The sequence below is a fragment of the Mixophyes fleayi genome, chromosome 9 (genome assembly GCF_038048845.1).
Source record: "Mixophyes fleayi isolate aMixFle1 chromosome 9, aMixFle1.hap1, whole genome shotgun sequence".
NCBI lineage: Eukaryota > Metazoa > Chordata > Amphibia > Anura > Limnodynastidae > Mixophyes > Mixophyes fleayi.
Window position 1 is genome coordinate 45,467,406 of NC_134410.1, and position 288,358 is coordinate 45,755,763.

A 288,358-nucleotide genomic window follows, 5' to 3' on the forward strand; every position below is an offset into this window, starting at 1 on the left:
GAAAGGTGGGCAAAAGAAAACCATTGTTGAAGAAAACTCACATTAATTCTCACCTAGAACTTGCCACAAAACATGTTGGAGACTCTCATATCAAGTGGAGGAAAATTAAATGGTGTGACAAGACAAAGATTAAACCTTTTTGCCTCAACAATAGGTGGCATGTTTGGTGCAAACCTTAACATTGCACACTATCCCAGGTACACTATTTCATTGTGAATCATGGTGACGGATGTATAATGTTATTAAGATGCTACTCTGCTTCAAGGACTGGAAAACTTGTCAAAATAGTGGTCAAACTGGATGGAACAAGATACCGACAAATCTTGGAGAAAAACTTGTTGTAATCTACAAGAGACCTAGGAGTTGGGATAAATGTATATTCCAGCACAACAAAAGAAATTACAGACACACTGATCCGACTATAGTGCATGTATAGAACTTTTTCTAATTTGTGGTATGCAACCGTTAATACAAAAGAAGAACTATGGAAAAAGGAAGCGTAGAATATATATAAACCTACACACACATATACTGTAATATATATATATATATATATATATATATTCATTTACATATTTGTTTGCGTGTGCATCTTATTCAGAAGCTGACCCACTATTTTAATTCTTACGTCATTCCAAAGAGTGAAGGGGTAGGCAGCCAAACCATTTTGGAAACTGGGATTCTCCAACAAAGGAAGATGTATAGATAAATAGGGGTTTCGTTTTTGTTTATGTTTCAAGACTTGCCATAATCTAGACATCAAAAGCGGGTTGTTAAGAACTGGCTCCAGTGTTTCTTACTCATGTAGATGGAGAAAAGGGATCATATTAAAACCAAGGAAGAAACTTGTTCCAATAACGAATTTGCATAGATCCTTGAATCTAATCTCTCAGGTACCATAATTGAGCAGCCTGATTACGTAACTCAATATTGGGCAAATTAATTACACCACTGGTTCTAGGTTGTTGTAGTTTGGTGAGCCCTATTCTAGATGTTTTCCTTTCCCAAATGAAGGTCCGAAATACTCTATTTCAGAAGAATCTTTATATGTCAGAAATACTGGCAAGGGTTGTAGCAGATATAAGAGTCTCGGGAAGAAGTTAATCTTTATTAGGTTTGCTTTATCCATACAGAAGAGACGGAGGCAACCCCAGCCCTCAACCTCCCTGTGGAGGTCCCCAATAGCTTTGTAATATTAAGTTGATATAAGAGGCCAAGGTTTTGGGGAAGTTGCATACAAATATATAGGATTGCTTCTCAACCCATAGGAGTGTGTGAAACCAGACTTTAAGTATAATGCCATAGACTTATCAAGGTTCCTTAAATACCCTGAGACTTTACCAAATTCTTTGTGTCTGGTCATCAAAGGGCGAAGCAAATCTTTACGATTTGACAAAAAGAGTAATATGTCATCTGTGAAGGCAGACAGGTTAACCTCTTGGCTGCCAACTCGGATGCCCTGCAGAGTAGACCATGTGTGTAAAACACAAAGCATGTTGTCCAGTACTAGGATGAAAAGTAAAGGCTTCATAGGACAACCCTGTTGTGTGCCGTGAGACATGACTATCGCTTCACCAATCAGGCTATTAATTAACAGAGAGGTTATTGGGTTACTATTGAAAAACCCTATCAAAGCAATGAAATTCTTACCAAATGCCCAACATTTGAGTACTTTGTAAATAAAAGACCAGCATACTGTATCAAACACCTTATATGTGTCTAAGCTAAGCAAGATATTTGAAGAGGGAGACTGTAGAGATGAAGAAACCACCACAGTGGTGTTCTGTTAACACTGATGGGAGAATGGACTCTTATAACCTATTCACCCTACTGTAGTTGGAGGTATAGGTGATGTGACCACAAAGAACTGCCTTGGAGGTCTCCCAAACTACAATTGGGTTGTCCCAATGTTTTATATTAATGTCAAAGACAATCATGAACCTCGGCACAAAATACCCATTTTATATATTAAAATTCCTGAAATAATCTATAGGTGACTATACTAACCACAGTAGGATATATTGAACGAATAATATTATTTAGTATCAAATTTTATAATTAATGTACAGCTTCAAAACTTTAATATGATTATATAAATATACAGAGATATTCTCGGCATTCTATGATCTGAACAGAGGGATCTGTTCTGTTTAATATATTTCCCAATAATCTATTAAGACTCTGTAACAAGTAATAAACAGAGGTGCTAATAAGACATTTAAGCAACCAAAGGACTCGTTATTGTCACTTGCTCTCATTGTATTTTAATATTTCGCCAGTCATAGATACATGTGCATGGTAGCAATATGATTTTAATAAATATCAAATAAAGAATAGTGTTTTTATTACAGAAAAACTAATAATACAGATGAATTATTGAGTTCCCCCATTAAAGGAGAACTTTTTTATTCTTTTTTCCAATGTTCTACATTGTCATCTTGGAATTCCAACCATTTAATTTTAATAAACTTTGCAGTATCAGTTGCAAAATCTATAGAGAATGCCAGTTGATTAGAGTTAAAAAAAAGTTAAGTAAAGTATATTTAATATTGAGAGTTTGAATGTCAAATATAATAGAGCGCCCTTTGGGATCCAGGATGGAATCCAGAATTGTATATTGTAGATATTGGGCTAATATTATCGCTACACCTCTGGGGTGGTGTGATATGGGGCTGAAATACAATCACTGATACACTTTGCCTTAAGAATAGAATAGAGCTTTTTAGATGTGTTATCACCTTCTTCCGCTTAATTGAAGTATTCCACCCCCACATTCCAAGATATCAGAATAAATTGTTGTGATGAAGGAATTTTGTTGTGAGTGTTATTGATGGATGACATGGCTAACCTATACCCTTCGTCGGATGTTTGGCGAATGAAATCGGGTCAGTCTCATCACTGTTGAGCAGGGGACCCTTCCAGAGCAGCGGTGCACGGAGGATTGTCGACGGGGGGTTTCCCCCCCGCCGACCCAAAAAAACCCAGAGAGAGCAGCTCCGTTTCGCCAGCGCTGTCCTATACAGTACAATACAGCACCGCTGTATACAATACAGCGGTGCTGTATACAATACTGTATACAATACAGCACCGCCGCGGACGCTTCTTTGACAGCGCCGCGGCTGCTGTATGGAACAGTGGCCACTTAGTTAGCGCTAGGGGGGTTCTAGAGACTCAGAAACCCCCCCTGCGTGCGCCACTGCAGAGGGTGGTTCCCAAAGAAAGGTGTGTGTTGAGATTCCGGCTGTAAATCAGTCATCAAATACTGAACAAATAACAACAAGAAATCAGCATACTTTGCTCCATTTTCAAAATATTCCAAATCAAAACAATTATGAGAGTGAGGCCTAGATGTCAACTCAGGGATCCCTTTAAACATGTCAAGGAACAATAGAAATCTAAGAATAGGAGGAGATGTATTTTGCTGTTTCAGCAGTCAATGGGGAGATGTCCTGGCTGGAGGGAAGATTCTCACCTGCAGGTTGAGCATGGTTTGTGAGGGGGCAGGGGAGGATGGGCCCTGTTTCCCTGAACTCTGTTTTTGTTGTCCCCTTACGTGTGACTTTTGTGTAAAATAAACTGATATATCGCCAACATTAAACCCAACTTTTATACATAATACACTATTCTATGCCTGTAAATGTATCACTTCTAAGTGGATGAACCTAAGAATCTGCTGTGGAATCCCAGTGATATTATAAAGGCATCAATGACACTGCCTTCAAAGAATCTGTCCTTATTTTGACAGGAGAGACACAATAGGCCTGATTCATCAAGGAATGAAAATGCAGATTTTGTATGTATAATCTGCAAATTTAATCAGCGCATGCCCAGAAACTGACCATACGCAACTAAACGCAGCAACGTTCAATTCATCTACGTACATAAAGGTCACTTACAACAGCTTATGATTTATGGGAGAAAAAGGGGTAGGGAAGGGGCGTTTGCCCGTAGTCAATGTACAGGAAGGTCGTGCCAAATCAAGCACACAAACTGAAAAGTACTTGTTTTTCTGTTTTATCTCTTGCTTCAGCTACAGAGCTAGTCCTGGTTACTAGTGATGGCACTTACATATGCCTGCTATAACATATGTTTTCAATCATGAGCAACTGTAAAAATGTATTTTATGTTCAGTACACATGAAGAACATCCTAATAAATGTATTTCATGAAAAAAATACTTTTTTAAATTATTTTATCATTAATGTCTATATTCTTAGCAGGTAACATAAATTGAATAGTTGTTTTTTTTCTTTTTTTACATCCTTTGCGAATTTATAGTCTACATATGCATTGGACATATTCTGCAGTGTCTTGTGTAGTAGACCTGAGCAGACCTACACTCAGTGCACATATCTTCAAATCCGCTCATTGTTGACTTCGGCAAATTACATCTGTATGCACGGCATGATGAATCAAACCCAATCTGTTTCTAATAGATTCAATAAAATGTAAATAAACAATACACAAATCATTTGGGCAGTTCTTTACATTTACTCACTTATTAAATTTGGTCTGGCCAGGAAATAGTGAACAACTTCCAGTCATCAAGTGGTTAACATAATGTTGCCAGCTCAAATACTTAGTTTCATTAAAAAAAAGTAAAAATGTGACAATTATTTACAAGATTGACATAATGAAAACAAATATGTGCACAGTGATCTGGCAGGACATCAACATCAATTAAATTCAAACTTCCGAGTCAAGGGGAACACTTCATGTGAAATACCACCTCATTTTTATACTTAAATCTGAATATTCACATTCATATGTGTTTAATAACATGAACAAGGTAATAACATTTTTTATTTGCATCATAAATTGACCCGAAAAGTGGATTCTACTTGTAGTATTAACAACACCCATTTAAGACCACAGAATTTTTGATATGTGTGCATATTTGAATATAGTTGAAATTTGATGTTTATTGTCTAAATTTTACTTTTATTTAGATTATACTTTCCTCTAAGTTATATTTATGTTTTTATACCCCAATCTCACCATTTCATCCTCATCCCATTCTCACATTCTCAGGAATATCTGCTTTTTAAAAAATAAATAAATAAATAAATATATATTTCTATTTGTGTCAGGTGGACTATTCAAATAAAGGGCCAGAAGAGACATTTGTCCTGGGTCCACCAGAACAAGAAGTCCAACATTAGACTACAAACTAATGGAGGAGCCTGAAAGAGCTCCTACCTCAGTACACTGCTGTCCTAGGGAGACCAAAGAGCCCTTATTTTAAAGAAGAGGATCTCATATTTCAGGGAAGTTGAAATACTAAGCCTAAGAGCCTAATAGTAAAACATTAAACTTTAAGGCCTTAATATTATACCAAGTCTTAAATCCAGGGAACCTGAATTTTAGACCTGGACCCAAAATTAACCAAAAAAACTCAAGTTAATCTGTGTACTGATTTTTGTTGAAAACGTCAGACCCTCTACTTCTTGGATACAAATGCAAGTTCCCTATCATGTTTTGTAAGGGCGTGCATGGGCTCATTAATGTGATCTTCACTTTGAACCCATTAATGTATGAGCAATGAAAAGGTATGTTACAAATTCACGAAAGTCCCAGCGCAATAGTTTTAAGGAAACATTATGGCTGCACTCAGTGATCCCTAATGATCCCAGAAAACACCACCATAAGGGAGAAGAATACAATCAATAATACCTGAAGTGATGAAAATAGCCCCCAATAATATAATAAGTGCATGTTTTAGTTTGGTAAAAATAAAATATCATATGACCTTACAACTGGGAGGAATTTTCAAACCTTGGATATAAGGTATACCATATGCCAGAAAAAAACAAACAGGTTTACCGGTTTAGAGGGTGCTCCTACTACATGTCCCAGTCATGATCTCCTCTCTTCAGCAGGCAATTAGATCACCACAAAGAGGCAGTCCCAAACTATGTTTATATAGAGACCTAAGCAATCAGCTGATCTTAATAGTGTGCCATATATTGAATAACATCAATTAAAAACCTAATTGGAAAAATAAAATGTATAAAACAAACACAATGGTATATGAGTAAATAACAGTTAAAAATAATTACTCCAGAAAAACAAACTTAAATGAATCATTAAAAACAGATGGAGACAATGGGCTTGATTCATTAAGAAAAGGAAAGCAACAAAACAAGTAACTGTACACCTTGGAAAACCATGTTGCATTGGAGGGGGATGTAAATGTAAAATGTAGGGACAGATTTATAGTTGGGGTAGGGCATGTCCTTGATCAACTTTAAAATTCAGTGTAAAAATACAGCTATCAAGTATTTGTGTGCTACATGAAATCCAGCCAGTATTTAACTTACATGCAAAATAATAAAGTCATTTGAACCCTTGCATTGTAACATGGTTCTTGATCACAGTTACTCCTTTTTTTGCTTTGCTCTTCCTAATGAATCAAGCCCAATGTGTTCAAAGTAGAGATGCTCAGACTCGTTTCTTCGAGAACCGAGCCCACCCGAACTTCGCCGATCCCAGTACTTTCGCGCGCCCTCAGAAGTGAAAATGAGGCAAAACGTCATCATTGCATCGTCGGATCTTGCGAGTTTTGGATTCTATAAGTACCTCCCTCCAGCGCCATTTCACAGAGAGACACTGAAGGGGTAGTATGGTTCTTGGCAGTCTCTAGTGCAGTTGGGCAGTGTCATATCTAAAACAGAAAGAGGAGGGGTGGCACTTTTCTTAAAAGTCTCCAGTGACATTCTACTGAGTTATAGCTCACACAGAAACAGGAGAGGTCTCAGTGTTGTTGCCAGTCTACAGTCTTCATGGCATTGCTCCACTGCTAATTGTCATTGCTGGAATAGAAATAATAGGGCAGTCAGTGTTCTTCAAATCTGCAGTCACATTGTACTGTGTTATTATAGCTCACACAGAAACAAGAGAGATCCCAGTGTTGTTGCCAGTCTACAGTCTATGTGGCATTGCTCCACTGCTAATTGTCATGCTGAAATAGAAATAGGGCAGCCAGTGTTCTTCAAAATCTGCAGTCACATTGGACTGTGCCACAGCTCACCCAGAAATAGGAGAGGTGTCAGTGTTTAGTGCTGAAACAAAAATTCAAATATTAGGGCTGGCAGTGTTTTTAAAAGTCTCCAGTGACATTCCACTGTTCCATTGCTCATACAGAAACAGGAGGGGTGGCCGTGTCCTTGTCACTCTCCAGTCTCCAGTCACATTGTTCTTGTCACTCTCCAGTCTTCAGTAACATTGTTCTTGTCACTCTCCAGTCTCAGTGTCGTTGGTCACACAGAAACAGGGTAGCAGTTTTCTTGTCACTCTTCTATCTTCAGTCACATTGTTCTTGTCACTCTCCAGTCTCTCCTATATCATGTGCTAAAGCCTATCTTCAAGTGCATAATGGTTTTAAGTCAGGGAAACAAAAATGTTAAAAAAAAAAAGCTTACACCTTTTTAAAGAAAAAACACCTGTCTAATAAAGGTGAAAGTTTACTGTAGACAAGCATAAAATTGCCAACATGATATTCTACCCAAAATATTAACAAGCATCCTGTCATGTACCACTTGAGCTGTCAGCCTGATGACTCTCCTGAGGATATGTAATTTATGATAACACCACCAATATTGTGACAACCTTAAAGCTGGGTGAAATCCGTCACATTCCCTGTTTTGCTCACACAATCTATTTGGTGGTACAGAGCTTTTTGAAAAATTACAGGGATGTGCTGGAGATGCTGTCTGTGGGCCGAAAAATTTTGGGACATTTTCGGCATTCTGCAACAGCGTGTAGGAAATTTGAGCAGCTACAAGAATAATTGATTTTGCCCTGCTATCAACTGAAGCAAGAGGTGATAACAAGGCAGAATTCCATACTTTATATGCTTGTGTGGATGGAGGAACAGCGAAAAGCCATGACATTGGGAAAGGAGGGGGAATGTATTTTAGTCCAACGCAGTGGAGAAAACTTTCCGTGTTGTGCAAGGTGCTGAAATGATTCAAAGTATTCACCTGTGAACTGAGTTCAGCCACTGAGCAAAGTTATTCCCTTAATCAGACTTTTGGAAAAGCAGCTTGAAAAATTGAAGGAGGATATGAAACAAAAAAATTACGCTAAGTATTTTGGACTTGTAGATGTGCTTTTGTTGCTTCGCCTGGATCGAAGAGTTATCAACTTCTGGCAATCGTATCACTACATTTTGGCAACTATGCTTGATCCTAGGTTTAAGAGCTATGTCTTCTCTTTATTTCCCACTGTCCCAGATCACAAGAGATGCAATGATCTCCTGGTGAGCAAGTTGACAGCTGAAGTGGTACCTGACACAATGGCGTCCCCTCCTTCAATTTCTCAGGCTACTGCTGCTAGGAAAAAATTAAGCTTTTCTAAGAGACCTAAGGATGATGCAGATGATTCAGCAGAACATTTTGACATTTGGTCTGGTGTAAAAGAATTGCCCAAAAATTGTGACAGCTCAGACATAAAATAAATTATAAATTCCATGAGGAAGGCCTTTACTGACATTTAGATCAAAGTACAGAGATTTCTGTAATGGTGGATTCCAGCCAGGATTAATTAGTATTGAGTGATGATGATGTACACACTGATGAGGGTGAGGATGATGACAATGTAGATTGCAGGTGCTGGGATATAGCTGAAAGAAGGAAGCTAGCTCATGCTGAAATGCTTGTTAATATTTGAGTAAAATTACATGTTGGCAATTTTATGTTTTTCTACAGTAAAGTTTCACCTTTATTAAAGATGTGTTTTTTTTTCTTTAAAAAGGTAAAAGCTTTTTTATATATTTTTGTTTTTGACATTTATGTTAGAGTCTTTTGTAATGGTGGTTTCCTGCGGGGTTGAATTAATATTGTGTTAGGATGATGTACAAACTGATGAGGGTAAGGATGAGGCTGAAGATGATGACAACAACATCTTGCCACTGTAGAGATCATTGACAGCACTGCCTTAAGCCCATTGTTACCTTGTTTTGTGTGGGACCCAAACAAACCAAGCACTTTAGCCACAAAAGTGGAACTTCTTGTTGCTAAAGTGCTTGGTTTGTTAAAGTGTGCATGTCCTTTTTAAGATCCATGATAAGGGTGGGTGGGTGGTAGGGTCCCGAGCATGTGTAGTAATGTGGCAAGAAGATGACCCCGCTAAAAGGCTCCAATTATACTGTAAGTGATCCAGCTGCTCAGGGACAGAATGGCTGAATGTCATCAAATTGGACACTGATGAAGCAGCAGGATACCTGTGTGACCAGCTTTAGGACTTAAATACGGATGCCACCCAAAATGTATAGTCTAGTACTGGTTGTAATTCACAATGTTAACATAACATTTTGTCTCTTAATTAACTCTGATGCGCCATTCACCAATCTGCCCAGTCTTCATTGGCCCTGATTTAAAGAAGCAACATTGTTGCCCTTCCCCTGTGTGATTCACAGCGCATCCGAATAGGATGTACACAGGGATACAGAAATAAACAGGTTACAGTTATAACCGTGACTGACACATTTTGGCCTCGGGAAACAATGCAAGCAAATGGAGTAAGATTTTCTACCTGTGTGTCGCAATGGAAAAATGGAAATATCAAAAATGTCCCGGTTTGGTTTTGATCTAAAATTGTCATGTCAAAGAGCTAAAATTGTCAGGTCAAAGAGCTATATTTAAAAAATCACCACCCTATCTGACTAGTAGTCAATCTAGAGACTATTCTAGTGTTCCATATACAATACAGTCAAAAATCTAGTAACTTCCATAGAACAGACAGAAAGTTATATTAACTGACTTCAATACAATACGCAGAGCATACCTCCCAACCATCCTGATTTAGGTGGCGCAGTCTTGATTTCTCCTGCCATCCCATTCGGGACAGCCTTGTCCCTGTTGGTGGTAATATATGGAGGTATTGCCTGTTCCCTGCCTATCTGCATGGTAGAGCAGCGGTGAACGGGTGCCATGCACACTGGTGCACACAGTAATGAAGGTTTTGGAGGAGAGAAGAGAATAGGTAGCCTAGCACTGGGGTGTGGGTTCGCCCACATCATGGCGTGGCCATGTCCCCATCGTGCAGTAGGCTTGTCCCATGTCCCAAGGCCGTCTACCCAAATTTTGGGTGGTATGAAAAGAGCATCTCCAGGGGCCCCTACTGTACTCAACTTGCCTCTACATACAATACAATAATCACATTAGAAAAGCAAAACTGTTATTTAGAACAAGTTGGGGATTTTTTCACATATGACCACACATTATCCAATAACATTAATAGATAAGATAGGTGTAAGTATTTATGGTGACAATTAGTAGCTGGGAGAAGATAAAAGGAAGAGGGGGTAGAAAAAGGGGGTAACTGGCTAAAGGCTGTGAGATCTCTCTACCACTACTATTTGTGTTAGGGAGGTGCAATAGAAGTACACAGTGACAACAGATTTGATTCATTTATTGGCTTCTATATGTTCTCCTGCAGATATAACTTACAAGAATGCTTAATGTTTCTTGCCTATTCTGTGGTTTCTACCGCCAAGGAGAGTAAGTTGCTTCCCTTTGTTGCCCTTGGGTACAACACAGCTCTGCTCAGTGGCAAAACTACCATTGGTGCAGCAGGTGCAGTGCACCAGGGCCCATGGAGATAATGGTGCCTTCTGCATAGCCCAACCTACCTGCACTGGGGCCCACAGCTCGCTAGTTCCGATTCTGGCTCTGCTAAAATCTCAGTGAGCAGCTTTAAGTGGTATTACAGGGCATACAAATAAACAGCACTACTTGATGTTGTAAAGACATGGCTATAAACACAGATAGAAGTAAAAATATAGAGTACTGTGTAAGCAATGGGACTTCCACTTCAACTGGGAATAATATGGGTACACTTTCAGCACATAAAGGGTTGTTCACTGTAAGGGTATACAGTCTGTGGAACTCTTTACCTAGGGATGTGATGGTCAATTCACTTTTATTAATTTTAAAATGGATTGGTTGCTTTTCTTACAAGAATTTCTCTCTCCAGCTCTAACTATTAGAGTACATTATTGGGATCATTGATCCATGAAATGAATGTGATTGGCATTTAAATGATAGGGAAGGTTTTGGCCTTTGTTCCTCTGGATCAGCATAGATAGGTCATATAAGAATTCATTAAACTGTATGGACTTTTGTCTTTTTTACACTTTTGCTAACTATGTAACTATGTAAACTCAGTGATGTTTAACAGTGCAAATTAATCTGTTTTTGCTATTCAAAAAATAATCACATAATTGTGTAAAATATAAATGTTTGTTCTTTTAAAACATAATCCTCTTTAAAACAAGACACATACAAATACAGGCAGTGCATTGTATGACTAAGAGTACTACAGTCTTGAAATAAATCAACTGGTTGATGTCAGTTTCATCATATTTGAGTATGTCATACTGTTTTACTGTTTGCAGGTTCCTGTTATTCATTTTAATAAACTGCAATCCAGCCATATAGCACATGTATTTCATATATATACTTGATTGGAAATACCTCATTTGAGCGGGCCTGTTCTTTAGAAGGTACATTTCTTTATATATGGTGGAGCTGCCCAAAGTTTGCAAGTTTCTGGCTCAATCTGACTAACGGGTGTTTTACAAATCAGTGTCCCTATGAAATCCCAAATACATTCTTCTCCCTCTAGGGATCTCCGCAGCCACGCACCACCAAAATAAGCTCATCTGCCTTTCAGCTGCCACATGCCAGATCACAGCTGACTGGAAACAAAATCCCACTTCCATCTGATCTATAGTCAATTGAGTACGGCGTGTACAGCGTATGGAATTTATGACCAGCATTCCCAACAATTCTTCAGAATCATTTTATAAAATATGGGCGCTGTGGTTCTCCTTTTTCAACTTCCGCCCACCCTTTAGCTAATTGCGAGTAGTCTTCCTCCCCTGTTCTTTGTTCATGTGAACATAGTACTTCTGTTCCATTTCTTCTTACCCCGCTCCTTCCTTTTATTTACAAGGTTCTTTCCACGGGGCCTGTGCCCCTCCCTCTCTTCTTTACCCTCCTTTCCTCTTTCTATTAAAATCGGAGTCACCCGATACTTCTAAGTCCTTAATCAGTGCTACTTTCCCTTGTAGAATATATACTCTGCCATCTTTGATGTGATGACTGACACTGTGTCAGTCGCTTTGTAACGTGTTGACTCTTCAAAAAAACAGATTAAAAAAAAATGAAGAAATGGCTGTTTTGAAAATGCTAAATATACTCTAGATTCAAGAGGATTTTAGGAAATATTGGTAAGTTCCCACCTCCGTGTGTTCCATTGAACCTTGTCCATGTCAATGAACCTTTATTCATATTTGCCAACTTTCCCTAAATTCTCTGGTTTTAAAGATTGTTCCATTAACATTTTTGGCCCCGTAAATATCCCTACTATACTATTGAAATATCCCTAATTGTACAATACAATTCCTTTAATTCTCAGTACTGATAGTAATTCTAATTTTGTATTCTAACTCTATGCACTTTTTTTTTTTTTGAATGTGCGACACTGTAGCCTCTAAATCTAGGATAATATAACTATATCAAATCAAATAAATTGTGATTCTTTATTTTTTCGGGTGAACGCCATTGTGTTTATTTACAAGGTGGACCTGCATTGAGGTAAGTAACAAGTAACAATACATTTATATACAAATAGGCAGTAGACGCAAGAGTAAAATAGTACCTGCAATAGTCAGGATAAATGAAAAAGACATTTGGATCAGGGGTGGACCAAGGCATTATCGGGACCCATGGCAAAATTTGGGGGAAGGCCCAGCAATGTCACTCCAACCTCATGGGCCCATGTTCATGTGCAGATTAGACCCCCCCCCCCCCCGCTCTGGTCTTCTGAGAGCAGAGCGAGGTCCTTGGAAGAGTGACCTGGCACTGCCATGTCCCCCTTGTCTCTGAGAGCAGAGCGAGGGCCTTGGAAGAGTGACCTGGAACTGCAATGTCTTCCTCTCTTTGAGAGAGAGAGCGGGGGCCTTGGGAGAGTCACCTGGCACTACCATGCCCCCCTCTTCTCTAAGAGCAAAGCGAGGGTCTTGGGAGAGTGACCTGGCACTGCAATGTCTCCCTCTTCTCAGTGAGAGCGCGAGGGCCTTGGGAGAGTGACCTGGCACTGCCATATCCCCCTCTTCTCAGAGAGCCGAGGGAGGTCCTTGGGAGAGTGCCCTAGCACTGCCATATTCCCCTCTTTTCAGAGAGCAGATTGAGGTCCTTGGGAGAGTGACCTGGCACTGCCATGTCACCCTTGTCTCTGAGAGCAGAGCGAGGGCCTTGGAAGAGTGACCTGGCACTGCCATGTCTCCCTCTTCTCTGAGAGAGCGAGCGGGGGCCTTGGGAGAGTAACCTGGCACTACCATGCCCCCTCTTCTCTAAGAGCAAAGCGAGGGTCTTGGGAGAGTGACCTGGCACTGCCATATTCCCCTCTTTTCAGAGAACGGAGTGAGGTCCTTGGGAGAGTGACCTGGCACTGCCATATTCCCCTCTTTTCAGAGAACGGTGTGAGGTCCTTGGGAGAGTGACCTTGCACTGCAATATCCCCCTCTTCTCAGAGAGCAGAGTGAAGTCCTTGGGAGAGTGACCTGGCACTGCAATGTCCCCCTCTTCTCAGAGAGCAGAGTGAGGTCCTTGGGAGAGTGACCTGGCACTGCAATGTCCCCCTCTTCTCAGAGAGCAGAGTGAGGTCCTTGGGAGAGTGACCTGGCACTGCAATGTCCCCCTCTTCTCAGAGAGCAGAGTGAGGTCCTTGGGAGAGTGACCTGGCACTGCAATGTCCCCCTCTTCTCAGAGAGCAGAGTGAGGTCCTTGGGAGAGTGACCTGGCACTGCAATGTCCCCCTCTTCTCAGAGAGCAGAGTGAGGTCCTTGGGAGAGTGACCTGGCACTGCAATGTCCCCCTCTTCTCAGAGAGCAGAGTGAAGTCCTTGGGAGAGTGACCTGGCACTGCAATGTCCCTCTCTTCTCTGAGCTGTATGGCGGCTGCACTCCCTGACAGTAAATCCCACTAATTTAGGTTTAGACAGATGGTAGAATATGCATAAAAACCAAGTAATTTAGACTTATGCCTAATACAACAACATGCATTGGTTGCATTATAGTCCATTGAGGAGATTAACGTGTACTTTAAAGTGAGCTTTCCTGTAAAGGCATTATAGTCCATTCGGGAGATTAAAGTGAATGCTACAAACAAAGAGATGTTTAAAAGGAAGTCAGGCGAATCATGGGGGAGAGATGGTCGGGAGAGCTGGGCAACAGTTAGGAATAGGGAGGTGTTGGACTGGGATAATACTGCGTACTGCGGGAAGGAAATCAGGTGATATATAAGTAGGTGACTCAGGGATAAGTTATGCACTGATGCAAGAAGGAAGGAGTATGGTGAAAACCGGGATGTTGTGGGTGGAGGGTGAAATATGCTTGGATCATTGGAATCAGTTGCAGGCGTCTGTAATGTAGTTTAGGCATACACGTTTAAGTCCAGTATTACTAACAGTAGTCCTCAGTTTCAGCTATTTCTGTAACACATTCCAACATGTAATAGATTTATCTTTTGTGAAAATTGCAGTAAACTCCAAGCTGCTCATATACTTTATATGTACTAGGAAACTGAGTTACTCCTCTGCTCGTTCTTCAGCACCAGGTCACATGCACTGTGATAACCCTGTCTGTCTGCCACACAGACAGTGAATACTAGACTCTTTGTGTCCAAAATACACTCTGCGTTTATTTGCTAAATTATATTTAGAGATTTTTATTTTTACGCTCTGTGTGAGGCCAAGTTATAGATTTGTGTCAGATATTAACGAGAGAATATTTAAATGAATATCTTTTGCTTACACTAATGATTACACTACAAACTGGAATTTCAGGAAATATAGTTATGCCCAGTCGGTGTCAGGGTTGGGCATACCGGGTGTGTCAGTTATATTAGTGTGTGAGATTACAGCCTGAAAAAACTAAAGTTCATACAAGGTAAAGTTGTCATGTTATTCCAGCAATATCACTGCTACAGCAATGATAATAACTGTAAATAAAAGGATTTATTTCTAAACAGTATAAGTAAGGGAAACACCTCCTATTATAGCATATCATTCATAATAATTCTAATTAATCCAAATAATAGTTTTCACTTTTTAGAACTTGCATTCACATAATTTAAATGGTAATTTAAAGCAGATAATCTTTACACCATAATAAGGTATATAAAATAATTTCCAAGTATTTCTTGATACTGTCTAGGTGGCACGTCATATACTACCAATGGTCAGATACTACAATCTTTCATATCCTGCAATCCTTTATATACTACAATTGTCACATACTACAATTCTTCATGAATCACAGAATCTGATTTCAATGTTTTTTTGGGGTTTTATGCACTGTAATGTTCATGTTATCGCTACCAATAAATATTGTCCAATGCGACTATTGTGGTTCCAACACACCAAGAGATTTAAAAGCAAAAGATAGCAGGATTTACAGTAATGTAGATTCTAAAAACAACAGTTTGGATGCATGGACTTTGTCATATAGAAGGGGCATTTGACACCACCATCTTCTTGGACCAGTTTGACAGGAGCCTCACGTTATTACAATGTGTTATCGGGAGACCCTTCTTTATTCAACAAATATTGTTGCATTTTCCTACAGTTAGTAGACCTTGTGTAGTCTGACATGTTTGTAATCCATGTATCCTAAACTATAATGGATCACTTTAACAATTAAACAAAGGCACATTTTACATTTTTATCTATCTATCTATCTATCTATCTATCTATCTATCTATCTATCTATCTATCTATCTATCTATCTATTGTGTCAAAGTAGTTAACTGCAGTTAAACCTTATGAAAAACTGCTCTCTATTGGTTAGTTAACACAGCCCTACCGGCTGTCATCCTCGTCGCAGCTAGGTGCTAGGAGCAGACATTGTGTTTGTAATTTATACTTATGGATTACAAGCATCAAGTAGGAAGTGGATCCCCATGGATTTCGCTGGTTTATAAATTGGTGAATGAAGTCTTTATTTTAAAAAAAAGGATTTTTGCACAGTATTGGTGTTTTTTTTTTACAGTCTATTTCTATGTGGCACTACAGTAACCAGCAGTTTTACAAGTGACAGCATGCTCTGAATCATGGGTATGCTGGAACTTGTAGTTCTACAAGTGCCATTATAGCCAAGCCGTTTATGGTTGCCAGGGTTTGTAGGGAACAGTAGTGCTACATACAAAATTGCTGACTTTTATCATTTAACTCTTTACTAACCCAACATTCACTGGGCACAAATGTTGGGGAAATCCCTAGTGCTATCAGCTGTTTTTGTGCTGAACGGGCTGGTGCTGTGTCACATTATGACAGGGGGACCCCAAGCTGCATGTCTCCCTGCTTTAATATGACCATCGCAGCCTGTCATAGCCTGCTGTGGCTGTTGTTTTTTGTGTAGGGACCACACACATTTCCATATCTCCCAGAATTTGGATAGGCAGCATCCGTATGGTGGGGCATGGCCATGGCACGATGGGAGCATGACCACATCCCATGCAGAGCATCAGTGAACAGAGTACCTCTCAACTTTCCCACCAATCGGAACAAAGGATCGGGATGGCAGGATCGAGTCCTCAAATTGGGACTGTCCCGCCTAAATTGGGACGGTTGGGAGGTATGCTGTTCTTCCCCCGGAACTGCCGCAACTAGCCTAGACTGGGAAAACTGCCTTACAGTTACATTGTCCCTGCACCATTGTGATATATAACATAAAACACACTGTGATAAAGTTTTACCTCTGATCCCTCTGATAACAAAAGGTTGTTATACTTTGTTATTACCAATACTGATGACAATCTGGCACTTCCTAAATTCTAAGCTGTGTCAGTAAAAGGATTACAGATCCAGCACTGACACAAGTAAATAATCTTACCATTGTCACCTAGGAGCAGCATATGGTGACTCTGGGATGTGCCTGACCCAGTGACACAGTTTGGTGCTCTAAAAAGGAGTTTTACACATTTATGTAGTAGGACACTAGAGGGAGTTTTAATCTGGCATTCAGAAACATATAACATCTGTGTGCTACATCCTTGTGATTTCATTTCAGTTCAACTGTAATGTGCTTAAACTATCTGCTTTAAATAATTACATAAGGAAATAATGACAGTCTAAATCGTTTGGTTTTCAAAGTTCTATTCATATATATATATATATATATATATATATATAAAACAATTCTGGCATTTATGAGTCTTGTGACAAAATATCAACAATTATTATTGTCGATATTTCAGTCCTTATTGGAACCTTTTTCAAGACAATTGAACAAGTATTTGAATAATTCCTAGATTTCAAAAAGATGCAAAACGTATCTATAATGCAAATAAACATAAATATGTTTTATATATCTGTCTATCTATATATTATTATTATTATCATTTATTTGTTTTGCGCTACAGGGTTTTCGCAGAGCCTTATATAGTACGAACAGTAGACCATACAGGGTAAAACATTACAGAACAATAAACACTAAGTACCAATGCTTCAGAAATTCCTGGCAGACAAATGGAGAGAGGGCGGAGCAGAAGAGTCGGTATGGAGAACAGGAGGGGAGAGGGGCCCTGCTCATGCGAGCTTACATCCTAAGGGAGGGTGGACGAAATTAGTCTATTAGCATTTTGTGGTCAGGATCATATTAAAGGTTTATTCCCTAACATCAATAACTAGAGTGTGAAATGTGCGATCTCTTCGCCGAATGCACCGGACAGCTGCTGATGTACAAGGGATTAATATGATATCAGACATGACACATTTCCTTTAACCTGAACCTTAAATAACACTGAGGTGTACATATAATCATAGCATATAAACTAACATTAAACTAAATACTATCTGCTCATAAATTACTGTGTAACGGAACCAATATGAATATGAATTACATAAATAACTAAATGTTGTAATGTAAGTGTGTACGTGCGTATTTTACTGTGCGATCGCAATATGCCACGTAAAGCGTGGCATACTGAGTGCAATCGACCAATAAAACAATATCAACCAGTATACTTTCGTTCATCCAATTATACGACTTCGACACTATATATGTATACACATATATATACACACACACAATATATTTATATATACATATATATATGTGTGTGTATATATATATATATATATATATATATATATATATATATATATATATGTATATATATATATTTATATATATATAGAATTATTTTGCAATGTAATTTTTCCTGCATGGAAAGAGAGCATTCCTGCCTCTTTCTCTCTCTCCCCCTCCGAGGAAATCCTCTGCCTTTCTTACCTAAAGCAGGTACCCTATCGGATTCAGAACAGGATATTTCAAAGCCCCAGACTAGCCACCAGTAAGACAGACATAAGACCATTCTTCCATCCTGCATAGTTTAGTGATTTACACTTTATTGATATTTTTATGTTAGCATTTTGCATTTTTAAGTGTTTTATTGCGTGTTCATTTTAATTATATTTTGCAAAGTCTGTGTTTTATTGACTATTTGTTTTATTTGTAAAGAAATGTGTATTAAAGATTTTGTTGTTTCATTTGTTCAGTTTTGCACCATGTCTTATTGACCGTGAACAGAATGATTTAAACTGCAATTTTATTTTATTTTAAAAAAAAGGGTCTGCCCAGGGCCCCAGACCCCTTTAGGGGCAGCCCTAACTGTAATTAATTAGAGGATGATCCAAAAGTGAGCAAGTGTGGAAATGCACATTCCCACAAATACATCTGTAAAGCATCTTAACGGATGCACATCAGAATGAGGAATTATGGTGTTTGTTTGTGATTGCATGCAGCAGACAAACAATGACACTGCATATTAACATTTTATAATAATATAATAAAAAAACATTTTTATAAATAACCTTTACAGAATTGTATGAATTTTCTAAGGATAATTAAGCCTCCCTTATTTACATGGGTGTAATACATTTTGGCTTATCATTAACCTTTAAATATATAGGAAGTAGATTTTCACACCAGCACTGTCCCAGTTTAACCTGGCTATATAAGCATACAAAGTGAAAGGTTTATATAACTCTGTAGAACTCCAATAATATCTTAGCGCATTAGAAAACCCATCAGAATTCTTGTGCTGCCTGTGAAGAGTTACGAGAGCAAGAAACAGATGAATCATTCATCTGTCATGCATTTCAGTCTGATCCAGTCTGCCCTGTCCCTAATAAGGTCATAAACTACTTAGCTGGGAGAGCACTGACCTAGTTTATAAAAAAGGTTTGTAGGTTATTCCTCAGTATGTTTTATCATATTGATGGCGTTACAAAACCACCACATGACCACTGTCTGTAGGAATCACAAAGTCAGCAGACATACTTTTGGTCTAGTAGTCATATCTGGTTGCTGATTGATGGACACATAATAATTCCTAGGGTCTTACTACTTATGGTCAGTAAATTAGCCCTTCCATGAAGGTTTCATTAGGTCAGTAGTTTTAGATGTTCCTTCTTCTGGACCACAAGCATTGTTCTATAATCCCTTAACTTACTCATATGTGAGCTATATAGCTGAGGGGACACTGACTAGTTTTCCGTCATAAAACAGTGTCTTACTTCCTGGCAGATTACAGGTCTGCTTTGGTGAAATTAATCAGGATACTGCTTTTTGCCTATTTCTAGCTTTTGCTTAAAACACTATTTTGCTTAAGGAGATTTTCAGTCTAAAATGATTGTTTTCATGCCGCTCAGACTGCAGATATAGTGAATTTCCCAGAGTAAATGTACCATAACCCACTGTTTTGGGGTGTCCACTAATTCACAGTGAGCACGGCACACCTGAATGAATTTGTTCCTTTGTGAGACTTGCTTAAGTAAAACTTGTTCCTTCTCTTACACCTGGCCATAATTTAAAAAAGATATTGGGAACTTTAAGTCTTTTAATGTATACGGAATGCAAGGTGTCTTTTTAGACTTTCACAAGGTATATGTCAAAAGACCATTCGGTTTTGTTTTCCCCTATTTAAAATAATAGGAACCTAGATCACGGTGTATTGCTGACTCAGCAATAAACAATTTGTATGTTTTAGCTAATTTAATGCTTCCTCAGTGAGGAAGCATTAAATTAGCTAAAACATACAAATTGTTTTTCCTAGTGTATGTAGCCAATATAACAGGCTGGTATTTCATAAACATGTCAAACTTAGGCTAATCTTTTTTAAAACAAAGCAAACAAACATGAAATGGTTTATGCAATGTTTAGCATGCAGTTTTCTCATTATTATTTAGTAATAAAGTGCAATTGTGCACAAATATGCAGTAACACATTAAAACCAATTAAAAATGTTCTTTATAAAATGCCATGGTATAATGATGCATAGATACTTATTGATTGCTGTGGGTTACATCACATGAGTGCACAATGCATTTAATATTTAATATTTATTATATAATCCCTATGTGACTTGCAGAGTTTGACAAAAGGATCAACCATAGATTGGAATTAAATTCTGAATTACAATTAAAGATCGTCTAGGTCCACAATAGATTTTGAGAGTTTATGTAAGTGCATCATTCATGATAACAAACATTGGGTGTGTAGACACAGGTCCTGCCCACTTGTGGTTACACTATATTACTGTCTGTCATCTTAAAGGACATTAAACTAAATTGGAACATGAGCTTTATATGTCTTGCTTAGTCAACAAATAGAAAAAAAGATGCATCATCATTTAAAATGAATTAAGCTGTTACATTTGGTCACCAAGCAGTACTTTACCAACCGCTGGGAGTATGACTTTTCTGCTGTTTTATTTGTGCCTTTGTGTTCGTGTTTGTGATGTTATTGTTTAATTTGTTTTATATTGTGAATAATCAATGTTAGCTTTTGCTGATTTTTCTTCTGTTTATTAAAATGTAATGAGTTTAACAATTTGTGGCTCTATGTTCAGATTTTTATATTAAATTTGAATAAATATAATATAATACCAAAACCTCTCATATATATCCAACACTTTATGATAATGTCATCCTACACTGGTGACATCACAATTGAAGTGGACTAGTAGACAATTTCGAGACTTATAGTTCACCTTCAATGAAGTTTTGAAAAAATCTAACATCAATAATATATCATAAATAAAAGCCTAGTCATGGTATAAAATTATTAGCACACACATTATTGAGAAAATAAAATAAAATAAATGGTCTCCTCCCTTTAATGTCTAGTACTTCCTGCAATAATGATTTGGACATTATTTAAAACAGCAATCAAATGAAAACATGAACAGTGATTTTTTTTTTTTTTTTTTTTTTAAGATAAATCACTGTGGGAGGCTATTAGAAGAATGTTGGCATTTTTTTTTCTTCAGACTTCTATTAATGATTTATGAATCTGGACTACCATGGTAACCACAGTTAGATGGCACATGATGTAGTGGAATGCCCTTCTGAGCTCTGCCTGCACTGTCACATGCTCTCTCCACCCGTTACCATCACATGATGTGCAAAGAGCTGTGAGCCTGTGTCTGTATCTGGCAGCCATTTTTGTTTACCAAATTTTTTTGAAAAGGAGATGATTTTTAGGAAGATAATATATGACTAGCAGATGTATGCTTAAAACGTACTTAACTTGCTATCCAAAGAAAAAAATCTATATGAAATTGTTGCTTTAAATTAGCTGCTTATGTTGCTCAAAATTTTGTTGTCATTCAGAGCCAATAAGAAGCTTGTCTTGAAAGCTAAAAAACTTCCCGGAGTCTGATGATGTCATAGAAAGTTTTAGAGGAGCACAGAGAGCATGCTCCTGCCAGTACATGGATGTTCACTCTCATCAGTAGCCATAGATGTTTATTTATTCATGCCAAGACGATGGATAAATACATAAAGACATATAAAAATGTGAATTTAGAATAAACTTTATAGAAGTATCACACAGTAAATGTCACACACAAGTAGTGGACAAAAATAGAAATACCAATATAGAGTCACTTAATAGTGCGTTAGGCCACCACGTGCAGCCAGTGTGCACCATAGCAATAGCATTGAATCTACCATTGTTTGGAATTGTACATGATGGATGCAGCACAATTCTTACCCAAGAAAGTCACTCGGCTGTTGCCTGGTTTACAGTGGTGAAAAACGCTGTCTTTGATGTCCTATAAATTGCTGAATTGGGTCCAGATCTGGCATCTGAGAAGGACATGACATAAGGAAAAGATCAGTATCATGGTCCTCAACTCATTGGGTGACCATACGTGCTCTGTAGATGGGGGCACTGCCATCATGGACAAAACATCTCGTCAGGAAACAAACGCTGTAACATTGGGTGAAGAACTCAGTACCATTAAGTACTGATTAGCTATTACCTTACCAAACCATACCAGGAAAATGTGCCCCACAACATTACAGAAACACCATTTTTCACTGTTGGAATCAAGCACTCAGAGTTTTATAGTTGATTGTGTTGGCACCACACTTGCACTTGTCAATTGAGAAGATGGTGAAAGATGATTTATTTGACCACACCACCTTCATCCACAGCTTGGTAGTTTGCCATTGCCTTTGTTCTTTGCAACACCGAACTCACAAACAGACATTGCCAGGTGTGATGAGCAGTTTACGCACTGCAATCCAGCTCTGTGCAGTTCTCATCAGACCATTTTTTGTTACAACAGGCGCTGGCACCCATTCGACCTGCACTTACTTGCGTATTTTGCCTTGTACATCGAATAACTGCATGGATATCATGATCCTGGTGTATGTACTTCCACCCACTGTTGTTTCTCCTGCTATTGTCCCCTTAAGTAATGGTACTCATAAAACATTAACAAGTTGAACTGCCTTGGTCAACACTCTCCAGCAATCATTCACTGAAGTCTCCTTTTGCAGCCATGACAGTCATAATTATAGGCAACCAGGCATTTTTTAAACATAACCTTGACCATGCTAGCATCATCATCATTATTATTAGCTCTTTGTATAGTGCCATTAATTCCCCAGCACTGTACAGCGAAATCACTCACATCAGTCCCTGCCCCATTAGAGCTTAGTCTAAACTCTCTAACATACACGCACACACAGACTGAGAAGGACTAAGTATGTTTTTGGAGTGTGGGAGGAAACCGGATCCCCTGGAGGAACCCCACGCAAGAACATAGAAACTTCACACAAATAAGGCCATGGTGCAAAATTTAACTCATGTGCTGTGAGGCAGAAGTGCTAGCCCCTAAACCACAGGGCTGCCCAGCATGTTATTTTCTTAACGAATAACATTAGCCACTTACTCAGTGGAAGACTTTGCTTTCAGTATTCTTGGTTTCCCTTAATTGCCCAAGTGACTGCATTTGTTAAGTGGATATTTATGACTTTTAGGGGAAAACAATCATACTACAACAAAAACTTCCCTTAATCTGCTAAAAATAATAGACCTCTCTGTGTTTTCAAATTACACGTTATTCTTAATTTCATTGATATTATAACAACTCAGATGTTTCTGTGCCAGTGGCATTTCGGTGGTGCCGAGATAGGAGACAGAATATAATAAAATTAAAATAATAATATTGCCAGTTAGCAATATTTTTTAGTACAGTATACATTTTAATCTGTTTACCTGTTTATTTATAACAATAATGGCACAGAACATATTTAATACAGTACTACAGATATAATCATGGTATTTCCCAAGTCAGCAAAGACATTGATTTTAGAAATAAATTCATATATGTATGTGTGTACATGGATGTATGTGTCTATATCTATATTATATATGGCATGATATATGCCTTACTACAAAGGCATAGATAGATGCTTCATAAATAAATAATTTATCAATGTCAGTGACACAACACATTAAATTTGGTCGTGGTTGTAATTAGCGCCAGCATTTGCAGACAGGATGGGTTAAAGGTGGGTACTACATCAGGGCTGGATTTACCACTAGGCACCTGCCTAGGGCCCAGCGGTCCCAGGGGGGGGCCACAGTCCCAGCACCCAGTAAATCTCTCACTATTTGTCTGCCGCTGTGCCCATTGTCCAACCTTGGCCGGCTGTAAATATGACTCAATCAGCTCTGCACCGGTAGACCAGGACCAGAAGTTGAGGGACAGGATAAGGGTAGACTGCTATTGAGGAACTATAATTCTCAGCATCCCCTGCAATAAGACTTGTAGTTGGAAAACAGTGAGAGAGCCACAGATTGCCTACCTCTTATAAACTATGGAATAGTTTAGTTCCTACACTCACAAAGTAATTTAAGGTATAGACACAATGAGCCTAAAATTCAGTTTCTATTTAGAACCCCTCTATTAAATCAGCACAAATAGTAACATGAATAAATAAAATAATATTGCTCAATCTTTACCTTTTTACTGGCATATCAAATATCAGTTTTCTGCAGCTCTTGGATCCGTCAGTGCGCTATTGTTTTAGCATTGCAGAAGAGATGGTTCGCCATAGAATGAACATCCTATGTTATAATTTGTTTCTTGCCCCATAGTCTTCTTATAGGGTTATGTTGCCGACCCAGTTGGGATGGCTGTTGGATATTTAAGTGTAAATTGCTGGAACTGTTTGGCTAAATGTTGGAGCAGTTTTTAGTTTATTATTTAATGATTAGATTATTTATTATTTCTTTATGTCTGTAAACACCACAAATATTTTCAAGCTCTCTCTTTCTATGCTATAATGTTCTTATAAATAAAGTTACATAATACTGATTGAGAAAGTTGAAACATTAGTATTCAAGTTCTATGTAAAATCAGGAATGGTTAGACTAACATGTTATGTGTGTGCTTTCTATCCACCTTTAGAATTAGCCCATTCAGAAATGCATACATGATGCCATTTCCCGTGACAGGGCTTCTCAGGTGCATCAGCCCAGTCTCGGGAGTTTGCAGTGGATCCCGAAAGACCTATGAGACCGGAAAGACGCTGAGCGCCATACAAGCCGTTCCTGTTTAATATAAAGTCTCCGTCCAAAATGTGATGAGCTGGACAGTGAATCTGGTAATAGCCAGGCTGGCAGCCTTGTAAAGGACCAGCTGCCCATACAGGAGAAAGTGGAGGCCTCTGCACAAGAAAAGATGGCAACTTTCAAGTCTTTGACATGGTGCATGAGGAAGCTGAAAGAAGCCAATTTATAGGTTTATATCTGTCTAGCTACAATGTCACTGAGTGCTAAATTTCATGATTAGCCCCTTAATGACAGGAGGAATTTCATACTTTTGTGACCAAACCACATTTTAATTTTGATACCTATTGGCTAAACAGGGAATATCTTGACTGCATTATCTGTCCTTGTTAACTTTAATTTGCTTTTCTCCGGACAGATTGAGCTCTCCTTTATTAGGATAGTGAAAAAAATATATTTTAATTATAAAGGCAAATTGGCAAAGAATACACTTATCTGTGATACTCCCCATAGGCACCTTTACACAACTAGTGCAAATCTGTGTAAGTAATGTCAGGTACATAGTGGTATAGGGCCTAGAAATAAAGGTAGATTTTTATTAGATTCTTTATTTTTATATATGCTTTATTTCTTCAATTAGAAAGTGAAGAAAAATAAACATTGTAGGTAGAACATCTGCAATCCAATGTAAAACATACAAATCAATGCATAGTCGTGTACATAATCATAAGCATTTAATGCTAAGAAATAATTTTGTACAACATTATTTGCACTCTATTTTAGGTAAGGAGTTAAAAAGATAATATTTTCTGGTATAACATTGTTTGTACTATTTTTTCTAGTATGCATTAAAAGTTAATATATGCTATTCTAAAAAAATATATTGCATACTTGCCTACTAACGGCAAGTTCTGTGCGGGATAGGGGCGTGACTGTAGGGCGGGAGGGGGCGTGGCACGGCCAAATGTGGCATTTTGGCCACGCCCCACATTGAAAATGCCGTTTGGCGTGGAGGGCGGGGCCAAAATGGCACGATTCACCACGAATCGCATCATTTTGGGAAGGCAGTTGCGGGATGCGGGAGACTTGCCTGCTCTCCCAGGAGTCCGTAAGACCGACCTGAATTTTGGGAGTCTCCCGGACATTCCCGGAGAGTTGGCAATTATGATATATTGTTATGGACTGTTTAGGGATGGGGCCCCCAAACCATTATCTTGCCTAGGGCCCTATGAGGTCTAAATCCGGCTTTGCACTACATAGACCTTAACGTGTTCAATTACAGTGAACATGTGTAAATAGAGCAGATAGCATCCAAAAGGTGCCACTACTGCCGCCCACGGCAGGTGAATGGATCAATGAAACCAATAAATTCTATCCCCATGCCCATTTACCTACTTGTACTAGCATTAAAAAAACATTAGTAAAATTATGATTTTGACAGAACGGCAGTGGCCATATAATACTTTGTATTAAACATTTTGAATCTTTTTTTATGTATTGAAAGTTGAATTTACCTGATCTGTCTTTCTGCCCTTATACATTAAAAAAAACACACACTGCCCACTTGCATGACATCATGGAATTTGAAAGTGTTTCATAATGGAATGACTTACAAACCTACATGACTTACAAAACCACAATACTTTGTAGCCAGCCAATACTCTCTGATACTCTCCATACTCTAAGATTACTTTATATTGATCCCCACAAAAATATATTGAAAATCTAAATAAAACATTATATAGAATTAAAATAAACATAATATTAAATGGAGAGCAGAAAATAGGTCAGTTGTGCTGAAGATACTGACATGTCTGAGTACACTGTGTGTGCTGAGAGATGGGGCTGAAGGAACTTAGCAGAGAGAGAACCTGAAGCAGTGGGCAGAAGGCAGACATTGAAGTCGGGTGAGCTCCAGATAGGAGGGAAGGAAGGAGGACCCAGCGCTCTGGCAGCATTAGCCGGCTCCAGCTCTCCTTTTTTCAGCTATGTAGCCGGTTGCTAATGATGTTGTTAGGCGCTGCTACTGGGTGACCTAGTTTCTGCAGTAGTTGCTCTCTGTGCTGTCTGCTCTCTCCAGCACACTCACTTCACTCCCTCTTTCCCACTCCACATACAGAGGCCGGGGAGGAGGAGGAGCAGGGCAGGCTCATCACTGCTACGAGTTACACTAGTACCCGGCAGCGCTGTCCTATCCAAGTCTGCTGTAGACCCGGACTAGGAGATCTGGTGCCCTCACTGTTGTGGACTGGGCACAGGTGCTCTGACTTCCCTCACTGTGGAGCAGGGTCTTCAGGGGGGTTTTGTCTGGCGCCCCCTTAGCGCTCTTGGAATTACTCTGATCTCATTAGTGGATACTTTTTGGGATACTGAATCATGATGACATGTTGAGATTTGGCTTTCTTGCTTCCTGGCTGTTGGAATTAATTATTGCTCTCCGAAAAGGGAGTCAGGATCATCACTGTCCAGGGGTCCTGGCATGGCACAGAGAGGAACTGACTACTTCAATTAAACCAGGGTATGTACACTATTTAAAAGCTGTGTAATAGAAAGTGCCATCATGAACTAAGGGTATTTAGGCATGGGATGCACGGATTGCTACCAAGGGAGTTCAGAGCTGTTAGTTTTTCTTGACAATAATATTAGTTATAGGATTTCAAGTACTATTACCATTGCAATTGTATATTTCTGCAATTCACTAAATATATATATATATATATATATATATATATATATATATATATATATATATATATATATATATATATATATGTACACACACATACACACACACACACACTCCCCTCTCTATAGTATCTTATCTTCTATTTTATGTTTAACAGTTTAACTTTTGTGTAGCCAATGTTGCAGGATGATCAAGTGGGATGATCACCCATTTCTCTTACTGCTTCAGTGCTGGAGTTGACATTGCCAAACTTAAGAGTGAGGGGAAAAGTTGTTAAAAGTTTGTTAAATCTTTAAATCTTTAGTTGCTTGGAAGGGTCTGGCAATATGTGTTCATACCTAGGACTGATACAGATTGTACCATCTGGAAGGTCCATTGCAATTGTTGATTCGCTCTATGTTTATTGGAATTTTCCACTCAACAACACATCATCTCTTACCTTTTTATGTTTTGTTTATTTATTTATTTTTACCTTGGTAAACACACCTCTTTCTGGACTTCATTCCAGGATCCTGGCATTTAAATAAAGATTGCTTTAATTAGTAGAGATGGTTACAGTTTATTACTAAACACACTTGGTTAAAACTCAAGAAGTGCAGAGGTAGTCACAGTTGGTATTAGGAAATAATTCTGTTCTACTTGGCTACCTGAGTTTAATTGCAGTGCCAACAAGCCAAGTCCTATAACCTTAAAACAGAGTACAGAGGGCAGACTTCAAATGCTGCGTTTATTGTGTTCCAGTGTATGTTGTTTTACTGAGATTATGGCTGTACTGCTAATCTGAACACCATATTTATTGTGGGTTGGTTCATCCTTTACTTTTTACATTAATTTTTAGATTATTTGTTTGCTTACTTGTTGCTAAATCTGCAGAACATTGTCTTGTTCCAACTATACCGTGAGATATATATTAATTCAATTTACAGAGGATATTATACCTGGAAACCATAATATTGTCTAATTTTCCCTTTTTACTTTCTGAACATGTTCATTTCATAATTGTACTCTGCTCCAGCAATCAGTTTCTCTCTGAAACTGCACTAAGGCATACATACATGGACTACCTGTAGCTGACAGATATAGCTCTCAGAATTTCTTATGGAAGTTGGTATGTGCATTGTTTGTTTGCATAGGGAGCAAGATAGCTCTAAGCTCACTGCATTCATCTACATGTAAAAAAAAATCAATTATGCTTTTAAAAAATGTTTATTCTTAAATAATGGAAAAATAATTTAATAAAAAAAAAACAAATTGCCGGCTAAAACGATTTTGTAGATTTTATTTTTAATTATAAAGGCATTTTTGTTTATATTTCTTATCCCTGATGTGAATTCAATAAGGAAATGGCAAATTTAAATTTTATTTTCTTAGAACATATTTTTGCTCATTAAGTCACTCAGACTCCTATTTAAATACTGGGAATCCATTAAGTGTATGGTTATTAGCTCACCTCTAATTCTCAGAAAGTAATATTATTGCTGTCTATGTGTTTCCATACGCTTCCAAGAATTGACTAACATGGGCGTCAACAATATGTTTTCCAAGTAGGAAATCTAAATGTATGTCTGTGACATTCTCTCTCCTACATTATCTCCAACTGTTTACCCATCCATGTTAAACTAGACAGACCCTAGCTACTTTAATTCCTTTACAAAAAACTTGATAAAATGGCACTGCTCAACTTTTTTAACAGATGTTTTTCTTATTACTTAATGTGCCACTTTTAGCGTTTTTCAACCTGCAGCTGACTATGAGGCCCCTTTTTAGTTGCTGCATGAGTTAGCATTAATAAGAGTCTGAAAGTAATGGGCATGCCTCTTAGGTATGCAGCCTCTCTGCCCATTGCTTGGCATGACGCAACAGGGTGTAACAGGCCATTCCTAAGGTGTGCTCTTCTTACTAAAACTATCTAAATAACAGCCTATTCCTTTTGTCAAGTCAACAATACCTGACATGCATATAGTCAATTTTGTGTGGTGGTTTCTATATTGAACGTGAATTGTGGACCAATTTGTGCTGTAATTATTTCAATACATGTGAAATAACCAATGTGCTTGTATATGTTCCTATTATTCATTAAAAAAACAAATATATATATATATATATATATATATATATATATATATATATATGTTCAAGGAAAACCACACAACTTTTTCAGAGTGATAGTAGTGGGGTGCTAAAACTTTTTTGGGTTTTGACTTAGATTTTTAGTCAGGAGTGATCAGTGTTTAGTTAAAGTTGGATGGCAATGAGTTTATTTTGGAGTTTTCTTTATATGTTTATGTACTGTTCAAAAGTTTTAGGCAGGTGTGGAAAAAATGCTGCAAAGTAAAAATGCTTTCAAAAATGGAAGTAATAGTTTATTTTTTATCAATTAACAAAATGCAAAGTGAATGAACAGAAGAGAAATGTAAATCACATCAATATTTGGTGTGACCACCCTTTGGCTTCAAAACAGCATCCATGCATCAATTCTTCTAGGTACACTTGCACACAGTTTTGGAAGGAACTCGGCAGAGAGGTTGTTCCAAACATCTTGGAGAACTAACCACAGATCTTCTGTGGATGGAGGCTTGCTCAAATCCTTCTGTCTCTTCATGTAATCCCAGACAGACGCAATGATGTTGAGATCAGGGCTCTGTGGGGGCCACATCATGACTTCCAGGACGCCTTGTTCTTCTTTACGATGAAGATAGTTCTTAATTACATTGGCTGTATGTTTGGGGTCCATGTCCTGCTGCAGAATAAATTTGGAGCCAATCAGACGCCTCCCTGATGGTATTGCATGATGGATAAGTACCTGCCTGTATTTCTCAGCATAGACACCATTAATTGTGAGCTTGCAAGGAACCTCCACCATGCTTCACTGTGCCTGCAGACACTCATTATTGTTCTGCTCTCTAGGCCTTTGGCGAACATACTGCCTGTTACAGCCCAATATTTCAAGTGAGATTTGTTGTTTTGTCGCATTGTCATTATGTTGTGTTGTCGTGATGTCGCAAAGTTTTCTTCCAAAAGTCAAACAATTGCTCATAACCCAAAAATGATGTTTCCAATATTTGTAAGATTTGGCAGCCTTACCTTGAGAGCTGTGGAAGATTTTCGCCAACAAACAAGCAAACTATATATATATATATATATATATATATGGATAAAAGTATTCGGACACTTGACCATTTCACCAACAGGGACTATAATGATTGTATTCCAATATTTATACTTTAATATGAAGTTGGTCCCCCTTTTGCAGCGATAAGAGTTTGTCTTCTTGGAAGGCTTTCCACAAGATGTTGGAGTATTTCTGTGGAAATTTGTCCCTATTCATTCTGTAGAGCATTTATGAGGTCAGGCACTGATGTTAGATGAGAAGTCCTGGCTCGCAATCTCTTTTCCAGTTCATCCGAAAGGTGTTCGATGGGGTTGAGGTCAGGGCTCTGTGTGGGCCAGTCTAGTTCTTCCACACCGAACTCATAAAATCATGTCTTTGTAGTCCTTGCTTTGCGTACTGGGGTACAGTCGTGTTGGAATAGAAAAGGCTCTTCCCCAAACTGTTACCACAAATTTGGAAGCATAGCATTGCCCAAAATGACTTGTTAGGTATGCTGAAGCATTAAGATTGCCCTTCACTGGAGATAAGGGGCTTAGGCCAAACCCTGAAAAAGAGCCCCATACCATTATCCCTCCTCCACCAAACTTCACAGTTGGCATAATGCAGTCAGGAAGGTAAAGTTCTCCCGGTCTCCGCCAAACCGAGACTCGCCCTTATGACTGTCAAACAGAGAAGCGTGATTTGTCACTCAACAGAACATGTTTCCACTGCTGCATAGTCCAATGTTGGTGTGCTTTACACCACTCCATCCGACGCTTGCCATTGGTCTTGGTCATGTGAGGCTTGCAGGCGGGTGCTTAGTCATTGAAACCCATTCCATTAAGTTCCCACCACACAGTTTTTGTGCTTACTTTAATGCCAGTGGAAAGTTGGAACTCTTCAGCTATGGAACCAGCAGAGCGTTGACGACTTTTAAGCACCCAGCTCTGTGATTTTACGTGGTATTCCACTTCGTGGTTATCATCATCATCATCATTTATTTATATAGCGCCACTAATTCCGCAGCGCTGTACAGAGAACACATTCACATCAGTGGTTATGTTGCCTTTGTTCCTTAAAGCTTCCACCTTTTAATAATATCACTTACAGTTGACAGTGGAATATCCAGCAGGGATGAAAGTTCACAAACTGTAGTATTGCTAAGGTGGCATCCTATCTCAGTACCACGCTTGAAGTCACTGAGCTCTTCAGAACGACCCCTTTTCTATCACAAAGACAGCATGGCCAGGTGCTTACTTTTATACAACTCTGGCAATGGGTCTGATTGAAACACCCCAATTAAATAATTAGCAGGTATGGGCAAATTTCACTGCCAGCCCACGTCGACCAATATATATACACACACACACACATATATATATATATATATATATATATATATATATATATATATATACATGTGTGTATATATATATATATATATATATATATATATATATGGAATTCCCTCATTTGCACAATTAGGCTTTATTCTGGTCTACAAACCTTCAAGTGTTCTTTGGATACTTACCTCTTTAGCCAAGCTTATAATATTCCTCAACCACCTTCTTAACCTCACTAGGGGCCTGATTCATTAAGGTTCTTAAATGAAGAGGATTCTCAATTCAGTCTCCTGGACAAAACCATGTTACAATGGAAGGGGTGCAAATAAGTGTTCTGTTTTACACATAAGTTAAATACTGACTGTTTTTTCATGTAACACACAAATATCAACTTTAAATTTCAGTGTACAAATAAGCTATCAAATATTTCTGTGTTACATGAAAAAACAGTCAGTATTTAACTTATGTGTAAAACAGAACACTTATTTGCACCCCTTCCATTGTAACATGGTTTTGTCCAGGAGACTGAAATGAGTATCCTCTTCATTTGAGATCCTTAATGAATCAGGCCCTAGATTACCACCTGTTGCACACATTCATACAAGACAACAACTCTTTAACAACCATTGCTGTGTGACTGGATCACATAACATACTAATTCCTTTTTGTTTTTAAAACTGTTAAGCCTTGCTCCAACTAGTAGAACTGCAATGGTCATTCAATGCGTACAGTTTATACTCAAGCTTCTCCCAACTGATGGCCTTGAAGAACCGTTATATGCAGCTCCAGCAAGAGTGAGTATTTCAGGCACATGGGTCCATGGTGGGATTCTACTAGGTTGGGATAATTGGAGTTCTGAGATCTCCTTCAGGTTAGTAATGAAATAGTGGCAAAGCTTGTTGCCCGCGTAAGTTGGTGTGCTGGGCAATTCTGCTGCCTGAGCTGACAACTGTAATGGCAACCAGTACACAAACTGACATAAAGATGTTATTACTGTAATGTACACAATAAACTACACATATTGTCACTGTTGGTAAAGACAGAAGAAGAAAAAGAGTGCTTCCTGTAGTAATAATAAGTGATAACAGAGTATCAGCAGGGTATATCTTGAATATTGCTACTCAGATTTGGAGATGACTACAAATGAGCTGGCAAGGAAATCATAGATAGGTATGTCCCAATGCAGTATATATGGCATAAGACAGAATATGATGAGCGACAAAGGCCTCCCATGGTACCAGATACCTACAGAAACAAGAGTCCAGAAATACATGTATGGAAAGGAGTGAAAACCGGTGGAGTGCACTCCAGTCAGGCATCACACATAACCCAATAGAGGCTATAGTAGGTGAGTGAAGAGGTACTTAAGGTAAATAGTTGTTAAAGTGATGGCATATCCACTATGTCAGAGCAATCCCAAAGCTATGTATCCTCTTTTAACCTCTGTATTGAGAAACATAATTACATTTATTTTATTAGTAATAATAACAACCCAAAGTGTTTCCTGTTGTTAGATTCCACTTCTTGTTTTTGTTTCTTTTTAACTCCTGATTGTATGTACCGCTAAGAAATGTGCTGGGTATTATTACTAATATAGTAAACATCCTTAGTTTAAGGTGTTATGTTTCAATGAGTACACCACATCTCTCCATGGCTGTCAGATGGATGAATTTAGCTAAGCACATACTTCTACTCCTTTTGATAATAAATAAACCTAATATAATAACCTAATATAATAAGTTATTTGTGGATACTTATTTTTGTGACATTGCTGATGGTCCTGATTGTCAATGCATTGACTACTATGTAGGCTAAATACCCTTTGATTGATCTACTATTGCCTCTATTGAGTTAGGCTAGGTACCCACTACAGAACATTTCTTCTGATGCAATATATAGTTAACGATTTTACCAGCGTCTGGAAGTCCCGATCAGCATGCATTGCCTATTCATGTGTACACACTTTTTACACAATTTACCTTCAGATCTGTGCTTTTCATCTGTTATAACCATCGGCTGAAAGATTGTGTCTCTGCACACTCTATGGAGATCTGCCTACACTGTTGGTTGTGAGCAGAGCCAGATTTAGACCTCATGGGGCCCTAGGCAAGATACTGGTTTGGTGCCCCCTCCCTGAAAAAATCCATAGCACTATAGTTTTTAGCATAACATATACCCCTATTCAGGGGCTGCTGGCAGACTTTAGCCCAGGGTGGCAAGCACATAGCACTGGCCCATAAGTAGCGGCCCATTTTTAAAGGTTGGTCTCACTGCCAGCCCTGGGAGGGCCCTCGGCAATTGCCTAGGTTGCCTAGTGGTAAATCCGGCCCTGGTTGTGAGTGCGTACACACTTCAGAATTTGCCTGACATTGTTCCATCATTTATAGAGATTTTTAGTCCGTTTATAAAATCATATCAAATGATACGATGTGCTTTGGAACGATAAAAAACATGATCGTTGGAACATAGACACTAATACGATACCGGACCTAATGGTCATTTATCGTGTGATTGGTACGATAATTGAGTGAAAAGCCTGTAGTGTATACCTAGCCTTACACTTAATGCAAAATTAGAGCACACTGCACTTTTTTATTTCCTTGCATATTGTCACCTTTATCATAATATTTGCCACCAAGATAAATTTAAACTTTCAGAATTGGTACTTTTGTTATTAGAGACTTGGCAAACCGCTTAACAGTTACTTTCAGGTGGACGTCCACTTTTATCTAACTGTACATAGTAAGTCCTTATTTGAAATAAGAATAATTATGCATCATAAATGACTTAACAGGCTGCCCAGTCACTGGAATGGCTGCCTCCTATGTTCATGTACCGAGACCAACCATAAGACACAGTTGAGCAGTTTGAATGTAGTTAGGACACAGTTTATAATTAAAAATGTGCCCTGAATTCTGTTAAAAAAATATATATATAATTTAACATAATTTAACATGCACAGTTTGAGTACAAATTGGAGGTCCCTCGTTACCTCAGCACAGTTTACAATTTTGGTCAATTTGGAAAGCCTTCATTCCTTGGTTAGCGTTCCATATCAGTTTTACAGAGATTTTATAGACCACAGTGATAGCATGGGCACCAGCATAGCTGATATAAAAAGTTTGATAGAGGTGGGTTTGAACATCACATCACTACTTTCTGTTGTTACCATGAACAGACCAGTGATTGCTCCCCACAAGATCATCACACTTATAATAAATTGTGTGTGCTCCTGTGAACATTCTGATAATCTGATTGGTGGCTGCAGGTTTGTGTTCCTCCACCTACTTGAAAACCAGGGTCACACAGGTGAGCAGCAGACAATAAAAAAAGACACCCTAAAAGGTGTGCCTGAGATTTCTTCCGTAAATTTTGGAGTGAAAGAACATATGTTTAGACCTCTAAGGGCCTCATTTAGAGTTGGACGCAATGTATGTTTAAGATTATATGAAACAGTAGGAGTGGGAGTGTGCTGCAACTTGGTAGGGTATTACGAGTGGCATGCAACCCCAGTTGCATCCCACTCGTAATACCTTACCAAGCTGCGACTAGTTCCTGCGTCTTGATCCGACTAGGGTAGTTTTTAGGGGTAGACGCCCATAGTATCTGAATTATTCACAGTCACGCCTACATAACTACGTGTTCCACCCTTTCCTTCCTACTGAGACGCAAGCTGTCGCAGTGTACACTTGCATCTGAAAAGCAGACGGAACTGCAGGGAACTGTTGCTTACTGCGCATGCCCCTCAGTGGAAATGTGCAGAATGCGCCTGAAATGGACTTTGCGTCCGACTCTAAATGAGGCCCTAAGTGTTCATAGTAAGGTTAATTAACTTGTTCCAAGATGCACATTAATAATATTTTTGACATTAGTGTCTTTTAATGTAAATCATGTTACTGTCATGTGCACTATACTGTTGAGGGAGATAAATGCTTTGGGCAATTTAGTTTATTGTTTTGCATGTCAACCAAAATGAGATTGAATACTGTTCATGAAAAGAAAAAAAGACACTGCATTTTCTACTAGAGTTTTTAAATGCACTTATTGTGTATAATTGATGTTTTATGCTGTTGTTTGTGAACATATATATTGAGCTGTCAAGGTGCACAGCATTGAGAGTTTACATGGCATCCAACTGACGTGATATTTTCTTTAAATATGTTGTAGTATATATTTTTGTAAATTGTATATGTTGAGTCATTATGGAACAATGTTTTATTTTATATTTCTATTGTAGAGTGACATCATCTTACCATACAGTATATTGTATTAAAATAGTAATGCTTGTGAACTATAATACTCATCTAAACATGAATTCACTGATTTATTTATACATGAGGTTTTATTTAGAGTAGTTAATTATTTTTTAGTTGTTGTGACTATGTGAGGAGCAGATGCAAATCATTTCTCTTTTAAAGCTATGAATTAAATTCATTAGGTAAGATTGCAAAGGACATGTTGACCTGGTTTTATCTTTTCAGTTACACAACAGCTTATAGATAAATGTATGACCTAATGTAGCTAGGCTATCATCAATGTGTGTTAATTTGAAATGTAAAACTTGAATTTAATTATTTACCATAGGTCTTACTAACGTTCAACAGATTGTAGAATAGGTCAAATGTGAATATGTGGAATAATGGTACCCACACACTTTACCATCTTTATGGTTTTGATCCAGTTATTTAATTGGCCTTTGCATCAATCATCTTCCAATATACACATTTATTTTCACAATAGGATCACAACTAAACATTTGTAACATTATCTCTTACATATAAATATTTTGTTTGCACAGGTCAGCTGATTGTTCTGAAGAATTGTGCAGAATCATGCATTTATAGCACATATGCTACAGTGTGATCTTATTAAGAGGAAAATGTTCAAAAGTATGCAATGATAATTCTATGTGATTTTAGATTTATGATCAAGTTGGATTGTATGACTACCATACACAACGATAAACAAACGGTACAATAAGATTGAGACTTGTATGGGTTTGATTAAAGATGTGACATCCATTGCTTACTAACATTCCCTGTTTTGTAAACACATTTCTGTGAGTTAAACTCTGTTATGCCCAAATATAACCATATTCACCTTCACAGTGCTGTTTAACAGCAATTATTTTATTTCATTTGAAAATAAACTGGAAAATCAAGAACACATTTCCTTTCAGGTATAATGGGTCTTGTCTACAGATTTGTAGTAGCGCTGGATGTAGGAAAGACCCATGAAGACCTCCTCTGACTCTTTGGGATCTACCTTAGTTACACATAAAGAAATTAAACATTAAGTCTGTACAGATAAAATCTATATTAATACATAAATGGCTTCACATATTTTCTATTCTTTACTCAGGAATTGCAGGATATATTTAGTAGTGATTAATACCAAGTAAGATCCAATATTATGAAGGACTCCTTTGCTTGTTTGTGTGCATTTACAATACACTTAAGCAAACTCATATATATATATGATTTATTCCCAGCGTCGGTGCTAGGGTCCTTGGCGCCCTAGGCACAGTGTGAAAATCGCTGCCCCCCCCCTTTAAAAATCGCCGCCCCCCCCCTTTAAAAATCGCTGCTGCGCTTCCCTTCACCATGCTGTAATATTTTGTGCTGCTTTAAACAGTTGAATGCATTTCTGGCTACATGTTGTTGTTGCTCCGTCCATCTTATCTCCTGCACCCTTATGTACATAGTTTTAAAGAATGAAGACCGTAGATGCTCTGACACTAGTCGGATGCTCCTAAAAAAGGACCTAATTTGCAACTGATACCATCTCTCCAAGTTATCAACCAGGCAGGTCTGCCATATTGGTTTTAAAAAGTTGCACAGCACCAATCATAGAGCAAAGCTACTGCTTGTATCATTACTATGACTCATAAAATGCTAACTATAAAACTTATTTCTGTGCATATTCTGAATTGCCGTCATCTGCACATACCTCTCTCATACAAGCAGAAGAAACCACAATGAAGTCTGGGCATTCCTGACTATTATAAATGAACTTTTTCGTGTTTCATGTTCCATTGAATTAATGAAAGCATTTATTATCACAGAATATATTAAGACAATATGGACCGGAAAAAGTTTTTAAACTTCATACATATTAAAACAATTTTTTGTGCCAAGCCTTTGTATGTATGGATATTTTTTGCATGAGTGATTTTCAATATGCCATTTTCAGTCTGTAAACTTGATGCAAAATCACTTAACCACATTTATGGAAAAATAATTTTCTCTCTCGGTCATTTTTTTGGAGAATGCTCAGATTCATTGCTTTTTCATTCTAGCTGAAGGATTTTTTAAAAAAAATTAAAAATGACAGTAAATAACTAAACTAAATTCAGCTGTTAGAATTTCATGAAAAACACAATCAACAAGCAGGTTTGCAAGAATGTTACATTAGGAAAGGTATTCACTGGTATTTCATGTCCAAAATATTTGTCAGTGAAAACGCAAGTCACATGCAAATGGTTTTGAAATGTGGTCATTTTACTTACGTTCTGAAGTCATTCCATCAACCTCAATAGTCTAATGCACTGAATACAGGAGGCAGCATTCAGAAAACATCAATGCTCCAAAATGTGAGTAACACTGCAAGTGGTTATGTGTTCTTTGGAAACAATGGCTTCCATTTTCAGATTTTCTATTTTTCTTTGCGTTAAAAATCTCTAAAGCAATGGGCAAAATTAACATCCGTGGGTAGGAGGCCTTATATTTGTGTGGTACTTGGCAATAATCAGAAATGTTTTGTTTCATCCTAATATATTAATTGTGTTACAAATGTCATAAAAACATAGAATTTGACTGCAGACAAGAACCACTTGATCCATTTAGTCTGCCCAGTTTTTAGCCTATGGTAACCTCAAACAATATTTGATCCTTGGTTCTTTGTAAGGATATGTTGATGTCTATCCCAAGCATGTTTAAATTACTCTACTGTATTAGCCTCTACCACCTCTGCTGGGAGGCTATTCCACTTATCCACTACCCGTTCTGTGAAGTAGTTTTTCCTCAGATTTCCTCTGAACTTACTCCCCTCCAGTTTCAGTGCATGTCCTTGTGTTCTAATACTTCTCTTCCTTTGAAGAATGTTTCCCTCCTGTACTCTGTTCAAACCCTTGATATATATATATATATATATATATATATATATATATATATATATATATATATATATATATATGAAAGTTTCTATCATGTCTCCCCTTTCCCTTCTCTGCTGCAAACTATACATATTAAGATCTTTTAGTCCAGTGGTTCCCAAACCTTTGCAGTTCGCGGCACCCTTAGAGTCTCCATAATTTTTTCAAGGCACCCTTCCAAAATAATTACTGAGCAGTCCTGTTTTAGAAGTAGTTGGGTCAAAAAAATGTAATAAGTATTTAGGTCAGGACAGAAATACTTATTTAGTTGTATGCAAATATGCCCCCTCTGTGTCCAGATACGCTGCCCCCTCTGCGTCCAGATACGCTGCCCCTTTCTGCGTCCAGATACGCTGCCCCCTCTGCGTCCAGACACGCTGCCCCCCTCCTCTGCCCTCCGTCACGCTGTCCTCCTCCTCTGCCCTGTCATGCTGTCCCCCTCCTCTTGCCCCTTGTCACGCTGTCCCCCTCCTCTTGCCTCTTGTCACGCTGTCCCCCTCCTCTTGCCCCTTGTCACGCTGTCCCCCTCCTCTAGCCTTCCACCTGTCACACTGTTCCCCTCCTCTAGCCTGCCACCTGTCACACTGTTCCTGTCACACTGTTCCCCTCCTCTAGCCTGCCACCTGTCACACTGTTCCCCTTCTCTAGCCTGCCACCTGTCACACTGTTCCCCTCCTCTAGCCTGCCACCTGTCACACTGTTCCCCTCCTCTAGCCTGCCACCTGTCACACTGTTCCCCTCCTCTAGCCTGCCACCTGTCACACTGTTCCCCTCCTCTAGCCTGCCACCTGTCACACTGTTCCCCTCCTCTAGCCTGCCACCTGTCACACTGTTCCTGTCACACTGTTCCCCTCCTCTAGCCTGCCACCTGTCACACTGTTCCCCTCCTCTAGCCTGCCACCTGTCAGACTGTTCCCCTCCTCTAGCCTGCCACCTGTCACACTGTTCCCCTCCTCTAGCCTGCCACCTGTCACACTGTTCCCCTCCTCTAGCCTGCCACCTGTCACACTGTTCCCCTCCTCTAGCCTGCCACCTGTCACACTGTTCCCCTCCTCTAGCCTGCCACCTGTCACACTGTTCCCCTCCTCTAGCCTGCCACCTGTCACACTGTTCCCCTCCTCTAGCCTGCCACCTGTCAGACTGTTCCCCTCCTCTAGCCTGCCACCTGTCACACTGTTCCCCTCCTCTAGCCTGCCACCTGTCACACTGTTCCCCTCCTCTAGCCTGCCACCTGTCACACTGTTCCTGTCACACTGTTCCCCTCCTCTAGCCTGCCACCTGTCACACTGTTCCCCTCCTCTAGCCTGCCACCTGTCACACTGTTCCCCTCCTCTAGCCTGCCACCTGTCACACTGTTCCCCTCCTCTAGCCTGCCACCTGTCACACTGTTCCCCTCCTCTAGCCTGCCACCTGTCACACTGTTCCCCTCCTCTAGCCTGCCACCTGTCACACTGTTCCCCTCCTCTAGCCTGCCACCTGTCACACTGTTCCCCTCCTCTAGCCTGCCACCTGTCACACTGTTCCCCTCCTCTAGCCTGCCACCTGTCACACTGTTCCCCTCCTCTAGCCTGCCACCTGTCACACTGTTCCCCTCCTCTAGCCTGCCACCTGTCACACTGTTCCCCTCCTCTAGCCTGCCACCTGTCACACTGTTCCCCTCCTCTAGCCTGCCACCTGTCACACTGTTCCCCTCCTCTAGCCTGCCACCTGTCACACTGTTCCCCTCCTCTAGCCTGCCACCTGTCACACTGTTCCCCTCCTCTAGCCTGCCACCTGTCACACTGTTCCTGTCACACTGTTCCCCTCCTCTAGCCTGCCACCTGTCACACTGTTCCCCTCCTCTAGCCTGCCACCTGTCACACTGTTCCCCTCCTCTAGCCTGCCACCTGTCAGACTGTTCCCCTCCTCTAGCCTGCCACCTGTCACACTGTTCCCCTCCTCTAGCCTGCCACCTGTCACACTGTTCCCCTCCTCTAGCCTGCCACCTGTCACACTGTTCCCCTCCTCTAGCCTGCCACCTGTCACACTGTTCCCCTCCTCTAGCCTGCCACCTGTCACACTGTTCCCCTCCTCTAGCCTGCCACCTGTCACACTGTTCCCCTCCTCTAGCCTGCCACTTGTCACACTGTTCCCCTCCTCTAGCCTGCCACCTGTCACACTGTTCCCCTCCTCTAGCCTGCCACCTGTCACATTCCCTCTCACTCTGCCACAAGCCAGCCAGAAAAAATAGAAACAAAAAAAAAACTTACCAATCCGCGCGGTGCCGGGACCCTGCATCCTCCTCTCTCACGCAGCTTGTCACTGAATGTCGAGCTGCGTGAGAGAGGAGGATGCAGGGTCCCGGCGCCGCGCGGATTGGTAAGTTGTTTTTTTTTCTTTCTATTTTTTCTGGCTGGCTCGCGGCACCCCTGTGACAGCGCCGCGGCACCCCTGGGAGCCGCGGTGCACACTTTGGGAACCGCCGTTTTAGTCTATCCAGATAAGTTTTGTGCTGTTGGCCATGCACCATTTTAGTTGCCCTTCTTTGTATAGTCTCTAATGTATTTATATCCTTCTAGAGATATGACCTCCAGAACTAAACACAGTAGGAGGCCGTACCAATGTCCTATACAGTGGTATTATTACTTCCTTCATTCTGCTAATAATGCCTCTCCCTATGCAACCAGCCATCTGTCTTGCCTTTCTCATTGCTTTGTTACATTGTTTACCCCCCTGTTAAGTCACCTGAAATAATGACTCCTTGATTCCTTATCCTCCACAGCAGTTTCCATTATAGTGCCATTAATATTATATTTATTTAGCCTTTGGGTTTTTGCCTGAGTTTGCATTTTTGGGCATTAAACTGTAGTTACCACTCTCTTGACCATTTCTCTAGTCCACCTAGATCATCAATCATTTGTATTACCCCTCCGGGTGTGTTTACTCTGTGGCATATCTTTGTGTGATCTGCAAAAAGGCATACATTCCCTTCAATACCATTTGTTATGTCACCAATAAAGATATTAAAAAGCACTGGTCCAGCTACAAATCCTTGAGGTACTCTACTGGTGATCTTTCCCTCATGTGAATGCACTTCATTTACTATAACTCTATGTTTCAGTAAATCTATATAAGCTACATCTATGTCCGCCCCTTGAACTATTACTTTAGTCACCCAGTCAAAAAAGCAAGTAAGATTTGTATGCCATGATCTCCCCCCAGTAAATCCATGCTGTTTGTGATCCTGGAAGTTGTTGGATTTGATATACTACATCATTTTCCCTTCTACTGATGTAAGGCTCACTGGTCTGTAGTTACTTGCCTCATCCTTGCTTCCACTTTTGTGCAGTGGGACTACATTCACTCTTTCCCAGTCCTCTGGAATTACTCCTGTAGCTAGTAACTGATTGAATAATTCTGGTAATGTTGTTACCAGCACCCTTTAAGCTCTTTAAGTATCCTTGGATGTATCCCATCTGGTTCCATTGATTTATCCACTTTCAGTTTTGATAGTTCTTTTAGGACCTTCTCCTCTGTAAATGTACTTTTATCTACCTTATTTTTATGAATATACTTGCAACGTAACTGTGGCCCCTTCCCCTCTCTTTTTGTAGACACGTGTCACTTGAGAAAACATTGAATCTTACATTTGAATAATTGTCATCACTTCTCTGTGTTCTCTGTCAAATTGTGCAAAGTGGGCAAAAAAACGTATATATTGTGAAATCTGATTGCTGCATTCATGGTAAATGCCAGGCGTGATTACTAAAGGATCAGTATTGTTTTTCGCTGAAAAGTTACGCCCTCTCAGAATGGCATTAGCTTACCTGTTCATTAGGTTTGTATTAGAGAAAGTGAAGAAAAGAGAGAAAGATTTTTCCTATCGCACTAGTGAGGAGCGCCAAGATAAGTAGGTAGATATCTATAGGTAAGTATCTGTAGTAATATCACTCATGGGGGTGCAACCTATCGCTGCAACATAAGTTTAATTAAATTAGGGATGAGCAAAGGAAGATAATTAGATGCACTGGAGCTCACTGTATTAATCTATATACGGTATAAGTGGATTCAAATTTAAAACGTAACTTTTAATAGTCACTGAAACCAGCGAAATATATTGAAATATCCATCATAAAAACAAAGGTGTAATTAAAACTAGATGGATGCACTCCTTGCCATATATATATATATATATATATATATATATATATATATATATATATATTGTTAAGGATCGGGGCACTTGCTGAGGTAGATGGAGTAGCTCAATATGATGGATAGGATGAATTTAACCTCCTCAAAAATTATCCAGATATATAACCACAAAGTTGACCAAACTAATATAAGGTCATAGAAAGAGTGAATATATAAATCCTGTTGGTCACTATCACACAATATAGCCCAAGGCTAAAACGGATTATGGGAGATGTCTTGCTGACTGCCTCAATAGCGCTCCACTAATTATGGGTTTAACTGAGCAAATCAATATATGCAAATAGTAACCCCTCCATAGTATGGATTAGGAGGCATTGAAATCCTGCTATTGTTAGTAGCACTATATAGTTCAAGGCAGATGCAAATTATGGGAGGTGAATTACTAACTACCTCAATCTTACTCCACTAACTCTGGATATAATGAGCAAATCAACCAAGCAAAAGTAACCCCTTCTAAGTAGTGCAATTAGGCTCAGGCATCCATATACCGTATACTGTTCATTACCTTGCCTGGGGTACAGTGAAGTCGGAAAGGCTTCGCTTGAACCCCGCCAGATTAGATCACTATAGATTACTATACGCATTTCACTTTCTGCATTTGCCGGCAGTATTAGGCTGCCTATGAAGAGTAATTCTCCAGCATAGTAAATATCAGTGGTACTGCGCGATACATAATGATTGTTACCAATGCTGAATAATAAATAATGCATTAAAGTGATTACCTATTAGTGCATTTATATGTAAAAACAACTAATAATTGTATAATATGGAGTCTAAAGGTCTTTAATGCAAGCCAAGCCAAAAACATTTCCAATGACAAATGGCAATGAAGTCTAACTATGATGTACATGCTTGGCACACTCTACATTTCTAATTTGCACAGTTACCTGGTAACCAGTATTTGTCCACTGGTAACTAATGTATTTATTAGACCAGGGCTGTCCATCTGGTGATGCACAGGCCAAATGTGTTCTTTCATTTCAGAATTTCTTTGAATGCCTCATAGTAATCTATTACATCATATTTTTAAAGGCATTCAGCCTGCAAACATGTATATATAAGCTACAGGTGATAATCTTTCTTTTAAGAGTAATTTACTCCCATTTTCTGGCCAATTCGGCGTCAGCCCCTTACACAGTATTGTTTTATACTATATTTTTTTCTTGTTAACAAGTTGCTAATTTTAGCCTGTCCGCATCTGTTTGTGTTGCCTTACATTGTTATGTCACTGTGAAGTGTTTCCAAAATGAGTATTATGAAAGTGAACAGGAGCAGCTTTTGACAGAATATGGACACTATTTTGCATTAAGCTAGTATAGTAGGTGGTTGTTACCTTGGGATATAAACCTAAAGCATTTAAATTATACAGTGGTTTTAAAGGGAAACTGTCATGCAGATTTGAAAACTTTCATATTAATGCCCAAGATCAGTGTATTTTCAGGTGCTCACACACATACAATTGGAGAGAAAATCAGATGAGAATATGCCACTTTTTCTGTCAGTGCTATTTTGCACTGCGCAAAAGGCAAATTAGCCATTGGTGAGGGCTTGTGTTTTGGCTGAGGAGCCTATGAGACTTAAAACTTGCAAATGCTCAGATAGACTGTTCAGTGAAATCTCACATGATCATTCAAAGGCAATCAAGGCCTAATGTTGTAAACGACAAGTTTATTACCTGATCACTTGCTACAATTTAATAATGTTGCAAAACAATTCTGCCAGTACATGGGATGTTTATACTTTGTTTAATACTCATGAATACTTTGCCTAGGAAATAGCTGACTTTATGCAGATATGTAAAAATGTAAATAGAAGACAATGCATTGGCAGCATGGTGGCTTACTGGTTAGCACTTCTACCTCACAGCACTGGGATCATGAGTGTGATTCCTGACCATGGTCTTCTCTGAGTGGACTTGGTATGTTCTCTTTGTGTTTGCATGGGTTTCCTCTGGGTGCTCCGGTTTCCTCCCACACTTCAAAAACATACTGGTAGGTTAATTTGCTGCTATTAAATTGACCTTAGACGTTCACGGTATGTGTGTGTGTGTGTGTGTATGTTAGGGAATTTGGACTATAAACTCCAATGGGGCAGGGACTGATGTGAGTTCTCTGTACAGCACTGTGGAATTAGTGGCACTATATAAATAGCTGATAATGAAGGTAACATAATATTTAGCTTTTGGGTTTTTGAGATCCAAGTGTACCATTTTGCATTTCTGGCATTAAACTGTAGTTGCCACTCTTTTCACCATTTTTGTACTCTACCTAGATCATCAATCATTTGTTTTACCCCTCCTGGTGTGTTTACCCTGTTGCATATGACATGGGCAGGATGCGGGACAATGGCCTACTCACCCATAAGGTCTGAAGACCTACCCGGTATTTACGAGTTTCCCAGACATTACGAGAGAGTGGGCAAGTATGATATAGGTAACACTGATGACTTCCACTTGAGAACTAAATGGTGTATGTGGAAAGGTGGGGAGGTTGAACTGAAACGGCAACAGGCTATATATAAGTGACAAGTCAACAGTTGTTGCAGTCCTTGCCTATTCCATCTAGCAGTAATTATGGTTGCTATACTTACATGGAAAATTTGTATGCATTACTTCAAACAAGGGAAATGTTATGTGTATACACATGCAAATGCATAAAACTATGAAGAAAATACATTTATTTATATTATTCTGTATGTATATCTGTCCACCCAAAATACTTATTCAGCTCTATAATCGGCACTGGTACTCTTTTCTAAATCACTTTCCACGTTTACCTTCACATCCTTATGTATTTTCATTGTCTGTGATTTGGATAAGTCGCAAACACTCTGCATAATTAAATCTGAGCACTTAAATAGCATTGGCCTAATATCCTTAGTGCCTTGGATATTACTGAACTCACTTCACTAACACAGTCCAAATATAGCTGCTAGAAAACAAAGTAGCTTCAGTCTAGAAGAGGTTATGACTACTTGTTTTGTAATTGCTGGGTCAAGTTTGTTTTGCTGCCCTCTGTGAATGTCATGATATACTCCACACTGTCATTCAAAATCTTTATAGATTCTATTGCACAATATTTAACAATACATTTTTATTAATTGCTTGCGTGGTACAATAAACAGCTAAATGATAATTTTCTCTATCTACTGCCTCAATGGCAGATGAGTCAGAAAAGGGGGATATGTGAGCATTATTCCAAGTCCTACAGGCACTGTCTGGTATTGTGAAAGTAATAATCAGTTTAATGTGCATTGTGGCATTCCTGGCTTTGTATACAAAATTTAAATGTATATTATATTAATATGTTTATAAATAAGCTGTGTCTGTGTATAGGTTTGAAAACACTGCAACGCTGAACCTAATAGCAAAATTTGGGGGACGGCTTGGTGACGCTCCTACCTCAGAGGTCACCACTTGCTTTCAGAAGAAGAGAGTGTGGGCCTCTTCTGAGCAAGCGCTGGTCAAGTCCACTGCACATATGTCAGACCAGCACATGCTCAGAAGAGGCCGGACTGTGCTCTTCTGAGAGGATAGCGGGCCCTGGGAAGGTTAACATGGCATTAGTGGGCCCTCCCCTCCGGAAACCGTTGCACCTCCATCTCCTGCAGTGGGGGTAGTGCTGTCACAGTCTGTGTATTAGGGACAGTAAGATGCATGTTTAGAACCCAAGAGCGCCTTGTAAAACTAATAAAGGACCACATAAAAAATGAAGTTGCCTTATATAAAAAGCATTAAGAAAATAATATAATATAGCAAGTAGAAATATGCGCAGTGACAGAAGTAATTTGTCTTTTAAAGTTACTAGTCTGTCTCTATCTCCTTCCTTATTTGAAAAATTGATAGCTTGGCAGAAAATCATGTGCATCCCTGGTCTGATGTTAAGGAACTATACCGGATTGGTGACAGGTGCAAGAGAGGTGCAGATGGAGTGTGTTAATTGATGCAAACTGAGATCCAGCAGTAGTTCCATGGCGCACACAGAGGGCCTGATTCAGAGTGAGACATTACCCTGTTTGCATAGTGTATATTTGCATTTTTTGAACTAGCAGTGGAGTCTCTCTTCAAATAAAGTAGCAGGGTCACAAGTAAAGATGCACATTTATGGTCAGGCAGAGGTGAAACTTGGGAGATCTAATATAGGCGGGTTACTTTAAATTTTGATGAACATCATATGACAATTGAGGGTAGAGCGATGCAAGGTATAAGTCATCTAGACAGATTTAAATATTATAGTACACGCCCTTGGTATAAGAGTTACTATCTTTTATACTATGTTTCATGGAGATGTATCACATCCCCAAATATGGGGAAGAAGTCTCTGCTGGTAACCCTTGTCCTTTAAGTGGTGAGGATTCCACATTGCAGGGACCTGGCTGACAAATTCTGCATCCATCAGTAAGCTGGAGAGTTTTGTAGAGTGTATTGCCGTTATCAGACAGTGTTACAATGTTGGCCAACTTATCTAGTGATGTAGACGCCTAGTGGATAATTTTACCATTTGCAACATTGTCAAATTTGTTGAGGAAAGCATAACTGTAGAGTATGGTGGGACTTGTGGCAGCATTAGAGCCGCAGGGTACCTATATAAAGTTTACGGTTTAATTCAGGAGTATGTGAAAAACTTAATATAACATGAAAGGAATATTCTATAGTACAATCCATGGCCTGGAAACACTCCTTTATATTGATCTGTTCTCATTTGCAGGTGCTATATCAATATATAAAACCAGGAAGGTATCTTTAATATTTCAAATTCATTTTGTCTTTTGTTGCAAAATATACAAATACTGTTTTCTGTAATTTGATTTGATTGTATGCTCTTGTGAAAAGTAAAGGGGAGATTGTTAGAAACAATACTAAGTGTCTGACCTTACTTTTACAATATTAATAATTATCATCATCAACTATTTATATAGCACCACTAATTCCGCACCGCTATACAGAGAACTCACTCAAATCAGTCCCTGCCCCATTGGAGCTTGCAGTCTAAATTCCCTAACATACACACACACAGACCGATAGAGAGTAAGGTCAATTTAATAGCAGCCAATTAACCTAATGAAGTGACAGTCCATTACGGCAAGCTATGTTGGCTGTCTTACTACAAATGGAATTTAGACCTTTGTGTAACCTAATACTTTTTGTTGTTGTCTTCTCTCCCTTATATCTTCCATTCTCTGCTTACTTCTGATTTCTTTCCTTTTCTTTCCTCCTTGTCTTTACTATTGTGGCTCTGGATGTTGTATATAATGGAGCTCATTTAATTAGAATTGACTGTTCTACTACTATTAAATAAACAAAAATCCATTAGTAATATAAGAGAGGCTTACATAAGTAAGTCAGAGTAGATGAATCACAACATAATGATCACTTTTCTCATTGTGTGTTTTATATTAGCACCTAATGATTATCCTGGAACACAGTAGAGCTTAACGGAAGGGTAATTGGGAGAGAGATAGGAAGGCAGGTCCAATGTAACTTGTTGTTGCCTAGTGACAAGGGATTGGATATGCTATGGTAGCGGCATGGCCTACTTGTTCTATTGTTCTGCAGAGAGAATTAAGTGGTCGAACTTTCCAACCCTTCCTCCCTACCTCCTAAGGTACATGTTTTCTCTATTGTCACAGCTCATGGTGAAGTTTGCTTTGTATAACCCCAATCTGAGGGCCTTTCAATCCATCAATCCATCCATCCCTAGTACATTAGTACAACACACATAACATTATGGCAAATAATACACTAAGTTACCCTTTCAATCCACCTAATATACATCATACAGCCAATGTCGGCAGAACACAGAAAGCCTGGTAAGCTCAGCTTAAAAAATATATACACCAATATTGGTAAAGAAATAAATATAAACAACTGTAACCAATGTTAAATAAAGTCTCTGATGTATCAGAAGAAAGTCCAAGTGCAATAATATTTTCTCAATTACAGTAGTATAGAAGAATGTGTGCAGGAGACAATAAACCTCCCTCTCACTTGACATAAGCCGTTTCAAGACCTGTAGTAAATCCTCCAGAATGTCAGGGATCTTCTTCTTTGGTCTGTGTTGCTCCAGATAAGCAGCTCTCTCTTCACCGCTCTGACCCTGATTCCCACACGAATCTTCGTTTTCTGGCTCAGAAAAACGGGAAGAAAGAACACCAAATGATCTGGTGCATTACCTGTTATTTAACAAATAAAAGCAACTTAAAACACACTTACAACATAAAAGCATATACATTGTACGTTTGAGTTATTAGAAGTAAGTTCGCCTCTCAATAGCACATGATCATCTAAGTCCAAGGCTAAAGGAGTCTGTCATGTGATATTTTTTCCTCCAGTAGTACAAGGTACCTGCTAGTAGTCAGGACAAGTGAGTTTCAATCTGAATACTGGTAGGGCATTGAAGAGGATTCATTCGGATTTTGCTACAGTGTTTGATACTGTTCCATATAACAGTTTGGTGTATAAAGTGGATAGTAACTTACTACAGACAGATTTAGATACCGGTAATTGGCAAACTGTACATGCAATGGCAGATGAATTATATTGTAGATAAATGTAGATTTGTGCACCTAGGCCATAGTAATAAGCATGCTACTTACATATAAAATTTAATACAATTAGGAGAAACTGAGATGACAAGAGATGACAGAAAGCTGAGTAGCATAAAAACGGGGATAAATCTACATGATGCAAGCATAGTGTCACCATTATATAAGTCACTAGCTAGACCTCATCTTTATTGTGGGGTACAGTTTTGGGCACCACAAAGTAAGAAGGATATAGGAAAAATAGTTCAGAAACGGGTAACCCCCCTAAAGAGAATAGAAAGGTGAAATTATAAAGCAAGGTAAATACTAGATCTGTTTACTTTAGAAAAAGGTACCATAAAGTGACCTAATTTATATTTATAAATATATCTGAGATAAATGCAAAGTTTCGTCTAACAAACTCTGAGTACCAAGGACCATAGAGAGGACAATCAGTTGCAAATGCAAGACGTGCATCAGCATAGAAAGGATTCTTTACTGTAAGGGTGGTTAAATTCCTTCCCACATGATGTGGTGATGGCAAGTTCACAAGAGAGTGAAAAAATGATTGAATACCTTTTATACAAGCAACAATTAGCTATAATTTAGGTAATTAATCTATTTGTCATTTTTTCATGGTTGCATTTTCCCCACTGTGAGGCTAAATTAGTGAATGTTACCCTGGGGAGTTTTTCTTTGTCTTCCACTGGATCAACACAATTTGAATTCATGAATTTAGCGATGAGCAAACTTTGAAACCGGTTCTGCAAAATATTTGCCTCATTCTACATTTATCTGCAAAATTTTGCATGTTTTAATTACAGAAATTGACCTTAAGTGTTTCCAGTCCAGCCCCAACCACATCACAGCAGAATGAAATGACTATCGTCATCCCAACACCATACATACGCTATAAACTTAAAGATATACAAATGTACAAATACAGTTCTAAATGGTATTGCATAGAGCAAACACCAAAGCAGAATCGAAACTCGACAAATGTATCACTGGATCACCTCGGAAATAATGACCCGCTCCCATGTGATATCGATTTGTGCGATAAATCCATTACTCTCTAGTTGAACTTTTCAACCTTATTAACTATGTAATTATGGGGCCTATTTAATCCCTAAATGCAGCAAAAATAGGAGTTTTAGCCTATTGATAAATAGACCCCTAAATAAGTGTCATTTTATAATGCAGCAATACAACTGTGCAACTATAGTAAAGCTGTAGCTGCTGCATATCATCCGACACCTATGATAGGTTCACTACAACACTATTTTAAAGTCACACTACAACACTATTTTATAGTCACACTAGAACACTATTTTATAGTCACACTAGAACACTATTTTATAGTCAATTCTTTAATTAACTTTTATGTTAACATTAAGCTCAATAGTTTGGCACCAAGACTGGAGAAACAAGAATAGCTCATTGAGCAATAAGGAAACAAGCCTAAAGATTGGGGCATAAGAAAACAAACAAATTCCAGAAACTGCATTGTAAATCATTATATATGGGTGAAATATGGGATGATATGGAATAATTTGTTTGGTTAAAGTGATGTAATAAATACCTAATACATATCATGTAATTTATTATATAAAATGTTATGGTAGCTAAAGAAAATGTCATGAACTAACATGTGTACTCACTTTGTTTTTTGTGTATCACTGGTCCCCATACCAAAATTTAGGTAAGGACCAGCAATGCCACTGTAGCATCCCTGGTCCCCTGGCAGAACAGGGCCTTTTCTGTGCCAGCGCAGGTCTGGCTCTGAAAGGTATTGTCACATGTCGGACCGTCCGATGCACTTACAGGGGTCCAGCGCACTCCTCTTCTTTGTTTGTGGGGCATAGAACGAGCACTACCTAGTGTGAAGATGTGAAGTTGGAGGGGACTCTCATGGCTGCGCCTGTCCCCATCCTTGTCTCCTACTCGCTTATCCTAAGTGCCCATCCGTGGATGACTCCTTGTATTACGTCTTTACCGTGTGAATACGTCAAGTTTAAAACTTTACTACATTTTCTTTTCACAATGTAGTATTACTTTGAAGAACAACTATTCTTTTATATTTTAGAATGAATTTCAGTTTATGCCTCTCCCTGTCACCTATTTTGCACACCAAAAATGTTGAGCCCTGGGAGAAGGTTACACAGCAATTTAATGAGGGAGACGATTAAGACTCAAAGATATAGAGGGAAAGTGATAGATGTTAGAGATATTGAGTAAATGGAGGGATACAGATGAGAATAGATAGACACATAACTGGAATTGAGGTGCACGTGAGTGCGAGAGTGTAGAAGTGAAAACAAGGAAAAAAATGGTAATAAAAAGTGGGGTGGTGATTAAAGAAGAGATGGTAAGGTGATTGCTCAGACAGAAAGAAAAAGGAAGATTGTACATATTTGTACAGATTGTTTTATAAGTGAATGTAAGAGTGTGAATCACAAACAACTATTTGGATCCATTGTGGAAGATATGTGATCAGAATTAGGTTTAGGAATGTATTGGATCTCATTATAGTGGAATAGATGCGTATAATGATATGTGAGGACAATATCTCTAAAAAAATATAACGTTATAAAGCGTAAAATGGTGATGTAGATTGGATAAGGGAAATGGCAATGATTGATTAGTGGTGAAAATTAGACTATCTTTAACTGTTGGATTATGAGAAATAATTATTGTAAATGGCAGCGGATTTTAATTATAGTTCCTGTAAAAACAGAGTGAATATACTGAGCAGATATATAGGAGGAATAAAAGAGAGATGGGCAGCACAGTGGCTTAGTGGTTAGCACTTCTGCCTCACAGCACTGGGGTCATGAGTTCAATTCCCGACCTGTGAAGAGTTGGTTTGTTCTCCCTTTGTTTGTGTGGGTTATCTCCGGCTGCTCCGGTTTCCTCCCACACTTCAAAAACATACTAGTAGGTTAATTGGCTGCTATCAAATTGACCCTAGTCTCTCTCTCTGTCTGTGTATGTATGTTAGGGTATTTAGACTGTAAGCTCTTATGGGGCATGGACTGAATTGAGTGAGTTCTCAATTCACGGGCAGCACGGTGGCCTAGTGGTTAGCACTTCTGCCTCACAGCACTGGGGTCATGAGTTCGATTCCCGACCATGGCCTTATCTCTGTGGAGTTTGAATGTTCTCCCTGTGTTTGCGTGGGTTTCCTCCGGGTGCTCCGGTTTCCTCCCACACTCCAAAAACATACTGGTAGGTTAATTGGCTGCTATCAAAATTGAACCTAGTCTCTGTCTGTCTGTCTGTCTGTCTCCCTCTCTGTCTGTCTGTCTGTGTCTGTGTGTGAGTGTGTGTCTACATTAGGGAATTTAGACTGTAAGCTCCAATGGGGCAGGGACTGATGTGAATGAGTTCTCTGTACAGCGCTGCGGAATTAGTGGCGCTATATAAATAAATGATGATGATGATGATGAGTTCTCTGTACTGTGCTGCGGAATTAGTGGCGCTGTATAAATAGATGATGATAACAAAATGTGTCAGTAAAATGGTCTCTATCAGTACATTTTTAGGAAGTCAGTAAAAATCATTTGCAGAGTTTGGCAACCTGCAAGTAACCCCTTCTCCTTTGTATTTAATAGGGAAATATGTGTAAACTGTTTGGAATGATTGCTGAATAAGAAAACTGAGGATAGTTCTGACTGTTCATCTTATGTTCTCTTTGTTGAAATCAGTTAAACTGGAAGATACTGAATCCCAAATTCTGTGACACCTGAAATGTATTACTATCAAACAAGATACCAGTCATTAAATCTTATGTCTCGGTTACATGGCAGATTTATAGCACCATAACCTAGATAAATGTAAAATATAAAACATGTGGTTCCTATGATACCAGTATTTGGGAATATCCTGTTCATGAATTGCATGCCGGATATTACGGCTAGGTGCTGCGTTCATCGTGAACAGATGGCGGCTGACAAAACAAATAAACATTTCGTTTGGCAGATTTACCAAATCACCTGGAATACAAGTTAAATTATTCAACAATATAGGGGGATTTTACAGATGAAATGTATCATTTTGAAGATGGTTTATATACTTTGAAATCAATGTTTAGAACAAAATTAAATAATACAAATCATATTTGGGAAGTTATACTGCAACTTTTTTGTTTTATATTTTGAATACATATTTTAAATCCCCAATATTCATAAGATACGAGCTGCTTTATATAAAATATTAATTTATTAATAACTTGCACACATGTCATGTCAAAACATTCAAAAGTTAGCAGGCCTTGCATATTGTAACTGTTGATCCATATTTGTCATGCTTACACAGGAGGCCGAATGTACAAGTGCAGAGCAGAATGGGGAAGAAAAGCTGGAACTTGGCATCTCTGCAGAATGGATTGTTCAGCTGCAAATATTGATTTGTGTATAATTTTACCCCAATTTGGCTCAGCTGTAATGTATAATTGTGATTACCAATATACTGCTCCCACTCTCCCATACCTTAGCATAATAAATCAGCATAAGTGTTAAACAACTGAAAGAAACTGCGCAAAAGTGTTATCTCAAAGGGTTAAAACCCTGTTGCAGATGAAAAGGGCTGTTTTCAATGGTTGCTTTAACCAGCTATTGGGCTTTTTTCTTTTTGCTTCACCCAATACAACAAAGGGTTACCACCAGGGTTTGGGTTCCTCATGGATTTTCATGCTGGGCTGTTTGTGATGGAAGTCTTGTCATGTTAACTAGACAATACATAGCTCATACTTGCCAACTCTCCTGGAATGTCCAGGAGACTCCCGAAATTCGGGTTGGTCTCATGGACTCCCGGGAGAGCTGACATATCTCCTGCATCCCGCTACTGCGTACCAAAATGACCGCAAATTGCGTCATTTTGGCCCCGCCCCCGCGGAAAACCCTGGCATTTCTGTTGCGGGGGCGGGGCCAAAATGATGCATTTGGCCGCCACCCCCTCCTGCCCTCCAGTCACGCCCCTCTCCTGGAAACAAGTTTCCGAAAGTAGGCAAGTGTGACATAGCTGCAACATGTGATCCACACCACCAGTGGCGGAACTTTTATTGGTGCGGCAGGTGCTGTGCACCGAGGTCCATGGAGATAATGGGGCCCGCCAGATGCAGAGGGTCATGGGCCCTGGTTCTCTCCTTCCCGCCTCCCTGCACCGAGGCCCACAGCTCGCAAGTTCCTCCTCTGCCCTCCACACATATCTGAGTTGTAACTGGATGTCTGCAATGTGTATGATGACCTGATCCTCTTACTTGCCACTCTCTTTTTCTATTGGGATGAGTGGTGGGGGATGAAATGAAAGCTGAAGTCACTCACACAATGAAAGTGTTATATTTCATCCTGTGTGGGGTCCTCTTCGGGTTGTACTTGATGGCTTGCGTGCTTGCTTAGTACCGTTCCAGCTTGATAGCGCAGAGGTGGACAATGGAGGAAGTGCAGAACAGGACATTAAAAGCCAGGTAGATTTCACCTTGCAAAAAATACTGGTACCCTGTCCCCTTGTTTGCCAGTGAGGAGGAAGCAGAAAGACGTGAGCTGCCTCTTCTCTGTTTCCCCACAGATGGTGTTAACTTTTCAAGACAAAAAAAAGTTACCCTGTTCACCATTTGTTAAATCGACACTTGTCGCCATCCTCATAGATCTTTATGGCGATGACAATAATCAACATTAACTGGTTTAACACTGCAGTAAGTTAACCCTTCCGTAAATTGTGCAAAGCATTGACAGAGCATTTCAGCTTAGGCTACCACTGCATGATAAATAGACCCCATAATAAAAAAACATTTAAAAGCAATCAGAAGAAAATCATATTCAAATAACTTGTATAGTTGCATATAAAATAAAGAAGCAAACATCCGTAATATAGCTATTAAACTACACCCTACTTACACTCAGTGGAGGAAACCATTTAAAAGGGAAACTGAATCAGTTCAGTCTATTAATTTACTTGTGCCTAGCTATAATATTAACAAACAATTCATTACAAACTAGTGATATCCCTGCACTTGTGCTTTATGCCTCGGGCATATTGATAGTGGTTGATAGGCTGCATTGTGACAAATATTGGTTCACCCCACATAATGGTTGACTCCGCTGTATGCAAGCAGTGGATAGGCTTTGATATACAAGGGAAAATAAATGCAATAGTAAAGAAAATAAATCACAGCAGAACAGCAACTTTGCAAACCCTCTAGCTCTTGGTAAACTACATAACCCGTTGAGCTCAGCTAACTGACTTGTCAATAATACTTTTTTTTTCTAGGCTCTACATTTGCACCTGTAATTTAGTAAATACGTTTAAAATTAATGACGCACTCATAATTATTCTTTAACCACTTTAAAAGCATTGAAAACTTTAATACCACTTTGGCACATTCCCGAGTCCTGCTTATCTTATAACTTACTGATAGGAGTTTGCGTGTTCTCACGGGTCATGTGACCAATTTATTATTCAGGACACTCTGAAAATAGTTGCAGGTGTGCAGACAAATCACTGTATTCTGTTGTAAGCAAAGAGAAATGTAATTCTTCTTAAATTCAAAGATATAAGAATAATGGTTATCATAAAAATTGTCTGAGCTTGACCAGATAATTTGGTTATTTATTGAAGTTTAAATGTAAACCACTAGTACAGTGTTTCCCAATCCCAGTCCTCAGGGACCCCTAACAGTGCAGGTTTCCAGGTCTTAAGTGAAATAATTATACCACCTGTGGATCTTTCAAACTGTGTCAGTGTCACGGGCACTAGGAGTCTTTACCCAGGGATCACCAGGTGATAGGCTTACCAGAGCAGTATAGGTGGTAATATGGTACTCTGGTAGCAGGGTGATCACGGAACAGGAAATAGCAGATGATGAGATGCTCAGGAAAGTCTATGACTAGCAGCACTGGCAATATGGAGGTAGTAATACACGAGGAACTGTATGGACAAAGGACACGTGAAGGTAGTCAGTGGTCTGCGGTAGCAAGTTGTACCACTGCTATAGTGAGGAGGAATGTCCAACAGAAACGAGGAGGTGATGAGAGACAGCGGTCTGCAGATAGCAAGTTGTACCGCTGTCTGAGTGAAGGAGTGGAATCCAAGTGGAGGTATCCGGGTAGTCAGTGGTCTGCGATAGCAAGTTGTACCACTGCTATGTGAGAGGATACTGGAACAGGTGATACAGGAAACAGGGATCAGTGGTCTGCCTTCAGCAAGTTGTACCACTGAATATATATGTGAGGAGGTGCACGGGGAGAGACTGCAACACAAGATATACACGGGCACCTTGACTTTGAACCACAGTGATATGCACAATATAAATGTATAGATGACTGAACAATACTGCCAATATAGAAAGTCTCTTGAAGTAGTCCAGCATAAGATAACACAGTCAATGATGGCAATAGACTCAGCGGATAGCACACTCCAGAGGAGAACCAACACAGTCCAGCAAGGTATGCAATACACAGCACAGTCAATGAGAAGTATGCATACCGTGGTTCAGGAGGCAGTCAGACAGGAGTGCAGAGATACCTGAACGGCAGGAGGCCGGCAGGATGCGAAGTCCCTGGATGGGTGAAGCGGTGGTCTAGTAGGTGCAGCGCACGGGTAGGTAGACCAGCAGGGAACACAGGAAAGCGTGGAGAGCGGATCAGCAGTAGATGGATGAGTAGTGCTGAGGAGTAGCAGCAGCGGGTCTCTGCGGGAACACGGAGGTAGCCAATAGCAACCAGCAGGTGCAGTAACGATGGGACACGGGAGAGCAGAGTTGAACAGGCACTGTTGATCACGGAGAATAGCGGGTAGCAATAGTGGAGGCAGACTCAAGGAAACACGGGAGCGTTGACAAGGACTGAAGACTGAAGCGCACAGAGGCAGCGGATAGGAATCAGCCAAACAGTCACGATGAAACACAGACGGGTTGCAGGTTGAAGACTGTAGTGCACGGAGGCAGCGGATAGGAATCAGCTAGCAGTCACGATGATGAAACACAGACGAGTTGCAGGTTGAAGACTGTAGTGCACGGAGGCAGCGGATAGGAATCAGCTAGCAGTCACGATGATGAAACACAGACGAGTTGCAGGTTGAAGACTGTAGTGCACGGAGGCAGCGGATAGGCATCAGCTAACAGTCCCAATAATAAATGGTAGAGTAGAAGTGGTTAGAAGACTGTAGTGCACGGAGGCAGCGGATAGGAATCAGCTCACAGTCACGATGATACAGTAGATGGTAGAAGTGGTATGGGAACCACAGTAGGAGAAGTGGTTTGAAGACTGTAGTGCACGGAGGCAGCGGATAGGAATCAGCTCACAGTCACGATGATACAGTAGATGGTAGAAGTGGTATGGGAACCACAGTAGTAGAAGTGGTTTGGAAACCACAGAGGTAGAAGTGGTTTGGAAACCACAGGAATCAGCTGGGCTGAATAAACGAGGAAACACAGGAACACCTTCAGAGACTCATGGGGAATGAGACTCCAAGATCAGGCAACGTGGTGTTGACCACAGGTGCTTAATATAGGGAGGTTGCCTGATCTGCCAATTAAGTTAAAGGAACATACACTGAAGGTTTGGAAAGGGCTGCGCATGCGCAGTCCCTCAGGATGGAGGACGGCCACGGTTCCTAAATGTCCGGGAAGAAGCACTCACAGTCCGGTGAGTGACAGTACCCCCCCTTTTAAAGGTGGGCACAGAACGCCTGGAACCGGGCTTGTCCGGATTTTTGGAATAAAACTTCTTCAGAAGGGCAGGAGCATTAAGATCTTCAGCTTTGATCCATGAACGCTCCTCAGGACCAAAGCCCTTCCAATGAACGAGGAAACGGAGGACTCCTCGCGAAATTTTTGCATCCAATACCTCAGTAATCTCGAAATCCTCCTCCTGATGAACTTGAACTGGCTGCGGTGCTGAGGAAGGAGTCGAGAAACGGTTGATGATGAGAGGTTTGAGCAAGGACACATGGAAGGCATTGGAGATCCGAAGATTCTTAGGAAGAAGAAGTTTAACACATACTGGATTGATAACTTGAATGATCCTATATGGACCAATAAAACGAGGGGCGAATTTCATAGATGGAACCTTCAAACGAATATTTTTGGTAGATAACCAGACACGATCTCCAATTTTTAGTGGTGGAATAGCCCGCCTCTTCTTATCTGCGAAAGACTTATATTTGTTAGATGTCTTCTTTAAACAGGTTTTGACCTGAGACCAGATATTTTTGAAGGTCTGACAAGCAGTCTCCACAGCAGGAACTTGGGTGGGCGGGAGGGCAGGAAATTCCGGAAAAGACGGATGGTGACCGTAGACCACAAAGAATGGAGTTTTGGATGATGACTCATGGTACATGTTGTTATGGGCGAATTCAGCCCAAGGGAGCAATTCTACCCAGTTGTCTTGGTTGGCTGAAGAGAACATCCTAATAAAAGTCTCAAGATCTTGATTGACTCGTTCCGTTTGTCCGTTAGATTGCGGATGGTAAGACGATGAGAGTGCTAATCGTATGCCCAAGGTTTTACAAAGGGCCCGCCAGAATCTGGAAACGAATTGTACTCCTCTATCTGACACAATCTCAGACGGACATCCATGGATGCGGAAGATTTCTTTAATGAAATGTTCAGCCAGAGTAGACGAGGAAGGTAAACCGGACAGAGGGACGAAATGAGCCATCTTCGAAAATCTGTCTACCACTACCCAAATAGTATTGTGATTCTTACTTGGTGGCAAATCAGTAACGAAATCCATACTAATATGGGTCCAAGGCTTGGACGGAATGGGTAGTGGTCGCAGCAACCCTGCTGGAGTTCTGCGGGAGGATTTGAACTGAGAACATAAATCACAGGAAGCAATAAACTCTTTGACGTCTCTCCTCATTGAAGGCCACCAGTAACTACGAGAGAGAATCTCAAAGGTCTTATGTTCACCGGCGTGTCCAGAAAAACGAGAGGCATGGAACCACGAAAGGATTTTCCTCCTCAGAGTAGGAGGCACGAGGGTCTTCCCAAATGGTAGCATTTTGGTGGATGAAGCAGCCAGAGAAATACATTTGGGGTCTAGAATAGCATGGTTGGGAACCTCTTCTATATCAGAGGACGTCACAAAAGCTCGAGATAGAGCGTCAGCTTTCTTGTTCTTAGCAGCTGGTTTGAAGGTTATAATTAATTCAAAACGGGAAAAGAAAAGAGACCATCTTGCTTGACGAGGGTTCAAGCATTGAGCAGATTGCAAATATGACAAGTTCTTATGATCCGTGAAGATCGTCACCGGATGGCGAGCTCCTTCCAACAAGTATCTCCATTCCTCTAATGCAGCTTTGATGGCCAGCAACTCCTTGTCCCCGATAGTATAGTTTTTCTCTGCGGGCAGAAGACCCCGAGAGTAGAAGGCACAAGGATGTAATTTTTGTTGCTCCGAGCGTTGGGAGAGAATAGCTCCTAAGCCCACATTAGAGGCATCTACTTCTAGGAAGAAGGGGAGTGTCACATCAGGTTGTCGCAGAATGGGAGCAGACGAGAAGGACTCTTTGAGGATTTGAAAGGCTTGGAGAGCCTCAGATGACCATTGCTTAGTATTAGCCCCTTTCCGAGTTAAGGCCACAATGGGAGATGCAATGGATGAGAAGTCTTGAATGAAGCGTCTATAGTAATTGGCAAAACCTAAAAAACGCTGGATGGCACGAAGAGTAGTTGGCTGAGGCCAATGTAGTACAGCATTTACTTTGTCTGGATCCATCTTCAGGCCAACTCCGGAAACTATATACCCCAAGAATGGAATCTGGGGTAACTCGAATGAACATTTTTCCAATTTACAGAACAATGAGTTTTTCCGTAGTCTGGAGAGGACCTCTGCCACATGTTGGTGATGAGAAGGCAGGTCCTGTGAGAAGATCAATATGTCGTCCAGGTAGACAACGACACATACATATAATAAGTCCCGAAAGATCTCATTGATGAAACCCTGGAAAACCGCGGGGGCATTACACAGCCCGAAGGGCATTACTAAATATTCGTAATGCCCATCTCTGGTGTTAAACGCGGTCTTCCATTCGTCACCGGAACGGATTCTAATTAAATTGTAGGCACCACGAAGATCCAACTTAGTAAATATCCGAGCTCCCTTGATGCGATCAAATAGCTCAGTGATCAGCGGAATGGGATACCGATTCTTGATAGTAATGGCGTTGAGTCCACGAAAATCTATACAAGGGCGTAATGATCCATCCTTCTTTTTGACGAAGAAGAACCCAGCTCCAGCGGGAGAGGTGGAAGGTCGAATGAACCCACGCTGGAGATTCTCCTGTATGTACTCAGATGTGGCTTGAGTTTCAGGTAACGAGAGAGGATAGACCCGACCCCTGGGAGGAGTCTTGCCAGGTAGAAGGTCGATCGGACAATCCCAAGAACGATGAGGAGGAAGACGTTCAGACTGAGCTTTATCAAACACATCGGCAAATGAAGCATACTGAGGAGGGAGTCCCGGGGAGGAAGATGAGATGGAAGATTGCTGTACTTTAAGAGGAATAACTTGAGAGAGACAACGATGGTGACATTCAGGCCCCCAAGACGTAACTTGAGGGGTGCGCCAGTCAATCTGGGGAGAGTGACATTGAAGCCATGGAAGGCCTAAGACAATCGGACTTGTCGTAACAGGAAGAATTAAAAACGAAATTTCTTCATGGTGTAGTACACCAATCTGAAGGGTTACTGGAGACGTACTCTGGGTGATGAGACCATTGATGAGACGTGATCCATCTATAGCCGTCACAGTAATGGGTGTTTTTAAAGTGATCACTGGTAGGGACCATTGATTCACTAGTGATTTAGAAATGAAATTTCCTGCTGCTCCGGAATCAATCAATGCCTGTGACTCAAAGGATTTAGTAGCAAAGGAAATCGTAACATCGAAAGCGCAGACTTTAGATTTCATAGACAATGGAGAGGACTCCAGGGACCCTAACTTCACCTCTCCAGAACTAGTTAGGGCCTGGCATTTCCCGATTTCTTAGGGCAAGAACTGAGCATATGTGTGGAATCAGCACAATAGATACAGAGTCTATTCTTTACTCTTCGTTTCCTCTCTTCTAAAGATAATTTGGAACGTCCTATCTCCATGGGAATCACAGAAGGTGAAACTGGACGAAATTGAGGGTTTAAACGAAGAGGTGCTTTAGCAGAAGTTGTTTTCTCAGATTCTCTTTCACGAAATCTCATGTCTACACGATGGCAAAGAGAGATCAAATCTTCTAGTGACGAAGGAAGCTCTTGGGTAGTCAGTGCATCTTTAATTTTATCGGAGAGCCCCTGCCAGAAGGCGGCAACTAATGCTTCAGTGTTCCACTGAAGTTCAGAGGCTAAGATCCTAAATTGAATGACATACTGTCCTACTGTATGGGAGCCTTGTCGCAAACGAAGAATGCTGGAAGCAGCGGAGATCACACGACCTGGTTCATCGAACACACTTCGGAACGTGGAAATGAATTTGGCACTATCTTGTAGAATTGGATCGTTTCTTTCCCACAGAGGGGAGGCCCAAGCCAGGGCTTGTCCAGAAAACAATGAGATAAGATAGGCCACTCTGGAACGATGGGTAGAAAAATTTTGAGGTTGGAGTTCAAAATGGACTGAACATTGGTTAAGGAAACCTCTACAAGTTTTGGGGTCCCCGTCATATTTTGACGGAGTAGGCAGGTGAAGCGTAGGAGCTGTAGACACCTGGGATGGCACTGGGGAAACGGAGGAAAGCACAGGAGCTTCAATACTAGCTGTAACAGTCTGTCCAGATGTTCCTTGGGAGGTTAACGATTGGTAACATTGAAGTAACAGCTGTTGGCGAGCATCCTGTTGCTCCACACGACTGACCAGATGCTGCAGCATCTCTTTAGCGGTAGGTTCCGTATCTGGGTCTGTCATGGCCTGATCTTACTGTCACGGGCACTAGGAGTCTTTACCCAGGGATCACCAGGTGATAGGCTTACCAGAGCAGTATAGGTGGTAATATGGTACTCTGGTAGCAGGGTGATCACGGAACAGGAAATAGCAGATGATGAGATGCTCAGGAAAGTCTATGACTAGCAGCACTGGCAATATGGAGGTAGTAATACACGAGGAACTGTATGGACAAAGGACACGTGAAGGTAGTCAGTGGTCTGCGGTAGCAAGTTGTACCACTGCTATAGTGAGGAGGAATGTCCAACAGAAACGAGGAGGTGATGAGAGACAGCGGTCTGCAGATAGCAAGTTGTACCGCTGTCTGAGTGAAGGAGTGGAATCCAAGTGGAGGTATCCGGGTAGTCAGTGGTCTGCGATAGCAAGTTGTACCACTGCTATGTGAGAGGATACTGGAACAGGTGATACAGGAAACAGGGATCAGTGGTCTGCCTTCAGCAAGTTGTACCACTGAATATATATGTGAGGAGGTGCACGGGGAGAGACTGCAACACAAGATATACACGGGCACCTTGACTTTGAACCACAGTGATATGCACAATATAAATGTATAGATGACTGAACAATACTGCCAATATAGAAAGTCTCTTGAAGTAGTCCAGCATAAGATAACACAGTCAATGATGGCAATAGACTCAGCGGATAGCACACTCCAGAGGAGAACCAACACAGTCCAGCAAGGTATGCAATACACAGCACAGTCAATGAGAAGTATGCATACCGTGGTTCAGGAGGCAGTCAGACAGGAGTGCAGAGATACCTGAACGGCAGGAGGCCGGCAGGATGCGAAGTCCCTGGATGGGTGAAGCGGTGGTCTAGTAGGTGCAGCGCACGGGTAGGTAGACCAGCAGGGAACACAGGAAAGCGTGGAGAGCGGATCAGCAGTAGATGGATGAGTAGTGCTGAGGAGTAGCAGCAGCGGGTCTCTGCGGGAACACGGAGGTAGCCAATAGCAACCAGCAGGTGCAGTAACGATGGGACACGGGAGAGCAGAGTTGAACAGGCACTGTTGATCACGGAGAATAGCGGGTAGCAATAGTGGAGGCAGACTCAAGGAAACACGGGAGCGTTGACAAGGACTGAAGACTGAAGCGCACAGAGGCAGCGGATAGGAATCAGCCAAACAGTCACGATGAAACACAGACGGGTTGCAGGTTGAAGACTGTAGTGCACGGAGGCAGCGGATAGGAATCAGCTAGCAGTCACGATGATGAAACACAGACGAGTTGCAGGTTGAAGACTGTAGTGCACGGAGGCAGCGGATAGGAATCAGCTAGCAGTCACGATGATGAAACACAGACGAGTTGCAGGTTGAAGACTGTAGTGCACGGAGGCAGCGGATAGGCATCAGCTAACAGTCCCAATAATAAATGGTAGAGTAGAAGTGGTTAGAAGACTGTAGTGCACGGAGGCAGCGGATAGGAATCAGCTCACAGTCACGATGATACAGTAGATGGTAGAAGTGGTATGGGAACCACAGTAGGAGAAGTGGTTTGAAGACTGTAGTGCACGGAGGCAGCGGATAGGAATCAGCTCACAGTCACGATGATACAGTAGATGGTAGAAGTGGTATGGGAACCACAGTAGTAGAAGTGGTTTGGAAACCACAGAGGTAGAAGTGGTTTGGAAACCACAGGAATCAGCTGGGCTGAATAAACGAGGAAACACAGGAACACCTTCAGAGACTCATGGGGAATGAGACTCCAAGATCAGGCAACGTGGTGTTGACCACAGGTGCTTAATATAGGGAGGTTGCCTGATCTGCCAATTAAGTTAAAGGAACATACACTGAAGGTTTGGAAAGGGCTGCGCATGCGCAGTCCCTCAGGATGGAGGACGGCCACGGTTCCTAAATGTCCGGGAAGAAGCACTCACAGTCCGGTGAGTGACAGTCAGTCAGTAATTAATACACCTGTGCTCCAGCAAATGGATGTGGAAAACATGGATATCAATCGCCGGCAAAAGACTATTTCTCGCCTTTTCTTGTTATCTTGTTAACGCTGGAGAAGACTTCTCTGGCATCCACCTAAGCAACACTTACCGCTGCTCCCATAAACATCTGTAGGGACAGCAGCGTTAGGTAATTCATTTTGCTTTTGACAGCAAAGTAACGCTATGTCAGGATGGTGTAACTTGTATTTTGTAATGGGATCCATCAAAAGCCTCTGCGGCTTCACTGGGACCCTTCCGGTAGAAAAAAGCTATGTGTGTGCGCATAGTGCTTTCTTCATTCACCAGCAGACAGCCCGTGAAGAGAGAAATTACCTCGCTGAACAGGGGGGTCTATGCTGGAGCTTCCAGAGCTGCCTTGGCGTAGTCAGTTGTATCTTCTTTATGTACCGCTGTGTTTTGTAGCAGTACATATTGAGGGCTACAGCGCTGGATCATGAATAGACCTCTTAGTGTATTGCAGTTGAAATAAACCTCAGTGTCTGAAGGCTGCTGACACCCAGTATCAAATCTCTGTATGTAGTGAACTGTATATGTGTAATCTATAGTAGATACAAAGGCAGTTATACTGGAACAGTGATTACTTTAACCACCAAATGGTCTGCGGCACAAATACCTAGTTATGCAGGAATGCCAATATAAAGGATGCATCCTTAGATATATACATAAAGTTTCAGGTGTACAGAGGTCAGATAGTTCATAGATAAGTCCAAACTTCAGGCCTAATAGACAGGCATTAGGCTGTAGTATGTCAAAGATCCATACAACACAGGTGATAGTTAAAATCCTCAACAGTAATTCGGCACTCTGTTGGCACGTCATAAGTAACAAAAGGTTTTGATATAAACAGGTAGCAGATAATGGCAATTGAAGTCCTCAGCAGGAACACGGAGCTTTAGGAGTTGTGAGCAATGGATTGTTGTTTAACAGTTACCTTGTTCTCCGATAATTTTGTGGGTAGATGTGATAATCAGAAAATATCCAGGGTCTGGTACACAGATTAAGGGCTCGCACTAGAGGTATATTTGATGATATTGTTGGTTGATAACCATAGTTATCTATTACGTTTAATACCATTATCATTGTTATAGCAATTTCAATACAGTTTTCAGGTAACCTTTACGGCTAGGCTGGTTAATGTTATTGTCATTATTACCCTTTATTTATAATGTACCAACATATTTTGTATCTCTGTACAGTCAGATAACCTTATTCAGTTGGCACTCTATGCAGCTCTATGCCATAGTGTTGGTTGGGTTACATCCTACTGCGTTCTGAGCTGCAGAGGCTGCCTTTCCATACGCGCTGAGGTCCGGCTTCCAGATATAGGAATTTATTTGTATGGTACACTAATACTGAGAACTTCATCCAACACAGAAGAAATGAAGTGGTGCTGAGCAGTTGCTTGAAATGACAGGAATTAAACTTACACATTTTTGATTATGTCACTAAAACAGATACATATGAATACACAGCTTCCTGTATTCTAGCAAGCTTTTAAAAACCAGTATTTTCAAATGTTACCTCGGTCAGATCCAAACATCACAATTTTGGAATTTTAGAATCACACAAGTTCAGGTGACTAAACAAATGACTAAACAAGTGATTCAGTCATTGTGAAAGAGCCTGGTGTGCGATAGAGTCAGACACATGAACTGAAAACTTGAACTATGGAGGAAGGGATGAATCAGAGGTTTTGGATTCAAATAAAAATGAGATTCTCTATTACCAAATATCTTTTGAACCCCCTCCTTAGGCCAGCCGGCCAGCTGGTGTTACAATGAATGCTTTTGCTAGAATTGTTAATGCTAGTAAAAGCATTTAAATGAGTGTGGGGATTGAACGTACTGGTTCCATTGACCCTGTGACCACTTCCTTTTGCCCTTGCGGTTGGAGCAGGGTTATTTTGGCAGTGGCTTTTGAATGTTGCCTACTCTATCTACTCATGGTCACTCAAAGTGAATGCAGGTGGGTCAGTTGAGTGTGTCCTCCATTAACCCCGTGACTACAGGTGCAAACGCTGGTTACACAACACATGGTAAAGAAGGGCAGAAGCTGTATATTTCATCCAATAAATAACACCCATTATTCTATTTTATTATTTATTTAACATATACACAAGATGTTTATATACAAATAATAGTTTTCTGATATACTTACTGAACGTGATCTGATTTACTGCACTCCTAAACTGGTTTAGGCTGGTGGCATGCTTAAATATGTATTAGTGAATTACAAGTAAGAAACAATAACATATAATTACAGCATCAAACTGTATATTAACAAACATATGACACAATACCGATGACCTCATACTTTATATCATCACATAAGACTTTATTTATTAAGATGAGAATAGCCCCAGCCCGTATTCTCCAGAGATAGGGATTCTCCCTATCTGTCAATGGCTGCCGCCATGCTAGGGCCAATGGTAGCACCATCCAGTGAAGAATGTTACCGGGTTCCCCCATGTTTGCTTATTTAACAAGGATAGTGGCAATACATGTACCTCATCAATCCTCCTTTAGCTAGCACCGTCCCAGGATGAGCTATCATTCAGCTGCTCTAGAGGTATTTTAATAATAAATTTTGTTGAGAACACAGATATTCTCTGCGGTATACGGCGAAAGAAAATCTGTATTATTGCTGTATATTAATAAATAGGGGCCAAAGTCTGAAAGGCTTGATTATTATACAGATTGAACATTTGTGAACCTAAAAGATCTCAACTTAAACAGAGTATTTGCCTGTTTTACACCCAAGAACACATTTTGCACAAAGGTTCGGATTTATCTGGTACAACCTGAGAAAATTAGCTTTAGATAAGTATAGATTGTACCCCATTATTTTAAACATGGAAGCATGGCAGCCATAAAACACATAATATATTTGTAGTCCCTTAGTTTCCATTCCTCCCACTGATTCCCCTTCAGCTAGTGATAGATATTGTATTGGGGGTAAACATCACATGTAAACACATTTCCTTACATATTATCCCTTCTTTTATGTAAATCTTTATAAAACAGCATGTAGTTTATAAAAGTGTCTCAGGCTCAGTGTTCATCAGTATCTACCATTTGGATTATTGTAAGTTTTGTGTTTGTGTTTTTTGTGGTTTTATATAAGTTGTATATTATTAAAGCACAACTCTACTTAAATCTAATATTTCTTCAGTAGCTACGCCCCTAAGACTAGGACTGCAGGCAGAGGCAGGCTGGACTGGGGGGTAGGGGGCATCTGTCGCCCAGGCCCGTCCCATAATGGGCTACCTTGGTCTGGGTCACTGGGCCACCTTCATTTTTTTGCTTTAAATCTCCCAACAGAATATTATATTTTCTATCTGTCTATTCATCTATCTATCTATCTATCTATCTATCTATCTATCTATCTATCTATCTATCTATCTATCTATCTCTATACATACATATATATATATATATAAAAAGCTTATTCCAAAATGTACAAATCCATGAAGATTGACACAACTTGAAAGCAGAAACTATAAATGTTCTTTACTTAAAACATAAACATATGATGGAGGTCAATAGGGTAAAAATTACAAAAATGATAATACAATAATACTCAGTGGTCTCTTTTAGTCTACTTGCGATGTATAGTGTGTTGCTGAGAAATGTCTCTGAATGACCACTAGTAAAATTATCCTATCAAACAAAGATTTCTAATACATTTTTAACTTCAATAGTATTTTTTATTTTTCTTTCAAGTTTAAGGAATACAGAAAAAAAAAATGAAGGGGAGGGGGAAGGGAAGACCAGAAAAAAGAGAAGGGAAGGGGGGTACATAGTAGGGTAAACACATTATATCACATCGAAATTTACAGTACTTAATACAATATATACTATCAAGCCAGTAGGTCAGTAATACAGCAAAGAGAACCGGCCACCTCAGGGAGGTCACCCTCTCAGTGGGGTATTCCCATCAGAAACCTATGCGGATTCTGTCAAGGGTTCATTCAAGGTGCACTGTGAAAGGGAAAGCAACGAGTCAGCTCGAGCTCTAACTGCCCCCTCACCCTCTGTAGTATACACATGCCAGGAAAATCACTTAATTAGGGGTGATGAGGGGGATGAAGAATATGGCAGCATAGTGGCCTAGTGGTTAGCACTTCTGCCTCACAGCACTGGGGTCATGAGTTCAATTCCCGACCATGGCCTTATCTGTGTGGAGTTTGTATGTTCTCCCTGTGTTTGTGTGGGTTTCCTCCGGGTGCTCCGGTTTCCTCCCACACGCCAAAAACATACTGGTAGGTTAATTGGCTGCTATCAAAATTGACCCTAGTCTCTCTCTGTCTGTCTGTCTCTATTTCTGTCTGTGTCTGTGTGTGAGTATGTGTGTCTATATTAGGGAATTTAGACTGTAAGCTCCAATGGGGCAGGGACTGATGTGAATGCGTTCTCTGTACAACGCTGCGGAATTAGTGGCGCTATATAAATAAATAATGATGATGATGATGATGATGATGATCCCCCACGTCTCCATTTCGAAGCTAAACTGTACTTTAGCAATCACTTTGTTTAGTGCGGGCGGGTCGCGGGTTTTCCAGTTTTGAGCCAACGCTGCCCTAGCGGCTATCAGAATGTGACAAAACACATATCGAGCATGGAGAGGGAATTGTGGTGGGAAATGCTGTAATAAAGCCACTTCCGGAGTGGGATCTGCTTTTTGAGAGGTCATCTTATTAGCAAATTCAAACACCTGCTCCCAAAATGGACGGAGGACATGGCAGCCACAGAATATGTGCATAATATCCCCCGTTGAGCCGCATTGCCTCCAACAAAATTTGGACTGAGCGGGCCACATTTTGTGAAGATGAGTCGGCGTTATGTAGAGTCTATTAATTAACTTCACCATCATTTCCGAATGATTCACACATTTGGACATTTGAAAAGAATTAACAAATATTTTCTTCCATTGACCAGTGGTGAGCGTAATATCAAGGTCTATTTCCCATTGTAGTTAGGATCTGGACTTAGTATCCATTATAGGGGAAAAGAGAAATTTATACCAAAAGGTAATACCTGCCCTATTAGAACCCTTCGTCAATCTCGTATATAATAGGGCAGTGTCCCGAGACACTCCAATCCCTGTCCAGGGAGGGTAGAAGACCAATGTCTAATCTGCAAATATTTATAGAATTGCTGGGCAGGTAAGCGAAATTTATCTCGTATTTGCGAAAATGACAAAAGCCTCTGCTCCTCAAGTAAATCCGACCAAAATTTAGCCCCATTCTCAATCCAACGATTTAGGTTTAACTCTGGAATAAGTTTTGCTACAGTTGCCAGCGAGATATTTGTAGTAGGGAGCGTAAGATTTTGGCTATTAGCAGTAAACCTATCCCACACCACCAGAGAGTCTTTAATCATCTTGGGAAGGAGAGCAATTGCCGGATGCCAGGATTTAGGGACCCAGATTAAGTCTTCTAGCGGGAACCTCAAACACAATGCCCTTTCTAAATCCACCCACGGTTTCTGATTTGGGGAAGAGACCAATCTCTTATTTGGGATAGAAGACAAGCGTGGTGATATTTATGTAAAACTGGTAACGCTAAACCACCATGTTGTTTGGGCAGGCACATTTGAGATCCGGCCATACGAGGGAGTTTACCTTTCCATACATATGTTAACATAATTGACTGCAGTTTATCAAACAATGGTTTCGGGATAATAGCAGGTATGGTCCGAAATAGGTACATCATTTTTGGTAACACAGACATCTTAAAGGTTGCCAACCTCCCGAGCCAAGAGACCTCGCAGCAGGCCCATGATTTGGTATAATGTGGTGCAGGCTGAAAACAGGGAAGGAGGTAGCCCATCCTTTTACATACTGCGCTAACTGAAAAACAGTGAAAGAAATAATATTCACACTGATGCAAGTCATGACACAAAATGGGGTCAGATTTGATCCAACTTCTCAAATTAATTTTTACAGTTAATTGGGTTATTATTTTAAGATCTAAATTCACAATAGCATTACTAATTGATTAAAAGTAAAATACAAAAAATATCAATGATTATCTATAAATATTATTCAGTAGGCATATAAAAATCTATGTTTGGGGTCACTTTAGACCCCATTTTGGGTATCCGAAGGTTAAGCAAACCAACTTTATATGGTACCGGAGGGGGTGTGTGAGCAAGAGGACCAATTACAAGCCAAAATCTACGAGGTGGGTAGGGCACATTTACCTTGAAAAACATCACTTCATTAGTTTGAGAGTTATTTATGACATACCCATTTAGCTTTGGAAAATATATCCAAAAAAGCATATATCACCAATTCATATCAGTCTGCTATAAACTGTTCTAACCCCACGTCACTCATTACTACTAGATGACCACTCTTTTACAGCTGTCATCATTAGTTTACGTACATTGATTAAAATTGTAAACAAAAATGTATTTATGGCAATGTGTTTTTATAATAAAATAATGAAAACAATGTCTCACTATTTTACTAGTGACGAATTTATGTAAGATGGAAACATTCTGTACAAAATATATTTACCTCTGCTGAAATATTTATATAGGGTGAATGGTTATGCCTATGGGTTGTTCCAGTATAAAATTAAAATTAAACCAAAAAAACAAACAAAAACAAGTACAATAAATAGGCTCAAGTGAATGTGACGTTGATGGTCTTGGAATTGATTGTGAGTAAAATAATTAGTTACAGTGCTCAATGTCAGTCTGCAGCTGTTAAGTCTAATACTGTTATTTTTATATGTGTGATCCCGTGTGACCCAGTGGAAGCTACCAATACAGTGTAGCGTAAAACACACTATGGGACATTTGTGAATCTGAACTAAAGATAATCTGGAGTATGTTAGAATTGCTAAATCTTCACTATTAAATTATTGATGTGAATGAGTTCTCTGTACAGCGCTGCGGAATTAGTGGCGCTATATAAATAAATGATGATGATGAGGATGATTAAATAACTCCACATTTACTCCAGTTTTCCTTTAATTACAGTATTTCTGACCTTACTGGACTCTGAAGTTTCTCTAATTGTCTATTGGAGCATTGATAAATAAACATCTTTCCTGAAATACAGTCATCACACAGCAAGGACCGTTGTATACCCTGTCCTATAGCCCAGTTAGGAGAAGTTCATTGCTTTTCTGTTGCTTTTTTCCAGTTCAACTACAGAAGAAAACGTAATCTATAAAAAGGTTTCACTAGATAGACTTTTATATTTTGTCAACAACAATAACTATTATTTGAACTGTTCTCATTGTTTAGCTCTGCCAGATATGGGTGGGGTGCTTTAATTGTGCACGATTGTTCATATTCCAAAAATAACAACATACAATATATAGGAAGATATTTTATAGAATCTATTGCAGGTCCCCTGTAATGGGAACATGTGATAAATGACTTTCCATACTTAAATTTTGTTGTTTTTATAGTCAGGATAGTCCGTTCTAAGCAGGTTTTTTTGCCATGGTGGCAGGGACGGCCCTTCCCTAGGTTAATTTGGGTGACTCATTTTATTAGTTTCTGTGCTCTCCTCCCACAACTGAGAGTTGTCCAGATTTGGCCTGTGGAGAAGACATGACAAAGCAAAATGATCATTCCTCAAAGTCAGATGGATGACTTAGCATTTTGCTTGTTGATGCATTGGAGTAGAGTAGAGATTGGATGATCTCTCAGTCGGGAGCACAGAGAATGGTATTAGTAATGAGGAGTAAGGAAGACTTGTAGACAGTTTTGTGGACTGCATGCTGCCATCGATAGCAAAGCTTCTGTCAAAGGTAATAAAGTGTGTATTTGACTTGATAAAAGTGCTGTGCTTTGTTTGTTAAATTTGTATTATCGGTTACATTAACTGCATTTTTTTGTGTGTTTGGTAACAAATACATAATTCTTTGTGTCGGCTAATACACCATGTTAAGTGATAGTTTTATGTCAAATAGAGATGAGTGAAAATGCGGCACAATTTTGCACACATCGAGTTTGGCAACGCAAGAGGCTGTTTCCCGATGGTCTAGTAAAATATCTTTGAGACCTACCTTTCCTTCGCCATTCCGTACTGTATTTGTAAATTTGTGGAATTTATGGTCTACGAATAAAGCTAGGGGTGGTCAGTTCATTATGAACTGAACATCACTGAAATTCTGGTAAATGTATGTTAATAACAAAAGAAACCAAAGTGATACTATGGGATTGTTTACACAAGTGTTTCATTTTTTCCCCCGTAACTGTTTAATTCTATTCTAAAGCAGTTTATATTTGTGTTTTAAATGCATTTTTGCTGCTTGTACGTTGCAAACCACATTTCTTTTTACCTCAGTATTACATTGATTTTTAATGGTAATGAGAAACTACTGATATAAAAAAAAGATTCACTAAAATCGTGTCAGTTTGTTTTCTGACATTTTAATGTGTTTTCACATTTAGTAAACACATGTAAGTAAAAACAATATTTAGACATTTAAAGACATATCAATGGATTCATTTTTAATTTTAAAGAAATCCAAATTTTAATAATTTAATGTAGAATTACATTTAAAAATGTATGTCATACCTTTACATGCATTGCAACACCACCATGAAAATGAGCCCTTAAACTCTTTTGGAAAAGAGTCCTAAAATAATATTAAAATTTATTATCCATGCTCAATTAATGACTGGGATAAAAGTATCTTCCAGCTTTTTCCTGAAGCCCAGAAATAACCTTCTGGGGTCTGTTTAACATTATTATAATTATTATTATTATTATTCATTTTTATTTATAGGCTGCCACTAGGTGTCTGCGGCGCCGTACAGGGACAAACAAAATTACAATATGAGGTGAGACAGCACAGTACAGTAAACAAAAATCACAGTAACTCAGTGGGCTCAAGGCACAGCTAGAGGGGCGGGGGAGGGGAGAGCGGAAGGTCTGCCAACAACGGCACCTAGGAGGGAGGGCACGGATGAGAGGGAGACCCCCAGGGGGAAGAGGAGGGAGCGAGAGGGGATGGGGGAAGAGGGTCCTCGAGGAGGAAGGCAGGGAAGCTGATGAGCAGAGTTAAAAGTGGAGAAGATAGGAGGAGAGAAGACCCTACTCAAAGGAGCATACAATCTAAGGATCCAATCTAATCTAATTTTGTTAATTATTATTAACAAAAAGAGAAGAGCAAAAATTCTGGCGTAAAACATGGAAAAGACTCTTCCAGAGCTTTTTGTTATTTAACAAAGGGTTAATGCCAGAGCAATCAGAGATTTAATCGACCTTAACATAATTATTGGAGCTGGCAGCATTGGGCTGCTGGTGAAGAGGGAAAAGGCTTCTTGGAGGAGAAGTGTCTTCAGCGGGTCTTCCAGAGCAGCTGCGCAATGGTAAATTGCAGCGTTATTTCATTATGTATCGCTACAATTTACAATGAGGCATATTGATATCTACTGCACTGTGGCAATAAATAGATCCCTTTGTCTTATTTGGATATCAGCTAGACAAAACTAGGCTGCAAAAAGGGGAGTAATTGCCTTACCAATTCCCTTATCATTTGCTGTATTTATCATCCCAGTGTTACATGTTTGTATATAAAATACATTTTATTAAAATTTTGACTAGCAATGTTAAAAAATGTCATCTTAAAATTAACAACTTTAATATTAAGTTGATGTGTAATATTTTGACTTAATGTCAGCAGAAAATAGGCAAAATAAAACCCAGTTTTCTTCAATGTCAATTTTATTTGAACACCAACAACTTATGGAATGGTGCCTAAAATAAAAGGGCACATTTGTTAGGATTGTTAAATAAATAAATACATTATTATTATTATTATTATTATTATTATTGCAATAATAATAATAATAATAATAGGAAAGATAATATGAGTACCTATTACTGTAGAGGAATTAATGTTAATAATACATGTTACATTTTACTACACTACATAAACCTACACTATATTGTAACTGTCTTTTTACGTTACTATTGACTGGCTGTTAAAATGTCAATAACAGATGCAGGGTGATGCTCAACAAACAAATAAATCTGTGTTGTTAAAAGCATGTGTAACATAAAAGCTCATGATGTTTACATGATGTGGGCAGCACAGTGGCCTAGTGGTTAGCACTTCTGCCTCACAGTGCTGGGGTCATGAGTTTGATTCCCGACCATGGCCTTATCTGTGAGGAGTTTGTATGTTCTCCCCGTGTTTGCGTGGGTTTCCTCCGGGGACTCCGGTTTCCTCCGGGGGCTCCGGTTTCCTCCCACACTCCAAAAACATACTGGTAGGTTAATTGGCTGCTACCAAATTGACCCTAGTCTCTGTGTGTGTGTGTGTATGTTAGGGAAGTTAGACTGTAAGCTCCAATGGGGCAGGGACTGATGTGAATGAGTTCTCTGTACAGCGCTGCGGAATTAGTGGCGCTATATAAATAACTGATGATGATGATGATGTTTACAAAAGTGCTGATTTATGCTATTCATTAAATCAATTTACATACTTATAGTTTGCTTTGTAGAACACGTTGAATAATGTGTATCACATGATCAGGCAAGGTCAGATGACACTGCTGCCCAGTGCAAAGTTATGGTAAAGAGCCACCTATATCAATGTATTTCTAAAAAAGTGGAGTCTGCTGGAAGTAATATATGGTCAGGTATTAATTTAGAGCAAAATTACCCTAATTTTCTATCTACAAAGTCCAAGTTAAAATGTGTACTTTTTATTCCAAATATCTTCAATTACGTCCTTATTCTAAATAAAGTCATGCTAAAATGTAGTTAATGAAAAAGTAATTATTGCAGTAAAAAATAGTTTCAAAAGTCACTTTGCAATCAAAAAGCTACTTAAGATTACAAATCAACTGGAGTGAAAGATTGGAACTCCGGTCTCTAGACCCACTCACCTCAAGTGAACTTGCACAACTAAAATCCAAATACATACAATACTACCCAATTTCAATGTAAGTTGCTGAAATAACACAATTCCGAAATGTAGGTTTACGTTTATTATTATTTTGTTACATATATATTTCCTGATAAGTAGAAATTTGATTTCCATTTTATATTATTTTGAATTTCTTACATTTTAAATCTAACATTTAGATTTGTGTCTAATAATGTGCTGTGGGCCTATTTATTAAACGAATAAAAGTCCTACCTGCAGCAAAAACGGTTGCGGCGAATGCACATATGTCCCTGGTGAAGCGGTAAGTAAAGCCTTACCGCTGCTAGCCAGTATCTCTGGCCAGCTGGGTGTCACTCAGCAGCTCCGGCAATATTTTAATAATAAATTGCAGCGATAATTGATCTTGTATTGATGCGGTAAGCGGTGATGGGCTAATAAGGTAAAACTATATTAACATCTTTTGACAAATAAAAAACTCTATTATGTCTACTATTTGTTTGAGAAAATCTTAAAAAATTTTTTTTACCCTTGTATATGTCCTCTCCATCAAATGAACCGGGAGCCAGCCGCACCGTTGTGCCAACGACTAGCACAGGGAGCAGACAGATTTTGCAGACATTCTAGTAGTTAAAAAATATCTTACCATGTTAGTATGTTACCAAGGTTACTTTTACTTATGAATACAAAATGATAAAAATCCATATTTCAGGTGTTAAAAAAATACAACTGTAGTTGCAAATTTCTTTCTTTATAAAATACCTGTCTCATTATGGCCAAAACTACTATTTCAATCTGATATTTACATCCCTTACCTTCTACATTGCTTTAGAACTATACCTACTTTTAACAAGTGGTTGTTTTTTAATGACCACAAAGCTTATTTCAGCTCCATATAAAATCGCCCACATGGAATAATTTTTTTAAGGGCTATTTTCTTACACTTTTTTCAAAGAAGGAAAATAGGACAAATCCCTCTTACAATTTTCTATTCCTCTTCTATTTCTGAAGTAAGGACTTTATTTTAGTCATTGGCTGCAGTAAAGTATGTGTCGAAATATTAGCAATCACAGAATTGTGTTCTGCTTTTGTGGCAAGATAACTGATTTAAACAAGATAACTGATTTAAACAAGATAACTGATTTAAACAAGATAACTGATTTACCTGAACTAATTTTTTTCTTAGTTAAGGTAAATCTGAACCCCAATGTAAGTAGCTGACCATTTAGGTTTGCCCCTTTAAAATGGCTGTGGAAGGACCAATCAGAAGCCCTAATCACTGTGATTGCAGCTTTTGATTGTCATCTGATTCACACCTTCCTTCCATAGAGCCACAGAGCCCTGTTTTCCCTGAGCCCAGGGAAAAATGGCTGCACATTGATTGTCAGTGAGGGGTTTGTAAATGGAAATGCTGTTTATTGCAAAGATTATGGAGTATGAGGCTTGCTGCACTGGGGGTATGAGTTTAAGTGGGTAATCAGGTTTACTAATAATTGTTGTGGGAGGCCTGTGGCTTGAGTACTAGCTGAAGTCCATAATAAAAAAGGACAATTTTTCTGGAAACCAAAAATACTGGCCTTCCTATATCTGTTACATTTCTGCTGCATTAATAACATTAACATGAAGTCCCATTGTTGCCTACTGATAAAATAGGTATTAACTCTAATCATGATAGTTTTAATTTGCCACTGATTGCCAGCCAGCCTATAACTCCCAGAATGCACTTCTGGACCAGTCTGCAAGTTTCAGATAGACTAAAAGCCTCATCTGGGGCCTGATTCATTAAGGATCTTAAATTAAGAAGTTTCTTATTTAAGTCTCCTGGGCAAAACCATGTTACAATGCAAGGGGTGCAAATTAGTTTTCTGTTTTGCACATAAGTTAAATACTGACTGTTTTTTCATGTAGCACACAAATATCAACTTTAAATTTCAGTGTACAAATATGCTATCAAGTATTTGTGTGGTACATGAAAAAACAGTCAGTATTTAACTTATGTGCAAAACAGAAAATTAATTTGCACCCCTTGCAATGTAACATGGTTTTGTCCAGGAGACTTGAATAAGAAAATTCTTAATTTAAGATCCTTAATTAATCAAGCCCCTGTTGAGGAACTATAACTCTGAGCATTACCTGCCAGCCACCCTATAAGTCCTATCATGTCCCACACGCCAGAGGTTGTGTGGATATGGAAGTTCCATCATTCAAGCATGTTAAACTATGTCCGAGAAGGCCTACTAACCAGAGCTGTCATGGGACCTCAAGTCACAGCATTTTAAAGCAGGAAGAGCTTTTTTTTAAACTACAACTTTCAGCATGTCGGAGAATGCACGGCAGAGTGACAATTACAGCAGATCCACATAAGCTGAGCAAGTCACAGATTGCATGTTGCAGTTCCCAGCTGACTTCACAGCAATTTTCCATTGGGTTATCTGATTTCTCTGCAGTTTTTGATCATGCGGTTACATTAAATGGTGCCCAGAAGTAGACAATCCAAAAGGCATATGCAAGTACGAAGTGGATCCATTACCAACCTATCGTTACTTTACCAAATCTAAGTGAGATGAAGCATCAGAGTAATTGTAGAGTAGTCCGAGAGTAGTCCAAAAAGTGTTATTCATAGAATTTCAGTGTGATAATGGTGCCCAGGTGGTTTCTTAGAATCTTTTAACTGTATAAGAGCTATTAACCACTTGATGTTTGTTTTTGCAATACGTTAGTTTCATCAGGAATAACTTTTGTGCCTCTACTTAAGGCATTATTGGCTTTATATTGATAGCATATTGAAATTAGTATCATTTATTATAACTATAATGTGACATTTTTTCAGAAAAGAATATGCTTGTAACAATCAGCACTGTGCAGTGTTAAACATTTATTTTAACTGTATTGGGGCATTAAATTTGTGTTACTTACACAATATTTGAGTAGAAATGCCAACATGACCTATTTCATGAGGGAGACACTTGTCTGGTCTGGGACTCTTTTTTACTAATATTCTTTTTGACTTAATTAATCTGAGCTCAATTAATTAGCTGAGAGTAAGGATGTCTTTTATGTCAAATAATTTACTGAACCAAGGTAAATTCAACCAAAAGGTGAATAATGAATCCTGAACCAGACGTGTCTCCTTCCTAATTTGGGATGTGCTGGCATGTCTGTTTGATGTATTTGTAGGTACAGAAACAGGGGAGTAAGGCTCAATCATCGGGCCCCATAGGAAATCCTGGGGGTAGGCCTGGGAATCCAGTCCAGATGCACCTGCTCTGCTCTACTAGGCCCAAACTGGACCCCCGTGCCTCCGTTGGCTTGGTCGCCCCTCACTGTCGACTCCAATGTATCTTTAGTAGTATTCAGGTATATATCAGAGCTGTCAGGCAAGGGATATCTGTCTCAAGCCTCCTTTGCATCCAATGTCTTTCTAAGCAGAGTGGTCTGGAAATGATAGTGTTAAAAACTGAATTTACAATGCTGTCCTTCAGAATGGTTCTGATTAGATTAAGCCGCTAACGCTTTGTTTTCAAAATGTCTGAGATTTGAGGGAACATTGCTTACAGCCATTTAGGCTTTCTAATAAAAGGGGTTGCCATAGCAACATTATAGGATTCCCCCCATTAAAAGCCTAAGCATCAACTGTATCTGCTTTGAAAACATACAACATTCACCATGAAAACAGTGTGCTGTAACTGAAAGGTTCTTGACCCCAACACCCTCAGTGTACGAAGTGCATGCATGGTTACTTTCAGCTTTCAGTAGACAACTCTGCAAACTAGTTTGAAAAATCTCCAGAGATGAGCTGCAGGACACTTGACACGTATACATATATATGAATATATATATATGTATATATATATATATATATATATATATATATATATATATATATATACACAGTCATATAAAGAAGAAAGTATACCTTCTTTAAAATCAGTATTTTTGTATGTTAGCATATAATTCAATTAACAACCGTATAGATCTAAAATTGTAAACATTTAACCACAGCCTCTCAGTGTGGGTTGAGCTCTGAACTTTTGGCCATTCCAAAACCCTATTCCTATTCTTTCACTTCTAGATTTGCTTGTGTGCTTGGATTATTGTCCTATTGTTTGGCCAGCTTCAGTTGTGGGACAGTTGGCCTTACATTTGTCTCTAGAATACTCTGGTATAAAGAGGAGTTATGGTGTATTCAATGATGATGAGACAACAGGTCTAATGGCTGCAAAAAATGATAAAAAAGTGATAAGATGTGTTCTTGTTTTTCATCAAAAATTACTTTTTGTTCACTAAGACTAAACAACTCCACTTTGGTTTCATCTCTTCAGAGCATATTGTCTAAGACGTCTTGTGTTTTGTTTAGATGCAGCTTTGCAAACCTTACTGCAATGTTGTTGTTCTTTGAGAGAAGGGTCTTACTTCTGACTACATTTTAATGAAAGCCATATCGGTTCAGTCTTTTCTGATGGTAGACTAAACATTAACCATGTTGGCAGAGTCCTGTAAGTAACTTTTGGATTCTTCACAAATTATTGGAGTTTTCTATGGTCTGATCTTTGGATAGCTTTTGTGGGATGCCCAACTCCTGGGAAGAATGATTGTCATTAGTGTTCTCCATTTGTACATAATCTTCCTCACTGTAGAATGAAGAAATGGTTAGAAATGGCCTCATAACCTTCTCAGAATGATTAGCAGCATCAATTGCTTCTCTGAGATCATTGCTGATGTATTTTCTCCTTTGCATGGTGTTAACATAAACCTAAATGCTAAAGACCAGACAGTCAAACGTGCTGTTTTATATGATCTTGATAGCAATTAGCGATGATCAAATAATTACCTTCATTACAGATATAGAAATAGTAAGGATGTACATACTTTCTTATGCATGGATTTTTTATGTTAAATAAATGACCAAATAAAATCTGTTATGGATTATTTAGCTTTACTTGAATTAGATTTGTCAACTTGTTAATTATGTCCTGATATTTAAAAATCTAGGACCTGATTCATTAAGGATCTTAACTTAAGAAACTTCTTATTTAAGTCTCCTGGACAAAACCATGTTACAATTCAAGGGGTGCAAATTAGTATTCTGTTTTGCACATAAGTTAAATACTGACTGTTTTTTCATGTAGCACACAATTATCAACTTTAAATTTCAGTGTACAAATAAGCTATCCAGTATTTGTGTGTTACATGAAAAAACAGTCAGTATTTAACTTATGTGCAAAACAGAATACTAATTTGCACCCCTTGCATTGTAACATGGTTTTGTCCAGGAGACTTAAATAAGAAGTTTCTTAAGTTAAGATCCTTAATGAATCAGGCCCCTATTTTTAAAATAGGGTGTATTTTCTACTTCACCTGACTGTATTGTGACTGTATTCATGACATATGTTTTAATGAAATTCACTTTGACTTTTCATGTTTTCCTGTATAGTTGTTTTCCTTTCAGATATTACCACATCTCTATTACAGTGTATATGGGTGTTCACTAGGAATTATCCTAAAATATTTCTAATTATATATGTATCAAAGTGAGTAAGCCACGGGAAACCATCTTTAATTTCCTGTTATCCACAAAAGAATATGTAGCAGGCAGAAAGAAAAGTTGTTTGTTGTAATAGATAATTTAGCTTGGCACATTTCAAAATGGCTGCTGAGGTACTTAGTGATTATGTTGCAGTAGAATGAAAATCACTAATAAAGTGTTCTAATTAGGGATCTTGAGAAAGAGTGAAGAGAGTAATTAGTTTGAAATTACAAATTGTATAAACATTCATCCACAATAACAGCTTATATGAATAAATAAAAAAAGGTATCTATTTAGTTATTTCAGTGTAAATCTGATTATGAGCTGCATTTAAGTATTGTGAGTTTAATTTCATACCCACATATGTCACAAATTGGTTAATTATTAACACCACTTTTATTAAGAAATGCATTTCAAGCTATCCATTGGACATAACTGAGTATATTGATAATCTTTATTTAAATAAAATATTGTGCACACATAGATGTGTATGTGTTAATAATGTATACATAATATTGATTTCTCTCTTTTCACTCATATTGGGATAAATTACAGTTGAGCGTTGCCAGGCCTCAGGCATCCAGGGGGCCCTTCAAAGTCCTCGGCAGCATTATTGATCGGACCGGGGGCGGGCGCGCCCCCATCCCGATCAATGCTGCTGAGTCAGAAACTAAACAAAGTCTGGAGAAATCTAGATCAAGACTATTGCCATCACGGTGAGTGGAAGAGTCAGTTCACTGTGGGAAGTAAAGAAAGGAGATTCGACAGAGTACTTTGGAGGCACAAAGAGAATGTGGATAATTTATTGGGGTGTTGAAATCACCCAGGATGATGGTGGGGTTGTCAGAGGATAACAATCAGAAAAATGTTCAAGGAATTATTGGTGTGTTCCAGGGGGACGATAGATCACAACAACATGCAGAGAGAATGGATTGAAAATCCAGATAGTATGTATGTACAAAAATAAGAATGAGTGATGGAACATTTGGTAGAACTGTGAATGTGCAATGTGGGGAAAGGAAGAGTGCAGTAACACTTCCTTGTCTTCTTAAAGACCTTGAGATGTGGGTGAAGTGAAGGACACCATGTGAAAGTGCTGCAGGTGAGGCAGTGTCTGATTGTACAAGCCATGTGTCTGTTATTGTTAGATCATAGACAGGCTTCTCTCTTACAAAAGCACAGAGGTCAAGTGGGACATTTTTAAAATATATTATGTTGCAAGCATATACTTAATAGTGTCAAAAACTCTAGGAATAAAAAGTAAACCAGTGTGGCTAAGTAAGAATGTATTAGGAGTTTTATAGGGCTAAAGACAGATTTTAAACAATTAAACCTAAAAATAAGTAAGAAATCTTTTACACGCCTCTCAGCATTTAAATTTTCAAAGTTGAGACACAGCCACGCCCCCTCTAAAAAGGGTCACTCCTTACTCTGGAGTCACCTCCCCCATTGCTGACTATATGTGTTCACTCTGCTTGTGGTGGTTAACGGGACATACTTCCCAGCTTTCCCAGCAAGTCGGGACAAATGTGACAGCAGAACAGTCCCCCAGAATGAGGACTGTTCCGCTTATATCGGGACTGTTCTGCTTATACCGGGACTGTTATGCTTATATCAGAACTGTGACGCTTAATTCGGGACAGTTGGTAGGTAGGCATTAAGTGCATACAGGGAAAGTTGATGCTTTTCTTAAAGTTATTTGGGTGAAAGATCCATTTTTAAAGATATGGCAGGAATCGCACTTCTCTGCAATGGAGTGGGGAGGCAATACTTTACTTTTTAACAGAACTGCAATGGAATATCAACTTAATAATGTAACTAAACAGTATATTTTACCTTCCGGGTTCAAATCTGGAATGTTCAATTTTGTTTCCTCTAAATGCATTATAAAGCATTTAAAAACACTTGGCACTCTTGGTAGTACAAGGAACAAACTTGACAAAGACAAGTTATATATTAGCAGTCACAGAGAAGGAAATCAGTATGTTTTATTTTGTTTGAGGTAGGGGTGGTGGCATAATTTATGTCAAGTTTTGTGTTGGTGTTACTTGACATGGCATTTGAATTCTCTCCCAGATACTTAATTTATACTTGGGGGTGGGGGGGGCGGGGGTGTAGAGCTTAACTGGTTTTGGTGATATTAAGTTTATATTTATTTTATGGTTTATTTTGTCACAGAACTACCTGTTTTAATGAGGTTTTATGTGCTGTTTCTGTTTGGAAAGCTCTGTAAACATGAACTTCATGCAATATTTTTATTAGTATTATCAGTAATTTGTAAGGCGCTACAGTACTCTGCAGCGCCAGAACGTGTGGAAAACAGGACGTACTTAACACATGGAATGTATTGTATTTTCAAAAAAAACATATGTATTATTATTTGCCATTAATTTACATTAAAGTGATATGCAAAATAAAGTTAGCACATTTAATTAATTAAATTCCATTTTATTTTCAATAGAATCCAAGAAGAAGCCTAAACATACTTTGTGCCCGGCTCAGAAAGAACCCTGATGTGTAAGTAATACAAGTGTATATCACAGATGAACAGGTTCACGCGCTTTGATGACCTGCAATGCCGCAAACAGCAATTAAGAGTCTCTTAGTGTCGCTTGCTGCATACCACGCATCTGAGAGCATAACATGATTACTGCACCTTAGGAACTATATGAAACAAATTTAACAAGATGAGACAAATTTAACTTGATAAATTCTGCTCCAGAATTCAGACCAAACGTGTGTAGTAACTGGCGGATAGAAATGTCTATTTTATAAATGAGCTAAATGTTGCTCAATTGCCACATACCTGTTTCCTCTCTCTTGTCCAGATGTGGTGGTTTCTTTAGCTGCTGCGCTCAGAGCTAGTGGAATGTGTCTCGCTCACATTTGTATGCAAATATATGCAATAAAACAGTCAGAAAACACACTCGTAATAACGTGCACCTGCTTTATATGATTTAGATGTTCTATAATTTACAGCCTTAATTGTAATTTTCAGATGTTAACTTCAGCTTTAGCTTAATGATATTTTAGTTGTAGCTTTGTAGTAAGTTTAGATTGTACACTAACTTTTGATATATGTGTTTTTTATAAAAAAAATTCTAAATATTCATTTACATTTATACATAAAAAAAAAAATCAAAATTTGGAACAGAGCAAATGGGTCAGAAGAGACGATGCTTCATAGTAGAGGAATCTGCACTTTAAGCGGAACTGAGCTGCTCCCGTGAATAGAGTCTAGCGCTATCCCAGGTCACAATGGCATTTTATTGTGTATACCCTATTTATGTACATGACAGGTAAACACATAGGAGGTCATTGATGATGCACTTTGCCAAAGTCATTGAATTTGCATAGGTGCTTCTGATTTGTCCACCCAGCTTACGTCAAGGTGCAAGCCCCGCCCCCCGCCACCTTCCTGGGAGATGTCTCCACAACCTCAAAGTGTAGCACGGTTGACAGATATGAAGAGAAACATATGAAGAGGCGCACTGTGCAAATGTCTAAATGTCACATTAAAGTCTACCCTCCTATCACTTTAGTATAACCCCTTTCAAATAAAATGAATTCTTCTCTGCTTGGTTTAGCAACGAACGTAAGCTGCCACAGAAGCACATAGGAAAAGCGCATTTATGAACATATGTTCAGTCACCTACATATCATAATGTGCCCAGCGGTACATCACTAGCACATGCGCCATGTTTACGTCAGGAGTAACAAGGGATCTGATGATCCTAATTTGTTATAATGTGCCTACAGCCAAATAAGATTTTTACTGATTCTGGGAAAGGAATGGAAAGCCTGGAGTCATTATTGGCAATGATGAAATCTCCAAACAATTGACATATATGTTATGTTCCGTTGCTGTCACATAGCCATGAAAGAGTCAAAGTCACATTTTAACTTGAGGCATAATTGTGATTGAAATGCTGTGACCATAGGTTTTACAGCAAATGTATAAAAAATGGTGATTTATGTATCATAGCGTGCTGGTCAGACATCAGCTGTAACATAGAGCACCCCGACAAAGGGTGCTACATATCTGATAATGGCATTTCATTTGGCATGAAAGTGTTGTTTAACTATAAATCCCAGAATCCTCAGTGATAGCTGGCTGTAAGTCACGTCAGTGTAGTGGAGATCATGGACTATGCATGGCGATGGTTCTGCTACAGAGACCATAGTTCTGCTGATACCTTATTACTGGGCAGTGATTGCTGAGAGATCGTCCACAGGGAACAGACACAGCTGTGTTGGTAACGTCAGAGTTTGTTTAGACATAAGCTGCAAATTTGTATGGATTTTTTGTTTCAGGGCCCAAATTCAATTTTCATTAATTGCATTTACCGTTGGTTTCTTTTCTGTCCTAGAATCCTGTGTTGTCTAAACGAGCTGATGGATGAAGATGAGAAAGATAGAGCGAAGAGGTATTATTACCAACAAATATATTTCCTTTTCAGCATTCATACAATTAAACATTTATTATGTGTCTTTTTTATTGCACAAAAAAAATTACATTACTTTATACCTTACCTGAAACCTGGAGTACAATAACAGGTTTACCTTTTATGCAATATACTATTCTTTGTTTTGGAAATTAAATGATGAATGAACCCCCCCAAATTTATTTTTATAATTTTATTATTTATTTAAATGTATCTCTCCAAATCTTGTAGAAAAAAATGGTTTCTGCAATTTTACCACCCTTCTTTGCTTACAATTTAGAAACTTAGCGCTGCTGATATATTTTTTTTCCGTCCCACACCTTTTGTTGTACTCTGGTTAATATATAGCTGCTAGACATTAGGGGCCTGATTCATTAAGGATCTTAACTTGAGAAACTTCTTATTTCAGTCTCCTGGACAAAACCATGTTGCAATGCAAGGGGTGCAAATTAGTATTCTGTTTTGCACTGACTATTTTTTCATGTAGTATACAAATACTTGATAGCTTATTTGTACACTGAAATTTAAAGTTGATATTTGTGTGCTACATGAAAAAACAGTCAGTATTTAACTTATGTGCAAAACAGAATACTAATTTGCAACCCTTGCATTGTAACATGGTTTTGTCCAGGAGACTGAAATAAGAAGTTTCTCAAGTTAAAACCCTTAATGAATCAGGCCCTAGGAACTCATCCACACAAGCAGAATACTACAATAAAGGTAATTTACCCAACAGTAGACTCACATTGCATTACGTTTGGAACACAAATGTTGCAAGTTAGAAATTGATGTAAAAGTTGCCTGTTTGCATGCATATATAAGCATCTGTAAACTTTTGTCCTTACTCTATGCGCATCTTTAAATTCATGTAATCTTCAACTTAGTGTATAGATGCGCCCAAGGCAAATATGTCAATCATCACCAAGGAGCCGAGATTATGCTTGTTAAGGAATGTTTTTCAGAGATACTATAACCCAAAACACTGCACAACGCATTTAAACGGGGCGTGCCCAACTTGCATTTGCATGTCCTTACAGTACTGCACTTGCATGGAAACTATCCTGCTCTATCCCTCATAGTAAGGGGCAATTGTTAGATACATGCAACTCGAAAATACTGGCACAAGTAGTGTGTATGCTAAGTGATTAAACCTTTATACAAGACACATTTATGCAGTGAACATTCACACCCAAAGTGAGCATTCTATCTGTGTGGGCGAGCTAGGTCACCTCTATTCTACCAGGAATCTGGGAGGAGGAAGAAGGAGCATGACGTAAAGCTGGAGTTATTATAGAGTTATACATAGTATTTATAGGCTTTGGAAATGTAGCATCAATTTAAATTTTAATAATATATGCAGGTAATTAAAAAAATGTAAAAGAAAATGAAGTCAAAAGTATGTTTGGATACTTGTTTTTCTAAGAAGCTTGAAAAAATCTGCATTTTATTCTTTAGATATGATGATTTTCTATTTGAGGGGTTATTTTTAGAAATAGGACCTTGCAACCTTTACTGAGTAGAGTTATCAGATGCAACACTGTAACTCTAGTTTAGAACCAGATTTGCCCAGATTTGTCAATCTATTCCTAAGTACAACGAGTGTCAAGGACATGCAGGATATGGGGCCTGATTCATTAAGAATCTGAAAAGAAGAGGTATCTTATTTCAGTCTCCTGGACAAAACCATGTTACAATGCAAGGGGTGTATAGTATTCTGTTTTGCACATAAGTTAAATAATGACTGTTTTTTCATGTAGCACACAAATATCAACTATCAAGTATTTGTGTGCTACATGAAAAAACAATTAGTATTTAACTTATGTGCAAAACAGAATACTAATTTGCACCCCTTGCATTGTAACATGGTTTTGTCCATGAGACTGAAATAAGATACCTCTTCATTTAAGATCCTTAATGAATCAGGCCCATGGAGAGGGCATATTGAGCAATTGCCCCGGGCCCCTATTCTCCTGGAGTCCCAAAACCTTGTGCATATACTTACTTTGTGTAAGTAGAAAAGTCCACTGTACAATAACACAATAAAAGCCCCCAATAATGTCTTCTAGCTATCTTAAGCTAGCAGTTGTAGTACAGATTGGGTGATAGTGCTGGGAAGGTGCACTCTGTCAGGGTGCTGGAGTCCATTGTACTATTGCCCGGTACTATTACATGTAAAACCCATATAGTGGTGGTGATATGAGTTGTCAGAGAGAGAGAGGTGATGGGAGACATCAGTGAGGAGTGGGTCAGTTGGGTAAATACAGATGGAGCAAACTTTAAAGTGACATTTAACGTATCACATGCTGCTGAAGGGAAATATGACTTGTTAAACACTTTATTATGTGCCCACTATTTCCTTACCCTTTTCCTAGATAATTTTGTAAATTACCCAGATCCTTTTCACGGCTTCCCTTACAAGCCAGGGATACTTCAGCCATTCTCACAATATTCAATGATATAAAACCTTCATAGAGTTCTCTGTATAGTAGTTAGTGTATCAAGGAGGTATAACTTTAACATTCACAAAGCATATATATGTATAAAATAGTATATTTTACTTTTACAACAATGTTACAACATATCTTCAATAACATAATCTTCCACATCAAACATATAACAGTTCAACATAGATGATACAATAGCTGTGTGCATTACTAATCTCTTATTGTGTCTCATATGTGTATAAGTACCTTCCACGTGTGTGTATCCCAGATTTCATAACAATTATCATGTTAGCAGAATTAGCTCAGTGCAGTGGTATCCACATCTAACAGAACAGATTCCTTATAGACAATATAGCAATGACACAACACCATTTAAAGCTGCAATCCCATGAAAAAAAAATAGGTGTAACATAAATCACTGTGGCAGGTTGTAAGAAGAAACTTTGTGTTTACCATTTTCCATTGGTTTGTTTCTTCAGGCTGCTCTTAATGATTTATAAATCTGCTCAGGATCATCGACTACCATGGCAACCACAGTCACACAGCACATGATGTTGTGAGCAGAGAGGCTTTGAAACGCCCCCTAAGCTCCATCTGCTCTTTGTAATGTGTGATCCTCTCACTGCATCTTCCCCCATTTGCCTTCACAAAACATATTGAGAGTTGTGTCAGCCATATATTTTGCAGCCTCCTGAGAGATTTTGAAAAGGAGATGATTTGTAGAAGGATAGCTAAGAAAAATAATGTAGTCTTAAAAGGTCCTTAACTTGCTTTTTAAAGAAGATAAAAATCTTCTATGTGGGATTGGTGCATTAACATTCCAAAATGTTGAACACACATATTTAGTAATCCTGATTTCTGTTTTTTATAAGCTCAATATATAATATATATTGTAAGTAACAATATAATTTCCAATTACACTACAAATGTAGAAATGTCTTCTACTGATACGACAAACATGTTCAGCAAAACACAATACATGCAGCTGTTCTCCTGGAATCAACTTTTACGTTTAATTGTAGAGCCTATACATTATACATATAGTTTTCACAGAATTAGCAGTGCTAATGTAGCCCTTTGGCAAAATAGTTAATAAGGCCATTGTAAACAATATAACACAGCTCTGCTCTGTGAAATTTATGTTCCAAAAGAGCAATTACCTCCTTCTCCCTTATATTACTATTCATATTAAACTTGTTTTCTCAACTTGTTCCCAGTAGGCTGAGATTTGGGAGCATTGCAGTATCCTCACTTCTGTCAGGGCACAATATTTTACGTGCTTGTATAGGTTGGCCAGCAGATCTATGTCCAGGCTGTTCGGTACTTTATATCATTTTTAGGCTTTTATCATTACATGCAGCTTCCATAAGGAAGACTTGCGGCTTGCAATCATAAGCACTTACTGGAAGCCCATGCTTAATATTGAAGGGCCTGATTTATTAAGGATCTTAACTTGAGAAACTTCTTATTTCAGTATCCTGGACAAAACCATGTTACAATGCAAGGGGTGCAAATTAGTTTTCTGTTTTGCACATAAGTTAAATATTGACTGTTTTTTCATGTAGCACTTATGTGCAAAACAGAATACTAATTTGCACCCCTTGCATTGTAACATGGTTTTGTCCAGGAAACTGAAATAAGAAGTTTCTCAAATTAAGATCCTTAATTAATCAGGCCAGAAATCTTTATTTCCAAGCCACATTGTTGTACAATATAAAGGAGCAGTATACAGAGGTTGTTGCTAAGTCTTCTAAGAATCTCTTATTATTACCACCAAAGTCAGGCATGGCAAGCTTGATTGACAGTAACAGGTCAGGATGAATCCAAATGTCCTTCTGATTTCTGTATGTAGGTAATAAATGGAATCCTGTCCTCTGATGTAGCGTGTTCTGTGCCCCAGTGGCTTCACAGCTCAGTATAGGCTAGTTATAGGCATCAGAGGGAAGCATTTAGTATTTTATTATTATAGCGGAGCCAATACACAGGCTGGGCAGTCATGTACTGACTGTATCATCTGCATATCTAGTTTTTGTAGTCTTGCCTGAGGCATGCCAAAGATATATATTACTATCCGAAACAGATGTTTGGTTTAATTACCTTTCAGGGCATCACGGAATAAATCTGAGAAGAAGAGAAGAGACCAATTTAATGTCCTCATTAAAGAGTTGTGTACAATGCTGCAGGGACATGGACATCCTCTCAAAATGGACAAGTCTACAATACTCCAAAGAACCATTGATTTCTTGCAGAAACAGAAAGGTATCCTATAGGGATTCACCAAAAAGTGAAATATATTCACTCTAGTAATATGAAGTCAAACGTATGTATTTGTCTCTCTCTTAGAAATCACAGCACAGACGGAAGCCTGTGAGATCAGGCAGGACTGGAAACCGTCCTTCCTTAGTAATGAAGAGTTTACCCAGTTGATGTTAGAGGTAAGATATTCCACAACTTTAATTTTCCTGTGATGTTGTAATATGTTCTGGTGCTTTATAAGAGCTATAGATCGAGTAAATTTATTTGATATAGAACAAATGACTCAACGCTAATTGCACGGTGTTTACTGGGGACCAAGGAATTATTTGGGAAATGATCCTTTAATAATTGACTTTTTTGAACTAAATAAATTTGCAGTTTTTACAGCCATTTAATGGGTTAAATTGCAGCAGCTGTGATATCACACATAAAGTAATATACATCTTAATTGCAAAGGCAACTACCTTTGTGTATTAGTATTTGAAGTTAAATATAGATAAATAAATAAATGTCATTTTTTTGTGGAATTCAGGGTTAGCCAACCAGTGAGAGGCTAGGAGGAAAATATATCAAGCAGCAAGTTTCTGGCGGGTTTGAAAAGTAGAGATGTTGCCTATAGCAACCAATCAGATTCTAGTAATCATTTATTTAGTACATTATACAAAATGATAGGTAGAATCTGATTGGCTGCTATAGGCAACATCTCCACTTTTCAAACCCACCGGAAACTCACAGCTTGATAAATTTATCCCTACGAGTCAAAAATATATTTAGATAACAAATACAGCACATCTTCCCACATGCCCCTTATATGCCCATCAGACCTCACATGCCATCAGACCTTCCCAGATGCCCTTGTCATATCTCCCCCACTTTCCTTTACAGCTGGAGCCTGCAGACCAACTATGCCGCCTTGCTCCTGCTATTATCTTAAATACTCTGGTCATGCAAATGGGGGTACAGAGGGGAGGGGCAACAATAACACCAATGCTAGTTTAAAAAAGTCTTGCCCCAGTACGATTGAAGAATGCATTACTAAATCACTTATGGGATTGTGGATCTGGACAAATGAGGGAGAGAAAGGGAGGGTGTGGCAGACACTAAATAAGTAGCCTTCAGTATTATAGTATAAATTATTAAACTCCACCCAAAACTGAAAATTCAGTCAGCTTTAAAGTCAGCTTAAATTGTGACTGCTGAGTGGCACATATGTCTGGTTGGCCTGGAGCTCTGAAATGTATGAATTGTCCATTCCTAGCTAGACAGCTTTACCGAACATGAAGGGTAGTGAGATCTCTTCATTATGGAGACGGTTTTGACATTCTATTTGATAGATTCATATAATTAGATGGCATTGACTGTCTTCAGAATTATACAGGTAGTGATATCTGGAGAATTCAGTCAGAGAGAGACAATTATTCCATTCTTCATGAGTACAAGCACAAATAGTACAAAACACAAAAAAGGCAATTATTCTCTTAGGAGTTGCAAATAAGGAATTGCAAATAAGCCTGACAGACAACTTCATTAAAATTACAGTTTATACCAATAATTAATGAAAGATGGACCCCCAATTATATGTTCTATGCAAGTGCTGAGGTACCTTGATAAGATACCATACATTCTGGCTAGCTTTAATATTATCTTATTGATAGAAGCAACAGCTGAGGAGTGTTAAAAATACAATATTTTGAAAATGTTTGTTAGAGAAATGACAAATAAAGTAGATTTTTTCTCTCAGGTTAACAGATTATAGCCGCAGTGTGCAGGTTCACTGTGTACCAGAATCTTGCTCTTTAGTAAGGACTCACTTAGTGATATCTTCTGCTATAAACCACACAATTGATAGTGGTAATACTGCTAGCTATTTTGTTGCAGGGCAGGGAAAAGTCACAGGCCACAGAAACTTAGGGAGACAAAAATTATAGATAACAGCACCGACAAGCCGAGGTATTGATTCCATCACATATTAAACAGTATTCACACAAAGGATGCGACAATGCCTTTCTAAATTTAAGTTATTTTGTCTGGTTTAGATCCATTGCAAGGGCACTATGCAGCATACATGCCTACTTCTAAGATATCTCCCCCGGGAGATCCGCGGGAGAAGTCATGTGACACGGGGCAGGAGGACATTTCACGTCACCATAGCCCCGCCCCCACTTTAAAAAGCCGAAATTCACGACATTGAATGGAGGGGGCGGAGCTTAATGATGTGATTAAGCCCTGCCCCATCCATTCACTGCCGTTAATTTCGCCAAATTCCTGGAGTTTTGCCTACTTTCCCCGAAATTCGGGAGCCTCCCGGGAATTCCTGGAGAGTAGGCAGGTATGCTATGCAGTGTTTAATATACAAGCTGTCTTATAAAACATGGCTCATAAGTTGATGTGGACCTGTACTAAAAAAAAGGCCTAATTGTTTCACGGCAGTCTTTTAAGTGGGCCTTAACAATTCAGACACCCAATGTAGTTTTAGATCAGGATCAATCAGACACTGGTCATTACTGGTAGAGAATGCAATCAGGTAATGACCACAATATGACAATGCATCTGTTCATCACCTTACTGACTAATTGGGAAGATTTCAATTTGCAGCAAGGCCCCATAGGAGCACTGCGCTGTGTCGCAGGATATTTGGTACCTAAAACATTGCTCATTTTAGCTTGCACCTCCATGATGGTGTTTTAGGTACTGTAATACCCGGAAGTGTGCACAGCCACACATCGCACAAGACTCCTATGGGAGCTAGCTCAGAATTGGATTCAGTCCAATTAAGCTCCACACAGCAGGATCTATCTAATTGGATATAACTGTACAGCGTCAATTTATAAATCATTAACTAGGAAAGTTGCTTTATAAAAGGGCTCATTCACAAATCAGTGGGGAAGTACTGTCTACCTGCTGACCACATGCACAGGGCACGGCAAATAGAGCCAACATCAGGATCATTGGTTTTTATGGCAACATATTTCTACTTAAAGTGCAAGACGTATTGATCAAGATGTGTTGGTTTATTGTCCTGTTATTAACAGGCAAAGTCGCAACGGTATAGGAATCAATTAGTCTGATGCCCGTTCTATTTTCAGTCTGACTAGTTGACATAATAGGGCTTTGGCAGGAGCAATATCACTCAGTTCAATATTTATGTCCATGAAAACTTGCTTTATAAGTTTAAATACCGGAAAAAAAAGTTAATAAATGTGTGTATCTGAGACACACAAAGGTATGTTACGTCCCTCCTGTCTATATTACCTGCCTGACTCCTCTGCCTATGCTGGCAATTTACATGCATTACAAATCAGTGCTAGCTATTTAGTCATCAGTCTAATTTATTCTGAGAAACAATGAATCCTGCGCTGCTAATAATTCCTTCTTCTTTTTTCGATTTTTCACTTGGGCAAGTGGAGACACAATATGTCAAGAGTGAAATGTTTGTTTGATCTGTTGAGAAGGGAGTGGGTAGAACTGGCATCAATAAAGCTGCAATTATAATAGTAACAGCGTAAGCATTTGAAGAAGCTGTTCCACAGGCACGGCTTGCCTGCAGGGAAATACTGGGTTGGCACCACTCTGGGAAGGAGGAAGGAAATGAGGAGAGAGAATAATAACGAGTGCGGCTGAGGACGAGAACATAATATGACCTATGAAGAGCTCTGTATTATATTCAAAAATGCCCAAGACCAGCAGGTCAGACATGGCGGTATGCTTCAGCGTTATGTAATCTGTATGACAGGTTCACAGATCACATGGAATCCTCAAAGTGTCCTGTTGCTCTTTGGTGATTATTTACTAAGAGTTCAACTAGTGCACTGAACTATAATCACAGTACAGATTCACATAAGGAAGGGCCATGCTGCAAAATATCTTTTTTTTTTTTTTAATGAAAATAATAAATGCAGCCTATTATTGCATCAGAGTGTCTCCTCTTTCTTTATTACACATGCCACATTTGTACTTTGTTAGAAATATCCCCTGTGTCCTGTAAGATACCACTGCTCTAAAATCATCAGACTTTCAGATAAGGAATATTTGGACATGTTGTGCCTGATTCATTAAGAAAAATAAAGCAAAAAAAGGAGTAACTTTGCACCTGGGTAAAGAAATGTTGCATTGGTGGGGGAGGGAAATTTAAAATGTGTAGACAGATTTATAGTTGGGGATAGGGCATGTCCTTTCATTTCAATGTAAAAATAAAGCTATCAAGTATTTGCGTCCTACATGAAAAATCAGACAGTATTTAACTTATGTGCAAAATAAGAAACTAATTTGCACCTCTAACATGGTTTGTCCAGGAGACAATTTACTCCTTTTTTATGCCTTATTTTCCTTAATGTATCAGGCCCATTAAGTCTGTCAAACTTCACTATGATGCAATGAACATACAAAAGCTAAAATAACTATTATAATGTAACCAATTCACTTACACAGCCACAAAATTGAAATATATATTATTTCAAATTAGGTTAATTAAGGGTTGATCAACATACCCAATGAGGAAGGTAAAGGGAATGAGAAATATTGAATTTGTGTAACATCTGTATAAAACTTCTGAATTCCCTGCAGACTTAATTTCAAGGTACTGAGGATGATAACTTGCTATGGAATATACAGTTAGCGTTTAAAAGGGTCTTTGAGTACTTACAACAGGTTGGAAACAGTTATTAAGTATAAGATATGAAACTAACCTGACTGTAGATTGCGCAGTTTTGCTCTAAAGAAAAAGGTTTTTAGATAAATAAAAATTATCTAAATAGATACATTACCACTTCAATTGACTCAAGGGAGCCACATTTTAAATGTTCTTATTACAATTACATATGCTTTGTAAAGTCAGCAGCTGATAGTATAAGACATTATTAAGACTTCTTTAAAAAAATCATTTTATTTATAACAAGAACAGAGAGTACAAGAGACAAACAGTAAAAGCACGATCATCAAACACAAAACTGTGTAATTATCAAACACTACATTTGTAGCTTTAGAGATGGCAATCTAGAAAGAACAGGGACTACCCAAGTTATCTGTTGTTGGAATTTTTAGGGTTATGGTGAAAGAAGGGGGGGAGGGTATAATGGGGGAAGGGGGGGAAACTAATCATCTGAGCGGCCTGGAGTTTGATAGAGTGTAAGGAGGTGGGGGGTTTGGGGAACAGGGGGTGCTGTCAGCACACACAGTTATTGAGTGATTGAAAAATGTAAAGTGACAGCGGTAAGGAGGAATACTGAAGAGTACCATGGCTCCCACACTTATTGGTAACTGTTACCAGGGTCATGGAGTAGGCAGGTAATGAAGGCTATGTACTAGACATGTGTCATAATGGCTGTGATACAAGGTGAACGGGGATTCTTCCAATCTTTAGCTATCTGGAGTTGTGCTGCATTGCAAATATGTTAAATCAATTTATCAGTTGGCATGGGGAGCATTTTCACTGGATAACAAAGGGGATCTGGAGTCACCCAATAGCCTACGTTCCCTTCAATTAATTCAGCAATCCAGTTTTAAAAAGTGGAAATCTGTGGCTACCATATATGATAGGACCCTACGGTCCCGCATTCAGCATAAGTCAGATGTTGTGGGGAATCTTCTGAGACGTTTAGAGGGAACCATGTACCACCAAGTGTAGATTTTATAGGTATTCCGTTTTATTGAGGTGTTTATAGAAGTCTTAGCAATTCTAATGAGTGACCATCCCTCCCGATCTAATGTCCTCTGAGTATCAGCCTCCCACGCCACTTCAAACGGTTCCATTATTAAACCTGTTTTATACGAACCAGTTTTTTACCATTGTTTGGTAATATATAGTTCAGCAAATCAAGGGCATTATATGCTAAATTCGGATTAGAGGCAGGAGCACGCTATATAGAGGAGAAGCGCATCTACTTTTGTATTGAAATGCAGAAATGAAAATAAATTTTGTGGGATTGGAGCATTTAAATGGGATAAGGAGCAAAGCCACTTCCTCCTTGCAATACGCCTTGTATTCTCCATCAACTCTGGGCTCCATGAAATTCAGTATCTTCCTTAATGGGACATACTTTGGACCTTCACGTTGCATTTCTTCAGGAAAGATCCTTTCTAGATGCATTTAAACCAATGTAATAAGAAGCTTCAAACACAGGGACACATATTATAATGACAGTCCTGATGTTTCTTTACAATCATGATTAATTTAAGCCATAATTGGTGCTATTCTGATCAATATTTTGGGAGAATTATTATTATGCATAATAATAATAATTATTATTATATATAATTATTAATTAAATTAATAAATGGAACATCCTAAAGTGTTAGTAAGTTGGACTTTTACTGCACATCAGTTGGAGCATTCGCCATCCCAAAAAGTAGGTGCATCCAAAGAACCCGAATTGGTGGTGCACGTGGCAATGCATTTGTGCAAATAGAGAATCAGTGCAGGTCCGCAGATTTTGCAGTTTGTAAAGGACCCCTAATGGCCAAGATCAGATCTGGGGGTAAATGTATTAACATGCGGGTTCTTCAACACCCGCGAGTTCAGCGTCTTCAGCGATTAAATTTAAAGCGGCGCTGCATTGTAAAGGGAAACCCTTTACAATGCAGCACCGCTTTTAATTTAGTCGCCGAAGACGCTGAACTCGCGGGTGTTGAAGAACCCGCATGTTAATACATTTACCCCCTGATGTCCATATCTTTTTTGAAGTACTGTATATACTTACATAATAACATTAAATGTTGTTATGTTTTTTATGTTTCATTTTTTTAAATTGTCTTTTAATTGGGCAATCCATGGCAACAATTTTATATAGGTCCTCTATGCAAGTACATGACCCTCTGCCTTGAAGTTTTACTCTCTACGTTTCAATGTGTGTTCATGTGAAATGCATGAGTGAGGCCAGATGATAGTCCGCTACTAAATTTCTCAAGCTGTTGTACGTGTACCATCAGGGATACGTCCGATATATTCAAGGGGTACTTCAGAGTTTTACATTAACCTAAAATAATACTTTTCTTTATTAGTTAAGGATAAATCATAGGTATTATTTCTTTTAATATTTAAAGGTATAGATATATTTACAAAAATAAAGGTGTATTTTATGTGCATAACGGGTTATGTGATAAGGAAAACTAGAGTATCCTGGGTTACTATAACCCAAGCTCTTCATTGCAATGCACATAATACATATTTTCCATGTCATCAACATAAAAAACATGCCTTAACAGGATATATTTAAGATAACCCACTTTATACATCGAAAATAGTGTGCCTACCAAAACCAGCAATTGTAAAGTTTTTCATTTTTTCATATTTTCAAACATAGAATCTCAAGAACTACACAACAGGCACCACGGGGAAGGGGTTATCTGTAACATACTTTTTATGTAATGAAAGGCACTTGTTTTCCATTGTACTCTTTTTATGTCCTAGACACTGTGTAAAACAACACCCTGCTGTGTCTTTCAGCAGCAACATATTGCATTGTTAGACACAGTAGGGCATACCTCCCAAATGGTCAAAAATGGCCAAATACACTTAAGATGTGTTCTAAAAATACCCACAATACATCAATACATTTATAAATATAGATGTGCACATGTACCTAGAAAATTTCCAAATATAAATTCATGTTAAAAGAAAAAGTTACTATACAGACTTAAAACACCACAAAGGAATATAACTTGTAAACTATATACTGTATTTTTATGTGTCAAACAGTGACATTTGAGAACAACAATAGAAACATCTGGGCCCAAGAGAACCTATTCTTCCAAAGGGCATTAGGGATGCATTCTAGAGTCCCATCTGAATATAGGTGTACCAGGGGAATGTGCTCTCTCTCTCTCAAGATCTGTAGTACCGAATCCACTGTTGAAAATAACACTGACGGACAAATAATTTTGAGCACCACAGAATCCCTTATAGTGGCTCCGCTTGGCAGGGAAGTGTTATTTACAGACTTTCCAAAGGTTACTTAAAGTATAGACCTATAAAGAATATTCAGGAGAAAATGAACATGCTGTATTGTTAAATTTGAATGTTACAGCAAATTAGATCTGAACCTTAGACCCTTGCCTAAGTGTCATAGTAATACTGCTCTGAATTAGGTTCCATTTACATGTGAGTGTTGGCTGTGTGCTGTCCTGTATCAATGCTACATGCATAAGCTTAGTGAATAATCTGTATGACGGGTACTTTTAAAAGAGTGGTTTTATGGCTCACATGTAAAGGGGCTCTTGCAACACCTAAAACATTGGATTTTATCTTTCACACTTTTTACCATCATAACTTTCAATACATCATGTTGGGCCTGATTAATTAAGGATCTTAACTTGAGAAACTTCTTATTTCAGTCTCCTGGACAAAACCATGTTACAATGCAAAGGGTGCAAATTAGTATTCTGTTTTGCACATAAGTTAAATACTGACTGTTTTTTCATGTAACACACAAATACTTGATAGCTTTTTTGTACACTGAAATTTAAAGTTGATATGTGTGTGCTATATGAAAAAACAGTCAGTATTTAACTTATGTGCATAACAGAAAACTAATTTGCACCCCTTGCATTGTAACATGGTTTTGTCCAGGAGACTGAAATAAGAAGTTTCTCAAGTTAAGATCCTTAATGAATCAGGCCGTTATTTGTAAATGAACATTTAATAAAACAATTAAGAGAATTTGTTGGAAAATCCAAGGTCACCTGTGAATACCATGCAGTATTCCAATTAAAAATATTTGTAATTAGTCGTACAAGTCTCATAGCTTGATACCGCACTTTGATTGCTGCCACGTTTGCCATTGAATGATAAGTCAAATACAACAACATACGGTTGACTGTTATGATGACTAATTGTGTGTAGTGATATAGAGCTGACAATTATAATGACGACTAGACTTGACAATTTTTTTTCCCGAGATACAATATATTATATAAAGTAGACAATTAGACCTTTGTGGCTGACAATAATGATTTGAGAGACTACTCCACAGACATAGAATTGTATAGGATGACTCATAACTAATAGTGATTGCGCTCCTCCTTTCAGATGTATGTATGTGACATTGACTGCTGCTGATTAATGTTATGTAATGTGCTAAGCTTATTTTAGCCAGTTCTAAAAGCAAACTCAGTTTAAAATCAATGGAATGACTATGTGTGTAGTCTGTAAATAGAAACTCCTAGTGCCATCATTAAAGTCATTGTGCTGATTGGTTTAATACATTAAATGAAGATTGACTTTGCTTTTCCGTCTTAGGCCTTGGATGGGTTCCTTATTGCACTTACCACAGATGGGATGATCATTTATGTTTCTGACAGTGTGTCGTCTCTCCTTGGTCATTTACCGGTAAGTTATGTCATTATTCAGCTTCTCTATTCAGCTTCTTTCAGATGGCCAAAATAACACATCAGATTGGTGGAAACACCAGCACCTTCTCAGTGACACTTGTGTGCACATCTAGACAAGATTTGCACAACACATATATACATATTATAGTGTGCACGGTCATACATTGCAGAGAGCACTGCAATTCAAAGATTGCACAGTATGGACATCATTATAATTAATTTAGGAATAATTCAAACATGTTTAGATGCTCCAGGATCCTCCAATCTCTATACAGGAGACTAATGTCTGCCTTCCTTCTTTTTCTGATCCTTTCGCACCTTGGGTCTCTGTAGCTTTTTGTATATGGGGTAGAGAGAAATGAGCTCTTTATTTATTCTCTTCCTTAGGGATACCATAATATCCCAATATCATCGTAGTTTAATTTTGCTATATTGGATGGCTTGATTATACCGGGATACTCTCCAATTGTGAAATCAGACTGCTGCCTATGAAGTCGAGAAAAAGGCTCAGCATTGCCATATTCCTCTGGTCGCACCTAGAAAAGCTGTAATACTATATAAGTACATGTATGTTAATTACACTTCAAATATGGCTAGTAATACCGGATATATATTTTTGCACTGTATATTTCCGAACTTCTTCAATAAAAATGTTGGAAATAAATGGTTTACATGTCTGTTAGAGCACATAGTTGTCAATTATCCCTAACTTCCAGTAATCCCAGGATTTAAAGATTTTCCCCTGGAAATTGGCAGTGTCTAGCTTGGGGCTAGTGTCACACAAGCGCTTTTTAAAGTGTGTGGTTTGTGTTTTTTTTTTTACTCCAGCTCATTTAAAAGATATTATCCTGTTGAAATTAATGGATTTTCCTATATATTATCACAAAGCAGATTTCTGCTCGGATATGCAAAATAGTGTTGCATATTAGTCTATGTTATTTCTCTTGCACCTGTCACACAAGCCATTAACCAGCTACTGAAAAGTGCTTAGTTACTATGTAGAACTCTTCAAGCTGTGTTTTCCTGCCAACAGGGAAAAATGCTGTGAAATATTTTAGAGCTTCTTTCCTTAGTTGTTTTTCTGCTGCGGGAAAAGCTCTCGTGTTCCACCACTCCATTATTTCATTGCTTACAACTGTGCAGGTAGAATGTAAGAATACAGATTTATCAACTACGGTATAATGTACCACTGCTGACAGTGTACCTTAATAGAGTCATATAAAGCTATCATCCTACTGAACATGACAAAGCATTCTTTGAACCAGTCAGATTTGGTGGACCAAAATATATTGAATTTCCTGCCGGAGCGGGAACATGCGGAGGTGTACAAGTTGCTGGCTTCACACATACTCATGACGGAACCAATCACGCAAGAATTTTTCAACAGTAAGTAACACTCCTGTTAGATTGTGATGTATGATTTATTAAAAATGTGTATGGTATATTAAGTATATAAATGATATCCATACACTATAGAGCTGACAATAACCATCTTAATATAATAGACACAAATGTATGCATTTTCAGATATAATGTTAGTCTCATTTCCAACATCCTCTTGCATTTGTCAGTCTCATTCTATGAAAAGGAAAAGTAGGGAATAGATTGTATTCTTGTAATGTAATGTAATCCCTAACCTGGCTCGCCATGTCCGCCATGTTACAAATTACTCAACCATAACTACAAGTCCCTCAACAAGATCCATTTATACATCTCAAACCTCGTTTCAATATTCTATCCCTAGTACACTCTTAGATCTGCCTCTGTGTTCTGCTTCTTGTCTCCTCTCTGATAACTACCTAATGAATTCCCTACCACACCTTCTTTCTTGTTCTTTCCCTCCCCCATTCTGTTTCACGGGTTCCGGTCAAAAATTAATGTTAACAATGATTCTCACCTTATTGTTTTCCTCTTCTTTTTTTCATACTATGGGCTAGATTTACTAAGCTGCGGGTTTGAAAAAGTGGAGATGTTGCCTATAGCAACCAATCAGATTCTAGCTGTCATTTTGTAGAAAGTACTAAATAAATGAAAGCTAGAATCCGATTGGTTGCTATAGGCAACATCCCCACTTTTTCAAACCCGCAGTTTAGTAAATATACCCCTATGTCTTATTACAAGTAAATAATATGTGTACTCCATTGTTGATCTTGTTGTATAACTTTGAACCACCCTTTTTCTCTCTGCCCTACCGCCTCCCCCACCGGTTTTGAAAAAGATTCTCAATAAAAGTTTATTTAAAAAAACCCCAAAAACAATCTATTGAAAACCCAGCCTATAATAATCATTCACAATCTCCACTCTGAGTCACACTCACTTCTCTTGTCTCGGCTCTGTTCCCACCATGTTGTAAGTTCTCCAAAGAGCAGGACCCTCTCTACCATTTGTTTTCATCTCGCCATTTATTTTCGTCTAGTTGTATGTTCCTGTTTTATGTATGCTATGTTTTCTTCAATATCCAGCCCTGAGGCACCTCAGAAATCAATGACTATAATAATATTAAGTTTAAAATGAACCATGGCCGCTGTCAATGTAATACTGGGAAAAGGATTGAAAATGAAACACAGTTAATGAAACACAGTTAATTAGACAAATCTTCATTTACTACTCTAAGGGGGGAATTCAATTGGCCGCGTTACTGCTGAAAGTAACATGTCCTGCGCACTATTACCAATATTACGTTAATAGTGCACATTATTACTGTTAATGCGGTAATCTTTAATTCTGGTTTTTGTTCGCAGCTCAGGGAGCCGTGAGCAGAAATCAGGCATTAAATTACCGTATTAACGGTAATAGGTTTAACACTGCGCTAATTCGGGGGCAATGGAATTCTGCCCTAAATATGTCAATGTGGTTTTATAAGGATGAAAGTTCTGCTTTCTGTTTTCATTGACAGGGTACAACTAGAATAGACTCATCAAACATGTTATCATAATAATCAATTCACATAAAAGCTCCCTATTCTCATATTTCTTTATCCTGTATTCTTTTACCTGAAAAATATGTTTAATTTGAAACGTTTTCAATAAAATATGTTTTTTAAAAAAAAAATGGTGAAAAGCTATGTTGTGTAGCAAAGCCTGCCCAAAAAAATGGTAAAAAAAAGAAACGTTTAAGTGAAATTCACACCATTATAAAAACACATATTGCGCCTCGTTTAGAATTGGGTGAATGGCGTTTTTTTATAAAGTGTGAATGCTCACCAGAAATGTGCTCATATCTAGGTTTTCCTGCATTGTAGACTTGTGTCCCTTTATGTCTGGAGAGGTGGAATCAGGCCCACTGTGTGCAGGTTCGTCCAACTTTAAATGAAGCCCAATAAATCTCTTGCGTTAAGTTGGAGGTGATGTCCCAGTGACAATGCAGAGGGTGTAAAACAAGATTGTTTTCTGCAAAGTGTGCTTTTCACAATCTCATCGAAAAATAGAGAGAAAATAATACTTCTGGATAAATATGTCTTTAAATTGTGCAACCAGATAAAGTCATTCACTGTTCTTTTCTTCCATCTGCAGATGAAAAACAAGTGGAGTTTTGTTGTCATTTAGCAAGAGGAAGTCTGGATCCAAATGAACCTCCAACTTATGAATATGTGAAATTTGTTGTAGATTTTAAGTTTTTTACACATGGTGAGTATTATTTTTTATTTCTGATACTATAATACTATAATATTTATTGAACATTAATCTGCGGTCTCTGGGAAGGACATTCTGGTGCAGTCCTTACGGACACCTTAAAGTGGTATGATCTCTACAACAAATCAACTAATGTTCTTATCAACATATTATGTACTTGTAGTTGAATGTTGGTTTACAACGTGCCCAGTTCTATAAAGTATTATGTAAATCTCTTTAGTGACCATATTGTTATGCCATGCACCAGTATATCCTGTAGGTCAGTGCTGTATCTTGTAGCCCGGTGCCTCCATTATGTGTGTTATTGCCAGTATAATATGTCCCAGCACTAATGTTATGGTGGCAAGTACCTGAAGCTTAGGGGCCAGAGTTTATCTTGTTAGTTAGTGCCAGTATCTTGTGGCTCCTGTGTCTGATGGGCTAGTGACAGTATCTGGTGTGCCAGTATCTTGTGGCTCCTGTGTCTGATGGGCTAGTGACAGTATCTGGTGTGCCAGTATCTTGTGGCTCCTGTGTCTGATGGGCTAGTGACAGTATCTGGTGTGCCAGTATCTTGTGGCTCCTGTGTCTGATGGGCTAGTGACAGTATCTGGTATGCCAGTATCTTGTGGCTCCTGTGTCTGATGGGCTAGTGACAGTATCTGGTGTGCCAGTATCTTGTGGCTCCTGTGTTTGATGGGCTAGTGACAGTATCTGGTATGCCAGTATCTTGTGGCTCCTGTGTCTGATGGGCTAGTGACAGTATCTGGTGTGCCAGTATCTTGTGGCTCCTGTGTCTGATGGGCTAGTGACAGTATCTGGTATGCCAGTATCTTGTGGCTCCTGTGTCTGATGGGCTAGTGACAGTATCTGGTGTGCCAGTATCTTGTGGCTCCTGTGTCTGATGGGCTAGTGACAGTATCTGGTGTGCCAGTATCTTGTGGCTCCTGTGTCTGATGGGCTAGTGACAGTATCTGGTGTGCCAATATCTTGTGAGCCGGTACCTGAATCTGGTGGGTTAGTGCCAGAATACTGTTGGCCAGTATCTGCATCTTTTGGCCTTCTGTCTGCATCTGGTGGATTGGAGCCAGTGCCAGTTTCGTAAGGGCCATCACTAGTATATTGTGGGCCTGTGTCTTGTGGTCCAGTGCCATCATCTTGTTTATAAACGTCAGTATTTTGGGGGGCTAGCGCCTGTATCTTGTGGGTCAGTGTCAATATTTTGTGGAGTCACACTAGTATCCCATGGCCCAGTGTCTGTTTATTGTGAACCAGTGCCTGTATCTTGTGGATTAACGCTAATATCTCGTGGGTTAGTGCCAGTATCTTCTGTGCCAGTACCTTTATCTGGCATGCCAGCACATATGTAAGGAATGATACTGATCTAATTTCTTACCCGGACCTTTCAAAAAGGCATGCTGGGTACAGTAGTGCACCGCCCACTACTGTGGTTTACAGAACTGCCCAACTGTCATCACCTGGGCAGCTGTTGTTGAAAGTTATGTCACTATCGTTCTGAGACTTCTTTCTTACAGCTATTAATCCTAAGGGAATAAAAACAAACACATTGATGCAGCTGAACTGCTCCTTACGGAGTCCCGTTGCATGCGGTGTGACTTTACTCTGATTGGTCAGAGCATGAGGATGTCAGAAAAACTACACCAGGATAATTTTAAGTAAAACTGACAGTGGAAAAGAAGCAAAGGACAGTGAGTCATCACTGTATAACTGGAGAACGCCACCTACATGTCGTTTAATTGCTGTAAATAAAATGGATGACAACATCTTGTTAATTTTTTGCAAATGTTAAGGTACTGAATGCTAACAATCAACCTTGTGTTGGACTGATAATGAGCTACTATAATATCTATACATATTTAGTGCGTTAATTAACTGCTGAACATAGTAATTATGACTAATGTCACGATTTCTAAAGTCAGCGTGACTAATTCTACTATTGTGCTAATTTGACAAAAATAGAAAACATCTCATTATAAGAACACAATAGTGTCAGATGCTCTATTTATTTCTCAGTTTTTTGTTATTTTAACTCTGTACGTGTCAAATTGACTGTTGTAACTCACCAACGATTGGGTTGTGAAAATGCATTCATTCCATAGTTCTAGTTATAAAACTAAAATTGAAATTGAAATGTAACACAGTTTGCTGTTTTTGACACTAGATATTAAGTTACATGAATGTTTGTTTTATATATAGTGTGTTAAAGTGCTCTAGTTGTGGGTGCTCCACCTGGTGGCCATAAATAGCTTTTTTGTGGCCCGCACCATTCCTGGTAATCATCATAGACTGCATAAGATCTTTTTTCTATGGCATATAGTAGGTCAGTCTGTCTGGCTGCCTGTACTTAACAACCTAACAGTACAATTTATATGTTTATTGGCATGACATTACACATTATCAAAATGTGTCATACAATGGATTACAGTCAACCTAGCATTAATATTACATTTGGAGAGGGGGTCTGAGTAAAAAAAAAAATTCCCTAAGTTATGTTGAGCCAAAGACTGAATCTTGTACAGTTAAATGAATGCTAAACATAAAATGCAAGTTGCTTTATGTAAGTGTGCTACTGATAAAATATACAGACGGACCACAATGTTTTACGTAAATAGCCTGATTTCGCGCCTGTTCCACACAGCAGTAATCATGACGTTTACCTCCAACCATGCCACACTTCAAGAGTATTAATATTGGCCTCTTAGCTTTAGAAGCGCTCAATCACAGTGTTGATCTAAACAAATTTCTCCCCCTTATGCACCTGCACTCCACCTCCAAGACATAAAAAGATGGCTAGTATGGGCTACTATGAATCCAGGTGGCAGGCAGTGAAACATATATATAGGGCACTTACTTTTGAATGGAGGAAAATGATTTGCCCAAAGTCACTTGTTTAACTAATTTGTTCTATCTTGGTGTTTGTGTGTAAGTACAGTATTTGTTGAGTCATTATAAGATCATGCTATATGTGAGCACCTGAATTGCTGACAGAAGGATACCTGTGTTCTGATGATCAGTATAAAATCTAATCTTAAGATTTGCTGATGTGGGCACCTGTCACTTTTTATTACAGTGCCTACATCTTCATATAATGGTTTTGAGACAGCTGTTGCAAGGGCATTCCGGTCAGCCAGCGAAGAACATATATGTCTTGTAGCCACAGTCCGTCTTGTCACTCCACAGTTTCTGAAGGTGAGTGCAGTAACTTTGGAATAATATGCATCACCAGGCACTTCTCTTGTCTACAATGATATGTGGAAAACTCTGCTCATTTTGTACATCATTGTTTCTATATTGTCTATTTTGTATAATTATATAAATTCACTATTTACCTATTACAAACATTGTAATTAAGCTCAGGGAGCTGCGAGCAAAATGTTGGCGTTAGAACTACCGCAATAACGGTAATTACGCACACTATTACCGTAATAATAGTTTTAGTGTGGCGATACTTCGGGGGGAATTGAATTCCCCCTAAGGGTGATGCCTTTTGCACATTTTTATTGAAACATATGTTTCCACTCCTGTCATTTGGATAGAGCTATATATAGAAAATGTTATTATAAATAAATATAAATCTTGTTACATTTTGGATTAAACTGCATATTTTTATTTAACCAATTTCTGTCCATTCGCTTCCCTCCTCTCCTTGTCTCTTCCAAACCATCTGTCTATTGTTTGTTTGCAGGAACTGTGCAATGTCGAGGAGCCGTGTGAAGAGTTTACATCAAGGCACAGTTTGGAATGGAAATTCCTCTTCTTAGACCACAGGTAAAATGTTCCTCTCAGTTTTAGATCTGTTATTTTCCTACACATAGGCTGTATTGTGCATCTTCAGCAACGTTATCCTACAATCCATGCAGCACCATGCATGCATGTAGGGTCCATACCAGAAATTAATAAAGAGAAGAGAGTACATAGAGCAATGGTAAATTAAAAAACATGTGGCTCTCCAGTTCTAGTAGAACTGCAAGTCCCAGCATGCCTTCTAGTTTCATAGCTTCAGAGCCACAGGTGGTCTAACCCTGATATACAGAAATGGCCTTTTGCAAAAATAATGCCAGAGAAAACGTCAAAAGCAATAGACCCAAAGGGGTTTCAATTACAGAACATATGACTTAATGCACTCATTAAAATAAAGAATATAGCAACCAGTATGATTCTAACAATAATTATTCCTGTTCAAGTTAATAAATGGAAGAACTGTCTGATTGGATATGATGGGTTACATTACTGTCTGTAACTATATACATACATATGCCTATACACTAGCTCTGAACATATAACCAATTGAGACCATTATTCAGCATCACCTTACTTTTTGTGTCTTGGTTTGTGTGTAGATTGTGACTTTGTCACTTAAAGAAATAAGTAAGTAATACAATAACCACGCCTGTAAATTTAGAAACAAGTTACACAGTAGTGTTACTACCTCTGTGTTACCCAAGACTGGTGGGAGTGTATGTCTTATTGAAGAACACCTATTTTGAGGGGCAGAGGAGAGTTAGTGCACACTCCCTATACCCTGGCTTATTGGTAGAGCAGGTATGTACACTAGGGGAGTTTTAGTGGTTATGGAATATTAGTTCAGTTTTCATTGTTGTAAAATATAATTACTATAAATACAATTTCCAAATAAATTCTAAAATGTGTTTTATAATTTGATTTACAGTATTCCATTGGCTAATGTATTATTTTTTAACAATACTTTTCATTGAGGGGGATAAGAACAGTGGGCTGTCAAATCCCTAATTACAATATCTGACTCAGTGGTGAAAGTTCTTCTTTTTAGTGAAAAGGTTTGTTGTATTGTAGGCAGCTGGGCTCTTTGTGTGTTTTATAAAAGTTATTCCATAGAGAGAGCATAGTATAGGATTTAAAAGTTTTAAATCAATAAATAGTATTATACATATGTAGCCATGGTAGCTTTAGGGTGCAGGCAATTGGATTCATTTACTAACATTGCATTTAGATGCGTTCTACCAACCAATCTGCAATAGGTGGCACAGTGGTTGGCATCACTGTCTCACTCCGCTGGGATCAAAAGTTTGATTCCCTTCACCAGGATTTGCTCTTACTTCTAAGTGAAGCCCGGAGCATGCTTACATTGACATTGGTTATAGAATTATATTAAAGCAAAGGTGTAACGACATATACTTTAGATACATTGTCCAATAAATATAAGTATATTGAAGGAAATGACCTGTGTAAATAGTCATATCACACCTGTCACTGCTTTCAAATAGTTTTACATATTTGCACAGCGACTACTAATCCAACAGTCTCACAGCGAGCAGATAGTATCATATATATGTACAAGTTAACCCGTGCATGATACTCATGCATTCTAGTCAAATCAAGCTACTTAAGGTGTTAAAAAGGTTCTTGTCATGCATTTGGGCCATAGCCCAGGCCTCAACCACCAACCACTCCCCACTGTCACCCCCGGCAACCACCAACCACTCCCAACTGTCACTTCTCCTTCAAGAAATATATATATATTTTTTTAAAATCTTTATAAACACTTTTAACAATTAACAAATTAAATTAACAAATTAAAAACATCTTAGTATACCAAATTTCAGCCCTTTCTGAATTTTTTTTTCCACACACACTAAGAATTTAGTAGGTCAGTGTATAACTCCGCCCAGCAGGTGGCGCTGCAGCTTGGTTTTATTTTTTCTCCACACACACACACAGACAGACTAACACACGCCACTAGACATTTATATTATAGATAAAAAAAAAAACTGAATCTGTAGTTTCTTCATTTCCATAAAACTTTTTAATCTATAATTGCTGAGATTGTCTCTATTTGTGTGTAAGTTTATGTGCCAAGTTCAGAAAGCAATGATAGCATCAGACTAGGAGTAATTCATTTTACATTAAATCACTCAACCATAAGTGATGACTGGATGTGTCCACTTGAAACAACCCACAGGCACAACCAATGATGGGAAGTGTGCAGGGGAGTGGGTGTGGAAATTAGTCACAAAGCCACTAAATTAAATGGAGGGCGAGTGTGCATATACAAAGAGAGGAGAGTTCCGGCTTAATTTAATTACTTTAATAGTACACTCCACAATAGTAGTTGATGAAGGGCATGAGCCCAAGACATGATGTGAAATGTACTGTTAATAAAATTGGATTAATGCTGGAACTTTGTCTCTTCAGTTTGTTTTCTTATTTTATTACAAAATGAGGAGTGGTGACCCCTACACAGAAGAGAAGTCAGCAAGACCAGCTCCAAAGGTGGCGCTTCTAACAGGCGGTGTGTGTTTGGGTGACACATTATCTTCACAATGGTGATGTTCAATGGTGACACCGTTACCTGCGATGAACCGTTAACTGTCCATTTCAATTAAGCATATCTCTTATCCAGAGCTGGATACAGTTCCCCAAAAGTTAGGAAAAAAATTGTTGCATGCAGAATGTGATCTACAAAATTGCTAGGGGTGGTTTAGTCTAACACATACCAACAATACCCAGCGTGTACTAGCAGCACCCAACTCATTTTCACAGCATGTAGCATTAGTGGTCAACAGATTAACTCTTTTATGCCCAGTGTCTGACACATCTACCCAACATGTATCTGCAACGGCCGAATCATTTACCCAGCAGTAACCAGCGTGTGCCTGCAGAACGCGGACAACTTTCCCACCACTGCCCAGCATGTATCCGTGGTGTATAGTAAACTTTTCCACTGGCTACCAGCACTGAGTATCGCCAAGCTCCTTACTGGCCCCTGGTGACTACCTGTTCTCCAAGCTGTAAGAACTTGCGCCTAGTCCAGGCTGAAGGTCACCAAGAGACTGTGATGCGATGGTCTAGCAACGCTGTATTCCTGAGTCAGCAGATCTGCTCAGTTATTTTCTAGCCACCATAGCAACCTGGTGACTGGAATTTGTCCAGTCCCTCTTTCAGCATTGATAATCTCTGAAGATGTGTTAGAAAATGTTCAGTGTATTTACAGACACATCTCAACAGACCTTCAGATAAAAATGTACACATAGCACAGTTTGCTAATCATAGCTATATGCGCTAAAACATGTACTGTAATAATATACAGAGTGCATGGTATTATGTCCCTACATTTTTATTTTGTGAACTGTGCAGTTTTGGAGGCAGAAGCCAACATAGGTGTTTTCAAAAAACTCCCAAGACGGAAGGGCAGGATGATCGGAGCAGGATAAATATAGTAATAAATAGAGGGATATAGAGTAAAATGAGTAATGTCTCTGTCCTAAAAATATACATTGATAAACAGTTATACTGCACAATACTGTATTGATAACATACGAACCAACTTTTTTCCAAGCTCTGGCTCATTTTCACCTGACCCAAAGTGTGATGCAACTTCTCTCTTAATGTCAAGGTTGCAGGTCGCCGACTTAATTAGGCTCTTTGGTGACCCTACTCTTGATGTGAATGAAGTTCCACACAGTTCTCCTCAATTTTATCCAGTGAGTGGGGTGTTGTCTATATGACTTAGCAACAACAAATACAATCCTTCCTTTTTTGTTTGTTCATCCCTCTCAGTTTCATTGCAATACCCATGGCAATTACAGTCCAGTAAGATAGCCAACACTTCAGGAGGGTGTAGTACTTATTAACGGTACTGACTACCCCGACACAGAACAGAACGACATGAGGATTCCGAATGAAGACTACACCGACCTCTGAAAAAAATTACGTTATGAGCAAACGTGACTTGGCTTAAAGCGGTGATGGATGGACACGCCTGTCATTTATGTAAACTAAATACTCTTTTAGGGGTAGGGATATTAGGATTAGGAGTTAGGGTTAACCCTAATCCTAACCCTAACTCTATCCTTAACCCCTAAAATAGTACATACATTATATAAATGACAGACGGGTCCGTCCATCACCGCTTTAAGCCAAGTCGCGTTTGCTCATGACGTAATTTTCTGCAGCCGGCAAGACAGACAGTCATGATGTGAAGTCATCTGCTTTTCGGTAAGTAGGTTTTTTTCACAGGTCGGTGTAGTCTTCATTCGGAATCTTCATGTCGTTCTGTTCTGTGTCGGGGTAGTCAGTATCGTGAAACTGACGACCACCGCTTCAGGAGACAGTAGGGACCATTTAGTAATACTGCATTTAACTGCATATTTTACACAAAATTATAGTAACCAATCAGAAACTTGTTTTTATCAAAATGCCTGTTGTTATTATTATCATTGTTTCTTTATATAGCACCACCATATTTTGCTGCGATGTACAATGTCATTTACATATGCATTCCTCGCAGGATTTAGAATAACGAAATTGCGATAAAATATTCCATGCCCTTGTTACACTCAAATTTGTCCACAAATGGGCAAATATAAGTAAAACCCCACCCATTGTCTGTTAAGTCCCACCCCTTTTGTGGCCTGTGATCTCCTACATCAGGACAGTTGGGAGGTATATATGTTCATGCCCTATTGAAACTTACAGTATAGTTTCCCTAACACATGAGCACACACAAGGGTCCATTTTAGTCTGCTGCTAATTAATCTACCAGTGAGTAGAAGGAAACCGGAGCACCTGAAAACCCATGCAAAAATGGGGAGAACATACACACCGCATGCAGATAGTGCTCCAAATTTGCACCTAGACAAAACATATTGCGAAGCAAGGGGTGGAAAATGCATTTTTTGCATGCAGGAAAAATAATCTCTGGTTTTGCTTGTAGCACACAAATACTGGGCAGCTTTATTTTAACACAGTGATTTAGAGTTCAGCTAGAATACCCCAACTCTAAATCTGTCCACATATTTTAAATGTGCCCCCTGCAACAACATGGCTTTGACTAATAACTCGAAGGGGCATATTTAACAATCATCTTGTTTTTTACACGATCAAAAGAGCTCCAATATATGCAGCGATGCCCCAATAATAAATGTAAATGATCCTTAAATATGCAGGGATTTTAATGAAAAATAGGATTGGCAGGCACCAAAATGAGGCCATTTACATTAATTTAAAAAAAAATAAAAAAAATATGAGTTTTAAAAAAATATTAGTCTTTTTTACAAATATGGGAGCCCAAGATTGGAAGCTTTCTAACTAGTGCAGACCATCTTGCAGATGTGATGATCATCGTCACCTTTGTTTATTTATATGATTCCACAGATACTGTAGCACCTGACATAATACAAAGATATGACAAGACGTCTACACACTGAGTAAAAGAATCACAATCCTCTGGTGCAGTTAGCATGTTGGACGCAGGTACATCTGTCATTATGTAGATCATTGGTTTTTATGGTAAAAGTGTTCTGTGTACTCACTGTGCTCAGGATGAACATGGAGTGCAGTACGTACTATTGTGTGTCCTTCTCTTCAACGAGTATGGAGAACAAGTTTATCATACAAGTCAATGATTATTGTAGGTGTTTTAGCTTTGTCCACCATGTAGCGGATGTAGGTAACTGAAATATAGATAAAACACAATTGTTTTGACCAGTGTACATGACTGACTTTCTGTATAACCAGTATTAACATTTGCAGTTAGGCCGTCCAACCCAGGGCATCTCACATACAGCACTCTTCAGCGGTGGTACCTATATCCCCGATGACGGACAGCCCGACATGAGTTACCCCGGCCCGACATTTTCAGTGCATCAGGTTTTAGTACCCAACCCCTCTGCAGAGGTCTCAGATGTAGCAGTCAGCCATGCAAGCTAGCGCTTAGAGCTTATTGATCTTAGTGCTAAGGTTCATGGGTGATTTTTAGCACCAATGTAGGGCTGACAAAGCACCAATGTCAGGTCACTTTGCAGTTTATGTCTCTCTGGAGATATCAGCAATACAGATATAATGGTGCCTGTGGGCCTTGACCATTAGCAGTTTTATATATTTATATTACGCTGGGTTTCCACCAGCATCATTAATCACTTGCAAACAAACGCTAGATGCAGGTTCTGCCAGTGATAGTAGTCCCAACTAAAAACTCAACCACTGTTTTATATTGATTACAATGGAGGCAAATACTGAGCAATAAAAATTGCTGCAACGGATCACACGTATATTAGTCTTAGGCCCTGCCTACTGTCAGGTAGAGAATAAGTTACACTGATTATAAGTTACACTGATTTAACCAACAAAAACAGAAGTGGCTATATTTTTATTCAGTGGCTTCAAAAGCTGCTTAATAACAATTACCCAAGAGGGCGGTACCTACTTTAGTGAGAAAGGCATTTTTCATAGTTTGCTATTACCTATATACAGATGCGCATTATAGATAGACAATGTAGATTACTGTTCTTCCAAATCAGGTTATGATTTCAGTGGAAATATGATTCAGCTGGGAATTTACCAATTTCATCAGATTGAACAGATTTTAAATATATGGCTACCAGATAGGTGCCAGAAGGGACCCATTAGCTGTATGTCTTTAGTAAGTGACAGGCAATTATTTTGACCTGTTTGCAAAGTAAACACATCCAGCAACATTTCATCATGTCCCACATTTTGCTGTCTGCCTGTAATATCTGGGATAATGATGGCGTTTGTTATGATCTTTCTCTATTTTTTATAAGATAATTCTGGCACAAAGTGTTCTTTAACCTATTCACTGCCAGGAATGCAGATAGACTGGTTAAACCAACTATGTTATTGTCTTGGAATTCCCCTGTGACCCTGACGTAACGTCATTGTGCAGCACTCCAGTTGTTGCTGGGCTATAACTCCCACAATTCCCATCCATCCCGTGGGCCGTCCACAGCTGTGTGAGCACTGTGGGAGTTGTAGTTCAGCAATAGTCAGGGCTCCCTATTCAGAACACTTACGTAAATGTGCATTTGTGCAGTGTGTTACTTGTTCATGTACTTACAACTTACTCATGAAATACAGTTCTGCAAAACATATGAAAGCATTTCTACTCCAAAAAATTTGACAATTTATTAAAAAAGAAAGTTGATTGTTTCATTGTTTCGATGTGTTCTACATTAAAAGGGATTGCACAACCTTTGTTACTCTGTATGCCGCATTGGGAAATAGTACTCATTTCATGGGGCCGCAATAAAGCTTAACTTGCTGAACCATGTAAAATGCATAAAATGTATTAGAGAAAAAGAGGATACTCTTTTGCAGTTATGCAAAAAGTCCTCTGAAGTAACATCACCCCATCACCTCTGAAGTAACACATCCCCCCGTCAGTAGCCACACATTTCTTTCCTCACACAAAACTTACCCTCCATGGCAATGTATTTCACCACAGCCTCTTTTAGCAACACATTTCCCCTCTCCTCCCTGTAGCAGCGCATTTACCCTCCTCTTGGTAGCTGCACATTTCCCCTCTCCACACTGTAGCAGCGCATTTACCCTCTCTTCCCTGTAGAAGCACATGATCCCTCTCCTTCCTATAGCAGCACATTTCCCCTCTCCACACTGTAGCAGCACATTTCCTCTCTCCTCCCTGTAGCAGCACATTTCCCCTCTCCTCCCTGTAGCTGCACATTTACCCTCTGCTCCCTGTAGCTGCACATTTCCCTTCTCCTCCCTGTAGCAGCATATTTTTCCTCTGCTCTTTGTAGCAGCACATTTCCCCTCTCCTCCCTGTAGCAGCACATTTCCCCTCTCCTCCCTGTAGCAGCACATTTCCCCATCTCCTCCATGTAGCTGCGCGTTTCCCTTCTCCTCCGTGTAGCAGCACATTTTCCCTCTCCTCCTTGTAGCAGCACATTTCCCCATTCCTCCCTGTACCTGCACATCTCCCTTCTCTACACTGTAAAAGCACATTTCCCCTATCCTCTCTGTAGCAGCACAATTCCCCTCTCCTCCCTGTAGCAGCGCATTTCCCATCTCCTCTCTGTAGCAGCACATTTCCCCTCTCCTCCCTGTAGCAGCACATTTCCCCTCTCCTCCCTGTTTCAGCACATTTCCCCATTCCTACCTGTAGCAGCACATTTCTCCTCTCCTCTCTGTAGCAGCACATTTCCCCTCTCCTCTCTGTAGCAGCACATTTCCCCTCTCCCCTTTGTAGCAGCACATTTCCCCTCTCCTCTCTGTAGCAGCACATTTCCCCTCTCCTCTCTGTAGCAGCACATTTCCCCTCTCCCCTCTGTAGAAGCACATTTCCCCTCTCCTCTCTGTAGCAGCACATTTCCCTCTCCTCCCTGTAGCAGCACATTTCCCCTCTCCCCTCTGTAGCAGCACATTTCCCCTCTCCACTTTGTGGCAGCGCATTTCCCCTCTCCTCTCTGTAGCAGCACATTTCCCCTCTCCTCCCTGTAGCAGCACATTTCCCCATCTCCTCCGTGTAGCAGCACATTTTCCCTCTCCTCCTTGTAGCAGCACATTTCCCCATTCCTCCCTGTACCTGCACATCTCCCTTCTCTACACTGTAACAGCACATTTCCCCTATCCTCGCTGTAGCAGCACAATTCCCCTCTCCTCCCTGTAGCAGCGCATTTCCCCTCTCCTCTCTGTAGCAGCACCTTTCCCCTATCCTCCCTGTAGCAGCACATTTCCCCTCTCTTCCCTGTAGCAGCACATTTCCCCTCTGCTCCCTGTAGCAGCACATTTCCCCTCTCCTCCCTGTTTCAGCACATTTCCCCATTCCTACCTGTAGCAGCACATTTCCCCTCTCCTCTCTGTAGCAGCACATTTCCCCTCTCCTCTCTATAGCAGCACATTTCCCCTCTCCTCTCTGTAGCAGCAAATTTCCCCTCTCCCCTCTGTAGCAGCACATTTCCCCTCTCCCCTCTGTAGCAGCACATTTCCCCTCTCCACTTTGTGGCAGCGCATTTCCCCTCTCCGTAGCAGCACATTTCCCCTCTGCCCTCTGTAGCAGCACATTTCCCCTATCCTCCATGTAGCAGCACATTTACACTCTCTTCTCACATTAAACCGCATAGCAAGAAATGCTGTCCCATTGCAACACATACCTTCACCCTTATAGCAACACATCCCCTCTCTGTAGCAGCACAATTTCTCTCTCTAATGCACTAGTGCATTAGAGAGTTCCTAAGTTACTTGGAATAAATGTACACACTTTAGAGGTACTTGGGATACATTGACACACAATGAGTACTTGATAAGGGGGTACACGATACACTAAGGTCGAGAAAATCTTATATATGAGGTATCAGGCATTTTAATTCTGGTGTATAAGCAATTTAGTAAAAGACTCAAAAAGATTTTTAGTGGCAAATACTAGGACCAACTTGGGGAAACAGAGGCACATAGATGTATTAAATTAAATGCAAGCTGTTTTTAATGACTTGCAACATGAAAATCACATGTTATAAAGGTAATTTTGAGAGGACATATTTAAATGACTTAATATGGTAGAATTTAGAAAATTGCAGCCTCTAGCTACTCTTATGCAACATTTTAGCAACATTCTTATAAAATATTATACAGGTGATATCTAACACCAACCTACCTGAATAAGATGTCCATTCACTATCCCCTACGCCTATGTTTTAAAACTTGCTCCCAACGGGGCACGTAATTTCATTCTTAGTGGACTCGCTTGCCTGCTATGCTACATATATCTAAAACATACTTGCCAACATTTCTTTTTCTTTTTCCGGGAGATGCCGGCTGGGACGTGGGCGTGCAGGGGGCGGGGCGGCGAAATCGCGTCATTTTGGCCCCGCCCCTGTGACGGAATGACGCAAATCGCGTCATTTTACAGCAGGGGCGGGGCTAAACGCCGCGATTCCGGGTGAATCACGGCGTTTAAACTGAATTTTTCCCACTTCCTATCAGGGAGATTGCCACACTCGTCCGGGAGACTCTCGCAAAATGCGGGAGTCTCCCGGACATTCCGGGAGAGTTGGCAAGCTTGATCTAAAATTCAGTTACTGATAAAATATATAATATGTGTTGAGGTTCGCCATGATCCAGCAGTCTTCCTCTTGGGCAGCCCAATACAGTAAAGTCAGTAAAACCGGTTCATTAGTCTTCTGTGGTAGTTTTGATGGCTGCCCCTTACATCTGGGCCTAATGTTGATAGAATTTGTAACCCAGGAGCATCTTCTTGGTTTTTAAATAAATTATTGTTCATATACACAGCAAAAAAAATAATTATGTGTTATCTGAGAGACCTACAAATGTTAATGAAATTTGGAACCCTGGGTGTTATTTACGACTGGAACATCAGTTAGGCAATTCAGCTGTTTCTTTATTGGCCTGGTCATGTATGAATCTTAATTATTATTCTGTATCCTGTGAAAAATGTTTTCTTGTTATGCTTACTAAAATCTATCTGCCGTTAGCATACTGTCTCAGGGGCAAACGCAGGATTTTTAAGGGGGGGTTTCCAAATAGTTGAATTCTGAACAAAGCAAAAATACAACTTAAAAAATAAAGCGCCACAATAAGATAATAGCATTGATAACACACATTAAAACTAGCAATGATACTCCACATCAAAACTAACACTGATACCGCACATCAAAATAGCATTGATAACACACATTAAAACTAGCAATGATACTCCACATCAAAACTAACACTGATACCGCACATCAAAATAGCATTGATAACACACTTTAAAACTAGCAATGATACTCCACATTAAAACTAACATTGATACCGCACATCAAAATAGCATTGATAACACACATTAAAACTAGCAATGATACTCCACATCAAAACTAACACTGATACCGCACATCAAAATAGCATTGATAACACACTTTAAAACTAGCAATGATACTCCACATTAAAACTAACATTGATACCGCACATCAAAATAGCATTGATAACACACTTTAAAACTAGCAATGATACTCCACATCAAAACTAACACTGATACCGCACATCAAAATAGCATTGATAACACACATTAAAACTAGCAATGATACTCTACATTAAGGGGCATATTCAATTGTTAGCGAGTTCGCTGAATTACTCGCGCTCCAAAAATATTACCGTTAATACGGTAATATTGCGCATAAATACCGTTAATACGGTAATTTACTCGTTGGATTTCAGCTCGCAGCTCAGGGAGCCGCGAGCTGAAATACAGCGATATATTATCGTATTAACGGTAATATTTTTGGAGCGCGAGTATTTCAGCGAACTTGCTAACAATTGAATATGCCCCTAAAACTAACACTGATACCGCACATCAAAATAGCATAACACACATTAAAAATAACATTGCTAATGTACATGAAAAAAACGAACAAAAAAATAAAATAAAAAACATTTATAACATGACACAAGTTTGGACTATATATATATATATATATATATATATATATATATATATATATATTTTTTTTTTTTTTATAGATTTGTAATTGGGTTACAGGGTGAAATCAGATACTGGCCACAATCAATCTGATGTAGTTTTTTTTTTATTAATGGACCAAAGACTCCATTTCTGGGGAGCCTGCAGGGTATGCAGAGCTGTGTTATTGTATATAAATATTGTATTATAGGATTAAAAAAGAAGAGGAATCCTCTACTTTTTTAATCCTATAATACAATATTTATATACAATAACACAGCTCTGCATACCCTGCAGGCTGCCCAGAAATGGAGTATTTGGTCTTTTAATAAATAAACTACATCAGATTAATTGTGGCCAGTATCTAAAGCGCTATTATTATTTAATGTTTGCAGGGACACTTGAAATAGCCCTACCGTGCCCCAGGGAAGCCAGCCAGTGATGCCGGGTATTCAAGGGAGGAGCTGCTGCGCTCGCGCATGCCCAGCAGCTCCTTCTCGCCGAACAGGAGACATACAGCAGCCGCGGCGCTGTGACAGAAGCGTTGCGGCGTTGCTGTAAGTGAAAAACTATTTGGCTGCTTTTAAAAGATCCTTTTGCCCGACCGATCCGTGGAGGGGGGGGGGGGGTTCTGGAGACTCAGAAACCCCCCCTGCGTGCGCCCCTGTGTCTAAGTTGAAAATATGTGGGAGACATAATCTGGCTGTAGGTTGAATTACTGAGTAGACAAGGGGTTTATTCTTTGGTTTGGGACTGCCTATCTATGTGACATAACATAAATTGGTAGAGTTTTGCCCTGCATCTACCATTCTAGCTGTCCCCATTTTCAAGGGACTGTACCTGTTTTAGTCATAAATTCCTTGTCCCTCTTTACTTAAGATTGTGCCTTTTTGAAGATAAAGTTTGATTCACTCACTCCCTGACATGCCTGACTGCTAAGAACAAATGTAATTAATCTTCCAAAACAAAAGATATTTGCTGCAAAGATGTCATGTAATGGCATTGTGACCGCACTGCAATTTTCACTTCTGTCTGCGTTGGTGGCACGCTTTTTTAAAGACACACCCATATACCGAGATGTCCTACTCAAGATATATTAAAATATAATCTTTAGCTATATGCAAAAGTGCACCTACGGGTCTAATTTTTTGCTGTACAACTTTGTTATCAAGCTAAGGTTTAACAATATGAAGCCTTAATAGCACTATGATGACTCTGTATAATTTATACAAGCTGAGATTCTGGGGCTGATCAGAAATCAGCCATGTAATGTATATATGTCATACTTGCCAACTCTCCCGGAATGTCGGGAGACTCTCGAAATTCGGGTCGGTCTCACGGACTCCCGGGAGAGCTGGCAAGTCTCCCGCATTCCACAATTGCAGAGCTAGAATGACACGATTCGCAGTGAATCGCGTAATTTTGGCTCCGCCCCAGCAAATTTGTTGCGGGGGCGGGACCAAAACGCCGCAATTTGCCCCGCCCCGCCCCCTCTGGGCACGCCCCAAAAGTAGGCAAGTATGATATATGTTAGTAATTAAAGTGATGATTTTGCAACGCTGCATAGATGACATAGGTGGGTACTGTGTCAAATAATGTCATTGTTACTTCTTGCAGCTAGGACAAGTACAGAGCCTGCAGCAATAGCAGTCACTGAGGTCATATGGCTACGACACTAATATTGTTAAAGCTATTGCATTGTAGTCATCTCTACAGAAGTGTCTCCTGAACACATATAAAAAAAGTAGCAGGTCACAAAAATATTGTCCTGTGAAATTTTTTGTATTAATCTTTACAATAACTATGTATATTATCTTTACACCAAGGTGTGACAGGATGGACCTCCTATGGCACCCTGTCTGTGCTAATAATATATTTATACAATAAGTTATTTATAAGTGATCCAGCCACACTAGGGAATTGCAGTTTCAATTATGTCTTAAATACCTCTTACAAAACAGATACTAAAAAGAGGAAGCGATTTTGAATCCAGTGTAAAATAGCATACAGCTTTTAGAAGAATATCTTGCCGTAGAAGTGCACCACAAACTGTGATTTATGTTTGAACTACGTTCTGTCAACTTTCTTTTTCTTTTTTTTTTAAACTAAAGTCTTTATTAAAGTTTTTTCATTTAAGGCGGTACAGAAAGCAAAAAAAAAGGGGGAACACAAATGAATACACGATTATCTTCATTTATCAAGTAGAGCGCGTCCAAAAGCAAACATACTGGCCTACAGTGGGGGTGGACATCTGATGTAATAAGGGGCTCGCACCATCAGCCATAAACTCATGTCTTAACTACTCTCTTTTAACCTTCCAGGGCCCCACCTATAATTGGCTACTTACCCTTCGAGGTGCTGGGGACATCAGGTTATGATTATTACCATGCAGATGACCTGGAGCTGCTAGCAAGGTGCCATGTACACTGTGAGTTATATTTTCATTACTCGCTGAAGTAACATTGTTCCAGTTTTCATTTGTCCACATTGAGACACCTCAGTACTTTTAAGGCAATGTTGGTCACATTTTGGCTCATATTATAGCCGTAAGTTCATGTTTTTTATGTGTTTCCTGGGGTGCCAGGCTTCTAAATGGTGAGCTTCCAGTACCGCAGTGCTAACCAAGCTTCAAATGGGTTTATTGAAACTTTCTAAACAGAGACATATATTAAATCTGGAAAAATGTGTAACCCATAGCAACCTGATGTTTGCTTTCATTCTCTAAACACCATCATCATCATCATCATCAGGGGCGCATGGAGGATTTTTCGGGGGGGTTTCCTCCGCCCCCGAAAAAAATAATAATTCTTAGAGACCTGCCGCGCATGCGTTTCGGCTGCACTGTACTACAATACAGCACCGCCGTGGACGCTTCTTAGACAGTGCCGCGGCTGCTGTATACTACAGTGCCGATATGTAGGGCACTTTTTAGCGGAGAGGAGGGGGTTCTGGAGACCCAGAAACCCCCCCTGCGTGCGCCACTGATCGTTTATTTATATAGCGCCACTAATTCCACAGTGCTGTACAGAGAACTCATTCACATCAGTCCCTGCCCCATTGGAGCTTACAGTCTAAATTCTCTAACATACACACACACAGAGAGAGAGAGATACTAGGGTCAATTTGATAGCAGCCGATTAACCTACTAACATGTTTGGAGTGTGGGTGCAAACACAGGGAGAATATACAAACTCTGCACAGGTAAGGCCATGGTTGGGAATTGAACTCATGACCCCAATGCTGTGAGGCAGAAGTGCTAACCACTACGCCACCGTGCTGCCCAACATTACTAGAACAATTACATAATCTCATTATTGCTATAGTTTTCCAGTTTTTGAAATCTCCCCAGAGTGGGCACAAATAGATATTGCAATAAACAGAACAGCATGCACTCCTCTGCCACATTGATTTGCTGTGCACCCAGGCCCGGCGCTCCCATTAGGCAAGGTTAGGCAATTGCCTAGGGCGCCGGGCTCTGCAGGGCGCCTCAAAATTAAAAAAAAATGACTGTGGTCATTTAAAACTGTGCGGAAATCCACGGGGAGGAGAGGGGGGAAGGGGCTATGAATCTTACCTGCATGAAGCTGCTCCTCTCTGCTCTGTCTCCTCCCCTCCGCTCACTGACAGTGACAGGCCGTGATGATGACATCATCACGGCCCGACACTGTCAGTGAGGGGAGGGGAGAAGACAGCAGAGAGGAGCAGCTTCATGCAGGTAAGATAAAGAAAGACATGGGGAGGGGAGCTGAGGGGAGGGAAGTGCAGCGCCAATTTTGACAGGGTACCCACGGCAGGGGGCGCCGATTTTTAAAGGGGGGGGGCGCCGATTTTCACACTGTGCCTAAGGCGCCAAGGACCCTAGCACCGGCGCTGTGTGCACCATCTCACAGCCACACGACTTTACTGACCTTCAGTGTAGGTTCTGCTACAGGACTCCCCCTTTCCATACATCGCACACATCTGCACTAACCTCCATTGAACATGTAAGGAAATTACAATAAACTCCAACTAAAATTCATTTTAAAATAACTGATGCATGTGCAGTTGGGGAGGTAGTCAACCTGTCAGCGCTGAACCTGTCAACAGTCAGACTGTCGACAGTCCAACTGCTGACACGTTCAGTGTGTCGACATGGTTAAAATGGCAACATTGGGACTGTTGACATTTGCTAAAATCAACAGTCACATTCAAACTGCATTGGCACTGCCAGCCAGTTAATTACTGATTGGTTGTTGTGATATAGAGTACAAGTGGTACTGCTTAGTGTAATCATCATCATCAACTATTTATATAGCGCCTCTAATTCCGCAGCGCTTGACAGAGAACTCACAGGCCGAGAGAGACTAAGGGCTATTATAGCAGCCAATTAACCTACCACTATGTTTTTGGAGTGTGGGAGGAAACCCACACATACAGGGAGAACATACAAACTTCTCACTGATAAGGCCATGGTCGGGAATTGAACTCATGACCCCAGTACTGTGAGGCAGAAGTGCTAACCACTGAGCCACTGCACTGGCCTATATTAGTAATTGAAAGGTGTCATAATGAGCTAAACAATGTGTTATATTCTGGTAGGCTACAGGCCAGTATTTATTCTCCTACATGTTGAGAGCTTCTAGTCTAAAATAAACTGAAGGAAAATCACAGGAAAGTTTTACGTTTTAGCTGGAGACCGGTGTCAGCCGTCCAGTGTTTGAAGCATCCTGTTCTGTTTAACGTCTTCTGACAATAAACGTGATGACGGTACCAAAGCTCTGTCCATAAAGGATCATATATAATTTTTCTACTAATGAGCTCTGCACGCAACTTTCACATATAACCAAAGGCTCATGACTTCCATGGTTTGTAAAACATGGAGTGATGGCGACAAAAATAATAATAATAATAACTGTATCTGTTCGGAGGCCATTTGGCTTATTGTTACTTATGTACTTTGTGTGATACAGTACAATAATTTCTACATACGCTTAGTAGCAGAAAGTGCCCACTTTTCATGAATTTGCTCATTTTTATTAAAATCACATCTATTTGAGCAACAAGATGGCAGTAGTGAGAGAGAAGGTGAGCTGAATGCAGATCAGGCACACTTTTGTGCCTCGTATTACACCCATAGTTTATTTTGCGGGATGGGTTACGGTGGCACAGTTACTAACACTGCTGCCTCACATTGTTAGTACATACTTGCCAACTCTCCCGGAATGTCCGGGAGACTCCCGCATTTTGCGAGAGTCTCACGGACTCCCGGGAGAGTGTGGCAATCTCCTGTATCTACCCACTTCACTAGGAAGGGCCCACTTCCTAGCGAAGTGGGCAGAATTAGATCGCAAACGCCGCGATTCCCGGTAAATCGCAGTGTTTGGCCCCGCCCCCCCCACTGTTAAATGACGCGTTCGCATCATTACATCACAGGGGCGGGTCCAAAATGACGTGCATTTTGGAGCCTCGCCCCCATCACGCCCACCTACCCTGCAGGCTCCCGGAAACCTACTTACTAAAGTTGGTAAGTATGCGTTAGTACCATGGGTTGTATTTTGACTAGGGTGAAATATCTTTATTCTCCCCTTGTTTGTATAAGTTTCCTGTCACTGTCCAAAAACATATTGGTAGGTTAACTGGCTTCTGACAAAATGATATCCTAAATTGTTCTCTGTAAAGTGATAGGTTGGCGCTATATAAATAAATGATAATCATTTAAATGCCATTAAAGGGCATTGCTCTTTTCATCATGTTAATAATAAGATCTAAAACGAGCACAGTGATATTATTAATCATTCATTATTGTTATTACTTTGATGCTTAACATATTACAGGAATAGCCAAAATACGGTTTTCCATCTGTACTGAAACTACAGCCGCCAACATTCCTGGTGAGCCAATAACATAGGATATTGATAAATGTGGGCCAAGAGCAGAAGACTGCATAAACGCCTGCGTTCTAGCAGTGCTATTGTGTTGCTATTATTTTTCCAGCTTTTTTTCTGTTTTTTTATTATGTTTTTACTGAGTTTCTTGGCCACTGTATTCGTAAAGTGTCTGACATTGATTATTTTGTTTTCTTTTATTGGAAACCAGTGATGCAATACGGGAAAGGAAAATCCTGTTACTACAGGTTCTTAACCAAAGGCCAACAGTGGATCTGGCTGCAGACTCACTACTACATCACCTACCACCAGTGGAACTCCAAGCCGGAGTTCATTGTTTGCACACACACTGTTGTTAGGTAAGAAATTATATATTTTTTATAATATACATATTTTGTTGGGTTTTAAACCAGGAATTTAGCATATTAGTTATAGGTCAAAGCAGAACACAATATAATGCCAAAATTCTGCAGCTGTTTGGCACCACATTCTTACTGAGTTCAGTTTAATATGATTGTTGGAACCTCGCGGTATAAATGTTAGACATAAAACTTTGTCATGTGTTTGCATTTTAATAAATATGTTTGAGAATGCTGTACAATGCTTTCTTATGCTAATTACCATTTAACTTTAACCAGCTCAAGGGGCCTGATTCATTAGTGATCTTATCTTGTGCAAAAGTTAAGATGCTTATTTTAAGAAGAAACGGGGAGATAAGAGTGAAGTTAAGATGGATTTTCATCTTTACTTAAGAAATTCTTCACTCACGCAGTGGATTTTGCTTCTCATCTCCCTTTTCTGGGCATGCACAGAGTGGATTTGCTTTAGATAAGCAAAAAACGGCAGATAAGATCACTAATGAATCAGGCCCAGCATCCTTAAAAGAGACCTTTGTAAGTTTAAAATGTAACGCATGATTCTGATCACTTTAAATTATAGCAAAAGTTCTCAGACTTTTATCCACATAAGTGTCTTTAACATTGACCTCGAACAATTCAAATGCTATCTTTTAAACTGTGCAGCCATCCCTATACACAGATGGAATAAGATAGCTTAGGTGACAAGGTCCAGCACCTCCTGAAGAAAGGAGATCCGCGCTCTTCCTGCCTATTCTATAATATAATAACGGAAGTGTGGTGCGGTCGGAAAGGTGTGACGTGGTAAACATGCCAACAGACAGGCATTCGATCACCTCATGTACTCAAATAAATCTTCCTTCATGTTAAAGTGAGAAAAATAGCATCTTTCACACTGTCAGCTTTTAGTGACTCTGGGATGATGTCTTTCAAAAGTGGACAGTAATGTGTTATATAGAATAAAAACAAAGGCAATTCTATGGTATGGAAAGGATTTGATCCATTTTTTGAAAGTGTAGTAGAATAAGGCTGCAAAATACCATGTTTTTATATATTGATCCAACTGTGAGTGGTATTCAGAGTTCAGTCAATAATGGTCCTATATGGACGCAATCAGTGAACAACTTCTGCATTTTTTTTCCCCCACTGGTTTCTATTAATGGATATCAAGATAAAAGGGTGCAGAAAAAAATACATTGTAAAATAGGGAGGACAAAAATAGGAAAATCAGACACATCACATAAACATGTAAAAACAAGAAGTTGCTGGACATCATGTAATTGATGACAGTCCAGAGTCAGAACTGAATTATGTTGTAAGTAAACAGAAATGTTATGATATTGAAGAAAATATAATATAACACAGTCCTATCTCTACTTTTCTAAATATAGCTTTGAGTGCCACTTTTAACACCAGGGGGTAAATGTATGAACATGCGGGTTCTTCAACACCCGCGTGTTCAGCGTGTTCGGCGATTAAATTTCAAGCGGCGCTGCATTGTAAAGGGAAACTTCCCTTTACAATGCAGCGCCGCTTGAAATTTAATCGCCGAACACGCGGGTGTTGAAGAACCCGCATGTTCATACATTTACCCCCGGATATGCGTTTGTTTGTTTTTTTTGGGTTTTTTGTGTGTTAAAAACAAGAACTGCTGTCATTACATTCTCATTCTTTAACCCAGTCCTTTTAATATCATTTGCATAGACACATTAGCTGGAAGATTGCAGAAAAGGGAAGACTCAAAGCAGACATCAATTAAAGTTTCTGGTGCACTATTGAATAAGAATGATATTCACCATGGTGATAGGATCACTTTAAAGGATAACTGCACCTAAACATTTTTTTCCCCCTAAGATCCCCCTCCCCAAACTAGCAAAGCTGTGGGAGATTCAATGTCAGCTTTTCATATTTGTCAGTTTGTAACTCAGGTGGTGATTGGCCAGAGCCAGAACTCTGTGTAATCATTGATGGCATTAGAAAACAGCAAAGCTCATTTTTTATCCCACCACCTTCTGCCGATTTATCAATGCAGGGATAAGGAGGGCGGGGGTGGGTTGTCGTCAAGAGCTTTGGGGATCCTTGAAATGAGCTACCCGAGAATTTAGTTGGAGGAAGAAGTGCTTTTAAATTAAAATTAATTTTTAGGTTGAGTTCAGAGGGACAATGGATTATTCTCACCACTTTTGTTTCTTAAATCCCATTAGATTAATATCTCACATATAAACATTCACTTCTATAGTTATGTTTTAGTTTAGTTGTAACTGTCTGTATTATTATTATTATTATTATTATTGATTATGGCCCTAGTAATATTTGAATCCATCCAGCAGATATTCAATTATGTAACAAGCTTCCTATGTTCATTATGTATCTATGCATATGTAGATAAAATGATCAGTGTGCTTTAAATGCAGGAAATAGCTCCCTCTTCTGGCATTTCCTTTACAAATTAACTGTTCATAGAAGAGAGTTTGGTAGCAACGTCCATGTTTCTGGGGTTTTGTGAGACTATATTGCAGTTAGCATTAGGCATACTTTATTTGTAACCTTTGATCACAAGAGAGCATTTTAATGTGATGAATATGTAGAGTGTTCCTTTTCACAGATAACAGGTAACAATACTGTTAGAAGAATCAGTTAGTGTACTATAAACATTGAATGTAGTGCTTTAAAAGAAACAACTATAATGAATAATAATATTAATAATAATACAGTACTTAGCTGCATTTCTATGGCTAGTGATGAATGAAGAATGTAAACTGCAAGAAGGCATCAGAATTTTTGTGTCAGCTTCTTGTAGCGTGAATCACTCTGTGGTGGCCATTTACCAAGTGATAAACGACCTCTCCTCAGTGTCAAAAGAGCCTTGTACCCAGCCTCGGACTGGCCCGCCGGACAGCCGGTCAATCCACCGGTAGGCCCAGCGGGGTTGAAGCTCCGCCCCCTCCGTTGTTAGGGCGGAGCTTGATGTTGAACTTTGTTTAGATGGCGGCGGCGGTCACATCTCCTGTAACCACACTACCGCGCAGATGCAGAGAGCCCAGGCGCGGTAGTGTGTTTTTCAGCAGTTTGAGCAGGGGAGGAGGACGTCCTGATATCAACATACTGATCCAAGGTCAGTTTGGTCATCATAGGTTCATGCAACACTGGACGCAATAGACCACGCCCCCTCTGACGCTGCAGAGTTTCCCCGGGTTATCTGAAGCCCAGCCAGTTTGATCGTGGCTGGGATACAGAAGCTGGATACTGCCGTTTGATCGAGGAAACATATGGACTGAAAGATACCTTTTTAACATACAAAATGTGAGTGTTTTTAACCCCATGTTTTAACTTAATAAATAGAGAACGTAAAACACCATGAGATCTTTCTCTGTTCTCTCCCTGGTCTCCCATATGTGCACTCTGGTGAGGAGAAGAAACAGGTTTAGAGGGGAGTAAAAGTACATCGTGGTGGTGCTTTTTGAAGCAAGAGGACACATTATTCAAATACTGTATGGAATAGAAAAGGTCACATTGATGTAAGTTTACCATCTGGGACATCGGTATAGGTGGAACTAGAAGACCAACATCCTTTAATGACTTTGGGACCGTTTTCCCCTTGACTTATTCATTGACCCAATCCTTGTGTTTCTTTACCCTTCCCCCATTTGCGCCCGTCCTTTGATATTTATATTCTCTTTCATACAACACTGGCAGCATACCAGCATATATGGAATAAATGTGACAGGCTTTGGATGGGCTGTATTCTGTTCATTTTTTTGTTTTTTAAAATTTCCCTTCTCAACAAGCATTCATTGGTGAAGTACGCAACCGTAGTAGCACTGATGCTGTGTGTATGGTCTTTGACGAGTGGCATATTCTGTAAGAGTCCTTAAAAAATAATTATAACAAAGAGTCATTTTAATAATCAGACTGTGTATACAAGATCTGGCAAATGAAGGGTGCTTTTCATGTAGTCTAGTATTCCAATTGCATCCAGTTGAAAATATAATCATTCAGGGTTGTATAATATGTTGGTCTATATTGTATGTTAGTGTAGAAAGGCACATGCATAGGAGAACATAATTATATTTATATATTTTTCCTTTTGCCTATTGTGCATTCTTTTTGATGGTTGTCCTGTTTAGAATTTAGGGGTGATATAGTGAAAGTATTATAGGCATATATCAACCGTATTTAAAATGAAATTAGATGGATTTCACTGAGATTAGTTGAGAATTACAATCACTTGTTTTTTTATGAATTGACTTTTATTCCAGGACATGTCACAGCAACAACAGGTTGGTAACCATTGTACTAAAAAATTAATTGTGCAGTTTATGTCTTCTAATTGATGATGTTATTATTTGGTTTGTGTAGCCCTTGTAATGGCTTTTAATAAGCTCAATACATGATGGGCAATAACAACATATGAGGCGAGGGTTGGAGGTAACCAAATGATGCACTTATCATAAGTAACTGTCTTGGTGCATTAGGAGACGACAGGAGCTGGTACTGGAGTTTCTTCCAAACCACAAGTGTTTTATTAATGGGTCCCATGTAGTTCCCTACCAGTAGAATGGGCAGGGTCTAATGCAAAAGGTGCACATTTAAAATAGTGCTATAAGTTGTCCTCCATAGCCTGACCACACCCCCTTTACTGGCCACACCCACTCCTAAAGTTGGCCACACCCCAATATAGTGGGCCCCTATCACTGAATTCCCCCGGTGGGCCCTTCATGCCCCAGTCCGACACTGCTTGTACCCACTGCGCTCCTCAATTTGTGCAAGTGCAACTAGGTTTCTGCCTAGACATATACATTTATGTAGCAAGATAGCCGGGTTTGTGGGAAGCAGCAGTTTGCACAGGCAGAGGGGAGGAGTTTGGCACTAGTGATGAATGGAATAGGCACATTGATGCACCTCATTGTTGCAGAACAGAAACAAGATTTCATCTGAGCCATTTCCAGTCTTGCACTAGTGCAGCGCTGGTGGACTTCAGATCTCATGTTGCACTTTGGCGAAAAGCATATTTCTAGGCGACCAATGTCATAAACAGTTCAACACACACATAAATTCACGCATTGAATATTGGGAGGCGGGGCTCAATCGTGTCATTGAGCCCCGCCTCCCAATATTCAATACGTGAGGTTCACCTACGCTTCCCAGAGATTCCAGGAGAGTAGTCAAGTATGCAGTTCTGATGTCCCCTCACAATCTCTGATTAATTTAAGCCATAGACAAGGCTAATCAGAGTATTAGTTTAGGTGAAAATAGTTTCTTTTACTGAAAAGGGTGGTACTAAAGTGCTAGTGGAATCCCTTTAAAACATATTCTATTTAACATTATGGTATGACTAGCTATTTTATGATTATCTGGATAAAGTCAACTCCTGGATATATCACCCTACCCGTAACATATCAGTGAAGTCACTACTGAGACACATCTAGATCATATGTCATGCTTCATGTATTCTTCCTGTGTTATGTTACAGCTATGCTGAAGTGCGAGCAGAGAGGAGGAGAGACTTGGGGCTTGAGGAGTCAGCTATAGAACTTGGAGACCCATCATTAAAGGTACACTACATCTACAGGAATTATTATGACCAGTTTCTCCAAAAAATACATTATTAGATCATTTGCAATAGACAAAAAGTGACATACCACTGTGCACCTGTAACCTATACTTGCCTACTTTCTCAGAGTTTCGATGGAGGTGACACATTGACACAATTTTGCGTCATTAAACCCCACCCCCTTTGGGCATTTCCTAGCAGGGGGCAGGACACAATAGCATCACCATGCCCCCTCCTACCTCCTGCCACGTGACCTCTCCTCCGGGATCACCCGGAGGACAGTTTTAAAAAGTTGACAAGTATGCTGTAACCCCTTCTACACACACCACACATATTTTGACAATGTTTATTTGAGCATATGGTCACTAGCCACTAGCTAAACCCTGCAGTCCAGCGTCTGGCAAACCTCTGACGAATTTCAAAAATGTTCTAAAGCATAGCAAACAAAACAGAAATCTTATTGGCTACAATGAATCTGCAAATGTATTTCTTTCCGAAGTCCAGTAATAGGCACTAAGTTGCCAATGACTACAAGTACTTGTACCTGTTATTTTCTCCTTTCCATTCAAGTAATTATGTTGCAAACATATTACATGTAATGACAATAAGGGACCCAAATACACTTACAATCTAAGAAATGTTATAATATTAAAAGACTGTGGGCAAACGGGTGCAAAGTGGAATTGAAAGCTCTTAATTGGGCTTTCAGATCCACTAATATGTATAAAAAGAAAAAGTGTAAAAAAATAGAACACATTTCTTAACAAATATATGAAAAAACTTTAGGCATTAAAAAATTATTTATTCACGAAATAAACTTTTTTTTCAAATCTGTTATTGCTATTATATTGTTATTATCATCCTGAGATGCTGAGATGGTGATAACAGAATAGATATGGCAGCGATACAAGTACCGTCAAGCTTCTTGTTACATAGGCTTATCTATATGAAAGTGTTGTTGTTTGGGGGTAAGCAGCTGATGTATAGGGCAGAACAGAATAAAAGGTCTATAGCCAAGGAAAAACAGGAGTTTTCATTGGCCATAGGGCTTTTCCCCTCATGATAAATTGACCCCTGAGTCTGTATAGGAGTTATTAATGGTTCATTCTTTAAATGGTCTCAGGCTATAAGTGTTGTACCCAGGGATCTGTCTAGGGACCAGTGCTGATTCATTTGTTTATAAATGATGTAAACATTGTAATTAGTGCTTTCTCTGTGTTTGAGGATGACACAATTATGTAGTGTAATAGAGTTAATACAAGATGTATTATTCTTACAAAGGGACCTAGACAAATTGGGCATCGACATGGCAGAATAAGTTCAATGTACATAAATGTTCTGTAATGTTATGCATGCAGCTTAGGTAGAACAGTAATGGGTGAATTCATGATGGAGAAAGACCTAGGTATATCTTAGCAATAGCATGCAATACCAATCTGTTGCATCAAGAGCAAGCTCGATATTTTTTATGTCCTAAAATGGGTATAAACTCAAGTAATATTTCACCTCTTTAAAATGCACTAGTGAGGCATCACCTTAAATCTATTTTGTGGGCTTCAGTCCACTAAAAGAATGTCTTGGAACTGAAAAGAGTACAGAGATGGGCATCTAAATTAAATCCAGGCATGGAAGATTTCAGTTATAAGTAAAGACTGTCTGAGTAAGATTTATTTACACCAAAGAATAGAATATTAAGGAGGAATATGATCACAGTGTGAGGATACATTAATGGCCAATACCAGAAATTCTGTGGCAAGCTGCTCAGTTTAAGGTCCCCAAAGAGCACACATAAAATAAATATTGAATTAATGTCCTGTGTTAATAATATAGGGCCTGATTCATTAAGGATCTTAAATGAAGAGGATCCTTATTTCAGTCTCCTGGACAAAACCATGTTCCATTGCAAGGGGTGCAAATGAGTGTTCTGCTTTGCACATAAGTTAAATACTGACTGTTTTTTTATGTAGCACACAAATATCAACTTTAAATTTCAGTGTACAAATAAGCTATCGAGTATTTGTGTGTTACATGAAAAAACATGTGCAAAACAGAACACTCATTTGCACCCCTTGCAATGGAACATGGTTTTGTCCAGGAGACTGAAATAAGAATCCTCTTCATTTAAGATCCTTAATGAATCAGGCCCAAATTCATTATTAATAAAACAGTAAAAAAAAATATTTTTTTTCTGTCCATGAGATACATTTATTAGGATGGTGTTAATGTCTACTGAACATAAAATAATTTTTTTAGGTTGCTCGTGATTGCACACACATGTTATAGCATGCGAGACAGCATATGCATACAAGACTGTCATCACTAGTGATCAGGACTTAGACTAGCCCTGTAGCTGGAGCAAGAGATACGGCACAAAAACAAGTAACTTTGAGACGCTCAGAGCTGGATTCTGCCGTGGCTGCGTGGGTTTGAGGTTTCCACGACCCTACTGTAAATTAACTAGGCAAAACGCCCGTTCCTTGCCCCGTTCACTCCGTGAAATCATAGGCTATAGCAAGTGTTTGAAGATGCAGCGGACAAGGCTGCCTTCATGGACGTATCTCCCGATTCTGGGCATGCTCAAAGTAATTTTACACTCAAATTCGGCAGATATGTGTCTTGATGAATCAGGCCCAGTAGGTTCATACAGGGAATTTTTGGATTCACAGAAAGGAATTTTTTTCCCATCTTAAGGACACATTAAATTATGTTTTATATGGGATTTTTTTTTTGGCCTTCTACTGAATTAACTAGGGTTTTTGAATATGAAAGTTTAAACTTACTGGACATTTTTTTAAAACCTAACCAATTATGTAATTTGTACTGTTTATCTGCATTGGAAAACTAATGAGATTGTCTTCTCTTATTTCAGAACCAAAATACTTATTTAGATATTAGACATTGCACAAATAAAGAGGAGCCAATCAGGGAAGGAATGTCTGTGTCGTCACATAGCTCCCGCATATCATCTCACACAGCCCTCTCAGACTCTGCTTGTATGTATACAATTTGCCTTTATAAAACACATTTTGTTCTTGAAACACCAGAGTAATTCCAAATGTGTACTTGGTTACGTCTTTTTCATCATCCGGCCTGTTTGCCTTGCCCTGTCCTCTTTATTCTGATCGGCTCATTTCCATCCTAACCATTTTCCTCATCGCTATGGGATGTGCATTTTGTTTTCCAACTAGACTCCTCTAGACTTTACACTTATATTATCCCTTATTTTTTGACACTTCTTTTTTCAGTGTTGTGTCCTTTCCCTGATGCATTTTTTTATCATACTTCTTCTTATTAGATATTTCTCCTCCAGTCTGCTCCCAGTTCCCTTCCTCTCTGCATCTTCACATCTCCTTCCCTTATTTTCATCCTCTATTCTTTCTCGTTTCCTTGAACATTTTTTCTTTTGTCATGTTCGCATGCCTTTCATTTCTTCATGATGGCTTTAACCTTGCTTTCTTTTCTCTATTAATTTCTGCATCTTAACTGCTCCCCTTCCTGCTTCAATCTATTATTACATTTTCCTTCCAAACACCATATTGTTGTTTTGTGTCACAAAATGTTAGATGGATTTTATAGTCAATACAAAATTAACTATTAAATGTTTTTATTATATTTCATGCTTTTGTTGGGTCAAAGTTGTATAATGCAGGGGCAAACGCAGGGTTTGTAAAGGGGGGTTTCCACACTACGCTGCCAGTGGGCGTGACCAGCGTGCATGGGGGTGTGGCTATAATTTTAGACAGTGCTTGGGTGCTCTCCAACTCTTGCTATCCCCATAATATACATGGGCAATGCTGCGTGCACTACTGTTAGGTGCATGCAGCTCTCTTTTTTCTAAGAAGCGGGGGCAGGGTCCAGCCACCTCAATTATACAGTGCCCCAGGCTTGGAGGGGTTTCCAGGCACTAGGAAACCCCCCTTGGTTTGCCTATGTAATGCATCATCATAGGCAAGCGCGGGAGGGTCGGAGGGACAAGTGCCCAGAATCCATCCCTTAGACCAGACCTAAGGAGTAAAATAAAGAAATATACAGACTGATATTTATTATACAGATAAAAACAGACAGATAATTTGAGCGCTGTACAAGCAGTTTTTTTGCAGAGCTGGGTAAATATATACTGTTTATAGCATTTATACAATATCTATATATATATATATATATATATATATATATATATATATATATATATTGAGTATTTTGGTAAAGGGAAGGTTGTAATCCCCCATGGCAGAATCATGCACTTGTACTTGTTCATAGTTTTCAATAATCTTGATTGATTGTTTGTACAATATCTCTAATGTTACCTTACCTGTATGTGTTCTAGCAACAACATCTATGAGGCATACTGAAGCCAGTACACCTTCTAGACACTCAATGTCCTTAAGCCAACAGGATGTACCACAAATAAGAATGCCATCCAATGCAAACCAGGTATTTACATGTGTGATTATAATTATATTAATATACTGGTGTTATTTGTTACCTAAGCTGTCAAAGAAATTGAGAAAAGAAGGGTTCTTGCCAGCAAGGCACCTGCTCAAACAAGTAATAACACATTAACTTTCTTAAATGTAACTGCTATACTCTCAGTTATTATACTCAAAATACAGTATATCTAAATGTTAAACATATTTGAAGGATAATGAACACCCTAATATAGCTTATATGGTTATTGAAAGTCAAAGATATGTGCCCATACAAAGGCAAAAAGCAAGGTAGCAATTCATTATAAAAGTATAATATAAAAATAACATTTACTTAAGAAGCATTGTTTAAGTGAATCTAATTTACAGTATATATAGCATGGTGTCTACTCTTTGGAAATGTTTGGGAGTTGGAGTTGTTCACATAAGGGCATGTCTTTTAGTAAAAGACTGAAAAACATTTTCAAAAAAACAGAAATAGTAAAACTTTGCATGCTAGAATGTTTTGCATTTTCATAGATGACCTTTAGGGGGAGATTCAATTCTCTGTGTTGTTCTTTAGAACAATGCGGGGTGCGCAACATTACTGTTACTACGGTAATTTCAACGCTGAATTTTGCTCGCAGTTCCCTGAGCCGCGAGCAGAAAACCGTGTTAAAATCACTATACTAACGGTAATAATGCGCACGGAATTGAATCTACCCCTTAGAGTGCACTGTGGAAATGAGAGTTACATTGGCGATAAGGAAGGAGATGATTATTATATACATATCCTGCTATCTCCCTGTTTCTGGATAAGTAAAATTCAGCAGAATGTCCGTCTGTCAGTGAAACACAATGCGATATTAGGAGGATTTCAGGGATTAGCTGACATTATAAGTTTATATTTTCGTTATTGGCATGGTTTTTCTTAATAGAAAACTGGAAAATAATGCAAACCCTGAGGTTTGAGTCCATACATCTAAACACAACCACCAGTTTCAAATAGATAATGATTCAGTGAAGAAATAACCAGCATACATAACAGACAAAGACAGAATAATCAAGGCTGGGAATAGGAGAGAAGACAAACAGACAGGCATGCACATAGTTAGCAGGGCGTTTACAACAGGCTGGAAATAAATAGAGAGTCTATTCCACATTAGCACAGTTCTATCATTAAGACAGTGAGTCCTCTGCTGGAGAAGGTTTGCCATACCCAAATAATTGCCAACTAGTGGCAGAAGAGCAGAATGCAGGGTTCCTTACAGTTATACAGTTAATGACTTTACATACACTATTGGTCTAGATAGGTATAGCAAAGCAATGAAGTGAGTGCATATATTTAGTATAATTAGTTATGGGTAAGTATTTGAATCAGCTTCATCTGCCTAAATATAAAATTACAGCATGAAACTACTCTGTATGAAAACTTTACATTGCCAATGGCCATACTTTAAATGCCCCTTCAAATAGTGTTATATAAAACAGGCATAGCATTTATTTTGTGTCGTGTAAATGCCAATGAACAAGAGTCACACAACAGGGTTGATGAACTGGTATATCATGTGCTTATTAACACGCACAGGACACAATAAACTAGTACATTATTTTGGGAAATTAATCTCTGCCTTTGACAAGTGTAACAGAATGTGCTTCACTCTTGAACATTAGTCAAGAGATTTAACATTTTTGCTATGCAGAATTCAGTTTGCTAAGATCTATGCTGTGCCTGTGCTTTGGCAGCTTATATGGTGATATGAGAACAACACTTTATGAGCCATATTGGCAATAGGAATTCATGTATCTTGTTTATGAAGAATCTAAACTTAATATAAGTAAATATCCTACATATTTGCATGTTTGCCAGATGTTTTCTGAAAAATCAAATTTTTACAACTTTGCTTAGTTGCAAATTACTGAGCTACATTGATAGATAGTTTTTATTCAAGCAGAATGGTCTGTTGTTGTATTTTTATGATTAAATATAAATCAACTGTATGTCATAAACAATGGTGGTGTGAGAAACAAAGGAGAACCCAGCCAAAATAACATTGATGCACTTGTACTATTTAACTGTTTTTAACCAGCTGTTTGAACTTTCCATTTTCTGCTCTATACTATAGATGTATGTTAAAGTTAATAACTTACTGTTTGTTTTTCCATAGTCTGTAGTTCCTCCGCAAGCTCCACCTGAACATCTAGCTCCTCAGCATCATGTTGCTCAACCAACAGTTTCAACACAACAAGCTATCTTGGTAAATTTTGTGTTAAAAATAACCAATTATTTGGGATGATTCTACACACTTTACTAACTACGGTAATATCTAAAATGATACAACTGTCCAACAAAGCCTTTCATTCTCACACCCATCTGCTTCTGTCTTTGTTAACATCCCTCCAAACACCATCATCACTAAACTCACACACTGATATCTCCCCTTACAAAGACATTGTAAGCATATCACTCACAAACTATGTGTACATTAAATACATATCACATCTAGGACCCAATTATAGTCTCTGTTTTTTAACCAAAAATTCTTAACTCACTTGTCTTGTTTTTCAATCCCGATGCTCGCAAGCAAGATAAGTGGTGATATGTTCCTATAACTGTTTTCTTCACTTGGTACCCAAAATTAAATAAGGGCCTAATTGTCTGGCCTAAGCAAATTCCATGTCGCATGTGTGTCCGAGTTTTTCATTTGAAAATGATGGGACCTCTAACCACATCACTAATACTATAGTACACATCAATTAATGTAGTTGCACATCATCAAGAATATGTCACATGTAGCAACGGTCAGTTGTGTAGGTAAGAGGCAAGATGGAAGGCTTGATCATGCCAAGGAATTATACGGGTGTAGTGATTTTACTGCATCTGTGAAATCTATACACGGACCAGGATGATGCTTTCCTCCACACCACAAGTAAAGCCCCTGTCAATGCGTCCTCTTCACTTCCACCTCATTTCAATAATCTATCTCCAATTATTGCAATCTTGTTTTTGTACTGCTCCACAAAACTAGTCACAGCAGTGCAAGTACTCCATAATCTGCACATTCCTCCTCTTCTTCCATAAACCTATGCACCTTGGCAGAAATCTAGGCACAATCAGGCCAATTCAAGGAGCAGGGCACTACCGCAGAAGACATTGGGCTCTGTAAATTACCTCTTTTATGTGCATGAATGGGAGATGTGATGCTTCAGTGAGGCAAATTGTGGTAATTTCTCAGTTAGTTTGCTAATATAATCTGATTTTGTGGTTTCTGTACTGGAAGGTACTGTACCAATGAAAGTATTGCAATATTGTGCTAGTGAGGAGTATGTTGCTTACACACATCAGAGAACTGAGGCACTTTTTAGACTTGATGGTAATTACTACGTTTACCTCCAACATAATTACTACGTTTACCTCCAAGAATGAGGCATACACATATCTAGCAGCTCACACAGGACCTTTTTTTTTATTATTTGTTTTACTTAAATAATGCTTTTTATATTTGCTTTGCAGCCAGTGTATCATTACCCTGCCCAACTAGGAATGGTGAACCAACTGAAAGAACAGCTGGAGGAAAGAACACGGATATTACAAGCAGACATCAAAACCCAGCAGGAAGAACTACATGTGATCAAGGAACAGCTACAGCTAGTGCAAGATTCCAATCTGCAGGTATCAAGCATGAGGTCCATGTGCCAATGAGCCATTGAGAGACAGATACAGTAGATCTGTATTTTTAGGGAGGATTTTAGAATACACCACTCCTAGTTGGACTGATCTCATGGCAGTGTCTCCCTCAAGTCAGATTGCCATTGAATTAAGAGCATTAAGTGGCTGATGCAGAGTTATATCTCCCCTTGCAAACACATTGTAAACATATTACTCACAAATTATATGTACATTACATATATCACATCCAAGACCCATTTATAGCAGAACAATCTGTGTTTTTTAATCAAAATTCTTCACTCGCTGTCCTTGTTTTTCTGTCCTGATGCTTACTAATTACCAAGATAACTTCACAAAAAGAAGTAAGGGCCACATGAGCACTTTTTCATCAGGTTATTGTGCTGTTTAAAGCACAAAAGCACCATAAAAGGTGCCAACATAGTTGTCTATTGTAAAGTACTTTTTTTTTTTTATCATTTTTGTTTTTGCTTTGGGGTTTTTTCAGTAGCAGCCTGTCCTAGTTTTGTAGTTCATCACCATTTATTTATATAGCGCCACTAATTCCGCAGCGCTGTACAGAGAACTCGCTCACATCAGTCCCTGCCCCATTGGGGCTTACAGTCTAAATTTCCTAACACACACACACAAAGACAGACAGACACAGACTAGGGTCAATTTTGATAGCAGCCAATTAACCTACCAGTATGTTTTTGGAGTGTGGGAGGAAACCGGAGTACCCGGAGGAAACCCACGCAAACATGGGGAGAACATACAAACTCCTCACAGATAAGGCCATGGTTGGGAATTGAACTCATGACCCCAGTGCTGTAAGGCAGAAGTGCTAACCACTTAGCCACTGTGCTGCCCAGTTATTGTGTTTTTATTTTTTATTTTGCTGTTCCTGTTAATTTGTCTATGATGAGAGTAAAACCAAATCAGATAAACAGCAAGAGAACAGTAAAATAAAGCGGAAAAGAAAAACAAAACCAACTCAAATACAAAAACACTGGTGTGTTGAGTCCCTTTACGCTATAGAAATACTGCTCATTTATGTGCCTTTTAGGATTAAGAGCACACTGCACATTTTTATGGTTGAATTAATTTTAAGGACGATTTACTCTGCCTGAAAACTAATGAGTATGTTTTGAAGAAAAACTTCAAAAACACAATAAAAAGCTTGTTACACATATTACATTTATTACATCATATTACTCATATTACATTTATGTTTATAAAGTACGACATATTCCGTAACACGCTACACATAGGGGTTGTTCGAGACACAGGGAAAGGAGGATTGCAGTTGCTAAAACAAGCTTGTATATCTATGATATGGATCGAGTCTGGTTATGCGTATGTATGTATGTACAGTATATATGTATGTATGTATGTATGTATTTATGATAACTCCTCAGTTGGAACAATAACCAAAGACACTGGTTGTGAGAGAGACTATTTAGGTACACTTGCCTAAAAAGGTGCATTGTGAGTGAAAATGTGAGTATTTTGAAGTACTAATTTCATTAGTTAGATGCTGTTGGAGGAAAGTAGGCATGAGTATGATGAGTTTAAGGAAAAGGTTATAAAAAGCACTAGTAGAGGTAGATTGATGGGTACTGTAGATGAGTTTTACATCAGCATTTCAGATTGACTGACGAGATAGGACATTAACTTGAAGGCCATTAAGGGGACGGTTGCAATAGCCCAGATGGGAAATGATATTGGAGTGAATATATAAAATATTATATATCCATCTTGGGACTCAACTTTACTGATTTTGTCATGCATCATTACACTTGTACATACAATATTATAAAGTGACCTGGATTCCCGGATTAAATAAAAGACAGACTGTTAATGTCACTTTAAGAATTTATGAAAACAAGTTATCATCATCATCATCATTTATTTATATAGCGCCACTAATTCCGCAGCGCTGTACAGAGAACTCATTCACATCACTCCCTGCCCCATTGGAGCTTACAGTCTAAATTCCCTAATATAGAGTAATATAAGTTATTAGAAGTTAAACTTTTTGCTAAAAATTGTAAGCATTCAATGTATTTTACAATATAGTAAATTAAATAAAGCGAAAAAAATGAAACGATAATTCCTATTATAAGGCAGACTGCAGCAGCCGTCTCAGTCACCAGAGTTTGGAGGGGGAAGGCAGCAAAATATAGGGAGTTCATTTAAAATAAGCTAACTTTCTTGCTGCAAAAGTCTAAATGAGTGTTTTCTTCCTTGTTTGTCAATATAACGATGATTAAAGTGACAATATTGGTATTTTACATTGGACACCGCACAATACAAATGATTATGTATGATTATGTGAAAGTGGTGAGCGAGGCCTCATTTCAGTTGCAGCCTCAGTCCACACACTGGTCAGGCCTACCTCTTGCCGTAAACATAATCCAAAGGTCTCACACCATATTTTGTTGTGTCTCCTGTAAAGATTTTGATGCAGCCGCCGATCCCACTGGGATTTAATAATGTGCAGCATCCGGACCCGAGGAGGGTATCCCGCCAGCAGGGTGTAGTTGCCAGGCAAGGTCTGGCAATGGGAAAGAAGTCTCAACCCATCATGAGTTCCAAACGTTTTTGTGGGTCTCAAATATCCTCAAGTCACCAGTATGTGACATCCAATCAGGTAACTAACCAGTTACAATAGAGTCCATATTCTTTTATTGCCCCATATTTTACGGAAGTAGTAGCGATCAGGCTTACAGCGGACATGATAGTTACCAGGATTAACTGATGGGCTTTATAAAGCAATCCACTATGCAGTTGCAAGTAACTGTTTGTGTGCTGGAAAGGAATTTGGAACCCTCTAATGCAGTGGTTCCCAAACTTTTGCAGTTCGCGGCACCCTTAGAGTCTCCAAATTTTTTCAAGGCACCCCTCCAAAATAATTCCTGTTTTAGAAGTAGTTGGGTCAAAAAATTGTAATAAGTATTTAGGTCACGACAAAAATACTTATTTAGTTGTATGCAAAAATGCCCCTCTGCATGCAGAGACACTGCCTCCTCTGCATCCAGGGACACTGCCTCCTCTGCATCCAGGGACACTGCCCCCTCTGCATCCAGGGACACTGCCCCCTCTGCATCCAGGGACACTGCCCCCTCTGCATCCAGACACTCTGCCCCCTCTGTCACGCTGTCCCCTCCTCTGCCCTCTGTCACGCTGTCCCCCCTCCTCTGCCCTCTCTCACGCTGCCCCCTCTGCCCTCTGTCACGCTGTCCCCCTTCTCTGCCCTCTGTCACGCTGTCCCCCTCTGCTGCCACACTGTCCCCCTCTGCTGCCCGCTGTGCCCCTCCACTGTCACACTGTCCCCCTCCGCTGCCCACTGTCCCCCTCCGCTGTCACACTGTCCCCCTCCGCTGCCCCCCTCCACTGCCACACTGTCCCCCTCCGCTGCCCCCTCCACTGCCACACTGTCCCCCTCTGCTGCCACCTGTCCCCCTCCGCTGTCACACTGTCCCCCTCCGCTGCCCCCCTCCACTGCCACACTGTCCCCCTCTGCTGCCACACTGTCCCCCTCCGCTGCCACACTGTCCCCCTCCGCTGCCACCTGTCCCCCTCCGCTGTCACTCTGTCCCCCTCCGCTGCCACACTGTCCCCCTCCGCTGCCACACTGTCCCCCTCCGCTGCCACCATCCTTTTCACTCTGCCCCACGCCAGACATAAAAAAAAGAGAACACAGAAACTTACCAATCAGCACGGCGCTGGGACCCAGCAGCCTCCTCTCTCCCGCAGCTGTCACTGAATATAGACGTCAGTGACAAGCTGCTGCAGGAGAGAGGAGGCTGCTGGGTCCCGGCGCCGCGCTGATTGGTAAGTTTTTGTGTTCTCTTTCTTTTATGTCTGGTCCGCGGCACCCCAGTGACAGCGCCGCGGCACCCCTGGGAGCCGCGGCGCACACTTTGGGAACCGCCACTCTAATGTCTTAAAGGATACGTTTTGGGGTGGGGTTTAATATAGAAATATAGCCCTGATCTTTTATCTAACCATTGATCAAACACAATCTCTAACAGTATATCTGACATATATCTCTTCTGTAGGGTTCCACCTTCAGTGGGTCAAGCACATACAGTCCTCTGTATATGCCCGGATCCCACTGGCAAATCACATACCAGACATCACCAGCAACACCTTTTCATGCTAGTCAGTGTAATGGCTTTTTACTTCTTACTGTTCAGTATATTTTCCTTGGTAACCAATAAAAATGGACTTTCGCAGAACACATCCACTGTTGTGTACACAAAAACATTATAAACATGGATGAAAAAGGAGACATTAGATACAGTCCAATATGAGCCAATTAAATCAACCAGGTAAGTTATTCAGTTACACAAACTTAACCTTGGATTATAAGGGTTTAAAATATACAGTATATTATTTTTAATGTGAGCTAACCTTTAGCCCCCTCATTTAAGGGTAGGGAATATGTTGAATTATATGAATGGTGCACGTCATGAAAGTAATGGACGAATGCATGCAAAAAAAGTCACATTCATGCCATTTATAATGTTCACTTATAACTAATGCTACATATTTCTACTATTTGCACACAATGTTGACATGTTTTATTTAATTTTTGTTCATCTTTATTTTGCATAAAAAAAAAAAAGAATGCAACACACCAGCAACACCCTCAGACTCAACAACACCAGCACCAGCAAGTACAACAACAAACACAGCAGCAACTACAGCACCAGCAACAACTACAGCACCAGCTACAACAGCACCAGCGTCACCAACAACAGTTGCATAAACAACAGCAGCAGCTGCAGAAGCAGCAACAACAACAGCAGCAATTACAGAAACAGCAGCAGCTGCAGAAGCACCAGCAGCAGCAGTTGCAGAAGCAGCAGCAGCTACAGAAACAGCAGCAGCATTTACAAAGGCATCAAAGGTTAATGAGCGGAAATCAGACACAGCAGACAGCTCTGTCTTTACAGACTCATGGTAACATTGTGATGCCCCTATACAGTAACACCATGATGTTTTCACAAGCTCACCCTCCTGCTGCTTCTTCGCGAATTCCAGCGGACAACGTAGACAGATCTCAGGCATCCAACTACACACAAGACAGGCATTTGAGGTACAAAATGTTCAGTCGTGATTTCTGAGCTGATTGTATAAGATATGGTTACAAATAACACAGGAGTGTTTAAACCATTCATGTTACTTAAAGGAAAATACTATACTATTTACATGTAGGACATGCCAGCAGTCGCCACATTTTAAATAGATGTTTAAAAAACAAAACATACAGTGTTTATTTGATGGATGGAAATGTTTGTTATATGCATAATGCTTTCCTGTTTATTTGATAAGGAAGTAGTATTATATATGTAATAATGTATGCCCTATTGTAAATTATAGTGATATTAGATATTTGAACTCATACTCATGAATATTGGTTCCATACTATCAACTATGCAACTTAAAAGGCTAGGCACAGTCAAAATAATTTATTATAAGGCTCATTTATCTTGCCCGGTGCTCTGTACACATTAGGGTTGCTTTCTTTACCCTTTTCTTCGGTACAGGTCTATTCACACAACAGTGCAGCCTGTGTTATTAGAATGAGGAAGTATGCATATAATTAATGTATAAACTTTTTTAAAAAAAAGGCCCCATATAAGATTTGCCAACACTCGAGTATTTTAAATTTCAATTGAAAGTTTTGAATATTATTCCCCCCTCTAGATTTTTCTTGTCTATGACAATAATTCTGATTTATGTCAACAGCACAGTATCACTGCTGTTCTTATTTAATTAATGTCAATTTTTAAATCTGTTATAATTTACATGTGGAATACTGCTCATTATTATTTTATTTATTTTATTTGCAGGGTGTAATTCTCAGTTTTGTTATTCTGTTTATATATATTTCTGCACAATGACAGTCCTCTGGGTTTGTATGTTGTAACTAATGATTGTGTATGACTTGCTTGACCTGCTGGCTAGTTACTTTTTTTAGTCCACTTGGTGAATTGAGATGAGTGTATTGTTTGTACTCATTAATCATGATGTCCTCTTATTATTCATGAAAGCCCCTACAAAATGTTGCTATGGGGCCCAGTAATTTATACTTTTTCTCTGTAAACTAACTTTGTATACATTTTGGTCCTGTGCTACTTTATGCTTTTTTGTCACATTTATGTTTGTTTTGATTCTTTGCCAGGTTTGTCCAAGATCAGCAAATGGGCCCTCCTTCATTACAAATGCAGCCAATCACATGCACCACAGTGATTGCAGCTCCTCCTACCCCAGCATATACCTCTTCAGTTATGATCCCTCAGTCCAGTTTCACTCCACAGCAGACGCACACTGCAGTTCACCTACATCATTGCCAGCAGCAAACAGTCCAGCCACAGCATCTCTACCTTCAGGTAACTTCAGCTTTATGCATTTCTGTGAACATATATGATAACCATGACAACACTAGATTATTAGAGCAAGGCTATTCTAATGTTAAGTAGAAAGTTGACAGGCTTAATAATATCACACAATAAAGTCACATCAAGGCTCAACAATTTCCAACGTTTCTAGAATCTAGAAGCAAAAATGTAGGAACCAGACAAATTTTAAATTTTTTTTATATGGTATGTGTATGGACCGCTAGTTATTGGTAAATGGCTAATAAATAGCTGACTATACATATAGATCCCACTTCACTTTACATACAGCTCACCCCATTCACAGACATTACACCCCCTTCAAGCCACTTAAAAATGCCTATATCCCTACCTTAATCCTCTTCATCTTATTCCTCTATTCCCCTCAAGTCCATTCTCTATGTTTCCTTTCACACTTCAAACCCAGTTCCCCTCCTCCTCAGCATCATCACTGCCCACTGACTCCCCATCATAATCCTTCTCTCTGCATAGTTCCACTATCAACACTTCCCCTTTATTTCTATTGCCATCCTGTCCCCCATATCATCATCACCCTGACCCCATCATATCCTCTTCATAGTTATAATCATAATAATGAATCCGCCCAACTCTTTAACCATCCAATCATTAGTAATTATTAACAACTCATTACTGAATAATCATTAACCCTGATCCCTCCTTCATTAACCTTCCAATGTGCATCATTATTACCCCTCTCTCATTTCTATTATCCTATCTTGAACTCCTCCATCATTTACTCTTTACTCAGAGAGGAACTGATCATACATCATTTGCACAGTGATCTCTTAATGGCACTGAGATCATCGACAAGTTAAGACTCTATGGATACCAAGATAGTAGTAGACAGATTGGCACATGTTTCTCTTCTCTGGCCGTGTCTGTTAGCGTATGACATGTGTGTATCAGGTATTAAATAAAAGTTATATAATACCAGAAGTATCAGTCATATGTAAATTGGATGATACTGAGGAACCATAGGAACCAATCACACATTTGCTCTAAACAGATAAAAGATCATTGCTGATTGGCTAATATGGTTTCAGTAGAGAGTTGCACCTTAGAGCAAGGTTTGTAAACAACTCCCATTGTCTCTCACCCATGTAAAAAGAAATACATTTTAAACTGAGAGGAAAATTTAAGTGTGATGAAATAATTTGGCCTAATGACCAAACATCCAGATCTGCATGTGATTTGGCCTCAAATTGCCAAATTTTACAGATCTGATAATTTAGCAATCAAAATGAACCCACAGATTCAATAAAACGTCCACCTGTTCCACCTGTGCCAGTCTGATCACTTCCTGACCAGCAATATCAAGCCTGCTCGATTGACGGTCAGAAAAGACCAACCTGCACCAGGGGGTAAATGTATCATACCCCGGTTTTGTCAACTCGCGGGAGTCTTCGCGGCTTAAATTTAAAGCGGTGCTGTCTTGTAAAAGGAAGTTTCCCTTTACAAGCCAGCGCCACTTTAAATTTTAGCTGTCAACTCGCCGAACTCCCGCGGGTTGAAGAAACCAGTGATTGATACATTTACCCCCAGGTGTTGCATTATCAGTTTTAAAAAGGGTCTGATTCCTTAGTATCTAAGGACTCCAAATATTAACTATTTAAAAAATGTCAAAAAATAATTTGGAAAATACAATGACATGCCACTTCAGTTGCTAAAATATACCAGTACACCGTAGGAAATTTATACAGGATCATGCATTTTCAGGCACACCTCAACCAACGCAATAAAAAAAATGTTAATAAAAAAGCATATTTGCTTTTAAAAAAGTACTCCCTTTTCCCTTGCAAAAGTATATAGAAGCTGTGCTGAAAGCATGTTACAATTAGAGTGTTTATTTATTGTATGTATTTATTATAATTGTTGTGGGTGTTTTTTGTGAATGGAAATGTTGTGGCTGATTTTACCCTTTTGCTCTTCAGATGCAGACTCCAGAATCAATGCAGGCAAACCAGCCCCAGCGCATGTTCCAGCAGCCTCACATCCCTCAGCAGACTACCATGGGTTATTTTTTGCATCCTCCGCAGCAAAATCAATCTGGCAATATATCTGACCTACCAGAGATGCAACTGCCGTAACGCACCAGGAAAGAGAATCGGACCTCAGATACCATAGCTGTGCAACAGTAAGAGAAACTGAAGGGCTACAAGAGGCCCAAATCTAAACTATGCCCAGCTCACAGAAGATTGTGCTGAAGGGCTAAGTGTCCATAGAAGACAGGCTGAGTGATGATGGCCAAAAGAGAATGAAGCAGCCAACAACCCAATATCCAATATGAGAGATTCCCAGCTGCCTTTATCAAGAACCAAGATTAACTCTGAGTTCTAATATTATAAACCTATACACCAAAGTGTATTTCAGGGGTTCTTCTTTGGTCTGCCAAAGCTTACCGAACAAGTGACTACAGACTATATTACTAATATTCTTGTCCATGAAAGTATACTTGATTATACTGTAGACATAATGCTTTATTTTGGTTGGTCAGTGTGGAAGTCGTTGGATAGTTATATTTATTTTTAAAATAACCTCAGGCACTATATTTATGTACCATAGAAGCTAAATTTACTTTCAAGACCTACCGTATTGTTTAAAAAATGAGTATACTTGTGCTAAATTGGTGTTCAATTTGCCCTCACATCAATCAGGAGTTTAATGCCAAAGTGTTCTGTTTAGCTACTAAATAGCAAGATATATATGGAAGGAGCACCTACGTGAGTATCCAACAGGTAACTATACTCCAGCCTGGTGCTGGGTAGCTGAACCTTTCACCTAAATAGTCAGAGTTGGCAGGTCAGCCATTAAAAATTGGATATACAGTATGTTCTATACATGGATTGGTTGTATGGTTATTACCAGTACTATAATTCAGATGAATGCTATATTTCATATGTATTATTACAGCAGACCAGAATTATTTTAATATATAAATATATTTATTGCATAGGAATGAGTTATTTGTTTTAATTGTTAGTTTTGGTTTTCAAAAAGCAGATTCTCCACAACATTATATAGCTATCCTAGCACAAAGAGGGTAATAGCTGTTCACTTGTTAGTTTTGCTTAGCTGGTTTTACGGAGAGGTTATTAAACATAACTGACTGTGCTGCTTGTGTGTATAAATACCAAAGGAAGTACATGGAATTGCCTATGGAAGCTCGGTTCTTAGATTGTAGAATGGGCAGCTCGGGGCATGTTATTTCAGCCTATCAGGTTATAAGCGCTGCTGAACATCTGGACACAACATGCAAATCGTTCAGTTTAGTGTCTCTTCCTGTCTCACAAAACAATTATCTATAGTGAGAATGACTGGGCTAATGAACACCAAACCTTGACAGCCTGTCATTTATTTGTCGCTTTTACATATTATGTTATTTATTTATGAGACATTTACACATTTTGTAAATACCCAGCTTATATTGTTTTGTATCAAAAGAAATGAATAACAATTAGTAGTGTTCCTAGCTGTTTGGTTATTATCTCTGGAACTCCAAATGACTGATTATATGTTAGTTTGTTTTATATTATTAGTTTGCATGCCAGGAATGCCACCAATCAATATATAAGGGCTATTCAATGGGGAATTAAGCACTTGTTACAGGGTCAGAATGGGTTATGTAGGGCTCACCAGTACATCCAGTTATGGGCTAAAGTAATATTAAATACATACTTCTCAACATTCACAATTGAAATATTGGGACAAATTAGGTCATGCCCCTTCTGCAACAAAACTGTGCCCATGAAATTGGTTTTGCACTGGCAATTGGTGTTGTCAGTGCAACATCAATTTCATGGGAGACTGCACACCTTTTGACCTCTACAAATTGGGACTGTGGTGACAAAAAAATCTGGACTGCTTTGGGTGTATGCAAATGTCATACTTATTCTCTAAATACATATTACTCTACTTGATTCAGATAATTTGATTATGGTTTTAGAGGCATCAGAGGAAAATTAAGTAACTTTTTGCCATGTTTTTCTTCTGTCAGATTTGTCACTGGTCTCTGTGACAAAAAAAATATTTATTCTGGTTTCAGGAACCTCAATAAAACCTTGAATGACATTAATAATAAAATATTTCCACAAGTATGATTTGGTATCTTATAGCATATAACATAGATCCATCACTTAAACATGCATAAGCAGTAATGCTGGCAATTGTTTGGATCTATGTCTTTTAATGTGTACTCAAAGCTTACATACAGGATGAAGTGCCTCATGCTTTAATGTCACCAGTTAGTGGTGGACTGACTGAAGCGGTCAACACACAAAATGGCTGCTTCCACTGTCTGTAGGTTTCAAGAAGCAGATTCTCCACAACATCCACCTGTACACTTTAAAGGAACATAATATTGTAAGGTTATTAGTTTGTACCATGGAACAGATTTATTTGAATGTTTTTGTCATATGATATTTAATGTTGGAAAATTAAGTTAAATTTGTATTTATCTTTTGAAAAGTGTGGTTGAAGGCAGATTGTATACTGAACACAAGTAAGCATAGTTTAGGTGGGATTTATACAGTATGTTAAAGTGGTGTTTTCTTTTGTTTAAAAATTACCACAGAATGTTCCCTAATTCATACTTATTAAATAAGTAAGGTAGGATTTTATTTGATACTATTAGTTAAAGTGTGTGCCATGTCGATGTGTTTTGGCAGGGTTAAGCTGCCAAGCAGTCCCAGTTTTTTGCACTTCTATGTTAATGCTATATTATTTTATTATATCATCTATATTTGTGTTCTTTATGGGATAACACTGCAGGCTTTTATTGTTTTATAACAAATATATATATAAAAAAAACCCAGATGTGTCTATTCATAGAGCAGATTGTGTCACTTACTGGCTCAACTCAAGGTAATGCCTTAAATAGTATTGTAAATGTAAAAAATAACCCTCATCCAGTTAATTGGACTACTTTTGTACTAGTTGACAAAAGGTACTGTAATGCTTATTTTGTACTTAGAAATATATATAGGTTATAACTATTCACCTATACATTGTAGAGGTTGCCATCTTGTGGACTGAATCAGTATTCCTGAGAATGCAGTCTATCTTTTCCCTAGGAAATAGTGACATTGATGCATGAGGCTCGTCACTAAGTACGTTAGTAATAGCTAAATGCTATAGCCTTCATGTTGGTTCAGCCCGCAAAATGGTAAGTGACAGGGTGGCTTTGATGTTTACTTTTGTGCAGTTTTGAAATGTGGTTTATAACTTGCAACTTGCATTAAATAGAGCAGGATAGAATCACTATTAGGTAACTCAGAGGCGGAACTAGCAAGCTGTGGGCCTCTGTGCAGGGAGGCGGGGAGGAGAGTACCGGGCCCCTGACTCTCTGCATCTGGCATGCAGAGGGCCCCAGTATTTCCATGGGCCCTGGTGCACGGCACCTGCCACACCAATGGTAGTTCCGCCACTGAGTTATCTGTATCTCATTGTTATCAAGCGACTCGCCAAAAATGATATTTGGGAAACCCCATAGTAATTACTTAAAACTGTTGGTGCAGTGACTTTTTTAATGATTTGGAGTACCAGTTGGAGTACCATCTGAGTGCCACAAACTATATTTTCACAAATAGTTATTCACTTCCAGTCAGTTACAAACAATTGTAGAAAGGGTTGACATTTTTATATCTTGTTTTTGTGTTTCAAATATAACAGTGTTCTTTGAATCATTATGAGACACAGTTTACTTAAAAAATAGCAGACAACGCATAATACAGACTTATTTAATTGTTCACTTTTAGGGGGTTTGTTCAAACCTTGTAATGCTTTTTTCAGCCACTTACACTTAAAAATAGGAGGTATGGTTTTTATAGGCTCATTCCCACCATTGTATTCTAAAATTTTAATGCCATGTTTAAAAATTTAAAATGTGGCACACACTGTTTCTCATGTGTTAGCAGTACATTAGATTGTATTGGTTACAGAAACAGAATCACTAAAACAAGTCTAAAGGGCATGTTAGCTTTCATGCGATATTATTTGTTTTTCCAGTGCATTTTGGTGAACGAGCCCTTACGTGCATAATTTTTGTTGCAACAATTTTTTTTTACACAATTTTTTTTATTACACCAGTAAACTAAAAACAATGATGGTGATATGCCAGCATACAGTAGGTGAAAAATTAAAAATATGCTGTAACCAATCAGCTGTGAACTTAAATATGTCTAGTGCAAATTAGACTATTGAAAGCAAATTTCTGATTGGTTGCCATGGGTTATGGACATTTGCACTTTAGCGCCTATCTACTCTAACCTGGCTCCAACCTGCATTACAGGAGACATGTTTTTGGAGCCTATACAAGAACTTTAATTAATCTATATGTTAAGGACATGTAACTGTTTTTTCAACAGATGTAGGCAACCTGTGGCTTTACAGCTGTCACCTGGTTTAGAATGTGTTTATGTACGTTTTGTGTACACTATTCACTCTAGATTTTACTGCCATGTGTGCAGGTTTCCTCTATTAGTTTTTGTCATGTTTTTAAGTGGGTCACTGTATTTTATTGTTGTAAGTATTCCTCTGAGAGGTATTTTATAAAAGTGGAATTTGTAAAAAGTGGTCTATAAAAATGTTGTCAATACTCATTGTGTAGATAATCTTTATTGTAAAAACAATGCATTTAATTCAAAACCAACATAAGATATTGGGCCTGTTTCATTAAGGGAAGTTAAGCAAATATAGGTAAGTAAGGCAAAACTATGTTGCATTGGAGGGGGAGGTAAATTTAAAATGTGATGGCAGATTTATATTTGGGGTAGGGCATGTCCTAGATCAACTTTAAATTTCGGTGTACAAATAAGCTATCAAGTATTTGTGTGCTACATGAAAAAACAGACAGTATTTTCCTTATGTGCAAAATAATAAACTTATTTGCACTCCTTGCATTGTAACATGGTTGTGTCCAGAAAACTTGACTAAGAAAACTTACTCAATGTTTTGCTTAACTTTCTTTAATGATTCAGGCCCATTGTGTTAATTAGAAAAAGTTGGTCGGTTTTAAAAATTAGTACAAACAATAGTAATAGTAGTTACTGAAATAACGAAATGAATACCAAATGATATAGCATATAAAGCTGTTATACTATTAAGTGTGCAAAAAAAGGAGGAGTTGCCCATAGCAAACTATCAGAGAGTAACTTTCATTTTTATACACAGTTATAAAACAGTTTTTCAAAAAAATACCCTGAATTTTTATAGACTAGTGTTTACAAATATTGTTTAATGTTTATTAAATGACCCACTATGTGTGTTTTTTTAATTTGGTAAGCGTCACCTAAAGGGTTAATACGGCCTTGCACTTTTGACTTTTTGTAAATAAGATTTTTTTTTGTTATTTTATTGAAATGTAAATATTGTAAATGTTCCATGTACAAATCTTGAGTCAAATATTGAAATTTGTTTATTTTATATGATGTCAAATAGAGATGCGTTTATAAATGTTCCTATTGATATAATTTTGTAATGAAAAGTGTCTTACAAAGACAGGCAGGTAGATTTATTTTCTGGTCTTGGACAAGTTTTCTTGTTGAGCCTGTTGCAACGTGAAAAGCTTTAATAGAGTGCATATAATATTTTGAAAAACAATAAAAGACTACTTTTAAAGCCTGGTGGTACTTGGTTGAAATTATTTATGTGTTTTTTTTAATTGTTTAGTCTGGATACACAACTCATATATGAGTACACTACTTGTACAGCTTGCAAGACACTATCTGTTTTGGCTAAATCTCACCAACCGTAAAAAAATTCCAACACATAGTCATGACTTACCCAATCAGCACACAGACTTTGGCTACCACTCTGACACTGCTCCCTATACTTCATGATTTACCCACCTGCAAGCTCAATCAGTAGAGCAGCTTTTAAACTTTCTCCAAAACAACAATGGAAAATAATCCAGACAGCAACACATTCTTAGAGGCCAATTCAATTCGGCAGCGTTAATATAGGAATTAAGCGGCTTGTGCACTCTTACCGTTAGGAAGGTAAAAATGTGCAGTATTACCGTTTGTAGGGTAATTTTAACGCTGATTTTTGTTCGCGCCTCTCGGGGTCGCGAGTATAAACTTGGGTTAAAATGACCATATACTACTAACACCACGTTAATCCTAGACTAACGTGGCTGAAATGAATATGCCCCTGTTTAGACAGTATTTTAACATTTTTACACATATATATTTTCTCTGGAAGAGATAAATCTATGTTTAAAGATTTTACATTGCATCATCATCAGCTATTTATATAGCGCCACTAATTCTGCAGCGCTGTACAGAGAACTCACTCACATCAGTCTCTGCCCCATTGGAGCTACAGTCTAAATTCCCTAACATACACACACAGAGAGAGAGAGAGACTAGGGTCAATTTTGATAGCAGCCAATTAACCTACCAGTATGTTTTTGGAGTGTGGGAGGAAACTGGAGCTTCAGGAGGAAACCCATGAAAACACGGGGAGAACATACAAACTCCACACAGATAAGGCCATGGTATCGGGAATCAAACTCATGACCCCAGTGCTGTGAGACAGAAGTGTTAACCACTAAGCCACAGTGCTGCCCCACGTCTGTGATTGTACAGTACTGCTAATATATTGGTGATTCCTGATGATATTGAGATAATCTAATGGTATCATCTGATGGTGAGTTATGCTGATATTTTAAAAATAAAAGCATTGCACAAATCTAAAACACACACAGTAAGAGATGCTTATCAATATTAGGTGCCTCAAAAGGATATATTTCCTCTCACCTACCAAGTAGTTCTTGTTGTGGTAGGTGATATCTGTCAAATATTATATATATATATATAATATATATATATATACACACACATACACACACACATATATACACATATATATACACACACACACACATATATACATTATATATATATATATATATATATATATATATATATATATATTATATATATTACATACAGGTCTGCTCAACATTGTTGGCACCACCCTTGATTTTTTATATAACCTGTACAGTATCTTCAGAAATAAATGGAAATGTATCATCAGATTACTTTATGGTATGCCAAAGTTATAAACCCAAAAAACTTTTCAAATTACATGTAGTAATGAAAAGATGAAATATAAGATATGACCTGGACAGTATTAAAGGCACCCTTCCTTCTATTTGGTTGTACTCCCTTTGGCAAGAATGACTGCCTCCAAATGTTTCTTGTAGTCATGTATAAGCTTCTTTGCACCACTCTGCTGGTTGTGTCTCCCACTTTCTTTTGCAATTTGTTGAAACTGTTGAATGCAAGATTCCTTTTCCCAATGGTAGATTTCATCTCTCTCCAAAGATTTTCAACTGGATTTAGATCAGCACTCATTGCTAGCTAGTTTAAAATGTTCTATTTTTTTCATTTCAACCATTGTTTTGTGCTTTTGGATATGTGTTTTGGGTCTTTATGGTGCTGGTGTTCCCATGTTTTTTTGAATCAAACCTAGTTTTCTTACGTTGGGTAGCACATATCACTCCAAAATGCCTTGGTAATCTTCTGATTTCATGATTTCTTCAATACGGTCAAGGCCTCCAGTACCAGAGGCAGCAAAGCAGTCCCACAACATTATTGATCCTCCAACATGTTTAATTGTAGGTAGAGTGTTGTTCTCCTTAAAAGTTTCATTTTGTCACCTATGAACAAATTGCTGGTCTGCATTGTCAAAGAGCTCTAGTTTGGTTTCGTCTGTCCACAGAACATTTGGCCATAAGGATTGTGGCTTCTCTATGTACGATTTGGCAAAGATCTTCCGGTCCTTTTATGTCTTTTTTCAGCAGTGGGTCCTCATTTGTCTTTGCCCATAAAGCCCTTCTTGGTTTAGTGCGCGGCGTATAGTACGGGTAGAAACCATCACTCCAGATAGTTCTAGGTCAGCCTTCAGCTTCTTGGATGTTTTACATGCTATACTTTTCACAGTTCGTACCAAACTTCGAAGACATCTCTCATCTATTTTCCTCTTTTTCCTCCGTCCAGGAAATTTTTTCACAGATCCATCAGTAACAAACTTCTTAATAACATTGTACACTGTTGAATCTGGGATGCCAAGGTCTTTGGAAATGGTCTTGTGTTTGGTGATAATAGCACTTCTGATGCTCCCAGACAGCTCTCTTGTCTCCACCATTGTGACAAAGTAGCAGGGAATAAAAAGTGGCCTTTTTAAATATTAAACATTGGTTAATTCAAATCATGTGAGTACTGACAATTTATCACAAGTGACTAATTTCTAAATTATACCACTTGAGTCTAATCTAGCTCTTTTTTTTCAAATTTTGATTTGATGCTCAAAAGGGTGTCAATAATTGTGTCATGGCAATCTTTCAATTTTCACAGTTTTTCCTACTATTGTTTTATCCTTAGCTGCCCTGTGCCAAACATGAATATCTATAGACCAAAGCTCTTTCACTACATTCCTTTTTTTCAGGTGATATTGTTCATGATGTACTTAAAATTCAGTGTGTGGCAATAATGTTGACTACAACTTTATAATATATTATACAGTAGATGTATAATATATATATATATATATATATATATATATATATATATACCATTCTATGTAATATTTATAAAAAATGTAAGGAAAGATTACATTTATTTACAATTGAAATCTTCTACATGGAGCTCATTTTGCATTTCCCAGATTACACTTGCTGTCAGCGGTGGTCAGCAGGCCTTCCTCCTGTAATTTTTACTTTTCGGTCTTCCAAGTGACTCTGATTGAGTGAGTATGGTGCATTGACACTCTACATGCAGCAGATTAGACATTGTTAATATTATTATCATTATTATTATTAATAATAATCTTTATTTAGAAGAGGGCTCTGCTCACTAGAGCTTACAATCTAAAGGGAAAGGGGCAGACAAACGATTGACACTTGTGGTGAGCTAATGTAAGTGAATCTGAGGAAAGAAGCAAGAGATGGAGGACTGGTAGGCTTTACCGTTTGAAGTTATACAAGCTAGGGAATAGTCTGACAGAACAAGGGAGATCATTCCAGTGGTGGGAAGCAGCAGGGGATAAATCTTGGATAAGGAAGTGAGACGTGGTTAACAGAAGTGAGGAAAAGTAACAGTCATTGGCCGACTGGAGAGGGAGGAAGGGAATGTGCATGAAGATGAGGTTGGAGATGTAGGGAGCACTGGAGATGGAAAGGGCCTTGTACATAAGGGTGAGGAGTTTGAAGAGGATTCTGGTCTGGGAAGCAGAGCCAGTGTATGGCTTAGCAGAAAGGGGAGCCAGATGTGGAGCAGCGGGAGAGGAAGAAAAGTATAGCTGCAGCATTTAGTATAGATCGAAGAGGAGCGAGATGGGAGTGGTGAAGGCCAGTAAAATGAAGGTTGCAGTAGTCGAGAAAAGAAATGATCAGTGAGTAGAGAAGTGTTTTTGTGGCATCCTGGATGAGGAAGGGTCCTATACGGGCGATATTGCGGAGCTGGAAGCTATGGGATTGGGTAAGAGATTGTATGTGTGGGGCGAAGGAGAGGGTGGAGTCAAGAATAACATCTAGGCAGCGGAGTTAAAGAACAGAGGAGACAGTGGTGTTTTCAACAGTATAGAGAGGACGGAGGGGAGTAGACTGGATGAAGGGAAGATAATGAATTCAGTTTTGCCCATGTTACGTTTGAGAAAGCGTAAAAACATTGAGGAGGAGATGGTAGAGAAGCAATTGGACAACCAAGGGAGGAGGGAAGAGGAGAGATCAGGAGGTGAGAAGTAGTTTTGAGGGCTGTTGGTATAGAGGTGGTACTGGAGGCTGAAGGAACTGATGAGTTCACCCAGGGAGGGAGAAAAGAACAATGGGCCAAGGACAAGAACCCTGTGGGACTCCTACGGGAAGGATGGATTGGGGGGGAGGAAGAGCCAGAGGTTTGAACAGAGAAGGAGCGTTGACGTGGTAGGATGTGAACCAGTGAAGGATCATGTCAGAAGGCCCATGGTGTGAAAGGTGTGGCGTATGAGAGGATGATCCATGGTGTCAAAGGCCTCAGAGAGACACAGGAGGATAAGCAGGGAGAAATGGCCCCTGGATTTGGCCAAGAGAAGATCGTTGGTGACTTTGGTCAAGGCAGTTTCTGCGGAGCGGAGGGGTGGAAGCCAGATTGGAAAGGATCAAGAAGGGAGCTGTCAGAGAGGTAGACAAGCCGCTCAAGTATTTTGGAGGCAAAGGGGAGAAGAGAAGTGAAATGGGACTGTAGTTAGAGAATGAGGTAGGGTCAAGACTGGGTTTTTAGGAATGGGTGAGACAAGAGCATGTTTAAAGTTCATTGACTGGATGATGTTTTCTAACCAGTCATTGTGAACCTACTATGTGGGCTTTGTGAACACTTCTGGCTAATGCTCTGACCTCACAAAGTGATTTGATGCCTTTCCACAAAGACAATGTGCAATTCCTTTGTGGCTCTACCTAATTGCTATTTTTGGGGACATAAATATAACGTGTGGTGCTACTACAGTGCATCATGGCTAATTGAATCAGCCCAGTTGTGTCCAGTATAACATTTCATGGCTAGTAAATATGGGATGAAGAATATTAGGCATCAATTACTTTACAAATATTTACATGGCTGGTTTAATTATTGCGGCTATATGGAAAGCACCTATACTTTCTGTATCCAAAGGGTAGGCCAAAATCAACTTTACTATGATTACTGAACATCTGAAAGTTGAATATCTTTATACGGGCAAAACAAACACATATGGTCTTCCAAATACATTCATTTTAGAACATTGTGTTCCTACATTAGGCCAATTTGCAATTCTGTTAAATGACCAAATTTGAGAAATAACAGATCAATACTGGTTTGCACCCAAAACTATTAAGGAAAACAATGTTATTTTGCTTACAAATTCCAGTAGCTAGAGTTGATTAAAGTAATCACCATCCTGGGAGACAACTCCTTTGTGATAGAAGGATCACCTCAGTCATATATAAATAGAAAAAGCTGCACTAAGGTATTTTGATATAAAGAGCTTTGATAGAAATGTCTTCAAATGAAGGAAGCGCCGGGAGTCCCCAGAGAAACACTCGCTCTCAGTAAAGGAAAAAAAAAAATGAAAGAGAATACCATATGTGTGAAGCTTCAATGAAAAGGGAAAGCAGCCATGCAAGGAAAGTGCCCTTTATCCCCCCAGGTAAAATGTACTGTATTTGCTCTACCATACACTATACCTGGCTCATACTAAATATGACTAACATTAAAAGTTCAACTTGGCAAGAAGTACATCAAAGAAGTTACTTACGATCCCTAAAGAAATGCTGCGTGACAGAAATAATCCTATTATCGTAAATGGTATGTTTAGAGGTGTTTACTTCCCTTTAAATTCTCTTAGATTGTAAAATGTTAGGACAGGATGATTTAAATAAAGATCATAGTGTATGCATACATATATATATATATATATATATATATATATATATACACATACACTATGTTCTTTATTTAAATATATTTATTTTTATATATATATGCATGTATATTAGAGATGAGCGGGCTCGGATTCCGCTAATCCGAGCCCACTCGAACAGTGCGGATCCGAACGGGATCCGGGCACTGTTCGGATATTTCCGGCGGGCAAAAAATTGAAAACGAGGCTCTGTCGTCCAAGCCTCGCGTCGAATCTCGCGAGGGGAGGGAGGGCCCAGAACAATTCCATCTTGTACCTCTTTTTTTGGCATTATGGGCTCAAGCTACCTCGGTGCAACCTTTTGGCCTAAAAACAATATTGTGAGGTGTTCAGAATAGACTGGAAATTAGTGGAAAGGATTGTTATTGAATGTTATTGAGGTTAATAATAGCGTAGGAGTGAAAAAAAAACCCACAAAACTGGTTTTTAGCACTTTTTATGCTTTTTCAAAAATAAATCAGAACCGAAACCTTTCGTCGGATGTTTTGGCAAAACAAATCAGAACCCAAAACCTCAAGCTAATCAGAACCAAAAACCCAAAACCCTAATAGTGGCCGGTGCACACCCTTAATGTATATGTATATATATTATATATAGGGTCGGACTGGCCCGCCGGGGAGCCGGGGTATCCCCCCGGAATGCCCCGGCCCCTGATGGCTCCCCTGTTCATTGGTGGGGGGGAGCAGGTACTTTTAAAAAAAATAATAATACAAAAATAATAATACTCACGTGATTGTGGCGCCAGCGTCCCTCCTCCTTCCTCTCTGCTCTGTTCGCACTGACGTCATCGTGTCACGCCCAACATTCAATGAGGAGCAGCCCAGAGAGGAGCAAGAAAGAAGACAGAAGAGAAGAAAAAAGCCAATAAGAAGTTAAGAAAAGGAACGGCACATGGTACATAGTGATGTGAAGGTAAGGGAGAAAAAGCATGACACAGAGTGATGAAAGGGGGGGGGAGAGCAGCATGACACAGAGTGATGAAAGGGGGGCCAGGAGAAGGAGAGCAAAAGCAGCATGGCACAGGGTGATGAAGAGGGGAGCAAAAGCAGCATGGAGGGTGCAGTGTAATCATAAGGGGGCACAGCATGGTGATGAACAGGCACAGTGATGTGTGTGTGCATGGGGGGCTTGTGGCAGTGTAGTGTGTGTTTGTGAAGTAGGTGGTGGCTAACCAATGGGAGCTATTTTGTTTGTGGGGTGATGGTGGGGCAATTTCATTTTATAGTGGGGACTATTAATTGAAGATGGGGTGGTTTGTGGGCTACTAATTGAATGTGGGGCTGAGTTTGAGGAGCATAAGGTCTATTTATTAAATGTGAATATGAATTATTTAATGGTAGCGACGGTTGTGGGAAATAGGTATATTTATTATATGTAAATGCTATTAATTTATTGCTGGGGCTGTGTGGAGGGAGGGAAATAGGTTTATTTATTAAATGGGAAAACTATTAGTTTAATGCTGAGGTTGGTTGGAGGAATATAGATCTATTTATTAAATGTGAATACTATTATTTTGATGTTGGGGCTGGATGAAGGCCTAAGTATTAATCGTGGGTCCGATTGATTTAATGCCGGGGCTGGTTGGAATTTTCTAAATGTACCTATATTTTTTCTAAATAGGGCTCCCAAAATTCCAGGATCCAGACAAGCAGCAACTAAAGAAACCAGAAGCCACAGGTGGTGAAAGTGACAAGAACAGGTAGGAGAGATCAGGATAGTCTGTCATATGTTCTGATTCTAGTGGGACAATCCCGATTTTTGATGACTGTTCTGCCCAATCTAAGGGGCAGGTCAAGACTGTGTATTCTTTATATACTACACTATGGTGCTAGCTGTTCTTCGTGGGCTTACCACACCCCGATTTGGTTACGCCTCTCTAGTGAACTGGCCACACCTCCTCTGATGGGCCGCTACCATTGTATTCCCCCTGTGGGTCCTTCATGCCCCAGTCCGACACTGTGTATATATATATATATATATATAGTAGTATCTGTTTATTTGCAGCATAAAACAGCACATCTCCAACATAAATAATCCATGGCTTCCTCACACATTATCTTAGCCCACAATCCCTGACTATCGTCCGGCCGCTTATCAACATCGGACCACCCACCAGATCTCACAATCCTTTTATACACATACACACACACCAGCAATGACACCCAGGTTGAGCACCTTGTGTGTCTGTCTGCTGTTGGAAAGACTAAGTGGGAATTAAACCCTGTCTGCAGGCTGTATCTTCAAACTCTCTGGGATTTTACCTTTCCCTATGCAGGAAAGGTGTGGCAAATAACCCTCTTTGCCACAATATATATATATATATATATATATATATATATATATATATAATATAATATATATGTATTACGACCTCCAAACAATATAGCCTTGAGGTTTCACGCCTGGTACTGCGTCATGCCAGGGCCTTAACACCCATATTTCTCCAGGCAATGTTACTGGAAAAAGTTCCAATATAAATGGCTCTGTTTATGATTGAACATTGAAACCGGATTGAGCAGTGTAGACTGAATTAAGATCAGTTTATAGCATAATTCCTTTTTAAATATGTAATAATTGTAGTATTGGATCACACCCTGTTAAAGCTATCCATCCATGCACAAACTCAATTTTGCCACAATAAGCCCCATGATTTGTCACCCTACCGCAATAACCTGAAACCCTACTGCATTGTTACTGTATTAATGGCTGGTTGTAGGTTTTTACATTATTAATAGAGATGGTCACTGACCCCCGTGTTTTGGTTTTGGATTCGGTTTTGGATCTGGATTACCGTCGTGTTTTGGTTTTGGTTTTGGTTTTGCAAAACCTCCATTGCGTGTTTTGGTTTTGGTTTTGGTTTTGTTTGGTTTTGTTTTGCTATTTTTTGGGAAAATCCATGTTTTTGGGCCTAAATTAACCCAATTTAGTGCTCCAACTGTTTTAGAGACAAGTAATCTAATTGTTGAGGTAATAAATCATCCCAAAAAACAGTTTAATTCTTCGTTGGTAGGCCTATTCTACACACAAAACAGATTGTCTTCCTCTCCATCTATGCATATTGGCAAGGCAGCCATCGTCTTTGAATGTATATTACACCCTACACTTATAGTTAAATATGTAAAGAAATGGAAAAAGCCAGTTTGGTTTCTGTCTCTCAAGGCCCCCCTCCACTTGTATAAAATACCAAAAAATTCAGCCATTATAGACTGTACAATATTAATTGACATGGAGAAAGCCAGTTTGGTTTCTGTCTCTCAAGGCCCCCCTCCACTTGTATAAAATACCCAAAAATTCAGCCATTATAGACTGTACAATATTAATTGACATGGAGAAAGCCAGTTTGGTTTCTGTCTCTCTAGGCCCCCCTCCACTTGTATAAAATACTAAAAAATTCAGCCATTATATACTGTACAATATAAATTGAAATGGACAAAGGCAGTTTGGTATCTGTCTGCATCAGATCCTCTCTCCACTAGGAGTAAAATAGAAAACTATTCAGCCGTTATATAATCTAGAATATAAATAGAAATTGAGAAAGGCAATTTGGTATCTGTCTGCATCATAATCATCAAAATCCTCATTAGCGCCCTCGTCGCCTACACAAATCTCCCCCTCATCCTCTTCTAATTCCAAAGTGGCATCCTCAATTTGGGTATCACCGGCTACACTCGGGCTATTAAGGCACACATCAGCAGAATGCTCACGATTAGACATCCCACTGTTGGATGGACTCTCCACAGGGATTGTTGTCATTTGTGAATCAGAGCAAATATTCTCCTGTAATGCCTCACTGGTATCTTGCAGCTCAGCTTTGACGCGTAACAGTAGTTGTGCACCAATTGTAGGCTGGGTAACTTTTTGGGATCTGCCACTAATAGCCAAAGGTGAAGGCCTCATTCTCTCTTTGCCACTGCGTGTGTAGAATGGCATGCTTGCAATTTTTTTTTTATCGTCACTTAACTTTTGCTCAGTTACACTTCGTTTTCGCTTCAATACAGTAAATTTTTTTTTGGTTTTTGTTTTTTGCACTAATTTGAAAACACTCTGTTGTTTGACATCGCCTTGGCCAGATGACGTACTGGGAACACTAACATCAGGACTGGTGACAGAACCTGGTTGCTCATTTAGATCATATGTGGACTGCTTTGAATCCATTGCGTAGATACTGCTGACAGATATGACTTTTGACAGCCAGAAATATTAATGCACAATTAGGGAGGACACCCCAAAAACACTGAGGAGTGCTAAAATTTATTGAGTAGATACTGCTGACAGATATGACTTTTGACAGCCAGAAATATTAATGCACAATTAGAGAGGACACCCCAAAAACACTGAGGAGTGCTAAAATTTATTGAGTAGATACTGCTGACAGATATGACTTTTGACAGCCAGAAATATTAATGCACAATTAGAGAGGACACCCCAAAAACACTGAGGAGTGCTAACATTTATTGAGTAGATACTGCTGACAGATATGACTTTTGACAGCCAGAAATATTAATGCACAATTAGGGAGGACACCCCAAAAACACAGAGGAGTGCTAAAATTTATTGAGTAGATACTGCTGACAGATATGACTTTTGACAGCCAGAAATATTAATGCACAATTAGAGAGGACACCCCAAAAACACTGAGGAGTGCTAACATTTATTGAGTAGATACTGCTGACAGATATGACTTTTGACAGCCAGAAATATTAATGCACAATTAGAGAGGACACCCCAAAAACACTGAGGAGTGCTAACATTTATTGAGTAGATACTGCTGACAGATATGACTTTTGACAGCCAGAAATATTAATGCACAATTAGGGAGGACACCCCAAAAACACAGAGGAGTGCTAAAATTTATTGAGTAGATACTGCTGACAGATATGACTTTTGACAGCCAGAAATATTAATGCACAATTAGAGAGGACACCCCAAAAACACTGAGGAGTGCTAACATTTATTGAGTAGATACTGCTGACAGATATGACTTTTGACAGCCAGAAATATTAATGCACAATTAGAGAGGACACCCCAAAAACACTGAGGAGTGCTAACATTTATTGAGTAGATACTGCTGACAGATATGACTTTTGACAGCCAGAAATATTAATGCACAATTAGGGAGGACACCCCAAAAACACAGAGGAGTGCTAAAATTTATTGAGTAGATACTGCTGACAGATATGACTTTTGACAGCCAGAAATATTAATGCACAATTAGAGAGGACACCCCAAAAACACTGAGGAGTGCTAACATTTATTGAGTAGATACTGCTGACAGATATGACTTTTGACAGCCAGAAATATTAATGCACAATTAGAGAGGACACCCCAAAAACACTGAGGAGTGCTTAAAATTATTGAGTAGATACTGCTGACAGATATGACTTTTGACAGCCAGAAATATTAATGCACAATTAGAGAGGACACCCCAAAAACACTGAGGAGTGCTTAAAATTATTGAGTAGATACTGCTGACAGATATGACTTTTGACAGCCAGAAATATTAATGCACAATTAGAGAGGACACCCCAAAAACACTGAGGAGTGCTAACATTTATTGAGTAGATACTGCTGACAGATATGACTTTTGACAGCCAGAAATATTAATGCACAATTATGGGGGACAACCCAAAAGCGCTGGGGAGTGCCAAATATGAAGAAAAAATAATAAACCTCTATCCTCCTCTCTGCACTAGCGATTTTGGTTAGAGCAATTGCAAGAACAATATTGTATTCTTTCTCTGTCCCTGCTCTAATTAGCCTATGACTACACCCTGCTCTCTCCCTCTGTCAAATGGCGATGGATTGCTGTGGAGGCGTGTATTTATAAAGTTGAAGTATCGCGAGAACCGAGTCCCGAGATCCGACGACGTCACAATGACGTTCGGCCTCGATTTGGATTCGGAATTGGCGGGAGAGTACCGAGCTGCTCAGCTCGGTACTCGGATACCCAAAGTTCGGGTGGGTTCGGTTCTCGGAGAACCGGACCCGCCCATCTCTAATTATTAAATAAAAAAAAAATAGAAAGCTTATGACATAAGTAAGGCTGATGCCACACTATGAAGGCTGTGTATTTTACATGGCGTTCTGAAGTGACGATTACCACTAAAATGAACATTGCAATCCAGGTAAAGTTCAATGTAATAAATAAAGAGAAAACATTTATACCATGTACCAGTTGCGAGGGGGTCTTCCTTGAATTCTAGGTAGATGATATATAAGTTAGACACAGCACAACTTCTATGTTGGCACCCAGGTAGCACAGCAGATTTACACAAAGCATTAACCAAAGTGGAAGTAAAGTTAACGTCAAATATATAGGGAAAATGACAAAATAGCACATGATAGTGTAATATCTATTAAAACATATTGTTTATTTATTTGATCCAATACAAATCCATACATCAATATTAAAAGTCAAAAACCTATCTTTAACTCTGGTACAGGTTCAAGGTTGGATACAGTGGCAGCCTTCTTACCCAAACAATGTCACTCTGAAATTAAGGCCAGCAAGGTGGCTTAGTGGTTAGCACTCCTGCTTTACAGCACTGGGGTCATGAGTTCAATTCCCAACCATGGCCTTATCTGTGTGAAGTTTGTATGTTCTCCCTGTGCTTGAGTGGGTTTCTTCCAGGTGCTCCAAAAACATACTGATAGATTAATTGGCTGCAATTAAATGGACCTTAGTCTCTGTGTATGTAGGTTCTCTGTACAGCTCCTGCAGAGTTAGTGGCACTATATACATTGCTGATGAGGACAAGGTGACCCTATTTTACCAGTAGTGAAATAAGATGCACTCCTCCCCTATACGTTTTTTCAAAAGAGAGGTATTTATATATTATAGTGAGCAACAACATATAAATGAATAATTAGTGAACAATCCAAAAAACGTGTGTGTGTGTGTGTGTGTGTGTGTGTGTAATACATGAATGTGTTATGAGCCGCCAGGCTACTCGAGATGGCTCACACTAATTATTTGTCCCGGCTGTTTGCCCGGCGGTCTTCAAATTGCCTGTTAGATTGTGGGGGGCATGGCTGGACTCTGTTCTCATTGGGCCCTATTCCTTTAAATTGCAGCGAAGGCTTAGGCTTTCTAACATTTATAGTGTTGTGACCAAACTTCGTTAGCTGCTATTCTATTGAATACATTCCTGATTGAGAGCCTGTTTCTTGACCTTCTCCCGGTTTACTAGATATTCTCTGTTTACTGTCTGTCTTAACCCTTGGCTTGATTTTGGACCATGCCTGCTCACTGCCCCCTTTGACATTCTGGCTTGTCTATGGTTATCCCAACTCGGTGACTGCCCTCAACCATTCGCTTCTCTACTGGTCTATATGACGTGTACTATACACCCAGTCTCTATACCTCATTGCTACCTGCTACTGAGATAAACTTTTACTATGCTGAGTTTAAGTCCTGGGGGCATCTGAGTATCTGTGAGAACATCGCTCTCTACGTGAAAGGCAGCTTGCTATAGGTTGAAGACCTCTCTTTCATCTTGTTCTAAAGGTTTATCTCAGTTTCAGTGGAAGCTGTTACATAATGGGGTTATTATAGTCTATATCCCCATAGGAGTGCAGTATTGGTTATAATAACTTCTCCAACATGGTGGAGATTACTTGTGGAGCTCAAGTTAGTGATTTTGTAGTCCTAATTGATGAAGGATGAATTGTATCCTTAAGCTACTAAATATCACAAAAGTGTAATGTATAATTATCTACAGAGGTCGAAGTGGCCTGGTATATGGTGGGATGTCATACTGCCACTTCTCCAACTGCCCTCAATGAATTTCCAGTCAATTGAAATCTTTCATACTGAAACTTCTAAACTTCCCCTTTGACCACTGGTTATCTAACCAACTTTAATTATCCAAAAATAAAACTAAATGCCAGGTATAAAGATGGCAGGGCCTCATTTCATTCAAGTGGATAAGTATGTAACCTGGTTTCAAAATTTCTCATAAAACTAATAGTCTCCGTGAGGACCATGCATCCCGATGGGTTCTTTGAAAATCACTTAGGTGAATCATTGCAGCCAAAGTGTAGTTTATTCAGCAGATGGTAGAACAAGCAAGTCAATGCATGGATATAAGGCAGGATAATTCCTTACACGCAGAGTGTATTTACGTGATTGAAGTGCAGTTCCTAGAAACCACAAAAACAATACGTTTATTATTCCCATTGTGATGGAGCTAATGGGGTGGCGTATTTGTTGTGTATAATTTTATTACATGAAGAGGGCTATTTCATTATCTGTACTCATTGTTTACTTACTGTTCTCATGTATGTCTGATCTGCATGATTATGTCAGATACTACAGTGCCAAATAAGTGAATGATAGGGATGATAACAATCTTAGGCCTTTAGGATACAAAGTATGTAATTTAAAAATAGTATTTTTTTTACTTACCATTAATTTCTTTTTTTCTAACCCATCTAGGGGGGACACTGCTACATTGGCATTGTAGTGAGGGTTCAGAAACCGGGCACTTAAGAGTTAAATCTCTGAATACTGAAGGTTCTCCTCTCTCCCAGCCCCAGTGTACCTCAATTTAGAACTTGCAAAGCCCCAAGGAAAGGGTGATTCAAGAAACAATTAAACATACCGTTCCAACAACAAACAAAACTGAACACTGAACTTAAAGGGTGGGAGCGCAGTGTCCCCCAGATGGATTAGAAGAAAAGGATTTAACGGTAAGTACAAAAATCCTATTTTTTACAACATCATATCTGGGGGACACTGCTACATTGGGAACATATAAAAGCTGCCCCTAGAGGAGGGTACGCTCAGACATAGCTGAACGCAAAACTCGCTCAAGCTAAATGACAATTTCTTGAGTAAAGTGGAAACGTGACATGGTGCTATACGTAAGACTGTCCTGTCAGCATGAAGTACCAGAAAGGGGGACCTGCAAGACAGGACCCATTACTCGATAATACATCTAGCAGTAGAGATGGCTAAAATAAATTCACATTCCAAGTGAAATGCTTCAAATCAATAGTATTCAAAGGCCCCTATAAAGAAAGATGAAGAGTAAAGAAGACCAAATTAAGAATCCATGGGGCCATAGAAGGGGTACCTCTACCAGAGCCTCTAAACACTGACTGTCACTTTAATTCCTGTTCTAGTGCAGATGATAAGTCATGGTCTGCACCTGTGTGCTGGTCAGGTTTACCATTGGTCAGCCTCCCTTTATAAGGCCTCTCCGTTCATTCTTGCATTGCTGGTTCTTCAAGTCATATCTGTTACTCTGATTTCTCTGTTGGGATGCATACACGTGGAAACCTGCTTGGCCTGTATTGCTGACTACTGTTACCTGTTCCACAATCCGTGGTAGGCTGCTATTCATCGCTGCTGTGTGTTCATCGCTGCTATATGTTGGACTTCCTCGATCTCTGCATACTTGTTCCACTGCTCCTGGTATGCGCTATGATTCACACCTGTTACCTGCTCGGCCTGCATCGCCGACTGCTGTTATCTGTTCCACAATCCATGACAAGTTCTGCCAATAGTGGCTGAATATGTTTGGACTTTGTTGATTTCTGTGCCTCAATTCCACTATTAATAGAGACTCTGGTTATTGCATGTGCAGCTTGTATTATCGAATGTTGCTGACAGTTACTATTCTTGCATGTCTTCGTGATCATCATCTGCAAATTACTCAAGTCTTCATGAACCCTTGTATTAATGTTTTATAATAAAATGACAAACTTTGTTACCACCATTTGATGTCCGAATTGGATCATTCTCCTGCTATGTAACTTGTTCTCTAGCTGTCTCATTGAGAACTTTCCTGGAGGGCCGCAACCTGCAAGGTGAGAGCCGCAGAAGCCCATATTCCCTTGCGGGAATCCCTGGTGAACACCTCTCATTTTGTTAGATTCCACGCCTCCGGGAAAGTTTAGTCAATACTCATTGAGACAGCAGGATCTCACTCAATTATTCGTGAGCTAACCTGATATATAGCTATTAGATAGTAAGAAAATGGAGGTACTTAGCCCCTAGGCTTCAGGAACACAACTGGAGCTCTGATCGGAGGAGAAAACACTGAGAAGAGGAGAGGACAGTAAATAACCAGCTCATCAGATGTTTTGCTATTATGGCAGACTTTCACCAACAGTGGTTGGGGGGGTTCTCAGCCTCAGAGACCCAGTGTAATGGGAGCTTCCTGTCAAGACCTCAGCCCCTGCAAGGGAATTCAAAACAATGGGTAAGCTAGCTCTGGGGTCACTTCTTATACCCCCTGAACGTATGGGGGAGAATGATTGCGACTGCGCTTTTGCCGCGGTTACCTTAGAACTTAGCCTGTGCTATGTGTGCCAGCTGTTCTGAGGGGATCCGCTTGAGCAATTTGATAGCTGCCGCAGTTTCTCCCCCTTCGGACATGCTGTAATTCATACTCATATTTAATAATTAGACCTCATTCTCCCCAAACTCACCCCCACATTCAATTAATAGCCCCTAACCCACCCCATCTTAAATTAATAGTCCCCACTATTAAATAAAATTGCCATGTGCAGCCCTATAAACCTTTGCCCAACTTTTTGGGCATTTAAGTAAAACTGAGGTACACTAGGCGAGGGAGAGGGAGGAGCTTCAGTCTTCAGACACTTAAGTGCCCAGATTCTGCACCGTCACCACTACCCCAATCTAGCAGTGTCCCCCCAAATAGGATGTTGGAGAAAAATCTAGTGTATTTCCCTCTGGATTAGTTTTTTGGGAAGGAGATCTCCCCTCTCACTCAATTGGTAGCATTGTTTAAAATGATTTGAGAAAGAATGCAAGGCTACTGAAAGTCTAATACTTTGTAAATGTTCCTACAAACGAACCTGAAGTTCTCATAGTTTCCCGATATACTGTACTTAAGATTGAATGGGCATTGCAACAGATAAAGAACTGATGTGCTATTACAATGTAATACATTTTTTTATATTAACTGTAAGCTTGTTTGTAGTGGCATTAAATATTTTGGACTTGGTATCAATGTATCTACATCAAACAAAATGATTGCATACGAAGTAGTCTTATGTTTGTTGGATACTAACCAATTCATGTGTCAGTTGTCTTTTTCACAGAACTAAGAGCGACGTTATCTTTCCAGGTAATTGTCTTTTTAAATATCAAACAGTGTTTCCCTGAGATTACTGCATCTGTTATTGGATACTGTTTCAATACATTCCAGTATTTATCAATGATGCATTTAATCACATTTTCTGATTAAACTCCATTACAAATGAGAAGTTTTCCAAAGATTTCACTATTTCTTTGTACTCTAATAATTGTATCCCTCATCAACCGTTCTGTCTGAATATGCTTTTGTCTATAAGCGGTTCTAGATTATATGCTTTCTTTAAACCTTTGTCTTTATAATAAAGCTTGTTGATTAAAGTCTAGTTGGCTACAATTTATTTTATCTTTATGTGAGAGTGGAATGTTGTTTTCCCATCTATCTCGTTACATCGTTTTGTGAGAACTCAAGTATGTTCACTGGTATCATACCTTTGTAAAATAATATTTAGAAATGCCCCCTTCCCCCTCTTGATTCCTTAATTTTATTTTATTTTTTATTTTTTTTATAGTGGAGGCTGTTCTGTAATTTCTTAATGACAGTGGCTGTATGTCTGGGGTCTTTGTCCTGCTGCAGAATAAATTTGGAACCAGACGCCTTCCTGATAGTATTCCATGATGGATAAGGGCTGGAGAGTGGTACAATAATGAGTGTTTGCAGGCAACAGTGAAGTACAGTGGAGGTTCCTTGCAAGTTTGGGCCTGCATAACAGCAAATTAAGTTGGCAATTTGGTCAGGATTAATGGTGTCCTCAATGCTGAGAAATACAGGCAGGTATTTATTCATTATGCAATACCATCAGGGAGGCGTCTGATTGGCTCCAAATTTATTCTGCAGCAGTACAGTGACCCCAAACATACAGCCAATGTCATTAAGAACTATCTTCATCATAAAGCAGAACAAGGAGTCCTGAAAGTGATGATTTGGCCCCACTGAGCCCTGATCTCACAATCATCGATTCTGTCTGGGATTACAGGAAGAGAGAAGTATTTGAGCAAGCCGACATCCACAGAAGATCTGTGGTTAGTTCTCCAAGATTTTTGAAACAACCTCCCTGCCGAGTTCCTTCAAAAACTGTGTGCAAGTGTACCTAGAAGAATTGATGCATTGATCCTGTTAAGGCGGCAAAGGGTGGTCACACCAAATATTGATTTGATTTAGAGTTCTCTTCTGTTCATTCACTTTGGATTTTGTTTATAAAAATAAACTATTAAACACTTATATTTTTGAAAGCATTCTTACTATGCACCATTTTTCCATACCTGCTTAAAACTTTTGCACAGTAATGCATCTTTGAGGTTAGCCTTACTCATTGTTGAGTACGTTGGAATTGAGGAAATCTATAGTTATACTCGGGTGCCAAATTAGAAGTGGTGCAGTATCTAACTGACAAAACGTCTGCTGGGGATCCAATGAAAAATATCTTGAAAATATTAAGATGTTCTAAAGCAGGCCTGTCCAACCTGCGGCCCTCCAGATGTTGTGAAACTACAAGTCCCAGCATGCCCTTCCAGCTATCAACAGGTTCTCTACTGGCAAAGCATGCTGGGGCTTGTAGTTTCACAACATCTGGAGGGCCGCAGGTTGGACAGGCCTGCTCTAAAGCATCATGCTTCGTCGTTACATAGTAGGCACACTGCTCTTCACAGCTTTCATTATAAAACATGGAAAACCCACTGAAGAAACTTTCAATTAAGAATCATGTGTATTATATTGTATACATTTTACTATCCAAAATATCTATCCCATCAGCTCTTAGAAACTTGTAAGTTACATTCAATGTTTTTGATAATTCACTAAATGTTTTCATTTTATTATAAAGGATCGGACAGATTTTAATTGACTGACAATAATAAAGATTGGATTTGTAATCATATTTCTACAGTGGGCCCGATGAGGAATTAAATTATTCTGTTGCGGATGGCAAAATATTCTATTTATCCCTATGTAGAAAACAGGGTTTACAACCTTTCTCAGACGCCATCCTGATAGCTGCACATGGTCTTATTTTTAAAATAATGGATTGTGTGCAGATCATGAAGACACTGCTTATCGGATAAGCACCAAGACATCCAGCTGAAAAGCTGGATTGTTTTCCCTACTTATGGACAGGCCAGGGCGTCATATAATCTGCTCTGCCAGAAGTCAATCGGACCTTCTGGACGGCAGGCTATGGCTCCTGTGAGTTTACAGAGCTGGAAAGAGAAGGAAGAGAATGATCACAGGTCAAATAAGAATCAAAGCCACCTACCTACCTGTACAGTCCTGGCCAAAAGTTTTGAGAATGACATTTTTCATAAAGTCTGCTGCCTCAGTTTTTATGATGGCAATTTGCATATACTCCAGAATGTCATGGAGTGATCAGATGGATTGCAAATAATTTCAAAGTCATACTTTGCCATGACAATGAACTTTATCCCAAGAAAGTTCACAGAGGTGAGAGTGTTGACGAGGACAAGGCTGAAGTTCACTCTGTCATGTTAATGGAGTTAGAACAACAGACTGGAAGCTTTAAAAGTAGGGTGGTGCTTGAAATTATTGTTATTTCTCTGTTAACCATGGTTATCTGCAAGGAAACAGATGCAGTCATTATATTGCACAAAAAGGGCTTCACAGGCAAGGAAGGGTATTGCTGCTAGTAAGATTACACCTAAATCAACCAGTTAACGAATCAAAAACTTCAAGGAGAGAGGTTCAATAGTTGTGAAGAAGGCTTCAAAGTTGTCCAGCAAGCTCCAGGACTCTCCTAAAGTTGATTCAGTTGCAGTATCGGGCACCACCAATGCAGAGCTTGCTCAGGGAGGGTAGCAGGCAGGTGTAAGTGCATCTACATGGACAGCGAGACAACAGACTTTTGGAGAATGGTCTGGTATCAAGAAAGCCAGCAAAGAAGCCACTTCTCTCCAGGAAAAACATCAGGGACAGACTGATATTCTGCAAAAGGTACAGGAATTGGACTGTTGAGGACTAGGGTAAAGTAATTTTCTCTGATGAATCCCTTTTCAGATTGTTAGGGTCATCTGGAAAAATACTTTTTCCAGAGAAGGAAAGGTGAGCACTACCATCAGTCCTGTGTCATGCCAACAGTAAAGCATCCTGAGACCATTCATCTGTGGGTTTGCCTTTCATCCAAGAGAGTGGGCTCACTCACAATTTTGCCTAAGAATACAGCCATAAATAAAGAATAGTACCAAAACATCCTCCAAGAGCAACTTCTCCCAACCATCCAAGAACAGTTTGGTGACGAACAATGCCTTTTCCAGCATGATGGAGCACCTCGCCATAAGGAAAAAGTGATAACTAGGTGGTTTGGGGATCAAAACATAAAAAAGTTGGGTCCATGGCCAGGAAACTCCCCAGACCTTAATCCCATTGAGCACTTCTGGTCAATCCTTGAGAGGTGGGTGGACAAACAAAAACCCAAAATTTCCAAGCATTGATTAGGCAAGAATGGGTACCCATCAGTCAGTATGAAGACCAGAAGTTGATTGACAGCATGCCAGGGTGAATTGCAGAGGACTTCAAAAAGAAGGGTCAACACTGCAAATATTGACTCTTTACATAAACTTATTGTAATTGTCAATAAAAGCCTTTGACACTTATGAAAGGCCTAACGACAATGAAGCCGCAAACTTTGTGAAAAACAATACTTGTTCTCAAAACTTTTGGCCATGACTGTACATATTCCTTGTATCTACAGAAAGGCATATTCCTGGTTGACCTGATATCACGCTGCCATGATGACAGGACCATGAAGCGCCTCTGTGCCAGACTACCAGTGCCTGTCAGAAAAACAAAGTATCACAGCTGCAGAGGAACCCTACTGTTTTAACTGCAAACGGTTTCCCATACATACAGAAATTTGGTTGTGCATGAGATAACATTTGTAAATAACAATAGAGAAGAGGCTTGATCATTTTCATTTTACATAGCTATAACAAATAACACTTAAGTGGTTTTGGATTATGAACTCCATTACCTGGTAGAGCTCTTATATCAGCATAGAGTGTACTGCGTATGACACACACCTATGCACCTGCCCAGTGATGAAGCTTCTCTGAAAATCAGATGTTGCCCTGTAGGTCATTACTTGGATGGACATGTTCTCACATGACACAATGGCTAGCAATAGTGTACTGTCTTGTTTTGAAACAATAAGGTGGCAAAGTGGTGTTATTTTACAAGGATGTAGGTAACAAAAGTGTATGCAAGATTACTCTAATATAAGGGTAAATGGTAGCGTCATTACTTACTATGTGGAAAAAACAATTCACACAGAGCAGAAGTGATGCCACTTTAAGGATCCATGATATTATGGCTGTTTAATAACATTATTGTTTGTACAAAAAGAAAAAAAAAAGCCTGGCAGGCTGACAAAATGTGCTGCGATAGCAGTAGTGCCAACGCTCAGTGTGCGCCTAATTTCAATTGCTATGGTTGTTTTTGCATGAATGCAGTGTTCCCAGTGTCTTGTAATGTGACACATTCAGGAAGTACTCAAAAAAAAAAAAAAAAAAAAAGAAAGATTTCACTACAAATTTGAAGTTATATCATGCTGCAGCAAGCATAGCTTTGGCTGCATATGTAAATATATGGCAGACCTCTACTCTATTAGCGGTGCTGGCCTGTAAGGCATTTGCCAGAACTGACAGACTTTCATCCTTAGATGACAAATGAATGATGTAAAATAGTCACAAGAAATAATGGACAATTCGCAAAAATTCAGAAAAGATTAAGTTTATTAAGCATACCATTTACATCAGTCCTGCAATGAATACAATGTATAAAAAAGTTAAAAGTGCAAATGCAGAAATGATATTACAGACTGAGGAGCAGATAAAAGGTGTAAAAGAAAAGCAGCTGTAACCCTAGTATTGCTAAATGAAGAGAAGCAGCAACGCGTTTAGGCAATCCAGGATACATGATTTCAAAGCAATGCTTTATGTGTCAGAGTGAAAGCACACAATACAATTCATGGTGAGCCCTAATGATTACTGCACATGATTCAGTACAATATTTCACAGTTTGATTCAAATAAAGCATTTTCATAAGGAGAGAATGCAAAATGTAAATACATTATAACCCTAGTGTTCATCTTCTATTTGTACCTTTAATAATGGTGCCATTTTCCTCCCTGTCATAATCCAGTTACATGTCCCAAGAGCCCTCCTCCTTCCTTACCATCTTACTCGTATATGTTAATCATCTCACAATACAATATCTAAGGGGTGTGGCCTAATGGCAATTGCCGGGTAGGATATCAGCATGGCGGCTCTGTGGTTTTAATTTGGTTTGCACGGGTTTCCTCTGGGTGCTTTGGTTGTTTCCAACACTCCAAAACCATAGCGGATGATCAATTGGCTGCTGACAAAATTAACCCTAGTCTGTATGTTTGAGAATATAGACTGTAAGCTCCAATAGGGCAGGGACTTATGTGAATGACAAATATTCTCTGTACACTGCTGCGGAATTGGTGGTGCTATATAAATAAATGATGATGTCATTGGAGGGTGACATAATTAGACGTGTGTCAAGGGCAACAAACTACCAACATTCGTGATTGAAATTTGGGACAAAAGAGGCCACACCCCCAATCCCTTGTAGTGAGCAAAGAACAATATTTATATCACAGTGTTTTAAGTGGTTCTGGCTATTTATGTATGTGAGCCTGAGTGTGTATATAAAGTAACCTTCATTTGTTTCAATATGGAAGTCAATATAATCAGGAACACTAATCAGTAACACATTCTTGTTGGTTGTTTTATAGGCTTCCTTTTACATTGTGTTAAATTACTGCATATTTATGAATTCAGCCCTTATACTGCTGAGTGGTTTGATAATATGCAACAAGTTATATAGCTTAAAGAAAGTGACAACAACACTACAATATGGAAGTATTGTTGGCAGAAGTAATTACAAAGATGCAAGTAGAAAAAGTGGAGTAGATTTAAACATACATAAAGTGTGTCCCATGATTAAAGAAATATAAATCTTCAACAATTGTGGAAAAATGCACACAGATTAACAATATGGTTATATCTATCATTTAGGCAAGCGTAGCAGGAAAATAGCTTAATGTTCATTCTCTATGTTGTTTACAATTTCCCTTTGAATGGTAAATCAGTGCCAGGGGAAGCAAGACAGACTGAGACATTGTTATGTGCAGGTTGCACAGTATACTGCAAAATAAATAATACAAGCAAATGTCTTATTGGTGGTTATGGGCTACAGCACAGCAGAGCCATTTTTAACCATATTGTTACAGAAGACCGTAAATCTTCAAAATTAAGATTTTGCTTTGTTGTGTCTATTGAACAAGGCCTCTGCAAGAAATGGGAACGCTTTCATTTTAAGAAACGTTATACTACGGCTTTACTTAAAAATGCAAAGCCTACAATTTAACATGATTAAAAATGTTATAATTCAATAATAATTCAAAGTCTATCTATATATCATGGTCAAAGCGGAAATTATTCCTTTTTTTGTGACAGATGAAGGTACAGTTATCTCACATTTTAACTGACAAGGGTGTAATTTTGCCACAATGCAGCCTCTCCTCGTTAGTCAGCACTAACCTGATACTGAGGTCTTTGTACACTGATTGGTGAATGATCAGAACTACTTAGCAGCACAGTTTCCCAATATGTTGAGACAGTGCATGGGACTGCATTAAGTGCAGTGATCTATTTGGGTCTGATTTGTTACACCAAAGATTTGGGGGTCTGCATTGTATAGTGGCCTTCAGAACAGGGCCAACTTCTGGATTGACCAGAAGTGCTCAATGGGATTAAGGTCTGGGGAGTTTCCTGGCCATGGACCCAACGTTTTGATGTTTTGATCCGCAAACCACCTAGTTATCATTTTCCTTATGGCGAGGTGCTCCATCATCACTATATAAGCATCACTAGAATGAGGTCTGTATTGTATATCAGTCACTAGGATGGTCTATGCATTATTTACTTGTCAATTGGATTTTGCATCAGTCACTAGAATGCTCTCACTATTGTATACTGTTCACTAATTTTTTCTCTGTATTTTATAGTTGTCACTAGAGTGCTCGATTGTAAATCGAACAGTTGAAATGTATCTGAATTGTATGGAGATTAGCTTTATTAAGAAAGTTGTCTAAACTTAAGGAGGTTGACCTCTTTTAAACACTGGGTTATTTTAATTATTTAAGTTACCATATGAGTCGAACGCACCCAGGCAGTAACCATTGACGGCACCTGCACAGACTGAACTCGTTACAAGGTGAGATAACCATGGCTCCATCTGCATTTATCTTTTTATTGGGTTTCTCCAACTAATTTGCTAAAGTCCTTATATGATAATGAAATAGGGGAGACAACTCTGGTCGAGACTATCAGTTTACTAGCTTCTAGCAACTTAACAAGCAAGATGGCTTATTCCACTGTATCTTTGGGGGCAGGAGTAAAAAAAGGGAATTGCAACAATTCCTTTGTGTTTTAACACACAAGCCAGTAGACAAATCCTGAGTCGATGTTTTGAGGAAAACAATGTGGCTCTATGAGGGAGTGAAATGTCTACCAAACATAAACTTTAAAAGTGTACCTGCTGCCTATACCCCAATTTTGTGGACTGAACCAATATTTATACTATCAATTCCCTAATAACTATTGACATTACTGGGGCGTGCTTCATGTCACTAGTTTCTAGTGAATTGGTAAACTGCATTCTCATGAATATTTCTGCCCAAAAATGGCTGCATCCACTGTGTGTAGGCAACAGGTACACTAAGCATTTAGCCGATTTTGTATATTGATTTGAGTTACAATACTGTAGAATCAGAAAAGCAAGAGTTTAAAAAAAAATTGCAATGTCTGGATTATGTTGCATGTTTTGGCACACAGGGAATTCATGGAACACTATACATACCTTGCTATGTTTACATAAGGAAATCTTTCAATTAGAAAAACAATACAATCCTTTACTTTCTAGCAGTGAGGGAATGAAACTGCACTGACAATTTGCATATTTAGCAAAATATAAGTAAAAATAAGCATAACAATTATTTAAACAAAAGGTTTTGAGCAGCTTAGGCTGCATTTATCCACTATTTGTCTGCACATAACAGGCAGTGTAATGCTCTACAAAAGCTGCAACTAAATAGAGTGGATAAATTCCTAGGCTAAATAAACAGCGCCTGTGTGACATTGGCTTTAAATTGAAGAATATTTAAAAACACACGTTCTATAATCTAATGCTCGAATTTAGAATAACATTTATTTTATACATAAAACATCAATAGTGCACCCTCCATTGGAATGCAAACACATACAGTGCATCTGAAGTATGGGCTTCTCCCTCATAACAAAAACTGCATGGTAGCCCTGATAACGTATAAAAGTGTCTGAACTGTGACACACTGGGAGGGGGAGGGGGGGTGTAATAGGTAATGTGGCAATTTCATGTAGTGGTCTGTGTAATGAAGTTTAATTTAAACCCTTTTGCTAGCTCGCATTTGTGAGGTCCTAGTGGCTTCTAACTTGGCTTTTATATTAATAGTTTTTTCAAAAAATCGGACAAGCGAAGGTTCATTTAGCAATGAGGCAAGGATCTGTTCAAAAGCAAAGGACCATTCTGCCTTTTCTTTGGAAGAGTGAGAAACAGTGTTGTCCAACTGAGTAGCATTCCCTTGAGTGTCATTAGGTTCAGTACCTGCCTCCGGTGAAGGACTCTTGGCAGGTATGGGAGGATTCTGTAGTTTCCTCCCCACTTCTTCCATTCGGAGGAGGAGGCTGGTAACAGCTGCAATAGCACGATACAACAGTTCTTCTTCAGGGTCCCCATGAAATAAGTTGTATAATGTCTTTGAAAACTGGATGAACTGGGACTGAAAAGAGATTTTGAATAATACAATAGAATAAGAGCAGACACATATGTAGAAATTAAGACTCATGGTTAAACACAGGTGACAATAATGCACCATCTAAACTAAGGTCATGAGCACAAAGCCTTTTTATTTCTGTCTGTCTTCTGTTTTCTTGAAAGGAGAATGGATACAAATAGAAAGAACGCTGGTGTTAAAATGTGCAGGGTCAGTCCAATACTACATAGATATCATATAGAGTATACATAGGTCTTTCATTCTCTTGTCAAAAAACCCCAAGTGCATGTAAAATGGGGTGAACCCACAATTACCAAAACAGAGCAGTAACTTATTTAGCCAAGAAGAAATTAATTAAGAGTGTTTAGCTTAAGAATAAAGGTAAGATGGCAAGATTCCTGGACGTCCCAGATATCGAAGTATCTCTGAATAAAAGCCTATTAGATATACTTGTTCCACAAGTCTTCTGGGCCAATGACTGTACTAAGGGTGTACCTACAGTATATTTAGGGTTTTCAACTTTTGCAGCAGTTTCATGTGCAATAAGCATCTTTTTATTACAATTATTTCTCAGCTTTGTTTGCATCTATTGAAATAAGTAGTTACTCGCTTAGGAAACATTATATTGTTCACAGATACTTAGAGGACAGAGCCAACTATTAGCCAGAAAGGTACTGATCGATTTCAATTGAAGCATCTTGGGAGTTGTGATCGATTGCCTTAGGCAAAGATGGGCGCCTAAGCTTTTTAAAATGTGTTACATTTACACCCCACATTAAAAAAGTCCATAATATATCTTCAAAAGGACTAATTTATTCTACTATGTAGCTGGTTTAACATGTCTGCAGTGTGAAAAACCCTAGTGCTGATGCACCCTAGTGGACACTAAACACAACATTTTTATCCTTGAAATTATATTACTCAGTATGTTAATCTGACATTCCACGTCAGTTCTGTTAAAAAAGTATGTATGTATGTATGTATGTATGTATGTATGTATGTATGTATGTATGTATGTATGTATGTATGTATGTTTGTTAGCAATACAGAAACTCCTCACCTGGTTCATTCTGGGCAAGTCTTTAATGCTTTCTTCCTTACGCACCAGTTCATCTTGCCACTGCTTCAGATATGCCTGAATGTCAATCTTTCCCTTTCCTTCAAGATAAAAAAAAAAGAAAAAATGCGATATCATCAACATTTCTAGTGAACAGAGCAGATTGCAGATTATTATATACACACACACTATATGTATTACACACACTCATCACCTAAAACACATTGGAGGCTGCTGTTTAACTGGCTGAACAAATAAGGATGAAAAAGAAGCCTGTTAAATCATTAAGAACCAGTGTTGTCACTAAACACCACTTCATAATCAATGACGTTAACAGTTCTTTGTGAATGGACAGGCTTTATTAAGTTATGCTTCAGTGATGTCACAGATGTCTAATGATAGACTATATGCTCACGAATACTGGTTCATCCCACAAAATGACTACTTCCATCATGTGTAGGCAAACGATGCACTTTGAAATGACAAATTATATGCTGCAATCTGCACTAGCCCAAATCAGAACTAGACATTAAATAGGAATTAATGAACTTACACCCACCCATGAGATAATACATCTTCAAAAGTACCTTTTTCAGGGCTCTTCATTTTTTCATCAGGACTGGGATTTTCTGTAGGGGATGTTACTGTTGAAAAAATTACATATCAACAAAGACGAGTGGTTATTAATATACATTTTTATATCTGTACACACACACATTATATATATATATATATATATATTATACACACAAATATATATTACACATAATACTTGTGTATTAAATAGTGACTACTACTAACTGCTGACAATAGTTAATGTACACCATGATGCCTCCTCTCTTCAACCTCCTCCCAACATCTTCACACTGCCATATTAGCCCTGGCCACTAGCCAAATGCTAGTACAGGAGAATTGCTTAAAGTAGCAACAATAAGCAAAGATTTCAAACTACTAAATATTCACCTTGTCTGCTGCAAAATTTCACTGACAGAATTTGACCTTAAGTGTTCTGCACAAATTCCATGTATCAGTGTTTCCACCTGGAATTCCCAGTCCTACCCAATCATTCCATATAGCAGAGGAAATTGATAATCATCCTCCCAGCATTATTTATAGATTATAAATTCATCAAAACACAAATTAAAAAATACTGTGCAAAATGTACTTGGAGATTGTATTATCGGGACTTTAGACCTATGCATAAGAGCCTGCTCTGCAACAACATACAGTTTTCACAAAGCTTACAGTGTATATACAAAAAATACACAGCCTTATTGACATTGCTGGTGTGTGTGATGTAAACCTGAAATAAAAATAAATCATGCTATAGCCTTTTCCCACCTTCATTCTGAGCTTCCAAGTAACACAATTCCAGTGAAAAACAAATCGACAATTTTTAAGAAAATATAGTAAAAATAAAATAAATCAATACTCTGATAGCCTATGTGGGCACACCTCTATTGGCACCTTTTGCGTTTATTATAACAGGGATTCTTATTGAATAAGTCTATCAACTTCAAACACCTGGGCTTTGCAATTCTATCACACTATATCCTGCAATACAATTCAAGGTCCTTCTTGGGGTCATACCACAGACTTTTTATGGGAACGAGGTCTGAGCTCTGACTGGATTCCAAGACTTTGAACTTCCTATTCTGAAGCCATTCCTTGTTCGACTTGGAAGTGTTCTTTGGATCGTTATCATGTTTGAAGGTGAAATTCCTTTTCATCTTTTGACAGAGGCCACCAGGGTTAATGCCAAAATATCTTCATATTTGAAGCCATTCAGTAGGTTCTCTAACCTGACTTGAGCCCTCTCCCAGCTGAAGATAATCAGCCCCAAAGAATGATCATGCCACCAACATGTTTCACAGTAGGTATGATATTCTTTGAGTGATGACCTGTGGTGTCTTTGCACAAAACATTCACTTTTAGAATGAAAAACTAGGGGTTATATTTACTAAACTGTGGGTTTGAAAAAGTGGAGATGTTGCTTATAGCAACCAATCAGATGCTAGCTGTCATTTTGTACAGTGTACTAAATAAATGATAACTAGAATCTGATTGGTTACTAAAAGGCAACATCTCCACTTATTCAAACCTGCAGTTTAGTAAATATACCTCTAAAACTTAAATTCTGGTGTCATTAGAAAATAAGACATTTTCCCAAGAGGTTTGAGGTGACAATGAATTTTTATTGTGCAAAATTTAGACATTCTAATGGTTTCAATAATGAGATCCTGTAGATGCTTTGAAAGATACATGCATTCCATGGTAATACCAGTAGTTTGCAACTAAGAAATCTGAAAAGAACTCCTACAGGAAGAGCTGATACTACTTATCTTGATTTCAGGCTTTAAAAGCCACTGCAACTATTTGTTTGTCAGAACCACAGGGGAAGAAAGCAAAAAAGTCCAGAGCCTTTAACCCACTGGAGAATGTTGCTGGATCACGTAGAAATAACTTATTGTAGTGCACAGCTGTATATCATTGCAAATGTACTGATTTTTTATATTTTATTGCGGCGGTTCCCAAAGTGTCACTGGGGTGCCGCGGGCCAGCCCTAGAAAACAGAAAGCAAACAAACTTACCAATCCGTGCGGCGCTAGGACCCAGCAGCCTCCTCTCTCCCGCAGCTGTCACTGAATATCGACGTCAGTGACAGCTGCGCGAGAAAGGAGGCTGCAGGGTCCTAGCGCCGCGCGGATTGGTAAGTTTCTGTTTGCTTTCTTTTTTCTATAGCTGGCGCAGGGCAGAGGAGGAGGGGGACAGAGAGCAGAGGAGGAGGGGGACAGAGGGCAGAGGAGGCAGTGTGCCTGGATGCAGAGGGGGCAGAGTGCCTGGATGCAGAGGGGGCAGAGTGCCTGGATGCAGAGGGGGCAGAGTGCCTGGATGCAGAGGGGGCAGAGGGTCCGGATGCAGAGGGGCATTTTTGCATACAACTAAATAAGTATTTCTGTCCTGATCTAAATACTTATTACAATTTTTTGACCCAACTACTTCTAAAACAGGACTGCTCAGTAATTATTTTGGAGGGGAGCCTTGAAAAAATTTGGAGACTAAGGGTGCCGCGAACTGCAAAAGTTTGGGAACCACTGTTTTATTGTATTGGAAATGTAGTGATATGCCATGTTGGAAATAAATTGTTTTTGTAACTTTTCTAAAATAAGTCCCAAGCTATTTAAGCCCTTTTCATTTGTGAGTGATCAATATATCCTTTAGTCTGAATGCACAGGATGGGGTCCATTAGGTTTCCATGCGGACAGTAGTATACTTTCGCTCTCTGCCTAATCGTGTCTTTTGCTCTAGATCGGATCCTCCCCCTCGAGGAGGGGACTTAGAACATTCCCAAGACGGCACCTGTAAAACATGCCGAGTGCCAGCGCTTTATGCCCGACAGAGCAGCGCCGGTCCTCAGAACAATATGACTGCGGGTTTTACCTGACAGCATCTGTAGGGGAGAGAAAAATGCAGTCAGTGAGAGCCTCTGCTGTTCTCACTGTGACTGCTACTACTCAGCTGAAAACTGTTAGTAGTGTGCTTGTTCCAGCACAGTTATTAAAAACAAATTAAATAAAAACAAAAAGCCTATCTTTGCAAGAAGAGTACACCAGAGTTTTATAGGGGGTTTGCAGAGGGGATATAGCCTGTTGGCAGAAAGTTAGATTAGTTAACTATTTGAGTGCCTACTCCATGTTCCCTCATACAACCCCATGGCAGCAGTGTCCCCCAGATAGGAAGTAGTAGAAATATAGTTATTATAATGAGATTACATATGCGGAGTAAATATGGCAAAAAAGGAGAAATCATACCATAAGAGACAAAACCTAGCGTGGGGACCCTTTAGTAGAATAGTTTATTAGGGAGGACATTTTTGATTAGGAGATCACTAATGTACTAGTTGAGCATACTTAGGCAATTTACCCTAATCAGCAGCTAGGGTAGATTCCATCATTTGATCACTTACTCCACTCATCATGTTTAACACTTCTGGCAGCAATAAAATAGAGATAAATGGTATGAAAAAGGGACTCATTGCGATCAACATCAATTCATGGCCAAACAGACTCCAGGGACACGGCATTAACTACTTTGTTGGCCAAAACAAAGTTTCAGGTAATATATATTCTTTGTAGAAGTGAAACCATAAATGATATTGTTGAAAAGTAAACCATCCATCTTCTCTAGCACAATGTAATTATATTTACCATGAGGTTGGCTAAAATGCATCAGTTCCTCTCTGGAAAGCTTGGCTTCTTCTGAAGGGCTTGTAGCTCCCACATCAGTAAATGCTAAAATATTTAAAAAAATTAAAGCAATTAAACTACAAGTGTATTATGATACTGTTCACATCACACCAACACAATGATCCTTTGAAGTTCAACATACAACATTTAATATGTCAGCAAATACTGTGTAATTAAAAGTTGGTAATTTTTTTTTTTTTATGAATGTAATAACACTTTCTTTAGCATTCATGTTTTTATTTACGAGCACAGTAGACTTACTTACCTGGAGGTATGTGCATTTTAAAGAGTAGCTTGAGCCGGTCAGTAAAGCTGCCATTGAACATCACATCTAAAACATTACAATGGAAGTGATAGACAATTATACACAACACAGATTTTCCATCATGTTTGTTATATATATATATATATATATATATATGCACAGCACAATTCAAACACATAATATAAGTTCTCACCAAAAGCAAATGTGAATTCTTTAAAATTAATGAGGCCATCAGAGTTTTCATCCAAGAGACGGAAAGTCCACAATGCAAGCGAGTCTACACTGGGAGAGTATGCCCAGGGGCTGAGGAGGTGGTAGAGAGTCCGGAACTGCTGGCAGTCTATGTGGTATTGTTCTAGATATGGCAGGCTTGGGTCATGGTGATTTAGAATACTGCTGTTGTTCATACTCCAGTAGCAAGACAAGAAGTGTTCTCTCTTGAATAAAACACAAAGATATACATAGTATACTAAAAAAGGTCAAATACAATTGTGCTTTTGCAAACAAGTTAACCGTTTAATTTTCAGCAATTTTTAATCACTAAAGCCTATGAAACAGATATTTCAGAAGCCTAAAAGAAAAAAAAAAAAGTGGTACAAAAGTGTAATTGTGTCTTGGTCCATTTGTATATTAAAAGAAAATCCCCAATAAAAGAAGAAAATATATAATAAAACAAAAAAAACACACACACCTTAAATATTGCCAAATGTAAGTAACAGTATGATCTTAGTAAACATTTTATATTTTTGTCTTGCCAGTAAAATATCTTTTTACATGTCCACTTTGCACTCACCTAACAGCCTGAATTTACAGATGATGTGGGTGGCACACAGATAGTTGACTTCACTGAAAACCCCATAATGCACGTTGTAATATTGCAACTGGCAATATAACAGTGATTCAGCCTCAAAAACAACCCTTATATCTGATAATTTGATCAGAATCGGACCATTATAGATCATGTACATGTGATTTAAAGTTTACCACTTTCAACCGTATTGTTAAGTGTCAACCTGATCTTCCAACCGCATTTACAGGCCTTAGTGATGCCAGAAATGATCCAGGCGCATAGCATGAGGGGCCCCAAATGAACCAATTTGGCTACTAATATACAGTATAATTTTACATAATTTAGTCATCCAAATTAAAAAAAAACCAAAAAAAAAAACAACTATAAAAATGTTCTGGATATCATCTTAAATAGTATAAATAAATTGGTATGTGATACGTGAGAGCCATGTTCAATGTGGGCAAAAAGATTTGCTTGGAACAACAGCTAATGACACAGAAATACCTTAAATAAGTAATACAGTTCATCTAGATCAGCAGAGCCAAATTTCACATCCTGCAACACAACTCGAACCTGCAGACAAAAATATATAAAAAACAAAAACATGTAAGCTGTGAATATCATGCAATATATTTATACTCTCTATCTAGAGCAGGCAGATTACCAATTGCTACACATCTGTACAGCATTTAAAAAAAGTCTTCAAAACACTTTTACAAATTTGTTGTTGACATATTTGTAATCCTTTAAGCAGTGTGGAGAGCGCTGGAGAGGAGGGAATTTTTATTTTTAAACTTCTAACAGAACCTACATCTTTCCATATGGACAATAGGGATAGAATAGAATCACCTAAAAAAAACAACAAAAAAAACACTTTTCCCCAGCACTCTCCACACCACTTAAAGCACCAACTACACTGGTGTTGCAGTGGCTTGGAGTAACAGCTAGAGTTTAACATTACTACTTTGGAGATTTTTTAAAAGACTCTACAAAATGATCGCTAGAATCTGATTGGTTGCTATAGGCAACATCTCTACTTTTGAAACCTGACGGAAACTCGCAGCTTAATAAATTTACCCCTAGGAGTACTATAGCAGAAACCATGTAAATCATCTACTTCATGCAGGAAACACAGATGATCATTGGTATATCCTGCCTGTCACTAGGATATTATTATGACGCATAGGGATACTGACCTCAGATTGCTTTTCCTACATGTCATTAGAACAACTGATTGCTGTTTACAAGCATCTCTCATCACTGAAGATCTAAGAATCATAGAATGCTTCGAGAGCAGGTTCCAAGCATTTTATAATGGCCTACTAATTGTGTGGTAGGCCCCAGTGTAGAAATTAAGTCAATGGCACAGAAAGTATTACTAATGAAAGCTTTGCCAGTACATGCCAATTGTCTCAAAGACTGACTGCTAATCATATTATGACATAAGAGAACATGAGAAAACTGCAGGCAGAGTAGGGAGGAGCAGTGGTGAGTAAACACTGCTACTTTCTTTCACTCTAGAAAACAAGATATTTTTTTGTGTTTATACTGTACTTAATTTTCTAAAGGCAATGGAAACAGAATGCAGGAATGGTTTTCATTGTCATTGACATTTTCAGTAGTTTAGTACATACCACGTTTTGCCTAGTTGTCATTTCTAAAGTCTGAATGACATACAAACGGTTTCTTGTGCGCATGCTTTCCACATCTTCATAGCGAATGGCTCCAAATCTCTGTAACAAGAAAAACAACATCAATTTATTTGAAATACAGACATGGTAGTCAATTAAGTTGTATTCATATTTTGTTGCATTATTGTCGAAGTCGTATAATTAGATGAACGAAAGTATATTGGTTAATATTGTGTTGCCGTGCGATTGCGATGCGTACGCCACGTAACACAGATCCGTACGTCACCTAACAGCGCGTGGTGCGATCGCACGGTAAAATACGCACGCACACACTCGCTTTACAATATTTAGTTATTTATATAATTCATATTGGTTCCCTTACACTGTAATTTATGAGCAGATAGCATTTGGTTTATTATTAGTTTATATAATAAGATTATATGTGCACTTCAGTGCTATATATGGTTCAGGTTGTGGGAAAGGTGGCATGTCTGGTATCATACTGAAACCCTATTCATCAGCAGCTGTCCGGTGCAGTCGGCGAAGAGATCGCACATTGCATACTTTAGTTATTGATATTAGGGAATAAACCTTTGTATGATGCTGGCCATGAAAGGAGCAGACCCCCTAGAGGGACGACCCCCACCTTTGGATTCCTTAGATTGAATCAGCCTATGACCTGTTTGCCCTGGAGACACCCTTTGTCTGGACCTATAGAAGCAAGCTACGTCATTTGCATTGTTCTCTGTAACACTGAATGAATATATATGATCACAGCTGCGCTGCCAGCCAGTCTACTCTGACCACAGTTATCTAACAGATATACTGTTCCATTGGGACCCATGGAAGCGCAGCGATTGCAGCGGTATGTATGCATGTATCTTTCGGTATTGGCTGTGCTGTACTGTACTGTATTATTTAATAATGTATTGAACTGTTAACTTTTTACATCTGCTAAAATAAATCACTTTGTGCTTTGGAAACACATACAATTGATTGGGCAATGCTTATTTGAAAACGATAGAATTACTTTAACATTATGAACATGTTTTATATGGTCAGATTACACTGCATCGGGGAATAAATCAAGTCACCACCACAAAACGTTTCACTTGCTGTGTGAAAGCAGTTACACTGCCACACAAAATGCAGATGACTTCAATAACTTGTGGCGTGATATATGACATATCTTAAAGGAGTTCTCTATTATTTATAAACACAATGCTAATGCACAAATGTGTGCACAAATTTAAAGCTGTCTAAACAGTGGAGAATTTGAAATAGCTGGATGGCGCTACTAGACTTGAAACAGCTTCCCCACCCTCAATCAAGCAGACACCGGAATGGTTGGTTTAGCAGACAGACATTGGAGACATTAGTTGTGAACTCTTGCATGAGTGGTGTGCAATAAGGTCATCTCAGTGCTCTTGATTTAGAAAGCTTTCTACAACTGTTAAACTGACCTTGCTCCTTTCACCAACTAAAAAATGAAATAAACAAAAAAATAAAAAACAAATTGTAGGGTAATCCACACAAATCCAGATTGATACTCGTTTCTTCGCAACTGAGCAAGTGTAATAGAAAAAACCCCAAACATGGTTAGTGGGAAAATGGAAAATAAAGCCTGCATTTGACTATATCTATCTACATCCATATCTACATACATACATTCATACCCACCGATCAGCTACACCACATTAAAAGCACTGACTAGTGAAGTGAATAGCATTGATTATCTCATTACAATGGCAACTATCAAGGGGTGGGATATATTAGGCAGCTAGTAAACAGTCAGTTCTTGTAGTGGATGTGCAAGCTATAGGCCCATCTCACTACTTAATGTGGATATAAAATTATAAACTTATACCCAATAGGCTCAAGTTGCTCCTGCCTAAAGCGATCCACTCTGATCAGGTAGGTTTTGTTCCAGGCCGCGAGGCTCGTGACAATACCACAAGACCTGATTTCATATACATCATCCACTAACACTCCAACAATGCTGTTTTCCACTGAGGCTGAAAAAGCGTTCGATAGAGTGGATTGGGACTTGATGTTGGGCATACTTAACCTCCTGGGTTTAGGCCCGTTGGGATTAGAGCAGATTCAAACTTTGTACTCATACCAGAAAGCTAAAATTAAGGTTAACGGAGGCCTCTCAGACTCTGTTGGGCTCACAAACGGAACGAGACAAGGCTGTCCCCTGTCCCCAATGATCTTCATTTTGTGAATGGAAGCTCTGGCACGGTCCATCAGAGCAAACCCAAAACATCTCTAGATTGTGGGTAAGGAACAAAGAATTTATACTTGCACTTTGCAGATAACCCTCTAGCTATCTTCACAAACTATTCCGAACCTGATGTTCAAATTCCGGGTCTTTGGAGACCTCTCCAACTTTAAAATAAATTATACAAAATCTGTGGCCCTTAACATGTCAGCACCTCCACATATAGTTGAAGGCCTGAAGCCTGTGTTCCCGTTTGTCTGGCACCCCACCCAGCTTAAATACTTAGGTGTGATTATAAATGGAGACACATTTAAGACTTACATGGACAATTTTCTACCCATAAGTGCAAACATTCACAAAAATCTGAGAGAATGGCTTCCGAAGAGATTCTCCTTGGTAGGCAGAGTCAACATAGTCTGACTTTTCCACTGACCCCAATACTTGACAATCTGGTATCACCCCGCTAATTTTATGGCATTGCATGAACTGTGTAAAGGTAATTTATGGAAACAATAAAGGAAGTGTGACCAATATAAAACAATGCAATCTAAGCTAAAGGAACAGGCAAAAATGTAAAAAAGTTTGAATGGTATGATCACTGAAAACAATTCTATCATTTAATCTGCACACATACAATCTATTTATTGGCATGGTCAAAATATCAAGTATTTCATATCTATAACATTCTGTTTAGCAGAAAACATTCGGTAAAAGCTTTTTAAAATATTCCTCATTAAAATTCATTAAAACGTTGCATGAGGGCAGCTTTGGATTAATTTCTGCAGCAAGTTGACTGGTGCTGCAGCATTAAGTTGGACACAAGAAACCAATTCCTAACCAAACAGATCATACCTCATTTGACTCCCTGATAAGTTCTGAGATATCCACTTTGGTGCAGTTTCCTTTCCTCTCAGAGATGGTAGACCCTTGCTGTACACTTGAAGGTAGTGGGCTGTCTTTATTAATGACATTATCAAAAAACCTGCAGATAACAGAATGCTGTCAAATCATTACTATACACATTACATTTTAGATGTACACTGTGTGAAAAAAGTAGGGATGTGCCGAATCTTAAAGGTTTAAGCAAGAATTAGGTTTGGCCGACTTCTGATTTTAGTGTACTGGACATTTATCAGTACCAGGAGATAAACTTCCATTGCATGTAGGTCTCCTCCTGTAGAGTTTGATAAATCAAGGCTTAAATTTGGTATTCATCAAAATGTTTTATTAACTATGTATTTGGCACATCCATAATATAAACACACAACTAAGCACTGATTACACAGCTTCTCTCTGCAATACAGAGTGACTTCCATATGTCAAAGTCTTATATAAAGTGTAAGACATATAAATAGATGTATGAAGTTAAGCAAGAAAACATTTTCATATTATATATAGCCATACTTCATGACACCTAAAGTAGCTCCTATTTGTGGATATGGCCCTTGGCATATATGTGGAACGGAGCATGGGAGGGGTAAATGATGAAGGGGACGTTACTCACGATAGCCAACTGCCTCCTTGCTGAGATCTAGACCTTCTTCACACAAATCTCTATTCTTTTGTCACTAAAGCAAGTCACTTTGTAGACCAACAGTGGAACCAGACGAGACACTGCCCCTTAGGTTACGTAAAATTGGGTTGTACAAAACACTCGTACAGAGGTACATTTTGCTTATGTGTCTTTCATACCGATTAAGAATAGTGACAGCCTCAGCATCATCTTTGCAAGCCAGCAGTTTTTCAATGTTAAAGTGTAGCACAGTCAGTCCCAGTTGGAGTATGGCCTTGATCCCATCATAGAAAAAACAATCCACAACACTGACAGCACTTTCAATAGGCAAGACACTGATAAAGAGGGTGAGAAACCACGAAAGAGACACCGAAGAGAAAAAGGTCATGTCAACCATGTGATCCGTCAGCTGGGGCAAATAATCCTTGATAAGCTCTTCAAATACTGCCTGATCTACCAAAGCACCTGGAACACAATGGATTGAACATTAGTAACTGTTTCTATCTGGAAAAAGCTATCCTCTAAACCAAAAGGTAAATCTGTTAGAAAATAGATGCGACACATCAATCACACACACTTTTGAAGTGGTAAAAAGCAATAATTACCAATAATTCTTCGGTTGAAGTAATCGGGCAGCATTCTTTCACACACAGCCACTAGCAGCCAAAATGCCTCCTCCTCTTTGGCATAAAGGAGCAGGACAGAAGTCAGAATATTCATTGCCTGTGAAAACACATGGGAGGACAGAAGTAATGAATGGTCATATTCCTGGTGACAACCATCAGCTAACTAAAACAATAATGCAAAATTGGATTTGCTCAGAAGACAACCTTATCTAAAAGCTGAATGAATTAAAGCACAATACAGACTACTCATAAAAAATGTATCTAATATATCAGAATGCTCCTGTTGTACTTTTCTGTATCAAAGTTGAAGCATAAAAGAACGTCAACAACTAAACTTGAATAAAATGTCAGTGAAAGAAGTACTATAACAAGTGACATTTAGTCTACACAGAACGAGCTGCTGTTAGGTGCCCCTGCTGCAGGCTTAGTGTAAGTGCTGCATTAACCACTATTGAAATTATGATAATAGATCCTATGTCTTTCTGCTACATGTGCATAGGGCATATACCTACTGTCTACAGACATGGAAAAGTACACATGTATTACAGAGTCAGTAGGTGTCCACAATAATGGTCACCTAAATATTGGTAGACACTATGTAGGTGGAAAGTCAAAAGCAACATTACTTATTTACTTCCCCTTTCATACATACCCCTACTATTTAAAGCAAAATCATCTAACTGGTGCTCTACAGTCAAATAGACCTCAAATGTTACATTTGTGGACCAGGAAAATGTTGTTTAACATATACATGGAAATCTACAATGAAATACTTGTACCACATCAACCCCTCCATTATGAAGCTTATAAAAATGTACCCCTAATCAGGGGGTAATCAGTAATAGGTAGCAAGCACCCGTCAGTTTGATAATATGGCATGTGCCAGTTTGGAGATTACAGTAGACTCCATCCATTAAAATCACTTACTTTTTTTCTTCTTTATAATTACATCCCCACTCAATCCTTACCAGAAGTAGAATGATCTTACATCTGAAGAGTACCAAAACCCAAAACTCCTAGCACCCAACTTCTAATGAAGCAGAAGACTTAAAGTTCCTCCACAACTAGTTTAGTCAGTCTGTGCCTTTGCACTTTTTTATGTTGAACTACAACTCACAGTCCCTGGTTGGTAGGTCATGCTGGGGATTTTTTCTCCACAACAGCTGCAGAGCCATAGGTTATCTAAGGGGGTTACAGAAAGTCCTACATAGAATGGAGTCAACTGGAACGACCGGGAAGTTTTGGAACACAAGCACTGTCCTCGGCCCCCACCTACCTTTTCATTTCTCAAATTCCCCTAATTTTATTTATCATCCAATTGGGGGAACACTGGAGACCTTGGGTACAGAGGCTCAGCCTTTGAATAGCAGCCATTCCTAGGTGCTGGGGAAGAGGCAGGATCCATTCAGCACCTCCACTCTAGGCAAGCCCACCAGAAGAGACAGCAGTCATTTTGGGAGCCTGAATAAGCAGCTCATTCTTCTCACCATCTGCCTTCTTGACCAGTACCTCACCACTAAATTCCCTGCAGCAGTTTTCTCTGGGCTTTTCTTATCCTGTGGCCTGTGCCTTGCAGCTCCATATCCTCCTGGATTGTGCAACAGCTTCTTTCCTCACAATTCTTCTCCCATTTTCTATTATGTCTGGAAAGGGATGTTCATCCAGGGCTAAGCCTGGATGTGGCATAGTGACAAAAGTTTCTGCCAGCTCCAGATGTTAATCCAAATTGCCTTGTGTCAAGTTTGGTGCAGATAGCCTTTGTGTGTCATGTGAGAAGGATCAGTGGTCACACTTGCCAGCGAGTCCTCCTACAGAGAAGGCAAAGCTAAACTGTCATTTCAGAGCAGACACAGTTCACTGGACGCAATATGGAACAGAGTAGCAATGCCAACTCCTTTGGCCCTCCTATGGCACCCTCAGGGAGCGCAACTTCTCCCCCCCCCCCCCCTTCCCCCCAGAGCCTCCCTTCAGGACCTAAGGGATTCTGTCCTTTCAGCGCCTGATGTGTTGGCCTGGGCTCAGGGCCTGGCTAAGGTAGTGCATGGTATACTACAAGTATTCTCTTCCTTGAGGAGGATCAGACATCCATCACCATGTCTGGACCACAGAAACATCCAATTCTGGCAGGGCCCAATTCAGATTTCTCTTCCCAGGAGGAAGGGGGAGTGGCAGAAGGCTCTGACTCAGAGATTTCCTACAAGTAGTAAGGAGTGGATGATTTATTGCAAGCAATGAGGCAGACAAAAGAGATTAAGGAGATTCCAGAAAGTTCAGTGGTCAAGAAAAAAAACCCCCAAAAAAACAAAAAACAGATGGTTTCCTTTCCCTCATCTGATCACTTGGAATACCCACTAAGCGGAACATGGGCTAGACCTGACTATAGTTTCCAGAGCTAATCCAGACTGCAGTCTCTCTATCCTCCCTAGTCTTCTGTCCCCATGTATACCAAGTTTATAAGTTTAATGTGTTTGCATCCCTTAGTGGCAGATTTTGGACAAGGTCTCCAGTGTCCCCTAATTGTACCCATAATTTTTACATGCATGTTAAATCCTTTTCTCAAAGTCCATTGGGGGAGACTTGGCTCCCACCTTGTTATGCTTGAGTTCTCCTTTTTTGTAAGGTTCTGCTGTTTTCCTCCCCTTTGTTTGTTCCTTCTCGTCTGTCCTGTGAGACTTGGTTCGTAAATTACCTGACTCCCAGAAGAGTATAGAGGGGGAGGAATTACAGACAGTGTAGAAATGGTAAAGCCTGCACTCCTGGCTGAGCCTCTATACCCAAAGATTTACACAGTTCCCAAATGGACTCAGAGAAAAAAAAAGGATTTAACACTAGGGTAAAAATCCTGTTTTCCCCATTCAGTTCTCCAGCAACTCTAAAATCAGTTGTAAAAACATAGGATGTAGCCTGTTAGTAGTATTCTACAACATCTTTTCTCCACATGTTGGAACTTCTCTGGAAACTACAATGAATGAAAGGGTTATTGGCAGAATTTTGTACATTTTATTTTTAAACTTGATTCATCATCATCTTTTATACTATGTGGATAGAACCAACACTTACTTCACAAACAGCATTTATGCATGGATCCCACAACCACTATTCAACAGTTGACCTTCAAATCAATAGTCTTATTTATCTATTAGGCCACCATATCATTGACTCATAACACCATACAGACACACTTCAAAGTAATCACCTCCTGCCTCCACTTTATAAACAGTCTGTCCAATACAGCACATGTCAAACAGAAAATTCAAGCATCTGTTGACATGCACTCAGCAGAATATCCTGTTTAAGTGCAAGTAAAATTCAAACAAAATGAGTGACAAAACATAGCATATACTTTGATATGCATGGGTGTTTGTAATAATTATGTAATCTATATAAGAATAATGTGAAATGTGCTAACCTGACAATATCCAATTTTGGGGTTCCTATAAGCATATGCAGTCAGCACTCTCCTCAATGCCGAGATGCCAGTGTCACTCTGAAACGCAGGATGCTCTGGTAATGATCTGCGCAAATCTCGTTCAATCTCATCAGTAGCCAATGTGCAAGTCCCAAGAGACTGTTCCACAAGTTCAGTGTAGTAGCCTGGATTAGATGCCATGTCGTTAACAGCACCTGACAAAACATTTTGATAATATATTGTTCAAACACAAAAGTAAATTGTTGCCTACATACAATGGAGACAGTCATTTTGTGCTCTGAACAAATATACATGATAATATTTCACATATGAATTGTGTGCAGAAATATGCAAACAGGGAGCTATTTGTATGTCTACCAACAATTGCTACAATGAGGTCGAACTTCAATCTTTGGCTCAGTGGTTGTGATTACTTAGTTGGGACTGTAAATACCTTCTGTTGTAAGAAGGCTCTTGCTCTGAGGTGAGGCAGGGGGGGGGGGGGGTGATGTAATATTTTACCTGAGAAAAGTAACCAGAGTTCTCCTCTTAATGTCTCTGGAATGCCCTTAACTACTAAATTCCGAGTTCTTTTCGTACGAAACATGCTAACTCCACGGCCACATTCTGTGAACAGGATATTCCAAGACTGCTCCTTCATTTTCTCTTTCAACTGTAAAAATATTTTACATTATTTAATCCGGTGCACACTTAACTTGGCAAAACTAACATTTCTTATGAGCACAGTAGGCTGTAAATGGTATAATGAACCATGTACCATATATTATACGGATAATAGATAACTATGTATAACAATAAGGCATAAGACTAAAGGGCTGAGTGAATGGACGCACATGTGGCTACAAACAAACAAGAGGATTTTTACACTTAATAAAGCCGTTTCTCTGATTCCATCTGGGGACACTGATATAATGGGGTTGTATGAGGGTACCAGGAGTTGGCACATAAATAGTTAACTAAAAGTTTAATGTCACTGCTGACAGAACTCCTCCACTCTGGAACCCCTGTAGCTCCTCAGAGTAACTGAACACCCCCCCCCAAAGAAGGTGACCAGAAACATGCAACCAGCAAAACGGCAGAAGAGTGGAAAGACAGGGAACGCAGTGCCCCCCAGACGGAATCAGAGAAACAGATTTATAGCAAGTATAAAAATCCTCTTTTCTCTGTCATCTAATCTGGGGAACACTGCTACAATGGGGACATTCTAAAGCAGCCCCCTAAAGGATGGAACGCTCTCTCAAACCTGCACGCAAAACCTTGCAGCCATAACTCGTGTCAGGAGACAAAAACATTAAAAAGAGGCAAAAGTGTTTAAAGACTAGGTGGCCGCCCGACAGAACGGATCCGACGAAGCCCCCCGTTGCGCACAGCCCAAGAGGTCATCAAAGAGTGGGTGGAATGCAAGACGACACGACCAAGAACAGTTCGATCGGAACTAAAAAGCCTGCCTGATGGTTGACTTTATCCACCTGGCGATTGTTTGTTTTGTAGCCGGCCAACCCCTCGTGAGCCTTGTACAAAACAAAAAGCGAATCAGTCTGCCGCACAGTGGATGTTCTATCCACGCAAATCCGTAGAGCATGGACAACATCCAACAAAGTTAAGGAGCCTTGTCCAGAAGAGACAGCCGACTCCAGGAAGGCCGGGAGCACGACCCCTGGACCCTGTATAGCAGGAGATCATCAAAAGGAGGCAGACACCCTTGATCCACTGGCAAGCGCACTATGTCTGCATACTACACCCAACCTGGCCAGTCAGGAACAATTAGGATCACTGGAAACCCCCTGCTTGACCAGACGTAGAACCTGAAAAAGCATTGGGATTGTGGAAGGGGGACAGATACCCCACGGCATGGTAAAGTCATCCACTGTGGACGCCAAGGGGGTCCTGGAACTGAACACCTGATGGCAGTGGCGAGACGCCATGAGGTCCACTTTCTGACCAACCAATGGAACACCTCTGGATGCAGAAAACTCTCCCCTGGGAGCACTGCGTCTCTGCTGAGGTAGCCTGCATCCCAATTTTTCACACCCGGGATAAATACAGTCGTGGCGTTATCCATCTCAAGGCGGAGGGGAGCGCCTTCAAGGAGCAACTGAGCCCATTGAAGTGCTAGGAGGGAGGGAGAGACAGATCTTGGGAGACATCCAAAACATCTGAGATGCCAGTTGGAGATGGACAAGAATCCCACTGAAACTTCCGAGAACAGGACAGACTGCACAGGAACCGCTCGAAGATGGAGCCCATCTTACACATCAGCTTCATACAGAGGAGGATTGAAAGGCGACTTTCGTCCAAGACCCGACTCATCGTGGCCTGAAGATAGCGCACCTTACTGTCTGGAAGACAGACCTTCTGCATCCTGGTGTCCAAGATAAGGCCAAGGAACACCATCCGCTGACAGGGAACCAACTGGGACTTTCAGAGAAGTTCAGGAACCAGCCGTGCTGTTCTAGCACTTTTCTGGTAGAAGAAAGATGGAGCCAAAAGATTCTAATCAGAGTCCATTTTTTATGAACAAATCGTCCAGATAGGGGACGATGCATACACCCAAGGAATAGAAGAGTGTGGCCACGACCGCCATGATCTTTGTAAAGACCTGTGGAAAGGCTGAATGGAAGCACCCTGAATTGAAAATGGGAGTCCCCCATCGCAAATCTGAGGTGTACTGATGACCCCAACGTATAGGCACATAGAGATAAGCAGTGCGAACATAGATGGACGCCTGGAACCCATTGGGTTCCAATCAGTTGATCACTGACCTCAAGGATTCTATGCAAAACTTGTCCACCTAGAGATTAATATTTGAGGCCTTCAGGTTAAAGATGAGGCAAAATGAGCTGTTCGGTTTGGGAACCAGAAACAGTTTTGAATATAAACCTGGCAGATAACAGCAGAGGGAGACAGAAAACAAAAACAAAAAACTAATCGTCTGGAGCATCGCTGATATTTTCACTCTGATGTGCGAAAGCGTGGTGGAGGGCGTCATCCCTGGATGTCTATCATGTATCCCCGCTGCATAATCCCATGATCTACCGATCTTAAGAGGAAGCAGCCCATTGGTTCCAGAAAACCAGTAGGAAGTCCCCTACTCCCGCAGCTGGGGAGGAACCGTGTCAGGGTTTTTAGACCCTGGACTCCGAGAGTGACCTTTGGAAGCAAGGCGCTTACCTCTGGAGGACTGGCCCTGGGTGGTAAAGCCACCACAAAAGGGCTGACGAAAGGATCAAAATCGAGGTCCACATGGTTTGGGAACATTAACAGGGAGGAAGGTGATCTTACCTCCCAAGCCGAGTCAAAGAAGCCCTTGGAATCTCTGGATTTCTATGACTCCGAATCAACGTTCCAGGAATACAACCACAGAGTCCTCCTGGCTGCAACAGCGGATGCTGAGACGGAGGAAGAAATTGAGGCTGCATTCTGCGCTGCCTAATGGCCAGTTGCAGTGTCAGGGGAAGAGCGTCAAACTCCTGCAGACTGCCAGCAAGCTGGTCTGACCAGGTCTCCATCACTCTAGCCACCCAAGCGGAAGATTACATGGGCCTAATCGAAGTGTCTGCCACCAAGTAAATGAACTAAAAGAAGCTCTCTACCTTACAGTTCTTGCCATCTTTAAGATCAGCCAAGCCAGATACAGGGAAAGTGGTATGACGAGCCAATCCTACCAAGAATGGATCCACCCTAGGAACCTGTTCCCAAAAGTTCATCTCAGCCACCTGTAAAGAATAGAGGCTAGGAAACTGCCATGGTATCACAAATTTCCTATCCGGCTGTTTCCATGCTGACTCCTCAAGGTCAGTAAGCTCAGCGGAAGGAGAAAAGCAGACTACCCGTTTTTTTCTTCCACCTGAATAGACCGGGATTAGGAGCTTTAGTTTAATAAGTCCTAACGGACCTCTAGGACCAAATCCTTCACTCCCTGACCCCAGGAAGATTCCTGCAAATCCACATTCCGAGTCCTTAAACACTTCTCTTCCTTCCTCAGAAGACCCATCGGAGTCAGAGAGTGCTAGAAGATGAGCGGACCTCAATTCGGTCCTGCTGTCCACTGGGGAGTTTGGTCTTACATTTTGCACAGGTAAAATATTTAACTCCAGGCGCCTTGCCTTTGTCGGACATTGATATGGGTGAAACCCTATTGCAGCACAGAGAAAAACCTGCAACTCAATATACCGAATAGAAGCAGGATAACAGACAAATTCACACAAGAGCACAAAAGTATGAGTAAGAAATATACAGAGCTTGTCTCTCACTGTCAGCAAAAATCAGTAATTCGAAAGGCAATTGTAGTGTATACAATATACCAGGTGTTACCCCGACAATAGTGAAGCTATGTGCAGAAAAAATTAAAAACATAAAATATCTATTGACAGATAATATGCAATAATAATCCGGTACTAAGCCCTCCAGATGACAGCCAAAGTCAGTACAGGTAAGAAGTGATGAAAGAAGCCCATCTGTTAGCAGTCTTCATATGTAGCAATGTCTCCTCAAAGATCCTTTCAAGAGTGTCTCAGCCAGCTCATGCTACAGACTCCTGAATGGCACCAAGGAAGGCACAAATTGGGAGGGATTAGGGCAGGGGGAGCACTGATGCTTGCCCTGTCCTGGTAAACCCTACACCACAGTTTCAGGCATCCCTGGCGTTCTTCTTTCTCCTCAATACACTGGCCGTTTGTAATTGCTTCTGTGGTTAAGCCTGCTAACTGCCTCTTTGGATCCTTGTGGAGCTAGCATACTGACCAACTCCCCCGCCTCTAATGAGCAGGAGACTTGGAATTAACCATGAAGATGGCAGGTGCCTTCTTGGGATCGCGACACTCCATGCCTAACGGTCGCTGTAATCACTCAAAACCACAATGTACTGTCAGCGAGGGCCGCCCGGCTCCCACCTCTCTGACAGTTGGTGTCCGTTAGTGGGAGCAGCACACATCAAAACCTGTAAATTAAAATATAATTTAAAAATAAAAATAGCTGCAGTGAAGCCCAAAATAAGTCCAACTCCTTGTTTACTTAAAAAACAAAAAACAAACACTGAGGATCTACAGGGGTTGCAGTGGGGAGGAGTTCTTTCAACACTTACAGTACATTAAACTGGTTAACTACTTAAGTGCCAACTCCTGGTCCCCTCATACAACACCATGGTAGCAGTGGTCCCCAGACCTAATGAAGGAGCAGAAGTGCTTCTTTAAAACAAAAAAAAAATAGTTATACAACAATGTAAATTCTGTTTTACATAATAAATCTGCAATACACAATTAAGTCATATAAGAGATTTTAAGTCAAACTCCCTTTTCCTTACCATTATTGGATCCAGATTTTCTGCATCTTGAGGGTGGAAAACAGTCATTAATGCCTCTGTGCTCACTGTTTTACTAGTGCCTTTTGGACCCACCAAGGGATGTTCGCCCATGAAATGTTTTGCGTTATCACTATTAGTCTAGTAAGATAAGAATGGCATTGTACATATAGTCAAACATAAAGCTGGCAAAGCAAACATAGTAGTGAGCGCAAACTGTGTTTTTATGGAGTCACAACTCTAGCACTGCCACTGTAACACACAACTTCACTATTGAAAAGTCTGTCCCGAGTCTGTAATACATCACTACGATATTAAAAAGAATGCTCTGCTGAGGTTGGACATCGTGCACATTTACCATGGAGCTATTTGTAATGAATACAGTTTCAGACTAAAGGATAATGACATGCAGAGGACAAAATCAAATCTTACAGTAGAATAAGCAAAGTCACTTTTTAAATACAATCACAAGATTACTAAATACACTTTTGTTGCACACAGGGCAAATACTGCAAGTTCTAGCATGCTACACACATACACACTGGGCAGCTCTTTTTACACTATATTTTAGAGTTAGACTGCCCCATCCCCCTCCAGCACAAGATGGTTTACCCAGGTACAAATGTTGCACCCATTAGCTGGATTTGCTTGGCATTGATAGATCGGATATAGGTTAAGGGGTGAATGACAAGTTACCTCAGCAGAAGTCGTATGCTGGGGACTTGTTACTGCACAACTGGACCTCAGCCTTGCCACCAGAGAATCAAAGTCTCGAACATCGGTGAAACGGAATATATTCTTCCCTTTTGTACTGATTGTAGCAGCTCTGGTAGTAGCATCAGACTTTTCTATTCCAATAACCTACAAATGGAAGGCACATGAACTGTACAGAACAGTAATGAAGATTATAACAGTAGAAATTTAAGCAAGGTAAAGGCTATCATTTTAGACATATGGTGCCAAATTAAGATAAAAGGGCTTGTGATCACATTTTTTTCTGTAATCAGTCCTTTTTATATTTTATTGATGCTTTGACAGACAAAAAATATAATTAATGTTAGTCTACAATTTTTAATATGCTTTTTATGCAGTAAAACATCTAAAAACACACATGTGCACATACCATAACTGCAACATATATAAAATGTACCAACTGCGCTAGTAGAGATTACACCCAGGGCTCTATTCCAGGGGGGATTTCATCACATGTGGCTCAGAAAAAGAACATGTTAAGTCTCTTGCTGCTGACATAGTTAATAAGACCAAGTACATTTCATAATTGCAGCTTCAAACATTTTTCTTCTCATTTCCTTTATACTATCATTGTGTGGAAAAAAACTAAAAATTTATGCTGTGAGCTGTAATGTAGCTTTACCTCTCGCAATGGAATGATTGTGCTGTACTGACTACCATCATGGCTAGCAAAGCAAATATAGTTCTCAGAAACACAAATCTTGCCCAGTGTATTCATATGGCTGAAGGGTATCCACAGGAAACACTCATGCACCTCCTTCAAAGTCTCTTCTTTAGGCAGTCTGAAGTATGTAGTGAAATGTTCGCTGTGAGCTCGTCTTTCCAGACCTCTAATGAAGAGAAAAATTACTGCATGTAAGTTTATCAATTTACAACAATAACCATTACAGACATAAAAGAATATCTCAGTCTTTTATTAACTTGTTATGTTTAAAGAAAAATTCTAGTTAGTCCAAGAATTTTTAGCCAACAGTACCTGTTCCCCCAAACTAACAGAACTGTGGAAGTTCCTGCACTTTGGGAGAATTGACCACTGCGATGCAACAGTGACTTCCTTAATTGTGCGTTGATAATTGTAAAGCATTTACTCAAATTACATAGTGTCATTTTGTAACATAGGCACGGATAGGACAGTTACAATGCATTCCCTCTTTTGACAAGGAGGAGAAGTGGAATTGTGTTGGGGTACAGGGTGGTGCAACTTCCGCAGCGCCATGGGAGCCATACTGATCAATTAGCTGGAGGGTGGAGAATCTGCTCTAAAAATATATTTTTTAGCTTGCATTAGCTAAAAGGTAACTGTATAATTTGGTATGAACTGCCTAAAACCACCAGGATTTAAAGCCCCACCACAAATTGCTATTCACACTGGGACTTTAATCATGGTGACGTAGACTGAATAATGCACTGCCTGACAAAACAATTCACCTGTAAATCCAACTTCACTCAAAGCCGTCACAAAACCCTATTGAAGACTGGATTTTGAGCAGTGAAGGAGCCAGACAAATGCTTTAGTTGGATAAACCTTTCAAGTTCATGCAATTTTTGATTTGCCAAGATAATAAAAATTGTGGTTTCATCTTTAACTTCTTAAAATACAAAATACAAGCTACAATATCAACTACAGTGTAAGTTCCATAAAAGTGAGAAAAAAAACATTTTGCTAAACAAGGTTACTGCTATTGTTTCCAATTGGCAATATATACAGTATATATAATATATTTACAATCTTGGCTACACAGCTGGTTGTATGCTTGTAAACTGGCCCATATACAAATTTCAAAGAGGTCCCTAAATAGCATGACCCAATTTTTTAACCGGTTCTACTTATGGCATAAATGTGTCCTACCTTGTGAATAACCTGTACAACACTAAGCAATAGTTAAAAACCTGAAAGCAAGAAAAATGATTCTGTATTGCCCATTTTATTGTGGTTAACAAATAAAAATGCAGCCCTTTAATGAGATTCTGCTTTGTGAAACTTGAGGTTTTGAGTGTGCTGCACCCATCTTTCCAGAGCACACGCCGAAATGTCTTAAAGACAGTATTACTCACAAAACAAAAAAGGGACAATGTTATTGTACTAGTGGTTTCATACAACATTCTAGGACAGTGGGGTTGACTCTCCTATTTTGATTCTGACATTCCTATAATATACAATTTGGATCACTGTCCATTCTTGCTAAGACACTAAAGAATAATTAAAACTTGTCTGATCAAGAACTGTCCATCACTCAGAAGTATAAAAATGTAAGTGATACAGGCAACCATGAGAATTTAAATTTTCATGTGGCGATACACTGCATGTGCCTAAAACTGCCCTACAGTTGCTTTTAACTAGTTTTCATGTAATCAGTTATCAAAGGACTATTAAACTAAAGCGAGATCATTAAAATAATAACAAAAATGTAGTTTCTACAGACTCTAGTTTCTGTACTGTCCCAGGGTGATACAAGATAAACAAACATTGCCCTCCCAAAAAACGTCACCGAGAAGATACCTGCTGAACAAGTAGATTGGAAATCCACTTTATTCAACATATTTTGTTATATAATCCCTGTTGACAAGCATTCCTTTATAATATGCTATTCATGGGAAAATGAAAAGAACCTGATGCATGCCAGATTCGCACTGTGCTTTTGTGCAATCTCTCTTCACTCTTCAAATGTGCAAGGTTTCTTATTGGCAGTGAGAAGCTACACTTATGCATTGTAATGCCAATAATCAATAAAAAGAAGGCAAGCTAATGGACTTTTACACTCAAGTTTGTGCTTTCTGTAAAATTTGAACAGAACTATAGAGTTTCCAAGTGTTAATATTTGGACAAGGAAAATGGAGTTCTACGGGAGCACTGAACAAGAACACAGTGCTGCAAGTGAGGAAAAAGTATGAATAGGAATAGCATTAATATATACCCATCAGCCATAACATTAAAACCACTGACAGGTAAAGTTAATTACATGGCATCCATCAAGGGATGAGATATATTAGACAGCAAGTGAACAGCCAATTCTTGAAGTGGATGCGTTGGGAGCAGAAAATAAATAAATAAAAAATGGGCAAGCATAAGGATCTGAGCGAATTTGAAGAGGGCCAAATTGTGTTGGCTAAAGGACTGGATCAGAACATCTCCAAAACGGCAGGTCTTGTGGGGGTGTTCCCGATATGCAGTGGTTAGTACCTACCAAAAGTGGTCAATGGAAGGGCAACCAGTGAACTGGCAATAGGGTCATGGATGGGTCATAAAACAAGTTATAACACACAGTGCATTGCAGTTTCACTAGTCTATAGCTAAGCAGCCCCATATGCAACAGAGTGCCCATGCTGACCCTTATCCACCACCGAAAAAGGCCTACAATGGGAACGTGAAACCAGGAACTGGACCATGGAGCAATGGAAGAAAGGTAGTCTGATCTAATAAATCACATTTTCTTTAAAATCACGTGAACGTCCGGGTGCATGTAAATAGTTATAGCTGGACAAATATTCAATATGATGTAGCACTTACCCTGGTGTATAAAACCATTGTCCATTAGATTGTAAGCTTGCAAGCAGGGCCTTCTTACCTCTACGTATGTATTACCCAGTATTGTTTTATTACTGTTTGTTCCCAACTGTAAAGCATTACGGAGTCTGCTGGCGCCATATAAATAAATGAGGACGATGATAGTTTACCTAGGGAAGAGATGGCACCAGGATGCACTATGAGAAGAAGGCAGGCCGGCAGAGCCAGTGTGATGCTCTGAGCAATGTTCTGCTGGGAAACCTTGGGTCCTGAGATTCATGTGGATGTTACTTTGACACATACCACCTACCTAAACATTGTTGCAGATCAAGTATACCTCTTCATGGCAACAGTATTGCCTGATGGCAGTGGTCTCTTTCAGCAGGATAAAGCGCCCTGCCACACTGCAAAGATTGTCATGTTCCTCAAACCATTCCTGAACAAAGTTTAAGGTGTTGTCTTGGCCTCCAAATTCCCCAGATCTCAATCCGATCAAGCATCTGTGGGATGCGTTGGAAAAAGAAGACTGAGCCATGGTGGCCACACCTCGCAACATACAGGACCTACAGAATCCGCTACCAATATCTTGGTGTCAGATGCCACAAGGACACCTTCAAAAAAGTCTTGTGAAAGTCCATGCCTCGACAGGTCAGAGCTGTTTCGGTGGCACGAGGAGGACCTACACAATATTAGGCCGGTGGTTTTAATGTTAATAAAAAGGAGGACAAGCTCATCATCATCAACTGTTATGCAAGAATACTGAGTTTGATATAGCTCCTGAGACAATGAAGAGTAGTGTTCATTCATTTTAGGATATTATATTTGATATATAATCAACATGTATTTATGTAGCACAGCCAATTTCACAGTGGGAGGGAACCAAAGCATCCGAAGGAAACCCAAGCAAACAAGGGGAGAACATACAAACGCCACACAGATAAGACCATGGTCAGGCATCAAACTAATTACAACAGCGCAGTGAGCAAGAAGTGCTAACCACTGAGAACTATGCTGCCCAGATTTATCACCTTAGATTGCAGAGGAGTGTATTAACTTGGACTAAGGGGCGCGTATTACTACCGTTATTACTGTAATTTTAATTTTTGCGTGCGACTCAGAGCTGAAAGCAAAAATCAGGGTTGAAATTACCGTAGTAACGGTAATAGTGCTCGGCCTGGGTTGTTCTAAAGAACAACTCAGGAAATTGAATCTGCCCCTATATGTGCTATGAAAACATTCAATAAAGCTCCTCAGACTGTAGATACTCATGGTATCCCTGCTATGTGAGATTACATTGCAACACAGCATTGAATAAATGATGATACATTTGGGCGTTTGCGTGAATTAGGATGTCAACAAAATACTGCTCAAAGACTACTATAAATTTTAAGCAAAACATAATGGCAAAGTCATTCTGCAAAGAAAATCTCACTATTCTGCATTTATCGTCAAAAGATGTGTAGGCATATTGCTTACTATGCCAAAGTAAAGTAACATTATAGTCCTAGACTACTATGCAAAAGTGCTCCCCAAGGACAACGGATCATAAAAAAATGATAGAATATAGTTATTTGGCTTTACGAAGCAATAACTAGTGAGCCAAGTATGTTTAAAAATGCTTCCACACAGTAGAATACTTATAATAAATAATAATCACTCAGGCATTAAAGTGATCAGCGTATAGAAAACCTTTTACTCTGTGCCTATGACCTGCACTACTAGAGTCTCATGTTTTGTATCTTTTATAAGAAGTCACAATATGCTTAATACTCAACTCATGACTGAAGAAAAGATGAGGGTTAAGGTGATTGATGAGGATGTGAAAGTTTGGAAGTTGGAAGCAGATAAGGAGAAAATGAGGGTGGGTGATGAGGATGAAACAGAGAATCAAATGTTGGTTAGATTTTCAGTTAAAGGACCAAGCATACATATATCGGAGGTCACCATTTACCTTTTTGTGATTTGCATAGGATCATTCAATATCGGATCATTTTCAAATTTCTCCTTGTCGAAAAGTCTTCTGATAGCATAGCTGGCAAGTTGCTCCATCAAGAGAAAAGTCTCATTGATGTGCATAAGCATAGAGAAGTAATGGTCTTCTCCCCGGGAGCAAACATGTATACTCTCTGTGAGAAGTACTGTGGAGGTCTTCTCCAGTCTGGAGATTTCATCCCATGAGATGATGAGTTTAACTGGGATAAAACAAAACAACTGAATATTACTATACATGAACAGCTTAAGGGTTTTGAACATTTGCATTACACAAAATTAGACATAGTGATGCATTACAGGATTTTTGTTATTCATATATTTTTTCAATGAACCCTAAATGTTGGGCAGCATGGTGGCAAAGTGGTTAGCACTTCTGCCTCACAGCGTGGCTTTATCTGTGTGGAGTTTGTATGTTCTCCCTGTGTTTGCGTGGGTTTCCTCTGGGTGCTCCGGTTTCCTTCCACACTCCAAAAATATACTATTCGGTTAATTGGCTGCTATCAAAAAAATTTACCCTAGTCTCTCTCTCTGTCTGTGTGTGTGTGTGCATATTAGGGAATTTAGACTGTAAGCTCCAATGTGGCAGGGACTGATGTGAATGAGTTCTCTGTACAGCGCTGCGGAATCAGTGGCGCTATATAAATAACTGGTGATGATGATGAATGTTAAAAACTTTCCACATGCTCAAACACTGCAATATCATCAGACATGTTCTGCTAAATGTTGTAATGATTTTATAAGAGGAGACAGAGGAAATCTGCAAGGCAGCTCAAATGTAATAAAACAATCTCATGGCGTGTGTCTAACCCTGGAGGATTATCACTGCAGATAAAAGTGGATTATAAATCTCTGCAACGATTAAGGTTTACGCTGTCAGGTAGACAAAATTCCAGACCATTGCCAATGCCTGACATTTAAAAGGTTTTTAGCCTTAATTTTTCCAATAAAATAAGTCTATTTCTTGCAGTAACTTAGGAGTTAATATGGATGATGTGCTTGAAGAAGTTTGGTATAAAACCTCAACCGGTTTGCTTTTCAGTTATGTACAATTACTTATTGCATATAGTAAATTAATTATATAAAGATATCATCATAAATAAGGGCTTTGTCATTGCATTATACTGTTTAACATTAGAGAAGGGTAACAGTAAAAAAAACTTTAAGCGAATGCAAATTTTCAAACAAGTGGCATGGTTTAATTTTATTAGGCCCAAACATACATATATACCAATACGATACACCTGGATTATAGCTCAAGTGACATACAAAAACTTGGCTGCCTTCAAAGTACAATTTTTTACTGTAGTACAGGCCTGGCCAAACCTTGGCTCCAGGTTAAACCAAAAGTTCCAGCATGTCCTGCCAAAAATCATCTGGCTATCTACTGGCAAAGCATGCTGCGGCTAGTAGTTTCACAACACCTGGACAGTCATAGGTTGGCCAGGCCCACTGTAGTAGGTCTGGGAAATCAACATGGTCAATGCAGCCTTTGAAATTTCTCCCATTTCATATTTCACATCACCTGTTGTATAATTTGGTAACAGTTCATAGACAGTCCCAAGCACTTTAGCAAGCTAGCGTATGAAAATCTGTTCGATCTCTTGGGTCTGTCTAAATACATAGTACATGACCTAGCACACTGATTTAGAGTGGAGTGGGAGACTGCATAAAAGTTTATTATCCAGAGTCATAGTAACCAGGATTCCTCCACCCACCAACACTCAAGCAGTGGTATAGATATTTCAAACTATATCCTTTAAGTACAATAATCTATAGCATTTTATCATCTAGCCTGTGAGGCTAGATGATAAAATGGATCTCACTTATTTAAAAAAGTGTGCATGACTCAAATATATAGAGAGAAAGTGAGGATGTTCTTACGTTAAAATCTCTTTCTCTGAATCCATCTGGGGGACACTGCTACAATGGGGTTGTACGAGGGCACAGGAGTTGGCACTGAAATAGTTAAACTAAACTTGCTGCTGACTCCTCCCCTCTGCATCCCCCTAATAGCCTCAGTGTAATACAAAAGACCCAAGGAAGAGAGCAACCAACCAAGACCACACAGCAGAAGAGCAAAACGGAAGGGAACGCAGTATCCCCAGATGGATTCAGAGAAAGACTTAACGTAAGTACATAAATCCTTTTTTCTCTCATTCATCCAATCTAGGGGACCCTGCTCCAATGGGGACATACCAAAGCAGCTCCCTAAGGGAGGGAACACGGATAGCGGCCAAACCCTGCATCAGCCGACGCAAACACATTAAACGGATAAAACTTTGTGAAGGTATGCACAGAGGACCAGGTGGCCGCCCGACACAGTTGATCCGCAGAAGCCCCATGGCACGTGGCCAAAGACGCCCCCACAGAACGAGTGGAGTGAGCAGCGATCCTGTCTGGCATAGGTCTGTGCGAGATCAAATAAGCATTCTTAATCATGGACTTGATCCAACGAGCACTGGTTTTCTTGGTGGCCGGCCAACCCCTCTTTTGGGAATCATACAGAACAAAGAGGACGATATTCCATCCACATAAACTCGTAAGACCCCAACAAAATCCAAGGATGCAGGGAAAGAGGACTCAGAGGAAGATGCACTATCCCTAAAAGACGGAACCACAATATCCTGATTAATGTGGAAACCTGACAACCATGGGCAGGAAAGAAGGAACAGTCCTGAGAACTGCCCTATCTTCATGAAAAACTAGATATGGGGCCCTACAGGACAAGGCACCCAGCTCCGACAACCTGTGCACAGTCGCTATGGCCAGCAAAAAGACAACCTTCCATGTTAAAAGTCTCAATTCAGTTGAACAGAGGCTCAAAAACTTCTGAAGAACCTCTAAAACCAAATTTAAATCCCAGGGAGCCAGAAGTGGAACATAAGGTGGCTGAACCCATAAAACTTCCTGGAAAAAAGCACGAACATCCTGCAGAACTGCAAGCCTACGTTGGAATACAGAGAGAGCAGAAACTTGGACTTTCAGCGAAGCCCTGCATCCAAACCAGTCTTCAGGAAAGCCAAAAAACAGGGTAATTTGAAAGAGTCGGCTCTGGAAGAATGCCGTTCACACCATACCCTGTGGTATATACGTGCCGAAGTATGTTTGAGCGCTTGCATCAAGGTTTGTACTACTTTAAGGGAGAAGCCCTTAGACCTCCAGAGATACCGGCCTCAACAGTCACACCATTAAAGTCAGTCAATGTGAATCCTGATGATGAAAAGGTCCCTGTCTTAGCAGGTCGGGATGACGAGGAAGGGCTCAACCCGGTCCGTCTGCCATCTGTAGAACATTGGTGTAATAAACTCGTCTGAGCCAATTCAGGGCCACCAGGATTGCTAGAAGGCCTCCCAGACGAACCTGTTTGAGAACCCGCTGAATCATGGGAACTGGTGGAAAAAGATATCCCAGGTGGAATTTCCAATCCATTATCAAGACATCCACTGCTACCGCCCGAGGATCCCTGGCTCTGTAACAAAACCTGGGAACCTGGCAAATGTGCCTGGACACCATTAAATCCAGATCCGGTAGACACCATCTCTGAACAAACATCTGAAAAACCTGAGGATGAAGTGACCACTCCCCCGGAATAAACAAATTTCTGCTCCACCTCCTAATTTTTGACATTCAGAATAAACACAGCCGAGATCGCTGGAACAAAAGCTTCGCCCCAGGTGAAAGTCTGATTCGTCACCTTCATGGCTCCTGCACTCTTAGTTTCTTAGTTGACTAAAACAGAGAAGATAAGAATAAAAATAAACTATACAGCAAGTACTGGAACAGTGCTCAGACTGGCCAACTCCTTGGGCACTTAATTTAGACTGAAGCTAGTAGGGGGTTGCAGAGGGGAGGAGTCAGCAGTAAGTTTAGTTTAACTATTTAAGTGCCAACTCCTGTGTCCTCATACAACCCCATTGTATCAGTGTCCCCCAGAGTAGATTAATGAGAAAAGCAATTAGGACAATATAAACTGGTTATTTAAACTCCCTAACGTACAAACACACACACACACACACACACACACACACACACACACGGGTGAATTTCATAGCAGCCACTTAACCTACTAGTATGTTTGTATAGTGAGAGAGGAAACCCAACAAAAAAAATAAAAATCAAAAAAAAAAATAATCATGGAACGGAGCTTCCATTTCTACAAAAACAGACTTAAAGTCATCATTAGAATCATTTACCCCTTTTAAAGACAATCCCTATAAAATGCAGCATATTATATAATCTATAGATCTATTTATATATTTCCATTCCTATGTGAAACTAAAGTAATATAACCAAACACTTCAACTTAGTTCCAAAATAAAAAAAAATAAAAAAAAGAGGCAGATCATATAAGTGACATGAGGAACAAAACACACTTCCATGTTACGTTATCCGATATCCTCAGTAAGTAAATAAAATGGTATCATTTATCCCCATATGAAGATTATCATCATAAAGAAGACAGATAATTTCCCCAAATTATAGAGTACTAGCAGTTCTGCTCATTAATTAAAATAATAATGAAAAACACATATCGGATTTAATTTCTCCATTACCTGAATTATCTTGAATATTCAAAAACTCTAACATTCCCCATTCCCAGTAATAAAAATAGGTAACCTCAAATCTCAACTTCCGCCACCCCCTCCACTGTCATTTCTGTTATCCCTGATCAATGAGCAGATTGGTCTCCCTCAATGCAGAAACTTACTCTCAGAGCCCAGCAGGAATGAATAGAAGCTTAAAAAGTTGGTGCTGAGATACAGCCATCCCTGACAAGGCACTCGTCCCTTCCAGTAACTGCATGAGTAATAGGTCACCAGCTTTTCCTGGTCTGGAAGTCCAAAGCTTTTCTCAAACTTTAAGAGTGCTTCACGGAATTTTTCAGGATCCTCTTCTTTTACAAATGAACCCTTTCCTTCTTCAGCAATGAGACCCTTAAAACAAATGGTAAAGCAAGTTTAGACAGTTTCTCCTTCTTTACAAGCTAACATCACATGATCTTCTTATTCTGCATTCCCTACTCAATAATTTCTAAAATAGCTGCCAACTCCTAAACTTTGGAAAATACAAGTACAGGGACGTCAAACTGTTACCATGAATTCCTAGTCGCACTTTCAGTTTGACGTTGGTGAAAGACGAGCAGACTTCCTCAATGTCCATGACAACCAGCAAGAAGCTAAAAGATAGTGTCAGCAGGTAGCTGAGGGGGTATATTAGTGTGTGCATAGGGGGAGGGGGACATCTAAAAAAAAAATGTTGGAGAAGCTATAGGGATATAGAAAGTTGTTAATAATTTAAGGCATTTAAACGCCATTTATTTTGGTTGATCATTGTACACATTTTCAGACAGTAATAAAAACCATTGGATACCGCTTGACATTTCTGCAAAACAAGTACAATTCTATCAGTTATGTATAATCTATTGAGTTAGTGCATCATAGACCAGGGAATACATTTACTAAACTGCAGGTTTTTTTAAAAAAAAGTGGAGATGTTGCCAATAACAACCAGATTCTGACTGGTTTCTGATTATTGCTACAGGCAACATCTCCATTTCTTTCAAACCAGCAGTTTAGTAAATATACCCCCAGGACTGGAAAATTTGCAAAACCCATGTGACTAATATGCCTAAAAATCTACTATTACTGGGTTCTTAACTTTTGAGAGTCATATCCGTTTTTGGCTAGTAAATGTGGAATGAAAAAAAATACAAATCTGGTGTCAAAAGTTACTTACTCTGATTTTTCCTTGAACAAAGCTAGTTATATCATCACTTGAGTCAAATACTGACAAAATCTTCATAACATTCTGCTCCAGCCATTGCCAGTGCTTAAAAATCTCATCTCTGTTAGCTCCTAAAAAAGAAGGGCATTATAATTGAAATAAAACAAATTATAACTGCAGTCAACCCACATTAGTATGTTCCCAGCAGACAAGATTACTGTATGTTCACAGTAATCCTGATAGATTTCACTGCATTACGCAAAAAGAGGGTCATATTTTACTTACTGTAAACAGATACGCTGTGAAACAAACTGTAATAAAAAGTATATGATAGCAGAATTAATACAGAGGATTCCTGCAGCTACTTGAAATTCAGTCCCAATGGAGCCCTCCCACTCACATACGAACAGCAGCTTCTATTTCTCCAACTAAACACAAACAGGACCAGCGGCTTCAGAGCGTGGGTGGGTTTTGGGGAGAAAATGCCAGTATGAGAGCCAGGAATTACAGAGCAATTCTTCCATAAAACAGAACAAGTAACTATTTCTCCAGATGGTCCCTTTGCTGTTGGGACAACTTAAAAACACACATTAAACAGACACAGAATAGCTGCATTTATGAAAGTGCATATAGATCAGAATGAAATCCTACTTCTCATCCTGTGTTTTATCTGTTCCTTCCTCACCCCTCCTACAACACCTTTCAGTACCTGCATCCATTTGCAGCCTGAATAGATGATTTATGCAGTGAGTAAATTAATTGCAATCTCTACTCTATAAGTCTATGGAACATATATTACACAAACTATGTAAAGACTTCAACAGTAAATCTCATAAGAACTGTTTGTTGATGAGCATTGATCATTAAGATTAAAATCCACCTGTGTGTGTCCCAAAACAACAACAAAAAAACAACAACTTTCTATCGCCAAAGCACATTTATTTGCTCATTCTAAACACTTCACTGCTGCAAGGCCTTGGAATGCTCCGATACATGAAGAGTTTGCTGCAACGTTCAATTGTAAATCATATCATAGCCAGGTGCCACTAAAACAAAATCATGATATATAGGTTGATATAATTTATGTTGGCATAACTCGTGCCATTTTGGATTTCTGTAGTTTGTGAGCAAAGTGACATAGTAACATGAAAGCAACATGAACATATGCAAAAAGTAAACTGTAAAAGACGCAATACAAACTTCATTATTTACTGAAGGCGGAGAATAAATAAGATTTAAATATTTAGCACAGAGTATTCTGCATGTCTATTTTACTGCCCGTTAACATTATTAGGGTATAAATAGCTCCTGAAGAGCATCAAAACCAGAAACAAAAACAGTTACTGCTGCAAAAATTATTAAACTAGCCTAAACTTGACACACATGATCATCTTCATGGAGATACCGTAAAATATTATTTATATGTGGATCGCTCCTTGACAGTTTCTTTTTAACTCGTTGCAATAAAATTTCCTTTTGGACCTTGTGATGTTGCATGAAATGCTGTGACATCTCCCAAATGTAAACAGAAATGTGATGACACAACTGGAAAGAGTACAGGCTGACAACACAACAGGAAGGAGGCAGCAAGGTTGTTTAGTTACCCACATGCCCTTCAGATTATCTCGCGTTTCCACTGTAACATGCTGTATTTGCATTGTGAGCAAAAAAAAAAACCTGTTCATTTCTGAGGAGTATTCAGTTTCAAAGAGAAAAAAATATGAAAGCTGCATAATTTAATTAAAGTGGAACCTCAATTTTCTAAACTAATGAAAAGGAGATAATAAGAAAGAATGGTTATATAGGTAAAGATATTACATGCAAACTACTGTAAATTTAAAGGTAAAATGCCACCTATAACAAAAACTCTTTGTACAGCTCTTTGCAATTACACAATTACAAATATCACCATTCACAATCTCCTGCAACCTGAAACTACGATTTGACAACCTGTGTGTATTAGCAGGTGGATCATACAGTTCAAGTCGCTGTTTAAATTACAGTTTGCTTTGCTGCCCTGCGCAAACTAGCTGCAGTGAGAGACAACCATAGGGGATGAAAAGAGGAACTGCATTGTGGTATGTGTGTGTGTGTGTGTGTGAGGAGGGAATTTACTTATAACTAAATAAGGAGTATAGTTCAGCTTTTTTCTTTTAGGTGAAGAACCCCATTAATTTATTGTGCTGAGCTGGTGTAATGTACATATCAGGGTTTCTGAAGCCATTACAATTCTGTCATGAAACACTACAGCAGGACTAATGAAACGCCAATACCCACATTCATGGGAAGAACAGCGGACTTACCACTCTGCAGTCACTGTGTGGCTAGAGGGAGGAAGCCAATGTAAGATCATAGGGTGCAGGTGAGCTTAGGTGCAGCCTGTCAGATGGTTTGTTCCTAGCTAAAAGACCAGTATAGAAGTTCATTTGCTTAATTATTGTTCAAAGTTTAGTTTCTGCTGTACTCACCACAAGCAATGGACCAGTACACCTGGGAATCAGGGGTTTGGTGGAGAATCCGAAATGGTGCTACTTTAGCAGTTGAATCTAAAACCGCATCAAGAGTCCCCACAAGAAGACCTGGCCAGGATATATAAACACATACTGTTAGTAACCTATATAGCAATACATAGCATATAAAAAAGAGAGAAAGACCTGTCATTTATTGTACTTAAATTAGCACGTTTCATATGTTTGCCGACAGAAGGAAACAATAGAACAGCAAATCGTATGCATCAGTGACTTAATGAAGGACCCAATAAGTTCACGTGCAGAGAACCCAAGTGAATAGAGCAATCATCTTTCAAAAAACGCCACCTAAACTCCTGACCAAAAACAGGTATAGGGTTATGGGAACCAATAGGATCCATTCATATACCCATTTACATGCTTTTAGAACTATAAAGCACTAGTAAAAAGTATAATTATTGACACCAGTAAGTAAGGGACCTTAATATTGCTGTGGTAAGATAGGTATTATTCCTAAATGTAGTTGGTAAATTCTATAGCTCTCAATTGCTCCACTCTTCCCCTCATGTTGCTTGCACAGAGGAAGAACTAAAAAAAAAAAAAATAGGTATGTAACACACACACACACACACACACACTATATTATGATATATATATATATATATATATATATATATATATATATATATATATATATTCACACACACACAGTATGAAAACATTCTTGTTGAATGTGACTACAGAGCTACACCTGTTTACCATTTGTAATATACAAAAGGTAGAGTTAGTGTACTTTTAATTGTGCTAGATTCTGACACTTGTGTGCTTATGAAGTACTGCATTATTTACAATGCATTGTGTGCATATTTTACTCCCAAGTCTCATTGCAGGTTTTCCTTCACATTAATTTTCCAAGTTAACTATTCATACATTGCAGCTCGCTAATATCAAGGTTGCCTTGAAAAAGCGAGTTAGTGAAACACATGTTGATAATCGCCCTGCTATGAAAAAGACCTGTTCATATATACAATATCAGACTCTCTGCTTCAATATCTCAAAACGAAATAGGATAGAGGTAGATAATTTATGTGGGCTGCAGTGCATGAATGGCTAATTTAGAGAATAAACGAGAAGGAAAACCTGTAATAAGACTTACACAATCCCTGGATTAGGGTCTTCTGAATCTCAAGCTACATGTTGATTACAAAGCAACTTTAAAAATCAAAACACACTCTGTCTGAGTATAATGTACAAAAACTAAAGATTACAATAGTAACTAATAGGAATATCCCTCCTAGAGAGTATCTTAAATAATCTTATAAAGCATATTGAGATTTAATCAGGTAACATGACCTCAAATTCTATCAAGGGACTAGTTTTAATAAATGAACTAAAACAGTGCTTTCCCACACTATAGCTATTTGCAGGTCCCGTTGTAATTCTGCATGGTGCGATACCTAAAGGGAATGACAGAATGGACAGCACAGTGGCCTAGTGGTTAGCAGTTCTGCCTCACAGCACTGGGGTTATGAGTTCGATTGATTCCCGACCATGGCCTTATCTGTGTGGAGTTTGTAGGTTCTCCCCATGTTTGCGTGGGTATCCTCCGGGTGCTCCGGTTTCCTCCCACACTCCAAAAGCATACTGGTAGGTTAATTGGCTGCTATTAAATTGACCTTAGTCTCTCTTGGTCTGTGTGTGTGCGTTAGGGGATTTAGATTGTATGCTCCAATGGGGCAGGGACTGATGTGAATGAGTTCTCTGTACAGCTCTGTGGAATTAGTGGCGCTATATAAATAGATGATGATGATGATTATCTAGAACAAGTTAACCCGTGCATGATACTCATGCATTCTAGTCAAATCAAGCTACTTAAGGTGTTAAAAAGGTTCTTGTCATGCATTTTGGGCCTAGCCCAGGCCTCCTCAGGGGAAGAGCGTCACTTCCCGATGCAAGCGCCCTTTTTTAACGTGGTTTTGTCCACATGTCACCACCTCATCATTTTTCTCCATCACCTCATCCTTCATCTTCATCAAGCTACTTAAGGTGTTAAAAACTCCCCACTGTCACCCCCCGGCAACCAACAACCACTCCCAACTGTCACTTCTCCTTCAAGAAATATATAGGTCAGTGTATAACTCTGCCCAGCAGGTGGCGCTGCAGCTTGGGTTTTTTTTTTCCCACACACGCCACTAGGCATTTATATAGTAGATAGTGTTCCCTTACACTGCAGCTATATGCAGGGTATATTATAATCCTGCATAACACAGAGGATAAATGCCAACAGGAGTAAACAGATTATTTGTAAATGAAAAAGGGATTATACATAACAAAAAAAAACAAAAGACCAATATTTGACTATAATGAATTTATTTAAAAATTTAATTCACATAGTGAGGCTTAGCAGTCGAATACTGCCATTTTATTACACTTTAGTCACTAGTTTTTGCTTTTAGATACTTTGCTAGCACAAAAAAGAACTGATAAGAACATGGGAAGCTTTATTTTAAAAAAATTATAAATCATCATTTATTTATATAGCGCCAAGATATTCCGTAGCGCTTTACAATTGGGGACAAACATAGCAAACTAATAAACAAACTGGGTAAAACGGACAAAGAGGTGAGAAGGCCCTGCTCGCAAGCTTACAATCTATGGGATATTATAATATTTATAATAAAGATTATAACTTTAATACAGGCACATAATAACAGTGTGCCCCAATTGTGATACATTTTCTTTTTTACTTTCTTGACTGTTTGGATGCTTTCGAACTATACTGTGTGGGTGCACCACCTGAGATATATGAAATAGTTTCATGCTTTTTTAAGAAAAGTATTGTAACAAACAATTTAGTGAAAATATACTCAGGCAAGTGATGACAATCAACTATATCATTATATTTTACTCCTCAACAAAAAACTTGCAATAAATCAGTTTCTAATGTTGGCATTCCAGCAACAGGATACACAGTACTGTTGTAATATCATTAATGGTCAAGTTTACTGCAAATAATTTAATAATTGTAGTTCTACAAATCTAACATTTCTTAGTACAGAGCCACCACAGTATAAATGAGAACTTAGCCTACTAATATTGAAAACATAAAACATTTCTCATTTGTGCCTCTTTCAAAATGTATTGCTTTCACAATTAAATTTAAATCTATACTGCAGCAGTGGGCAACAGCCAGCCAGCAGCCCAGCGAGCTTCCACCCTGGCTGCTCCCGAATACCAGAACGGGAGCAGCCGACATCTGCGTCACATGACCTTCTCTGCTCCGTGCAGGGAAGTTATGCGGCATACGCGAAGGAGGGAGTGCACTGTGCTCTCCCTCCTTCCTCTGCGCAACCCTTTTGAAGGCTGGAGGACTGCGCATGCGACTGTCTTGCTATTTCATGTTGCCTATCACTGCTATACAGGCACTAAGTATAAGGTCACCTAGAGTACATAGAGTCACAGTACTCTGCTTCGGTAGCAGAGCACCATATGCAATGTTTAGCTATTAAATATAACAGTTCTGTTCAAAAATCAGAGCAAGGCTGATCTTTGCCACCTGATGGGAAGGATTTGGGCACATGGAGGAAGGGAGAGGAAATCGCACACGTATATTACATTAACTAGAGTTAAAATGTGCCGCACTTTACTCCACATTTGCTTTAACAGATAGACCCCCATAATGAATGTCCACATATATTGGAGAACACTTGTTTTCTGTGCACTAGTTTTCACAAGATGATGTAACCTACAACAACCAGATATTTGTTCCTTGCTATGCATTACATATTTTTTCCTAAGCAATCAGCATGTTCACAAATGGGAAAAAATTGGAAAGTAATGTAAATGTATCTGCTCTGTAAGCAGACAACAAAGTTATTCAGTTATTATTCATTATTTCCTTTAAAATGTGTTTTGATATAGCACAGATTTCTAATGCCAAAATCTGCTGCTCATATGAAAACATATTTTCTGCAAATGAATAAAGTTAGTCCACAACAACGAGATGACACTGAAAAAGCTGGCAAGTGATCATTTATGTTTGCCAAACTATATCTCTACTGTTCATGCAGATCTACAGATACAACACTGCCAGTCTGTTTCTTCAATATCAACCACCCACAGAATCTAGTGTTGAATATAATTACTCTTCTAGCAGCGATGTCAATATAAGTCACATCCAATAAAATGACATTTCTACAGTGTTTGTGTACCACGTCTTCATGATACGCTGAAGGGGCTGACCACCTACAGAAGACTAATTTATTGGCTTGCACATGCCCTTTGCAACTTTTACGAATACATTTGCTTTTTCCTAGCCTCTATATGTGCCTTTCAGCATTGTCTATATATAAGCATGTATGGATTTTTTAATTGGTTGCTCTAGGGAATGGCACATTCTGCTCTCTGGATTGGATACATGTGTATCCACACAGCAACTTTGTTTAACTTCCTAGGGAATAAAACATAATACTACCTGTTCCTATAAAGACATGACTGAATAACAAAGATATTTAGAATGCAAAGTGTTTAGTAAAAGCAGTGTTCTCCCCAGCATGTATTTCCCAGGTGCTCTACCCAGCTGCTTTTACTTGCCACCCAACAGTTTTATTATGATAGAATAAACCATTGTTTCTCCTAGAACAGGCACTATGTGAGCACTACAGTCTGACCAGTCCTGGCAGGTGCATGCAATAACCTCCAACATTTTTAATTCCTTTTGCAAAGTATTACAACTGCCCCCGCCAGTCTACTTCTTAATGCCACCAGGCTGGCAAAATTTCTGGGGAGAACACTTAAAAGTTGTAAGAAGGCTTCTACACATTAATTAAGGTGCAAATCCTGTTAAAGCAATGGTTTTCAAACGTTTTGATTTTGTAACACATCTGCCCACACAAGTCATGCAATTATTTTTTTTTGCGACACACCAAATTTGTACACGTCTTATCAAAATACCAAATATTGCAGCAAACAAAACACTAATTAAAAACACACAAGGATACACTTTAAAACCATGGCAAACATTGCTGAATAATTTGATCTAAATGAAAATCTACACGTTTAACCTCACTTTTTGAAAGGATAGCAGCACAATGACCTAAAAGCCTGATGTTCATTCATTTTACAGTATAATGTTTAATCTCAACATTTCATCTCAGTTAAAACTTAGTTCAGATATAGGGGGAAATCAATTGGCCGTGTTACTGCCAAAAGTAACGCAGCCTGCACACTATTACCATTACTACGGTAATAGTGCGCATAATTACCGTTACTACGGTAATCTTTTACACTAGTTTTTGCTTGCAGCGAGCAGAAATCCGGGTTAAATTTACTGTATTGATGGCAATACGTGTAACGCAGCATTATCCTGGGGGAAATTGAATCCCCTCCATAGACTACAGTTATACCTAATGCATAATTTAATATTCTTTTAAGATAACGCCTGTAATTTCTTAATTATTACACATACACATCCTATTTTATAATGAAATAAAACTTTGGGGATTTATTAACAACAGTATGAACAATTTTTGGGATGTTTTTCAAAAATTCGAAAAATATGGGTTTTTGAGAAAATCAAAATTTAGATTTTTGAAAATATTACAATTTTTATTGATCCAGAATGCTGTGTTATAGATCATAAAACAAGAGGTTTAAATGAGACCTTGCCCAATTATAGCTAAATTAGGGGAGCTATAAATGCAATTTTAAAATAAATGTTTAAAGCAAATTTTAGGTTAAAGCTGCATTTTTTTTAAGGGCATATAACTTCAAAACTAGTGTACATATCAGCCTATGTTTTGGGGGTTGTCTTCACACCCATGGCAGTATTATAGCAAATTTAATTGAAATTTGAGAATGTAAGGTAGACTTTATTCTAAAATTGTGTTGATTTGATGTGGAATGACTATATAGTGACACACACACAGCTTGAGACTCACAGTATTGGTTAAAGTGGAAGGATTTAAATAAATTCACAGAACTGTAAAATTTACTTTTACCTCCATAAAGTTTCTTACAAAGAAGAAATGCCCAGTGAGAGGTTTAATATGTAATTTACTGGGAAACACATGCCTGGGACTCATTAATATTTATAGAGAAGTGTTTTACCTTTAGGGAATAAAATGATTACCTTGAGCTAAAACACAGACACCAAAGAAAACATTTAATACCAGTGACACTTCCAATGACAAGGACTGCAGTCTATTAACTATTTACAAGTCCTTCCGGCAACACACTCCGTCAAAGCAACAACTTAACCCATTCTAACCTTGGCCACTACATAAACAAATGCAAGAATAATAATATGAAATATCAAAACCTGCAGTGTAGCAATACCAAATCTAACAACTATACATTAATAGATTTTAACTAAATGTTTGGTCATTCAGTTTTCTTTTTAACATTTAAATCAAGTGGCAACAAGAACATTATGCATTTTATATGGCTGCATGTAACAATAAGACAAATCACAAACGCTTAGTTGGACTATAAATACAATTAATGATGCTGTAAACAAGATCAGCAGTTACTAAATAATGGCAATATAATAGGAGCAATCAATTAACTCCATCAGAGCCACACTGACGTATGCATGCTGCATTCTGGAGATTCCAGCTGCTGCAGATGACTTTATCACACATACAGTGGGGTAGGTAGTTAATGTACCTGTCAGCCCCCCTCCTTCTTCTCCATACCCCCTCCTCCTCTGCAGCACGAAATAAGGGTTGGAAATTTCGGTCACCCATAGCTTCAAGGCATTCTTTAAGAGCACCTCTTCTGGTCTCAGCCACATCTTGTCGGTACCGGTCTCATGTCTCCCTGCCCATCCTGAGCTCCACAGACACGTAAGCAGCCAACCTGCCAGGACTGGGGAGCCGCAAACGGGCGCCGGGAGTTGTAGTTCTCTGACGAATCAGGGCGTGGCCAGGACTACATTTCCTGCAACGCACAGAGGGAGGGGGCGGGGTTAGTTGGGTGGTTGTTCTGTGGTTCCCCAGCTAACTCGGGGAGGTGACGTATGATGATCTGTCATCACACCAGCATATGTTATGGATTGTTTCTCTGTGCATGAAATTCATGAGTATGGAATGTAAGGCCCTGGCATGGCTTGTAGGTATACAACTACCTTATGTTGACATGGAATTAAATTGACTGTAAAAGCTACAACAGGGACTTGAAACACATAAAGGAAAACCTGCAATCTAAATATTTTAGGGAAAATAAAAACTAAAGCAGGTATAGCTTTCCTCATCATTTTCTAAGTTTCTAAAGATTGACACAGGTCACAGATTTCAACAGTTACTAACATAGGCAAACCAAGGGGGTTTCCTAGTACCTGGAAACCCCCATCCAAGCCTGGGGCACTGTATAATTGAGGTGGCTGTACCTTGCTCCCCTTCACACAGCTCTGCTTGAAAATGGAGAGCTGTGTGCACCTAACAGTAGTGCATGCAGCATTGCCCATCTATATTATGGGGATAGAAAGAGTTGGAGAGCAGCTAAGCACTGTCTAAAATTATAGCTACGCCCCCATGCATGCTGGTCACGCCCACTGGCGGCGTGGTGTGGAAACCCCCCTCTACAAATCCTGCGTTTGCCCCTGACTAATTTCCAGGGATCTGCCCTAAAGATTTGCCTCTGAAAATGTTCCTATTTCTCTGGCAATGATAGATTGATTTATTGGCATTTATTCTTCTGTAAGCTTTTGAAGCTAGTATTTATTGGAAATTACTATTTTAAATTCTACAAATTACACTATTTTCACATTTAATAAATATGGCAGCAAAGTGTCTCTGGAAATATTTTATTTTATAAATGCTGGAAGCTGTGAAGTAAAAATATAAAAGTATTGTGCCAAACTATGTCACCTCCAGGCCCGGCGCTCCCATTAGGCAACCTTAGGCAGTTGCCTAGGGCGCCGGGACCTGCAGGGCGCCGCTGACTAGATTTTCTAATCTAGTCAGCGGTTCAGGAGAGAAGGGCAGCGGCGGCGGGGTGCCGCCGCTGTTTTTCCATCTCACACATGATCCATCTCCATCTCACACATGATCACTGACTGACGTCAGTGATCATGTGATAGTCTGTCCGGCGGCGCCTCTGAGTTTTCCCCTCCCCTCTCAGCATGCATCGCGAGGAGCAGCTAGAGGAAGAAAAGGTAAGTAACATTTAAATTAATTTTAATTAATTATTCTTTTATCTGGTGAGCGGGGGGCGAGGGGCGAGCGGGGGGCGGGGAGCGGGGGGCGGGGAGCGAGCGGCGGCGGCGTTATTTTGCCTAGGGCGCCGTGAACCCTAGCACCGGCGCTGGTCACCTCAATAATAAAATTCTGGTAACTATGCCTTTGGCATAACTCAAGTTATGTCTTCACTGCTGTAGAATATTGCAGCAATACAGTTATTGGTGCTTGGCATATGCACACTGACGATTTTCATAATTTTACCAAGATTGACAGTCTCACTTTCTCAGTGTCTTATGTAGACAAAGCCTTTAACTCAACAGTGCCTTCTTATTGGTTGATAAAAGGGACTGATCAGCACAGACAAGGTGAAAAGCTAATACAAATTATTAGTCTATTAACACACAATATTTATACCTATACAGTATATATAATTCATTAATTAATAGTTACTTTCTATAAACTCAGGAAAAATATTATACAGTTCATGTATCCAGTAGGGGTTTACCATTTACAAGGTATCTATAAACTTTACTAGAACATAACAAAATAAATTAAAAACTCCCTCATTTTGCTGTATATTTAAAATATAAGCATAAATGAAAACACATAATATTATTTGAAGTAAATCAAAATATTATTGGAAATTACAATAAACAATATATGTAAATAATGGGCCAGTTTTGACCACATAAGCTAGGAACTATAATTCATGGTTATAAAAATGTATATATTTTTTTATATCTATGTAGAGAAAACTTTCATAAAGAAAAAAAAGATTTTCCATTATTTAAAAAAGGGAATGAGATTAAGGTGGGGGGTATTGGATTAGCAGCGAGGTGCCGCGATGTGTCTCCATAACAGTCCATGAACACAAATGAACTTCGGGGGATAAATGTATCAAGCAGAGAGTTTTCTGGCAGGTTTGAAACACTAATCAGATTCTAGCAATCATTTATTTAGTACATTCTGTAAAATGATAACTAGAATCTGATTGGTTGCTATAGGCAGCATCTCCACTTTTCAAACCCGCCGGAAAACTCTCAGCTTGATACATATACCCCCATGTGTTTCCTTAAATCTCAGTTCTTTTTCCCTCATATTCCCTAGAGATGTGAGAAGAAAATAAGAGGAGATTTGTACCATATGGGCCGGCAATATATGCAGCTGAACACCAAGATGTCCAGCGGAACCTCATGGCTAATAGAATTCACTCTTAAAATTCTTTTTAAACTCATTTGCATATCTATTAAGCTTAAGAATCCAATTTTTAATCTTGCTTTAAGAGAGTTAATTTTCAATCCCCACCATGATTTCCTGGTTTTATCAGGTCTATATTCCAGTATATTTCAGCTGAGTTGAATCACAGTTATGGAAAGTGTGTAAATTATTGTCCAATTTATTTCTAGATTCTCTATATTAGTAACATGTTCTAATAAACAAATTCTCAGCTTACTGATGGTTTTCTGCATGCACATGTCAGAACTTAGATCACGTAATTACGTTGTTTGAAGAAAAGATCCATTAAGAGAATGTCCTGATTTCTCTTTTCTATAACTTGCTGTCTCTACTCTACAACGGTATGTTGGGCACAAATACAAATTCTGTGAATCTGAGACTTATGATTGATGGTTCAGGGCTGTATAAATGTAGTCGAAAGGCTGTTGCAGAGCTTGAAGTGGTGTTTTAGTGTAGTTTTGGTGATGTCCCAATGTTTAAATATTTTTGGCAACTTGAACTGCTTATTTGAGCCGGATTGTATGTATTCTTTTTTTTATTGGATGTCTTTATATTTATTGAACACACTATTGAGATCACTATTGTTGTTTATTATTGTTTGATACACTTTTTATTTTTATAAACATAGTCCCTCGAGTCTGAGGACATTAATTTTGGAGAGCACAACTGATATACAATTGAATCTTCAATGGCAAAGAGGAGACCCTACCAGGAGTGGACTTTTGTCATCACCTTTTGTGCTTAATGAATAAATCAGAACATAATTTCTTACGTTAAAGGGAAGAATATAAAAATAACAATTTAGTTTAATGTGAATTAATAAATGGTAACTCACCACCAACCGTGAGAGTACAAAACAAAAATGCTTAGCTATTTAAAGTGATATTTATTTTTTGTGTGTTTTAAGGTGATTATCATAATAGGCAGTGGTCAAAGTGGAAATTTAGAAGTGGAGGTATGGGAAATGTAAGTGAATGGAATTTGATATTTTATGATCAGAGCAGTAGGTGAAGTGGCAGTATGTCCAGCCTGTCCCAGATACAGCAATCTGAACAGCTGGCCGTGACTTAGCACTTAGTCACTTAGCAATGAATACACCTTTTCTGCCACCACAAAGGATTTATTATGGTGTCCTTACATTCACCAAAACCACTTATTAATGTTTTACACTTAAATCACATACACATGTAGCATGAGCCTCCCTGGGCTTCGTAAGTTCACAAAGAATCATGGAGAACACGCAAGATTAAATTTATTTAAATTGAAAAATGTTTCCAAGGCTTAATTGCAAAAGAAAGTTAATAACAAGACATACAATAAATTTGCACAAGTAAGTTTCAGAAAATAAAATAGGAAATACAATCAGAGTCACTACTTACTAGTTAAGACCTGGTGTGTGAGGGAACACAATTGAGAAAGATGAGACATTACAGTCTTGATAGACCCCCTCATGAAAATGCACACGTTATTGTCTAAGTCATACATATCCACATGTCCTGGAATGTCCGGGAGACTCCTGAATGCCGGCAGAGCTGGTGATTCTCCCGCATCTGCCCACCTCATTAAATTAGAGCTGGCATGTATGGTTGGAGGGGGCGTGGCTTCGTGAATCCCAACATTTTGACCCTGCCCCAGTGATGTAATGATTGTTACATCACTGAGGGCGGGGCCAAAATGGCTTGATTCGCGAAGCCCCGACCACTCCGCCCATACACCTCTCGTGCCCTCCAGGAACCCCCGGACCCGGCCAACATAAGGTTGGCAAGTATGGTCTAAGTCAGAAGATTTTAAACCTTTTTCCACATAACTTTCACCTCCCACCTTAGGAATTTAGCTGTCAATAAGGACAGATTGATCTCCCAAATATGAGATCTGAATGTACACAGGACCAGATTTCCCACCTTTGGTCATTCTGCTTGGCTAGATGTTTTACAACTTTGGGGCTTCAAACTCCTCCAAGATCCTATCTCTCCCTGATCTGGCTATTTTCAACATGTTAATGACATTTGCATAAGTTGAAACTCGTGTGATCTAGCAAAGCACACATTGAGATTACATTACAAGGTTACATACAATATACATTGTCATACATGAATTCAACAGAAAATAACAATCAGTCATTAGATATACTACATAACCATCACAATGTCATACCACCATATAGTGTCCCACTTCGACTATAGGTGAAAGTGTGCTGTATATACATAATAAATAACCCATTTCAATTGTGAAGTTATAGTAATAATAATAAGTGAGGTATTGTGTACATACTTGTGTAATGACACCATCTAATAACCTAAACATAGTGTAAGTGTATACCCTTTAGCAACCAGTTGTCTTCAAAGTCATTTAACCAGTGAAACCCATTTCACTGAAGCACAAGTGCCTCACTTTCCAGTGAGATATATTTATTCAGTGACCTATGTGTTATCGTGATTTATGCTTACATATTACTGAGATTGTTGAAACAGGATTCCTAAACGTATTTATTTTGTGACATGTTGATATTAAGAAACATTGTGATCACTCTAGCATGTCGAATCAGTTGCCTAGCAAAAGTGGCCTGCGTCCTCTCCCTATCAGACAGCAGTGATCTGCATCTTGATGTACTATGTGCTATGTGACCATCGCTGCATATTCGATTGATACTTGTGCTCATGAACCTTTTGATTACCACTATCTGTCAGAACATGTAACTGCCACTGTCCCCTGGCACCCGCTTACAGTATGTGCCCACATATGTTTGTTATGCGGTAGTCTCTGACGCATGTTCAATCAGTTCCCAGCCTTCTCCTTGCTCAGCAGCAGTAGTAGTTACCTAACAACCACATTAGCATCCTTTCAGCTCATGCAGACAGTGGCTCATTGATCCAGCTGGTTGATAGGTAAATAACAAACAGCCTCTCTTCAGCTCTCGGTCTGGCAGCGTTAGCTTTGCAATTACAATCACACTCATACAGCTAATCACCCTGCAGTTTCTGATTGGTGCTGCTGTCTTTTTAAACCTCTTTCTGGCTTCATACCAATACTGGTGATAGTTCATGCTTGACCCAGTGTGCCTTATATTTTGACCTGTTCTGTTATCGGTGTTTGACCCCTATTGTTTAAAGGATTCTGCTGTCTTCTCCACTCCTCATCGTTGGCTTGTTAAGCGGATCTGCAAACTGCTGTCTTCTCTACTCCTGACCTTGGCCTGGCTGTTATTTGCATTAACCCATGCCTGTTTGAATGTCAGTTTGAAAAACTACACCATCTGGTTGCTCACTATCTCCTACTGTGTTCTGTCTACTCCATCGGGCAATCGACAACTACTACTACTGAGTACTGTGGAAGAAATCAAGTTCCTGGGAAACTATTGGTGAACATCTCAAGAAGCTATTTGAGTAGTTGAGGATAACATATACATTGCCCTTAACAGTTGAATATCTTTCCATATTGGAGGTCTTGTTATATTACTTCTCTCTATGACTTTTACTTATCTGTTGATGTGGTAAAACCTTACACCACAGGCAAAGAGAATAAACCCATGTGTTTATGCCATGTTAGCTCTGTCCCTTGTTTCATTCGAACACTACTGGGGGTATCTTTGCTCTCTACCATACCACTGGGCTTCTGGCATCCTATCTTACACTACTTCTGGGGTGCCAACCATCCGCCCCATGACAAAGAGCACAATATTTTTTTCATAGCGTGCTTAATGATTTGAAATGGACAACAAATTATATGGTCAGGTAGAGAAAATAACTTTATATGCAATTAATAAGTATTTCTAGAACCATAATCCCGTGTCTCGCATGAGGTCTATTCTAAATCTTCACCAATTATAGTGTTATTAGTGTCTTATAGTTACATAAAATGAAATTAAATAAGGTGATTTATAAAGCCCATTAATAACGTGAAAAGAAATAAAAAGAATTATAAAAGAGGATATGTCTGAAAAAGGAAGGAATTATTAATTCATAATAATAATTAAACACACTTAAATAGGTTAAACAATGAATCTATAGTTTCTACACATTCCAGGGGGTAAATGTATGAACATGCGGGTTCTTCAACACCCGCGTGTTCAGCGTGTTCGGCGATTAAATTTCAAGCGGCGCTGCATTGTAAAGGCAAACTTTCCTTTACAATGCAGCGCCGCTTGAAATTTAATCGCCGAACACGCTGAACACGCGGGTGTTGAAGAACCCGCATGTTCATACATTTACCCCCTGGTATCTTAATACAATGTGAAGGGGTCATAATTGATAAGTTCCGTATTCCATGCGGAAATCCAAATGACTAAATTATTTGATTAAATATATAAGACCAAACACTCAGCTGCTTATAAGAGATAGTTAGGTCCATAGTTAATCCTATGTTATGGTTGGGTCAACATGAGTTAATTGGGAAGATCTAATTTAAAAGTAATAGAATTCAGACCTATAGGTGTCACACAATTGATAAAGATCAGGCATTATTCTTTAAGACTTCTTTGTAAATATCACCTCCTGTAATGTCTCGTCTGATTATCTCAATGCCAAATGCTTTTAATCTTTGAGGATTGCCTTCGTGAAATCTTAAAAAGTGTTTAGCAACTGGTGTTAGGATCTGGGTTTATTTTGGTCATTAACTGTATTACGTAATGTACTAACATATTCTAACACCCTCTGCTTCAACATTATTTTGTTTTTCCCCACATATATAAGGTTAAAAGAACATGTGTAATTTATAAAGTCTTGAATTAACCAGTTTGGTTGTATCTGTCCATATTGTTTCGTAGTTGTCATAAATGAACAAGCCTTACACTTTCCACATTTGAAACATCCTTTACTATGTATTTTCTTTTGATGATCTGATGTGAAATGATTGCTGATGGTCTTTGAATAGTAGTATGTAGGGAGTGCACCTGTGTAGACTAATAAGTCTACTAGGTGTTTTACATATATGTAATAGGGCAACAAGCAGTGACAAAAACAAGATAATATATAGAAATAGAAAAGTTAATTAAATAATAGATATCAAATAAAAATCTACAAAAGTATATATGTAAAAAGAAAAAGATTAAATCAACTTGAGAGGGAAACATTTATAGTACTGTTAAATGTTAATAGCTCTTTGCAGAGTATATGTGCTGAGGAACGACAGTGGACTGGACTTTAAGTCTCCTGCTGGAACGTGCTACAGATCTTACCCTTCCATCGCCCTATCACATCCCGTTGATGGAGTTGAGAAAAGTCCTCTTTGCGTTTCCGCTGTTCTTGCAGCCTGGTCAAAACCTCTTCATTCTGCTTCAGTGTTTGGATCGCGTGTAGAACGTGGAAGTGCTGTGGACGACAGAAGCCCACCGGTGACTAGAAAGGTATAGAAATGGTATAGTGTTCCTACGCGTTTTGTCCACAAGGGACTTTATCAATATTAAAGGTATGGAAAGGTATTTATAGTCGTCTGTCCTGAAGTGATTCGTAGTCTTTTAAATTTTAAACAAATTGGCTTTATTTAAAATAGAATTATTAATATTATAGATTTGTAAGGTGCCACAGCGCTATACAGTAGGGACAACAGGACATACAAGGTAAACAAAATAATTACAGACATGACTATGGAGGACCCTACTCATTAGAGAGCTTACATTCTAAGTGGAATGGGGCACAGCTGAAACAAGAGGAGCAAATGTGGCTTAGAGTAGAGTTTGGGACAGTTGTGAGGGTACATTAGTGTGATTAGTATTATCGGGGATAATGTACGCTCTCAAAAAAGATGGGTTTTCAGAGAGCACGTAAGATATAAAAGTTGTGGTAAAGTTTGATTGGGCGTGGTAGGGAATTTCATAAGTGGGAAGCAGCAAGCAAGAAGTTTTGTATAAGGGAGTGAGAGCTGGTTATCAGACAAGGCAAGGCGCAGGTCAGAGGTAGATTTAAGAAGGCGGGAGGGAGAGTATTTTGATATGAGATTTGAGATGTATGAAAGAGTAGTGTTGTTGAGGGCTTTGTAGGTAAGGGTGAGTAATTTAAATTGGATTCTGGAGAACACATGGTGCCATTGTAGGGATTTGCAAAGTGGTGCAGCAGATGTGAAGCGGTAAGAGAAGATTTTCAGTCTTGCAGCAGCATTTATGATGGATTGAAGTGTGAATACATGGGTGTTGGGAATGCCAGATAGCAGGAGGTTGCAGTAATCAAGACGGGAGATGATGAGAGAATGGGTAAGAGATTTGGTAGCATGTTGAGTAACAAAAGGGTGTATCTGGCAGAGTTTTTAAGGTGGAGTCGGCAGGACTGGGAAAGAGTGTGGGTGTGAGGAATAAAGCAGTGGTCGAGTAATGTGTCGCACCAAGGTAGCATGCTTGGGATACTGAGGAAATTGTGGTGTTACTGGAGAAGATATATAGATTTGGGTTTCATCAGCGTAGAGGTGATACTAAAGGCCGAATGAGCAAATTAGTGCCCCCCACTGAGAAAAGTAAAGGGCCAAGAACAGAACCTTGTGGGTCCCCAACAGATCGTGGGAGTGGAGGGGAGGATGTGCCAAAGGTAATAACAGTAAAGGAGGAGGGGCGTGGCTTGGGCGCCATACTAGACGGATACAGGCAATGTGAGCTCTCTCCCTCCGTACTGAAATATATACATTTGGTTTCGCCTTTTACTCCCTTGCCAGGGACTCTACGGGCTAATTCACACGCCTCACATCTGAAGCATTTTATCCGGCTCCATTCTGGTCCCGCTACAGCTCCTGAGGCCCACAAACACCAGTGAAGGAGTCTAACGGTGACCCTGGGTCCGGTCTCACTAGGGGGCCCGGTACAACAGCGCAGCAAAGACTCACCTGGTGCCTGGCTGTCACGGTGACAGCCAGGCTGAAGACAGAGTAGCGGAGACCAGCGGGCCCCAGGTAAGTATGTGTTGCTGTTGCTCATGGGGGGCGCTCATCGGGGGGGGGGGTGCTCATCGGGGGGGGGGACACAGGGGGCCCGTACTGGGCCCCATGATTACTGAAGGCGGCCCAGACCCTGGGTATTGCTGATTCCTTCTGCCCTCCGCACCACGCGGAATCACTGCTGCTCCCCGTCATTGACTTTAGAAATATAACACAGCACCCACACAATGCTTTCTCTACCAGTGTACTATTTGGTGATTTTGTGCTTCTTCTACTTGCTGCGCTAGGCTCAGATTTGTTCCTGACAATCTAATCCGGAAGCGGTGGATGGTGACTTACTACTCAAATACCTTGAGAAATTGTTCCTCTGCTTCCTCCCGGACACCTCTGCACTGAATGTCCAAACATATCGAGCTCACAGAGCCCTTCGACCTAAACCTCCCCCAAATCAACCTCCCAGGGATGTCATTGTTCAGTTTCACTACTATAAATATAAAGAACAGCTACATCACTTGCTTTTGATGGGTCTGACCTCCAGATCTTCCAGGATCTAGCTCCCTCTATATTACAGAAATGGCAAGATCTTACCCCAATCACTAAACTTCTGCGAGATCACAAAATTCGCTACCGCTGGGGATTCCCGTTCCACCTACTGGTGGGCCACGAAGGTCAGTCCCATAAGATTAAGATACCGGACCAAGGAATCACTGTCCTACGAACCCTAGGAATACCGATACCTTCGATATTGACATCAAATACTGCAGAGACTGCGAGGCCAACAGCCTCCACGGCTTCATGGACACAAACATGAAAGACTCAGATAAAAGTTTTCAAATATGCTGATACAGGGCCCCATCGATATGCCCAGATGGTCAGCGTGTGACACCTGGAGAAGGCTATCTGTGACTCTGAGTTCATTACACCTGTTGAACCTTTTGCATGATCGAGAGTAAAAGAACTTGTGCCCCGAATGGTCCTTGGGATTTCGCCGGGAAACAAGTATACTTAAATTGCATACACAATATAGCACTGTTGTTACTCTCTGTTTGCTTATTGACTGACCTCTCTTAGGTGTGTTTAGATGTTAATGTTACTGTCACGGGCACTAGGAGTCTTTACCCAGTATCACCCGCTGATGGTCTTATCAGAGCAGTAGAGTTGGTATATGATACTCTGGTGGCAGGGTGATAATGGAACTGGAAACAGCAGATGGTTAGAGAATGCTCAGCAAGTCTATGACTAGCAGCACTGGTAAACAATAGGTAACTGAACACGAGGATCTGGATGGACAAGGACACGTGAGGGTAGTCAGTGGTCTGCGCACGGCAAGTTGTACCACTGCTATAGTGAGAAGAATGTCCAGGAGTAATAAGGAGGTGGAAGTCAGCGGTCTGCGTATAGCAAGTTGTACCGCTGTCTGTAGTGAAGGAATGGAATCCAGGTGAAGGTAACGGGGAAGTCAGTGGTCTGCGTGTAGCAAGTTGTACCACTGCTTATATGAGAGGATATATGCAACTGGTGACACAGGGAAACAGGAATCAGTGGTCTGCCTCTAGCAAGTTGTACCACTGAATATATATGTGAGGAAGGACACGAGGAGATAAATGCAATGCAGAGCCTACACGGGTACACTGAACTTGATCCCACATTGAACTGCACACAATAATAATAATGAATGAACAGCACAGCACAGATAAACAAAGTCACTAGAATAGTCCAGCAAAAGGAAACACAGTCAATAATAGCAATAGTCTCAGAGGATGGAAACTCCGGAGGAGAACAACTCAGTCCAGATGGATATGCAATACACCAGCACAGTCAATGAGAAGTATGCATACCGTGGTTCAGATGAGCAGGCTGTTAGAGATAGCTGCAGGGATACCTGAGCGGCAGGGAAATGACGAGATGAGAAGTCCTTGCAGAATGGAAGCGGCAGGTAGGTGCAGCGCACTGTAGGTAGGCCAGCAAGGACGACAAAATACTCAGGAAGCAGTAGTATATCGAATTGAACAGCAGGAGACCACGGGAGAGCTGAAGCGATGTAGCAGAGCTGGAAGCCGAGGAGCGTAGACTCGATGCTAACAGGCAAGTTGACACAAATGGACACACTGTAGAAGCAGTAGGCAGCGGGTCAGCTGACGACAGGTAGAATGCAGACTGGAGCGCTGAGACGAGCAGGACTCTGTAGACACGCTGAAGTAGCTAACAGGAATCAGCTGGAACAGTAGCGATGTAACACAGGAGAGTTGGAGAGATCTGTAACTTGTTAGACACACGGAGGCAGAGGATAGGAATCAGCTACTGGAGTCACGATGAAACACAGGAGAGTTTGAAGTAATCTGTAACTGTAGATATACGGAGACAGCGGATAGGAATCAGCTGCTGGAGTCATGATGAAACACAGGAGAGTTTGCAGTAATCTGTAACTGTAGATACACGGAGGCAGCGGATAGGAATCAGCTGCTGGAGTCACGATGAAACACAGGAGAGTTTGCAGTAATCTGTAACTGTAGATACACGGAGGCAGCGGATAGGAATCAGCTGCTGAAGTCACTAGGAACACGAGGAGTAGAAGTGGTCTGGAAACCACAAACGGCAAACAGGAATCAGCAACAGCTGAACACACGAGGAGGCACTGGAACACCTTCAGAGACTCATGAGGAATGAGACTCCAAGATCAGGCCACGTGGTATTGACCACAGGTGCTTAATATAGGGAGTGTTGCCTGATCAGCCAATTAAGTTAAAGGAACAGAACTGAAGGTTAGAAGGGACTGCACATGCGCAGTACCTCATTATAATGGACGGACACGGTTCCTAGCTACCTTAGAAGTAGCACTCACAGTCCGGTGAGTGACAGTACCCCCCCCTTTTAAAGGTGGGCACAGAACACCTGGAACCGGGTTTGTCTGGAAATTTGGTATAGAATTTTTTCAAGAGGGCTGGAGCGTTGAGATCTTCAGCTTTGATCCATGAACGCTCCTCAGGACCAAAGCCTTTCCAATGCACGAGGAAACGAAGAACTCCTCGCGAAATTTTAGCATCCAAAACCTGAGTAATCTCAAAGTCTTCCTCCTGATGAACTTGAAGTGGCCGAGGTGCTGAAGGAGGGACCGAGAAACGGTTGATGATGAGAGGTTTGAGCAAGGAAACATGGAAGGCGTTGGAAATACGAAGACTCTTGGGAAGTAAAAGTTTGAAGCAAACTGGATTTATAACTTGAATGATCCTATATGGACCAATAAAACGGGGAGCAAATTTCATGGATGGAACCTTCAAACGAATATTCTTAGTAGATAGCCACACCCGGTCTCCGACTTTCAATGGTGGAATAGCCCGTCTCTTTTTGTCCGCAAAAGACTTATATCTGGCAGATGTCTTCTTTAAACAGGTTTTTACCTGAGCCCAAATATTTTTGAAGGTTTGACACAAAGTCTCAACAGCAGGAACTTGGGTGGGCGGGAGGGCAGGAAATTCCGGGAAAGACGGATGGTGACCGTAAACCACAAAGAATGGAGTTTTAGACGATGACTCATGGTACATGTTGGTATGAGCGAATTCAGCCCAAGGAAGTAATTCTACTCAGTTGTCTTGATTGGCTGACGAGAACATCCTTAAGAAAGTCTCAAGATCTTGGTTGACTCTTTCAGTTTGTCCGTTCGATTGAGGATGGTAGGAAGATGAGAGTGCTAATCGTATGCCCAAGGTCTTGCAAAGGGCCCGCCAGAATCTGGAAACGAATTGTACTCCTCTATCTGACACGATCTCGGACGGACATCCATGAATACGGAAAATTTCTCTAATGAAATGTTCAGCCAGGGTAGAAGAAGAAGGTAAACCAGACGCGGGAACGAAATGCGCCATCTTCGAAAATCTATCCACCACTACCCAAATGGTGTTGCAATTCTTACTAGGAGGAAGCTCAGTAACAAAGTCCATACTAATATGGGTCCAAGGCTTAGATGGAATGGGTAGTGGCTGAAGCAACCCCGCTGGAGTTCTGCGGGGGGTCTTGAACTGGGAGCATAAATCGCATGCCGCGATAAACTCTTTGACATCTCTCCTCATAGAAGGCCACCAATAACTTCGAAAGAGGATTTCAAAGGTCTTGCGTTCACCAGCGTGTCCAGAGAAACGAGAAGAGTGAAACCATGAAAGGATTTTTTTCCTAAGAGCAGGAGGCACGAGGGTCTTCCCAAATGGTAGCACTTTAGTGGAAGAAGTAGCCAGAGAAACACATTTGGGGTCTAATATAAAGTGGTTAGGAATCTCTTCAACGTCTGAAGACGCCACAAAGGCTCGAGATAGAGCGTCTGCTTTTTTATTCTTTGCAGCTGGTTTGAAGGTTATGATTAGATAAAAACGGGAAAAGAAAAGAGACCATCTTGCCTGACGAGGATTTAAACATTGAGCAGACTGTAGGTATGACAAATTTTTATGATCCGTAAAAATTGTCACCGGATGACGAGCTCCCTCTAACAAATATCTCCACTCCTCCAATGCTACTTTAATAGCCAGCAACTCCTTGTCCCCGATGGTGTAATTCCTCTCCGCAGGCAGAAGACCCCGAGAGTAAAAGGCACAAGGATGGAATTTTTGTTGCTCCGATTTCTGGGAGAGAATGGCTCCTAAACCAACATTAGAGGCGTCTACTTCTAGGAAGAAGGGAAGCTTCACATCAGACTGTCGAAGGATGGGAGCAGAGGAGAAGGACTCTTTAAGAAATTGAAAGGCTTGGAGAGCCTCAGATGACCATTGCTTAGTATTGGCCCCTTTGCGAGTTAGAGCCAGAATGGGAGATGCAATTGAAGAGAAGTCTTGAATGAAGCGTCTATAGTAGTTGGCAAAGCCTAAAAAACGCTGAATGGCACGAAGAGTAGTTGGCTGAGGCCAAAGTAACACAGCATTCACCTTTTCTGGATCCATTTGTAGACCAACTCCGGAAACAATATAACCCAAAAATGGAATCTGGGGCAACTCAAATGAACATTTTTCTAATTTACAGAATAATGAATTTTTCCGGAGTCTGGAAAGAACTTCGGCCACTTGTTGGTGATGTGAAAGCAGGTCTTGGGAAAAGATGAGTATGTCGTCCAGATATACTACGACACATACATATAACAAGTCCCGAAAGATCTCATTAATGAAGCCCTGGAAAACAGCAGGGGCATTACATAACCCGAAGGGCATTACTAAGTATTCATAATGCCCATCTCTGGTGTTAAAAGCTGTTTTCAATTCGTCACCGGACCTGATTCTAATCAAGTTGTAGGCACCACGAAGATCCAACTTAGTAAAAATCCGAGCTCCCTTGATCCGATCAAACAACTCAGTAATCAGAGGAATGGGATACCGATTTTTGATAGTGATAGCATTAAGTCCACGAAAATCTATGCAAGGGCGTAATGATCCATCTTTCTTCTTCACGAAGAAGAACCCAGCTCCAGCGGGAGAAGTAGAAGGTCGAATAAATCCTCGCTGGAGATTCTCTTGGATGTATTCAGCAGTAGCCTGAGTCTCAGGTAATGAAAGTGGATACACACGACCCCTAGGTGGAGTCTTGCCAGGTAACAGGTCAATCGGACAATCCCATGAACGATGAGGGGGAAGACGTTCAGACTGAGCTTTATCAAAGACGTCGGCAAATGAAGCATACTGAGGAGGAAGTCCCGGTGAGGAAGGTGAAATGGAGGTTTGCTGTATTTTACGAGGAACAACACGAGAAAGACAATGTTGGTGACATTCAGGTCCCCAAGACGTAACTTGAGGAGTGCGCCAGTCAATCTGGGGAGAATGACATTGAAGCCATGGAAGGCCTAAAACAATCGGACTTGTAGTAACAGGAAGGATTAAAAACGAAATTTCTTCTCGGTGTAGAACACCAATCTGAAGGGTCACTGAAGACGTACTTTGGGTGATGAGACCGTTGATAATACGTGATCCATCGCTAGCAGTCACCGTAATAGGAGTCTTCAGGGTAATCACTGGTAGGGACCATTGATTTACAAGGGATTCAGAAATGAAATTTCCCGCAGCTCCTGAATCAATCAGAGCTTGGGACTCAAAAGACTTAGTAGCAAATGAAATGGTAACGTCAAATGCACAGATTTTTGATTTCGTAGAAGATGGAGAGGACTCCAGGGACCCTAACTTCACCTCTCCAGAACTAGTTAGGGCCTGGCATTTCCCGATTTTTTTGGGGTATGACTGGAGCATATGTGTGGCATCAGCACAATAGATACAAAGTCTATTCTTAATTCTTCGATTCCTCTCTGCAGAGGTTAGTTTGGAACGTCCAATTTCCATCGGTATTACCGGAGGTGAAGCAGGACGAATTTGAGAAGTGGAACGAAGAGATGTTTTAGCTGAAGTAGTTCTCTCAGAGTCCCTCTCACGAAATCTGAGATCCACACGATGACAAAGAGAAATCAAATCTTCTAAAGACGTAGGGAGTTCTTGAGTAGTCAGTGCATCTTTAATTTTATCCGAGAGCCCCTGCCAGAAGGCGGCAATTAACGCTTCAGTGTTCCACTGAAGCTCAGAGGCTAAGATCCTAAATTGAATGACGTACTGTCCTACTGTACGAGAACCCTGTCGTAAACGAAGAATGCTGGAGGCAGCAGAAATAACACGACCTGGTTCATCGAATACATTACGAAACATGGAAATAAATTTGGCACTATCCTGTAACAACGGATCATTTCTTTCCCACAGAGGGGAAGCCCATGCGAGAGCTTGTCCGGAAAATAATGAGATGAGATAGGCCACTCTGGAACGATGAGTAGAAAAGTTTTGAGGTTGGAGCTCAAAATGTACTGAGCATTGGTTGAGGAAACCTCTACATGTTTTGGAAACTCCATCATACTTTGACGGAGTTGGCAGGTGAGGCGTGGAAGCCGTAGACACCTGGGATGGCACTGGGGAAATGGAGGAAAGCACAGGAGCATCAACAGAAGCTGTAATATTCTGCCCAGACATTCTTTGGGAGACTAACGTCTGGTAACATTGTAGTAATAGTTGTTGACGAACATCCTGTTGTTCCACACGGGTGACCAGATGCTGCAGAATCTCTTTAGCTGTGGGTTCCGAATCTGGGTCTGTCATGGCCTGATCTTACTGTCACGGGCACTAGGAGTCTTTACCCAGTATCACCCGCTGATGGTCTTATCAGAGCAGTAGAGTTGGTATATGATACTCTGGTGGCAGGGTGATAATGGAACTGGAAACAGCAGATGGTTAGAGAATGCTCAGAAAGTCTATGACTAGCAGCACTGGTAAACAATAGGTAACTGAACACGAGGATCTGGATGGACAAGGACACGTGAGGGTAGTCAGTGGTCTGCGCACGGCAAGTTGTACCACTGCTATAGTGAGAAGGAATGTCCAGGAGTAATAAGGAGGTGGAAGTCAGCGGTCTGCGTATAGCAAGTTGTAACGCTGTCTGTAGTGAAGGAATGGAATCCAGGTGAAGGTAACGGGGAAGTCAGTGGTCTGCGTGTAGCAAGTTGTACCACTGAATATATATGTGAGGAAGGACACGAGGAGATAAATGCAATGCAGAGTCTACACGGGTACACTGAACTTGATCCCACGTTGAACTGCACACAATAATAATAATGAATGAACAGCACTGCACAGATAAACAAAGTCACTAGAATAGTCCAGCAAAAGGAAACACAGTCAATAATAGCAATAGTCTCAGAGGATGGAAACTCCGGAGGAGAACAACTCAGTCCAGATGAATATGCAATACACCAGCACAGTCAATGAGAAGTATGCATACCGTGGTTCAGATGAGCAGGCTGTTAGAGATAGCTGCAGGGATACCTGAGCGGCAGGGAACTGACGAGATGAGAAGTCCTTGCAGAATGGAAGCGGCAGGTAGGTGCAGCGCACTGTAGGTAAGCCAGCAAGGACGACAAAATACTCAGGAAGCAGTAGTATATTGAATTGAACAGCAGGAGACCACGGGAGAGCTGAAGCGATGTAGCAGAGCTAGAAGCCGAGGAGCGTAGACTCGATGCTAACAGGCAAGTTGACACAAATGGACACACTGTAATAGCAGTAGGCAGCGGGTCAGCTGACGGCAGGTAGAATGCAGACTGGAGCGCTGAGACGAGCAGGACTCTGTAGACACGCTGAAGTAGCTAACAGGAATCAGCTGGAACAGTAGCGATGAAACACAGGAGAGTTTGCAGTAATCTGTAACTGTAGATATACGGAGGCAGCGGATAGGAATCAGCTGCTGGAGTTACGATGAAACACAGGAGAGTTTGCAGTAATCTGTAACTGTAGATACACGGAGGCAGCGGATAGGAATCAGCTGCTGAAGTCACTAGGAATACGAGGAGTAGAAGTGGTCTGGAAACCACAAACGGCAAACAGGAATCAGCATTAGCTGAACACACGAGGAGGCACTGGGACACCTTCAGAGACTCATGAGGAATGAGACTCCAAGATCAGGCCACGTGGTATTGACCACAGGTGCTTAATATAGGGAGTGTTGCCTGATCAGCCAATTAAGTTAAAGGAACAGAACTGAAGGTTAGAAGGGACTGCACATGCGCAGTACCTCATTATAATGGACGGACATGGTTCCTAGCTACCTTAGAAGTAGCACTCACAGTCCGGTGAGTGACACATACACTACGAATGGCTATACAATTGTTGTCTGGATTGGGTAGAAATAATTCCACACATAAGAGGTGGATTTTTTTAGTTTTATGGTCAGGTATGACAATGGCCTTTTTCTTGTCACATGCCAGAACTGCTGCCACTGGTGCAGGACTTACATAAACAACCTTATTCTCATCAACATCCTCATTAGCACCATTGTCACCTACACAAATCTCCTCCTCATCCTCTTTTATTTCCAAAGTGGCATCCTCAATTTGTGTATCACCGGCTACAGGGCTGTTCAGGCACACATCAGCAGAGCTGCTGAAAGTGCCCCTCTTTATGGGTACACTAACAGAATGCTCATAATTAGACATCTCACTGTTGGATGGACTCTCCACAGGGATTGGTGTCATTACTGATTCAGAGCAAACATTATCCTCTAATGCCTTACTGTTATCTTGCAGCTCGGCTTTGACACGTAACAGTAGTTGTGCACCACTTGTAGGCTCGGTAACATTTTTGGATCTGCCACTAATAGAGAAAGGCGAAGGCCTCATTCTCTCTTTGCCACTGCGTGTGTAGAATGGCATGTTGGCAATTTTTTTTTTATCGGCAGTTAACTTTTCCTCAGTTACACTTCTTTTTCGCTTCAACACGGTAAAAAAAATTTTGGTGTGTTTTTTTTGCCTGATTTCAAAAGACTATGTAGTTTGACATCGCCTTTCCCAGATGACGTACTGGGAACACTACCATCAGGACTGGTGACAGAACCTGGTTGCTGATTATGCTCATATGTGGACTGCTTTGAATCCATTATAATGAGGCCAAAACACTTGTAGTGCTACAAATTGTTTTTTATACTGCTGACAAATCTGACTTTTGACAGCCAGAACAATTAATGCAATAGAATGGGGAACACCCCAAAAGCACTTGGACTGCTAAATAATTTTTTTTTAGACTGCTGACAAATCGGACTTTCGACAGCCAGAACAATTAATGCAAAAGAATGGGGATCACCCCAAAAGCACATGGAGTGCCAGAAATTGAACAAAAACGCTCCTCTATCCTCCTCTTACTGCTGTAACAACTGATATTAAGATTAGAATGGTATTGAATAGAAACAATAATGTGTCCAATTACTGCTCTGTCCCTGCGCTGATATAGCCTGTGTGACCTAACCCTGCTCTCTCCCTCTGTCAAATGACGATGGATTGATGTGGAGATGGGTATTTATGCTTTTCAAATCTCGCGAGAACCGAGTTCAGAAATACGAATACGTCACAATGACGTTTTGCCTCGATTTCTGCTTGGCTCGGTAGTCGGAAAGGCTAAATTCGGTAGGATTCGGTTCTCAGGGAACCGAGTCCGCCCATCTCTACTTATCACACAGGTTCTTTTCTTCAATGCTTGCTTCTATGGTCAGTTATACTTCCATATAATTGTTATAGATTTTTCTTGCATCTACCAGCTTCTGATTAGATCTTTGTAGATGGTGTGCATCTTCTTCCTCAAATTCTGTGAACCTAAAACACACACAATCTTTTCAGAAATCGGATCTTTAATGAACAAGCCTGTTGTTGGGCTAGTTTAAGGAAATAAACTCACTTCTTAACCATCTCATAGTAGATCTTGTGGTCAGATTCACTGTTCTTTAACCATTCATTTAAAGTGTAGCAAACTCCTTCCTTTATTTGTATATCTGGGCGATAATGAGTAAGTGAGCAGAGTACTGGGCTGTTTAATAACATTAGATTAGAGTTTAGTTTAATATGTTTTACAGAAACATTGTTGTCTCCCACCCCACGCATGTGCTTTTAGAACAGTGTAAGTACAATGTGTATTGCAACATACGAATATTGCCTGTAATTTGAATTGACATAGAATTAAGATATGATTCATTTACTGCCCTGTCTCTTGGGGTATAGAAAAATGCTTTTTGATTCACAGTCGTTTTTAGTCAACTAATGTTTTGGTTATGTATGCAATAAATATTATATTTAAAATATATCAGAGATATAGTTTAGTACATGCTTTTCTGGCAATTACATTCTAACTGATGTTGATAACCATGTATAGAAATGGAGGTTTTGAATGATAATTCTATGGGGGGTATTCAATTGTTAGCGTTAACGGAAAAAAACGAGCGCTCAAAAAATATTACCGTTTATACAGTAATATTGCGCGAGAAATGCGTTAATATGGTAGTTTACTCGCGGAATTTCAGCTCGCCGCTCAGGGAGCGGCGAGCTGAAATTCCGCGAGTAATTACCGTATTAACGCTAAGGGGGGTATTCAATTGTTAGCGAGACTCCCGGGAAAACGAGCGCTCAAAATATATTAGCGTTAATACGGTAATATGCGTGTAAATACCGTTAATACGGTAGTTTACTCGCTGAATTTCATCTCGCAGCTCAGGGAGCTGCGAGATGAAATTCAGCGAGTAATTACCGTATTAACGCTAATATTTTTAGAGCGCTCGTTTTCCGGGGATCTCGCTAACAATTGAATACCCCCCTATTAGTGTTATTACTGTACTAAAAATATTATAACTAACATTATTTTACCGGTTTTTAAACTACCCCTAACAATGGGAATTTCCTAAATCAGCTAAAATATTAAAAATACACTTCTCTCCTACTTGTGTTGTTTTTTTTAAGCGTTCTATTTGTCTACATAATGGAGGCAGCCATATTTTTGGCTGAACCAATATTTATGCCTTATGACTCAATGTCCCTAGGTTCTAACAACCAATTCCTCAGGAAATGAGAAATGATGATAATGGTACTACAGCAACCATTACCACATCAACTTCTCCTGAGGAAGCCTCATGTAGTGGTAAAATGCATTGGTGAACAATAAAGAAACCAAATCACACCATAAAATGCCACTTGTTACAGTGAGAGCGATGTGCGCATTTGTGGAAATAGTTTGGAACACTCAGATGTGGACTGCTAGACAGACTAGAAAGATAGTAGTAAGCACAAAAGCAAGTACTCTCATAAGTTCCATCTCTCTCGGTTATAGCACTGCGGAAATAGGAAACAAGCTCTAGCATCTTTCTTCTCTTATTGAGAGGGCATATAAAGCAGCGAGAGAGCAATACAGCATTGTTGCCCAGCAACAAGGCCGTAACTAGGGCTGTGACACAGGGGCGACCGCCCAGGGCGCAATGCTGAAGGGGGGCGCAATTTAGGAAAATTTTAGGTTCATTTGGTTAAAATTGAGGGCTAGGGGGGCGGCATTTGTCTTTCTCGCCCCAGGCGCTAGAATTCTAAGTTACGGCACTGGACCCACATCTGTTATCTACCTGGCCGGCATTGTTGATTACCGTTATCAGCTCCATCATCTGTGACAAGCCGTGCCAATAGTGACTGAATATGTTAGGACTTTGTTGATTCCTGTATCTCAATTCTACTTTTAATAGAGAATCTGGTTATTGCATATGCAGCTTGTATTAATGAATGTTGCTGACAGTTACTATTGTTGCATGTCTTCATGATCATCATCTGCAAATCACTCAAGTCTTCATAGAACCCTTGTATTAATGTTTTACAATAAAATGGTAATCTTTGTTACCACCATTTGATGGCCGAATTGGATCATTCTCCTGCTATGTAATGTGTTCTCAAGCTGTCACATGTTTTCTCTCACAGAGTGTCAAGTAGCAATTTTTTAAAGCGTCTTTAGAGAACCAGGCTTACAAAAGGTGCTGAAAAGTCAGATGAGTAAAGAAAGTTATTATGTGATCAGGATATATGCGTTTCTGACGAGACTCATGTAAGAGATACACTCAGATTGGCACGTCATTCTGCCACTGAATAGTGCACGAGATCTGTTGATACCTTAGCATTGTCGTACACATGATGGTGTCACTTATATACAGGGCCTTTCAGAGGTTCATAGAGGCTCGGGGAAACCCAAATTGTGGAACAGGTAACAGGTGTAGATCATAGCGTTTACCACGAGCAGTGGAACAAGTATGCAGAGATCGAGGAAGTCCAGCATACAGCAGCGATGAACACACGGCAGTGATGAATAGCAGCTTACCACTGATTGTGGAACAGGTAACAGCAGTCAGCGATGCAGGCCGCACAGGTGACGGATGTAATTCATAGCATTTACCACGAGCATCAGATAAACACAGTTACCACGGGTATGCATCCCAAAAGAGACATCAGAGTAACAGATATGACTTGAAGAACCAGCAATGAAAGAATGAAAGGAGAGGCCTTATAAAGGGAGGGTGACCAATGGTAAATCTGACCAGTACACAGGTGTAGCAAACACAGGTGCAGACCATGACTAATCAGCTGCACTAGAACAGGAATTAAAGTGACAGTCAGTGTTTAGAGGCTCGGGTAGAGATACCCGGGGAGCAGAGTGTGACAACATCCCTAAAGAATAGTGGTGGGTTAGTTGACAATATTATTCTAGTCTGTATGGTAGGGAATATAGATTGTAAGCTCCTCTGGGGATGGGAGTGATGTGCATGATAAAATATTCTCTGTAAGGCACAGATCATTATGTAGGTGCTATATGAAAACCTGTCAATAAATAAATCTTATATTAGAAATGCTAAAAGAATCCCAGATATACTTCTATCTTTTAATGCTAAAAAACGCATTCAATAGAATATCGTGGACATTTATATCCCTCACTCTGGAAGTGCTTAGCATCTATGGAGATTTCCTTACAGGCATATTTGCTCTATATTCAGACCCATCAGCAATGATAGTGATCAAAGGGACACCATCCAATAGGGTTATTATCCGAAACGGTACTAGACAAAGATGTCCGCTGTCGTCCATGGTCTTCACTGTGGTTATTGAGCCCTTACCGGCAGTCATTAGATCTTCACAAGTATACCAGGAAAAGTTTCCTCCGCTCTCCTTCAGATTACAATCTGATCTGGCTTTGTGGCGCCCCTTTAAAATTTATTGGCCAGGCAGTATAATTATGTATTTTATGTATTCCTTATTTATCTTTAAACTTTAGACTTCTTGCCTTAAGGCTTTTAAAGGTGTGTTTATTCTGCACCATTTGTGCAGCGTGCATGTAACATGTACATTAAACCCCTTAATACTTAAAAGATCACAGTAGACCAAATTCGGCTTATTTTTTTATTCCATGCTTCTTAATTGCACTTAGATTAACCTAAATGCTAAATAACTGAGTGTCATGCTTCTTAATTGCACTTAGATTAGCCTTAATTCTTCTGCATTGGGACCATTACCATTTTGCACTTAGATTAGCTTTAATTCTTCTGCATTGGGACCATTACCATTTTGCACTTAGATTAGCCTTAATTCTTCTGCATGGGACCATTACCATTGTCAGCATGTCTAAACCTTGCACCTTGTCTAATCCTAACTTATTTGTTTTTTCCTTTTCTTCTTTTTTCTTTTTTTTGTATTTTCTGAATGCTCTTTAGGGTGAATTGAGGTGACTCCGGCAGGTGGAGAAGGTCACCGTCATCGTCACGTCTTATGCCTCTAAAACGTCAGACGATTACGTCTGTAACCTGTAACAATGAAAAATAACAGCTTATTAAGTTAAAGATTCACTTTTTCATGGTAGACAGAATTTGTTGAGGAAATCCTGTACAACACTGGTCTAGACTGTAATTTATACATTAGCTGGAACATATATATTTACCTCTCCGTGTGCCTTTAGTAACGGTCACACGCTTCTTCTGCCTTGTGTACCGTCTCCTCTTCCGGGAAGTCACTGCCCGAGTTTTGGACAGGTGGCCCTTCTTTTGTTTCCTTTTATAGGCCATTGTAGTGGCCAATTTGCCTTCAGCCAGGAGCAAATGACTTTTAGACTCCCAGCCCCCACTTTTATACCCTGAGACTACTTATGATGTCATATGGGTGGGGTTTGGGTGTGGTCTGGACAATTTTTGTGACATTGTCAATTTGTCATGTGGGTGTGGCCAATTAACCAGTCATAAGGGTCACACTAAACATTAACATCTGAGTTCACAGCAACAATAAAACAGGTGACTGAAATATATGTTCCAGGAGAAGAAAGAAGCAAGCTTTATATTTGGTTTGTAAACACAATGACATATGTTTGGAAACGGTGTGAAAAACAGCTCAAACAGACCTACATGTAGTGGGAGGGTTATTAAGTACAGCCAGGTTTTCCAGCTGTCAGTAAATTTATTGACACTAAAATAACTGAATTTGCTACCAGTCAATAACAAAAGTAAATGTCAGAAAAAAACAGACCATGGGGTAAATGTATCAAAGTGTGAGTTTGGCAGCGTGTTTAAATCGCGGCAAATTTTTTGAAAAAAACCCTGAAATGTATCAAGCTGCGATTTTGACACTGATGTTCAAAATCGCTGGTCATCTCTGGCGATTTTGTGCGATGTAAACACTCCCGAGTTTAGCTAACTCTCCTGTGTTTGGGAAACTCTCCTGTGTTGTAACAGTAAGTTGTAAATACATCACTGTTACACTGACCTGTCATACAGCTGCCGGAGCTGCCGGCAGCTGTAAAAACTGTAAATAATAGATCAAAGTGAAAAAAAAAAAAAAAGTGTGAGGTCTCCCCTCTATTCCAGCTTAACTCTAGTGCTGCCTGACTAGTGCTGGTCCCGTAAAAATCGGGGAAAATTTTTGCGTGGGGTCCCCCCGATTTTCACTTTACCAGCACTAGGCAAACCAGCCAGGGTTGGCGGCACTATAGCAGTGGGACACACGGCAGGGGTCCCCCTGCCATAATGACTAACCAACCCTAGACTGTTCAGCGCTGGGCTGGATTCCCTAGGGAGTGGGGTCCGCCGAAAAAAATGAGCGGGCCCCCCCCCATAGAAAGAACCAGCTCAGTGCTGATAGCACTAGGGCTCTTCCTACTACCCCTGGGCTGTGGGTAGTAGAGTAATAACGGCGAAAGTGAGTCAAAATAATAAACGGACGCCATTTTGTTTTGTGGAACTACAAGTACCAGCCAGCCAGGTTGCCAAAAACAGTGTGGCCATGCTGGTGCTTGTATAACTACAAGCACCAGCATACCCACGGCAGCCAGGGCATGTTGGCACTTGGAGAACCACAAGTGCCAACATGCCCTGACATCCCTGGCTTGCTGGGACCTGTAGTTCCACAAAAAAATGTGTTAAATAAATAACAACACCCTTGTAAACACCACACATATTTATTAAAAATAAAAAACCCACAATAAACACACTAACCACCCTCATTTTGACCACATCTATTTAATAAAAATAAAAAACACCCCAAATACCCACCGAAGATGTCTTCTTTCTTCTCCAAAGTCTGCTTGCCCCAGTCCCATATTAATTATAACTTCCAATAGTCTGTGCTTGCCCCAGTCCCAGCAAAATTATACTTCCAAAAGTGATGGCTTGTCCAATATCTTCTGTACTTCGCCCAGAAGGGGCCCCTTGTTGATTGAAGTCTTCTTTGCTTCGGCCAGGAGGGCCTCATATTTGTAAGATCCATGACACTTTCATCTTGATTGAAGAAAAATAAAAAAACTGTGGAGCCGCCGCTAACACCTTCTACCTAGTAGGAGGTCTGGTACGCAATGAACTTACGTTCATTGCGCAAGCTCTAACTACTGTATTATGTGATTTTCCCACGCTTGTGGGGAATCGCCTAATACAGTAAATAGAACTTACGCAAGTAGCGTAGCGCATGCGCAATGAGCTACGTTACTTGCATAAGCTCTATTTACAGTTTTTTCTAGGGGGGGGGCCCGCTCGTTTTTTTCGGCGGACCCCACTCCCTAGGGAATCCAGCCCAGCGCTGAACAGTCTATAGTTGGTTAGTCATTATGGCTGCCGTGTGTCCCACTGCTATAGTGCCGCCAACCCTGGCTGGTTTGCCTAGTGCTGGTAACGTGAAAATGAGGGGGACCCCACGCAAAATTTTTCCCCGATTTTCACTGGATCAGCACTAGTCAGGCAGCACTAGGGTTAAGCATGAATAGAGGGGGACCTCACGCTTTTTTTTTTTTTCAACTTTTATCTATTCTTTAACATTTTAACACTGCCACTGCTGGCGTGTTTTGAAGCAAACTCTCCTGAGTTTACTTACTGGCAGCTTCATACATTTGAGACTTGTATAGCTGCAGTGGCAAACAGTCGGGAGTTTGATCTCTGGCGATTTTGCAAATAGCGATTTTGACAGAAGCAGAACTCTGGCGATTTTGCATGAAATCTCAGCTTCATACATCGGTGAGTTTCAACTCTCCCGAGAAAATCGCAGGAGTTGCAAAATCCCACTTTGATACATTTACCCCCATGAAATGAAAATAAATTGATCACAATAATTTCTTACAGGTGATTATGCTTAATCATTAGTCTTCTCTTAATCCAGAAAACCATATCCATATGTATTGATAATGGAAGCACTCTTTTTGTATGTGACATAACACAGATCAAAGTAAAAACATATTATTTATTACCTGATGACAGCTGGATAAAAACATCAAAACGAGCCAAGCTTCAAATTTGCATATATTCCCAAATCGATTTGTGGATGTACACTTACCTCCGCTGGATGAAATACAGGCATGCAGAGTAAGTTCTCCTCTGTGAAGTGAGGTGGTAAGATGCCAGCGACTTGCCTCCATAGCCTGCAGGTTCGCTGAGTAACCATCACTGGGTATAGGATCCCCACTACCCTCGTTATTGAAGCACCCAATGCTACATTGGACATTGAGCTGGACAACATCAAATGTCTTCTCAAAAACATTGAACAGATATGAGATAAATGGGATGAGATCATCATAGATTTACCCACCAGTCGTCACCTATCCACTCAATCCGATGCCGAAAAGCACTATAGAGTCAACGTTTCTATGTAGCTGTAGACTACATTCTCTCTGGTTTTCATCGTCCACGAGGGCATGCTGCAAATGGTAGAAGGAGCCACCTCTTCCCTTACAGTGATGGGAAGGTCAGGCTTCGCAACCACCAACACCCTTGGACGCGCCTTGGGGATTTGTGATGCCATCTGTTTAGAAGGCAGAGTTGTTTGCTGTGTTGTTGATGACAGCTTAACTCTCTTAAGGGAGGAGGAGGAGGGCTTAGATCCTTGGGTGAAGCTGAACCACTAGTCCTGAACATGGGCCAGGGCCTAAGCCGTTCCTTGCCACTCCGTGTCGTAAATGGCATATTGGCAAGTTTACGTTTCTCCTCAGATGATTTTAATTTTCTTTTTTTGCTCATTTTTGTGAACTTTGGGTTTTTGGATTTTACATGCCCTGTACTAGAAGATTGGGCCTCGGCCTTGGCAGGCGACGTTGATGGCATTTCATCGTCTATGTCATGACTAGTGGCAGCAGCTTCAGCATTAGGAGGAAGTGGTTCTTGATCTTTCCCTACTTTATCCTCCAAATTTTGGTACTCCATTATATGCAATACCTATTTTTTGGTACAGCAGGAACAGTGAACGTAGTTTGAAATTGCAGTACCTATTTTTTTGGTACAGCAGGAACAGTGAACGTAGTTTGAGATTGCAGTAACTATTTTTTAATACTGCAGGAACAGTGAACGTAGTTATAGATTGCACAGGACACAGCACCACAGGACTGAGCAGGACACAGCACAGCACAGCATGAGAAAGAGCAGGACAGAGGACCACCTGACACAAAAACTCAATTAACTGTGAAAAACCAGCTGCGTTTATTGTGAATATTGGACGCAGATCTAACACTAACATGGCAGCCATGGCGTCTGTGATTCGCTTGGCGACTGGGTGACTGCTGTCATAGTTGCTTCCCCTAGCAAATGATTGTTTCACAGTTAATTGTTGAAATGTAGGACCGCTCATTTTCTTGGCCTGCCTCTGGGCTGACGATTCACCCCCAGCAACAGCAGCAGCAGTGGGACTAACGCTTTCTTCAGAGGAATCAATAATAAGTGGGATGCAGGGCTAACTCCGAGCGCTGCTGAGGATATTGATGAGGATGGTGTGGTGGGTGTATTTTGTAGCCGTCAGGATGTCAGTGACCGGAGGGTCCTTTTTGATAATGGAGTGTTGGTATTTTTTTTGGAAGAACTTTCAGCTTTTCCTAACACTTTGCCATGAACTCTAGTTAAATGGCGTAACATAGACGAGGTTCCAAGATGATTAAGGTCCCTCCCTCGATTGTCTGTGGCTTGACATACACTACGAATGGCTATACAATTGTTGTCTGGATTGGGTAGAAATAATTCCACACATAAGAGGTGGATTTTTTTAGTTTTGTGGTCAGGCATGACAATGGCCTTTTTCTTGTCACGTGCCAGAACTGCTGCCACTGGTGCAGGACTTACATAAACAACCTTATTCTCATCAACATCCTCATTAGCACCATTGTCGCCTACACAAATCTCCTCCTCATCCTCTTTTATTTCCAAAGTGGCATCCTCAATTTGTGTATCACAGGCTACACTCGGGCTGTTCAGGCACACATCAGCAGAGCTGCTGAAAGTGCCCCTCTTTATGGGTACACTAACAGAATACTCATGATTAGACATCTCACTGTTGGATGGACTCTCCACAGGGATTGGTGTCATTTCTGATTCAGAGCAAACATTATCCTCTAATGCCTTACTGTTATCTTGCAGCTCGGCTTTGACGCGTAACAGTAGTTGTGCACCACTTGTAGGCTCGGTAACATTTTTGGATCTGCCACTAATAGAGAAAGGCGAAGGCCTCATTCTCTCTTTGCCACTGCGTGTGTAGAATGGCATGTTGGCAATTTTTTTTTTATCGGCAGTTAAGTTTTCCTCAGTTACACTTCTTTTTCGCTTCAATACGGTAAAAAAAATTTTGGTGTGTTTTTTTTGCCTGATTTCAAAAGACTATGTAGTTTGACATCGCCTTTCCCAGATGACGTACTGGGAACACTACCATCAGGACTGGTGACAGAACCTGGTTGCTGATTATGCTCATATGTGGACTGCTTTGAATCCATTATAATGAGGCCAAAACACTTGTAGTGCTACAAATTGTTTTTTATACTGCTGACAAATCTGACTTTTGACAGCCAGAACAATTAATGCAATAGAATGGGGAACACCCCAAAAGCACTTGGACTGCTAAATAAAAATTTTTTAGACTGCTGACAAATCGGACTTTCGACAGCCAGAACAATTAATGCAAAAGAATGGGGAACACCCCAAAAGCACATGGAGTGCCAGAAATTGAACAAAAACGCTCCTCTATCCTCCTCTTACTGCTGTAACAATTGGTATTAAGATTAGAATGGTATTGAATAGAAACAATAATGTGTCCAATTACTGCTCTGTCCCTGCGCTGATATAGCCAGTGTGACCTAACCCTGCTTTCTCCCTCTGTCAAATGACGATGGATTGCTGTGGAGACGGGTATTTATGCTTTTCAAATCTCGCGAGAACCGAGTTCAGAAATACGAATACGTCACAATGACGTTTTGCCTCGATTTCTGCTCGGCTCGGTAGTCGGAAAGGCTAAATTCGGTAGGATTCGGTTCTCAGGGAACCGAGTCCGCCCATCTCTACTTATCACACAGGTTCTTTTCTTCAATGCTTGCTTCTATGGTCAGTTATACTTCCATATCATTGTTATAGATTTTTCTTGCATCTACCAGCTTCTGATTAGATCTTTGTAGATGGTGTGCATCTTCTTCCTCAAATTCTGTGAACCTAAAACACACACAATCTTTTCAGAAATCGGATCTTTAATGAACAAGCCTGTTGTTGGGCTAGTTTAAGGAAATAAACTCACTTCTTAACCATCTCATAGTAGATCTTGTGGTCAGATTCGCTGTTCTTTAACCATTCATTTAAAGTGTAGCAAACTCCTTCCTTTATTTGTATATCTGGGCGATAATGAGTAAGTGAGCAGAGTACTGGGCTGTTTAATAACATTAGATTAGAGTTTAGTTTAATATGTTTTACAGAAACATTGTTGTCTCCCACCCCACGCATGTGCTTTTAGAACAGTGTAAGTACAATGTGTATTGCAACCATACGAATATTGCCTGTAATTTGAATTGACATAGAATTAAGATATGATTCATTTACTGCCCTGTCTCTTGGGGTATAGAAAAATGCTTTTTGATTCAGTCGTTTTTAGTCAACTAATGTTTTGGTTATGTATGCAATAAATATTATATTTAAAATATATCATAGAGATATAGTTTAGTACATGCTTTTCTGGCAATTACATTCTAACTGATGTTGATAACCATGTATAGAAATGGAGGTTTTGAATGATAATTCTATGGGGGGTATTCAATTGTTAGCGTTAACGGAAAAAAATGAGCACTCAAAAAATATTACCGTTTATACAGTAATATTGCGCGAGAAAAGCGTTAATACGGTAGTTTACTCGCAGAATTTCAGCTCGCCGCTCAGGGAGCAGCGAGCTGAAATTCCGCGAGTAATTACCGTATTAACGCTAAGGGGGGTATTCAATTGTTAGCGAGATTCCCGGAAAAACGAGCGCTCAAAATATATTAGCGTTAATACGGTAATATGCGTGTAAATACCGTTAATACGGTAGTTTACTCGCTGAATTTCATCTCGCAGCTCAGGGAGCTGCGAGATGAAATTCAGCGAGTAATTACTGTATTAACGCTAATATTTTTAGAGCGCTCGTTTTCCGGGGATCTCGCTAACAATTGAATACCCTCCTAAGAATTTTTGAGCGCTCGTTTTTTTCCGTTAACGCTAACAATTGAATACCCCCCTATTAGTGTTTTTACTGTACTAAAAATATTATAACTAACATTATTTTACCGGTTTTTAAACTACCCCTAACAATGGGAATTTCCTTAATCAGCTAAAATATTAAAAATACACTTCTCTCCTACTTGTGTTGTTTTTTTTAAGCGTACTATTTGTCTACATAATGGAGGCAGCCATATTGTTGGCTGAACCAATATTTATGCCTTATGACTCAATGTCCCTAGGTTCTAACAACCAATTCCTCAGGAAATGAGTAATGATGATAATGGTACTACAGCAACCATTGCCACATCAACTTCTCCTGAGGAAGCCTCATGTAGTGGTAAAATGCATTGGTGAACAATAAAGAAACCAAATCACACCATAAAATGCCACTTGTTACAGTGAGAGCGATGTGCGCATTTGTGGAAATAGTTTGGAACACTCAGATGTGGACTGCTAGACAGACTAGAAAGATAGTAGTAAGCACAAAAGCAAGTACTCTCATAAGTTCCATCTCTCTCGGTTATAGCACTGCGGAAATGGGAAACAAGCTCTAGCGTCTTTATTTTCTTATTGAGAGGGCATATAAAGCAGCGAGAGAGCAATACAGCATTGTTGCCCAGCAACAGGGCCGTAACTAGGGCTGTGACACAGGGGCGACCGCCCAGGGCGCAATGCTGAAGGGGGGCGCAATTTAGGAAAATTTTAGGTTCATTTGGTTAAAATTGAGGGCTAGGGGGGCGGCATTTGTCTTTCTCGCCCCAGGCGCTAGAATTCTAAGTTACGGCACTGGACCCACATCTGTTATCTACCTGGCCGTCATTGTTGATTACCGTTATCAGCTCCATCATCTGTGACAAGCCGTGCCAATAGTGACTGAATATGTTAGGACTTTGTTGATTCCTGTATCTCAATTCTACTTTTAATAGAGAATCTGGTTATTGCATATGCAGCTTGTATTAATGAATGTTGCTGACAGTTACTATTGTTGCATGTCTTCGTGATCATCATCTGCAAATCACTCAAGTCTTCATAGAACCCTTGTATTAATGTTTTACAATAAAATGGTAATCTTTGTTACCACCATTTGATGGCCGAATTGGATCATTCTCCTGCTATGTAATGTGTTCTCAAGCTGTCACATGTTTTCTCTCACAGAGTGTCAAGTAGCAATTTTTTAAAGCGTCTTTAGAGAACCAGGCTTACAAAAGGTGCTGAAAAGTCAGATGAGTAAAGAAAGTTATTATGTGATCAGGATATATGCGTTTCTGACGAGACTCATGTAAGAGATACACTCAGATTGGCACGTCATTCTGCCACTGAATAGTGCACGAGATCTGTTGATACCTTAGCATTGTCGTACACATGATGGTGTCACTTATATACAGGGCCTTTCAGAGGTTCATAGAGGCTCGGGGAAACCCAAATTGTGGAACAGGTAACAGGTGTAGATCATAGCGTTTACCACGAGCAGTGGAACAAGTATGCAGAGATCGAGGAAGTCCAGCATACAGCAGCGATGAACACACGGCAGTGATGAATAGCAGCTTACCACTGATTGTGGAACAGGTAACAGCAGTCAGCGATGCAGGCCGCACAGGTGACGGATGTAATTCATAGCATTTACCACGAGCATCAGATAAACACAGTTACCACGGGTATGCATCCCAACAGAGACATCAGAGTAACAGATATGACTTGAAGAACCAGCAATGAAAGAATGAAAGGAGAGGCCTTATAAAGGGAGGGTGACCAATGGTAAATCTGACCAGTACACAGGTGTAGCAAACACAGGTGCAGACCATGACTAATCAGCTGCACTAGAACAGGAATTAAAGTGACAGTCAGTGTTTAGAGGCTCGGGTAGAGATACCCGGGGAGCGGAGTGTGACAACATCCCTAAAGAATAGTGGTGGGTTAGTTGACAATATTATTCTAGTCTGTGTGGTAGGGAATATAGATTGTAAGCTCCTCTGGGGATGGGAGTGATGTGCATGATAAAATATTCTCTGTAAGGCACAGATCATTATGTAGGTGCTATATGAAAACCTGTCAATAAATAAATCTTATATTAGAAATGCTAAAAGAATCCCAGATATACTTCTATCTTTTAATGCTAAAAAACGCATTCAATAGAATATCGTGGACATTTATATCCCTCACTCTGGAAGTGCTTAGCATCTATGGAGATTTCCTTACAGGCATATTTGCTCTATATTCAGACCCATCAGCAATGATAGTGATCAAAGGGACACCATCCAATAGGGTTATTATCCGAAACGGTACTAGACAAAGATGTCCGCTGTCGTCCATGGTCTTCACTGTGGTTATTGAGCCCTTACCGGCAGTCATTAGATCTTCACAAGTATACCAGGAAAAGTTTCCTCCGCTCTCCTTCAGATTACAATCTGATCTGGCTTTGTGGCGCCCCTTTAAAATTTATTGGCCAGGCAGTATAATTATGTATTTTATGTATTCCTTATTTATCTTTAAACTTTAGACTTCTTGCCTTAAGGCTTTTAAAGGTGTGTTTATTCTGCACCATTTGTGCAGCGTGCATGTAACATGTACATTAAACCCTTTAATACTTAAAAGATCACAGTAGACCAAATTTGGCTTATTTTTTTATTCCATGCTTCTTAATTGCACTTAGATTAACCTAAATGCTAAATAACTGAGTGTCATGCTTCTTAATTGCACTTAGATTATCCTTAATTCTTCTGCATTGGGACCATTACCATTTTGCACTTAGATTAGCCTTAATTCTTCTGCATTGGGACCATTACCATTTTGCACTTAGATTAGCCTTAATTCTTCTGCATGGGACCATTACCATTGTCAGCATGTCTAAACCTTGCACCTTGTCTAATCCTAACTTATTTGTTTTTTCCTTTTCTTCTTTTTTCTTTTTTTTGTATTTTCTGAATGCTCTTTAGGGTGAATTGAGGTGACTCCGGCAGGTGGAGAAGGTCACCGTCATCGTCACGTCTTATGCCTCTAAAACGTCAGACGATTACGTCTGTAACCTGTAACAATGAAAAATAACAGCTTATTAAGTTAAAGATTCACTTTTTCATGGTAGACAGAATTTGTTGAGGAAATCCTGTACAACACTGGTCTAGACTGTAATTTATACATTAGCTGGAACATATATATTTACCTCTCCGTGTGCCTTTAGTAACGGTCACACGCTTCTTCTGCCTTGTGTACCGTCTCCTCTTCCGGGAAGTCACTGCCCGAGTTTTGGACAGGTGGCCCTTCTTTTGTTTCCTTTTATAGGCCATTGTAGTGGCCAATTTGCCTTCAGCCAGGAGCAAATGACTTTTAGGCTCCCAGCCCCTACTTTTATACCCTGAGACTACTTATGATGTCATATGGGTGGGGTTTGGGTGTGGTCTGGACAATTTTTGTGACATTGTCAATTTGTCATGTGGGTGTGGCCAATTAACCAGTCATAAGGGTCACACTAAACATTAACATCTGAGTTCACAGCAACAATAAAACAGGTGACTGAAATATATGTTCCAGGAGAAGAAAGAAGCAAGCTTTATATTTGGTTTGTAAACACAATCACATATGTTTGGAAACGGTGTGAAAAACAGCTCAAACAGACCTACACGTAGTGGGAGGGTTATTAAGTACAGCCAGGTTTTCCAGCTGTCAGTAAATTTATTGACACTAAAATAACTGAATTTGCTACCAGTCAATAACAAAAGTAAATGTCAGAAAAAAACAGACCATGGGGTAAATGTATCAAAGTGTGAGTTTGCCAGCGTGTTTAAATCGCGGCAAATTTTTTGAAAAAAACCCTGAAATGTATCAAGCTGCGATTTTGACACTGATGTTCAAAATCGCTGGTCATCTCTGGCGATTTTGTGCGATGTAAACACTCCCGAGTTTAGCTAACTCTCCTGTGTTTGGGAAACTCTCCTGTGTTGTAACAGTGAGTTGTAAATACATCACTGTTACACTGACCTGTCATACAGCTGCCGGAGCTGCCGGCAGCTGTAAAAACTGTAAATAATAGATCAAAGTGAAAAAAAAAAAAAAGTGTGAGGTCTCCCCTCTATTCCAGCTTAACTCTAGTGCTGCCTGACTAGTGCTGGTCCCGTAAAAATCGGGGAAAATTTTTGCGTGGGGTCCCCCCGATTTTCACTTTACCAGCACTAGGCAAACCAGCCAGGGTTGGCGGCACTATAGCAGTGGGACACACGGCAGGGGTCCCCCTGCCATAATGACTAACCAACCCTAGACTGTTCAGCGCTGGGCTGGATTCCCTAGGGAGTGGGGTCCGCCGAAAAAAATGAGCGGGCCCCCCCCCCCATAGAAAGAACCAGCCCAGTGCTGATAGCACTAGGGCTCTTCCTACTACCCCTGGGCTGTGGGTAGTAGAGTAATAACGGCGAAAGTGAGTCAAAATAATAAACGGACGCCATTTTGTTTTGTGGAACTACAAGTACCAGCCAGCCAGGTTGCCAAAAACAGTGTGGCCATGCTGGTGCTTGTATAACTACAAGCACCAGCATACCCACGGCAGCCAGGGCATGTTGGCACTTGGAGAACCACAAGTGCCAACATGCCCTGACATCCCTGGCTTGCTGGGACCTGTAGTTCCACAAAAAAAATTGTTAAATAAATAACAACACCCTTGTAAACACCACACATATTTATTAAAAATAAAAAACCCACAATAAACACACTAACCACCCTCATTTTCACCACATCTATTTAATAAAAATAAAAAACACCCCAAATACCCACCGAAGATGTCTTCTTTCTTCTCCAAAGTCTGCTTGCCCCAGTCCCATATTAATTATAACTTCCAATAGTCTGTGCTTGCCCCAGTCCCAGCAAAATTATACTCCAAAAGTGATGGCTTGTCCAATATCTTCTGTACTTCGCCCAGAAGGGGCCCCTTGTTGATTGAAGTCTTCTTTGCTTCGGCCAGGAGGGCCTCATATTTGTAAGATCCATGACACTTTCATCTTGATTGAAGAAAAATAAAAAAACTGTGGAGCCGCCGCTAACACCTTCTACCTAGTAGGAGGTCTGGTACACAATGAACTTACGTTCATTGCGCAAGCTCTAACTACTGTATTATGTGATTTTCCCACGCCTGTGGGGAATCGCCTAATACAGTAAATAGAACTTACGCAAGTAGCGTAGCGCATGCGCAATGAGCTACGTTACTTGCATAAGCTCTATTTACAGTTTTTTCTAGGGGACCCCACTCCCTAGGGAATCCAGCCCAGCGCTGAACAGTCTATAGTAAGTTAGTCATTATGGCTGCCGTGTGTCCCACTGCTATAGTGCCGCCAACCCTGGCTGGTTTGCCTAGTGCTGGTAACGTGAAAATGAGGGGGACCCCACGCAAAATTTTTCCCCGATTTTCACTGGATCAGCACTAGTCAGGCAGCACTAGGGTTAAGCATGAATAGAGGGGGACCTCACGCTTTTTTTTTTTTTCCAACTTTTATCTATTCTTTAACATTTTAACACTGCCACTGCTGGCGTGTTTTGAAGCAAACTCTCCTGAGTTTACTTACTGGCAGCTTCATACATTTGAGACTTGTATAGCTGCAGTGGCAAACAGTCGGGAGTTTGATCTCTGGCGATTTTGCAAATAACGATTTTGACAGAAGCAGAACTCTGGCGATTTTGCATGAAATCTCAGCTTCATACATCGGTGAGTTTCAACTCTCCCGAGAAAATCGCTGGAGTTGCAAAATCCCACTTTGATACATTTACCCCCATGAAATGAAAATAAATTGATCACAATAATTTCTTACAGGTGATTATGCTTAATCATTAGTCTTCTCTTAATCCAGAAAACCATATCCATATGTATTGATAATGGAAGCACTCTTTTTGTATGTGACATAACACAGATCAAAGTAAAAACATATTATTTATTACCTGATGACAGCTGGATAAAAACATCAAAACGAGCCAAGCTTCAAATTTGCATATATTCCCCAATCGATGTGTGGATGTACACTTACCTCCGCTGGATGAAATACAGGCATGCAGAGTAAGTTCTCCTCTGTAAAGTGAGGTGGTAAGATGCCAGCGACTTGCCTCCATAGCCTGCAGGTTCGCTGAGTAACCATCACTGGGTATAGGATCCCCACTACCCTCGTTATTGAAGCACCCAATGCTACATTGGACATTGAGCTGGACAACATCAAATGTCTTCTCAAAAACATTGAACAGATATGAGATAAATGGGATGAGATCATCATAGATTTACCCACCAGTCGTCACCTATCCACTCAATCCGATGCCGAAAAGCACTATAGAGTCAACGTTTTCTATGTAGCTGTAGACTACATTCTCTCTGGTTTTCATCGTCCACGAGGGCATGCTGCAAATGGTGGAAGGAGCCACCTCTTCCCTTACAGTGATGGGAAGGTCAGGCTTCGCAACCACCAACACCCTTGGAGGCGCCTTGGGGATTTGTGATGCCATCTGTTTAGAAGGCAGAGTTGTTTGCTGTGTTGTTGATGACAGCTTAACTCTCTTAAGGGAGGAGGAGGAGGGCTTAGATCCTTGGGTGAAGCTGAACCACTAGTCCTGAACATGGGCCAGGGCCTAAGCCGTTCCTTGCCACTCCGTGTCGTAAATGGCATATTGGCAAGTTTACGTTTCTCCTCAGATGATTTTAATTTTCTTTTTTTGCTCATTTTTGTGAACTTTGGGTTTTTGGATTTTACATGCCCTGTACTAGAAGATTGGGCCTCGGCCTTGGCAGACGACGTTGATGGCATTTCATCGTCTATGTCATGACTAGTGGCAGCAGCTTCAGCATTAGGAGGAAGTGGTTCTTGATCTTTCCCTACTTTATCCTCCAAATTTTGGTACTCCATTATATGCAATACCTATTTTTTGGTACAGCAGGAACAGTGAACGTAGTTTGAAATTGCAGTACCTATTTTTTTGGTACAGCAGGAACAGTGAACGTAGTTTGAGATTGCAGTAACTATTTTTTAATACTGCAGGAACAGTGAACGTAGTTATAGATTGCACAGGACACAGCACCACAGGACTGAGCAGGACACAGCACAGCACAGCATGAGAAAGAGCAGGACAGAGGACCACCTGACACAAAAACTCAATTAACTGTGAAAAACCAGCTGTGTTTATTGTGAATATTGGACGCAGATCTAACACTAACATGGCAGCCATGGCGTCTGTGATTCGCTTGGCGACTGGGTGACTGCTGTCATAGTTGCTTCCCCTAGCAAATGATTGTTTCACAGTTAATTGTGGACCGCTCATTTTCTTGGCCTGCCTCTGGGCTGACGATTCACCCCCAGCAACAGCAGCAGCAGTGGGACTAACGCTTTCTTCAGAGGAATCAATAATAAGTGGGATGCAGGGCTAACTCCGAGCGCTGCTGAGGATATTGATGAGGATGGTGTGGTGGGTATATTTTGTAGCCGTCAGGATGTCAGTGACCGGAGGGTCCTTTTTGATAATGGAGTGCTGGTATTTTTTTTGGAAGAACTTTCAGCTTTTTCCAACACTTTGCCATGAACTCTAGTTAAATGGCGTAACATAGACGAGGTTCCAAGATGATTAAGGTCCCTCCCTCGACTGTCTGTGGCTTGACATACACTACGAATGGCTATACAATTGTTGTCTGGATTGGGTAGAAATAATTCCACACATAAGAGGTGGATTTTTTTAGTTTTATGGTCAGGCATGACAATGGCCTTTTTCTTGTCACGTGCCAGAACTGCTGCCACTGGTGCAGGACTTACATAAACAACCTTATTCTCATCAACATCCTCATTAGCACCATTGTCGCCTACACAAATCTCCTCCTCATCCTCTTTTATTTCCAAAGTGGCATCCTCAATTTGTGTATCACCGGCTACACTCGGGCTGTTCAGGCACACATCAGCAGAGCTGCTGAAAGTGCCCCTCTTTATGGGTACACTAACAGAATACTCATGATTAGACATCTCACTGTTGGATGGACTCTCCACAGGGATTGGTGTCATTTCTGATTCAGAGCAAACATTATCCTCTAATGCCTTACTGTTATCTTGCAGCTCGGCTTTGACGCGTAACAGTAGTTGTGCACCACTTGTAGGCTCGGTAACATTTTTGGATCTGCCACTAATAGAGAAAGGCGAAGGCCTCATTCTCTCTTTGCCACTGCGTGTGTAGAATGGCATGTTGGCAATTTTTTTTTTATCGGCAGTTAAGTTTTCCTCAGTTACACTTCTTTTTCGCTTCAATACGGTAAAAAAAAATTTGGTGTGTTTTTTTTGCCTGATTTCAAAAGACCTATGTAGTTTGACATCGCCTTTCCCAGATGACGTACTGGGAACACTACCATCAGGACTGGTGACAGAACCTGGTTGCTGATTATGCTCATATGTGGACTGCTTTGAATCCATTATAATGAGGCCAAAACACTTGTAGTGCTACAAATTGTTTTTTATACTGCTGACAAATCTGACTTTTGACAGCCAGAACAATTAATGCAATAGAATGGGGAACACCCCAAAAGCACTTGGACTGCTAAATAAAAATTTTTTAGACTGCTGACAAATCGGACTTTCGACAGCCAGAACAATTAATGCAAAAGAATGGGGAACACCCCAAAAGCACATGGAGTGCCAGAAATTGAACAAAAACGCTCCTCTATCCTCCTCTTACTGCTGTAACAATTGGTATTAAGATTAGAATGGTATTGAATAGAAACAATAATGTGTCCAATTACTGCTCTGTCCCTGCGCTGATATAGCCAGTGTGACCTAACCCTGCTTTCTCCCTCTGTCAAATGACGATGGATTGCTGTGGAGACGGGTATTTATGCTTTTCAAATCTCGCGAGAACCGAGTTCAGAAATACGAATACGTCACAATGACGTTTTGCCTCGATTTCTGCTCGGCTCGGTAGTCGGAAAGGCTAAATTCGGTAGGATTCGGTTCTCAGGGAACCGAGTCCGCCCATCTCTACTTATCACACAGGTTCTTTTCTTCAATGCCTGCTTCTATGGTCAGTTATACTTCCATATCATTGTTATAGATTTTTCTTGCATCTACCAGCTTCTGATTAGATCTTTGTAGATGGTGTGCATCTTCTTCCTCAAATTCTGTGAACCTAAAACACACACAATCTTTTCAGAAATCGGATCTTTAATGAACAAGCCTGTTGGGCTAGTTTAAGGAAATAAACTCACTTCTTAACCATCTCATAGTAGATCTTGTGGTCAGATTCACTGTTCTTTAACCATTCATTTAAAGTGTAGCAAACTCCTTCCTTTATTTGTATATCTGGGCGATAATGAGTAAGTGAGCAGAGTACTGGGCTGTTTAATAACATTAGATTAGAGTTTAGTTTAATATGTTTTACAGAAACATTGTTGTCTCCCACCCCACGCATGTGCTTTTAGAACAGTGTAAGTACAATGTGTATTGCAACATACGAATATTGCCTGTAATTTGAATTGACATAGAATTAAGATATGATTCATTTACTGCCCTGTCTCTTGGGGTATAGAAAAATGCTTTTTGATTCACAGTCGTTTTTAGTCAACTAATGTTTTGGTTATGTATGCAATAAATATTATATTTAAAATATATCATAGAGATATAGTTTAGTACATGCTTTTCTGGCAATTACATTCTAACTGATGTTGATAACCATGTATAGAAATGGAGGTTTTGAATGATAATTCTATGGGGGGTATTCAATTGTTAGCGTTAACGGAAAAAAACGAGCGCTCAAAAAATATTACCGTTTATACAGTAATATTGCGCGAGAAATGCGTTAATACGGTAGTTTACTCGCGGAATTTCAGCTCGCCGCTCAGGGAGCGGCGAGATGATATTCCGCGTGTAATTACCGTATTAACGCTAAGGGGGGTATTCAATTGTTAGCGAGACTCCCGGGAAAACGAGCGCTCAAAATATATTAGCGTTAATACGGTAATATGCGTGTAAATACCGTTAATACGGTAGTTTACTCGCTAAATTTCATCTCGCAGCTCAGGGAGCTGCGAGATGAAATTCAGCGAGTAATTACCGTATTAACGCTAATATTTTTAGAGCGCTCGTTTTCCGGGGATCTCGCTAACAATTGAATACCCCCCTATTAGTGTTATTACTGTACTAAAAATATTATAACTAACATTATTTTACCGGTTTTTAAACTACCCCTAACAATGGGAATTTCCTTAATCAGCTAAAATATTAAAAATACACTTCTCTCCTACTTGTGTTGTTTTTTTTAAGCGTTCTATTTGTCTACATAATGGAGGCAGCCATATTTTTGGCTGAACCAATATTTATGCCTTATGACTCAATGTCCCTAGGTTCTAACAACCAATTCCTCAGGAAATGAGAAATGATGATAATGGTACTACAGCAACCATTACCACATCAACTTCTCCTGAGGAAGCCTCATGTAGTGGTAAAATGCATTGGTGAACAATAAAGAAACCAAATCACACCATAAAATGCCACTTGTTACAGTGAGAGCGATGTGCGCATTTGTGGAAATAGTTTGGAACACTCAGATGTGGACTGCTAGACAGACTAGAAAGATAGTAGTAAGCACAAAAGCAAGTACTCTCATAAGTTCCATCTCTCTCGGTTATAGCACTGCGGAAATAGGAAACAAGCTCTAGCATCTTTCTTCTCTTATTGAGGGGGCATATAAAGCAGCGAGAGAGCAATACAGCATTGTTGCCCAGCAACAGGGCCGTAACTAGGGCTGTGACACAGGGGCGACCGCCCAGGGCGCAATGCTGAAGGGGGGCGCAATTTAGGAAAATTTTAGGTTCATTTGGTTAAAATTGAGGGCTAGGGGGGCGGCATTTGTCTTTCTCGCCCCAGGCGCTAGAATTCTAAGTTACGGCACTGGACCCACATCTGTTATCTACCTGGCCGGCATTGTTGATTACCGTTATCAGCTCCATCATCTGTGACAAGCCGTGCCAATAGTGACTGAATATGTTAGGACTTTGTTGATTCCTGTATCTCAATTCTACTTTTAATAGAGAATCTGGTTATTGCATATGCAGCTTGTATTAATGAATGTTGCTGACAGTTACTATTGTTGCATGTCTTCGTGATCATCATCTGCAAATCACTCAAGTCTTCATAGAACCCTTGTATTAATGTTTTACAATAAAATGGTAATCTTTGTTACCACCATTTGATGGCCGAATTGAATCATTCTCCTGCTATGTAACGTGTTCTCAAGCTGTCACATGTTTTCTCTCACAGATTGTCAAGTAGCAATTTTTTAAAGCGTCCTTAGAGAACCAGGCTTACAAAAGGTGCTGAAAAGTCAGATGAGTGAAGAAAGTTATTATGTGATCAGGATATATGCGTTTCTGACGAGACTCATGTAAGAGATACACTCAGATTGGCACGTCATTCTGCCACTGAATAGTGCACGAGATCTGTTGATACCTTAGCATTGTCGTACACATGATGGTGTCACTTATATACAGGGCCTTTCAGAGGTACATAGAGGCTCGGGGAAACCCAAATTGTGGAACAGGTAACAGGTGTAGATCATAGCGTTTACCACGAGCAGTGGAACAAGTATGCAGAGATCGAGGAAGTCCAGCATACAGCAGCGATGAACACACAGCAGTGATGAATAGCAGCTTACCGAGGATTGTGGAACAGGTAATAGCAGTCAGCGATGCAGGCCACGCAGGTAACGGATGTAATTCATAGCATTTACCACGAGCAGCAGATAAACACAGTTTCCACGGGTATGCATCCCAACAGAGACATCAGAGTAACAGATATGACTTGAAGAACCAGCAATGCAAGAATGAAAGGAGAGGCCTTATAAAGGGAGGCTGACCAATAGTAAACCAGTACACAGGTGTAGCAAACACAGGTGCAGACCATGACTAATCAGCTGCACTAGAACAGGAATTAAAGTGACAGTCAGTGTTTAGAGGCTCGGGTAGAGATACCCGGGGAGCGGAGTGTGACAACATCCCTAAAGCATAGTGGTGGGTTAGTTGATAATATTAACCCTAGTCTGTGTGGTAGGGAATATAGATTGTAAGCTCCTCTGGGGCTGGGAGTGATGTGCATGATAAAATATTCTCTGTAAGGCACAGATCATTATGTAGGTGCTATATGAAAACCTGTCAATAAATAAATCTTATATTAGAAATGCTTAAAGAATCCCAGATATACTTCTATCTTTTAATGTTTAAAAATGCATTCAATAGAATATCGTGGACATTTATATCCCTCACTCTGGAAGTGCTTAGCATCTATGGAGATTTCCTTACAGGCATATTTGCTCTATATTCAGACCCATCAGCAATGATAGTGATCAATGGGGTAACCAATAGGGTTATTATCCGAAATGGTACTAGACAAAGATGTCCGCTGTCGTCCATGGTCTTCACTGTGGTTATTGAGCCCTTACCGGCAGTCATTAGATCTTCACAAGTATACCAGGAAAAGTTTCCTCCGCTCTCTTTCAGATTACAATCTGATCTGGCTTTGTGGCGCCCCTTTAAAATTTATTGGCCAGGCAGTATAATTATGTATTTTATGTATTCCTTATTTATCTTTAAACTTTAGACTTCTTGCCTTAAGGCTTTTAAAGGTGTGTTTATTCTGCACCATTTGTGCAGCGTGCATGTAACATGTACATTAAACCCCTCAATACTTAAAAGATCACAGTAGACCAAATTTGGCTTATTTTTTTATTCCATGCTTCTTAATTGCACTTAGATTAACCTAAATGCTAAATAACTGAGTGTCATGCTTCTTAATTGCACTTAGATTATCCTTAATTCTTCTGCATTGGGACCATTACCATTTTGCACTTAGATTAGCCTTAATTCTTCTGCATTGGGACCATTACCATTTTGCACTTAGATTAGCCTTAATTCTTCTGCATGGGACCATTACCATTGTCAGCATGTCTAAACCTTGCACCTTGTCTAATCCTAACTTATTTGTTTTTTCCTTTTCTTCTTTTTTCTTTTTTTTGTATTTTCTGAATGCTCTTTAGGGTGAATTGAGGTGACTCCGGCAGGTGGAGAAGGTCACCGTCATCGTCACGTCTTATGCCTCTAAAACGTCAGACGATTACGTCTGTAACCTGTAACAATGAAAAATAACAGCTTATTAAGTTAAAGATTCACTTTTTCATGGTAGACAGAATTTGTTGAGGAAATCCTGTACAACACTGGTCTAGACTGTAATTTATACATTAGCTGGAACATATATATTTACCTCTCCGTGTGCCTTTAGTAACGGTCACACGCTTCTTCTGCCTTGTGTACCGTCTCCTCTTCCGGGAAGTCACTGCCCGAGTTTTGGACAGGTGGCCCTTCTTTTGTTTCCTTTTATAGGCCATTGTAGTGGCCAATTTGCCTTCAGCCAGGAGCAAATGACTTTTAGGCTCCCAGCCCCCACTTTTATACCCTGAGACTACTTATGATGTCATATGGGTGGGGTTTGGGTGTGGTCTGGACAATTTTTGTGACATTGTCAATTTGTCATGTGGGTGTGGCCAATTAACCAGTCATAAGGGTCACACTAAACATTAACATCTGAGTTCACAGCAACAATAAAACAGGTGACTGAAATATATGTTCCAGGAGAAGAAAGAAGCAAGCTTTATATTTGGTTTGTAAACACAATCACATATGTTTGGAAACGGTGTGGAAAAACAGCTCAAACAGACCTACACGTAGTGGGAGGGTTATTAAGTACAGCCAGGTTTTCCAGCTGTCAGTAAATTTATTGACACTAAAATAACTGAATTTGCTACCAGTCAATAACAAAAGTAAATGTCAGAAAAAAACAGACCATGGGGTAAATGTATCAAAGTGTGAGTTTGCCAGAGTGTTTAAATCGCGGCAAATTTTTTGAAAAAAACCCTGAAATGTATCAAGCTGCGATTTTGACACTGATGTTCAAAATCGCTGGTCATCTCTGGCGATTTTGTGCGATGTAAACACTCATGAGTTTAGCTAACTCTCCTGTGTTTGTGAAACTCTCCTGTGTTGTAACAGTGAGTTGTAAATACATCACTGTTACACTGACCTGTCATACAGCTGCCGGAGCTGCCGGCAGCTGTAAAAACTGTAAATAATAGATCAAAGTGAAAAAAAAAAAAAAAGTGTGAGGTCTCCCCTCTATTCCAGCTTAACTCTAGTGCTGCCTGACTAGTGCTGGTCCCGTAAAAATCGGGGAAAATTTTTGCGTGGGGTCCCCCCGATTTTCACTTTACCAGCACTAGGCAAACCAGCCAGGGTTGGCGGCACTATAGCAGTGGGACACACGGCAGGGGTCCCCCTGCCATAATGACTAACCAACCCTAGACTGTTCAGCGCTGGGCTGGATTCCCTAGGGAGTGGGGTCTGCCGAAAAAAATGAGCGGGCCCCCCCCCCATAGAAAGAACCAGCCCAGTGCTGATAGCACTAGGGCTATTCCTACTACCCCTGGGCTGTGGGTAGTAGAGTAATAACGGAGAAAGTGAGTCAAAATAATAAACGGACGCCATTTTGTTTTGTGGAACTACAAGTACCAGCCAGCCAGGTTGCCAAAAACAGTGTGGCCATGCTGGTGCTTGTATAACTACAAGCACCAGCATACCCACGGCAGCCAGGGCATGTTGGCACTTGGAGAACCACAAGTGCCAACATGCCCTGACATCCCTGGCTTGCTGGGACCTGTAGTTCCACAAAAAAAATTGTTAAATAAATAACAACACCCTTGTAAACACCACACATATTTATTAAAAATAAAAAACCCACAATAAACACACTAACCACCCTCATTTTCACCACATCTATTTAATAAAAATAAAAAACACCCCAAATACCCACCGAAGATGTCTTCTTTCTTCTCCAAAGTCTGCTTGCCCCAGTCCCATATTAATTATAACTTCCAATAGTCTGTGCTTGCCCCAGTCCCAGCAAAATTATACTTCCAAAAGTGATGGCTTGTCCAATATCTTCTGTACTTCGCCCAGAAGGGGCCCCTTGTTGATTGAAGTCTTCTTTGCTTCGGCCAGGGGGGCCTCATATTTGTAAGATCCATGACACTTTCATCTTGATTGAAGAAAAATAAAAAAACTGTGGAGCCGCCGCTAACACCTTCTACCTAGTAGGAGGTCCGGTACGCAATGAACTTACGTTCATTGCGCAAGCTCTAACTACTGTATTATGTGATTTTCCCACGCTTGTGGGGAATCGCCTAATACAGTAAATAGAACTTACGCAAGTAGCGTAGCGCATGCGCAATGAGCTACGTTACTTGCATAAGCTCTATTTACAGTTTTTTCTAGGGGGGGGGGCCCGCTCGTTTTTTTCGGCGGACCCCACTCCCTAGGGAATCCAGCCCAGCGCTGAACAGTCTATAGTTGGTTAGTCATTATGGCTGCCGTGTGTCCCACTGCTATAGTGCCGCCAACCCTGGCTGGTTTGCCTAGTGCTGGTAACGTGAAAATGAGGGGGACCCCACGCAAAATTTTTCCCCAATTTTCACGGGACCAGCACTAGTCAGGCAGCACTAGGGTTAAGCATGAATAGAGGGGGACCTCACGCTTTTTTTTTTTTTTCAACTTTTATCTATTCTTTAACATTTTAACACTGCCACTGCTGGCGTGTTTTGAAGCAAACTCTCCTGAGTTTACTTACTGGCAGCTTCATACATTTGAGACTTGTATAGCTGCAGTGGAAAACAGTCGGGAGTTTGATCTCTGGCGATTTTGCAAATAGCGATTTTGACAGAAGCAGAACTCTGGCGATTTTGCATGAAATCTCAGCTTCATACATCGGTGAGTTTCAACTCTCCCGAGAAAATCGCTGGAGTTGCAAAATCCCACTTTGATACATTTACCCCCATGAAATGAAAATAAATTGATCACAATAATTTCTTACAGGTGATTATGCTTAATCATTAGTCTTCTCTTAATCCAGAAAACCATATCCATATGTATTGATAATGAAAGCACTCTTTTTGTATGTGACATAACACAGATCAAAGTAAAAACATATTATTTATTACCTGATGACAGCTGGATAAAAACATCAAAACGAGCCAAGCTTCAAATTTGCATATATTCCCCAATCGATGTGTGGATGTACACTTACCTCCGCTGGATGAAATACAGGCATGCAGAGTAAGTTCTCCTCTGTGAAGTGAGGTGGTAAGATGCCAGCGACTTGCCTCCATAGCCTGCAGGTTCGCTGAGTAACCATCACTGGGTATAGGATCCCCACTACCCTCGTTATTGAAGCACCCAATGCTACATTGGACATTGAGCTGGACAACATCAAATGTCTTCTCAAAAACATTGAACAGATATGAGATAAATGGGATGAGATCATCATAGATTTACCCACCAGTCGTCACCTATCCACTCAATCCGATGCCGAAAAGCACTATAGAGTCAACGTTTTCTATGTAGCTGTAGACTACATTCTCTCTGGTTTTCATCGTCCACGAGGGCATGCTGCAAATGGTGGAAGGAGCCACCTCTTCCCGTACAGTGATGGGAAGGTCAGGCTTCGCAACCACCAACACCCTTGGACGCGCCTTGGGGATTTGTGATGCCATCTGTTTAGAAGGCAGAGTTGTTTGCTGTGTTGTTGATGACAGCTTAACTCTCTTAAGGGAGGAGGAGGAGGGCTTAGATCCTTGGGTGAATCTGAACCACTAGTCCTGAACATGGGCCAGGGCCTAAGCCGTTCCTTGCCACTCCGTGTCGTAAATGGCATATTGGCAAGTTTACGTTTCTCCTCAGATGATTTTAATTTTCTTTTTTTGCTCATTTTTGTGAACTTTGGGTTTTTGGATTTTACAAGCCCTGTACTAGAAGATTGGGCCTCGGCCTTGGCAGACGACGTTGATGGCATTTCATCGTCTATGTCATGACTAGTGGCAGCAGCTTCAGCATTAGGAGGAAGTGGTTCTTGATCTTTCCCTACTTTATCCTCCAAATTTTGGTACTCCATTATATGCAATACCTATTTTTTGGTACAGCAGGAACAGTGAACGTAGTTTGAAATTGCAGTACCTATTTTTTTGGTACAGCAGGAACAGTGAACGTAGTTTGAGATTGCAGTAACTATTTTTTAATACTGCAGGAACAGTGAACGTAGTTATAGATTGCACAGGACACAGCACCACAGGACTGAGCAGGACACAGCACAGCACGAGAAAGAGCAGGACAGAGGACCACCTGACACAAAAACTCAACTAACTGTGAAAAACCAGCTGCGTTTATTGTGAATATTGGACGCAGATCTAACACTAACATGGCAGCCATGGCGTCTGTGATTCGCTTGGCGACTGGGTGACTGCTGTCATAGTTGCTTCCCCTAGCAAATGATTGTTTCACAGTTAATTGTTGAAATGTAGGACCGCTCATTTTCTTGGCCTGCCTCTGGGCTGACTATTCACCCCCAGCAACAGAAGCAGCAGTGGGACTAACGCTTTCTTCAGAGGAATCAATAATAAGTGGGATGCAGGGCTAACTCCGAGCGCTGCTGAGGATATTGATGAGGATGGTGTGGTGGGTGTATTTTGTAGCCGTCAGGATGTCAGTGACCGGAGGGTCCTTTTTGATAATTCAGCTTTTCCCAACACTTTGCCATGAACTCTAGTTAAATGGCGTAACATAGACGAGGTTCCAAGATGATTAAGGTCCCTCCCTCGACTGTCTGTGGCTTGACATACACTACGAATGGCTATACAATTGTTGTCTGGATTGGGTAGAAATAATTCCACACATAAGAGGTGGATTTTTTTAGTTTTATGGTCAGGCATGACAATGGCCTTTTTCTTGTCACGTGCCAGAACTGCTGCCACTGGTGCAGGACTTACATAAACAACCTTATTCTCATCAACATCCTCATTAGCACCATTGTCGCCTACACAAATCTCCTCCTCATCCTCTTTTATTTCCAAAGTGGCATCCTCAATTTGTGTATCACCGGCTACACTCGGGCTGTTCAGGCACACATCAGCAGAGCTGCTGAAAGTGCCCCTCTTTATGGGTACACTAACAGAATACTCATGATTAGACATCTCACTGTTGGATGGACTCTCCACAGGGATTGGTGTCATTTCTGATTCAGAGCAAACATTATCCTCTAATGCCTTACTGTTATCTTGCAGCTCGGCTTTGACGCGTAACAGTAGTTGTGCACCACTTGTAGGCTCGGTAACATTTTTGGATCTGCCACTAATAGAGAAAGGCGAAGGCCTCATTCTCTCTTTGCCACTGCGTGTGTAGAATGGCATGTTGGCAATTTTTTTTTTATCGGCAGTTAAGTTTTCCTCAGTTACACTTCTTTTTCGCTTCAACACGGTAAAAAAAATTTTGGTGTGTTTTTTTTGCCTGATTTCAAAAGACTATGTAGTTTGACATCGCCTTTCCCAGATGACGTACTGGGAACACTACCATCAGGACTGGTGACAGAACCTGGTTGCTGATTATGCTCATATGTGGACTGCTTTGAATCCATTATAATGAGGCCAAAACACTTGTAGTGCTACAAATTGTTTTTTATACTGCTGACAAATCTGACTTTTGACAGCCAGAACAATTAATGCAATAGAATGGGGAACACCCCAAAAGCACTTGGACTGCTAAATAAAATTTTTTTAGACTGCTGACAAATCGGACTTTCGACAGCCAGAACAATTAATACAAAAGAATGGGGAACACCCCAAAAGCACATGGAGTGCCAGAAATTGAACAAAAACGCTCCTCTATCCTCCTCTTACTGCTGTAACAATTGGTATTAAGATTAGAATGGTATTGAATAGAAACAATAATGTGTCCAATTACTGCTCTGTCCCTGCGCTGATATAGCCAGTGTGACCTAACCCTGCTTTCTCCCTCTGTTAAATGACGATGGATTGCTGTGGAGACGGGTATTTATGCTTTTCAAATCTCGCGAGAACCGAGTTCAGAAATACGAATACGTCACAATGACGTTTTGCCTCGATTTCTGCTCGGCTCGGTAGTCGGAAAGGCTAAATTCGGTAGGATTCGGTTCTCAGGGAACCGAGTCCGCCCATCTCTACTTATCACACAGGTTCTTTTCTTCAATGCCTGCTTCTATGGTCAGTTATACTTCCATATCATTGTTATAGATTTTTCTTGCATCTACCAGCTTCTGATTAGATCTTTGTAGATGGTGTGCATCTTCTTCCTCAAATTCTGTGAACCTAAAACACACACAATCTTTTCAGAAATCGGATCTTTAATGAACAAGCCTGTTGTTGGGCTAGTTTAAGGAAATAAACTCACTTCTTAACCATCTCATAGTAGATCTTGTGGTCAGATTCACTGTTCTTTAACCATTCATTTAAAGTGTAGCAAACTCCTTCCTTTATTTGTATATCTGGGCGATAATGAGTAAGTGAGCAGAGTACTGGGCTGTTTAATAACATTAGATTAGAGTTTAGTTTAATATGTTTTACAGAAACATTGTTGTCTCCCACCCCACGCATGTGCTTTTAGAACAGTGTAAGTACAATGTGTATTGCAACATACGAATATTGCCTGTAATTTGAATTGACATAGAATTAAGATATGATTCATTTACTGCCCTGTCTCTTGGGGTATAGAAAAATGCTTTTTGATTCACAGTCGTTTTTAGTCAACTAATGTTTTGGTTATGTATGCAATAAATATTATATTTAAAATATATCATAGAGATATAGTTTAGTACATGCTTTTCTGGCAATTACATTCTAACTGATGTTGATAACCATGTATAGAAATGGAGGTTTTGAATGATAATTCTATGGGGGGTATTCAATTGTTAGCGTTAACGGAAAAAAACGAGCGCTCAAAAAATATTACCGTTTATACAGTAATATTGCGCGAGAAATGCGTTAATACGGTAGTTTACTCGCGGAATTTCAGCTCGCCGCTCAGGGAGCAGCGAGCTGAAATTCCGCGAGTAATTACCGTATTAACGCTAAGGGGGGTATTCAATTGTTAGCGAGACTCCCGGAAAAACGAGCGCTCAAAATATATTAGCGTTAATACGGTAATATGCGTGTAAATACCATTAATACAATAGTTTACCCGCTGAATTTCATGCTGCGAGATGAAATTCAGCGAGTAACTACCGTATTAACACTAATATTTTTAGAGCGCTCATTTTCCGGGGATCTCGCTAACAATTGAATACCCCCCTATTAGTGTTATTACTGTACTAAAAATTTTATAACTAACATTATTTTACCGGTTTTTAAACTACCCCTAACAATGGGAATTTCCTTAATCAGCTAAAATATTAAAAATACACTTCTCTCCTACTTGTGTTGTTTTTTTTAAGCGTTCTATTTGTCTACATAATGGAGGCAGCCATATTTTTGGCTGAACCAATATTTATGCCTTATGACTCAATGTCCCTAGGTTCTAACAACCAATTCCTCAGGAAATGAGAAATGATGATAATGGTACTACAGCAACCATTACCACATCAACTTCTCCTGAGGAAGCCTCATGTAGTGGTAAAATGCATTGGTGAACAATAAAGAAACCAAATCACACCATAAAATGCCACTTGTTACAGTGAGAGCGATGTGCGCATTTGTGGAAATAGTTTGGAACACTCAGATGTGGACTGCTAGACAGACTAGAAAGATAGTAGTAAGCACAAAAGCAAGTACTCTCATAAGTTCCATCTCTCTCGGTTATAGCACTGCGGAAATGGGAAACAAGCTCTAGCGTCTTTATTTTCTTATTGAGGGGGCATATAAAGCAGCGAGAGAGCAATACAGCATTGTTGCCCAGCAACAGGGCCGTAACTAGGGCTGTGACACAGGGGCGACCGCCCAGGGCGCAATGCTGAAGGGGGGCGCAATTTAGGAAAATTTTAGGTTCATTTGGTTAAAATTGAGGGCTAGGGGGGCGGCATTTGTCTTTCTCGCCCCAGGCGCTAGAATTCTAAGTTACGGCACTGGACCCACATCTGTTATCTACCTGGCCGTCATTGTTGATTACCGTTATCAGCTCCATCATCTGTGACAAGCCGTGCCAATAGTGACTGAATATGTTAGGACTTTGTTGATTCCTGTATCTCAATTCTACTTTTAATAGAGAATCTGGTTATTGCATATGCAGCTTGTATTAATGAATGTTGCTGACAGTTACTATTGTTGCATGTCTTCATGATCATCATCTGCAAATCACTCAAGTCTTCATAGAACCCTTGTATTAATGTTTTACAATAAAATGGTAATCTTTGTTACCACCATTTGATGGCCGAATTGGATCATTCTCCTGCTATGTAATGTGTTCTCAAGCTGTCACATGTTTTCTCTCACAGAGTGTCAAGTAGCAATTTTTTAAAGCGTCTTTAGAGAACCAGGCTTACAAAAGGTGCTGAAAAGTCAGATGAGTAAAGAAAGTTATTATGTGATCAGGATATATGCGTTTCTGACGAGACTCATGTAAGAGATACACTCAGATTGGCACGTCATTCTGCCACTGAATAGTGCACGAGATCTGTTGATACCTTAGCATTGTCGTACACATGATGGTGTCACTTATATACAGGGCCTTTCAGAGGTTCATAGAGGCTCGGGGAAACCCAAATTGTGGAACAGGTAACAGGTGTAGATCATAGCGTTTACCACGAGCAGTGGAACAAGTATGCAGAGATCGAGGAAGTCCAGCATACAGCAGCGATGAACACACGGCAGTGATGAATAGCAGCTTACCACTGATTGTGGAACAGGTAACAGCAGTCAGCGATGCAGGCCGCACAGGTGACGGATGTAATTCATAGCATTTACCACGAGCATCAGATAAACACAGTTACCACGGGTATGCATCCCAACAGAGACATCAGAGTAACAGATATGACTTGAAGAACCAGCAATGAAAGAATGAAAGGAGAGGCCTTATAAAGGGAGGGTGACCAATGGTAAATCTGACCAGTACACAGGTGTAGCAAACACAGGTGCAGACCATGACTAATCAGCTGCACTAGAACAGGAATTAAAGTGACAGTCAGTGTTTAGAGGCTCGGGTAGAGATACCCGGGGAGCGGAGTGTGACAACATCCCTAAAGAATAGTGGTGGGTTAGTTGACAATATTATTCTAGTCTGTGTGGTAGGGAATATAGATTGTAAGCTCCTCTGGGGATGGGAGAGATGTGCATGATAAAATATTCTCTGTAAGGCACAGATCATTATGTAGGAAAAGTTTCCTCCGCTCTCCTTCAGATTACAATCTGATCTGGCTTTGTGGCGCCCCTTTAAAATTTATTGGCCAGGCAGTATAATTATGTATTTTATGTATTCCTTATTTATCTTTAAACTTTAGACTTCTTGCCTTAAGGCTTTTAAAGGTGTGTTTATTCTGCACCATTTGTGCAGCGTGCATGTAACATGTACATTAAACCCTTTAATACTTAAAAGATCACAGTAGACCAAATTCGGCTTATTTTTTTATTCCATGCTTCTTAATTGCACTTAGATTAACCTAAATGCTAAATAACTGAGTGTCATGCTTCTTAATTGCACTTAGATTATCCTTAATTCTTCTGCATTGGGACCATTACCATTTTGCACTTAGATTAGCCTTAATTCTTCTGCATTGGGACCATTACCATTTTGCACTTAGATTAGCCTTAATTCTTCTGCATGGGACCATTACCATTGTCAGCATGTCTAAACCTTGCACCTTGTCTAATCCTAACTTATTTGTTTTTTCCTTTTCTTCTTTTTTCTTTTTTTTGTATTTTCTGAATGCTCTTTAGGGTGAATTGAGGTGACTCCGGCAGGTGGAGAAGGTCACCGTCATCGTCACGTCTTATGCCTCTAAAACGTCAGACGATTACGTCTGTAACCTGTAACAATGAAAAATAACAGCTTATTAAGTTAAAGATTCACTTTTTCATGGTAGACAGAATTTGTTGAGGAAATCCTGTACAACACTGGTCTAGACTGTAATTTATACATTAGCTGGAACATATATATTTACCTCTCCGTGTGCCTTTAGTAACGGTCACACGCTTCTTCTGCCTTGTGTACCGTCTCCTCTTCCGGGAAGTCACTGCCCGAGTTTTGGACAGGTGGCCCTTCTTTTGTTTCCTTTTATAGGCCATTGTAGTGGCCAATTTGCCTTCAGCCAGGAGCAAATGACTTTTAGGCTCCCAGCCCCTACTTTTATACCCTGAGACTACTTATGATGTCATATGGGTGGGGTTTGGGTGTGGTCTGGACAATTTTTGTGACATTGTCAATTTGTCATGTGGGTGTGGCCAATTAACCAGTCATAAGGGTCACACTAAACATTAACATCTGAGTTCACAGCAACAATAAAACAGGTGACTGAAATATATGTTCCAGGAGAAGAAAGAAGCAAGCTTTATATTTGGTTTGTAAACACAATCACATATGTTTGGAAACGGTGTGAAAAACAGCTCAAACAGACCTACACGTAGTGGGAGGGTTATTAAGTACAGCCAGGTTTTCCAGCTGTCAGTAAATTTATTGACACTAAAATAACTGAATTTGCTACCAGTCAATAACAAAAGTAAATGTCAGAAAAAAACAGACCATGGGGTAAATGTATCAAAGTGTGAGTTTGCCAGCGTGTTTAAATCGCGGCAAATTTTTTGAAAAAAACCCTGAAATGTATCAAGCTGCGATTTTGACACTGATGTTCAAAATCGCTGGTCATCTCTGGCGATTTTGTGCGATGTAAACACTCCCGAGTTTAGCTAACTCTCCTGTGTTTGGGAAACTCTCCTGTGTTGTAACAGTGAGTTGTAAATACATCACTGTTACACTGACCTGTCATACAGCTGCCGGAGCTGCCGGCAGCTGTAAAAACTGTAAATAATAGATCAAAGTGAAAAAAAAAAAAAAGTGTGAGGTCTCCCCTCTATTCCAGCTTAACTCTAGTGCTGCCTGACTAGTGCTGGTCCCGTAAAAATCGGGGAAAATTTTTGCGTGGGGTCCCCCCGATTTTCACTTTACCAGCACTAGGCAAACCAGCCAGGGTTGGCGGCACTATAGCAGTGGGACACACGGCAGGGGTCCCCCTGCCATAATGACTAACCAACCCTAGACTGTTCAGCGCTGGGCTGGATTCCCTAGGGAGTGGGGTCCGCCGAAAAAAATGAGCGGGCCCCCCCCCCATAGAAAGAACCAGCCCAGTGCTGATAGCACTAGGGCTCTTCCTACTACCCCTGGGCTGTGGGTAGTAGAGTAATAACGGCGAAAGTGAGTCAAAATAATAAACGGACGCCATTTTGTTTTGTGGAACTACAAGTACCAGCCAGCCAGGTTGCCAAAAACAGTGTGGCCATGCTGGTGCTTGTATAACTACAAGCACCAGCATACCCACGGCAGCCAGGGCATGTTGGCACTTGGAGAACCACAAGTGCCAACATGCCCTGACATCCCTGGCTTGCTGGGACCTGTAGTTCCACAAAAAAAATTGTTAAATAAATAACAACACCCTTGTAAACACCACACATATTTATTAAAAATAAAAAACCCACAATAAACACACTAACCACCCTCATTTTCACCACATCTATTTAATAAAAATAAAAAACACCCCAAATACCCACCGAAGATGTCTTCTTTCTTCTCCAAAGTCTGCTTGCCCCAGTCCCATATTAATTATAACTTCCAATAGTCTGTGCTTGCCCCAGTCCCAGCAAAATTATACTTCCAAAAGTGATGGCTTGTCCAATATCTTCTGTACTTCGCCCAGAAGGGGCCCCTTGTTGATTGAAGTCTTCTTTGCTTCGGCCAGGAGGGCCTCATATTTGTAAGATCCATGACACTTTCATCTTGATTGAAGAAAAATAAAAAAACTGTGGAGCCGCCGCTAACACCTTCTACCTAGTAGGAGGTCTGGTACACAATGAACTTACGTTCATTGCGCAAGCTCTAACTACTGTATTATGTGATTTTCCCACGCCTGTGGGGAATCGCCTAATACAGTAAATAGAACTTACGCAAGTAGCGTAGCGCATGCGCAATGAGCTACATTACTTGCATAAGCTCTATTTACAGTTTTTTCTAGGGGGGGGGCCGCTCGTTTTTTTCGGCGGACCCCACTCCCTAGGGAATCCAGCCCAGCGCTGAACAGTCTATAGTTGGTTAGTCATTATGGCTGCCGTGTGTCCCACTGCTATAGTGCCGCCAACCCTGGCTGGTTTGCCTAGTGCTGGTAACGTGAAAATGAGGGGGACCCCACGCAAAATTTTTCCCCGATTTTCACTGGATCAGCACTAGTCAGGCAGCACTAGGGTTAAGCATGAATAGAGGGGGACCTCACGCTTTTTTTTTTTTTCCAACTTTTATCTATTCTTTAACATTTTAACACTGCCACTGCTGGCGTGTTTTGAAGCAAACTCTCCTGAGTTTACTTACTGGCAGCTTCATACATTTGAGACTTGTATAGCTGCAGTGGCAAACAGTCGGGAGTTTGATCTCTGGCGATTTTGCAAATAACGATTTTGACAGAAGCAGAACTCTGGCGATTTTGCATGAAATCTCAGCTTCATACATCGGTGAGTTTCAACTCTCCCGAGAAAATCGCTGGAGTTGCAAAATCCCACTTTGATACATTTACCCCCATGAAATGAAAATAAATTGATCACAATAATTTCTTACAGGTGATTATGCTTAATCATTAGTCTTCTCTTAATCCAGAAAACCATATCCATATGTATTGATAATGGAAGCACTCTTTTTGTATGTGACATAACACAGATCAAAGTAAAAACATATTATTTATTACCTGATGACAGCTGGATAAAAACATCAAAACGAGCCAAGCTTCAAATTTGCATATATTCCCCAATCGATGTGTGGATGTACACTTACCTCCGCTGGATGAAATACAGGCATGCAGAGTAAGTTCTCCTCTGTGAAGTGAGGTGGTAAGATGCCAGCGACTTGCCTCCATAGCCTGCAGGTTCGCTGAGTAACCATCACTGGGTATAGGATCCCCACTACCCTCGTTATTGAAGCACCCAATGCTACATTGGACATTGAGCTGGACAACATCAAATGTCTTCTCAAAAACATTCTCTCTGGTTTTCATCGTCCATTTACTTCATTGGGAGTAATCTGTGATTTGCAGAGCCGTAACTAGGGTGGTGTGGGTGGTGCTGTCGCCCAGGGCGCAAGCCCGCTACCTACCTCTGTGCCCTGGCTCAATCACACACAGCTTCCCCCACCAGAAACAATTTGTTCCTGGCATCGGAAGCTTGACCAGCGCTGTAGCTGCGGCCGAGCGGCATCCTGCATTAGCATTTGGAACGCAAATGCGTTCCAAATGCCGAACTTCCTGCCAGTGGAATGCATAGTTCCACCGCTGGAACACACGAAAAAAGAGGAGCAGTAGGTCAAATTCTTTTATATAACACACAATGACAGGGTTTAAAGGGTTTTATGTGTGTGTGTGTATATATATATATATATATATATGAACTCTTTCAGTAAAGTGCTAGCCACACCCACACATTAGGTTGGCCACACCCACTTGTCAAATACCACTCCCACTTATATGGGGGGCGCCGGTGCCCTGTCTCGCCCAGGGCACCAAAATGTCTAGTTACGGCACTGCCCAGCAACAAAGGATCAAAACATGAGGCAGCATCTTCCTGCATCCCAGCACTAAGGACATTCACCTGTAGGGATAGAAGCCCACTGTATATTCACAAATACACAAAAAGACTGTGATTTTTATCTGCATATCCAATTACATATATGTTATATTTTAACCAACCTGTTTTGTTTTTTTTGTTCTTTTTGTTTTGCTTTATTATAAAGATGTTTGATTTAAACTGCATGGTGAAGTCTACTTATACTAGTCATATAAACATAGTGTATACCAAAAGTGTCGAACATTACCCCTGGAGACATTTACTGTATTTATAAGGAGAGGATTCACGTTTCTAGTAGGGGTGTGCACCGGCCACTGTTCGTGTTTTGGGTTTTGGGTTCTGATTAGCTTGAGGTTTTGGGTTCGGATTGGTTTTGCCAAAACACCCCACTAAAGGTTTTGGTTCTGATTTTGGGTTCTGATTTTTTTTTAAAAAAGCATAAAAAGTGCTAAAATCCATATTTTATTTTTTTTCACTCCTACACTATTATTAACCTCAATAACATTCATTCCCACTAATTTCCAGTCTATTCTGAACACCTCACACCTCACAATATTGTTTTTAGTCCAAAAGGTTGCACCGAGGTAGCTGGATGTCTAAGCTAAGCGACACAAGTGGGCGGCACAAACACGTGGCCAGGGCCGGTGCTAGGGTCCACGGCGCCCTAGGCATTTTTAAAAAAGCGGCGCGCCCCCCCCCCCCCCCCCCGCAAAAATCGCCTTACCTTTTCTCACCACCGCCGCCTCTCTGCTCCGTCTCCTCCCCTCCACTCACTGACACTAGTAAGTGGAGGGGAGAAGACGGAGCAGAGAGGCGGCGGTGGTGACAAAATAGCCTCTTCCTCCCTCCCCATGCATCTGAATGCTGTGCGTCGGCCGTGACAGGTATGGTCAGCGGTCGCCACACAGTTTTAAAGTCTTTTAGAATTCTGTGGCGCCCTCCAGGCGCCCTCCAGAGCCCAGCGCCCTAGGCAAGTGCCTAACCTTGCCTAATGGGAGAGCCGGGCCTGCACGTGGCCCATCTAGGAGTGGCACTGCAGTGGCAGACAGGATGGCAGTTTGAAAAACTAGGCCCCAAAGAGCACATAATGCAAAAAAAAAAGGTGCAAGATGGAATTGTCCTTGGGCCCTCCCACCCACCCTTATGTTGTTGAAATAGGACATGCGCACTTTAACAAACCAATCATTTCAGCGACAGGGCTTACAAAACTGTGGCTGAAATGATTGGTTTGTTTGGACCCCCACAAAACGAGCTGGCAAAGAAAAAAAAGAGGTGCAAGATGGAATTGTCCTTGGGCCCTCCCACCCTCCCACCCACCCTTATGTTGTTGAAATAGGACATGCGCACTTTAACAAACCAATCATTTCAGCGACAGGGCCTACCAAACTACTGTGGCTGAAATGATTGGTTTGTTTGGGCCCCCACACAAAAAACCTATTCATCTCTCCCTGTACAAACTAAACTGGCTCTACTGAGGCAAGATGTCGTCCTCATCCTCATCCTCTGATTCCTCGCCCCCTTCAGTGTGTACTTCCTCATCCTCACACATTATCAATTCGTCCCCGCTGGACTCCACAATCACCGGTCCCTCTGTAGTCTCTGGAGGCCATTGCTGGTCTTGATTGAAGAATTGATAATTCATTTTTATGAACATCATCTTCTCAACATTTTGCGGAAGCAACCTCCTTCGCCGCTCACTGACCAGGTTTCCCGCTGCACTAAAAACTCTTTCGGAGTACACACTGGAGGGGGGACAACTCAGGTAAAATAGAGCCAGCTTGTACAGGGGCTTCCAAACTGCCTTTTTTATCCTGCCAGTAAAAGTAAGGACTGTCTGACATGCCTACTTGGATGGTGTCAGCAAAGTAATCCTCCACCATTTTTTCAATGGTGGCAGGTCCTTCAGTCCGGACCAGATGTTGTCTGCATCCCTGCCAGCGGGTCGTTTCGGAAATCTCAGCTGTTTCCTCGCAGCCACAGGTGTGGAAGAAAATGAAGGAGAAGCTGTTGGCATGTCACGGTCCTCTTCAGATGACAATCTCCTGACCAGCAGGTCTTTGCACCGCTGTAGACTTGTGTCCGCCGGAAACAGAGACACAACATACGCTTTAAACCGAGGATCGAGCACGGTGGCCAGAATGTATTCCTCTGACTTTAAAAGAGTGACCACCCTCGGATCCTGGCAAAGCGTACGAAGGGCTTCATCCACAAGAGCTACATGCTTTGTGGAATCGCAATGGTTTACCAGCTCCTCCCTCACTTTCTCCAGCTGCTTCTGCAACAGCCTGATCAGGGGAATCACCTGACTCAAGCTGGCAGTGTCGGAACTGACTCGTGTGTCAAGTTCAAACGGCTGGAGAACCTTGCACAACACGGAAATCAGTCTCCACTGCGCTTGACTCAGGCGCATCCCCACTCCTTTGCCTACGTCATAGGTTGCTGTGTAGGTTTGAATGGCCTTTTGCTGCCCCTCTATCCTCTGCAGCATATAGAGGGTGGAGTTCCAGCGCGTCACAACCTCTTGTTTGAAGTGATGGCAGGGCAGGTTCAGGCTTTTCTGATGTTGCTCGAGTTTGCGGTAGGCAGTGCCAGAATGCCGAAAGTGTCCAGCAATTTTGCGGGCCACCGCAAGCATATCCTGCACCCCCCCTGTCACTTTTCAGATAATGCTGCACCACCAAATTTATTGTGTGGGCAAAACATGGCACGTGCTGGAAATTGCCCATATGTAATGCCCGTACAATGTTACTGGCATTGTCCGACACCACAAATCCCCAGGAGAGTGTAAGTGGGGTAAGACACTGCGAGATTATTTCCCTCAGTTTCTCTAAGAAGTTGCCAGCGTTGTGCCTCTTACTAAAACCGGTGATACACAATGTTGCCTGCCTTGGAACGAGCAGGCGTTTTGGAGATGCTGCTACTGATGCTGCTGTTGCTGCGGAAGGCAATGCATCTACCCAGTGGGCTGTCACAGTCATATAGTCCTTAGTTTGCCCTGAACCACTTGTCCACATGTCAGTGGTTAAGTGGACAGTGGGTACAACCACATTTTTAAGAGCACTGGGGACACTTTTTCATACTTCTCTGTACATCCCGGGTATCGCCTGCCTAGTGAAGTGGAATCTCGACGGGATTTGGTACCGGGGACACAATACCTCCATCAACCGTCTAAATCCCACTCCACTGATGGCGGACTCCGGACGCACGTCTAACACCAACATAGCTGTTAAGGACGCAGTTATCCGCTTTGCCATAGGATGACTACTGTCCTACTTCATGCTCATGGCAAACGACTGTTGGACGGTCAATTGTTTAGTGAAAGACGTAGCGGTCTTACGACTTCCCCTCTGGGAAGATGACCGACTACCAGCAGCAACAGCAGCAGCGGCAGTAGTAGGCGTAGCGCTGCAGGATGCTCCGGAAGACTACCGGATTGAAGAGGACTCAGTCATGCCGGTGACATGGCCTGCAGGACTATCTCTAATTGAGATCGAGGAGGAAATTGATGAGGAGGGTGTTGCTGGTGTGGACACAACGGCAGCAAGGGATTTAAGTGTCCCTGGACTGCTGACGGTCCTAGCCACAGTCCCTGAACTAAACACTGAATTATGAAGGTTCTTCAGGTGAGGATGTCCCTAGGTGGCCAAGATCCTTACCCCTGCTTATTGCAGCTTTACATAAGGTACATATGGCAATACAATTGTTGTCCGGATTGGGATAGAAATAGTTCCAGACCGAAGAGGTGGATTTTTTGGTCTTCTGCCCAGGCATGACGATGGGCTTTTTCCTCCCATGGACAACAACTGTTTCCCCCCCTGGTGCCTCATTTAAGATAACCACATCAGCATCCTCCTCGTCAAGTTCCTCCTCAGTGCCAGCTACAGCAATATCCTCCTCCTGGTGTACAACATTGACACCTTCATTATCCAAATCTGGATCTGCACTGTGGGTGATCCTTTCAGCATATGCAGAGGGCATGCTGCAAATGGTGGAAGGAGCCACCTCTTCCCGTACAGTGATGGGAAGGTCAGGCTTCGCAACCACCAACACCCTTGGACGCGCCTTGGGGATTTGTGATGCCATCTGTTTAGAAGGCAGAGTTGTTTGCTGTGTTGTTGATGACAGCTTAACTCTCTTAAGGGAGGAGGAGGAGGGCTTAGATCCTTGGGTGAAGCTGAACCACTAGTCCTGAACACGGGCCAGGGCCTAAGCCGTTCCTTGCCACTCCGTGTCGTAAATGGCATATTGGCAAGTTTACGTTTCTCCTCAGATGATTTTAATTTTCTTTTTTTGCTCATTTTTGTGAACTTTGGGTTTTTGGATTTTACATGCCCTGTACTAGAAGATTGGGCCTCGGCCTTGGCAGACGACGTTGATGGCATTTCATCGTCTATGTCATGACTAGTGGCAGCAGCTTCAGCATTAGGAGGAAGTGGTTCTTGATCTTTCCCTACTTTATCCTCCAAATTTTGGTACTCCATTATATGCAATACCTATTTTTTGGTACAGCAGGAACAGTGAACGTAGTTTGAAATTGCAGTACCTATTTTTTGGTACAGCAGGGACAGTGAACGTAGTTTGAGATTGCAGTAACTATTTTTTAATACTGCAGGAACAGTGAACGTAGTTATAGATTGCACAGGACACAGCACCACTGGACTGAGCAGGACACAGCACAGCACAGCATGAGAAAGAGCAGGACAGAGGACCACCTAACACACCCTCCCTCTTCCCTGATCAATACCCGAGTAAAGATGGCGGCGGCAAGCGGGGTATATAAAGAATCCGGATCTCACGAGATCCGACGGCAGGATCCTGACGTTCAGCCATCGGCGGAATACCCGAACAGTGCTCGGATTGGGCTCGGATCCGCACTGTTCGGGGGGGTTCGGATTGCCAGAATCCGAGTGCGCTCATCCCTAGATTCTAGAGACCCAAATTCTAAATTGGCAGTACAAGTAGACACTGTTAAAGATAGACACACACAGGGACAGTGCAGATAGTGTACATCTGGTGAAATTAGTAGACTGCCAATACAAATCAATATAAACTATATAAAACACACATTCCAGGTGTAAATTCATGTTAAATAGAAAACATGGTACATGTACATTTGTAGTGCTATATTGAATATATGATTGAAGAATGGAAATGCACAAAAAGGGGCAATGTTTTACTCAAAAGTGGGTGGGGATATATGCACAGAGTTTGGCACGTCAGGGGGTAAATGTATCAAGGTCTGATTTTTTTCTGGCGATTAATCTGCGATTTTAGTCCCCAAGGTGTCAGATGTGTTAAACTGTGATTTTTACTCTGATCTTAAAAATCGCTAGTCATTTCTGGCGATTTGCTGCGATGTCAAACACTCCTGTGTTTAGCTAACTCTCCTGTGTTTAGGTTAAAAATCCCATAGACAACATGCTGCTTGCTAGCAATGTGTATAGTAAACACATCAATGTTACACTGTCTGTCCATACCACCGCAAGTCCACGCGGCTGTCAAAAGTTTAAAAACAAATAAAACATTTTTTTTTTAAAGTGTGGGGTTTCCCTGCCCGGCCACTATTAACCCTAGTGCTGCCAGTCTACTGCTGGTTGCGTGAAAATAGGCCCCCAGCATTCCAGGATCCAGACAAGCCGCAACTAAAGAAACTTGCAGATACAGGTTGTGTAAGTGAGAAGAACAGGTAGGAGAGAGCAGGAGAGTCTGTGAAATGTTGTGATTCTAGTAGGAACAATGCCAATTTTTGGTGAGTGTTGTGCCCAATGTAAGGTGCAGGCCAAGACTGAACTCTTTCTGTACACACTGCATTCTTTCTACACTACACTATGGTGCTAGATGTCCAGAAAGTCAGAAGTGCTTGGACATATGTCACTCTCTGGCGAATTCAGGGCCTAGTGATTTTGACCTGCTAGCCACACCCCAATGGTGCATTGCCACGCCCCAATTGTATGACCACACCCATTACTTTTTTTTTAGCCTGCTCGACTATAAGGGGGACCCCATGATTTTGTTGTACCAGGGCCCTGAATTCTTTTTGGCAGCCCTGGACTCGTGTCCCCCTGCTATGGTGCCACCCATTCCAGGCTGGTTTGCCTAGTGCTGGCTGAGTGAAAATAGGAGGGACCCCACGCAAATATTTTCCCGATTTTCACGCAACCAGCAGAAGGCTGGCAGCAGTAGGATTAATATGGGCCAGGGGCGGGGAGGCCCACGCTTTTTTTTTAAACTCTTATTTGTTTTTAAACTTTTGATAGCCGTGGGGACCAGCGGCTGTATAGGCAGACAGTGCAACAGTGATGTGTTTACTAATCACGCTGCTAGAATGCAGCGTGTTGTATCTGACGATTTTTAAAGCAAATTCAGGAGAGTTTGCTTAATCGCAGCTTCATACATTTGAGACTTGTATAGCTAGAGTGGCAAATAGTCTGGACTTTGATCTCTATCGATTTTGTAAATAGCGATTTTGACAGAAACAAATCTTGATTTTACATCAAATCTCACTTTTAATACAGCTGCGAGATTTTCAAAATCGGAGCTTGATACATTTTCCCCCAGAAGTGGAGCTTATTATGGTCTGATTCTGAATATCGGAAGAGTGTCGGAAGTTGTGGGGAAATGTCGGCTATAAAACTCCAACTTTCATCCTATACTAAAAAATGACTAGTATTTATAATCCTTAAATTTGGGAGACATATGGCTTGGCTGGTATTCCCTACTTTTGACTCAATTGCTTTCCTGCCCGATCCTACCTCTCTCGCTCCACCTGCCTCTTCCATCCCTACCGTCGTATAATTAAAACAGCCCGACCAAAGTTGAAACTTTAAATTATTTAAAACATAAGTAGAGAAATTTTGTATCAGACAAATGCTTCCATTGGCAAAAGAGCATCAACAGGTGCAAAATGTATATAGTTACATTGATATGACATGAGTCACTTTAAATGGCTTTGTTGCAGAATAATAACGTAGAGTATTTTTTTTATTATGAACACAAAGTACAAATTGTACAATATGGAAAGACAGTTTGTAACATTCACAGATGTGCACGTAAACATTTTCATGTAATGACAGGGTTTACATTTTATGACAATGAATGTACCCAATACTGAGCTTCTTTAAACCAATTCAGCTCAGAAAAGCTCAATGGGCTTACTGAGAGGAACACTGGTGGGCAGAGGAAAAACAATCTGACCTTATTAAACCATTTTCTAAAATAGTTTTATTGAGCCCTTACATTTGTGAATGTTCTCTCTTTTATAGATAGCTGTTTGCTAACTTTATTAAACTTCAAGTAAAAGGAATGAAAATGTTTATACATTTCTGAATTTAATCAATGTTCTTTCACATGAGGGGACATTACATTGCACCTATTCTATTGTGGTTTAGTATGTTACTCACGTCATGAAGCAGGACGGGGCCTCTGTGTCAGGGAAGCAGGGTTTAAGTCACCTGACCACTTTCTTATATTCTTTCCAGTATTTGAAATGTTTATATACATAATTAGTACAGATGCAGGAAGATCTTTCACGAAAGGTGGAGGTACTGGGTCCAGTCTTTGGTATCATAGGAAGGGGCTTTTCAGGTCTGAAGATAGATCCAAGACTTCCTGGTATCACAGTTGTTGCTTGGAGCATCCACCATTTGCAAATTAAGGTTTATTTCTAGCTTTACTTCTATAAAATTATTTGGAGTCAAGAGGCATTTTAGATCATGGCTCTTCGTGTTAACCTTTAGGACAGTCCTGTTTGAGTCAGCAGGTAAATTGAGTGTATGTGTGGGTTCAAGTATTCCTGGTATCAGCACTGTTATTGATGGAGCATTATTCTGGGCAAATTCTGGCATTAACATTGTTGCTGAAGGAGGTTTCCCTCCTTGCACATTCTGGACCATTTCTAGTTTTCCTTCTATACTATTCACAGGTAGAATGCTTGTGCGAAGTTGAACAATCCCTGAACTCAGCAATGTTGGTTGTAGTGCATTTGCTGTATGTAGTCTGAGTCATTCGGGGTCTTCCTCTTATACAGCTTATGGGACATGAGAAGCTGTTTGGTTGAAGACTGTCAGTTGCAATACTGAGGACATTCGTGTTTGAGTTATTAAGCAGAATAGTGATGCTATACATCAGGGGTGGGCAAACCTGTCCTCAAGGGCCATATCCAGTTCATGTTTTTAGGATTTCTTTAATCATGTACAGCTGAGTTAATCTATTTGGCTGGGTCAGTAAGTATCCCACCTGTTTCTACAGACAGAAATCCTAAAAACATGAACTGGATATGGCCCTTGAGGACAGGTTTGCCCACCCCTGCTATACATGGTAACAACAAACATTGACATTGCCGAAATAATTGTGAGTGGAACAGTAGTGCTAGAAACACGGTTTAGTTGTTGACTCCCTTTTTGTTGGGAAGAGCCATAGTGACCTTCAAACCCTCAAAATAACAATAATATTGAGTTATTATTTACATTGATATTACTTATAACACAGAAAAAAGAGTGATTGTTTATAGAGTATCATCAATATATACATCTTTCAACTATTTTATGGTACATGTTTTATCTTTAGACTAACCCAGTAATTTATATTTGTTTAAATTGTAGGAAAGACTTGTGAGAGCCTTAGTATTGATATGGTGACATTACATTTTGAACCCACCAAGCTTAAAATGCCATTTTTTTATTGGTTTTCTTTGCTTTGTTTTTTACACTGAAGATTGTTATGGAAATTTTAAAGTTGCAGGGAAAACATCACAAACATGAAAATAAGGAAATAAGTAGGGGGAGGAGAACAAGGGAGGGAGTAATTCCATTGTATTAAATCAAATACACCAGAAAAAATCAATAAACATGCATAATTTATAAAAAATACAACAACAAGTTTACATAGTGAAGGAGGACGGTGATGGGGCTAGGTGCTCGGAATAATAATTGCTCCAATCTAGTCATTTCATAAGGGGTTTTAAGGCAATTAGAAGATATTTGACATTTGAAGCTAATAACTAATGATATAATAAGTGTTATTGCATAGCTATTAAATTAGATATAATGTATTATAAGGCATTTGTATTAGAAACCAATATAAATGTATATGTATCAAAGTGTATTAGAATTAAGGATGACACTGCATATACTATAAGCTAACATTCACAGCTTAATCAGCAACTTGTTATTAAGATTGTATGCTCTAACTATTGTGCTAAGTTGTAATCCTATAGCAACCAGAGGGACTGCATAAGTATCTGATATGTATGGACATTTCGATATGGACAAAGGCTGACACAGTGAAAATAGCTTTCAGTATGCTAATACTCAAATGAAGCAAGACGTGTTATTCTTTGAATTTGCAAAGGAATCAACCAATGAAGATCGAGCATCAGGGTGTAACTGATGCATCTAGACAATGACAATGGAAGCATTCTCCTATAAGAGATGACATCTTATGTTTTCTTAGAATTGGGAATGTACGTGTTAGAATATCATGAATATGTAATTAGTTGTGTAATTTGTAAACCATAAATATCAAGTGTGAAGAATGGAGTGAATCGCTTTTGGATTGAAGCCAACAAGAGCCAACAACCATTTATCTTTATTGTTATCTTCATTACTTCAGACTTCTTTTCTGGACATTCAGTTATTTCAACCCTATTAGGGGAGAAGAAGCAGAGGCAGAATACGGTGACCCTAGAGTGTCCATGACATAGCCCTTTTGAATTTTGGTTGCGATTACTGAAGCAGGGAGTAAGAAAATTTCCAAAATAACGCTTAAGGTGCTGGAGCTGCAGGGAATAAAAGTGCAGAAGGGCCATTTCTGGAGAAGGGAGCAAAGTTACATTCACCACCACATTAATTAGATCAAAGATTTCAGTCTATAAAGCATGTAATTTGAGGCAGCTCCAGAAGGTATGTAGTAAGCTCCCAACCTCACCACAGTTAGACCCGTTTCTACACTGGTACCATGGTATATGTTCATGTGGTAATTGGTTTTCCAACAGAGCAGCTGAAGTGAAAGCTGCAAGCCAGGTAATGAGTCAAAGATGTCAGATCTAATGACAGGCTGAATTACACAACGATAGATAAAGATCTTTAATCAAAGGTACTCTGTGGTCCGTAAGACCACGGAGAGAAAGTAGGTGAACAAAGTGGTTTTAGTAGAAACACAGGTAACACAGGTTCAGGATGCTATAACTGATAAGGCAGTAATATAACCACAGATCTTAACAGCGGAATAGGCAATACTGTAAAGTGATGGTGAGATGCAGTAGCCAGCGGGTTGCAGGGTGGATACCTTTGGTAGAGGAGGAGAGATAAGTAGCCTGCGGATTGCAGGGTTAGATACCGATGGAAAGGTGGAGAGATGGGTAGCCTGAGGATTGCAGGGTCAGATACCTCTGGAAAGGTGGTCAGATAATTAGCCTGCGAATTGCAGGGTTGGATAAGGTGATGAGATGAGTAGCCTGCGGATTGCAGAGTTGGATACCTCTGGAAAGGTGGCGAGATGAGTAGCCTTTGGGTTGCAAGGTTGGATACCTCTGGAAAGGTGGTGAGATGAGTAGCCTGCGGGTTACAGGGTTGGATACATGGG

The 288,358-nt window shown here is 40.0% G+C and overlaps 2 protein-coding genes and 4 long non-coding RNA genes across 8 annotated transcripts; 1 reads left to right on the plus strand and 5 right to left on the minus strand.

Annotated features, from left to right (window-relative positions):
* Positions 1-26,537: 26,537 nt before the first annotated feature.
* PASD1 (PAS domain containing repressor 1) lies at positions 26,538-150,772 on the plus strand. Of its 3 annotated transcripts, none has more exons than XM_075184263.1 (21): positions 26,538-27,397; positions 83,608-83,663; positions 85,517-85,573; positions 90,140-90,294; positions 90,379-90,470; positions 99,524-99,613; positions 100,881-101,001; positions 103,128-103,241; positions 106,318-106,436; positions 106,933-107,015; positions 120,759-120,865; positions 124,513-124,660; positions 130,131-130,212; positions 133,081-133,204; positions 134,536-134,642; positions 136,783-136,872; positions 138,129-138,287; positions 140,740-140,934; positions 142,916-143,388; positions 144,478-144,685; positions 146,644-150,772. In XM_075184263.1, the coding sequence occupies exons 3-21, from the start codon at positions 85,542-85,544 to the stop codon at positions 146,797-146,799; spliced, it is 2,655 nt and encodes an 884-aa protein (XP_075040364.1). In that variant the 5' UTR covers positions 26,538-27,397; positions 83,608-83,663; positions 85,517-85,541; the 3' UTR covers positions 146,800-150,772. The 3 variants fall into 3 exon arrangements, with proteins under 3 accessions (XP_075040364.1, XP_075040363.1, XP_075040365.1); XM_075184262.1 differs by lacking the exon at positions 26,538-27,397 and adding an exon at positions 72,333-72,526; XM_075184264.1 differs by lacking the exons at positions 26,538-27,397; positions 140,740-140,934 and adding an exon at positions 72,334-72,526.
* A 23,161-nt stretch (positions 150,773-173,933) lies between these two features.
* On the minus strand, positions 173,934-220,483 carry TBC1D8B (TBC1 domain family member 8B). The gene is made up of 22 exons (XM_075184265.1): positions 220,251-220,483; positions 213,585-213,695; positions 211,129-211,247; positions 210,101-210,326; positions 205,352-205,592; positions 200,518-200,725; positions 199,839-200,003; positions 199,146-199,283; positions 194,345-194,495; positions 193,823-194,037; positions 190,393-190,510; positions 189,967-190,252; positions 189,127-189,256; positions 186,054-186,152; positions 184,924-184,992; positions 183,823-184,066; positions 183,630-183,695; positions 183,326-183,409; positions 179,705-179,761; positions 179,121-179,218; positions 176,104-178,066; positions 173,934-175,971 (listed from the first exon to the last, which is right to left on the minus strand). The coding sequence occupies exons 1-21, from the start codon at positions 220,375-220,377 to the stop codon at positions 177,671-177,673; spliced, it is 3,348 nt and encodes a 1,115-aa protein (XP_075040366.1). The 5' UTR covers positions 220,378-220,483; the 3' UTR covers positions 173,934-175,971; positions 176,104-177,670.
* Positions 220,484-243,579: 23,096 nt separating this feature from the next.
* LOC142101574 (uncharacterized) lies at positions 243,580-244,270 on the minus strand. The gene is made up of 2 exons (XR_012679047.1): positions 244,129-244,270; positions 243,580-243,994 (listed from the first exon to the last, which is right to left on the minus strand). It is a non-coding gene; the product is annotated as an uncharacterized LOC142101574 (long non-coding RNA).
* A 9,558-nt stretch (positions 244,271-253,828) lies between these two features.
* LOC142101575 (uncharacterized) lies at positions 253,829-254,450 on the minus strand. Its single transcript, XR_012679048.1, has 2 exons — positions 254,307-254,450; positions 253,829-254,172 (listed from the first exon to the last, which is right to left on the minus strand). It is a non-coding gene; the product is annotated as an uncharacterized LOC142101575 (long non-coding RNA).
* Positions 254,451-263,909: 9,459 nt separating this feature from the next.
* Positions 263,910-264,543, minus strand: LOC142101576 (uncharacterized). The gene is made up of 2 exons (XR_012679049.1): positions 264,388-264,543; positions 263,910-264,253 (listed from the first exon to the last, which is right to left on the minus strand). It is a non-coding gene; the product is annotated as an uncharacterized LOC142101576 (long non-coding RNA).
* Positions 264,544-273,576: 9,033 nt separating this feature from the next.
* Positions 273,577-274,269, minus strand: LOC142101577 (uncharacterized). The gene is made up of 2 exons (XR_012679050.1): positions 274,126-274,269; positions 273,577-273,991 (listed from the first exon to the last, which is right to left on the minus strand). It is a non-coding gene; the product is annotated as an uncharacterized LOC142101577 (long non-coding RNA).
* Between the last annotated feature and the right edge of the window lie 14,089 nt (positions 274,270-288,358).

Coding starts and splice junctions, on each gene's coding strand:
- PASD1 (XM_075184262.1), top strand. CDS start 72,494: ATGCTGCCATCGATAGCAAAGCTTCTGTCAAAG. Junction 90,295..90,378: donor TTTCTTGCAGAAACAGAAAG/GTATCCTATAGG, acceptor TCTCTCTCTTAG/AAATCACAGCACAGACGGAA. Junction 90,471..99,523: donor TTACCCAGTTGATGTTAGAG/GTAAGATATTCC, acceptor TTTCCGTCTTAG/GCCTTGGATGGGTTCCTTAT.
- TBC1D8B (XM_075184265.1), bottom strand. CDS start 220,377: ATGTGGCTGAGACCAGAAGAGGTGCTCTTAAAGAATGCCTTGAAGCTA. Junction 200,726..205,351: donor CCTATGCAAATCACAAAAAG/GTAAATGGTGAC, acceptor TCTCTTCATTAG/AGGTCTGGAAAGACGAGCTC. Junction 194,038..194,344: donor ACTCTGGTTACTTTTCTCAG/GTAAAATATTAC, acceptor ATGTTTTGTCAG/GTGCTGTTAACGACATGGCA.